This window comes from Tursiops truncatus, chromosome 4, assembly GCF_011762595.2.
Source record: "Tursiops truncatus isolate mTurTru1 chromosome 4, mTurTru1.mat.Y, whole genome shotgun sequence".
Classification (NCBI taxonomy): Eukaryota; Metazoa; Chordata; class Mammalia; order Artiodactyla; family Delphinidae; genus Tursiops; species Tursiops truncatus.
The window spans coordinates 73,403,763-73,682,951 of record NC_047037.1 but is presented as its reverse complement, the minus strand read 5'-3'; the positions used below and the strand labels follow the sequence as shown (position 1 = coordinate 73,682,951).

Genomic DNA, 279,189 nt, shown 5'->3' with positions numbered 1-279,189 from the left:
TCATGCCAAGGTTTTGATACACTTGTCTTAAGATATTAATGAAACACTTCAAAACACTGATACAAAGTGTCCAGATTCTCAGATATTGTGTGAGTTTTGTTTCGTTGTATTTTTTTTTTCAGTGAATGTCCGGCTCATTGCAATCCTCAAACATGTGGTTATCTTTGTTGTATTGGCATAATCGGTGACTTGTACATTCAGCAATAGCATTTGAGCAAGTTTTATCAGCAAGCAATATTTTCAGTTAATAAATAAGGTTTCAAAAATCACATAAGAGTGGATTTAAACTTGCTGAATGTGAACATTGAACCTCAAGTCACTGTAGCTTTAGTAATTGCTTATTGTATTAGAGGCAGCTGAGTTTGAATCAGTTTGGTTCTCGGCTGAAGGAACAAAGATATTAAGTTTCAGAAGACATAACATTGAATATATAATGACAGTTGCTATTATTTAATACTAATTAGTACCCAATCCGTTTTTTTCTGAAAAATAAATGTAGTGGATTACATTAAAATGAAAACACATGACTACTTCTTAAAAAAAACCACAATAAATACAGTTAAAAATTAAACAGACAAAACTGGAAAAATATTACTGGGGAGTTCCCTGGGTGGCCTAGTGGTTAGGATTCCAGGCTTTCACTGCTGTGGCCCGGTTCCATCCCTAGTCAGGGAATTGAGATCCCGCAAGCCGCGAGGCACGGCAAAAAAAAAAAAAAAAAGTTACTGAAAAATATGATGTTCAACTGGTAGAAAATATGAAGAGTTAATATTATTTATTGTATTATTATTAATTATAATATAGTAATATAATTTATAATATGAAATATTAATTATATATTAATATCAACATGTCATATTATTACAAGATGTAATATCATTTATGCCTGTAGTTGCAGAACTGTCAATCTGCGTTTAATATTCCTCAGAGCAGTTCTCAGGGAGGGCAATTGAAAATGCCACCAGGTGGAGCTGTTTACCACCTGGACATGCCTCCTTTTGTCTTTTTACAATTTACAGCAATTGTCCCAGTTTTCCATTACATCGCTTGTTAGCTGAGGGATGGTAGGAAGGGGTTGTGTTTAAAGAATGATGAAATAAAAATACCTCATTAAGGTATTTAATGTATTAAACTTCTTCAAAATGTTTTCTAGTGATGTTTACCCATTCATAATTCTAGAGACATGAACTTTTTAAAGAATAAGATGAATACAGGTGGTTTTTGCCCTAACGGCTATGCTGATCATCAAAGCTGCCTTTTTTCGAATCTTAGGAACCCCTGGACACATGGGGTAGTGTACTCTTAGTGATCCTATAATCACTTTTCTAGAACCCTTATTGTCTCTAAGAGCTCTGACAATGACAATCGGTTAAAAAAATTATTAAAAGGAAAGTTTTAGTGAGGAAGCTATTTGTAAACCTTTGGATATAGAAAACTGCCGAAGATGTTGCCTAATTCCCGCTTGGGTCTGGAAGCCCCTGGATGACAGAATCTGGCTCTTCACCTTGAAGAGGGCTGGGCTTAACCAGTCATTCATAGGCAAATGCTCTCCCAGGAGCAAGAAAATAGTTCATCAGCTGGCCATCTCGACAGCTGCTACCCTGTTCCTCCTCCTACTACTCTCACTTATCAAGGGCTTACCCTGTGTCCAACAGGCCTATGGATGGTTATGAGCACCCACATTTGACAGGAATGCCCACCAAGACTCAGAGGGATTAAGGGATTTGCCCAGAGGTAAGCCTTGACCCCCATGAGGAAGGAGCAAAAAAGAACTCTTGATGCCACATTCAGGGATTAAACCAGGTCCTTGCTCTGCATTAGGACCCAAATGACATCTGAAGGTTAAAGAGAAGGGGATTCTAGGGCACTGAGCCCTTGGAACTACCAAGTTGTTCTTGTCTGGCCTCAGGATTCTCAGGGACAAATCTCTGGCTTGCTGAACCCCAAATCTTAGTCCAGAAGCTTCTTTTACCACTGTTCTATCTGCCTTCATCACAGACTGAAATGCCTTGTGTCTTTGAGCCCAGTTGGAGAGGAAACTTCATCCACAAAATAGGCCACCTAATGGGGCCGTGGGAATTAAGCTTAAGCCTGCTGATTCTATCGCAGAGACAACAAACATGATTAAAAGAATTAAAAAATTTTAAATGTTCCTTACCTGAGATTAGAAAAAGGAGGGCAAGAAGACTGAGGTGAGTGAAGGCTTTCATTTTATCTGTTCTTGCTAGGTAATCCAGGGAGAAAATGGTTTCCCTCCAGCTATCTTCTTTTTAACTCTCTCTCAGGTTCAAAGTCCAGTAATTAACTGACGTCAAACCAGACAAAGGCAACTACTAGTTAGGGTTTGGTCATATAGCGTAGGTCCCCTCCGAGCTTTTGAGATAAAGAGGCGAACAGGAGTTATGGATTATTTTTTTCTCATAGTCCAAAATAACTCAGGACAGTCCAAACATCCTTGGGAGACTGGGGAGCAGAGGGGGGTGTTAGTTAATCTCTTTATATTCCAAACATCCCCAAGCTACCACCTTTAGGAGGTCACCGTTCCTTTAAACACTCAGTAATATAGTCTGTGCTCTCCTCACTCCGCTGGAGTGCAGGAAATCCACAGTTTCCTCCAGCTATAGTTCTGAGAATCCCTGAGGAGTCCTCATGTGTTTCTCCAGACTGTTTGCTGAGCTTATCACCTTTCACTGTGGACCACCGCTCTGGGCCTCTCTGACGGTCACTTCTAGCAACTTTGTATTCATGTCTCCAAGCTTCCCTGCTTCCCCACATATCACTGTACCTGGACATGACCCCCCATTAATGTCCTCAGAGGCAGTGAATATCAAATTGTAACCTTTAATCTAACTTTACTGAGAGTTTGTGTGTGACAGATCAAGGAGGGAAAATACAGTGCAGAAAGAGAATACCTTAAAACAGATGACTTGATCTCTTGACTCGTGGTGGTTCGTGGGCCAGGTCCCCCCTCGCAGGTCCTCTACCCACCTCTTATTCCTCAGCCCCTGACCTCTCACCATGTTTCCGGGACCAGCTTTATCACTTGGATGAAGGTCTTTTTAATCCAGTCCTCCCTCTTTAAAATCCAGGACCCCCACCCCACTGCATTTGGCCCCAGGCAGAGGAATGAAGCCAATAACACCTCGTGAATATTAGCCAGAGTTTTTCACTCTAACCTTAGTGAAAACAAAAATTTTTAGATTACACAGCAGGCGAGTTCCCTGTTGTCCCAAAAATCTTCATTCAGGAATAGGATTTGGGATTTACTCTTCACAGCTGAGAGGCTCATTTAAATATTTTTCCCCAAGCAAAGACAACTCTTGGGCCCATATGTGGTACATTATTCTCAGCTTGAATGATCCCTGGCAGCAAGAGTTAAACAAAGGCCTTTTAAAACTCACTTTATTTAGGTAGGTATAATTTACTTCAATAGATCAATCCATTTGTAAAGTGTAAAACTCAATGAGCTTTGATAGATGTATATTCATGTCAAACCACCATTACAATCAAGATACAGAACATTGATCACACCCAAAATTCCTCTTGCCCTTTTGCAGTCTATTCTGTCCTCCACCCCCAACCCCAGGCAACTGCCAACCTGCTTTCTGTCACTAGAGATTAGTTTGCTTTTTCTAGAATTGTATATAAACGGAGTCGTACAGTATGTGTTATTTTATGTCCAGCTTCTCTCCCTCAGCACGATGTTTTGTGAAATTCATCCGTATTACTGTGTGTCAGTTCTTCCTCCTTCCCTGTTTCCTTTCTTTATTTTTCCCTTCTTTGACAACTTATATTGAGGTACAATTTATGTAAACGCACACATTTAAAGCTTTGACACGTACACACACCCATGAAACCATCACCATGATCAAGATATCAAATGTTCTCATAATTCCCCAAAGTTTTCTTGTGTTCATCCTTCCCCACACCTCCAGTCAAAGGTAACCACGGATTGCTTTCTGTCACTACAGATTGATTTGTATTTTCTAGAATTTTATACAAATGGAGTCGTGCAGATGTACTGCATTTGGGAGGGGGTTAGTTTTTGGTCTGGCTTCTTTGACTCAGGACAATTATTTTGGGATTCATTCATGTTGTTGTATATATTAATAGTTTGTTTTTCCTATTTCTGAAGAGTATTCCATTGTATAGATATGGTGAACATACTCCGGTTTACCTATTCATCTGTTGATGGACATTTGGGTTGTTTCCAGTTTTTGACTATTACAAAGGTCCTATGAATATTCATGCACAAGTCTTTGTGTGGTCATACGCTTTCATTTCTCTTGGGTGAATACTTAGGTGTGGAATGGTTGTATCATACGACAGGTATATGTTTAACTTTTAACAAACTCTCAAATTGTTTTCCAAAGCTGTTGCACTTTACATTCCCATCAGCAACATATGAGTCCCAGTTGCTACCCATCCTTGCCAACACTTGCTTACTCTCAGTCTTTATAATATTAACCATTCTAAAGGTATGTAGTGGTATCTCACTTTGGTTTTAATTTGCATCTCCTGACGACAAATGATATGGAGCATCTTTTTTTTTTTTTTTTTTTTTTGCGGTACGCGGGCCTCTCACTGTTGTGGCCTCTCCCGCTGCGGAGCACAGGCTCCGGACGCGCAGGCTCAGCGGCCATGGCTCACGGGCCCAGCCGCTCCGTGGCATGTGGGATCTTCCCGGACCGGGGCACGAACCCGCGTCCCCTGCATCGGCAGGCGGACTCTCAACCACTGCGCCACCAGGGAAGCCCCATATCTCTTCTTTTTAAAAATATTTGTTTCAAATCATTTGTTCATTTTTAGTGGAGTTGTCTCCTTATTTTTGAGTTGTCAAGTGTTCTTTATATACGTATTGCAAATATGTTCTCCCTTTCTGCCATTTTTACATGGCATTTCAACCTAGTACATTCACTTTGTAAAAGGCTAACCAGGAATTTAGGAAAATTGAGAAAGTGGCCTGAGGTCACATAATTAGCTGCAGGGTCTCAAATCCTGTCTCCTAAACCAGGAAGAGCCCACTGCTCTACCTTTTTCTGGTTTCAAGATATCAAGAGAGTAGTAGCCACAGAGCACGACTGCCAGTGTCTGCTAATGCCACTCTATTACAACAGTGTCGATATCTACTGTGGTTTTCTACTCCACTTCTCTGCTGAGGACACAAGGAAGTATGACCAGGAAGGGACGGAGGTCTTCTAGGCACCTGCCTTCCTGACTCTTCCCTGGCCTTACCTGGCAAAACGTGAGCAACAAGAAGTTAGGTAGTCCTGAACGTATGAACCCACAGTCATCCTTTTTAGGCCTCTTTGAACCCAGGCCGCACCAGACTACAACACTCCAGGACTATAGAGACAAGTACATAGAGCTTCTCAGTTGTGGAAATGCTTCTTCCTCGTGGCTGATGGGAATCCTTCCCTGTGGAGCAGCTCAGTGAGCACCACGCTCCTGGCCTCTCAGTGCCTTTACTGACTCTGCCCTAAGTGAGGTGTGCTGACTTATTTCAGAAGAATAAACTGGGAATACTCATCTCCAATCCTGCCTTACCCTTCTGGGGGAGAACCTGGGTATTCAGGACTGTTGTAGCTGGGAGGTAAGGATTCAGTATTAGAAAGCCCTAAACCACATTCTCCGAAACAAGCTCCTGTTGAAAGTGATATTTTGTCTCCATCTGCCATATTCTTTGTCTCAATTCTCACATGATTCAAAATGTGGGCAAGGAAAAGGGGTGATATTTATTAGCACCACACCAGCTATATTCTAGACACCTGTAAGTCGAAAACACAGACTCCATTTTCCCATAGAAACAACGGTCTGTTTAGGTGACTTAGTCGCAGAATCGTCTAAAAAGAGCTAAGTTTACCCACAATTACCTGGTCACCAGAGAACTACACTTCAGCAGGGACCTCATCAATGATCTATTGGCTATGGAGAGGGACAGGACGGGCCCATTAATTTAAATTATATCCGACTATTCAGACATAGGGTAAGCAGAAGAGAGCTGTGTCAAAGCCATTTAGGATTGCAACATGGTGGTATCATCATAAGGCCCGAAGGCTTTGGAGAATCATTAGAAACCTAAAATCTATATCGAGATTAAACAACTAGACCAGCAGAATTTTTTGTCTACAGAATCAAATGTTGAAAGAAATGTCAACTGCCTTCAACTGCTTCTCACTAATTCTAGTCCCTTGATACACAGTCTTCTCAGATTGACTAATACTGATTACCAATATCATGCTTGGATAATAAATGAAACTGATCAGTTATTTTCCTCTCTAATTCAGTAAACCATTCCCAGAGAAATGGCTTGTGGGAAAGCAATATTCCCAACTCAAGTGTTTAACTGGCGACAGCTTGACAAAACCATTTCCAATCCTGGCATTCATATCTACTGAAATTAACTTTTCATTTAATGGATACTTTACAGGAATGAAGTTCAGGTGGCTGTTCAATTGATATCAGATGTTTGAGGCACTTCTGTACATCTGTCAGGCACATCTAACAAGCAGTGAACAAGATGGTGGTGGTCTCTATTCTCCTGGACCTTACAGGAGCCAAGGGGTGGGCAGAAAACAAAATAATTTCAGAGAGTGATACATGCTATGAAGAAAATAAAACATAACTGCATGGTGACTGGTGGGGTAGAAGGTACTCCTTTATATAGGATGGTAAGCAGAATCTTCTCATGGGAGCTGATGTCTGAACTCAGACCTGATATTAAGAAAGAGGTTGCCATTCAAACATCGGAGAAGAACATTGAAGGCAGAGGGGACAATGAGTACAACTTTGGTGTTTGAGGAGCACTGTCATTTTGGAGGAGATTGGAAGGAGGTAACGTCAGAGAGGCACACTGTGGCCCGATCCTGCAGGGAGTGCGTATCTTATTCTAAGTGCAAAACCAGGAAGCCTTGGGGACATTTAAGCAAGAGAATGACAGGAGGGTTCTTCTTGGTGGCCTCGTCTAAAAGAGACACTTGACTATCCAAGCCCAGTTCATTTCCTCCATGGCCTCAATATGTATGAAATGGCTTTGTCTCTTTGTTGTTTTGGTTGTCTATTGCCCATGAGAGCCGTCTCATGCCACATCTCCCATGAGATCTTCCCTGCCACGTTCACTCCTCCATCCCCAGCACCCAGAACACCTGGCATATAGCAGGTGCTCAGGAAATGTTTATGGATTAAAGGAAAGAATGGACGAATGTCATCCAGTTTGTTGAAGGTTCAGGGAGCAGGGAATGCAAGTAAATAAGATATCATTCTGGGTCTTCAGACTCACCATGCATTTGGATAATTTCTTTCCAGAAGTTGATTGTCATAATCAAATTATCCACAGAGAGAAAATAAAGTTAGTAAAGAAGTATGGGATAAAGTGGATAACTAATAAGAACCTGCTGTATAAAAAAATAAATAAAATAAAATTCAAAAAAAAAGAAGTATGGGGAAAATACTAAACTTTTCACTTGTTTTAAAGACATGCTACTAACTAGAACAAAAATGAAATGACATTTTACATCTGTTAAAAGTGTTCACATTGATAATGTTCAGTTCTGGTGAGGGTGCAGATAATTTAACATGCTTGCAAATGCTACACCCCCCCCCGCCCCGCCTCCAAAGGCAATTCAGCAACAAGTATTAAGAGCCATAAAAATGTTCTTACCTTTTGACTGAGAAATTCACTTAGGACTGTATCCTAAGGAAATGTTTTCAGTTCAAGGGAAAAGTATATGTATAAATACATTTGCTGCACTATTATGTATATCATAAAAAGTTTAAAACAACTTTTAATATTCAAGAACAGAGGAATAAATGTGGTGACTATCCTTGAAACACATGACAGCATTGCACAAGGGAAGCTTAGATACAGCAATAAGGAAGAGTGCTTCTTCTACTGTGACAGTGTGTGAAAAACGTAGGGTTCTCTCTCCTACACTGACTGTTGGTGGGAATGTAAATTGGTGCAGCCACTATGGAGAACAGTATGGAGGTTCCTTAAAACACCAGAAATAGAGTTGCCATATGATCCAACAAATCCCACTCCTGGGCATATGTCTGGAGAAAACTCTAATTCGAAAATATACATGCATCCCAATGTTCATAGCAGCACTATTTACAATAGCCAAGACATGGAAGCAACCTAAATGTCCATCAACAGACAAATGGATAAAGAAGAAGTGGTACATATCTACAGCGGAATATAACTCAGCCATAAAATGAATGAAATAATGCCATTTGCAGCAACTTGGATGGACCTAGAGATTATAATCCTAAGTGAAGTAAGTCAGACAGAGAAAGACAAATACCAGATGATATCATTTACATGTGGAATCTAAAATGTGATACATATGACCTGATTTACAAAACAGAAACAGACTCACAGACATAGAGAACAAACTTATGGTTACCAAAGGGAAAGGGGGAGGAGAAGGGATAAATTAGGAGCTTGGGATTAGCAGATACAAACTACTATATATAAAATAGATAAACAGCAATGTCCTACTGTATAGCACAGGGAACTATAGTCAATATCCTGTGATAAAACGTAATGGAGAAGAATATATATGTATAACTGAATCACTTTGCTGTATACCAGAAATTAACACAACATTGTAAATCAACTACACTTCATATACGTTAATAAAAAAATTTTCTTTAAAGGCAAGGTTTTCATTATATATCTAATTATGTGAAAAATATACCTCTATAAAGATAGGCCCTAGAGAGAAACATGGACCAATTAACATGATTGACTTGTTGGGAGGCAGTATCATGGTTGAGCTCTCTTCCTGAGATTTTCTCTTCTCACACACAGGTGATGTCAAGGGCTCAGAGGAAGGTTCCAATGCCGACACGTGGGCATTCCATCCCTGGAGCTGCGTTTCAAACACCTTAGCCTTCGAAAGGGCGAGGCATTGGCTTTTGGAGGTGTGGCTTATAAAACTTGACAATCACTTATCTACTCACTTCACTGAGTTTAGTCAGTTCTCAAAAAATTTATTTTCTCATCATGGAGAGAGTCAACTTTTGTGGACTCCTTAATTCCATTTGAATATCGGTCTTTAGAAAATTCAACTCCGGGAGAAGTCATATGGAGGGGCATTCCCAAGGAAGTAGTGTGGCTTCTCACCTACTTCCTCCTCTGCTCGCCGATTTTGGGGAGGTTTTATGAAGGCCAGAAAGCTCTCTCCTGGCCACACACTGCAATTCAGCTTTCCTCCCAGAGGAAGTGAGTGTTTCTAGAAATTACAGCACTGCTCTCAGGGATGCCAGCCTTGGGCCTGGGCTTGTTGCTCTTTGAGAGAAAATGGTCACAACAAACGGGAGTAGGTTTGCACCTGTTTGGAGTTGCAGTTGTTTCTGGTTTGCACCTGTCGGCCTTCCCTAGCCAGTTCTTCCTAAAGTGAGATGCGAGGCAATGAGGGCTGTGCCTTTTGGAGTATGTGCCCTGGACCAGCAGCACCAGCATGGCCCGAGCACTTTTTAGAAATGCACATTCCCTGGTGGCGCAGTGGTTAAGAATCCGCCTGCCAATGCAGGGGACACGGGTTTGAGCCCTGGTCCAGGAAGATCCCACATGCTATAGAGCAACAAAGCCGGCAAGCCACAACCACTGAGCCTGCATGCTGCAGCTACTGAAGCCCGCGCGCCTAGAGCCGGTGCACTGCAACAAGAGAAGCCACCGCAATGAGAAGCCCACGCACCGCAATGAAGAGTAGCTCCCGCTCACTGCAACTAGAGAAAGCTGGCGCGCAGCAATGAAGACCCAACGCAGCAAGAAAGAAAGAAAGTGAGGAGGGAGGGAGGGAGGGCAGGAGGGAGGGAGGGAGAAAGAATGCACATTTCAAGTCCTAGCCCAGACTTACTGAATCGGTGATCTGTGTTTTAACAAGACTCCAGGAAGTGCTGATGCACGCTCAGGTGTGAGAGCCACTGCGCTCATAGCACACAGACGATTTTAAGTGGTCTATGGACACAGCATTCGAGAACACTGGTTCACTTAGAAGGGGAAGTTAATTGCAATTTCAAACTTATTTCAGTCATTCTGATTGTAAAATCTCATTTACTGCTAATATATCTTCAACTGTTCTCTTTCTTGCATTATTTCCCATTACAAGGAAGAGAACTGCTCAAAGAGCCTTTGGCAATCACAGATACCCACCTAGAATCCAATCACACTTCACCTTTATTGTATTTATTTTATCGTGACTTTCTATTTATGGAAAATGAAACTAATGTTTTATTTGAGGTGATGATGTAAAGTTTATTTTAAAAGTAAATTCATTTAGGTCTTGAAAAAATGTCGATATCAAGAAAACAAATTATGGAAGAAAGAGTAGAGACGATATATGGTTTGTCAAGAATCCTGTATGGAAAACATGATGTTAGGACACATCATTGGGTGGGTGTTGCGGAGGAGGGCTTTTAAAAGCATGGGGGTGGGGGAAGCAAACAGGTAAATAGAAATAAGTAAAAGGAAATATGAAATATCAACAACATGACAAATGTCACATGAAAGTAGTAAAAGAGAAAATTGAACCAAGCCTGCGTTGGAGCTGAACTCCGAGTTATTTTCTGATAACTGACTTATTCTCAGATAAGCACCTGTTCCGGGGAAGTTACCCCCACACGCCAGCTTACTGTCAGTCTGGGGAGAGTGTAATGACGTTTAACTTGACGTTCAAGGCTGCAACTCGACCTGCAACTTTCCCAATGATCTGTAACCAGAAATTCTTTTTGGTCGCTGTTGTTCTTCATCACCTATAAAATGTCTCTTCCAAGAAGGAATCTTTTTTTTTTTTTTTTTTTTTTTTTTGCGGGTACACGGGCCTCTCACTTTTGTGGCCTCTCCCGTTGCGGAGCACGGGCTCCGGACGCACAGGCTCAGCGGCCATGGCTCACGGGCCCAGCTGCTCCACGGCATGTGGGATCTTCCCGGACCGGGGCACGAACCCGTGTCCCCTGCATTGGCAGGCGGACTCTCAACCACTGCGCCACCAGGGAAGCCCAAGAAGGAATCTTTGATCTGGCTATCTCAGGAACTGTTTTCTTTATGACAAATTTGAAATAAAACTTGGGCATGCATTCATAAGCAATCTCCTGAGAGGCTGCATAGCATCAGGAATCAGTTAGATACTCTGATTATGGGCCTATCTTACTGAGAAGATGAAAAGAATGACAATGCTTGCTGAAGACAATGGTGTGTGGGAAACACGCCTCATACACAGCCTTTGGGGAAGGGACATTTGGCGATATGCATCACAGGCCTCTAACAATGGACCCACCACTCGACCCAGCAATTCCACTCTAGGAATTTATCCTAAGGGAACAGTCAGACCTGTGCTCAAAAACATCTATACAAGGATGTATTATTCTTCATAGGAAAAAATTTAAACTATGAAAATGTCCAAAAGCTAGAGCTTGGTCAAGACAAATTTATTGAGTTCATGAGAGGAATATTACATAGTCACTATGACAAAGGAAATTTTCAGCAATACTGTATTTACTAAGTATAAATAAACTACAAAACAATAGATACAGTGAGGTACTATGCTTGGGTTCCACCAGCCAGTGTCAAGTCTAGGTGTTTTCCTTCATTCACCGAACACTTTAGCGCATCTACAACTGCCAGATGTTGTTCCAGGCTCTGCGGATGGAGCAATGACTTGAAATGAGCATTTCTGCGATAACTGTGAAAGTGCTATGCAGGGCACACGCAAGGTGGGCTGGGAGCTACTTCCCGTAATGGGAAGATCTCACCTTGAAACCCTCTCTGTACAGTGCACCTGATAAGCACAACACCCAGCAGAGGCCAGCGCACACAGGCACGCAATAAACAGCCCCCGATTGGCAGGATTCCTTTGCAGGCAAATATCTCAGTCTCTGCTCCACTCTGGGCGGCAGCCGCCATAAAGGGAAGGACCAGAAACCACCCTTCCCTCTGACCTCCTGCAGTGAGGGGAGGTCTGTCTCCTCAGGGAGACTCCCCCTTCCTTTCTGGAAATTCTCTCCCACCGGCCCTGGTCCCTCTCCCCAGAAGACTCCTTGGTGTCTCTGGAAATCACAAGGTTGGGGAGTGGGTGGTGGGAGGTAGGGCTGGGCAGTAGTGTCTACAGAACTTCTCTCTAGAAGCCATCTTGTCCTGGCTCCTGCTGAGTCAAGATGCCTTGTAATAATCTGCCCTGTAACTATTTGTAGTCCCTTGAAAAATATTTCCTCCTCTCCCAATAATGCTCATTCAGAGGGTAGTATAAATGTGTGGGTTTGTGAACTGAAAACTAATTACCAACGGGGCACAATCTCTGGGAATCTTTTCTCCTCTGAGAAAAAGTTACGTTCTAGTGCAAATACCCTGAAGCTCTTGCAGGGCTGGGCCCCCAGGGTGTTGTTCCCACACGGACCCAGTGTGGAGTGGTGGGAAGAGTAGTTTTCCCCAATACATCATCCCAGAGAATTGAAAGTGAGCTGGATATCACTTTATCATCACTAAGATGGCTATAAGCAAAAGACAGATAATTGCCAAGTATGGGTGAGGATGTGGGGAATTGGAATCCTCATACACTTCTGGTAGGGATGCAAAATAGTACAGCTACTCTAGACAAAAGTCTGGTAATTCCTCAAAAAGTGAGAGTTCCCATTTCACCCAGCAATTCCACTTCCAGATATGTTCCTAAGAGAAGTGAAAAAACTTGTCCACACAAAAATTTGTACATGAAAGTTCATTATTCACAATAGCCAAAGATAGAAAGAACCCAATGTCTATCAACGGATGAATGGATTAACAGAATGTGGTATATTTCATACAGTGGAACATTATTCCACCATAAAAAGGAATAAAGTACAATGTGGATAAAGCTTGAAAATAATAGGCTAAGTGAAGCAAACCAGTCACAAAGACCACATATCGTATAATTCCATTTATATTAAATGTCCAGAATAAGCAAATCTGTAGATACAGAAAGTGGATCAGTTGTTGCCTAGGACTAGGGGGAAGTGGGAGGATGAGGGGATGATGGCTAAGAAGTATGGGTTTCTTTCTGGGATGATGGAAATATTCTAAAATTGGCTGTGATGATGCATTGAATTTAAATCAGTGAACTGTATGGTATGTGAATTACATCTCAATAAAGCTGCCACCAAAAAATAAAAAATTTAAAATGTAATCTGGGATGGATTAGATGGAAATCTCTCCAGCAATTTTACAGAGGACTGTCTTAAAGGAAACTTTTATTCACCAGAGGCCTCCCTCTGCCTACAGATAGCTTTTTGTAATGACCACATCTCTGCATAGTTCAGAAGAGCTATAGAAATATAGTTATTAATAACAACTTACACTTTAAAAGCACCTACCATGTGCCACCATTCTACACTCTTCACTTCACACTTATTAACTCAGAATCATAAAGAAGATTTACTATTATAATACATATATTATGGCTAGGAATCTGAAGCACAGGTACAACTGTGACTTAGATCTGGGTCAGCAAGCTTGTTCAATAAAAGGCTAGACAGGGGCTTCCCTGGTGGCGCAGTGGTTGAGAATCTGCCTGCTAATGCAGGGGACTTGGGTTCGAGCCCTGGCCTGGGAAGATCCCACATGCCGCGGAGCAACTAGGCCCGTGAGTCACAACTACTGAGTCTGCGCGCCTGGAGCCTGTGCTCTGCAGCAAGAGAGGCCGCGATAGTGAGAGGCCCGCGCACCGCGATGAAGAGTGGCCCCCGCTTGCCGCGGCTGGAGAGAGCCCTCGCACAGAAACGAAGACCCAACACAGCAAAAATAAATGAATAACTCCTACCCCAAACATCTTCTTTAAAACAAAAAACAGGCTAGATAGGAAGATCTTTCTTCTCATTTTAAATTTTGACTGCAGGGGAAGTATAGAAAGTAGCTTGACATTACTTGTGAATTATACAACATTATTAAATTGTTGTTAAAATGACTTAACCATAGTATAAAATTTGCATGTAGTGCTGTTTTACCTTGTAATTGTAAGTTGAATTCATTAAGAAGCATTACCAAGTCTTTAGCAAAAGCTACCTTCAAAAGCCATTGCAGGCAACCAGGACTATCCGTTAGCCCAGCCCTGGGCCCGCGGCGCACTTGCGCAAAATGCGAACCGGAAAGGAAGGTTCTTCCCCCGGACGTTTTGGCGTCACAGTGTCAGGCAGAACTTCGGGGAACTGGAGCCTCCCGTAGGGATGGAGAAAAGAGCGAGCTGCCCCAGGGTAAACATGGAGTAGACAGAGTTGGATTTCATCAAGATTAGTGGCTTTGCAAGATGATGATTCATGGTGATGGCTTGCAGGGTCATAAACAAAAGAAGGCACGTGGGACTTCAACAGCTTTCATCGTTTGCAGAAACAGGAAGAACTTTCCTAGGCCCAGTAAAATCATCCAAATTTATTATAGATGAAGAGTGTCATGAAAGTGTGTTAATCAGTTCAACAGTAAGGCTTCTTGAAAGTTTGGATTTAACCAGTGCAGTGGGACAACTTCTCAGAGAAGCAGTTCAAGCACAAAATAACACATACAGAACTGGAACCAGTACTCTTTTGTTTCTTGTTGGTGCATGGAGCAGTGCTGCTGAAGAATGTCTTCATTTGGTGTCCCCATTTCATTAATAGTGTCTGTAATGTCAGAAGGCTTGAATTCATGCATTGAAGAGGTAGTTTCCCTTCAAGTACCTGTCCACAATGTATTTGACCGTATGGTTAACACAAAGACATTTCTGGACCTGAAACATTTAGTGTCGGCGTATGCCCTTTTCTCCACATCCCTTCAGGTACTGGTTTGATACAGAAAGAGCGTGATCTCAAAGATGTTGCCTCTCAGTCACTGGCCATTTACAGTCTTTCTGGGAGACCTGTTAAATCACCTCAACTCTTTAGGTCTCAGGATAAGGTTGAAGCAGATGAAAACACATCACAAACTCCTCAAACTCTGAAAAACAGTCTGCTTGCAGACACCCGCTGCAGAAAGTCAGTACTAACCCACAGTAGACATTTAAGTAGGACAGGTAATAATCAATGGATAAGCAACCAGACGGAGTTCTAGAACAACTTAGTGCAGCTACTCCCAAGACTTACAGATGTGATGATTTGGTGGAGTTGGAGGCGGGTTTGTCACGGAGGTCACAGCAGCATGAAGTTAGTAGACGAAGCAGTACGGCTACAATATCAGAACGCAGGTATGCAACAAGGCAGCTGTACAGTGCCATTTCTTTTTGACATTTCAAGAATCTTCACTTGCTGCTTACCGGGCTTCCCTGAAACTTTTTCTTGTGTCTGTCCAGGATATATCACTGTTGTATCAATATCTAGTGCTGCTCTGATCAAGGAATTGCAGAATCAGCCTATTCGGGTTGTTCTTGTTGAAGGTGATCTCACAGAGAATTATCGCCACCTGGGATTTAATAAGTCTGCAAGTATTAAAACAGTATCAGAAAGCTTGAAGTTTCAACAAGATGGCTCAGAAGAACTGTGGACAGATCATGTGTTACAGGTATTAATCAAGTTCAATGTGAACCTTGTCCTGGCACAAGGAAATGTGTCTGAACGCTTAATTGAAAAATGCACAGACAGCAAGAGGTTGGTAATTGGATCAATGAATGGCAATGTAATGCAGGCTTTTGCAGAGGCTTCAGGAGCAGTGCAGGTGACCTACATTACACAAGTGAACGAGAACTGGAGAACTGCGTGGGCAGTGGGGTCTGTGTGACCACCTGGAGAAGCATTCCCTTTGATGCTGCAGATGAGATCAACAGAATGGCAATCATGTTAAAAACAGAAGGAATTAATTTGGTTACAGTAGTGCTGACTAGTCCAGTCACTGCCCAGGTGCAAACCAAAGAAGATACCTTCTGGACGTGTGCCTATCGTCTGTATCATGCTCTAAAAGAGCAAAAGGTCTTCCTTGGGGGTGGTGCAGTTGAATTTTTGTGTCTTAGCCATCTTCAGATTCTTGCGGAGCAGTCTGTGAATAAAGGAAACCAAGGCTGTTCAGGATGGCTTCATAATACTTCCTCTTGGCTGGCCTCATCTGTGCCACAGTACAGACCGACTGTGCTTAAACTCCTGGCAAATGGATGGCGCAGATACCTTTCAACTCTCCTGTATAACACTGCCAGTTACTCATCAGAATTTGAAGCCGGCACATTCATTCAACATCATCTACAAAATGCTACAGACTCTGGCTCTCCTTCATCTTACGTCTTGAATGAATATAGTAAACTAAATAGTGGGATTTTAAATTCAGACATTTCAGATAAACTGGAACAGATTCCAAGAGTTTATGACGTTGTTACACCAAAGACTGAGGCATGGCGCCGAGCTTTGGATTTAGTACTGTTAGTTCTTCAGACAGACAGTGAAATTATCACTGGACTTGAACAAACGCAGATAAATTCGCAGGAATCAGAGGGCTTTTTATTTTTGTAGTGTTATTGGCTAAGTCTTTGGAAAATAATCTTTGGTAATATGTCGTGCTAATAATAAATTTTCTAGTAGCCAAAAAGAAAAGAAAAAAAAAAAAAAAGCCATTGCAGGCAAATATCTCAGTCTCTGCTCCACTCTGCTCACTACTGCTCAGCCATGAAACTGCTTTATAGTAGGATAAGTCAGGCTGTTAGCTTCTATATTAGACAAAGATTCACAGAACCAGTGATGGTTAAGTCCACTGACAGTGAGTGACGTTCATCGTTAACAGTACCGGCTCTACAACACAGGGTATATTCAAATATTCTCCACAGAATTCTTACTCATAAATAATATAATGAATAACCATAGGCTTTAAATGTCTAACATTTTCAGGAGCTTTGTAAGTGAATCCAACTATAGCTTTTTCTGCTCCACACATATTTCTACCACCTTCAGCTGTAACATATCTTAGCAGATTCTACTTCAATTTATACTGAAAATAGTGTTCTCACAATTTCTTTGCAAATATTTTTTTTACAAAATAGCTTTATTGAGATTTAATTCACATATCATATATTTACCCATTTAAAGTAGATAATTTCATTTTGAAAATATTATTTCTTATAGTTGTTCCACAGAAGCTCTTCATAGAGGCTAATTATTCAGTCACTTCAAACTTGTCACTGGCTCCTTAAATAAACCACAACTGAGTAGTATTGGTAACATCTCTCCCTATCAAGAGCCAAGGAAAACCACTCAAAATTATTTGCCTTGTTTATTAATTGACCATTGACACTGTTCCCAATGTTCTCAACTCTTTGAGCAACTATTCTTGCTGAAACAGTCTTAAATAAATTTCTTTTGTCTGGACACATTTCTTTGGCTGCTGCAATCAAAAACAATTTAATTAACTCATCCCTAATTGGTTTTCCTTGCTTGGCTAACAAATGAGCCACTTGAAAACTTGCTTTCACTGCAGCCTCATTTTCATTATTTAATTTTATGAGGAAATTTTGCTGCAATGAGATAATTCATTTAAAATTTTCTATTTTTCCTGATGGCTGCTCTCCTGTGATACATCCTTAGTCTGGTAACTTAACATAATCTATTAGTTTAGCCCACCAATCGTGTTGTTGCATAATAAGCAATGCTTTGCCATCGAATTTGATGACAAAATAATCCATACTCCATACTCCAAAATAATGCATACTGGCATTTAAAAGCATGGCACTTGAAGTCCACTTTTCTCTTCTTTTTTGACATGATGGTTATGCACTGGTGATTTAAAAAAGAAAATGTTGAAGCATTGGCATTTCCTCAGGGACTAGAGATGGAACACAAAACTCATTTCCCATTGCTAATACAAAGTCTGCTATTAGGTATGGTCAAGATGGTGGAGTAGGAAAACCCTGGGCTCACCTCCTCCCAGGGACACACCAAATTACAAATAGTTACAAAGCAACTATCGATGAGAACAACCTGACGACAAGCAGAAATAATTTTCCACAACTAAAGATATAAAGAAGGAACCACAATGAGATGGGTAGGAGGGGCAGGGAGGCAATATACTCAAGACTCACACCCTAGAGAGACAGCCCACAAACAGGAGGATAATCACAATTGCAGAGGTTCTTCCCAAGCAGCAAGGGGTCTGAGCCCCACACTGGGTTACCCAGCCTAGGGGTCTGGCATGGGAAGACGAGTCCTCAGAATGTCTGCCTTTGAAGGCCAGCAGGGCTTATGTTCGGGAGAGCTGGAGGGCTGTAGGAAACAGAAACTCCACTCTTAGAGAGCTCGCACAAAATCTCAGATGCTCCAAGTCTAAGCACAGAGGCAATAAATTAAAATGAGCCTGGGTCAGACAAACCTGTTGATCTTAGAGCACCTCCCCAAGAGGCAGGAAGCAAAGGGGAAATGCCCTGGGGACATAGATGCTGGCAGAAGCCATTTTGGGGAACTCCTTCTACCATGAGGACACCGGTGCTAGCAAGTGCAATATTGGAGTCCTCTCCCTAGCATATCAGCACCACAGGTTTACCTACCACCAGTGGACTGACAACAGCCCCAGAACCTGGCCCTGCCCATCAGTGGGCCAGGACCACCCTGGGGCTCCCTGGATCCTGCAGCCAGTTGCTCCAGGAATCAGTCCCACTCACCAGCAGGCCAGCAGCCACTGCATGAGGCAAGGCCTGGCAGAACCAGGCTGAGGGCCAGGCTTGCCTTCCATGTGCCCATGGCAGTTCGCCCCTCTACAACAAAAGGGCTCAGGCAGTCTACATATGGGGCACCCCTAGAGCATATAACTCTGGTGACCAGAGGGAAGTGTGCTGCTGGGCCCCACAGGATGTCTCCTACATAAGGTCACTTCTCAATCTTGGAGAAGTGACCTACCTAATACATACAAATAACACAGAGAGTTAGGCAAAATGGGGAGACAGAGGAATATGTTACAAATGAAGAAACAAGACAAAACCTCAGTAAAAGAACTAAGTGAAGAGGAGATATGCAATCTACCTGATAAAGAGTTCAAGCTACAGATCATAAAGATGCTCAATGAACTCGGGAGAAGAATGGATGAACACAATGAGATTTCAACAAAGAGTTAGAAGATACAAAGAAGAAACAAACAGAGCTGAAGAATATAATAACTGAAATAAAAAACACACTGGAAGGAATCAATGGTAGATTAGATGGTACAGAGGAACAGATCAGTGGAAGACAAAGTAGTGGATATCACACACACACAAAAAGAATTTAAAAAAAATGAGGAACACTTAAGAGCTCTCTGGGACAACATAAAGCATACTAACATTTGTACTGTACAGGTCCCATAAGGAGAAGAGAGAGAGAAAGTGGTAGAGAACTTACTTTAAGAAACAGTAACTGAAAACTTCCCTAACCTGGGAAAGGAAAAAAAATTCAGGTCCAAGAAGCACAGACAGTTCCAAAGAAGAGGAACCCAAAAAGGTCCACACCAAAACATACTGTAATTAAAATGGCAAAAATTAAAGACAGAATCTTAAAAGCAGCAAGAGAAAAGCAACTAGTTATGTATAAAGGAACTCCCATAAGACTATAAGCTGACTTTTCAGCATAATCTTTGCAGGCCAGAAGGAAGTGGCACAATATATCTAAAGTGATGAAAGGAAAAAAACCTATAACCAAGAACATTCTACCTGGCAGGGCTGTCATTCAAAGCTGGAGGAGAGATAAACAGTTTTACAGACAAGCAAAACCTAAAGGAGTTCAGCACCACTAAGTTGGTTTTGCGGGAATGTTAAAGGGACTTCTCTAAGTAGAAAAGGTCACAACCAGAAATATGAAAATTACAAAGTGAAAATTCTCATTGGTAAAGCAAACATACAGTAAAGGTAATAGATCAACACTTATAAAGCTAGTAGTAAGGTTAAAAGACAAAAGTAATACAATCATTTATATCCCAATAAGTAGTAAAGGGATCTACAAAACCAAAAGATGTAAAATATGACACCAAAATATCAAAGGTTGTGGGGAGGAGTAAACATGCAGGGTTGTTAGAATGCATTTGAACCTAGGAGATCATCAACTTAAAAAAAAAAGATATGTTGTTATATATGAATCTCATGGTAAGTGCAAACCAGAAGTGTATAATAGATACACATACACAAAAGAGAAAGGAATCCAAACATAACGCTAAAGATAGTCATCAAATCACAAGGGAAAAGAGCAAAAGAAGAAGAAAGGAACAAAAAAGAACTACAAAAACAAAAAGAAAACAATGAACAAAATGGCAATAAGTATGAACCTATCAATGATTACTTTAATGTAAATAGACTAAATGCTCCAATCAAGACATAGAGTGGCTGGTAAGATGGAAAAAAAAAAAGAACCATATATGCCTACAAGAGACTTACTTCAGATCTAAAGACACACACAGACAAAGTGAGGGGATTGAAAAGGTATTCTATGTAAACAGAAACCCAAAGAAAGCCAGGGTTGCAATATTATATCAGTCAAATAGACTTTAAACAAAGACTGTAACAAGAGACGAAGAAGGACAATACATAATGACAAAGGGGCCAATCCAAAAAGATTGGGAGCACCTCAATACATAAAGCAAATATTACAAACCCAAAGGGAAAGATTAACAGTAGCACGATAATAGTAGGGGACTTTAATACCCCATTTACATCAACGGACAGATCATCCAGACAGAAAATCAATAAGGAAACAGTGGCCTTAAATGATACTTATACCAGACGGATTTCATAGATATATATATAACATTCCACCAAAGGAACAGAACAGGAAAGACTTGAGGGGGCTGGATCAAGATGGAGAATAGAAGGATGTGGAACTCACTCACCTCCTCCCACAAATACATCAAAAATACATCTACATGTGGAACAATTCTCACAGAATAACTGCTGAATGCTGGCAGAAGTTCTCATAGAACCAAAATTGCAAAAAATATCACCACATAACTGGGTAGGATGAAAGAAAAGGAAAAAGGAATCAGGATGGGACCTGCACCCCTGGGAGGGAGTTGTGAAAGAGGAAAGGTTCCTTTACCCTGGGAACCCTTTTAACAGTTGGGAGATCAGTCGGAACTGAAAGGGAGCTTCAGAGGCTCAGAGGAGAGCACAGCAGCCAGCTTGTAGCAGGCAGAACAGAGAGAGACTAGCAGAGGGTCCTACCACATTCCTGCACCCTTCAGCCCAAGATGTGCATTTACTGGTGTGTGCAGGGTCTGGGTGCCAAACTTGGGCTTCAGAGGACAGAAACCAGGGAGAGGACTGGGGTTGGCTGTGTGGAGACAGCCTGAAGGGGCTGGAGTGTGGTCCAAACCCCAACTGGAGGTGGGCACAGGAAGGAGCCCAGGTCCGCCATTAAAGTCTCATTGGTAACACACACACTCGAAGGGAGGGTTGGGGCCCGTCATAGCAAACACATTCTCACAGCAGGCGCAGCTCCACCTCCACGAGCTCTGGGAGCACGCAAGCGCTGGCGGGTTGTCCACACGTGGAGGTGGAGCTAAAATCCAAGCCAATCCCTAGGGGCCTCGTGACTTCGGAAGCAGGGCTGAAATCTGAGCTGTGTCCCAGTGGCTATGTAATCTGTAGATTTATGTTCTGCTGGTGGGTTTGTGAACTCAGTGCCTGAGGGATATATGAGCATATTACTGGTGCTCCAGTGGGTGGGGCAGGTCCAGCAATAGCAGCTGCAGGCTCTGTGGGTACACATGGAGGTAGGGCTGGGGTCTGGCCTGACTCAGTAGCTACCAAACATTTAGAGAAGACTTGACACCCATCTTTCTCAGACTACTGCAAAAACCGGAAGTGGAAGGAATGCTTCTGAATGCATTCTATGAGGCCGGCATCACCCTGACACCAAAACCAGACAAAGATTCCACACAAAAAAAACACATTACAGGCCCAATATCACTGATGAACGTAGAGGCAAAAATCCTCAACAGAATATTAGCAAATTGAATTCAACAATACATTAAAAGAATCATACACCATGATTAAGTGGGATTTTCCCAGGGATGGAAGGATGGTTCAATATCTGCAAATCAATCAATGTGATACACCACATTAACAAACTGAAAAATAATAATCATATGATCATCTCAATAGATGCAGAAAAAGCTTTTGACAAATTCAACACTCATTTATGATAAAAACTCTCAACCAAGTGGTATAGAAGGAACATACCTCACATAATAAAGCCTGTCTACAACAAACCTAGATCCAACATCATACTCAATGGTGAAAAGCTGAAAGCCTTTCCGCTAAAATCAGGAAGAAGACAAAGATGCCCACTGTTGCTATCTTATTCAACACAATATTGGAAATTCTAGCCACAGCAATCAGGCAAGAAAAAGAAATAAAAGGAATCCAATTTGAAAGGAAGAAGTAAAACTGTCACTATTTGCAGATGACATAATAATATATATAGAAAATCCTAAGGACGCCATCAAAAAACTATTAGAACTATTAAATAAATTCAGTAAGTTGCAGGATACAAAATTAATATACAGAAATCTGTTGTTTTTGTTCCTTTTATTTGTTGAGTGGTATTTCATTATATAGTTGTTCCATAATTCATCACGTGAATGGCTTTATAGTATGTCTTTAAATTGTTTGGTACACAATGTTTGCTTGAACTTTGATACAAGAGATCTTTGCTAGAGGTCCCTGTTCAGTTACATGTCAAAGCTACATATTTATCTGCCGTCAGCAAGTCATCAGCCTGCAGCTACTGAAGGGGGTAGATCTCCCGGAACTTTAAACTTCAATTTACTTTTTCTGTTGACGATTTATCCACCCATTCACCTATTCTTTGTTTTAGTGAATGCCTGCTAGGTGCCAGGTACTGAGCATACCATGTTGAGCAGGACAGACTTGGTTCCTACCTGGACAGAGCTTACGATTTTTAACCCTTAATCCCTTCATGATATGGGAAGCAGGTTGGAGAAGGAGGGAAGGGGAAATGACAAGAAGCTTGGATGGCAAGTCCGGGTCTTCAGGACAGTAACTAGTGAAATGACTCATTAATCCTGTACTTGTCTGTCTTTCTTTGGTGACAGGATGGCCCTATTGAAGAGAACCCATCTGTGTTATGTTTCTTTGTAGTTTACAGAGTGTTTCCATATGAATTCTCCCTTTTCCTCCTCACAACAAAATCTGGGAGGCAACACTTTATTATCCCACTTCCCTGATCAGGACACTGAGGCTCAGAGAGCTGAGCGGACTCAGGCCTCACATCGTGATCTGGGAAAAAGAGCCAGGAATCTGTTAGGGAGTGTCTCGTACCAGCTGTTAGAGCCCAGGCCTTCTGGTGATGATGTCAGTTTTTATGAGGTCAATAAAAATCCACCTGCATTTCTTTTCCCTGGCCTCTCCCTTGTATCTTTCTTATCTGAAGTTCATGTTTGCTGCGTCAGGTGGCTTCATGTCGATACCATCCAGTTCTGGGGGTTTAAAGTTGTCCTGGCTGATCAATATCCAAGACAGGAGGACTCTTCCCTATATAATCTATATATTGTGCCCCTTACCTTTCATTACTTCTCACACAATTGGAAAATGACTGTGCACTGCTGGAGTTCTTTAAGTCCAAGGGTCTCAAAATATTTTTTAGCTTTTATTTACTGGCAAATCCCCTCCTGAGTGGAGGCTGCACATTGCCAGGTGAGATGCACAGGTAGGACAAGTACTAGGGCCAGCTTGCGGGTGGACAGCAGAAGGTCCTCCCATTTTCAGTCCTAAACAGTTCCCAGGGGAGAGTGGGTATGGAAATGCTGTGATGTTTACAATGTCTAGCTGAGCTTGGCAGGAACAAGAAATATTCATTGCAGCATTATTTACAGTAGCCAAGATATGGAAGCAACCTAAGTGTCCTATTGATATATGAATAAAGAAGATGTGGTATATATACAGAGTGGAGTATTACTCAGCCATGAAAAAGAAAGGTTGTCATTTGTGACAACATGGATGGATCTAGAGGCTATTATGCTAAGTGAAATAAGCCAGACAGAGAAAGACAAATACCGCATCATCTCACTTATATGTGGAGTCTAAAAAGCAAAGCAATCACACGAATAAAACAAAATGAAAGGAGACTCATAGATACTGAGAATAAATGGGTGGTTGCCAGAAGGGAACGGGGTGGCGGTGAAGGAAACAGGTAAAGGGGATGAAGTGTTGTAAAACTCCAGTTATGTAATAAATACACAAGGATGTAACATACAGCATAAGGAATATGGTTAAGAATATTGTAATAACTTTGTATGAGGACAAATTATTGCTTATCTGTGGACTTATCGTGGTGGTCCTTTTATAACGTATGTAAATGTCAAATCGTTATGAGGTACTCCTGAAACTAACATAATGTTGTACATCAACTATATGTCACAAAATGTCATGGTATTACTACGCATGGCATTTGAAACACTGTTGGGTTAAAACTGTTCCACCGTGGTGTGTAGTGTGCTGAGCAGCAGTGTGAAGTGATCAGAGTGTCATGTCATGTCACCCATAATCTGTTATGACTGATCGACCCTGCAATGGTAGCATGAAAGCTGCTGTGGACAACGTGCAAACAAATGAGTGTAGCTGTGTCCCAATAAGACTTCTTTTGTGACACTGAAATTTGGATTCCACATAATTATCACATTTCACAAAATACGATTCTTTTGATTTTTTCCAGTTAAAAAAAAATGTAGTACTTCCCTGATGGCACAGTGGTTAAGAATCCGCCTGCCGATGCAGGAGACACGGGTTTGATCCCTGGTCTGGGAAGAACCCACATGCCACAGAGCAACTAAGCCCGTGCGCCACAACTACTGAGCCTGCGCTCTAGAGGCCGCAAGCCACAACTACTGTAGCCCGAGCACTCTAGAGTCCGTGCTCTGCAACAAGAGAAACCAACGCAATGAGAAGCCCCGATCACCACAACTAGAGAAAGCCTGTGCACAGCAATGAAGACCCAACGCAGCAAAAAAAAAAATAAATAAATTTTTAAAAAATGTAAAAATCACTCTTAGCTTGTGGGCCCTACAAAACAGGCAGCCGACCGTAGCTGGGCAGCCCATGCTCACGAGCGCAGTCAGACCAATGGGGACAGGTCCTCCCTCAGCAAGGTAGGAGCTGTCCAGAAGCATTCTGAAGATGGACGGGGGGATGGGTGCTCACTTTTAACGTCCTAGAAGGACCCCAAGAGTTGACCTCCACGAGGATGGCAGCAATCACCATCTTCCAGAGCTCTTTCCTGGTGCTGAGTTGAAATCACATCCACTGTCTCCTTTAACTCAATTCTGAGAAGTCAGTTCTGTAAGCAAGTTTCTACAGACTGAAAACTTGGATCTTAGGGAAGTAACGTAACAAGGGGACGTGCGGCAGCCCAGGGATTGAATCCCAAGTTTCAAAGCCCATGCTCGACTCACCACACCACACTGTTTTTACGTCATCCACACACTTGTCCAGATCTGCCCCACAGCCCTTCCGTGCTCTCCAGCCAAGCCCTGTCACAGGATCCCTGCTGACTCGGCCTTCACTACGTCAGTCGCCATGGCTGGGCTTGCTGGCCTCACCGTCCCCCATACGCTTTTGATGACAACATGTGTCCTGGAAATCCAATGAGCTGGCTTCCTAGACTTTGGACCCTTATCCCAACCCTTCCATAAACCAAATTTTCCCTCCCTTGGGAAAACTTCCTCTCTCTGGTCTTCAGTTTCCTTATATGTAAAATCAGAATAGAGGTTGAGCCACACCACCATTTCGTGAGCTCCTTTCCAGTTTTAACTTCCTATGAGTCAACTGATTCCCCACCATGTTTTATTACCCACATGTTATCACATCCCTCTATTAGTGATAGTTATAGAAAGCGATTACTGCTAATAGGCCCAGAGAGGAATGGATTTTGAACCTTGCTTTAAGGTACATGACGCAAGAGTCCTTTCATAAACATAGCACCCCTGAAATGCAGACTGGTTGGCACATAAACAAGGACATTTATGAATAAATCAACTGAACAAAGACGCCAATTTTGAGACTTCCCCAGTGGCACAGTGGTTAGGAATCTGCCTGCCAATGCAGGGGACACAGGTTTGATCCCTGGTCCGGGAAGATCTCACATGCCACGGAGCAACGAAGCCCATGCGCCACAACCATTGAGCCTTCGCTCTAGAGCCTGCAAGCCACAACTACTGAGCCCACGTGCCTAGACCCCATGCTCCACAACAGAGAATCCACAGCAATGAGAAGCCCATGCACCACAACGAAGAGTAGCCCCACTTGCCACAACTAGAGAAAGCCCGCACGCAGCAATGAAGACCCAACACAGCCAAAAATAAATTTTAAAAAAAAAGACGCCAACTTCAGCCAAATGCACAAATTAAAAAGGGTAGACAATGGGGCACAATGGAGTGGGAGTAGCTGAAATGACAGCCAATTTTATAAATATCTATGAGGCATCTACTATGTGAGTGTTAGTCATAAGGAGTAGAGGTGGATACAAAACAGAGATAAATAAGGACTGGGTCCCTGCCCTTAAAGAGTTCCCAGTCTAGTGGGTTTTAACCAAGGTGCTAATAATAGAAACTTAGGATAATAGAAATGTAGAATCAATGGCAATGACGTTAGGGGGCCTTTGACCTACCTGCCTCTGTAGAGAAGTAGGCTGAGAAACTTGCTTTTACTGTGTACCTATTAATCGTGAGGACAGAGAGCTTCAGGGGGCATTAATGGCCCTCAAAGTTCCATTATTCCTGAAGGTTAACTGACTTAGTTCTTCGGATACGAGCCTAGTGCTGGGGGGCAAGGGAGCGAGAAGGATGTGCCCTTCTCTTTTTTTCTTTTCATTTTGTATTGTTTCCTTAGTGTACATTCCAGGGAGTAAAACTACTAATTCAAGAATAAAAATTTTGAGGCTTCTAGAAATTGTTGCCAGATTATCTTCTTAATGATTTATATTAATTTACTCCTCTGCAGCTTTCTTTTCATCCATCAGCATAATGTATTTTCACTTTTAAAAAGTAGGCTTTTTCCCTACGATGGTAGGGGAAAAATGATACCTCGGTATTTAAATTCTCATTTCTTTGACCACTAATGAGATTGAACATTCTCCATATATTTGCTAGGTTATTTGTAGTTGCTGCTCATGAATTTTGTCTATTGTTTCACGGGGAGGGTTATTCATAATGTTCTAAAGAAAGTGTATGAGCTTTTTTGTTTTGTTTTGTTTGTTTTGTTTGTTTTGCAGTACGCGCGCCCCTCACTGCCGCGGCCTCCCCCCCGCCGCGGAGCACAGGCTCCGGACGCGCAGGCCCAGCGGCCATGGCTCACGGTCCCAGCCGTTCCGCGGCATGCGGGATCCTCCCGGACCGGGGCACGAACCCGCGTCCCCTGCAGCGGCAGACGGACTCCCAACCACTGCCGCCACCAGGGAAGCCTGAGAAAGTGTATGAGCTTTTAACATATTTTACAGATTAAAGATATTAACCTTTGTTGGCCCTTAATTTTTCTGTTTTTTAAAAAATTAAGTTTTGGCTGTGCTGGGTCTTCGTTTCTGCACGCGGGCCTTTCTCTAGTTGTGGCGAGCGGGGGTTACTCTTCGTTGTGGTGTGCAGGCTTCTCATTGCAATGGCTTCTCTTGTTGCGGAGCACGGGCTCTAGGCGCAGGGCCTTCAGTAGTTATGGCACGCGGGCTTCAGTTGTTGTGGCATGCAGGCTCAGTAGTTGTGGCTTGTGGGCTCAGTAGTTGTGGGCTTGCGGGCTCTAGAGCGCAGGCTCGGTAGTTGTGGCGCATGGGCTTAGTCGCTCCGCAGCATGTGGGATCTTCCTGGACCAGGGCTCGAACATGTGTCCCCTGCACTGGCAGGTGGATTCTTAACCACTGCTCCACCAGGGAAGTCCCAGCCCTTCATTTTCATCAAGCCTTTCCTTCTTCTAAGTCCAGACCCACAGGCATCACTCACAGTAAAGTCCTCTAGCCAGTATCCTCCCACCTGGTTGCCACCTGCCAAAAACTCAATTCTGGGTCAACCCGTTGGCCCCCCTTCTCTGCTCTAGTACCTACTGCTGGGTTCTGCTAGAGTAAAATTATTTCATGTGACGGTTGCTGCTACCACAAGCCCACCGTTCTCCCTGTCTGTCCAATGCTATTCCGTGTCTTGCATCAGCTTCCTCTCATTTCCCAAACAGCTACTTCAGATGCTTTCTCTCCTCCCTGCCTTTCAACACCAACACACACTTTCTTCCTCTTTCAGGAGAAGACCTTTGCTTTTTTCCCAACTGATATATAACTGAACATATAACATTGTATTAGTTTTCGGTAAACAACGTAATGATTTCACATGTGTCTATACTGTGAATGGACTGCTACTATAAATTTAGTTCACATCCATCACCACACACAGTTACAAAATAATTTTTTTTCCTTGCAATGGAGAACTTTTTTTTTTTTCTTTCGGTACGCGGGCCTCTCACTTCTGTGGCCTCTTCCGCCGCGGAGCACAGGCTCCGGACGCGCAGGCCCAGCGGCCATGGCTCACCGGCCCAGCCGCTCCGCGGCACGTGGGATCTTCCCGGACCGGGGCACGAACCCGTGTCCCCTGCATCGGCAGGCCGGACTCTCAACCACTGCGCCACCAGGGAAGCCCCATACTTTCATTTAGAATGACATGTTTTTCTATTGTAAAACTACATCTTTAGTAATACATTACAAAGAAAATTTAAAAATAAAAATGAGGGAAAAACCCATAGTCCTCCTACTTTAATATTGTTGATATTTTGATATGGTTATTCTCAAGCTTTTATCCTACATATTTTCCTTATTTTTTTTTTTTGGAATTTAATTTTTATTTTTTTATACAGCAGATTCTTATTAGTCATCCATCTTATACACATCAGTGTATACATGTCAATCCCAATCTCCCAATTCATCACACCACCACCCCCCAGCCCCCGCAGCTTGCCCTCCTTGGTGTCCATACCTTTGTTCTCTACATCTGTGTCTCTATTTCTGCCCTGCAAACCGGTTCATACGTACCGTTTTTCTAGATTCCACATATATGCGTTAATATACAATATTTGTTTTTCTCTTTCTGACTTACTTCACTCTGTATGACAGTCTCTAGATCCATCCACGTCTCTACATAATGACCCAATTTCGTTCCTTTTTATGGCTGAGTAATATTCCATTGTATATATGTACCACAACTTCTTCACCCATTCGTCAGTCGATGAGCATTTAGGTAGCTTCCATGACCTGGCTATTGTAAATAGTGCTGCAATGAACATTGGGGTGCATGTGTCTTTTTGAATCATGGTTTTCTCTGGGTATGTGTCCAGTAGTGGGATTGCTGGGTCATATGGTAATTCTATTTTTAGTTTTTTAAGGAACCTTCATACTGTTCTCCATAGTGGCTATATCAATTTACATTCCAATCAACAGTGCAAGAGGGTTCACTTTTCTCCACACCCTCTCCAGCATTTCTTCCTTGTAGATTTTCTGATGATGCCCATTCTAACTGGTGTGAGGTGATACCTCATTGCAGTTTTGATTTGCATTTCTCTAATAATTAGTGATGTTCAGCAGCTTTTCATGTGTTTCTTGGCCATCTGTATGTCTTCTTTGGAGAAATGTCTATTTAGGTATTCTGACCATTTTAGATTGGGTTGTATGTTTCTTTAATATTGAGTTGCATGAGCTGTTTATATATTTTGGAGAATAATCCTTTGTCCTTTGATTCGTTTGCAAATATATTCTCCCATTTTGAGGGCTGTCCTTTTGTCTTGTTTATGGTTTCCTTTGCTGTGCAAAAGCTTTGAAGTTTCATTAGGTCCCATTTGTTTATTTTTATTTCCATTACTCTAGGAGGTGTATCAAAAAAGATCTTGCTGTGATTTATGTCAAAGAGTGTTCTTCCTATGTTTTCCTCTAAGAGTTTTATAGTGTCCGGTCTTACATTTAGGTCGCAAATCCATTTTGAGTTTATTTTTGTGTATGGTGTTACGGAGTGTTCTAATTTCATTCTTTTATATGTAGCTGTCTAGTTTTCCCAGCACCACTTATTGAAGAGACTGTCTTTTCTCCATTGTATATTCTTGCCTCCTTTGTCATGGATTAGTTGACCATAGGTGTGTGGGTTTATCTCTGGGCTTTCTATCTTGTTCCATTGATCTACGTTTCTGTTTTTGTGCCAGTACCATGTTGTCTTGATTACTGTAGCTTTGTAGTATAGTCTGAAGTCAGGGAGTCTGATTACTCCAGCTCCATTTTTTTCCTTCAAGACTGCTTTGGCTGTTCGGGGTCTTTTGTGTCTCCATACAAATTTTAAGATTTTTTGTTCTAGTTCCGTAAAAAATGCCATTGGTAATTTGATAGGGATTGCATTGAACCTGTAGATTGCTTTGGGTAGTATAGTCACTTTCACAATATTGATTCTTCCAGTCCAAGAACTTGCATATCTCTCCTTCTGTTGGTATCATCTTTAATTTCTTTCATCAGTGTCTTATAGTTTTCTGCATACAGGTCTTTTGTCTCCCTAGGTAGGTTTATTCCTAGGCATTTTATTCTTTTTGTTGCAATGGTAAATGGGAGTGTTTCCTTAATTTCTGTTTCAGATTTTTCATCATTAGTGTATAGGAATGCAAGAGATTTCTGTGCCTTAATTTTGTATCCTGAAACTTTACCAAATTCATTGATTAGCTCTAGTAGTTTTCTGGTGGCATCTTTAGGATTCTCTATGTATAGTACCATGTCATCTGCAAACAGTGACAATTTTACTTCTTCATTTCCAATTTGTATTCCTTTTATTTCTTTTTCTTCTCTGATTGCTGAGGCTAGGACTTCCAAAGCTATGCTGAATAATAGCAGTGACAGTGGACATCATTGCCTTGTTCCTGATCCTAGAGAAAATGCTTTCAGTTTTTCACCATTGAGAATGATGTTTGCTGTGGGTTTGTCATGTATGGCCTTTATTATGTTGAGGTAGGTTACCTCTATGCCCACTTTCTGGAGAGTGTTTATCATAAATGGGTGTTGAATTTTGTGAAAAGCTTTTTTCTGCATCTATTGAGATGATCATATGGTTTTTATTCTTCAATTTGTTAATATGGTGTATCACATTGATTGATTTGCATATATTCAAGAATCCTTGCATCCCTGGGATAAATCCCACTTGATCATGGTGTATGATCCTTTTAATGTGTTGTTGGATTCTGTTTGCTAGTATTTTGTTGAGGATTTTTGCATCTATATTCATCAGTGATATTGGTCTGTCATTTTCTTTTTTTGTAGGATCTTTGTCTGGTTTTGGTATCAGGGTGGCCTCAAAGAATGAGTTTGGGAGTGGTCCTTCCTCTGCAATTCTTTGGAAGAGTTTGAAAAGGATGGGTGTTAGCTCTTCTCTAATTGTTTGATAGAATTCACCTGTGAAGCCATCTGGTCCTGGACTTTTGTTTGTTGGAAGCTTTTTTATCACAGTTTCAATTTCGTAACTTGTGATTGGTCTGTTCATATTTTCTATTTCTTCCTGGTTCAGTCCTGGGAGGTTATACCTTTCTAAGAATTTTTCCATTTCTTTCAGGTTGTCCATTTTATTGGCATAGAGTTGCTTGTAGTAGTTTCTTAAGATGCTTTGTATTTCTGTGGTGTCTGTTGTAACTTCTCCTTTTTCCTTTCTAATTTTATTGATTTGAGTCCTCTTCCTCTTTCTCTTGATGAGTCTGGCTAAAGGTTTATCAATTTTGTTTATCTTCTCAAAGAACCACCTTTTAGTTTTATTGATCTTGGCTATTGTTTTCTTTGTTTCTATTTCACTTATTTCTGCTCTGATCTTTATGATTTATTTCCTTCTGCTAACTTTGGGTTTCGTTTGTTCTTCTTTCTCTAGTTCCTTTAGGTTTAAGGTTAGATTGTTTATTTGAGATGTTTCTTGTTTCTTGAGGTAGGCTTGTATAGCTATAAACTTCCCTCTTAGAACTGCTTTTGCTGCATCCCACAGGTTTTGGATCGTCGTGTTTTCATTGTCATTTGTCTCTAGGTATTTTTTGATTTCCTCTTGAATTTCTTCAGTGATCACTTGGTTATTTAGTAACGTATTGTTTAGCCTCCATGTGTTTGTATTTTTTACGTTTTTTTCCCTGTAATTGATTTCTAATCTCATAGCATTGTGGTCAGAAGAGATGCTTCATATGATTTCAGTTTTCTTAAATTTACTGAGGCTTGATTTGTGACCCAAGACATGATCTATCCTGGAGAATGTTCTGTGCCCACTTGAGAAGAAAGTGTAATCTGCTGTTTTTGGATGGAATGTCCTATAAATATCAATTAAATCTATCTGGTCTATAGTGTCACTTAAAGCTTGTGTTTCCTTATTAATTTTCTGTTTGGAGGATCTGTCCATTGGTGTTAGTGAGGTGTTAAAGTCCTTCACTATTATTGTGTTACTGTCGATTTCCTCTTTTAGAGCTGTTAGCAGTTGCCTTATGTATTGAGGTGCTCCTATGTTGGGTGCATATATATTTATAATTGTTATATCTTCTTTTTGGATTGACACCTTGACCTTTATGTAGTGTCCTTCCTTGTCTCTTGTAACATTCTTTATTTTAAAGTCTATTTTATCTGATATGAGTTTTGCTACTCCAGCTTTCTTCTGATTTCCATTTGCATGGAATATCTTTTCCCATCCCCTCAGTTTCAGTCTGTATGTGTCCCTAGCTCTGAAGTTGGTCTCTTGTAGACAGCCTATATATGGGTCTTGTTTCTGTATCCACTCAGCGAGCCTGTGTCTTTTGGTTGGAGCATTTAATCCATTCACGTTTAAGGTAATTATCGATATGTATGTTCCTATTACCATTTTCTAAATCGTTTTGGGTTTGTTTTTGTAGGTCCTTTTCTTCTCTTGTGTTTCCTACTTAGAGAAGTTCCTTTAGCATTTGTTGTAGTGCTGGTTTTGTGGTGCTGAATTCTCTTAGCTTTTGCTTGTCTGTAAAGCTTTTGATTTCTCCATAGAATCTGAATGAGATCCTTGCTGGGTAGAGTAATCTTGGTTGTAGGTTTTTCCCTTTCATCACTTTAAATATATCATGCCACTCCTTCTGGCTTGTAGAGTTTCTGCTGAGAAATCAGCTGTTAACCTTATGGGAGTTCCCTTGTATGTTATTTGTCATTTTTCTCTTGCTGCTTTCAATAACTTTTCTTTGTCTTTTAATTTTTGCCAATTTGATTACTATGTGTCTTGGTGTGTTTCTCCTTGGGTTTATCCTGTATGGGACTCTCTGTGCTTCCTGACCTTAGGTGGCTATTTCTTTTCCCATATTAGGGAAGTTTTTGACTATAATCTCCTAAAATATTTTCTCGGGCCCTTTCTCTCTCTCTTCTCCTCCTGGGACCCCTATAATGCGAATGTTGTTGCGTTTAATGTTGTCCCAGAGCTCTCTTAAGCTGTCTTCATTTCTTTTCTTTCCTTTTTCTTTATTCTGTTCTGCAGCAGTGAATTCCACCATTCTGTCTTCCAGGTCACTTATCTGTTCTTCTGCCTCAGTTATTCTGCTTTTGATGCCTTCTAGTGTATTCTTCATTTCAATTATTGTATTGTTCATCTCTGTTCGTTTGTTCTTTACTTCTTCTAGGTCTTTGTTAAAAGTTTCTTGCATCTTCTCGATCTTTGCCTCTATTCTTTTTCTGAGGTCCTGGATCATCTTCACTATTATTATTCTGAATTCTTTTTCTGGAAGGTTGCCTATCTCCACTTCATTTAGTTGTTTTTCTGGGGTTTTATCTTGTTCCTTCACCTGGTACATAGCCCTCTGCCTTTTCATCTTGTCTATCTTTCTATGGATGTGGTTATTGTTCCACACGCTGCAGGATTGTAGTTCTTCTTGCTTCTGCTGTCTGCCCTCTGGTGGATGAGGCTATCTAAAAGGCTTGTGCAAGTTTCCTGATGGGAGGGACTGGTGGTTGGTAGCTGGCTGTTGCTCTGGTAGGCAGAGCTCAGTAAAACTTTAATCTTGTCTGCTGATGGGTGGGGTTGGGTCCCTCCCTGTTGGTCGTTTGGCCTGAGGTGACCCAACACTGGAGCCTACCCAGGGTCTTTGGTGGGGCTAATGGCAGACTCTGGGAGGGCTCATGCCAAGGAGTACTTCCCAGAACTTCTGCTGACAGTGTCCTTGTCCTCACAGTGAGACAGAGCCACTCCCTCTCTCTGCAGGAGACCCCCAACACTAGCAGGTAGGTCTGGTTCAGTCTCTATGGGGTCACTGCTTCTTCCCCTGGGTCCTGATGTGCACACTACTCTGTGTGTGCCCTCCAAGAGTGGAGTCTCTCTTTTCCCCAGTCCTGTTGAAGTCCTACAATCAAATCCTACTACCCTTCAAAGTCTGATTCTCTAGGAATTCCTCCTCCTGATGCCAGACCCCCCAGGTTCAGAAGCCTGACGTGGGGCTCAGAACCTTCACTCCAGTGGGTGGACTTCTGTGGTATAAGTGTTCTCCAGTTTGTGGGTCACCCACCCAGCAGTTATGGGATTTGATTTTATTGTGATTGCGCCCCTCCTACAGTCTCATTGTGGCTTCTCCTTTGTGTTTGGATGTGGGGTATCTTTTTTGATGAGTTCCAGTGTCTTCCTGTCAATGATTGTTCAGTAGTTAGTTGTGATTCCAGTGTTCTTGCAAGAGGGAGTGAGAGCACGTCCTTCTACTCCGCCATCTTGTACCCCTTATTTTTTTAAATTATAAAATATTTAATTTAAAAATTCCAAGGGGAAAAAAAGAATTCCAGGGACTTCTCTGGTGGCACAGTGGTTAAGAATCTGCCTGCCAATGCTGGGGACACAGGTTCAATCCCTGGTCCGGGAAGATCCCACATGCCGTGGAGCAACTAAGCCCATGCACCAAAACTACTGAAGCCTGTGTGCCTAGAGCACACTTCTCTGTGCTCCGCAACAAGAGAAACCACCATAATGAGAAGCCTACGCACCACAACGAAGAGTAGCCCCCACTAGCCGCAACTAGAGAAAAGCCTGTGCACAGCAACAAAGACCCAATGCAGCCAAAACAACAAGTAAATAAAATAAAATTTAAAAATTCCAGGAATATATAAATATAAAAAGTAGAAGCTCCCTCATTTCTTCACTTCTTAATCCTGATATCAAAGGGTTTATTTTTAAAACTATTTGAAATAATTGCTTTCCTTTTCACTTCATAATATAACAAATGTTTATAATAGCTATATAATATTCTATTAAGCGGAAAGTAAACATTTACCAGTTTAGTCAGACAATTCTCGACATTTAGGTTATTTCCGATTGTTCACTCTTATAAATCCATGATGAACATCTTTTTGCCCACAACTCTTTCCACATATTGAATTATTCCCTGAGAGAAGATTCCCCCAAAGTGAATGACTGGGTCAATGGAAATCAACATTTTTATGACTCTTAATAAGTCTTGACAGAGTTCAAAGGGTTTTGTTAATTTACTCACCCACCCATAATCTCTTATGAGAATGACTCTTCCATCATACTCTCATCAGCATTGGATTTTGATAATTTAATAGGTGAAAAGAGTTTGCTTTGATTCACAACAATCACTAGAGAGGCAGCTTGGTGAGTGGAAATCCCTAGTCTTTGGAGCCTGACAGTCGTCATGGGGTCAGTTTCAGCTTTGCCAGTTGATATTGGTCAATAAGCTACCCGACCCTTCTGAACCTCAAGTTTCCTCATTTATAACTTAGATTATGGCATCTAACATGACTATGGTTGTGAGGATGAAATAAAACTGTATGCAAGATGCTTGGTGCCCAGGCAGGGGTGGTCTCCCTTCCTCTCCAGCTACAAGTGTTAACATTTTTCAAACCATGTGTCTTCTTGCACTTTCTCCTTAGTCAATCATCTGTGCATGTCCTTTGCCCATGTATCTCTTGGGTTCTTAGTGGTTTCCTTTCTTTTTAAAATTAATTTGTATGGGTTTAGGAACATCAAGATATATTAACCCTCATTCTGTCATATTTGCTGTAAATCCTTACTTTGATTTTTAATATTTTTCTTTATACACAGTTTATATTTTTTATAAAAACTCTATCCCTAGGGGTGGGATAGGGAGGGTGGCAGGGAGATGCAAGAGGGAGGGGATATGGGGATATATGTATATGTATAGCTGATTCACTTTGTGATACAGCAGCAACTAACACAACAAATGTAAAGCAATTATATTCCAATAAAGATGTTAAAAAGAATGAAAAAAAACAAAACAAAAAACCTCTCTACCTTCTTCAGCTAAGAATTGAGAGGTCTCTGATAACACTGTTTACATTGGATAAGGAGCCCCTTCGCTGAGGTTTTAGAATTTTATAGTGGTCCTTTGGTATCTGTGTGGGGTTGGTTTGAGGACCCCACCCCCCATAGGTACCAAAACCTGAGAATGCTCAAGTTCCTTATATAAAATAACGTAATATTTTCACGTAACCTATAAGCATCCTCCTACATACTTTAAAATTTATTTTATTTTACTTTTTGGCCGTGCTGCACAGCTTGCAGGATCTTAGTTCCCCAACCAGGGACTGAACCCAGGCCCATGGCAGTGAAAGCGCCGAGTCTTAACCACCGGACTCCCAGGGAATTCCCCCCTCTCATATACTTTAAATCATCTCTAGATTACGTATAATACCTAATACAATGTAAATGCTATGAAAATAGCTGTAAATACTATATATATAGTATTTATAAAAATAGTTGTCAGTGAGCGGCAAATTCAAGTTTTGCTCTTTGGAACTTTATGGAATTAAAAAAATTTTTTTTCAGTCCATGGTTGGTTGAACTCCTGGATATGAAGGGCCTACTGTACATAAATATATTTCAATGAATTAGCAGAACCTTTGAGTGAGTAAAGAACCAATATACCGTAATTTTCAAGTGCTCTTGGAATCCTTTTGGTCTTTGTCTCACCAAGCTTTGTAAGGGATACTTGGAGGTATGGTCGCTACTTAGGAGTGTTTGCCCTGTTTGAGACCACTCAGCACCTTGGACGACCCTTCCTGTACTTGGGGATGTCCCCCATCACAAGACCTGCCACACCAAGATAGAAGCCAAGACCTTGCTTTCACAGCCTCTCTTGTCTGTGGGGTGCAGGCCTATGACTTAGCACCATAAACCAGAGGCACCTGCACATGACTTGCATTTAGAAGAGGAAATAAAAGGTAGCAGCACCAGATGGCGTCTACTTTTCTGTCTTTCAGACGCAGAAACCTAAGGTGCCAGTATCATGCCTGGGGGCAGTGGTGTAAGCTGTGGGGTCTGGGTGGAGCAGTGGTGGCAGAGGGGTTGTCTTTGCTGGAGGGCTCATTCCCGCAAGGTGATCTGGCCATTGTCCTCCTCTGGGGATCTTCCAAGTCCCTCCTGGAGATTCTGTGAGACATTTGATGTCCTTTAATAAGACAGAGTGGATGCTCTTCTCTGCAAACAAGAACCCCAACTAACACAGGAGATGACTTCAGTCAGGATTGAACACTTTTCTCTCTCCAAGAAAGTAATAATAATAGTGCCTTGCACCTACTGAGTGCCTACAGTATGCCAAGAACTCTGTTAGGATATCTATATCTGTATGTCCATATCCAAACATATACATACATCTATATACACATATACATACACACATATACGTTCTTTTGACAGTTCTGAAAGTTACATATTATTGTCCTCATTTCATTTTTTAAATGAATAATTTTATTGCTCTTACTAAAATAACTCATGTTTGTTAAGATAAATTCAAGCAACATGGAAAAGCATAAAGAAGAAAGGAAAAGTACCCACGATCCAGTAACCAGCGTTAACATTTAGAGGACGCCAGGTGAGACAGCTCTCTCCGTGCTTGTAGACGGATAGTGGGGGAGAGAGAGAATAGGCGGAGATAGATAGGTGAGTAGGTATAAGTTTTTAAGCATGAGATCACAACATAGAAACTATTTTTCAATTGCAACAAGACATTTAGTTTTTAATTTGAATTAACAGAAGAAAAATCAGTCGAAGTGAAAATGAAATGATTGCTAAACTTCAAAAGATGTCTTTAAGAGATATTAATTCCAAGAACACTCCTCCAAGATCAAGAAAAAAATACTGTGAAAATCCATAATAGATATGTTATTTTAAAAAGCTTATTATTTAACTTTAAACAGTATGGATTGATGTACCAGCTATGAAAAACAAGGGAAAGAGCATCTTATTCTCCTATACCTTCTGTTTTTGTTACTTGTATTATTTTTACTTTGTCAGGGTTTTGTAACATTTATATTCTATTTCCAAATCTTAATTCTTTCATTTTCTTAATTCCGTGTCTTAATTCTCTATCTAGACAGATCCAACACGTATCCCTCATAGCTTCTCCATTCCCCAATTCAGTGTTTTTGTTCCTCTCTTGGTTGGCAGGACTTCACTATGGAGTGGTTTTTCTTGGGTGCTGGGTTCCCTGAGATCTTTTCTTTTGGACGATCTCTGCCTATTGCTTTGACTAAGAGGAAAACCTGATAGATATTGCTTCATGCCTTCAAGCTTTGCATGTTGCTGTGAAGAAGTGTGAGACCAGCCAGATTCAACCCTCTCGAAGGGGACTTCCTTTATATACATGACACTAACCTGGTCTTAAAAATGGAAAAAAAACCCAACAACTACTAAGATGTAGGAATGACATAGCTTTTTCAAGGCATTATCCTAGCGAGTAGTTCACTGGAGCCCAGGACTTGTATCTAGATCTGTCTCTAAAACCTGCATTATACTATCCCACTGCACGATGATGCTTCTGTCTTGCAAAGTACAACCAGTGACACTGGGAAACGTTGGGAAAAGTAACAGTCTTCAGCTTCCCTGGGCCTCAGTTTCCTCTTTTGTAAAATCCAGGGCTGGACCAGGTCAGTGGTTCCTAGATTTAAAGGTTTTAAAAAGCTAGTGATGTGGAGGGGACTGACAGAGGTGCTTGCTGATGAAGCGTGGGCACTAAAAAATAAGCTGCCAGCTGCTATTATCATTTTTTCATAAAATAAGGGACTTTTTTTTTTTGCTGTACGCGGGCCTCTCACCGTTGTGGCCTCTCCCGTTGCGGAGCACAGGCTCCGGACGCGCAGGCTCAGCGGCCATGGCTCACGGGCCCAGCTGCTCCGCGGCATGTGGGATCTTCCCGGACCGGGGCACGAACCCGTGTCCCCTGCATCGGCAGGCGGACTCTCAACCACTGCGCCACCAGGTAGGCCCAAGGGACATTTTTAAAACTAAAAAAAGTAGAAAGGACATTGTCTCATAATAATGAGACTGTATTTACATTGAATAAACTAAGCTTTTTGAAAAACCCACTACTTATTCCATGCATTTGGCCTCCACCCAGTGATGACTTCTTCCTGGACAAGCACCCCTCCACGGGCAGGATTAGTAAACCACTGCCTAGATGACCTCACTGAAAAGATAGTCTATGATACTATGAGTAACAGTGAAACTTGTCCTTATTTTCCCAGGTAGGATGACTATATCCCAAGTCCCTTGGTCTTTAGAAAGCAATTAGCCTCAATGTGAAATGGGGACCAACTGATAAGGAAGTGAGGGACAGGATACTCCACGGTGAAGGTAATGGGTATGGAGAGACAGAAAAGATGGACCTTGTTCTTCGATTAATATAGTTATCACTGAGCTAAATACAGATCAAGTTCTACATTATAAAGTTTTAGCATGTTTCCTCAAACAACTTTTATCTTCTTGATGGTACTAGTATTCCTGTGATATTGCCTTACAATAAAGTTTGACAACTACTGTGAAGTAAGCAGGAAGGAAGGGCAGAGGAATACATTTTCTAGTTTTATATGAACAAGACAGCTGCTTCAAGCATGCCTACCACGGAGCCTAACACACATATATTCAATGCCTGCTTTATCCCATGCTCAGAGCTAAATGATGTATCCCATCACTGAGATACACTTTAGAGACATCCTATCATTTAATCTCAACATACCTCTGAATTAGGAACTATCACTATTGCTTTTTTTTTTTTTTTTTTGCGGTACGCGGCCCTCTCACTGTTGTGGTCTCTCCCGCTGCGGAGCACAGGCTCCGGATGCACAGGCTCAGCGGCCATGGCTCATGGGCCCAGCTGCTCCACGGCATGTGGGATCTTCCTGGACCGGGGCACGAACCCGTGTCCCCTACATCGGCAGGCGGACTCTCAACCACTGCGCCACCGGGGAAGCCCTCGCTATTGCTATCTTACAGAGGAGTAAACTCAGGATCAGTTTGGTTAAGAAATCTATCAAGGGCACACAGCTAATAAGCCGTAGAGATGAGTTTCAAATCTAGGTTACTCTGGTTCAAAAGCTCATTCATACCACAAATTCTCACACAACAGGCTTGGAAAATATTAGCTACTGAATAAGTGTTTCTGATTTGAATTATTATAAAACAAACCTAAAACAACTTAGTTGAAGAATTTTAATGATATAAGTGTCCCATGGTGTTGAACTAGGAATCAAGCAATTCACTCAAGGGTAATAACCAGTGTTAACGTCTTTTCTTGTTCGTGTCTAAGCCCAGTCAGCAACGAGGCTATGTTGCTCTTAGTCACAGGGTCCCAGGCCAGTAGTGGCTCCATCTCAGTAGATATTTCCACGACTGCTGAGGCAAGAGAAATGACCACCACACACAGCTCTTAAAGTGCCTTCCCAGAAGCGACACATTTCACTTCCCTTCACATTTCTTTGGCCAAGCAAGACACACGGCCATATTTCAAAGCGGGTGGGGAAGTTTGGCTACCAGGTGCCTGACAGGAGGAAAGCTGGAAATATTTGGTGAACGGCAGGAAGCCCCTTCCCGACCTCCAAGGAATCACTCACCTGTTTTCTGCCCCAATGATCTTGTCTTTTCCAGAATGAAATATAAATGGAATCATACAGTGTGTAGCCTTTGATGGCTGGCTCTTGTCACTCAGCACAATGTTTTTGTTTTTGTTTTTTCTTTTTTTTGTGGTACATGGGCCTCTCACTGTTGTGGCCTCTCCCGCTGCGGAGCACAGGCTCCGGACGTGCAGGCTCAGCGGCCATGGCTCACGGGCCCAGCCGCTCCGCGGCATGTGGGATCCTCCCGAACCGGGGCACGAACCCGTGTCCCCTGCATCGCCAGGCGGACTCTCAACCACTGCGCCACCAGGGAAGCCCCCAGCACAACGTTTTTGAGACCCATCCATGTTGCTGCCTGTTGAGGTAGTTTGTTCCTTCTACTTCCTGAGTGGTATTTCATCATACAGGTGTTCCATAATTCATCAGGTGAAGGGCTTTCTAGTGTATCTTTAGTGTTTGGTCTGCAAATGCCTGCTTGAACTTTGCTACAAGAGATCTTTGCTAAGGGTTCCTGTTCAGTTACATGTCATAGCTACATGTTCATCCACCATCAGCTAGTCGTCAGCCTGCAGCTACTGGAGGGGGTAGATCTCCAGGAACTTTAACTTCAATTTACTTCTTCTGTTGGAAGATTTATCCACCCACTCACCTATTCTTTGTTTTAGTGAATGCCTGCTAGGTGCCAGGTACTGAGCATATCATGTTGAGCAGGACAGACTTGGTTCCTACCTGGACAGAGCTTTACGATTTTTAACCCATTAATCCCTTCATGATATGGGGAGCAGGTTGGAGAAGGAGGGAAGGGGAAATGACAAGAAAGCTTGGATGGCAAGTCCGAGGTCTTCAGGACCAGTTACTAGTGAAATGACACATTAATCCTGTACTTGTCTGTCTTTCTTTTGGTGACAGGATGGCCCTATTGAAGAGAACCCATCTGTGTTATGTTTCTTTGTAGTTTACAGAGTGTTTCCATATGAATTCTCCCTTTTCATCCTCACAACAACTCTGGGAGGCAACACTTATTATCCCCACTTCCCTGATCAGGACACTGAGGCTCAGAGAGCTGAGCGGACTCAGGCCTCACATCGTGATCTGGGAAAAAGAGCCAGGAATCTGTTAGGGAGTGTCTCGTACCAGCTGTTAGAGCCCAGGCCTTCTGATGATGACGTCAGTTTTTATGAGGTCAATAAAAATCCACCTGCATTTCTTTTCCCTGGCCTCTCCCTTGTATCTTTCTTATCTGAAGTTCATCTTTGCTGCGTCAGGTGGCTTCCTGTCGATACCATCCAGTTCTGGGGGTTTAAAGTTGTCCTGGCTGATCAATATCCAAGACAGGAGGACTCGTCCCTATATAATCTATATATTGTGCCCCTTACCTTTCATTACTTCTCAAACAATTGGAAAATGACTGTGTACTGCTGGAGTTCTTTAAGTCCAAGGGTCTCAAAATATTTCTTAGATTTTTATTTACTGGGAAATCCCCTCCTGAGGTGGAGGCTGCACATTGCCAGGTGAGATGCACAGGTAGGACAAGTACTAGGGCCAGCTTGCGGGTGGACAGCAGAAGGTCCTCCCATTTTCAGGCCTCAACAGTTCCCAGGGGAGAGTGGGTATGGAAATGCTGTGATGTTTACAATGGCTGGTTGAGCTGGGCAGGAACATGAACGAGGTTCAGTACTGGGTTCTGCTAAGGTCTTAGGTGGGGATTAAATGGTGGGACAGAAAGCAGCGTAGGGGGAGCCGGGTCAGGAGAGGAAAGTGCTTCTGTTTATTTCCATTGAGAGATGTCTGATGGGCTGCAACCCCGATCTAATCCGCCAAAAGGTCACCGTCGTGTCCTGAGCTGCCATTATTGGCCTCTCCTAGTGCCAAGGTTACTGTCATACAGCATCGAAAGGCTCATCCACCCCTGCCACAAAAGGCACTCAAATCTCAAATAAGCAATTAATTAATGAACAAATGTCAGCCAAGTGGCCACAGTCACCGGCCACGTAAGTCTAAGGCCCACGGCCTACCACCTTAAAGTTCTAGATTCTCTCCACCATAGAGCACAGATATGCTTACTCTCCCTTCTCCTGCAAGATATGAAGAGTGATGGTGGGAGGCATGGAGGAGGAAATCTTCCGTGTCTGAAAACTGGTTACTGGCTCTTTCCAACCAGCAGAAAGAAAAGTAAACAAAAGCAGGTTCTATGCCTGATCCGTCTGCCCATCCGTCCATCATCAGAAGCGTATTTCCTCCCTTGTGCCATGTAAGAGTTCACAGCGCAGCTCCGCCGTTTAAATGATGCCCTCATGAAAATGAACTTGTTGCACTCTGCTGTGGTTTGTTTGTTATCACGAGAAAAACACAGTGAAAATGATATTGATTTTATTGCATCATTTTACTGACTAGAACGCCAGACTTATAGTGGATATAAGTATAAAAATAATCGAATTCTTACAAATACTTTGCTACTACAGTACTGAATAATTCGTGGAGGTTGCAATTATAATACAACTTTAAATAACATTCTCATAATGGATTTAACACAATCAACCAGGGGCTAAGGTTTAAAGGTCTGCAAGGAGAAATCTGGGACAATGTGAAAACTCAAAAGTTCCTCTTCCAGCTACATGCTTCATTTAACCATAAATCCAGCAACACAAACATGAACAAAACTCACAGCACCCCATGATGAGACATCTTTTAAAAAACAGGCGAAGTAATACAGAAACCTGGGTTAGTGTCCCAGCTAGACAGGTTCCATCCCATCCCTGTCTAGTCCCATCCTTCCTATCCAAGAACTCTGCACCTGAAGTGCATTATCATGTATCCAAGAAAAAAAAAGTTAGAATCTAATACGCCAATCCTTTTAAATATCCTCTTTAAAATGCCACGAGAACAGAGCCAGTCTAAGATATGTCTTTTTTTTAGACCTCAATTGCCCCCTTTGGTTTCACAGGGTTTTCTGTGAGCACTTCACACCAAATAGGACGGATTATAACACTCTTGAAAAGATACTTTAGCACAACAAATTAACTGACATTTAAAACTTTAATCTTTCTAGTAGTTTAACCAGCTTCCTTCTCCGGGGAGCCAAGAAAAGAAAAAGAAAAAAGAGCATATACTTAACAGCCAACTCTACAAAACGGTATGTATTTCCAAAAATGCACATGAGAACCTCAGAATGCCGCTTTGTCAAGAAGAAGGAAATGAAATGTCCCTTCTAATCCCCACAAAAGTTTTCACACAGAAAAAATATCTCTGATACTAAAGGTGGTTTTCAGTAAGATACAAAATACTGAGATACTGAACTTTGCTTTCTTCCTCTCTCCAAAGAAGCGCTCTAGTTTTGAAATCAGTGTATCTTAGAACCATAGGTCAAAACCCTAGTTTGGGGTGTGTTAGGCTAAACTGAGCCAGAAGCAGCTGGCCTGAACATTCTTGCTTCTGCAGGCAGCACCCATGGAGTTACAGGCACCCACCTGGGTGCACCACCAGTGGGCAAGATGGCTTAATGGAGGCCCCAAGAAGCCACACGTGAGGAGTGACCCTGACGCGTCTGCTCTGGCAACTTTCACATCTGAACGAATATCACCCTTCAACGACACTTTCGTGGGCAGCCATCCAGCCTCATCTTGCAAAGATGTTGCCCTCCCATTTGGGCTAACGTTAAGAACGACCTCTTTAAGAACTTAACGGTTACGTCTTAGTTTTGGACCTCAAATGCTATCAGCCAGCTTGATTACACTATCCACTCAGCAATTTTGGCTCTAAATGACTTAGCTGCTTCTGAAAACAAACTTTTGTCAAAGGAGGAAGATTTGTCAGCACTTAAGACATTTCAACTGAATATGTTCCAGACTCAGATCATGTTCACGAAAACATGCTTCCAATATGTGGGAAATGTGGCCTCACCATGGGAGCGGGGCGAGGCAGCCCTCAGACAGATGTCTAAGTCTGGCCGTGTCTGTCAAACACCCAGGTCATCACCATACACCTCCTTCAACCAAAGCCACGTACCAATATGCTTCTTGCTAACAGGCATGAGCCAGCCACTGTTATCTTGATGATGGCCTCAAGCATCCAAGAAATACATGTAACAACAGACCTGAAAGGACTGTTTCAACATTTTGCTTTTGTACTTCATGGCATTAGTTTAGTTACTGTTTAATAATATTAAAGTTCTTAAAATAAACAACTTTTATTTTAAGCCCACTCTCTCCAGCTCTCTTTGACACTGGATGGTGAGGCATCAGCCAGGGAGGCGAGGCAAGAGGTATAGCGAGAAGAACAAGCCAGGCGGAAGGGTTTGAGTCCTGGCCCTCCAACGCAAGGTGCTTACCCCCTCTGAAGGGCCCCATAGCCGAGAAATGGGCTCTCTCGCACCCACCTCACAAGGGTGCAGTGAGGCCATGTACCCGGCACAGAGCCTGGGTGTGGTGGGAACACATGAGATGTCTGTTGAGACTATTTAGGCTTTCTAAACTGTCTCTAGTGCCCTGGGCTGGCTCATGGGGCAAGAGGAAAAGACACCAGAAATAAGACCCTCTGGAGCTTCGACAAAACCTGCAGATGCTGGGAGGCCCCGGTGAGCACCTCCCTGCCTTGCGAGTCACCGTGCTCCGGCCTGCTGCGGGACATGGGGTTCCACGCAGCCTCTCTTCCCTACAGACGTCTGAATGTCTCATGGGCAGCTTCCTCCAGCGCCCCCAGCTGTGGGGCTCGCACGCAGGACCCAGGCATTTCTGTGCACAGGGCCCTCACACTCCAGGTACAGGGGCTGACACAGCGCCTGTGCCGGAGGGGAGGGCTTCTGCTCACCAGGGGTGCATCCAGCCTGTCCCCCATCCCTGGGGCTGCTGCCCCACCAGCTGTGTCTTGGCTCAGGGAGGACCCTCTAGAGGTGTTTAACCCCAAGCAGGAACAAAGCCAGCCTCTCCCTTCCTTACCCAGGCGAGCAGCCGGCACTGGCACTGACACCCGCCCCCAACCCTGCAAGCCTCTAGAAACTGCAGATACGATGTGAACTCAACCTTGCAGGGGGCCTCCCTTTCTCACAGTGAAAGGAAAAACAGCACTCTTAATCCACTTCACATGCACAAAAGCCACTCCCAGGAAAGCATTCTTGGAACTTACAGCACACTCTTTTCTGGATGTTGAGATTCTGCTCCAGGACGCTTTGGGGACACAATGCTTCATGTCGTGAAGCATATAGCTTCTGGCCCTGGCACAGGCGATGATCTGTCAGCTGTGAGGTCAGCTGGAGGTGGCGGGCGCGTATGCCTGGGGACAGCCGCCATTGTGGCTCCGGGTCCCGGGGGCAAGCGAGGCTCTGCGGCCAAAGCCCGGAAGCAGCCGCCTCCCTCGGGCCCCAGCCTGCTGGCTCAGGTGTGCTGAATGCAGGAGCTTGAGCTCTCCAGTTAGATGGAAGACCACGAGGCACAGACGGCCGTTCGGTTGCACGGAAAGAGGCCAGACCCGAGATTTCTAAAAGGGGATGCTCTGAAATTTTAAGCTGGCACCCACTAACAAAACAGAATTCTTTTTGTATCTATCTCATGAGATGAATGCAATTTAAACTACTAAGTGGTATCACAGCTGACTAGTACTCCTGCTGCAGCAGGGAAATGGTGACTCGTGGAGACCACGGGACTCGGGATTTTGCACTTAAAACTGTTTGGACGAGAATTACATAAGACTAATGATTAGATTCATTCTGAAGAGCTTAGAGAACCTTGAAGAAACAACCATGACCGGGACAGAACCATCTCCAAAGGCTGCACCATTTCCAGAAGTGTGGGTGCCACTGAGCTCCAAGCTTCAGGGTGGGAACAATTCTTTTACCTCTGTGTTCTCTTCACTTCATCCTGAACCAGGATGTTCAAAAGCAGATGAGAATGATCACAGTTCCACAAGAAGCAGTTAAAGGCACAGCACAGGATATGCCCCCCTCGCAGGACCCACGTTTCAGCCACCGTAAGTAAGACTCGTGGAATTTCCTTCCCCAAGGCCAACGCTCAACTCCCTAACTGGCCAGAAGTCTTTAGTTCTCCAATGCTGACTTGAATTATACCCATGTTTCTGGAGGGAACTCCGTAGTAGTACAAAGAGTTACAAATTACTGTTTGAGAGAAAATAAGTTATTTCTTCAATGAATAAATAGCTTTGAGCGGTTGGCTGAACCACTCAACCGACACTGAGCTTGAGGACGAGATCGGGGCTACTAGCAAAGATGCGGCACTGGTGGGTAAGCAGGCTCACGTGTGGCTCCAGCCCAGCTCCGCATTCTTTCTCAGGAACCGCACGCCCGGCTTCCCAAAGCACTGGTGTTTCAGAAAATTGAATACGCCTGTTCAGCCCATTTCCCTAACCATGTTCAGCTGCAGCAACAACAAAAGCTGCTTCTCCATTAGTGGTGAAGTACCAGCTCAGACCCAACCTGCCTTGAGCTCTCCACTTCTACTCCACATGTAGCAGCCTCGGCCTCAAGGATGGAGGTCAGAGCCCACGCACCATGCGGTGCCCTCAGGGATGGTACCCTTCCGCCAGGGCCTTCATCCAGTGCTTGCTGGGCCTCTAACTAGAACCAAATGGAAGTTGTTTTGCCCTGATCCAGATGTAACTGCAAAGGGAAAAAAAAAAAATCCTAGGTAAATGTGTCACCTTGACTAAAGAAAACAAACTTGAATTGTGTGCTGTGCCTCCCAAATTTCAGTTCCTCGTTTTGGGGGTTTGTTTGGAGAACGTAGCACGAGACGACTTAGGAGGGTGTGTTAACCTCCAGCATCTCCAAACACTAGTGGTATGTCCATCGGCATCTGTTGTTCAGCACGTAGCTACTGGGCAGGAAAACAACGAAAGAGCCAGTATTTTGCTGGAAATGAATCACCACATTGAGGCCTATGGAAGTGCCCGAGTGGAAGAGGCCTTCGTTCTGGAGCAGTCTTGAGAAACATCCAAAAGGAGGCCTCCCTCCCTACTTTTGCATTTACTAAAGTGCAAACTAAGGAAAACCTGGGTCCTTGCACTGATACCTGATGATCAGCCCTCATTAACAGTCACCCCGAAGCCACGGCCAAGCTGCAGTCATGCGGGGGCTCTACCGCACTGGCCCGTGTTCACATTCACAGTAGCAGTGAAGGTGCCGGATGAGCAGCCTGCAGCTCCACGTCCACGGGCTCCAGCTGTCCCCTTCCACTGTGGTCACACCCCCCACGCCCATCCCCTCTCCACTGGCCGCTCAGGTGTGGCTGCACAAGTCCTGGGAGCGGCCGGCGGGAGGTGCTCCGCTGGTGCAGTCGCAGCAACGGGCCCCTCTCTCTGCTGCGCTTAGAAGTAGTCTCTTCTCCTACTCTCATCGCTGATGAAAGATGGGTTATACTGTCCGGGGAAAATGCAAGAATGCCGCGATCCTGGCAATCCAGTGTAGGCCGGGTAGAGTCCATTTCGTTCAAGTTCAGGATTCCTTACACTTGTAGGCTGGTGGCCAAAGAGAAAAGAAGAAAAGTCAGTTTATTATTCTTGGGTTTAAATTTAATAGTTAAGAAAAAAGAAACAATGAATGCTATATTTTGACGAATTTAAGATGGAGGCACCAATACATAGCAGAGCAAGGTCTGACCTAGAAGTCAGGACCTCCCAGGTCATCTCTTTATGGAACCTGGGATCCCTTTGCCCATATTTTAAAAGTGGGTTTTTAGAAACATTACATAATCAAGAGCAGCCCAGTCATTTTTATTTTATTTTATTAAATTTTTTTTATTTATTTATTTTTGGCTGTGTTGGGTCTTCGTTCCTGTGCGCGGGCTTTCTCTAGTTGCGGTGAGCGGGGGCCCCTCTTCGTTACAGTGCGCGGGCTTCTCATCGCGGTGGCTTCTCTTATTGCGGAGCACAGGCTCTAGGCGCACGGGCTTCAGTAGCTGTGGCACGTGGGCTCAGTAGTTGTGGCTTACAGGCTCTAGAGCGCAGGCTCAGTAGTTGTGGTGCACGGGCTTAGTCGCTCTACGGCATGTGGGATCTTCCCGGACCAGGGCTCGAACCCGTGTCCCCTGCATTGGCAGGCGGATTCTTAACCACTGTGCCACCAGGGAAGTCCCAAGAGCAGCCCAGTGATTTTAGACCAACGTAGGAAAAGACTTGGGTTAACTATTATCTTGATTATTATCAAGAGTAATTATTATCTGATTATCATTTTGACTTTTAAAAAAGAGTTTCTTTGCAAAGCACAATGTCTTTAAATCCTCTCTGGTATTTAGCAGAAAGCTATTGTCCCTGCTGAGAATGGGGAACTGACCTTCACAAGGCCACCTGTCGGAGGTGGAGTTAGGACCCCAAAGCAGGAGGCCAGCTGATTCTCAGGTGTCTCTGACCAGATCCCAGCTTAGTGGGTTGTGACTACCTACCTAACGCAAAAGGAGCCCCTGGGGAAGGCCCTGGCTACTTTGAGGAGGCCCTCCTTCAGGGAGAAATGTCGGCTTATAGAAACAAAACACTAGTTTCCGCTTATTATAATGTGGATCCCAGGAGAGCCCACCTGAGGCCACTGTGAGGGACAGCCCACTCCCTCAGGTGACAGCTTAGGCTCTGCTTCTACAGACTGTTCAGCCCACTGTCTGAAATGAAAATGGGGTTCATGTAAGTTTGTGAGTGCATCTACTTAAGACAACTCTTCAGCTAATGGCCTGGGAACGTGCAGCAAACGTGGGTCCTGTGATGCTGTAGGCCTGTCAGTTGCTCTGTCCTGGTGCTGCCTGGGGGCTGAGGAGCCCCTAGTGAAGGTTGTAAGTGTATGGGTACCCCTGGGAGAGATACCTGCTTAGTTACGGCTGCAGTTGTCAGAGGAAAAAGACTTTCCTGACAAACAGAGGGTAAAGCAAAGCTCCTATGCATACATATCAACGGAAACATTCAGACTAGATCTATCTTTGTATCTACATTTATCTTTCCCCTTATTTCTTTTTGTTCTTCCTCCAGGCCAGGTTCAGATTTTTCAGAGTTCATTGAAACTACAGCTTCCTTAGCACGAATGCCCCTCCCATCCAAAGTCTGAACGCGCAGGTTCATCTCCACAGCAACCAGAGTGGTTGTTCAGTCTGTTAACAGGATTGCCTAAAGCTATTAAGTCCCTTGAAACCTCAGGGCAAGGTTTCACGTTTACTGCTATACTTCTAAGCCAGCGAGGCAGGAGAAGTCACTTGCCAGCTGTTTGTTTTTCAGCTCAGGTATCACCGCCTGTGTTTGCTTTATGGCTGATGCAGTGTAACATGAAAGAACTGAGCAGGCGTGGGAATATGACATGGGTTATTCAGTGTGGGACAGAAGAAGCAAGGGTTCAAGGCGGTCTCTCATCTTTCCAAATGATGCACTCCAGGGCTGGACATAGCAAATTATTGAAGACATATTGAATCTTCCAAACCTCTGACAATTCAGGATGACGCTGAATTGTTCTCTTTTATACCTTTTCCCAATCCCTCGGTTTCAACTACCCAACCGCATGATGTAAAGCATGGCAGACAAGAGATAAGAATGAAAGGGCCAAAGGCTAAATATCATGAAATTCTTTCTCTATCTTTTACCTTCCAATCCTGTAACTTAAAAGCAAGTTCAGTGACATGAAGGTTATTGCTTCAACCTCATAAAGTACATACCGTGCTCTGTGGAAATACTCTTCATAGCTCAATGTTGAAACGAATAAATCCCATGCAAATAGACAGTAAGTAAATTGAATATTAAACGATGTGAATAAGAGGCGTAGGTCACCATTCTTTTTAACCTTTAATGAGCTGGAGTGCTTCTACTACAACAAAATAGAATCCGTTGGGAGTTCTCTGGTCACCTAGTGGTTAGGATTCCGGGCTTTCACTGCCATGGGCCGGGTTTAATCCCAGGTCAGGGAACTGAGATCCTGCAAGCCACGTGTCGAGACCAGGAAAACAGAACAAAACAAAAAACCCCAAAACAAACAGAAAAAACAGAATCCCTTTAATTCTCCGAGGAAATTGGAGCTGGGAGGTCACTGGGCATGGGAATACACACCGAGTAATACACATCCGTCATCTGGAGGAGGTTTTTGGTACTTCCATTCTCATGCATTTCAATAGCTTCTCGGCCCCATTCTTGTGAGCGAGGGTTCTTGGGGTACTCAGCATATGGGGACATTTGGAAATCCCCACTTTTGAAGATGAGCTTGCTTATGTCGTTTTTATTCTTTCTGCAAGGTAAAACAAAATTGTGAAAATTGAAATAAGTTCTGTGAAGAAATGCTAACTGTGAAAGCACCATCTGGTTTTCTGCAAGGAAAATTAGACCTAAAGATACCACTATGCATTTTTGTAGCTGCCCACTGAGGAATGTTATTATTGTTGTTATTATTTTTAGTATTTGCCTATAAAAACGCGATTAGGTGCAAAAAAAAGATGCAAAAAATCTTCCAACCCAAAGGGGCAGGTGATCGTGGGTAGAGAGGACAAAGACAGCTGCAGTGGAGCAGATTTAGACTGTTCTGGGGGACAGACATCGCTGCACCGTGGGGTCAGCCAGGGAAACGAGAGTCATAAATTCAGAAGATGTTGCAGCGGGAAGGGCCTTTAGGATTCTTTAGTCCAGCAGTTCCCAACCTGCTTGAGGAGCTCTGGGGATGGGGCAACTCTGGCTTTGTGAAGGATGTGACTTGTCCTGGGGTCACAGTTGGCTACTAGTAAAGCTGGGGCTAGAATTCAGGCCTCCCACTCCCCGGCCGCTGCTGTTCCACTGCATGAAGCTACTTCACGAACCATGAAAACAGTATGTTTTGTTTGCAGAAAGGCCCACCTGTGTACATACCCATACAGACTCTCATGTCAGCGGGGCAGGGAAACCCTAGGACAAGTTTCCTAGTGGTGAGAGTTCTCTGACAGGAAACTGTTGGAGGATGTGTTATTCACCTTCTGTAATGGGCCTCGAATCAGACATTTTTAGTGATATTTGTCCTGGGTAAGATAATCTGGAGTTTCCTCCCTCTATACCTTGCTTTCCTGTAAATAAATGTTCTAAATAAAATAAATTTATTTTCCTGTAAATAAATGCACCAAATCATTCAGGATCTTAAAACCAGATGTCCAGCATGGGGCTTAGGCGTTGTCCCTTCTTTCAAGTTGAGAACAGACCTGCCATTGTGTTGCTCCCTGGGGGCTGGAGCATCTTGTCTCAAACAATGGCTTACTGATTTACAGTGACCTTCTCCCAGGGACCAACAGTCACAGGCTCTCTTTCCCCAAATGGCTACACTACCTGGTACAGGACACTGAGCGGATAGGAGGCTTCTGTCTCCTGGAGCACTCAAAGTCTATCTCTCTAGCTCCTAGTCTCCTACCCAGATTTTTATTTCCACTCACACAGTTTGTCTCTGATGCTTTGATTGCAACGTTGTGAATGACAGGCATGGGCTGAACCATGACGCCTGCGTCCCTGGATGGGCAGTTGGAGCAGCTAGCTCTCTGCAGCATTCCTGGAGATAGAGGATATCTTAGAGGGTATCTTAAAATGTCCTTCAGGTCAATGGTTGAAAAGATAACTTGCTATTTTGTAGGTCCCCTCCATCTGCTATGTCAGGATAATTCCTGCCATTTATTATCATCTAAATCAAAAGTCTGAGTTTTCCCTTATCTGAATAACCACAAAGAAGGGAACCAATTCCTTTCTTTTTCTTCCTTTTCCAATCGAAACCCAGTCCCACTGCTGTCCAGGAAGCCTAGAGCCAAGTTTACTACTGTCTGCTCATCCACATGCCTGCCCCCTCTCCACTGCTAAATATTCCAGGCAATCCCTTTCCTCTTTGTTTGCTTCTTAATTTTCCCATTTAAAGTGTAAAAGTCGGGCTTCCCTGGTGGCGCAGCGGTTAGGAATCTGCCTGCCAACGCAGGGGACATGGGTTAGAGCCCTGGTCCTGGAAGGTCCCACATGCCGCGGAGCAACTAAGCCCATGCACCACGACTACTGAACCTGTGCTCTGGAGCCCGCGAGCCATAGCTACTGAGCCCGCATGCCGCAACTACTGAAGCCCACGCGCCCTAGAGGCCATGCTCCGCAACAGGAAAGGCCACTGCAATGAGAAGCCCGCGCACCGCAACGAAGAGTGGCCCACGCTCGCCACAACTAGAGAAAAGCCTGCGTGCAGCAATGAAGACTCAACGCAGCCAAAAATTTTATTTAAAAAGTGTAGAAGTCAATGGTTTTTAGTATATTCAGAGTTGTGCAACCATCAGTTGTGCAACTTTGGAACAATTTCATCACCCCAGAAAGAAACGCCACACGCCTTAGCCATTACTCCCCAGTTCTCCCCCTGGCCATCCAGGCCTAGGCAACAGACAATCTACTTTCTGTCTCTATTTGATTTGCCTATTTGGGACATTCAAATAAATGGAACCATACACATGTGGTCTTTTGTGACTGGCTTAATTCACATAGCATACTATTTTCAAGGTTCATGCATGTTATAGCGTGTTTCAGTATTTCATTCCTTTTTACGTCAAGTAATATTCCATTGTATGGATATATCACATTTTGTTTATCTGTCCATCAGTTGATGGATATTGGGGTTATTTTCACCTTTTGGCTATTACGAACAATGCTACTATGAATACTTGTGTACGTGGTTCTGTGCGAACACCCGTTTTCATTTCTCTTGGTATAAGAGTGGAAATGCTGGGTCAGATGGCAATTCTGCTTAACGTTCTGAGGAACTACCAGACTTTTTCGAAGTGACTACACCATTTTACGTTTCCACCAGCAGCGTCTGAGCGTTCTACTTTTCCCACATTCTCACCAACACTTGTTATTTTCTGGGTTTTGTTGGTTTGTTTTAGTAGCCATCTTAGTGGGTGTGAAGTGGTATCTGATGTTAGTTTTGACAGCATTTCCCTGATGGATAATGACATTGAGCATCTTTTCATGTATTTATTGGGCATTTGTGTGTCTTCTTTGGAGAAATGACTATTCAAGTTCCTTGCCCACTTTTAATTGGGTTGCCTTTGATAGGGACAGAGTAAAGGGACAAAATAGGTGATTAAATAGTTAATCCCACTAAAAAAAAAAGCATGGGAGACCCCTGTAAGCTATGATCACTCAAGAAAGCAGGTTTACTTAACCACAAAACCAAGCTGGCTTGCTTAGCAACAAAACCATGCCACAGAAGCTTGAGACATGCCCCCAAACAGTAAAACAACGGTAAAATGAGACCCACATCCTGCCCAGTAAGGTCAGTAAGTTAATAATTCCTAGGACACGCTCCTTTGCATGCACTACAAACAAACATACGGGGAAAACATGACATTATACTACAACCTGAGATGATTTACCACTTTTAGCATATGTTACCACCCTTCTGCTTATTTAAATAGTGCCATGACAGTCCCGGCTTCACCATGTAGGGACGAGAAAATTCCCCCGCCTGCTGTGGAGGAGCTGATGATGGAAGCGTGACGTCCACTCAACAATGGTCCTCTCCCCCTCCCCATTCTTCCTTTGATTATAAAACTGGAGCCCACTAAGTTCTTAGTGTGGCACCCTCTTGCCCACAGGCTTGTAAACCTCACAAGCATCCTATTCTGATAAATCACTTCTTATCTATCACTTTGCTGAATTCTTTCTGCACCAAGACATAAGAACCTACGCTCTACTAAGTCCCAAAATGCGTTCTGCGGTTTCACCTTTTTACTCCTGAGTTGTAAGGATTCCTTATATATTTTAGATGATGATTTGCAAATACTTTCTCCCCTCCTGTGGGTTGTCTGTTTCACTTTCTTGATAGTGTTCTTTGAAGCAGAGAAGTTTTAATTTTGATGAAGTCCAATCTATCTTTTTCTTTTGTTGCTTGTGCTTTTGTGCGCTTTTAGTAAAAATCCCATTTGCTGTCCTTTTCTTTCCCAGATGGCACTACCTATCATGAATTTCCCTTTTTCCTTTTTTTAAATGGTTCAGTCATTCATTACGATTTAATACTGTAAAGCACTCCCAGACATTCTTTAAAAGGGGTAAAAATGACCCTTGCTTAGCACAGGCAAAGAAGGAGAATTAAAATGTGGACTCTTGGCACTCACCTGCAACAGGTAACAATCAGTGCGATGCCCAGGATGAGTAGAAGCCCACCTCCCGCTGCTGCGATCACCACAGTGATGAGCTGATAGGCTAAACAGGTTTAAAAAGGAAAAAAGTGGATTGGTAAGAGGGTAATGAATGAATAAAGGAATACCAAAAAATGGTTCCCTTCCCCGCCCCACGGCTACCCCATGCCTCAGCTGGTGACCACTTTTCATTTTCTGGGCCCCCAGCAAAGGCTGCTTGGGACTAGCTCTGCATTTTCTCAGTTGAAGGGGAGCAGATTGTACCATCCCCAAATATGCCTCTTTGGTCTATTTATTATTTTGAGCTGATATTTTTGAGAGACTGCAGACACAGAAGAAACTCTGAAAACTGAGTATTAATTACCCATTTGTAAGGGAAATTTACATTAGAAAGAGGCTTGTACCAGGAAGAGAGCTAATACCACAGATAACTTTTTCACCTGAGAGACTTATCTGCTTGGCACACAACCTTTGTGTCCCAAACATTTCCTCTTCTCACTTTCCTGTAAAGTGCATTTTCCCCTTTGAAGCCCTAGACCCCTGGCCCTTTCCTCAGCTCAGGAGGGCGTATGAGCCTCAATCATCTGGCTGCCTTTGGAGTCTCATATCTTTGTGGGGCTCCCGTGTGTATGTGCATAATTAAAATTGTTTTTTTCTCCTGTTACTCTGGCTTTTAATGGGAGTGGGGAGGGGGTGTCAGCCAAGAATCTAGACGGGTAGAGGGAAAATGATTATCCCTCCTCTATACTATTTTGAGCAGAGTTTCTCTTTCTCAGCCACTCCTAGAATGGGGGCTCCCAAATTCTACCTGCAGACCAGCCCAATGACATTGTTACCAATCCACGCTCAGAAGAGAAAAATAAAAGCGATGCATACATTTTTCAAAAACTAAACTCTTTTGGGTTGTTTTTTTCCCTAGTTTTAATACCTTCTAAAATTTGGTCCTTCCGACTTTTTTTCTCACTTAACACAGATGCATTTTATCTTGTGTAAATTATGCCTCCAGTAAAGCTGCTTTTAAAAAAGTAATTGGAAAAAAAGAGTATTTTCTTGGCTACTTCCCACCCTTGGTGGTTAATTGTTTTTTAAAATTTTTGAATTGATGTAAAATTTTTTAAATTTGGTTTTAGGTTCTTACTTGATAAAATAAAAAGAAGGCAACCCTAGGTTAGATTCCACAATTTTATAAGAAATATTACCCAGAGTCTGGGAATCACTGCATAAACCATGCTAGAAACTGGGTAGTCTCAACACATACACATTGAATTTAATTACCAGAAATTAGCAGTCATATAAGCAAGCACAGATCATATATAATAAACAATATTAAAATTTTAATTAATTGGTTTTATACCTATGTATTTCTGGAAAACATATTTTCAATAAAATCTATTAAATATTCAGATTGTTTTTTGCTGTGGAAATACGATTATAATTGTGCTCTCAGGTTGTAAGGTCCAGGATGAAAAAAAAAGAGCCGATGACCAGGTTTTCTATAGTAAATTAGGATGGAACCATACTCTCTAGGTAGTCAGGTAAAGTCAAAGGATAACGCACAGAGCTGACGATGAGCAGACTGTGAGAGAAGAGCAAATACAAGTCATGCAACCATTTACCTGTCCTTTCTTGAAATAAATAGCACAGAAACCTGATCACTATGAAAAACCATCAGTATTAAGATATCCAGGAAACAAAGCCACACCAAGGAAGGAGTTAATTCTCTCCCTCACCTCCTGACACATCTACTCAAGCTTCATTTTTTAAAAAGTGAGGACAAAAGACAAATCTCTTGAATTTGTCGACTTCCCTTTATCTCCACCAACACTACCCTGAGCCACCATCGACTGCTGACCAGACAACTGTCGTCACCTCCTAACTCACGCTCCTGTGCCCAGTCTTGCCCACTCACTCCAAAAACCAAATCTGACCATGCCATTTCCCTGCTTCAAAAAACCTACAGAAGCTCCCATTGTTCCTAACCAGAAACCAAAGTCTAGTTCTTTCTTATCCCTCCACACCAAGTTCATGTTTTCTCACTTCCGGCAAAACAAGTGAGCAGTCATTTTAGAAGTGACCCTTGCAAGTTGCTGCAGCCGTGGCAGGTTCCCCTTTGAAACAAGCACCTGTGTTGTGTCTAAAAAGAGACAAAGGCAGTGTAGACCAGTGCTTTCCAAACTATCTGTGGTCAAGGACCAGTTCTTCTTGGCCTGTGCTTTTGGATATTATTTTTAAATGAAGAAAATAAAATCTCATTTGTTCCTCTTGTCTTTCCCCCCAGGCACCAGCTATCATGAATTTCCTTCTCTCCTTTTTTTAAGGCATCTACTGCAGACCAATACTTCCGTAAAATACAACAAAGCTATTTATTTTACAAAGGATCCCACGCTTGGGTGTCAGCCATGTCAGCGTAAAACGACTCTAAGTGCTTACTCTCCGTTTCTTTATCATCTTGTCGCCATCCTGTTCCAGTTCATAGTTCCCACACTTTGAGGGGTGCCGTGTTAGGAGGTGGTTTGATATGATTTCAGGTCCCGTTGTTTGTGACAAGAATGAAATTGTTTTTAAGAATGAATTTATTGGGGAATTCCCTGGTGGTCCAGTCGTTAGAACTTGGCACTTTCACTGCCGGGGCCAGGGTTCAATCCCTGGTTGGGGAACTAAGATCCCGCAAGCCACTGGGCACGGCCAAAAAAAAAAAAAAAAAATGAATGACGTTATTGTTTTGATATAAAAGTGAAAATGTATTTCAGGATGTCAGCATCCACATCTGTGGCTGCCGACAGCACTTACTAGTGCTGCTGGGGGCTTAATAAGAACCTATGAAGAAGCAGCATGAACGAGGGGACATTTAGACTCTAAATGCTCAGAGCTTGTGGGGACTCTTGTGAGTGTTCGGTCTGGACAAGGCTATCCTTTGCTGATCTAAATAGCTCTCCGAAGACCTTGGGGCACCAGCTCCTCCCATGGTAAAGGGGACTCTTCTACCAGTAGTGGTGGAAGCCGGGCAGCGCAGTGGCCTCACAAAGATCATCTTGCCTGTCAACACGAGTGTCTTGATTCCCTAGCAACATGCTCTGGAAACAAGGATTGTGGGTTTTGCACTGACAGTTGGAAATCTGCTGAACCGTTTCTCCTGAGAACCAACTTGTTGAAAGGTACACCTCAATTAAGTTTGGACTTTATTCCTTTCATCTCCCCTTTCCTGGAACAACAGTGTGATAAATATGTGATTAGCTTGGACTGTTATTTCTTTATTGACTTATTAAGAGACATCCTTGGGCTTCCCTGGTGGCGCAGTGGTTGAGAGTCCGCCTGCCGATGCAGGGGACACGGGTTCGTGCCCCGTTCCGGGATTATCCCACATGCCATGGAGTGGCTAGGCCCGTGAGCCATGGCCGCTGAGCCTGCGCATCCGGAGCCTGTGCTCCGCAACGGGAGAGGCCACAGCAGTGAGAGGCCCGCGTACCGCAAAAAAAAAAAAAAAAGAGGCATCCTGTGTGCTACTGCCTTGTGAAATTTTAATTCCCACAGTCAACCTGTGTTAAATAAAATGTTGGCAAAGACCACCTCTTGGTTTCTGAGCATAATTTGCCCCCTTGAAGCAAAACACACTGATATAGACAAGTGCTTCTCAAACTTTTCCTGCACATCTGACTCACCCAGAGGACTTCTTAAAACTCAGATGCCTGCTCCCCACCCCAAGAGATTTGATCCAGCAGGTCTGGGCTAGGCCAAGAAGTTGTATCTCCAGTAAGCTTCTGAGGGATGGAGACACTGCCAACTGGAAGGCCACACCTTGGGTGGCACTGGCTTAAATTATGTAGGAGAGGAAAGAATGCTGGACTGAAATCCGAAGACCTCTGTGCACATAAGCACAGAGAAAGCGCCTGGGAGGGAACTCACAAAAAAACGTTCACAGACGTTAGCACTGCCTCGGGTAATAATGGATTGGTACTTTCTTCTTCGTGTTTTTCTCTATTTCCCAAATTTTATTCATGTGTTTATATAAACACACAGATACACACAACCTCCTCTAAATCTAGAAATTGTATGTGTACATATGTACCTATATAATTTCCTTTATACACATACATTTCTTAAAGAGTTGTTGTTCTTTGGCAGCCATGTCACTGGAAACTTGTAATAAGCTTGTGGACAATACAACCCACAGATCTTTTTTCTCATACCTGTGGTCAAGTCAGCTCATGAACTACAACTGATCTTTCACACTTGAGGACTGACTTTAGATTTACTATGAGGCCACCTGATGATGTACAGTGCATGGGACTGTAAATCAACCCCTACTGTAATGTTCACTAGTCCCATAGGTTCCCTGAATGTTTGTTTATTAAGGTGAGAACGAAGGCCATGTGTGCTGTCTTAGGTTCGTCTGTCCTAGCCTTCCTACTTTGAAGAGATCCTGCAGAATGATGAACGTGGAATTCTTCACTTACTTTGTCTTGGACATTTGCTGACATTTCACAGTCTTTCCCAAGCAATGGCTCTATCTTTACATTATTCTTCTTGTGGTTTGATCATAGGTTGGTGTTGCTGTCAGCGCTGTTGCCATTTTTCATTAAACCAACCCATTCTGGGCCTTAGTCTTTCCCGGAGGCTATATTTGTCCTTGCTTATATGCTTATTTGGATGGAATCTACAGGACTGTCTGCTTAGTCAACCCCCTTGTGGGAACTGTCCACCCCCCTCCACATGCAGGGTACAGTGGGGTGGTCATGCTTATACATGTAACACCATCCCCAGCCATAGGGGTTTGGTCTGGGAGTAAGCACAAGGTCCAAACTGGATCAATTAGTTCGTTCCCAGGAATCTCATTCTGGGAGAGAGACAGAACCTTCTATTTCAAAATGACTAAGCCAGTGACGCGCACCCGAAGCTCTTTGGTGAGCCTAAGAGCCTCACCTCTGGTGAGGCAGAAAGCCTGTGCACGGACCCACAGCACAAGTAGAGACAGGGATGAAGACGGATCCATGTTAACGTGTGCTCTGAAAAGAAGGCGCCGACCTCCTGTTGCTGTGACTCTCCACAAGTCCCTGATTCTTGCCATTCCTGATGCTGGAATTCCATGACTTACCCCAGAAGCCTTCCAATAAACCATCTTTTTTGTTCAAGCCAGCTAGGTTTATTTACTCCAGAATAACCTTAGTCAGCTGTGATACTGATTTATAAGAAATATGTATCTGTTCCCGGTCCTAGTTCCAAGCACAGCTCCTAAAACCCTGGGAATTTCCTAAGCCTGGAGAGCAAAGGTGTCTTTTGCTATGTTAATGAGGTGACTTTTGGAAAGCCCTTAGGAAACTCCTGGATGGAGGTTGGTTGCCAGGGAAACCAAGCTTGTGATTAGCTGGTTAGAACTGTCGGTCCCACCCCCCTAACCTCCTGGGAGGGGAGAAGGGCTGGAGACAGACTTCAGTCACCAACCGCCAATGATTTAGTCAACCGTGCCTGTGTCATGAAGCTGCTATGAAAAGCCAGAAGGACGGGGTTCAGAGAGCTCCAGGTTGGTGAATGCCGGGAGATGAGGGGAAGGTGCCGCGCTGGGAGAGGGCATGGACATTCCGGGCCCTTCCCCCAACCTGGCCCTGAGTATCTCTTCCATCCGGATGCTCCTGAGTTCTATCCTTTCATAATAAACTGGTAATCTACTAAAATGTTTCCCGAGTTCTGCGAGCCAGTACAGCAAATTAATGGAACGCAGGGAGGTGGGGTCACTGGAACCTCCATCTACAGCCGGTTGGTCAGAAGCACAGGTGACAATCTGGACGTGGGATTGGTGTCCGCTGGGAGACTGGGGTGGGGAGGTCTTGTGGACCAAGCCCTTAAGCTGTGGGATCTACCTGGAGATAGTGTCAGAATTGAGATAACTGGCTTAGTGATGTGGAAAGAGACACATTGGAATTGGTGTCAGAATCGTACCAACCCGTAGGCCTTCCTTTAAAACCCTTGAACTCATTACAGACCTTTCTAGGTGGCCACATTCGTTTTATTTTAAAATTCATTTAGTTCTCTCCCTTTCCCCCTCACTGTGCTCATTAGTGATGTTGGTTAGAATTCTGCCTTTTAAATCTTTCCACTCCTCTTGCATCATCTTTCCTTTAGAACCCTGTTCACAGCATTCTTTTTTCCTCTGTACCTCTTGAAATTTGCCTTTCGCACATCTACAGGCTGTAGTGTGGCCATAACACGCAAGAGTAGGTACAGGGCAGCATTCCCCTCTCCCAAGGTTGCTTCCTTTCAGTTCCGACACAAAGTGAGTTGTTTGCTTTTAGCTGCAGGAGACTTCCAGCTGACTTCTGGATAATTAATGATCTCTTCGTCCTCCTAAGCAGTTTGTTACGAGCGACTCTTGCCAGCACATAGCATTTCCACTGGTTTGAGTTCTAAGCCCAATGTAACAACAAGGTGAAGACCATTAAAGGACACTTTCTACACCTGCCACCAGACTGTGGGGTGGGAAGGCATGGCAGGAGGATCTTTAAGGTGAATGTCTGGTTTCACCAGAAGAGGATGAAGAGGCCCAGGCACGGGGAAACAGACCCCACATCCCCGCTGGCTGTGTGAGTCTCCACTGGAGAGACGCAGGACATCCGAATGGAAAGGATGACCTACAGAAGGACGTGGTGCGGATAAGAAGGAGGGATGGATAAAAATGTCTGCAGCCAGAAAAAGGTAATCTAGGAAAATTATGTGTGTTCTATCATCACAAAGTGACAATAACCACAAACAGAAGAACGGCTTAGAGGATGGGACTGTAAAGAAAGGTTTAAAACTGATGGTAAGAGGGGAGTGGTTAAGTAAATTATGATATATCCAGAGAGTAGAATTCCACAGAACTATCAAAAGTGGCCTTATAGGGCTTCCCTGGTGGCGCAGTGGTTGAGAGTCCGCCTGCCGATGCAGGGGACACGGGTTCGTGCCCCGGTCCGGGAAGATCCCACATGCCGCGGAGCGGCTGGGCCCGTGAGCCACGGCCGCTGAGCCTGCGCGTCCAGAGCCTGTGCTCCGCAACGGGAGAGGCCACAACAGTGAGAGGCCTGCGTACCGCCAAAAAAAAAAAAAAGTGGCTTTATAAAATTATGTAAATGAAAACACTGCACAGTTGACTAGGTTTAAAGGCAGGTTACAAAACAGTTTATTCTGTGAGACCCAATTTCTGTTAAAAAGACACACACATACATACCTCTGGTATACTGCTTCCTAAACTTTGATATGTATACAAATCTGCATATTAACCAAATCTAGGGGTCTGGTTAAAATTCAGATTCTGATTCAGTAGGTCTGGAGTGGAGAGGCCTGAAACGCTGCATCTCTAACAAGGTCCTAGGTGCGGTGGCTTCTGCTGGTCCCACTGACCAGCATTAGTAGCAAGGATATACACCAGGGTATTAAGAGTGATGTGTTTCATGGGTGATAAGGCTTTATTTTAGTTTTCTTCTTCCCTTGTATCTATTTTCTAATTAATTTGGGTTAAAGAAGGAAAATTAATGGGCATGTGTTGTTTTTACGTCATGAAAAGACAAAATTCACTTACTTTAAAAAGAGAAAAAAGGTGAAGCAAACCACAAGGTCATGAGAGATATAATAAAACTGTGAGGAGGAGCCTCTGTAGAATTCAAGCGAAGGAGGAAACACGCACACCTAAAAAAGGCTGGAGGGGCAAGGGGCAGTGAGGGACATTGCGACAACAAGTCTGTAAGAATTCTGGGGCCATCGGACGAGTGGTACCAGAGGACAGGACTGTTGGAATCTGCGGCATAAAGAGGCATATTTTACATGGAAAGAAAATTAAAACGAGCAGTGATAAGACAGGTGCAGCCCTGCACTGCCTGGTGTGGGCAGCCTTGCCAGGTGCACAGAGGGGTCCAGCTGGGCCCGCACCGCCTCAGGGACTCGGGGACTTGAGAGGAGAGCTTGTCCTGCCGGCTCCAGTTTGAAGGATATTCTCTATGAGGAGCGACGGGTGAAATCTGGGCACCACTAGAAAGCTAAAAGGCAGGTCAGAGGTTATGCCTGCAGCCAGACTCTATTAGAGCTGGGTGACTCCCAGGAACGTAGGCGTGAGGGAATCGCGGGGCCACGTGTGTGGCTGGACAGAGCTGGGCTCCCCGTCTCACGGGGCTTGGGCAGCAGAGTGTGTGTCCCCAGAAGCCTGCAGAGAGCAGTGTTTCTTTTCTATAAAAGATCCAGCCTGAGCCAGACCTCCAAGGCGGCCCTTACTGTCTTTGGTGGTGACAGCGGAAGGGACAGGGGTGGGTGGTGAGAGCTCTGCTATTGGGCACAAAACACTGAGTGCCAAGCCACAGAATGCACACGGTGTTATCACCATAGGCGGGGATGAAATTCAGGTGCTCCGGTTTCCTTAACCCACACCAGGGCTGATCTGAGACCGCAGAGAAAAGGGCCGTTGGAAGGTGCTATTTATCAGTGACTATTAACTGCTTTGCAACACTGACATTAAGACTGATATCAAAGTCATAAAGTGGTATTCACACCCTCAGAGTTAACCAGAGTCACCCACAAAAGGTGGCCGGGAGCTAGCCCTCCAGGCTGGAGTCTGCCCTCTGCTGGACATCATCGTGATGACTTGGATAAAAGAGAGCAAAAAGAAGTCTCAGGAACAGAGAGAAATTCTGCTACTTCCAAGACCCCGACCCCCATAACGCGGAGACACAGGAACCCACAGAACAGTCAGTGGATGTAGTGGTATATCCTCTCCACATATACAGTAGTTAGTGATCTCTGAAAAGCGAATCACTCACTGCCACTTAGAGCAACGCCCTGCAGCTCCCTCCCCTTTCCTTCAACCCTTTCTAGGGCTTTTCCCTGTATCCATTTTCACTCTTCCATTTCCTGAGAAATATGAAGCATTTTCTAGTAAAACCTATTTAGGGAGCTGTTTGACTACAAGCAGGTGAGAAGTACTGGCTCATCCTATGAGAGGCCTGTCAGGGCCAAGGGGCCCCGGGAGGACTGGCAGGTGGGCTCTCTCACCCCCTGCTCCCTACCCCGAGATGGTCACAGCTCCACGCGCGTCACCTTGTCTCACTCACGCTCTTATAAAACCAGGTACATCTGTGATATTGTGCCATAATAAGAAATATCTAGGGCTTCCGTGGTGGCGCAGTGGTTAAGAATCCGCTTACCAATGCAGGGGACGCGGGTTCGAGCCCTGGTCCGAGAAGATCCCACATGCCGCGGAGCAACTAAGCCCGTGCACCACAACTACTGAGCCTGCGCTCTAGAGCCTGTGAGCCACAACTACCGAGCCCACATGCCACAACTACTGAAGCCCGCTCCTAGAGCCTGTGCTCCGCAACAAGAGAAGCCACCGCGATGAGAAGCCCACGCACCGCAACGAAGAGTAGCCCCCACTCGCCGCAACTAGAGAAAGCCCGCACACAGCAACAAAGACCCAACACAGCCAAATAAATAAATTAATTTAAATAAATAAATAAAATCAATAATTAAAAAAAAATAAATATCTATCTAGTCTTCACCCCCCGCCCCATTTCTGGCATAAGAGCTTTTAAAACACTTGGAATTTCTGACTGATGGGGTGAGAGGAGCACCTCTTGTTAAATAAAGTCATGTCTACTTGTGGTCTAGTAAACTTAGAATATGGACTGTTGGCAGATTCTATGGAATGAGGGACAAAGCTGTCCTAAAATACTGAGTGTTACTATTCCTGCTACATCCTATATCCCAGAATTTCTTTCAATAATTTTGAGGGCGACTGTAATTTCTCAGGTCTCAGTATAAGAAAATGTCAGTGAAAGTGATCTGGAATGAATCCCAACTGCTTCTCTCAAAGAAGTGAATTAACTGTGAAACTTGACATGTGCACAGTCACCGCCACTCAACCCTCTTGTACCCGGGAGCATGGACGTCAGCTAGCAGCAGGGGACCCCCCAGTCTGCGTCCAGCCCTGACCCCCGCCCCGACGATACTGGTCTAAACGGCCCCGCGTTCTCCTCTGTCCTCTGTCCTCCTCACGGCAGCCCGACTTGATTTTCTTGATCAAACTGCTTTCCTGCTCTAAGACTCTTGCTAGTGCCACAGTGGCTACTGATTAAAAAGTAAACTCTCAGACTCCATCGAAAGTCCCAACAGTTTGGTCCCCACATACTCTGCCAACCTAATCCCCCATTCTCCGCCTTCCTCTCTTTCTGTCCTCAGCCACACCCACTTACACACTGTCCCTGAAAACCACAGGCCCAAGCTGCCCCAAGACCTTTGTTTAGGCTGTTCCCTCTCCCTGGATTCCTTCTCCCTCCATACCTGCCAGTCAAAGTCTTCCCAAACCTCCAATTCCATCCCCTCCAAGAAACTACCCAGGAGGCTCTTCTATTCTCCTTGGGTGTGGTCCCTCCCTCTCTGCCTCAAACCTCACGCCTAATGTACTGATTAACACCCCACAATCAGGCTATTTAGGAAAGCGTTTATCTCCCCTACAAACCTCCAGGCCCTGGAGAGGGCTCTGTTTTCCTCCCAGCACAGGAGCTGGGAAGACAGCAGATGTGAACTGAGGACAAGAGGAGGGGACAGACACCCTGCATGCCAACAGCCGTGCCAGCCCTGCCCACGCAGAACTCGGGACTTCTGCATACTTACGGTTTCCACAGTTGAGACCACCAAGGCCGAATGGGCAACTGCAAGTCAACAAAGAAAAAGAATAAGAATTAGTTTCAAATATCAAAATAACTGAGGCAATTTACCTAAGTAACTTCTAAATAAGGTTTGGAACAAATTCATCAGAATAAATGAACACGGAGCCTACCTCATGCAGGTTTCATTTTCAAGCCTATATCCATCTTCACAGGCTGAAAGAGAAAAGGAAAATCCAGGAACGTGTCTATTGACTTCCCTTGGTCCCAACTGACAGTTAATAAAACCAGCCACCCTAAAGGCCACAACAATATTCTAGATCCAGCAAGCTACAAACAGCTTTAGAATTCCCTAAAACCTGGCCTAAATACCGTTGCCAGTTCAACTCAATTCTACCAAAAAAAATTCTTAACCTCTTAGTGATTCTCAGTTTCCCAGCTATAAAAAAGAGGATAATGATAATATCTGTTTTATAGTTTCTTGGAGGAGATTAAGTAAACTAAGGCATGCAAATGACTTAGCGCAGCACCTAGCGCATAGTAACCACTAACTGTTCGTAGCTGTAATTATTATCCAACATATGCAATTATTTTTGGAAGTTCTCCGTGGCCCCTGTGTAACATCCTTCCGGAAACACAAAGACAAGTGCTTCACCTTCTTTAACGTAAGTCAAACCTTTAACCAGCTGTTGGCTCCATCAACCCCCTTCCGTGAGGAAGTGAGAGCTGTGACACCTTCAGAGCCATGGCCCTGGTGGGTGCCTCAGTTTCCATAAGAGAACGCTCACCCCGTGGTCTGTGTAGTGGATTCTAGACATACCTAGATGAGCCCTAATCGGCACATCACCCAAGACCATAGCTTTGAACCCTCTGGCAGTACAGCTCGTGGACCACGGCTTCACTGAAGGCCTGTGGGCCAGCCATTCCCCTGGATCAGCAGTTCCTGCATGGATCTGATCACGGAACATTTTCAGCATTACAATAAGCTGACAGAACACCATGAGCTGTAATGCATGCTTGGATGAAAGCAGACAATAAAAAATCTCCTCTCGGACAAATTCACTGCTGCAAGGAATGATAGGAATTTGATTCGTGATTAATGTATGCCACGCGCTGCATACAAGAATCACAGGTAAGAAAAGGTACAAAGCGTCGAGCAGCGATCTCTGGACAGACAGCACACACGCGGATGGTGAGATGTGAGTGCCAGAAGCACACCGGGCTCAGAGGCTGCACGCCCTGCAGGCTGGGATGGGAGATCTCTCACAGACCTCCTGCCTCCTCCTTTAAGGATCAGTGCATAATAATGTTAACTACGTAGATGTGCTGAACTTTTTTCTTCCTTCTCTTTTTTAGTGTTAGACACTAAATCTTTCTAGTATCTATTTTGTGGTCATAGACGATCGATACATCACTAGAGTTTTGTGGAATGGTTTGGAAAATACTGTTCTAAATAATCTAAATTCTCTCACAGCGGATCATGAGAGCTGTGAGCCTGCACTGCACTGTTTGGCCCCCTGGAATCACTTTTCCTGAGCTATGCTCTCTTTATTAAGGGCAATCTATTACTAGCAGCAGCCCCAGGCAAGCCCCTAGGGTATTTATCACAGGCTGTCATGGACCACGTCGCCAATACCACTCAGTAACCTGGTGATGTGGATGCTCCAGAGAAGCTTCTCTTGGGCCCTGGGGCCTAGAAAAACGGGGATGGGCCTAAAGAACTGGACTTTATATGACGGTCGCCACTTCTTTCAAAATCACGTTTCTCTCTGCCTCAGTGTCCAGGAAGCTCAGAACCTGAGTGAGCGGCCTATCTTTAGGAAACACGCGGGAACTTAAGGTATATCTTTCTGCATATTCATTTTCCTTCTAGCCTCAACAAAGTAGTCAGTTTATGTCTCCTTCAACCTGATTTACCTTTCAAATTAAATCTCATCTTGTTACAATGAATTTTCATTAGGCACTTCAAATCTTTTTTGCAACAAGGTACAGCATAATCGTATCCCACTTCAGGGAAGAGAAATGAGGCCCCTCTCCCAAATCTTTGATACCTTTGAGTTCTCTGAGCTGGCCTTGCTCAGCTGGGGCCTTCTCTAAGGAACAAGCCGAGACCTCCTGTCTCCCCGGCGTGGAAGGCACCACGCCCTGGCAGTCCTTGTGCTATGGCCGGGTCGTGGGAGCAGGGGAAGCCGCCCCTGGATGACCCATGGCTCTGTCTGCAGGGCAGCTACACAGAGACCGCTGGCATCCCAGTGACTCTTCCCCGCCCGTCTCAGCACCGAGGCAGGCTGATGTCACACTAGTCTGTTCTATTCTGAACACTTCTTCCTGGAAATATTTTTACAGCAAATCTACGCACCCAACCCTCATCTGCTGGGTGGGAGCTTTCCACCCTGTGGCTGTCATCCAGCCAGATGTAAGGTCCATCTGTTGTCCTGTCTATGAGCTGACGGGCTGGGCTGTTTTCACTTCGCTTCAGAAGTGGCCTGGCTCCCTGGTGTAATGATATGTCCTTATTTCAGATGGGCTCATTCAGTCATTCATCAAAGACCGAGTGCTACCGTGGGCCTGGTGCCGCTCTAGGGGCTCTTGGAGGGAAACCTTGTCATAAGGCACTCCAGCGCGCCTTAGGATCCAGCTCCGCATCTCCACGCTCTAGAGGGACCCTGACCCGCAGAACACTGAAGATGAAATGAATGTGGCAACAGCCAGCATAGACACCCCAAGTGGGCTTCCCCTATTGATATGGAACACAAGCAAATTTGAACCTTCTGGACTTTTAAATAAAAGGCCAGAAGTACATGGTGGAGCCTTCAGGGCTCTTTTGTTCCCTTGCAGGAAGCCAGATCAAGACCTGCCAATCCTGTCCTATCATATATGCTGCCCTACCCTCCAACTGTTCATTCGACAGACATTTACGGAACCCCATAATGTGCAAGCATGTTCTAGAGACGGGCACCCGAGGTATCTGCAGCCTGGTCAGAGAAAGAGACCCGCAAACAGGTGGCTAGAATTCATCAGGATATCTGCATGATGGACGGAAGCTAAGACATCTACAGGAAGGACACCTACTTTAATTTTACATGATGCTTGGAAAGTCTGGTAAAGACATTTTATGGGAGACACTGAGAAGGTGTGTGTGTGCGTACAATAAAGAACAATATGCAGTTGCTAATGTACAACTGTTAAGTGCAGAGATTTAGAAAACACACACCCACGTGCCTTTAGCCTCGATTTACACCAGGGACCGACCCCGGATTTGAGGTGTCCGAGAGGGTACTTCTTTTAACTACCCCCGTGCTCCAGCACCAACGGCCAGAAGATGTCACTGTAACCCCTCAGAACCCAGCTGACCGGGCTGTGGTCCAAGGAGCTCCGGGATCCATTCATGGAGTCTGATGGCCATGGGTGAAAATCTAACCAACAGGATACTGCAGAAGCCAGGCTGCATAGGGCCTCGGCCACAAGCCCAAAAGCTAACCACGGTTTTCTTATGCCGATTCTCCGGTCATTACTTGATAGACATAAGGTTTCCGGTGCCTGTGTCACTGCATCTGGTAAATCCTTGACAGCTCTGCTATTGCTAATGCTAGTCTGTAAGCGACACAATTATAGAACTACTGACTTGGAAAGAGAGGGAAATGACTCATGCCAGTCAGAAGCAAAGGTGGCAGGGCTGCTCCTGAGGCCACCCGAAATTGCAGAGGCACTGCATACAGAAATGACTGCCCCACGTAGCCACACGGCCGCCAGCACACAGGGACGTCAGCGCACTTCATGTGTGAAGGACGTTACCTTCACACATGAAGTGGGCTCAGTGCCCCAGTTTCTAAGACGGGCCAGGAGCACTTTGCATGAAACCAGATAAGAGGGAACTAAGAAGCGTCACCTCTGTATCAAAGCGGCAGACTGACAGGGCACTGAGAAGCGCTGTGAGCTTCAGAATCAGGCCTGTTGCCCCACAGAGTTGGGCCCCCTCTTCAAACCCCACCCCAGGGCCTGTGTGCAGAGCTGAGGAGGTGCACTTGCAAAGCACCTAAGTCAGAGGGTCTGAAGCGCAGGATGAGAGCACTGCCCTGAAATGTATTTTTATCCTCTCCTCTAATGGGAAGTCCTGACAGAAATAAGTGGCATGTCACCTTTCCCCAGGACGCCATTTTTACTCAGATTCCAGTACATCTGTCACCAGCAGGCACTGACTGAGCAGGAAAACTGGGCCATACACGTTCTCATGTGATGCGAGGCCTAAGGCTACGTGATGCCTTTATGTTGCTAGTTTTCCTGTGATCACGAATTGCAGCAGGGTTTCGTAAGGCAGGGTACCCAGTGCTCTGGACTTGAATTCATTTTATTTTAAAGCAGTATTCTTGCACTGCGCGCACTGACCAGCCTTCGTCTCAAACTGGATGAAGTTAATCCTCACCTAAGAGATTAGCAGAATTAGGTTTCTGCCTTGAAACCCTTAAAACCAGAACTCATTGGTTCAACAACAACCTGGGTAAAATACAAGAGCAAAGGCTGATGGCTTACAAAGTACCTCCGTAACCACTGCCCTCTTTAATTCTTAGAATATCCAACGAAGTATCACTGCACCCATTTCACAGAAGAGGAAACTCAAGCTCAGCGAAGCAAAGTGACTTGCCCGAGATGATACAGGACGGGCAGGCAGAGTGGGACTCTGACTCAGGTCTCCCGGGCTGCCAGCTACCACTAAAAGGTACAGCCCTGCTTCCGTGCTGGTATTTTCATTTTAAAAGATTAGCAGACAATAGAATAAAGCTTTGGGAATTAAAACAGTAATTTTTCTAATTTCCTCTAATTAGGAGGAAAAAAAAAAAAAAGGCCTGGCCACCCCAGGCATTCCATTCTCTTTTCTTTTCCTTTGAATCTGGTTGGCCAGACCAGTGTGCACCAGTCAGAGATAATGCTATTATTCCAGGGAGATAACGTATTCAACTCTGCTGGGAGCCAAATAACTAGAACCGGTTACCCCCAGATTAGAACAGTCACCCCTAGAGCAGAGACACTGCCCCAGGCAGAGGAAAGCACCTCCCCCACCCCCTGGGCCACAGAACCCCAGACCGGCGGTACCTCGGCAGGAGTGGTCCATCTTGTTGAACTGGAAGTAGCCAGACTTGCACTGGCACAGCGCGACCCCATCCAGATCGGTGCAGATGGAGGTCTCTTTGTCACATTCTGGAGTCTTCCGCTTGCACAAGCTGCCCGCTAGAATGGAAAAACAAGCCAGTGAAACAGAACAAAACCTCCTCCACGTCGAACATTAAGATGCGTGAACTTCCTGTTTCAAGAGGCTCAGAGAACACTTTCCAAAAGAGCCTGCGTGGCGCGCCGCTCCTCTCAGAGGGCACTTCTGCACTGCCTTCTGCCGCTCCTCCCCCGAGTCGGCCCCCGGGTCTGTTAGTGAAAGTTCACGGGGCAGAAAACAAACCCAGAAGAAACGGGGTGCCGTCGCCAGCTCCAGCGTCCCCCGCAAACACAACCCTCGACGGGTGGGATCCTCTGCACCTTCACGCTCTAGGGCTGCAGGGGAGAATCGCCACAAGCCCGGAAAGTGTGACCCGCTCCCTTAGGAAGAAGGCCTGTCTCGGCTAAGGTGTGTCCCGGCTCTGTGTCTGTCTGGCCTAAAGGGACGCAGCGCCTGCTGTGGCGGGTAGCCTGCTGCCTAGCAGACTGACTCTGAGGAGAGGTGTGGAAGGTAAGCCGGGCTGTATGTGCTCTGTCACTGTCCGCCTGCCCGCTGTACGGATGCCCGCCTGGGGCTTGCTGGGCTCTGGGTCGTCAGCTCCTGGCCATGTGGGCCAGGCTCATTTCAGGGACGACAAAGAACTCTTTCATGATTATCCGAAAGCATTCATTGCTGGGCATGTGGCCGTGAGGTTGTACACAGTGAGCCCTCTCTGAGTTTGTATACAGTGGGCTTTCTTTGAGGTTACGTACAGCAGACCCTCTCTGAAGTTGTAAACAGTGAACCCTCTCTCAGGTTGTATACAGCACGCCCTCTCTGAGGCTGTATGCAGTGGACACGACGAGGGTGCTTTTTACCATCTAAGGTAGGTCTAACAAAAAAACATACGTAATTGGGGTATACAGACAACAGAACAAAAATATGAAATCACTTGGATAGTGGACGGTAACTTATTTACACTATGTACAGGGTGAGACTGACCTACGCCGCTGTTTTTGGTGGGCGTGAGCAAGTTCAGCGTGAGGAGACAGCCGAGGAAGGGCCACGGGTACACTGGGCAGTGAGGTGTGGGCTCCCTTCTCCCACCTTAAGGAAAACACCAACCGATTCAGAAACCAGCTGCCAGCTCTTAACACAGCACAGCTATACCCCCACCCCACCCAGGCAGGTTCTGGTGACAGGGACCCCGGCATCTGCCTCCTTGTCTGAGTCTCGAGAGCTCGGGGCCAGTGGGTGCCTTGGTCACAGGAGGTTAGTTTAGGACACAGCTTCAGCTCTCAGAGCTGAATTTCCTGCCTTTATCAGTGGAAGCTGGCATGCTAAATCAGAACCTATTGGTGTGTGTGATACAATTTCCTTTGTTTATTGTGAAAGGTCTGTATTTAAGGGAGAAAAATGAAAAATGGAAAATCTCACCAGGCAAACACGGTGAAGTTGGCACAGAGGGGCACTAAACGGCCACAATCTCTCATCTAAAGCCTTAATATAAAGAAATATCTCCAGCACAGAAGGCCGTCCAGGCTGGTACTAGTTGGTGCAGCAGCCAGCCTGAGTTGCCTGGCCTGATTAGATATTTTCTGGAAGCCAATGTCACGTTTTCCCTCCACCCTGCCCACGAATCCCGCCTGTTGGCAAATACTGCTCGCCCTGCTGAAGCAACTCTTCCCGGCACAGAAGCAGATTCACTTGAAGACAGGGAAAGCTGGCCCCGCCTTTGCGATGGAGGGGTTGCTATCCTCAAAATTCTCAAAGAACATTCTGTCATCAGTCCATCCAACGGAACCACGTAGAAGGCCGTTTTCGTTTTCAGCCTGGTGATGTGATTTTTCTGCATCTACAATTCCCATGCTCCTTCCTGCGCATACCATCCGCCAAACAGACAATGAGAATTTATGTGAATCTAAGGCTGGGACGCTCCCTGGGGGATTTCCAAGGACTCTAAACCTCTGGAGAGATGAGAGCTACAGTTCTTTGAAAGGCGAGGAAGTAGATGTTTTGTGAATTGAAGGGGAAGAAACTGCCCTTCCAAGGGCAGCGGCCAGAGTGGCCCGGTGCCTCCCACGTGTCGGGAACACCCAGATGTCAGAAGCTGACAGCTCCCCCTTGTCCAGCCCGCCTCTCTAGCACTCAGACAGGTGAGTGAGGGACCAAGCAGTGTGCTGGCAAAACCTGGAGAAGCCCTGGGAGGGAAAACAGAGAGGTGAGGCTGTTTTCAGCCAAGATGCATGGCCATCTTTGTTCTCAGGGGCTTGGAAAGCAGAGGCAAAGAATGGGCACCAGTACATGTGGAGGCAGGAAGTCTGTGGGAAATCTCTGTACCTGCCTCTTAATTTTGCTGTGAACCTAACTCTGCTCTAGAAAAAAGTCTTTAAAAAAAAAAAAAAAAAGTGACCTTGGCAAGGAAGACACGAGCTTTCCCGTAAGCTACATCTGAGCAGTTGGAAGAATGGGGGCCAGAGAGTGGGCAGGGCTGCCACGGGCATGGCCCTTACAAATCCAAATATCTTGCCACTTGATTTGCAAAACATGAAATACGTTTACTAAGGACAAAAAAAGTAACCTAATATAATGCTGACCACGTAGCATGTATTCCACACGTGTTTAGTGAACTGCAAGGTCCCCTTCCTACTTTCTGGGGAGGAAAAATTGGAACCTTTAAATCACTGGCAAGAGAAAGAAACTAAAATCAAAGCAGAGTACCGTGTGATGGGGCAGGAACTTTTTAACCAATTCCCCAATGAAGCTGAATGATAGCAACTTCAACTCCAGAATGCTTAGCTCTCTCTCTCTTTTTTTTTTTTTTTTCAAGTGAATAGCCCTTAAATGGGCAAAGCTCTAGCATTTATCCCTGAGCAAAAGGTTAACTGCCAGGTCTGTAATGCACAGTCCATAAGGAGGGCTCTCCAGACCCGCTCTTACAAAGCTCTAGCTCATCGGGAACGTCCTGGATCTCCAGCAGGCAGAGCACCAAACCTGCTACCTACAACTTAGTCGAGCATCTGGGCACCAGATGGGGAGCTTCCCTCCGACTCTGCATCCCTCACCAGTCCTCTGTGTAGTAAAATGAGCGAACCAGAGCCAGCTCTGACCACTTATGAGACACAGCAGGGGCAAGCCCCCCTGCATGAGGAAGCACTTTTGATTCCAGCAGAGTTTTCCCATCCCAGAGGCGAAACCTCCCCTCCAAGACCCGAATTTGCCTTCCAAACTTGTTTCTGATCCCTTTCTTCAGCTGCCTCACATCAGATGCACTGTAGAAGCTTTCAACAAAAACAGATAAAGAACAAGAAAAGAGAAATCATGGACGGTGAGCAGTTTGCCCTCTAATCTTCTAGTCTTGTTTCTGTGCAAATAGAATTTGCAAACAAATACACAGAAAGACGGGTGATTCCGTACATGCTTTTTTTTTTAACCTAATGGTATGTCAAGATGAAGGTCTGGAGTCATTGACAAGCATGTACATTCTGTGTGTGAATTTCTATCTCCCCAGAGAGAGGAGGAACCTTTCAAGGGAAAGAAGAGTGCTTTTTGCTCCATTACATCAGCTCCTACATCCCTTCCAATACTAATGCTGGATAGAAGAAATAGAAACAGTATGCCAAGGACTGGGGGCCTTCAAGGCTGGGTGTACAGGACTGTGTGTGTGTGTGTGTGTGTGTGTGTGTGTGTGTGCGCGCGCGTGCGCGCGTGCGCGTGTGTGTGTGTGTCTGTGCATGTGTACACAAAGATGCAGAAAGGCCTTGTGCTTAACGCCCATTTCAGGCTGGTTCTGTGACAAGTTTCTTGGACCTGAACCCTGAATGCCTTACACGTCTACCCTCAGTCTGTGCCTAACTGAATGGGTGGGGTCCTCGCAGAGGGCCTCTTACCTCTAAAGATCCGCCTCTGAGAACCCAAGAGCTGGCAGACCTCAGCAGAGGCCCTGCAGGAGTTGACACATTTCTGCATCCCATCGGCCAGGTCGAACAGCGTCACGTTGGAGGCCAGGGAAAAGGTGGTTTGCAGTGACATCACCACCGCACTGGGCTCCCTACAGGCAAAATACGTAGGTTTTAATTGTCCTAAAACGACATGTGGGCCCCAGGGCTTTTGGAAAATGAGTGTCCTCCCCATTCTCCAGTGATGGGCTGGGAAAGCATGAAGTACCAGTGACCTTGGCCCCGGATCACCCTATGGCCCAATCAAAACAAGGCCCAGTTTTGTTGCCATCACCCATGTTAGAACATCCTCCCCTTTCTATAGACTGGTTCACAAACGAATATAATCCTGTTACTTACCTAGAAGCATGAGCTGTGGATCGGGTATAACCAGGTAATGTTGAAAAACACACATTTAACTGAAAGGAAGAACAGGTTTATCGTTAACTGTGAGTCAGACAAAAGCCTTAAACCTAGAACGAATTTCCTATTTTCAGGATCAAATAGGCGTTTTCCAGCCATCAAGTTGTCAGCAGGCAGCCTTACGCAGGAGTGGTGTCTTTTCTGTTCCTTTCTTAAATGCCTTTCTGCTCTTATTCTGTTGTTCCATGAGTACAAAGGGAGAGAGGCAGAGAGTAAATCAGTGGGGAAAATCTGGGCAGGAAATGATGTTCAGAACAGCACCCTTGGATGCAAACATCTTCAAAGGAGCAGATCTCTTCTAAGACCCAGGGTTTCAAAAACCTCAGAGGCAACTGTTTATTTGGACTTTGCATAGTGAACAAGCCTCACTGAAAAGGCTGGGTGCCTTTCAGCTACCCCAGGTCTGGCAGGCCTGACACAGACCCCTCATAATCTACAATGAGTTGACCTAACTCACAGATAGGTCCTCTTCAATAAGGCTCTCCATAGGAAATTACATTACATGGGTCAAGAGCCCTTTTGTAGAGAGCAAATTAAGAGTGACTCTCCCTGTGTTTGCCTTGTGCTCTCGGAAAGAGCAGAAAATCCCTGTGGGGCATGAAGTACCATGCCTGCTTCTCCACTCCCCCTCCACCCACAGTAGGGGCTGGGGATTCCCTTTATGCAGCAGAAGGTCTCAATACCTTGACCAATGCAACCCACCTGTCTTCAAAGCCTGTGTGTCAGACACATCTCACCCTTCACAAGATGGATTCAAAACACGGGATGCTATCAAACCCTTTTTTGGCTTTGTATGACATGACTTTATATTCACAAGGTAACGATTTATTATTATTATTACTTAAACTTTTTTCCCCAGGAAAAAACAGAAATAGCACATTTCAGAACAGAACGGCACCTTGGGAAAGACTACTTGAGTCATAGCCTAAATCTTCTCTAGTCATAGCCAAATCTTCACTATATCTTGGGGGTGGGGATGTCACATCACTAATAAATTATATGTTGATACTGGGTAAAAATGAGCAAATCAGGTAAGTCACTGAGCACCGTGTAATGGGAAGGACTGTACCTCTGCACGAGTTTCTCAGCCTCTGTACTATCTTAGAAGGAAATATTGACCTACAACCGAACTAAGAGGCAGCTGTGGTGCAGTGCCAAGAACACCAGGTATAGGGTTAGTAGACGTAAAACCCTGTCATATAGTAAAGAATTCGACCTTACTCAAAGAGAGGTCTGGCCCTTGACTCCTGGGAGGTAATTTCTAAGCCTTTGGAATGTCCTGCCTTTGTTTACCTGGAGACCCTGGGCTGCTCCAGATAATCTAACAGTGTGATTTATGGTGAGGATTGGGGTTACAAAGGGTAACCCAAAGGGTTACCTCTCCAGAGGGGCTGGAGACTGAGGTCAGCCATATGGGCAGTTGACTATCTGTGTTTTGGCTCTAGACACCAAGGCTCAGGTGAGTCTCCCTGGTTGGTGATACTCTATGAATACTGTACACATCATTGCTGAGAGGAGTTAACCCTGTCCATGACCCCATGGGGAGACGACGACCGGAAGCACTGAATTTGAATCCCTCCTGGACTCTGCCCCATGCGTCTCTTCCCTTAGCTGACTGTAACCTGGATCTTTTCACTGTAATAAACCGTAACCACAAGTATAACAGCTTTCAGTGAGATCTGTGAGTCCTTCTAGTGCATTATCAAAACTGAGTGTTTCTTGGGGACCCCCAAACTCGCAACTGGTGTCAGAAGTGAGAGTGGTCTCTAACTTTGCACCTGCTCTGTGTAAACTCAGGCAATGTCACTAACTCCCAGAACCTGCCAGTTTTCCCTCTGTAAAAGTGTTGGCAATACCTCTTATAGGAGTGACGCATCTGGTAAAGTGCCTGTCACAGAGTAGATGCTCAGTAGCTACAGAAATGGAATTGGAATCTACATTTTACACAAATAAAACCCATGGTCCCATAAAATCCTATAGGTTTTGGCTAATATACTCTTACCCATAAAGTACAAGTAAAATTAAAATCAGCAATCAATCTCTAAAACTTATTTTAATGGCAAATTTCAATTTTCTGAACACCAAATCTTAGACTACGGTAGCAGCTGAGAGGCTTCATTTCTATCTCTTCTTCTTTCCTCTCCATTTTTCTTTTTTTTCTTTCTTGTCTTTTTCCTGACAAAAAGCAGGCAAGGAGGGAAAGAAGAAGAATCAAAGGCCCCTAGATAATCTACTCAGTGAATTCTCAACCCTGGATAATAGGATTAACTGTTCCACCTTTGGCATTCCCTTGAGAAAAAAGCATCATTCTCTCCAGGTTCCATAACACAGACAGAAAAATCACAAAGCATGTCAACAGCAGATGGGACAGTAGGATTTTCTGGGTCTTTCCGCTTCACCAGCAGCTCTTATTGGTGCATGTCACCTAAATGTCTGTAACTATGAGTCTGAACATGGAAAAGAAATGCCAAGGCACCAATAAAGGCTGCATGGGAAGACACATTAGAAGAAATGCTTCTACAGGCATCACTGGTTCTCAACACCTCCCTTCTACTTCCGAGAGGCCTTTAATTTTACCCTAAAGTTCACCTTCCAAATATAATAGAAATGAACAGCCCGGGAGATACAGCTGATCCCCAGGATGTTCCCGATTCTGAATAAAATCTGTTCTGGAAAACAAAGGACTAGCAGGAAGATGCCTTTTGGGAAACCTACCGTTTTGGTGATCTCATTTTCAACTTCACGGAGGTCTGAATGTTTTTCCACGGTGGCATTAAGAAATACTTTCTTCAATTTAAACTCTGTCACGAAGGTTCTAACTGAAAATGAAAACATAACCTGTTAGACCTCACAAGGTCCACCTACGCATGGCTGAGTGTCTGTAAATCTCAAGGCACCCAACTTTCCTCCACCTCCCAGGATGCTCTCTGTGCATTTCTTTCTCCTGGAGGGTGGAGACCACCCCTCCCTCTTCGGGGCTCCTCTAGCAATGGGAGCACCTACTGAGCTGAGCTGAAGACTCAGTCTGAGCAGACCTTTGGGTGAGAGGCTCCAAAGAGCCTTCTTCATATGTGTGAGGGCTCTGAGAGAGTGAGCTTCCCTCGTCTCTCCAGTGGCCTCCCACATCTTAGATGCTCAGTGAAGCTGTAACAGAGGAGAGAGATGAGCTGGTCTAAAGAACACACTTCCAGGAAGAGGGGAGGGAGACGTGGGGTTGGAAAGACAAACGCTCGTGGGCCCCTATAAAGCTTCGGATGGAGGAAAGCTCTTTCTCTCTAGGTCTTTTACCAAGTTAGCCAGCCCTCCACTTCAAGGGCGTGCTCTGGTTTCCTCTTCTCATGAGAGTCACCTCCATCCATTCCCCATGCCTCTTGCTCAGAGGAAATGCCTGCTCTATCATTGATAAAAGAGGCTTCCAGAAGCCAGGTTACTTCCCAAGATCACCCAGCTCCCAAGGGCCAAAATTAACATTTAACGTCATGTGTGTCCATCTTCCAAGTTCTTCTTTCCCCCTAAACCCCCAGCCCCGTGAGGAATCTCATAGTCTAAGGACAACCAAGTGGCTACAGAGAAAGGTGTCAAACATCTGTAACAGGACTCCACTCAGGGGGCCGCCAGACTCCATGACTACAAGCCATACAATGAAAACAACCCATATTCAAGATACTGTTGGGTTCAGACATGAAAGAAAATAGCGCCATTTTCAAGGCCCATTTCACTCATAAAATAAAATTCTAGTTAACATCAATTTGTGCTGATTGGGCCTGAGGGTGACAGAACTTACAAATGGGCAGACAATCAAAAATTAGGACAGGGCTTCCCTGGTGGCGCAGTGGTTGAGAGTCCGCCTGCCGATGCAGGGGACGTGGGTTCGTGCCCCGGTCCGGGAGGATCCCACATGCCGCAGAGCGGCTGGGCCCGTGAGCCATGGCCACTGAGCCTGCGCGTCCGGAGCCTGCGCTCCGCAGCGGGAGAGGCCACAACAGTGAGAGGGCCGTGTACCGCAAAAAAAAAAAAAAAAAAATTAGGACAGCCTGCTTTATATCTGGCTCTTATCTTCCTTTAGATTAAATTCTTATCTTTCTCTCTGGACCAGAAAAAAATATAAATAAACCCAAACACAGAAACACATGAAGCTGCTCTTTCATAGAAAGCTTGCCTGCTGAATTAAGAAAAAGGCCCACAGATGAGCCAGAGAAAACATTTAACATCTTATACTTACTGTCTAAAGCCCTTAATCCTTATTTAACATCTTTTTGCTTGTTCTACAGTTCAGTGAAGCCAGCTGCTTAGGACTCTTTCTGAGAAGCAGGGAGCGCTTTGAAAACATTCCTGGCCAAATGAAAGAGCTTCCGCGTGCTCTAATTTGCATATTCCACTGGTGTTTATGAACAATGAAGCTAAATGACTTGAAAAGGGAAAGATGATTGTTAACACAATAAGTGGCTCTCCTCCTGATGCACGGTGCCTGTGGGACCCTCCACACACAGGCTTCCAGAACAGTCACCCCGCTCCTTCGTCCTCCCATCTCACAGGTCTAGGTCTGTGCCCAGACTCTGTGCAGAAACATACATATGGTAAGCATCAGGTACACAGATCTCTTCCGAACCAGGACAGTAAATGTGGCCTCTGCATCTGTGTGAATACGAATAAGGCACCGCAGTGTCCCCCCAGCCCTGCCCTCTCCCAGACACATTCCCATCTTCACACTGCAGTTACATCATCTGGCTTTAGGGCGATTTTTAACTGTTGATTTCCACAGGTTATCTAAATGATTTTTTAAAGATCCAAAATTATTGCTTTATATTCAAAGTAGTTTATCATTTTCATTGCTTTCAGCTCTGGTCCAAGAGATTAGAAGACTAATGTCAAAGGATACCTCCCACCTGGAGACCCCTACCATTTTCCAAGCTTGCTCAAATATATTATTTATTTGATCTTCATAATAACCCTGAGTGGGAAGCAGAGCAGGTGGTAATCTGATTTTTACAGATGAGGAAATTGATGCTCAGGGGTCAGTGTGCTGTAGGTGCTGGACATGGAGCTGGAAGCCTGGCATTTGAGTCCCTGGCAAGTGTACTTTCCATACTGTTTCAAGATAAAATCATTTCCATCATCTCCATTCTTAAACTGAAAACTCCTTGCTGATTTCTTACAGGGTGTAGCTAAATGGAATAGGTGACCCAACTGCAAATTATCTATTAGAATACGAGGACTTCTCGACTTTGACTGATGTCTATACTCCCAGATTTTTCTTCCTTAAAAATAACGCTTTGACTTGATCCTTGTATTTTAAACAATTTTCTAAATGCTACCATTATTTTAGTAGGGTACCAACTATTGAAATACATTTCTAGCCCCAAGATGGAGCTGCACCTGCCTGGGGTGCCACGTCAGCAAGTCAAACTTTAGAGTTCCTGTAAACGCTCCCCTGGACCAGTAATGCAGCATATCAGTCAGCCAATCCCCAACAGCAAAGCCAACTCTGGGCTCTACTTATTTCCTTGTTCCTTGATCTTTCTAAATAAGGTCATATATGCAACCCCAGCCAATCATGCCCTGTGTCCACGTTGCTGCTTCTGCGCGCTATGAAACTCACTCTGGCCCAAAGTAGCTCAGAAAGAGTGTTCCTTCCACTGCTTGTGAGAGAGACCCTGTACTTCCCCAGTCCATGGACTGCTTTCCCTTGAGTAAAGAACATCAAACTCATTACCAAATTGTTTTAGTTTTGTTATTTGACACCACCTTCTTAAAAACTCTGATTATTCCCCTCAGCCTATGGGCACTGCAAGTCATGCAAAGAACACTTTCAAAGGACACAGATATTTGCTCTCTCAAAAACACATTTACTGAGCACTTTCTCTGTGTTGAGTATGACACTGGGCAATATAAGTTGATTCCAAGTTGAGTCACTGTACCCACCAGCTCCCTATCCATCTTAGATAACTCTATCTTCCTCATTTGTAATTTCTTCAAGTTCTTCATTGACCTCGGCGCTCTAACACAGATTACACAGCCTGTGTGCAAGAAAGCTCCCAGAGCGAACACAGCACTGTGTGATGGAAGGACTGTGGGCTGCAAACCTGGCGTCTCATCAAGCGGTTGTACAAGCTGGGCCAGTTAGTACTTTATCAGGGCCTTAGTTTTCATTTGGGTTGTTTGCTTTTTAACCTGTAAAATGGAGATTATATCTAAAACCAACCAGCTTCATAAAATATTAAATTCGGGATCAAAATGTGAAAAACTGTATGATACAATTATGGCAGTAGCTTTGTAAAAACTGTATCTTGTCTGTGGACAAGAACATGAAGATCTTTTTTAAAAAATTTATTTATTTTTGGCTGAGTTGGGTCTTCGTTGCCGTGCGCGGGCTTCTCATTGCGGTGGCTTCTCTTGTTGCGGAGCACGGGCTCTAGGCACGCGGGCTTCAGTAGTTGTGGCTCGTGGGCTCTAGAGCGCAGGCTAAGTAGTTGTGGCGCACGGGCTTAGTTGCTCCGTGGCCTGTGGGATCTTCCTGGCCCAGGGCTCGAACCCCTGTCCCCTGCACTGGCAGGTGGATTCTTAACCACTGCGCCACCAGGGAAGCCCACGAAGATCGTTTTTAAAAATGAAAAGAATGTGTGAATGTGGTAGGATAATCAGGGTTTTATTCTCTTTTTTCTCTCCCTAAATTTTTTTTTTAACTCTTTGGTTAGAATATTCTTTTGATTTTTTTTCCCCCCTAACCATAGGGTGGAATGGTTAAGCAAATAGTGTTATGCACAAATGATGGCATATTTATGCAGTCATTACAAAGTTTGTATAATAGTTTTAATAACATGGAAAAATGTTTAAGGTATAAAGTTTGTACAAATACCACATGACTTCAACTATATCAAAATATAACACACACTAAAAAAGACTGCAAATAAGGTGCTACATCTCTGAGTGGTGGAATAATAGGCAGTGTCTTCCACTCCCTTCTATATTCCTTAAAGTTATTCCTTGGGCAAAGATTGATTTTGATTAGGGAGAAAAACAATAAATGTTATTTTGCAAAATACATTGTGGTGCAGAGAAAATTCCAAGATAGACAAACTCTCTTACCCAAATTGCATATCCCTTTTTCCAGCTGGTACCCCACTGGGCATCTGCAGGTGAAGGATCCCTGAGTATTGTTGCACATGGCCAGGGGTGGGCAGGGGTTTGAGAGGCACTCATTCACATCTGCGGAGAAGGGAACACAAGGTCACAGTGAATCTGCGGTAGGCAGCACAATCATAATCCAGTACAAGGGGCACTTCTAAGGGCCAAATGGCACTGGGTGTGATGGGGCCTGGAAACGAGTAGGCACTACCCTTGTTCTCAAGGCGCTACCAGTCTACTGAGGGTGGGGGCAGCCTTGAGTACAACTAACTATAAATATAAGGCAGGATTTGAAAGTAAAGAGAAAGTAATGATTTTGATGGAAGGGAGAATTAAGGACTATTTCAAATAACATCTGGCCTAAGACTGGAAGAATTTTAATCAGCAGATGTGGGTAGGGGGATTCTAGGCTGGGGCACCAGCACAGTGAAGGTCAGGAGCAGGAAAGTGTAGGGGTTTTCAGGGAGTGGTGGGTGGTCCAGCGTGGCAGGGATGTAGGGAGCCCGCATAAGGGAGCCAGGTCGTGGAGGCTCGTCAATGTTATTGTCCGACGTTGCTCTGCAGACAACACATAAGCATGCTAATTCTCAAGTAAGCAGGGTATGAATTTTAAAATCTTACTCCCCTATGTTTTGGAGGAAAAGAGAGTTTACTGCCTATCTCAGTGTGATACTGTATTGTAGACCACTGCAGATGACTCTTCCTCTTACCCACGTTGCAGTCATCTCCTTGCCAGGAAGGTGAGCACACACACTGGTACCCACGGCTGGTGGGGTCCACGACGCATTTCCCATCATGAAGACAAGGGTTAGCGGCACAGCTGTTAACTGCAAACACATTTCAGATATAATGCAGTTAATCACACAGGAAAGGTAAGGGCAGTGCTAGGTAAATATTTAATTCTCCCAGCTAATATTTGATTCTTGCTTATTTCTGTGTACTTGCCCTGAGAGGCCACACTATGCAATAGAATGGGTTCCCAGAGGCGCAGAGGAGATGTATTGGGACTGGATGCTGGCACTAGCTGTGTACACACACACGTGTTAGACAGTTGGATCCCGAAATGCAGGAGCTGGTTCAAATCCAAATACTGCTTACAAGTCCCTCGGCTCGGGAATGATGATTACATTGCCTTGGGATACTTAACAAATCCTACTTGAATCAATGCCAATTTAAAACACACGTTAAGGAGAAAATGATGCCTGATTAACCATCCTCCCTGCTCCAAGTTTTCTCTTTTCTAAAGGTCTCGCACTGTAACTGGGCCTCCACATAACGTGCCATCCTTCAGAACAACGCCTGCAGGTGAACACTACGACACCCTCTCTTTACGCAGTGTGACCGTGAGCCTGTCTCATTCATCCAGGCCCTGGCGATGCACCAGCTCCACTGAATTCTTGGACTCCCAGCTCCCAGGTGCAGTGACCACACTCTCTGTTGGGGTCTGTATAACTGGCCTTGTCGTGCTACAGTTGTACGATAACTGCCTAGGAAAGGTTTCTGACGCACATTTAGAAAAGCCAAAACTCATAGGAGAGGGAGAAAAATCATCTCCAGGGAGAAAAGTCAGTGGTAGAATGAGAAAGAGAAGGCAGAAGTCAAGAGTGCTTACTTCAGAATAACCCTGGAGAAAATGGGCTAAACCTGAAGATGGTGTCCCGGCTCCTCATGGCTACTTCATATCTACCTAAGACCACCTGCATGAGCACAGCACCCGTATGTACAAACACTGCACCCATGGACTCTGTCACAAAAGACACAGCAGCAGCCAGTAACAATGCTCCTAATACTCACCTACAGTTATCACTGCAATGGCTATAACTGGCTTTAAGGGACACTTGTGAATTATGTTCTACCTGGTATTGGAATATATTTGGCATCTGGAAATGAAGCCTGTGAGTCCTGAAGCAGGGATCCCAAACTTGCCAGAAGAAGGAGCCAGCTTCCATTTCCCAGCAAGGCTCGGACCACAGCCACGAAGGGGGCACGGATGCATCAGGGCTCTGCGGGGCTGCGTGGGGTCCACGGCCCTCCAGCCACGAGCCGGATGATGGCTGCCTGGTTGGAACTCTGCTTCTAACTCCCTTCCCTCTTCCCTCCTCCCTTCAGTTCCCATTTCACCCCTTCACCAACAGCAGGTTTCCTTTCCTGAGTCTGGACAAGCTAAATATCCAGCAAATTTTGACCCTGACATCAAAGGAGGTATCATCCTACTTCCTTCTACCTTTCCTTAAGTGATAAAGAATCATGTGGATGGCTTTATTTCCCTTGTCCCAGCAACTTCTACATGGATATAAAGATATATAACCTCAGGTGCAATGTCACACAGTCACTATGGGAAAGGTTAGTTCATCATCCTCTCACTGAACACATCTCTCCACCCACATTTATCCACTGACATCATAATCTTAGGGAGACAAAGGAGCCTGGGCTCCCCTGGATCAAGAGAAGTTTCCCCGGTGACTGGGGGGCTGGCTGACTAGCTCAGAAGCTCGTGGCTCTGACCTGGGAGCAGGCACCTGCTCACTCTGTGTCTCAGACAGGCCAGGCCACCTAAAGCTTCTTGACTCCAGTTTTCCACCCTTCAATCCTGCTTCACTACCCCACTCTGGCTTTGCTAGAGTTAAAGCCATGCTTGAAAAGCTCTTCCAATTACGGGGCATTACAAGTTACAATGGCACTACTATTGATGTCACACATGGCCAACGGCATCCGCTCCTCTTTCTCCGGGAAGAATTCTGAAACTCAGGGGTGAGAAGACTGTCACCGTGACATTCCTTTCTGATTTAAGCGCTCCAACAGAAAGCATTTGAGATCACAAAGCAGACACTGTCCTATGGCGGATACCAGCCACCCCGAGCCCCGTGCAGCCTCGGTGTGCTTGTGCGATTGTGTCCTACCTGAGGCTGGAGATGACGGTGCTGTGGACGACTGCGTGCTGCTCTGAGCAGTAAGGGTGGTCGATGTAGATGTCAACACCTTAGCTGTAGAAACAGGTGTGCTTTGGGGGGAAGGAGATGTTCTGAGGAAATGTGAAGCCAGGCTGTGCTCTTCTGTAGGGGCAAGCCCCGTGGTCCATTCTTTTGCTGATGTGGGCGCACTGGTCAGGGCGATCGATCCGGTGGCAGCATCTCTATTCACTGGGTTCCTTTCTGTGGTGACAGCACCTTCTGTTGAGATGCGTACCACTAGAATTTCAGGACTGGTTGGCGGGAGCTGTTTTCCGGCCACTGTCTGTACTGTTGTAGGACCACCCGTCAGAGATGCTGTGCTTGACGGGGGTTGGGGGCTGGGCACACGGGGACGAGAGGTCTGGAGAGTGGTAGCTACCAAAGCTGGAGACGTCTGGGCTAAGCTGGTGCTCGTGGCTGGAAGGGTTTGCTCAGTGGAGGACTCCGTTAAGGCCAGGGGCGAAGGGATCCCCAGAGGAGACCTCACTGTTACAGTTTCCGTGGCCTCCACAGGCAGAGTCTCCAGGCTCTGTGGCTTTGATTCCGTAACGAGCTTCCCAAGGTGTGGGCTGCTCTGGTTCTTAGGATCTGCCGTTTGACTGCTGGGGAGCATTGCCACGGATGATGCCATTACTGACGTCCAGGCTGAAGTCACAGGAGTGTCCCTTGCCTTGGGCAGGACCAGGGTAGAAGATGAAGGTGGGAGGATTGTCTGTGAGACAGACGGCGAGACAGGGGCAGACGCTGTCAGGGATACTAGTGAGGGTGGTGGCGAAGAAGACAAAGGTGTGGGCACATCAGGGGCGGACTGCGGTGGGTGAGTGGAGGCCCTGGTCGATGGCAAGGTTGACGAGAACAACCGGTAGGACTGTGACACTGAGGGCTGGGGCAAGGGGGGCCCTGACGAAGAAGACGATGATGTATCGCCAACGGATTCAGCATCGGTGTCCAGAAGAACCAGAGTGGTCAGCATACTAACGGCGGGTGTGCGGGATGGAGGGCTGGCCGTGCGCAGAACTAGTGCCTCAGTGGAAGACTGAGCGTATTCCCCATCGTGGGAGGAGACGTTGCTTCTCTCTGCCTGAGCCTGAGAAGAGGAAGAAGAGTCTGAATGCAAAGAGCTTGAGATCTTAACGGAAGAGGTGGAACTCTCCCTTACGTCCAAGGATGAACTGTGGTCCGCAATGGACAGCAGTGCCCGTTCCCCTTTGGTGAAAGGAGCTGAAACGTAGGTGTGGTCTGTGTAGTCACTGGACGTCCCGTGTTCAGGGTGTGTGCCACTCACTGCATCGTAGCTCATTCCAGTGACTGCAAAGGGAAAAACCAAAGTGAGGTCAACTAAACAGACATCTGTGAACCTGCACTATGAGACAGACCTTCAGTGTCCCACCCATGAACGCCTGGGAGCTGACACACTTTCTCTGGATAGAGACAGTACAGGGAGGCAGGCAGGGTTTGAGTCTGCAGTGAGCGGACCTGCCCTCCTGTGAGGAGCACAGCGGCAGCAGGGGAAATGGTCATGAAAGAGAAGCGGGGCCAGGGGCCGAAGAATAGGGAACAGGTCCAAATTCCTTCCACAGGCCTTTTTTGATGAAAGCAAATTAGTATCTGAAAAGCTCTTAAGACCCCAAATAGAACAATTGTTATGCCTAAGTGGAAAAAGGAAAACCCTCCCAACTTTCCATTCTGTACAATGAGATATTTCTTTCCCAGGAGACTGGCCTAAGCCACAACATGGCCAGGTTTCTTTATTGCAAGCATCCTGGCAGACAGCACCGCAAATGCCCGGGGCAAGTGCTGGGGAGGTGGGGGAACCCGGAAAGTCCTCTTCACAGGGAGCCGGTAAGGCACTTTCTGGGTTGAGAGCGAACTCGATCACTCTAGGATCACGAGCAAATTGACACCTGAGCTGAGGGAACGCGGCAAGAGATCCTGCCCATTACCTCCGAGCACTCGCGAGGCTGCCAGTGAACCCGAGACCGCGTGGGCATCCCAGGTCGCCGTCACGTTCCCCCGCTGGGTGGGGCGCTCCGCGTCTCTGGGCGTTGCCGCTGAGCGCTCCACATCCCCAGGAGTCGTGCTGCCGTTGGTGAGAGATCGCAGCGTGCGCTCCCCGACTCCAGTGAAAGTAGCCCAGGTGTGCGGGCTGTGAGCGCGGGCTCCGGGCGCCCCCTCCTCCACTTCGGAACTGACGGCCAGCTCAGGACTGTCTTCGGTGGCTGCGAGAGGGCCAAAAAGGGGAGGGCCGGTCACTCCGGGGGGTAGAGCTGGGCTGTGTCAGCCAGACGCTTCCCTAGGCTTTCTCAGTGTTTTTATTTGAAACTGACAAGGTGAAAACCCAAACTGTGTGCTGTTCTTGCAAAGGCACCAGTGACTGAAACCTCAGGAAGCAGTGCGGGGGGTCAGCGTTGCTGTTCAGGTGGCTTGGATTTATGGGAAGGTTTTTTACTTAGTGAACAGGATTGACACGGTATTTCTGCTCGGTGATACATAATAAATAGTGTTTATGTCAGGGAAATTGGTGGTGGCAGTGGGAGAGGTGAACAGTGGGCAAAAGACTAACAACCCTGCTGGGGCTTTAGACCCGACAAGGCCTGGGAGGGAGGCCAGTATCACCTGGAAGGTTTTTACCTCCTGGTAGGACCAGCGATACACGATCAACACAGGGCCTGTTGTTCTATACTGTCTGTCATTCTATAGTGTAGTTCTTCACCCTAGCACATCAGTGAGAAATGGCATTGTGGTCAGAGGTTACGGGTGGGCTTAGTTTTTTTTTTTTTTTAACGTATATGTTTTATTTCCTTGGTAGGGATAAAACAGGGACAGGTGACACATGAATAAGTATCCTTTTCCTCCTTTCTTGGGTATATGTTTTATGCTATAAACGTAAAGAATCTTAGATTATTATATTATCAAATAAATCCTTCTTTTCAGAAATGATGGAAATGAGGTCCAATTTTTCTTGGCGTACACATCTGGATCTAATGAGACAAACAGGCTCTTTTCTGATTCTTATTCTTATTCCCAGACCAGTCTAGCCCTTGACACCCCATGGACCAACCTTGGTGGAAAATGGATACAAAGCTGAGTGTAGGTTCTCTTCATGATAGGTTTGCATTAACTGACAGGAATGGGGACAGGGACACACAGTGACCTGGGGCAGCACTGAGAAAGCCAGGACCCAGTCACAGATGTGATCTGACCCAGGCAGCAGGACTTAAAAGACCCACAGAAAGTCCACCAGGAGAGGCTGGAGAGTTGAGTGTACTCGAGCACAATCTCCCTGGCAAAGAGGACAGGGCTGGGACGGACGATGATGGTCGAGGCTCTGTTACACAAGACTTAGGCCAACAACCCTGTCAGGCTGACAGACTTAACACAGGGGAAAGTCATGCCCTGAAACAGAGGGGCTGCATCTGAACCCAGAAAAAGGAACGAACCAAGAACTCTGAAAGCTGGATGGCAGAATCGGTCAGCTGTGGGCTCTTCAGAGGAAAAGGGAGAAAGCATTATGTTAACCCAGAGCAAGGGGGCTTCAGGAATGAGGCTGTTCCTTATCTGGTGCTTTAGAACCGAACCCCAAGGTCCACTCACACTGAGATCACATTTTCCACACCAATCAACTGCGCCCTCACCGCAGAGTGCAGGGTACTGAAGAGGGAAAGGCTATGGGACATGAGCTCCTGGTCTGGGATGGCAAAAATTCGGAGCGCCACAGGGGTAGGGCGGAAAGGATTCCTTGTGTTTAGGAGACAGAGTGTGTGTTTTCCATTCACAGACATAAAAGAGCAAACAGCCTCCATCCATACATGTGGTATTCTTTACGATACAGCGTACGCTTTTCCACGTCACATCAGTAGTGATAAATGTTAATTTTCCTCATCAATTAGGGTACTCATAGGGGGGAAAAGAGCTGCTATCATGAGTGGTGGAGAGGTAAGAATTTAAATCTATTATAAGCTTAAATGATAAGTTACTGCATTTTTGCTTTAGTCAGCATATAATTTACACTGATAAGGCTGTTGAGAATGGTTTTTAAATGTTTTCCAAAAACATTATTAAAAAGGATCATCAGAGGAAAAGTTTTCGGGCTTCCCTGGTGGCGCAGTGGTTGAGAGTCAGCCTGCCGATGCAGGGGACGTGGGTTCGTGCCCCGGTCTGGTAAGATTCCACATGCCGCGGAGCGGCTGGGCCCGTGAGCCATGGCCGCTGGGCCTGTGTGTCCGGAGCCTGTGTTCCGCAACGGGAGAGGCCACGGCAGTGAGAGGCCCGCGTACCGCAAATAAAAAAAAAAAAAAAAGGAAAAGGAAAAGTTTTCTCAATTGATAGATAGAACTTCATCAAAATTAAAAAATTTGTGCTGCAGATGCCAACATCAAGGAAGTGAAAAGACAACCCGCAGAATGGGAGAAAATGTCTGCACATCGCATCTCTGATAAAGGACGTGTATACAAACAACGCTTACAGTGCAATTAAAGAAAGACAAATAACCCAATTTAAAAGCCGTCAAAAGATCTGAACAGACTTTTCCAAAGAAGATATACAAATGGTCAATGAGCCCATGAAAAGATGCTCAGCATCATTAGTCAGCTGGGAAAACTGCAAACCAACACCACTTGAGACACCACTTCACACCCACTAAGATGGCTAGAATCAAAAGAGCTGGACAAAAAAAAAAAAAAAAAAAAAAAAGAGCTGGACAATAACAAGGGGTGGTAAAGGTGTGAAGAAACTGGAACCCTCGTACTTTGCTGGTGGGAATATAAAACGGTGCAGTCGCTCTGGAAAGCAGTGTGGCAGCTCCTCAAAGGTCAGAAATAGAGCCACCATATAACCTGGCAATTCCAAGAGCACACAAAAACTTGTACCTGAATGTTCACAACAGTACTATTCATAATAGCCAGAGGGTGGGAACAACCCACCCATCCAATAATGGATAAAAGCACAATCAAAATGTGGTCCATCCCTGTGATAGAATAGTATCTGGCTATACAAAGGAACGGAGCACTGACATGCTGCAATGTGGATGAACCTTGAAAACACGATGCTAAGTGAAAAATACAAAAGGCCACATACGGTACGATTCCACGTATAAGAAATGTCTAGAAGAGGCAAGTCCACAGAGACAAAAAGTAAATTAGTGGATGTCAGAGGCTGGGAATAGCAGAGCATGGGGAGAGACTGCTGATGAGCTCAGAGCTTTTTTGGGGTGATGAAAATGTTCTGGCATTACATAGCTGTGATGGTTGCCCAACTTCGTGAATATACTGAAACCCACTGAACTGTCCACTTTCAGTGGGTGAATGGTATAGAATGTGAATTATATCTCAATAAAGCTGTTTAAAAGACGGTGAAAGAATTTCTCTCCATGAAAGCCCAGACCTGGGGTGAACAACCACTCATGAGAAGCTGATACTTTCACCTTCCAGAAGCTGTGTGATTGCGGCAGGCATGGGGGTATGGCGGCGGCGGGGGGGGGGGGGGGGGGGGGGGGGCGCTATACGGGGTGGAAGGACACGGCAGAGAAGTCCCCGAGCTGTGCGTGGGAGGGGCACGTGGCAACAGCAACATCTTAGAGATAGAACAGAAAAACTGGGGGATATACAGGGATATCGGTATCAACCAGCTAGAAGGATGGCCTGGGAATAATGAGGGGCCCACGGAGCTATTTCATTAATGCGGCAGAAGATCGCAGCCCAGGCACCCCTCCACCGTCCGCGGGGTGCGGTTCCGTGAACGGAGACTCACTGGAGCGCTCCCCGCGTGGTGCCGAGGAGCCCAGGCTTTCTGAGGAGGATGAAGACAAGGACTCGGTGGCCGGTTCGGAATAGCTCCTCTCACCAGGCGCTGGGTCACTTCCTCGAGACTGTGGGGCGGAGGCTGAAAACCGGGTCAAAACCGAAGCGTTCACAACCTCAGGATGGGAAGTGGAGCTTCCGGTCGCATCTGCGAATGGCTCGCTGTCGGTCAAGAACCAGCGAGCAGTGCTCTCTCCACCTCTTGCCAGCGTGACTGACCGAGACACAGTCGCTGTCTGAGACACGGAGCTGCCACTCCCCACACCAGAGCTGCTGGCGAGTTGGTGTCCTCTGGAGGCTGAAAGGTGTCAGAGAGAAAAGGCCATCACATGGATGGATGCAAGAGAGAGCCCTCCACAGCCGAGACGCGAGTCTTCCCTAGGAGAAGGTGCCCTTTGCAAGGACCTTGTATAGTATTTACTATACGTGTAACCTGACGTGCATTTTCAGGTTCTAAATAATTATTTCAAAACTCTTCAGTGTCAGTAAGAGATCAATACTAAAAATAAAAACTGGTGAAGACGGGAGCTTTTAAACAGTATGTGCAAAGCAGAGTAACTTATAGGCCTGAGTGTTTTATTCTCTTTCCCCCAAAACATGGGGTGTTATGAGCCAGTGAGTATGCTGTTATGTCCATCAAATACAATGTGCCCCAATACTGTGCTTAGAGCATTTTTCTAAGACAGTTCTATTATTAATAAAACTAATTTTGGGGACTTCCCTGGTGGTCCAGCAGTTAAGACTCCGTGCTCCCAGTGCAGGGGGCCTGGGTTCCATCCCTGGTCAGGGAACTAGATCCCACAAGCCGCAACTAGAAAGATCCTGCACACCATAACGAAGATCTCACATGCTGCAACTAAGACCCAGTGCAGCCAAATAACTAAATAGATTTATATTTTAAAAAAGATTATTCTAATTTTGAAGTATAGCAAACAAAAAATCAACTATAGGGGGCACACTAAAAGCATGAATTTAGGGAGTATATCTGCACATTTTCTTTGTAAAGATGATCTGTACAGAAGATACCTGAAGCTAGCTTTAAAGAGCGGGCCAGCTCTCAGTTTGAAGATGATGCTGCAGTGACAAGATGCACCAGCAGTGGGACCTCAAGGCAGGGGTCTCAACTCTGTGGTGAGTGAGCTAAAGACCACGCACTCACTACTTAAACCCGATGAGCCTCAGTTTCCTCATCTACAAGAACGCAGGAGGAATGACGCCTATTTGACTAATTTCACAACATTGTCATGAGGATGAAAATCAAAATGAGATAATGTGGTATACCAGATAAAGGAGATGGTGTTATCCAAGAACACAGTGGGTTTTTTTTAAAAGGTTGCAAATGGTCTTAAAGTGATTCCTTGAGAAAATGCAACGATTTAAAAATGTCCATAATAAATTAAATAAAGATCAAAGACTTACTTGGGGAATCATTTTGCCAAAATTCCCATGAGACCTTGGAGGACGTAAGGCCAACTCCATTTTCTGTGGATGGCTTAGTGAGTTCCCCATCCCCTGGGCTCCTGATTACTCCACTGTTTCTTCTCCACCCTGCCTCAGAGTGTGAAGAATGGACTGCTGCTGAAGTTGTGGTCATTTCAGAGTCCTCAGGGAAACGCTCTGTCTCATTTAGAGGTCCTGGACTGATGGCTAAAGACTGCAGCATCTTTAGGACACCGTCGGGGAACATGGTAGCAACATGGACACTCTTTGTCCCACTGACCGAGGGGCTGTGGACAGCAGTAGAGTTGTTTAAATCCTCCGTACTTCCAGAAGCTAAAATGGAAGAAAATATGCTTCAAGATTAGTTGGGGTGTATCTGGATACAAATGATGTTAATTACATTTCGGTAGATGAATATCGATAAGGTGAATCTAATAGATAAACACACATAACACACTCATCCGCCCTCTCCTCACAGAGCTAAGTGGAGAAGCGTGAGGTCCTTCACCGAGCACAATAAAAGCTTCAGATCAAGCTAAGAGGAAGACAGGAGAAAGCCTCTAGACATGATTTTCATTTGTCTTTATAGAGGAAGCTAAAAACTTCTGCTCTTGCATCCCACTTTATTACTTACACAGGACAGACCATTGTAACAAGGTGCAGGATTTGTTTTCCTTTGTTTCAGCAGTGTAACCCTTTTGTTCAAATGCTATTATAGATTAAAACCCACACATATGGGCTCCCCTGGTGGCACAGTGGTTGAGAATCCACCTGCCAATGCAGGGGACACGGGTTCGAGCCCTGGTCCGGGAAGATCCCACATGCTGCGGAGCAACTAAGCCCGTGCACCACAACTACTGAGCCTGCGCTCTAGAGCCCGCGAGCCACAATTACTGAGCCCGCATGCCATGACTACTGAAGCCTGCGTGCCTAGAGCCCGTGTTCTGCAACAAAAGAAGCCACCGCAATGAGAAGGCTGCACACTGCAACGAAGAGTAGCCCCCGCTCGTTGCAACTGAGAAAGCCCACAGCAAGAAGACCCAATGCAGCCAAACATAAATAAATAAAATAAATTAAAAAAAAACCCATACATAAAAATGAATCAAAGTGGGTGCCTTGCAGGGGGCCCAGTCACCACTCAGGAGGCCTAGGGCTCTGAAGACCACAGTCAGAACAATGCTGGCCTAGAAGAGTAATTCCCAGCCTTGCCACCATCAAGTGTTCTTTATTATTCCCCACCTCATGGCCACAGTAAACCTTATGTTTTGAAAGACTATGAACCGAGCTGCATTTATTAAGTAACGGAGCTTCTAATCAGCAGGAGATACTGATTGTTACCCCACTGATTTGATTTAATTCCATCCAAAAGCAATAGGCTGCTAGTCAGGTCATGAGGCTTGGGGGACCAGCTCTCGAGCTCACATACTACTCCAGGAGGCCAAGGACTCCAGGTCGAGAACAGCTTTTCTGATGAAATGGATGGCAGACACTGGATCAATCGTCAAGAACCTCAAGAACTGAATTATACACCACTGGTGAAAATGTGCAGAGTGCTCTGCAGAAGTACTGTGGCTTGCTGGTGGTCCCCTTCCACAAAGAACTCTCCAAAGGACACCCTGAGAAATGACCTCCAGAAGGGCACATTGAGATCTTCCTTCCAAACAGGAATGAACTGAAGGAAAGCTTGCTGAGTGGGCAAGATCCAAAGGGAAGAAGGAAGAGTGCTTTTTGCTCTTTTTAAGCCAAAATTTTAAAAAAGTACTCTCTATACCTATATAATGAAAGGCTTCAAATTGTTAATTATGAAAAAAGGAAGGAAGAAAGGAAGTTCTCATTATAAACGGGTCCCTGAAGATGAGTCCAATGTGCAGTCATGACCAAAAGCACAAATAAATATCAAATATATACATATAGGGAGAGCACAGGAAACAGAAAGGTTCCTTTCACTTTTGTACAAAACCATAAAACCAGGTACACCTAGAACATAGGCCACAGGTCTGGTCACTGGACCTTCGTGGAGACAAGGAAGATGCAGGCAATCCATAAAACTAGTAATTAAAACATGGGAGGGGCTTCCCTGGTGGCGCAGAGGTTGAGAGTCCGCCTGCCGATGCAGGGGACACGGGTTCGTGCCCCGGTCCGGGAAGATCCCACATGCCGCGGAGCGGCTGGGCCCGTGAGCCATGGCTGCTGAGCCTGCGTGTCCGGAGCCTGTGCTCCACAACGGGAGAGGCCACAACAGTGACAGGCCCGCGTACCGCAAAAAAAACAAATGGACCTGGGGTTTTTGAGCACAAGCCACCCATTCTCCTTGCTTGACCCTGCGATAAACCTTTCTCTGCTCCAAACAAACAAACAAACAAAAAAGGTTCAGTATAAGAAAAGGAAAGCACAACACAGACATGCCCCAAATCCTCACTCGCCCACTTAGCTTCTCAGGCCTAACTTCATTAGAGCCACCATCTATATCCACCAGTTACAGCCTCATCAGATTGCTGAGTGCTCTTTCAAAGCACTTTTATTCCCAGTAAATTGCATTATTTCATGAATTCAATGCACAGTGAGGTTTTATTAGACTCGGCAGGAATACCTGTCCAGCAAAGCAATGGCCTCAGAAATACAATTGTAAAAGTTACAACTGCTGGAAGTCACAAAAGGAAAATGGCTAGGGTTTCCCTGACCCTGAGGGCTCTGTGGAACACTGCTTCACCATCTCATTCTCATCAGTATTAAAAGCTCTGCCCTTTACTAACCAATTACGACGTGCCACTACTTCACGTACACCTCCATATCCTGTGCTACGTAAGTACTTTATATCTATAATCTTGTTCCATCCTCACAGTAAAGCTATGAAGCAGTGTGCATACTTCTGTAGAGCTGGTGCTTCTTAATAAGAGGAGAAAATGCTTGGTCAAACTAACCTACAGTCACCACTTATGTTACTAAATGAGCGCCTGCTAAATACATCTAGGGTGAAATGTACCACGTTTCTGATCAGCAGACCAGCACTATTGATTATTTAATAATTGCCTTTCCTTGCTCATTTTCTACCCTTGAAGCAGCCATTCAAAAATGTGAAGCCCATCCATTTGGGAGCAGAAAAAACCTAAATTCCCTAATCTTTATAATAGGAGGTGAAAGGAACGCCTGCTCCTCTGAGAACACTATGTGGGTCCCTTTCCCATCACAACACAACATACTGGAGCCTCAGGCACGCATCACAGTGCTCACCCCTGGCTTGGCTGCTATCCAGAACTTGCCAAAAATCTGGCAGGAGCGTCTGATATTTGGGAAAGATAGGCTAAATCTACAACCTTCTGAGTTATTTATATCCTCTGCCTTTACAAAGGGAAATCACCACGAAGCAATTTACCTGGACCACATTAGCTCAGCTACCCACAGAAACACTTCCATGAGTTGAGATCCATTATTACACCCTCAGCTCCTATTGAGAATCGACAGAAAATATCAACTTTTAAAGAACATCAGCACAGTGTCCACAAAACAGCAATTGAAGGCACTTTCTGTTATGAGCCTCAACATTCCTCACATAAACATTCCTCTTAGAATGTACTGCCCCCAAAACACTGAAGCCTATGGGTGAAATGGTATACTCACTTTATCTGACAATAATAGCATGCCTCACCCGGTTTCCCTTTGTGCCCTGGCTTCCAGGAAGCTCAGTACTAAATTCAGTGCTCAATTGTAGCCATTTTCACATAATTCAACATACACATATCTCTTTTTGCCTTTAAAAGAGAACTTTTTCCCCTATTAGTTGCTTTGCTTACTTTTCCCCCTAATTATCAAACAGTACATGGTCACTATAGAAAATATAAAAAGTACAGAAGGAAAAAAAGCAACAAAAGATCTAAAGCAGCAAGCAAAATGATTTCAAACAGCTTCCGATCTCTTTTTTTAAAATCTGAGTTAGCTGTCTGGGCTTTTACCTGCTTTAACACATACATTTATTAGCACGCAATTTATTTTTGGAAGCAGGTAACCCCTGACTACCTGAGCCTCAGAAGAGGTTGTGCTGTGTGTATGTTCCTATGTAGCAGAATGCGAAGTGAAAGGAGTCACCGAATACAAAGGCTGATGTGTTTGGAATAACAGATGCTGGAACTAGAAAGGATCTTTAGGATCAACGGATCTAATCCCTTCATGTTTCAAATAAGGACTCCCATCCTCCCCAGGCCAGGCTCCTGGCTGGAATCCTAGCGCTCACCTAGTGAAAAGCATCACTCATCTGACTGGTCCAAGTGCCACGACCTTCACTGGGTCACGTTTACTAGTGGACAGAGCAGCCAAGTGTCACAAAGCGCACGCCCCTACCCCATTCCCTCTTGGCTTCGATTCCCTACAGAGAGGCCAGTTGGGCTGGGTGACTCCCGGTCTGCCCCGGGCAAGTCCTGCTGGCTTTCTCAGCACTCCTGCCTGCATGCCTAGCGCTCCTAGATCCTGTGCTCAGAAAATCTAAATCTCAAGATTTGGATTTTAGAGGAGGTAGGAGGCACCGGAGCTCTGGTTAGCAGGGTAGCAGGGACCAGCCCAGCGTTAAAAATAAAGCAGAGCTTCGTTTCCCATGTGGCTTCAGATCCTCGTTCATGTCCCCTCTGCATCCCTGCGGGGAGGAGAGCAGGGGCTGTCAGGCTAGATCCAGACAGTCCTGGATGCCTGGGTATCCCTTCATTTAACAGCACACAAAGCCCCCTCCAGTATCTAAGAGGGAGGTGGGACCCTACCTAGCACAGAACATCCAGTTCACTAAGAAGAAATAGAAATGCCCAGTGAAACTCAAGGAAGAGGAACGATATGGTAGAACTCTTCAAAAATTAAAAGTTTAAGGTTCTAAAAGAATGAATGCTCAAGGAATTGGAGGGCTAATTATTTTTTTAATGTTAAAAAGTACAGGTGACTACAGAGTCAAGGCCAGTAGCTGGAAACATAGGCTGATTTTCAAATATACCACAGTATATATACCACAGTAGTGGGTTGAATTTAAAGTATAAATATTAAATGACCCTGACCAGAATCAAGTTTAGCTTCCTTTCCACCATTTCATAAAGCTGGTTGTAAACCACTGAACCACAGAACTTTGAAGCTGGAAAGGATCGTAGCTTTTATCCTATCTAACCAATGTTTAAGAATAATCTTAAAAACCAATCTCCTAAAAATATGAATCACAAATTACATATATACCCAGTCAGCAGGAAACTGTATACAGAGTATATGGAAGGGGAATGGGCTGCTTTAAATAGGCATTCCAGAAAGGGCCTCTGGGTTCTGTTTTTGCTTTGATGACATAAACCTGAAACCCTAGTCTTGGAAAGTACTTCTAAAAACCTCTGACCTATGAAAATTTTGAAATGGCAATTTCTGAAGCCACCTATTTCCCAAGAATATTTCCAACCCTCTCTGTCCTGCTCCCTATGGCATGGAGATGAAAACACAAGAAGCACGCACAGAGAAAAGAGAAACAGTGGGCAGAGTTTCCAACATTGGCCTGTGGCTGGATGAACCCTGTGATATTTGGGTACATGCTCCTCCCCTTACTCATCAACTGTACCTCACTGTGGGGCAGGGGAACCTAACTAAGAGAAGTAATAAACACAATCTGTGTCTTCAAGCGGATTACAGGCTATCTGGGTAGAAGGCATCAGATAAGCTGGTGTGACAAGGTACATGGCACAGAGGCTCAGAGGGTTGACAAAAGGCTCAGTGGAGATGGAAGGCCTGCACAGACACATAACTGATGACTAGGGGTTGGAATGCAGAGAGGCCAGCGCTCCACTGCTGCAGTCTTGCAAACACCTGCCTGTATAGTTTTTTTGAAATGATGCCCAGAAAAATGTCTATCTATGTTATCTTTGCCATTGAAAGAAACATTTTTGCAATAATGAAGAAATACAAATATAACTCCTCATCAAGTGAAACAATGTTCACCATTTCATTCACCCCAGAACGTGGCCCCTTGTGCAAGACCACACACCAGCCGCACTGAGTCTTTGTTACGTGTATATGTGTGGGGAGACGGGAAAAGCAGGGGTTGGTGCACGGAAAGGCCTAGAGCAGCCACCAGACCAACTATTATTTTCCTCCTTATACAGTTAAAGAAAATACATTTTAGACATGAACTTCAACACTGAGATAAATTGGGCAGGTTGTACTTTGAACCAATACTTTGCATTGGTGCTTAGAGTCCTTTCCCCTCAGCCCCTGTGATGAGCATGTAACTAGCTGGCTATCCGGGGCTATTTATTTCTATTCTGAATGACTTCAGAGGGTGCAGCTGGGATAGCAGTACTCACATGCGGACTGGTCTGAGGGAGGGAAGTGAGCCAGTGTCCTGGAAAGAGGCAGCCAGGAGAGCTCTGGTCCTGAGGAATTTCTCTGCCTGGGGAGTGTGGTCTCTTCTCCCCCCTCCACAGCAGGAAGAGAAGACTGGGTCAAAACTGAAGTGGCAGCCACCTGGGTGTGCACAGTCACTTCTTCAGGGAGCCCCTGCCCCCTTGCCGGGGAACCCCAGGATGTTCCGCTTTCCGTGTGAGGAGGGGCGGTTCTTCCTTCTGACCCTGAACTGCTGGACGGCGGGCGATGCCTTCCCAAGGCTGAAAGCAGACAGCAACAATTAAAATTCCACCAGCGGACTTCCAAATGTCTGAACAATCTTTGAGTGGGCTCACCTCTGACCTCTATAAAATAGACACGAGAAGAAATTAGGAGCCATTGTTCATTCTATGAAAAATCACCTCCTGAAGGAGAGACCACAAACCAAGACAAAGACTGTTTTCAGATCTCACAAACAAAGATTCTGCATTTTGCGGTAAAATGATCAGCAGAGGTGCACAATGAAGCTAAGTATCAGACGATAAAGAACCAGAGGTGGGCTTCTGATCCTCGTGACTCATCACTCACATTCCACAGAGTTGGTCCCAGAATTCACTTGAATTTAACATAAACAAAATTTCCACTATCTGGATGACCAGCAAACCCAGGCTGCATCACGGGCAGTTTCTAAGCTCTATATCCATCATTCACGAATGGAACTTTAAATACTGTCCTAGGTACTCTTTACAGAATTGAGTCCCCCAACCAGACCTCCCATCACTAGGGTGTGAAACCATGGGGTCATCTTTGATGGCTTCAGCCTCTACTTTTAGGCCATCACATCACCAAGCTGTATCGATTTTATCAAGCCTTCACCAATCCCTTCCTCTCCATCCCTGAGGCCAGCAGGCCACATGTTAGCACCTGGTATCTGGATTTCTGTGTCTGCCTGGGTGGTCCCCTGGACTCCAGGTTCCTTCTGCCCCATCTCTCACCCCAGACATCTTACACCCACGTGCCAAGTGAACCCTGCCCAAATTCACTTTAATCATGTCACTGCCTGTTCGAAAACCTCCAGTGACTTTTCCCACCACACCAAATCAGAACTGCTTGGTTTTCAAAGTCCTCAGTAATTGTGCCTAACCCCACCCACAGGACTGTCCTACCCGCAGCTCCTCTCCTCTGTGTGTGACTTATGCCCACCCCGAGGGAGGCTGCTGGCCTTGCCACCCACGAAGAGGCCACACTTCTCTTCCTTCCTCTGTATCTTTGCTCATGTGGTCCAGGCATCCCACTCCTCAGCCACCCTTCCCACCAATACAGGCTTAGGCACAAATCTCAGCTCTGAAAACTGTTAACTGTTTGACCTGCACACGTTGGATTGATTAATTTCTCTAGCTTCAGTTTCCGAATTCCTAAAATGAGAGTAACGTGACCTCACCACTGGCTGTGAGAATTGAGAGACATGTTGGTATAGCGTAGGTACTAGCTGGTGCTAGCTTTCTTTGTCTTCCCTTCCTCAATCAAATCCTGCTCGTCCAGCCCCAGCCCCTTCTTGAAATCCTTTGCTAAAAATGGCAAACCACAGAGCTGTGCGGACCGCAGCGAGAACAGCCATCTGAGCTACGTCAACACGAACACGCAGCCAAGCAGCCCACCAGACCCGGTACCTGGGAGACTGCAGCGTGTGGCGGGACTGCCGCTGTTGTGTGGATTCAGCCTGGCCGTGGAATGTAGATTCCACGGCACTGGTCAGGCCACTCAGCAAAACTGCACCCTCACCTGGTCTAGGCTTACAACTCAGTGAACCACAGGGAGCCCCAGGTGGAGCCTGAGGCACAGGTCTGGTTCACCCTGGCCCAGGACCCGTGGCTGAGCACTGCGGCTCAGGATGGGGGAAGGCAGAGACCAGCAGACATTAGGTTTTCCAGGACTGGACATACATGCGTGACATGAGTGTCGTCGGCCTAAACTCACCTAAGGTGCTGCTCTGGGAAGTCAGAGCGGCTGCTCTCTCAGGCCCAACAGGGGAAAGGGTGACATCTGTCCTCCTTGAAGAGTCACTTCTTCCTGTAGCTGCTGTTTCAGTTTGTGGAGGGAAGTTTCCTGGAGCATCTGAAGAAGCGTGGCTCTTCCTGGGGGTCTGAACCATCACATCCTCTTTGGAGACCACTGTTGAAAAGTCCACTTGATTCTGATCAAAGGTAATATTTTCTGTGTGGGGTTGTTCAGTGTTGCTTTCTAGCCAGTGGTTTTTTACAGCAGCTGAAACAATAGGAAAATGGATCAGTGAGGACTTGTTGGCTTCTGAAAAGAGAAGTAAACCTTCAGAAAAGGTATATGAGCAGATATATCAGGAGAAGTGGATTCAACGAGAATGATCTCACCTTTCTTTTTTCCAACAGTAATTATTCTTGCAATCCAGGGGAAGAAATTATGAAGCAACAATACCATATAGGGTTAAATTTTATAACAAGTGGAATAAGTGATGAAAATTGATAGAAAGAGACCAATTTGAAGTTGTTGCTGATCACATGGGTCCTTGAAAAAACCCATTTTTATTTTCCCATTTGGGAATGATATTTTTCTTTCTGCTTACGATCGGGGGCTGTTGAGAAAGCTCTGCAGGGATGAATGAAGTCACTTCTATCTATACGAGTCAGGCAAAAATGTCCAACCATCGGACCAGTAAAGCCTGCAGGCAGAACCTACAGTTCAACTCAAAATATTATACGCACATGGGTGCACACACACACACACACACACAATCCCAAAGGAGCAAGTTATCTTCTAGATCAGCCCTATCCAAGAGATGTATAAAGTAAGCCACAAATGCAAGCCACATCGGTAACTTTAAATTCTGTAGTAGCCGCAGTTTTAAAAGTAAAAAGAAACAGGTGAAATTAACTTTAATAAATATTTTATTTACTCCAACATACTCAAAATGGTACTTCAATATGTAATTGATATAAAAATTACTGAGATATTTTGCATTCTTTTTTTAGTATTAAATCTTTAAAATCCAGAGAGTATTTTGCTGGCCACACTTCAAGAGCAGGCTAGCCACATGTGGCTAGTGGCTGCTATATGGACAGTGCAATTCTAGAGCAATGGTTCTCAACACTGTCCCCACGCTGGTCCACTCCAACCTGAAGCAGTGGCTCACTTACTGGAGTTGGAGGGGTGGTGATTATAAATTCTTCCGTAAAGAGATTCTGACACACTTTCCTAAGGGAATCATTTCCTCCCCGAGCCCCTTGAGAATTACTGTTTTCATGCTTCCTATTCTTTTTCCTGTAAGTGATAATTAACAAAAGCTTCCTAAGGAGGAGGGAGCTTCCTAGGCATCTGGGCTCCTCTGGGGCCCAGGCCCAGACAGGCAAGGTCCACAATCAGCTAGAAATGGGATGTGGAGGGGTGTTTCTGGGGCAGCCACCAAGTCCACAAGTTCAACTTGGGACTCTGGGGTTATGGACACATGTAACCTTTGTTCTTCCTCTCTGAGCTGCAAAGGCAAGCTGGCCTCCAAAGAGGAAGGGAAAGGATTTGAGGATGCCTTCCCTACCCTCTTGGTCAACTTGGCACAATGAGAGAAGTTATTCTCAAAAGAAGCCAGAAAAAAAGTGATTGTGGGGAGGCAGAAGGGACTTAAAACCCATGCTCCAAAACTGGTAAGCCATGAGCAAAGGGAAGGAACTGTATTTAGCTCTATTACAGCCTCAAGATGAGTGTGAGACTTGGCCAATGGTGAGCGTGGCTGGGCCTCTGGAAGCAGCCACGTCCCCTTCTTCAGGGAACAAAGGATGGATATCCCAAGATCTAGTCAGCTCAAGGAATTCTAGTCTTCAAAAGGAAAAGAGTGGCCACATGAAGACAGGACATGGTTAGCCCTGAACCATGTTGTCTCCCTGGAGGGTTGACTAAAAATGGAAGGCAGGAAAAATGCACTCTATAAACAAAACTAAAAGGTAGACAATAGTCCTGCAGTATCCTGAATAACCCTGCACTAACAACAACTAAAAATGCTGAATAAAATGTGTTTTTTTTTTTTAAAAAAAATACTTCTAAATGCATTGCTGAGTTGGCACACAAATCTTGTGAGGTCAAAAATGAACTGAGAGTTCGAATTCAGAGAGTTGAGCTAACTCTGAAGCTGGCAGCTGCCCTGGGGCACCTGCTCAATATTTGTGACCTTGAACTTCTGTTCTGATGGCCACAGGGATGCAGGAGATAAGAGACAAAATTCTTAAGGAGGGAGTCTGAGAGGAAACTCCTGTATGAAGTTAGGACCAGGGCTATACCTTGGATGTAAGGCAAATAGAAACAAACCTGCCCTGCAGAAGAGGACAGCAAGGGAATCTGGAAAAATAACTCTCATTCAAGAATTTATAACCATAAAGCTAGCCCTCACATGAGGGTGCAGCACATAGTCACAATACCTGTGTGGTCTAAACCTCAAGCCAAGGGTGTGTTTAAAAGTGGTCCTATAGAGATTACCATACTAAGTGAAGTAAGTCAGACAGAGAAAGACAAATATCATATGATATCACTCATATGTGGAATCTAATCTTTTTTTTTTGTCATGCCTCACAGCATGTGGGATCTTAGTTCCCAGACCAGGGATCGAACCTGCCTGCGCTGCATTGGAAGTGCAGAGTCTTAACCACTGGATCGCCAGGGAAGTCCTAGAATCTAATTTTTAAAAAATAATACAAATGTACTTATTTACAAAACAAACAGTCTTACAGATATCGAAAACAAACTTATGGTTGTCAAAGGGGAAATGTATGGGGGAGGGATAAATCAGGAGCTTGGGATGAACATACACATACTACTATGTATAAGATAGGTAACCAACAAGGACAACTGTATAGCACAGGGAACTCAACCCAATATTCTGTGATAACCTATAAGAGAAAAGAATCTAAAAAAGAATGAATATATATATATGTATAACTGAATCACTTTGCTGTACACCTGAGATTAACAACACTGTAAATCAAGTATACCCCAATAAAATTAACATTTTTAAAACAGTAGTCCTGAACCTTGTGAATACACTAAAAACGAGTGAACTATATACAGGCATACCTCATTTTATTGTGCCTCACAGATACTGCATCTTTTACAAATTCAAAGTTTGTGGTAACCCTGTATCAAGCAAGTCTATTGGTACCAACAGCATTATTTTTAACTGAGATACGTACAATGTATCTATCTTTTAGACATAATGCTATTGCATACTTAACACACTACAGTATGGTTTAAACATAACTTTTTTTTTTTTTTTTTTTTGCGGTACGCGGGCCTCTCACCGCCGTGGCCCCTCCCGCCGCGGAGCATAGACTCCGGACGAGCAGGCTTAGCGGCCATGGCTCACGGGCCCAGCCGCTCCGCGGCACGTGGGATCCTCCCAGGCCGGGGCACGAACCCGCGTCCCCTGCATCGGCAGGCGGACTCTCAACCACTGCGCCACCAGGGAAGCCCTAAACATAACTTTTACATGCACTAGGAAACCAAACATTTCATGTGACTTGCTTTATTGTGATACTCGCTTTATTGCAGTGGTCTGGAATTGAACGCACAATATCTCGGAGGTATGCCTGTACTTTAAAAGGCTGAATTTTATGGTATATAAATTATATCTCAAACCACACACACACACACACACACACACACACACACACACGCGCGCGCGCACATATTCTGTTACTGGGGAGGAAAAGTGGTCCTGATATACAGTGCCTCTGGGTACTTGGCAGAAACAAATGTGAATTCTCTCTAGATAAACATACCTTTAATCCAATTTTATTATTTACTGATAAAATCCTAGGGAATAAGAGATCACAGTAAAAAAAAAAATCACAAAATAAACATGAAAAAGACATCTGTAGGCAAAAGTCAGCAAACTAGACAAGCAAAGACTTCAACTACTAGAATTATCAGACAAAGAATGTAAGTAAATAAAACTCCATGAAAAGAGATAAGAAGAAATTGAAAATGAGAGAAAAAGAGACTATACATAATGGCCAAAATATATGAAAGAAATCTGAATGGAAATTCTAGAATTGAAAAAATAATAATAATTAAAATTAGGAAACTTAACAGATTAGATACGGCTGCAAAGAGAATTAAGAATTACAAGACAGATGACAAGAGAATGCTGAGATGATATGAAAATACAGAAACTATGAAAAAGAGGTGAAGAGACAAGGAAGATAGAGTGAGAAAGTCCAACATATATCTAATTGGAGTTCTAGGAGGGGAAATGAGAAAAAGGAGAAACGGCTATATTCAAAAAGGTAATGGCGGACTTCCCTGGTGGTGCAGTGGCTAAGAATCCGCCTGCCAATGCAGGGCACATGGGTTCAAGCCCTGGTCCAGGAAGATCCCACGTGCCGAAGAGCAACTAAGCCCGTGCGCCACAACTACTGAGCCTGTGCTCTAGACCCCACGAGCCACAACTACTGAAGCCTGCAAGCCACAACTACTGAGCCTGCATACCACAACTACTGAAGCCCACGTGCCTAGAGCCCGTGCTCCGCAACAAGAGAAGCCACCACAATGGGAAGCCCGAGCACCGCAACGAAGAGTAGCCCCCTGCTCGCCACAACTAAAGTCCACACGCAGCAATGAAGACCCAACACAGCCAAAAATAAATTAAATTAAATTAAAAAAAAAAAGGAAGAAAACAAGACAGCAAATCCTGGATAACAATAGCACATAAGTTGGAAGGGGATGATCAGAATCATGTTGTATTGGAGAAGGTAACTTTAAGCTGTGTCAAAAATGCACTTTAAAGTTCCTCAAGCTGACCCTAAAGAATAAAAGTGGTAGAGCTTGGAACGATATAAAATTTCCACTGAGAGAAATCAATGAACATTGCCTAAAACCAAAACCAAAAAAAAACAAAAAACAATAAACAGTAACATAAGCATGTGATTTAGAGATATGGACATAATTCCTAAAAGAATCAGTTGAAAGGGCTGAAAGTGGGAAGCAGAAAATGGCAACGGTAGGAGTGGTCAGGGTTTTTATAATAGCCTTATAAAACATATTTGATCTTTAAAGCATGCATAAGTTTGATAAAAATAAAAATTAAATTTTACAAGACAAGCCCCTGATGTCACTGGCCTGGGATTCCAAAAGAACAGTATCCCACTGCCCCCTGTTTAGCTCTGGATGTGCCTCTACTCCTCTGATTGCGTATGAACTGTTCCTCAGAAAAGGGATTAACAAACCACGCAGGATGGGGCAGGCAGCACCCCAGGCTACACTCTCTGCCGTTCAAGGTCTTGTTTGATTGTGAACATCAAGTGCTTTACACCATTCCAGGCTGTATCTCAGGAAGAACAATGAGTCAAACGCTAAAATATTTACTTTAGTCCAAGGACGAGTCCTTGCAGAAGCCCTGAGTTGTTTAGGGCTCCTGTGGTTGAATTTCTGTTTGTGGTGTGGCTCCCTATTCAGCACAGGTGTAAACCCTGAGCGGGAGAGCAATTCAGAGTAAAGTGCACAGGACTGGACAGGGACCTACCACATGCAGGGGAAGGTATCAGGGAACCTGCTCTTCCTCTTTGTGGAGAAGAGAAATTGGCCCTCGAGAAAGGAGAAGGTATGCCTCAGGCTGCGGAGCCTGGGCCAGCTGGGCAGTGAAGAGAAGAGGCCGTGTGCCACCAGACACTCAGGGGCAGCCTTGGGGGTTAGGAAGGGGCGTCCCGAGGCTCAGGAGAGGCTGGCACTCCTCACCTCATCCATCCCTCTCCCCAGAGGGTCAGCGGCGATTGCTCAAGCCCCACTCACATCCTGTGGCAACCGAGCCACACCGACCAGCCTCATACTGGAGTTTAGATGTCCCAATTTCCCAGGTGTCTTTTGAGCTGGAAATACCATCCTTCCCTCTGCACTCAGCCCCCTGTGTCAGGCCATCACTTTCCCTTGTACCATGAATGGAGATTAAATTAACAAGAGAGTTTTACTGCTTTGCCTGTTTTTGTTTTTTTTTTCCAAGTTGACAACTTCCACTGCTGTAATGTCTTAATGTTCCAAAACATCTGTTTGTGAACCAACAACATCAGGGATGCTAGCACGGCCCAGGAGTAGGATTTCCTAATTAGCAGCTGCTACAGAGTCAACTCCTCGCCACCCACCCCATGATTTGGGGTTTTTCAGCTTGCATTGTTCCTGAGCAGTGTAGTGGGTGTTTGCAGGGAGTGTGCCGTCATCCAAAGAGGCAATTTCTTCCCGGTGGCCCGGCCGCCCCCATGCTGCACCATCTACCGCTGCGCGGCCCCGTGTCAAATGCCGCCAGCTACACTCCCGCTTCTGGGGCACAGTGTTGAAGCACAAGCGCTTTATTTTCGTTTCCCTCCATTTAGGTTCAGATCTCCCTACCCAGTGCTAAGTGTTTTCACCTGTGTTATCTCATTTGATGCACGTGACAGCTGGTCAAGTAGGTGTCATGGCACATGGAGAGACTGAGGGCAGAAAGACTGATTGTTCAAGGTCACAGGCTCAACAGCAGAGAGAAAAGAATCTGAACCCAGGTCCCCTTCCATCACACCCCCACTTATTCGGTGACACGGGGCCTCCAAGGCACTAACCAATGAGCAGGGCCAAAGAAAGTCTCACCAGCCTCCAAACTTCAGCCTTAAACCCCACTGCACCCCCTGTTTCTAAGAGGAACGAGACGGTGCCTGTCACGTGGGCTTTGGAATCGGACAGACTTGGCTTGACGGCAGCTGCATGTTATTAGCTGGAAGACGGAGCAAGAGGACTTCGAAATTAGCTTCTAACTCAGAGATGAATTTCACGGGTAATGAAAAGAATGATAACAAAGAAGTAGTGCCTGGCTGGAGAATGAATTTATGGGAGAAGAAAAGCCTGTTTTCAAAATATGAAGTTTGGGCTGATGTTATAGCTTCCAGGTGGAAATGTGTGACGGGCAGTTAAGATGTGGGCTATTGATCAGGAGGAAGGACAAAGAGGTGGCAGATGAAGGGGAAAGTAGGGGTCAAGGACTGAATTGAGGGGCAAACTTGAATTTGGCGGGAGGACAAGAGCCAGTGAAAGACACACGGATGACAAGGGAAGGACAGGATGACATTAAAAGTAGGAGTCAGGAAGGCTGTGCATGCAGAGATACAGCAGAGAGAGGCCATGGACACCAGGCCTGCAAAAAGTCCAGAGATGAGTCAACCAAAGTCCCCAGGACTTTCCCGAGTGTCGCTCGGCAGATGGAAGATGGTCAGATGGCTAGGGGTTAAGGTTCACGAGGGAGAGGTTCTGGAAGGTGAGACACTGACCCCTAGCTGTGGAATTCCCCATTCCTGTCCCCCCACCCCTCGGAGCTTTCCTGGGATCCTCGACTTGGGAAACACTCTTCAGAGTGCTGTGCAGCTGGGTGCCTTGAATCTGCACGGTTGTATCTTAGAACTATGATAGCAGGTTTCTTTGTAATTTTAAAAGATTTTCCTGAAATTCAACGGCTCACACAGGGAGGGAAGAAAAGAGACTTTAAAAAGATAGAGACTGTCACCCCCCCCCCCGCCCCTTTCTTTTTAATCCCTTTGGTGTGATGGATGTGGAAACCACAAGAGGAGGAGGATACTGTTCACAGGAACTTTAAGGGAGAAGGAAATTAGGCTCCTATTCTCAGAGATGAACTTAAGAAATCCCACACGTTCACAACTGCAAAGCACTTTTTACAGGATAATTTCGGGGGGGGCTAAGTTATCCTGTTAGATCCTGACATTCTGAGTGGCAGGTAGGATAGGAATTCTTGCACCATCTTATAGAAGAAAAAAACTGACTGAGGCTCAGTACTGAGGTCACTCGCCCAGAATAACCCAGAAAATAAGTGGCAGAGCAGAGACTAGAGGCCAGCTCTTTCATTCCAGTATCTTTCCTAATTAACACACCCACATGGACACCAGGATGGACCAAGAGGGAAGTTCAGCCAGCTCTTCCCAAACTAATGGATGGTGTGTGTGGCCTGCTTCGCCAGCTAGCACCCACAGGGCTTTGCATCATTCATTCTGGGCAGAATTGGGAAATCGGCTGGGTTGTCTGTGGTACCCCCATCCCTCTCCAGAGGCGACCTCTGTCCTCAGGGACCCCAGCAACCAACTACTCTGACCCTCACGTGACAGGACTGGGGCCCAAAGGGATAGTAACAGTTCCAAATCCACAATGTGGTCAGTGAGTGGCATTTACAAATTTTTTTAAATGTTCACTTTCACACTCATTAGGATAGCTATTATCACAAAAATGAAAAATAAGAAGTGTTAGCAAGGATGTGGAGAAATTGGAACCTAAGTGCTTTGCTGGTGGGAATGTAAAATGATGCAGTTACTGCGGAAAACATTTTGGTGGTTCCTCAAAAACTGAGACATAGAATTACCAGCTGTTCCGGCAATTCCACTGCTAGGCATATATACAAAAGAACTGACAGCAGGGAATCAGATACGTGTATACCCACGTTCAGAGCAGCATTATTCACAATAGCCAAAAGGTGGAAGCAACCCAAGTGCCCATCAACGGGTAGATGGATAAACAAAATGTGGTATATGCATACAATGGAATATTATTCAGCCTTACAAGGGAAGGAAATTCCGACACATGTTACAACATGGGTGAACCTTGAAAACATTATGGTAAGCGAAATGAGCCAAACGCAAAAGGAAAAATATTACATAAGTCCACTTATCTGAGGTACCTAGAATAGGTAAAGTCATGGAGACAGAAAGTAGACTAGAGGTTAGCAGGGGCTGGAGGGAGGGAGGAATGGGGAATTATTACTTAATGAGTTTCTATTTGGAAAATGAAAACTTTCTGGAAATGGGTGGTGGTGATGCTTGTATAACACTGTGAACGTAATCAACGCCAGTGAATTGTACACTTAAAGTGGTAAAAATGGTAAACGTTACGTTACATATATTTTACCACAATAAAACATGCATATATTTACCGAGCATCAACCCCACACAAGACACGGTAGAATCTGCTCCAAGGAGCTTCCTGCTTCCAAGAGAGCCGAACCACGGAAATAAATCCCTGTGGTGCTGCTGCGGTGTAGGAAGTGGCCCAGCAAGGCAGAGGGGGCGCCCGGGGAGTCTGGAAGGCACAGGGCTAAGACCAGAATCCCATCCTCCCTCCCCCAGCTGCCGCCCCCTCCTCCAAGCACCCCCGGCCTTCCATAGCAGAGCCCTCATGGCCTCCCTGTCTGCACCCCAGGAATCCTCCAAATGAGGGGGATTTCAGGCCAGATGGCCGGCGGCAGGATATTTTGGGGCAGGCAGGAACCTTGGGCGCTCGGGGGGGAGGGTGGCTGCAACCTCACCAGAAAGGCAGCCGCCTACTCAGCTCGGCCACTCTGGGCAGTGTTTTGAAACGCTGCTGCGGATGTAATGATTCTGGGTGGAGGACATTTAGGAGCCAAATGAGTTTGTGTGAACAAAAGACTCAGCTCTCGATCTGGACTGTCCAGGGCTCTCGGGGAGTTTCGTTTCCTTCCTTGTTCTTACCCTGAAAGGAGCGGCCCCAAGAAAAAACACACACATTGAGAAGTGTTTGGACCTAAACTCCGATGATGTGATTTTTAAAAAGATTCCCCTGGAACAGCCCCTCGTAATGAAAAGCATGAAGTTTATAAGGCACATTATCCTCCCCTCCCCGTGAGAGAGTGAGCTTTTGTCCAGATGCCCATCCTCCAGGACAAAAGGCTGAGCCGTGACCCAGAGTCGGCTGACCTGGGGCCCCTGGGTCTGGGGTCAGGCTTCCAGAAAGGGAATCACCCCTGAGGCGGCCTCAGGGGCACTAAGGAAAGAGGCTGCCTATCCAGGCAGGAATGAAAAATGAAGGACCTTGGTATGACCTCATGCTCCTTGCTTTAAAAATAATTCTATAGGTTTAAGGGGGAAAAAAAGGACCTTGAGAAACAGACCTAGGGTCAAAGGTCAGAAGATTCCCATTCAATTAAATAAGTAAACAAAAAGGCTTTCTGTGGGGGGCCTATACCTTGTGCCTCGGTTTTCTTTGCCCCTCTTACCCTCTGAAAAATAAACGCCCATGGAGGGGCTGAAGAAGAGGCTCCTTAGCAAAGAGGCAGTTTTGAGAAAGAGGCGGAAGCAAGCGGCGGCAGAGGTGAAGGTCGGGGCCGGGGGTGGGAGCCCGGGGAGCCAGCCTCCCTGCCTCCCGCGAGGTCACCCTGACATTCGCTCACACCCAAAGAGGAAGCCTGGTGGCAGGGCTCCACCAAAGGAGGCCTGCCAGGTTAGTGAAACAATAAAGAGGCAAGGAAAACATCCTGGTTCCGAGGAGGAAGGGGGAGAGGCGTGGGAAGGGGGCAGGAAGCGCCGCTACCGGGGCGGCGGGCGAACTGAGCCAGACGCCGGTGCCTTTACACGTTCTGGGGTCCATTTACTCCACTGACTTGTAAGAAGTGGCCCAGGGCTTTAAGGAAACCAGAGAAGCATCATTTGTCTGGAAAGTTTACAGCATTAGAAAATGTACACATTGGACCGATGCTGAGGCCTGGACTGGGGAAGGGGAGGAAGGTGGTCGCCAAGGTCACTGCCTCTCAAGGGACGGGGGACGGGGGGCGGGGGGGGGGGGGGGAGGGGCGGGCTCAGCGTGGGAACGCGAGGAGCCCGCAGGGGTTTAAGTAAAATCTATTTCAGAAGATACATTAAAGGTTTACTGATAGCCTTTTAAAATTAAGATTGGGAAACATGACACTCGATTCAAACATAACCATTATTTAAAAAATCAAGTTGTATGCCACAGCCAGTGAAGAAAAAAGATAAAATAGAGGGAGAAGAAAGGAAGGGGGCTGAAAAGAGAAATAAAAGGGGGAAACTTACAGAGGGAGGGAGAAATAAAGCTAGGGAGAATGTTTTTTAAAAAGATGCCCACCAGAGTAGGGTAATGATTGGCTATTATTATGGCAGCCAAATGAGGGGAGCACTTGCTCCCTGCAGGCACGTGCTCAGCATTTCGCAGGGACCGTCCCCGTTAATCCTCTTGGCAATCCTGGGAGGTAGGTACCATTATTATCCTTATTTTCTGATAAGGACACTGAGGTATAGTGAGATAAGTAAATTGGCCAAGGTTGCACGGCAAACAGTAGCGCTTGGTATCAACCCAGGTCTGTCTGACTCCAAAGATCAATTTAAAAAGACAGAAATAAAGAATGAAGGATGGGAGAGGAAGGAGCAAAACAAAGACAGCTTCTGAAAGGGAAACAGGAAAGGGCTGAGGAGGACCTCCTGGTGTGCTTCCAGGATGACCTCCAAGGGACTCCGGGGTCCACACTGCGGCTTCACAACCCAAATGGGGTGACACGCCTTCACAGCCTAGGTCACCCACTGTCCAATGGAATTATGTGTACTTAATTCCATCTGATTAACAAGTGATGGGATTTAGGAGGAGGAAGGAAGAAAGGGAGGATGGGAGGAACGAAGGGAGGGAAGAGTCCACACTTATCACCTGTGAGTGAGAAAAGGCAATGAGACAAAGATGATGGAGGTTTTGAATGTGCAATGGAGAGATTAACAGGACCATTATCAGGCAAAGGGTGGTCGGGTCTAGGGGAGGAAAGGGAGACATGTCTGCGTTTATAACCGCTATCTGTGCTGTTGAAAGTGAAGCAGGATAAACGAATGTGTCAATGTCTGACTGGTGGCTGAAGGCTTGGAACTGGGTTTCTGCAGAGAAGAAAGAGGAGGATCTCCCCCTCAGAGAAAACAGGTGAAGCCCTGCTGTCTTCCCTCCATGCCTTCCTTCCTGCAGTCCTCCTACCTAGAGTGCCCTGCTTCCTTCCCCTTGGCCTTCTGGCGAAATCTGACTCATTTCTCACACCCAGCTCAGAGGCCACCACCTCCAGGAAGCCTTCCCAGAGACAACTCTCTCCCTCAACACTAGTTTTACCTTGTTATACAATTATAACTTACACAATCCCATTTCTGTGTCCCTTATGAGAGACTGTGGCTCACAGGAGATGCTCAATAAATGTTCACTTCGCTGAGTTGGAGGGAGAAGGCCAAGGGCAGAGCTGTGAGGAACATCCCATTTGGTGGGAGGGGCAGAGATGGGAAGGAGCTATTTAGCCAGTGCCAGCTGAGAGGACAAAGAGAAGGAGGCTTGAAAAAGGCCACTGAGACTTCATAGAATGTTCTCCCACTTTCTTCTCACCTCCTGCATCTACCTTCTCCATAGAGCCCCACCTCACTTAGAGTCATGATACTGCCCGATGTGTTCCAGGGGAGCATTAATGACTAACCCATACGCAGCACATGCATGTTTACGAAGCTCGTCCACGTGGATTGATTCATTTCGCCCCTACAACAACACCGTGAGGTGGACACAACTGGTATTATCCTCTCCATTTTACAGATATGGAAGTTGGCTCAGAGATGAAACAGCTCGCCCAAGGTCACAGTCAGTTCACTGTATTATAACTCATTACTTGCTATGTCTACATTTAAACGTGGTTTCACAGTCATAATTATATCTGCTTCTCCTCAAAAGCCTTGTTAAGGAAGCAGAATAGACATTATCATCTTCATTTTTAACATAAGGAAAGGTGGATGTTAGGCAGCTGCCCAGTGCCACATACCTAGAAAGCAAAGGAGTTAAGAGCAGAAGTCCTCTGACCCCGTCAGAGCCCTGGAGCCACCACTGGCATCTGTCTTCCCAGCTCTGCCAGCGGCATTCCATTACCACAAGGCACAACTATACTATAAATAATTCCTAGCAAACCACAAGAATTCACCTACCCAGTGAGTCTGATCCCCTTCAAGGAGGTCCCATCAAGACCACACTTATTCCAACAATGCTGTCATTGCTCGAGCTGTTTTCTAAAAATCTCTGATTTTCAATAGAGCCTGCAGAATATTATTCTCTTGACTCTCCTGGATAACGACAATTTTTTCATCCCTTGATAAGGCGTTTAGATTGTTTTGGACACAGACACAAATTCAAAGCCCAATCTAGTGACTGATGAAGGCGATCAAGATGAGTGAACCCGTTTTGGATCCAGGAGGAGATTTAACTGCAAAACTTCAGCAGCGAGTCACTTGTGCCCCACACACTGGTTCTAAAGGTAGCTCCCAACTCCTTCAAACACTTTGGAGGCGTGTCAATGACCTCCAAAGGTTCTGACCTGGAGGGGAACGCTCACTGGCCACAGAGGTCTAACTATGACTGATTTTCAAAGGCTTATTAGTTTGGAGTCACGTATACCTCCTATTCTGTTTTTGTTGAATCCTAATTGCTTCACGTGTGTTAACTGGGTCTCCTCAGATGATTATAGGCAAGGGCTGTGGCACTGAGTTTTTCTGACTTCAAATCTTGCTCTTTTCTCTGAAGCTAAGGAGAGAGAGAGTTCTAGAAGACCACAGGTGAAGTTGGCAGGGGTCCAGGGTGAGAGCGGACTAGGTAACAGAGGTCCTTGGAAGGTGGCCTTGAGCCCTTTGCATTCAGAACTTGTCCCCTGGCCAATGAGCCTGGAGGTGAAGGGTGCGTTGTCACCAATACAATGGTCAGTATTAATCGACATTGGTTTCGGGAGAGTCGTTGTGGCCAGTATTTATAGAGCTCTCCTGCCCAGGCACCTCGCAATCTGCTCCACAGGGGATCACGACACTATATTCCCTGAGCGGGGCCTGTTAATAGCCCATTTGACAGATGAGAACCTGAAGGTGCAGAGAGGCTGAATAACCTACCAGGGTCCCACAGCTGGCCAGTGGCACTGTTAGGGTTTGGACTGAGGCTATCTGACCCCCCAGCCAGGACCTCCCCAGGTCTGTGACTGCAAAGCCAGGAGGCCTCTCCTCCACACCCGGCAAAAGATGATCTCAGAAGGGCTCACCCATGGCATCAACAAATGTCCTGGTGGCCCCAGAGGCTACAGGAGTGACACTCATCCCCACGTTGAAGCTGCTTCCACCTCCTACTACCACCCGGGGAAGGAAAACGGAGTGGTTTTCAATACTAGCCTAACATATGGTAATCACTAGTCAGGACCTTGCCCAAAGAACAAAAATCCCACCAGATTACTACCGGGTGTCCCTCTTCCGTATCCTTGCAACTCCTTCCCTCCAATGCGACCGCCTCCGTTCAGACGCCCAGGATGGCGCAGGGCCAGCTGGAGAGCTTGACCTTGGCCTCTGCCCTCTTCTCATCACCCGTCTTCCTCCCTGGTCTTCGTCTCCCAACTTATCAAAGACATCGAGCACAAACTTGTCAAACTTATCAAATCCATCTCCTTGCCTCCAGCAGCCCAGCTCCCTCCCAGCCCAGAGAGGTGGGGCCTGCTGTTATTCAGGGTCTCCAGTGAGTTGAGAGCCTCCGCTCCAGCGCTCCCAGCAACTCCAGGAACTGGGAACACAGAGCCTTGCCTGCTTCCTACACCATCTGACCTGCCAGCTTTCCTCACACACTCACGTGGCATGAAGTTCACGTACCCCAAACCAAAATATAGCTCAAAAACAATGTGTGCATTTTGAACATCTATAGCCTTGCCGGCTCCTTAAGAGATCTTGTACCCGGAGCCCTTGACCACGTGGTGGTGCAGGTGCTTCTGCAGTAGTACCCGGGCAGGCTGGACAGGGCCTGTGCTGGGCGCTAGGGCACAAAGAGGGATAAGACCTACTGCTTCCTCCCAAGGAGCTGCAGGTCTAGTGGGCTCACAAGTGCACGTTCAGAGCCACTGCGCGCGCGGCCCTTCCCTGTCCCTCACACAGGCTCCGAAAGCTCCTGGACCTCAAGCTGGGGAGCCTGGTGTTGAACCTCCTCACATTTTATACCAGCATCAGGGAAGTTGAGAGGTGCTCACAGGGTAAAGATGGGCCCTCTCAGAAAGGGAGCTTTTAGCATGGGATGGACCATCATTTCATAAAGAAATGGAGGCCCGGGGGGGAAGTGATAGGCCCAAAGTCACATGGTGACTAAATGGCAGAGCTAAAACTTGACCCCGGACCTTTTGGACCAGTTTTCACCTCTAGCCACTCCAGTTGCTGGAGCACCATTTCTACCCCCAACTACAGCTCTGTCACTGTGATGGTTGTGAAACTGCTTCACCGGTTTCTAGAACCTTTCCAGGAATACCTATGTCTATGAGCTGCCCCCATCACATCATTCGTTGGATGCATCTGGATTTGTCAGATAATCTCCCGATCTAAGGGGACCTCACACCTTGCATCGCACCCTGAACAAAGAATCCAAAAGTCTCTGAGCACAAAGTGAAATTCCTGACTCCGGCTGGGAATCATCCAGGGTAGATGGGGCAAAAGAGTGAGAGCCCGAAAACGAAATCGAGAGTCTTCTTCTTCCTCCTTATTTTGGACATAAGCCTATCATTTAATGACTAAAGATGGATCTTCTAAGGTCCTTTCTAATCCTGAGGATGTAGGATTTTCTGAACGTAAAGAGAATTCTCAAAGCGCTCTTACAGACCCCAAACAAAACACTAATTTTGCCCAGTACTCCACAATTTAAGGGATCAATTATTGCCAATGAAATGACTCTAATTTAGAAAGATGCAAAGTCCCTGTTGCATTCTCTTGCCCCATCCCCAATTCTGTATTCTAGTTCCTTCTAAAATACTGTATTTCCCCTCCGCCTGGTCACTTAGCCAAGGCACTGTGCTAGGCTACCTCCCTTCCCAGACGCAGGCTCCCTGGACACAGCGTGGTGGACAGCTTGCCAGCCTGTTCTGGAGGGACCCGCTTCCCTCAGCAGCGTCCACCAAACTTCCTGCTTGTCAGATGCCCTGTACAGTCAGTCACCCACAGAAACATCTTCTCCTCAACTTGCTGGTGAAAGTATAATCTGGTACAATTCAAAGGGGCCATTTGGTAGTACTGCCAAGGATCTTAAAATTATCCACATCCAGGAATTAACGTTCAGCAAATAATCAGATATAAATACAAAAATCTTTGCACAAAGATACTTAGTCACAGCACTATTTATGACAATGAAAAACTGAAAACAGTCTACATATCCAATAAAGAAATAGCTAGAAAAAAGTGACCACAGACTGGAATAATATCTATTCTGGAAATTCATACGGCTGTACACATGGATTGATATGTAGACAGATACATGGATATAGTTAGATAACTTTATATTCCATGTAAATGAGAAATAATAACAATTGCTAATATTTTAATACACTTCTAGTAGTTGGAATATGGGTGATAATTTATTTGTTGCTTTTACTTCTCTATAATTTCCAAATGTTATATGATAAACATATATTAACTCTTATAATCAGGAAAAAAACACAAACATTTAAAAAGGAAAGACAACCATGCAGCTTGGAAGTACCGAATGCTAGCACTTCATCCTGAGCCTAAGTTAAAAATGTCACCTCATGGCCTCACTGTTGACTGACGGCAAGCCAGGCATCTCTGGCCTGAGGGTCCCTGCTCTGGCAGGGGAAACAAACGTCAGGGAGGAGGGGCCCCTGCCTGATGAGGGAGAAGCATCCTCACCCTCTGACAGCTCCTGGGCGAACAAGGGAAGCGGGAACACAAGAAGCAAAAGGCGAACGCTCCCGAAACGTGCATCCAAACCCTTGTCTCCAGAGATCCCGCCACAGCAGCTCCCCAGCCACGGACCCCGACCACACCACACCCCACAGCAAGGATGCAGGGGCTCCACCAGCAGCCCCTCTGCCCTCTCCCTCCCCTGGAGAAGACTGTCCAGTCCACTGTCCTACCGCACTGGGGGGTAAAGCAGGAGGGGGGTGTTGGGTTGCCGACCCTGTGTTTTGCTGATCCAGGAATGTGAGGACAGCTCTGTCACAGAGACAGTACTGCGAGCACGCATCCCTCTTCCCACCTCCCACTCTCACACATGAAGCAATCGTTTATTCCACAAATCCATGAGTATTTACAACGTGTCAGGCCCTCAACTAGCCCTGGCTTCCCACAGTCTATTCTCCACATCACTCCTCTGCTTAACACCCCTCCTGGGGCCTAGAAGATGGTCTGCCCTCCTCACTGCCTTCTCCTGGTCCCACATGACCCAGTCACCGCGGCCTCCCTTCTCTCCATCCTGAAACATGCAAGCTCATTCCAGCCTTGGGGCATGTGCACTGGCTGCTCCCTCTGCCGGCAAGGCTGGTTCCACTAGAGCCCGGGACACCCCGTGCCTCGTCTCCAGGACAGGAAGGAGCTGGGCATGTAGAAACAACAGTCTGGTGGGTTAGGACTGGAGTGGAGTGAGAAGAGGCCAGAGAGCTAGCAGGCTCAGACCTGCTGACCTTGCGTGATTTTATCTCAGCACAACGGCAAAGCCGTCGGAGGGTGTTCAGCCGGAGAGCGAGGTGACCTGAATTACATTTTAAGAAGCATACTGGCTCCTGTGAGCATGAAGTAGAGGGAGAGCATGAGTGGATTCAGAGAGAACAGAAAAGAGCAGCGGAGATGAAGAGGGCAGATTCGGGATATATTCTGGAAACAGAAGCAACTGGAGTAACCACACACACACACGCACACGCACATGCACGCACGCACACACAAAGATGTAGAGGGTGAGGACAAAAAGCACGGAGGGCGGCTTTTAGGCTTCTCCTTTAAGTAACCAGGTGGATGGTGTTGTCAACTCCTGACGTGGGAAGATCTGGGAGTCAACAATGGGTTTGGGGTGGGAATCAAGGGTTCTAGGTCTCTGACTTTTTTCCTCTTTCACGTCACTGTTAAACTTTGCCCAGGGAGACCAACGTCTGCCATCTCCCACACAGTAAACAGGCTTCTTCCTGCTCTCCTAAAGGCTCCCACAAATTCTCAGAATGAAAGCCAGGGGCCTGCCCTCAGCCTCATTCTCCCCATCCCCCTTTTCCTTTCAACTGGGACAGTACGCAGATGAGACAAGACCCAGCAGATACACCTTAGCTTACCCGTTCCTTCACAGACAGTCGCCTTTTTTTTAACATCTTTATTGGAGTATAATTGCTTTACAATGGTGTGTTAGCTTCTGCTTTATAACAAAGTGAATCATCTATACATATACATCCATCCCCATCCTCCTCCCTCTTGAGCCTCCCTCCCACCCTCCCTATCCCACCCCTCTAGGTGGTCACAAAGCACCGAGCTGATGTCCCTGTGCTATGCGGCTGCTTCCCACTAGCTATCCGTTTTACATTTGGTAGTGTATATATGTCCATGCCACTCTCTCACTTTGTCCCAGCTTACCCTTCCCCCTCCCCGTGTCCTCAAGTCCATTCTCTAGGTCTGCATCTTTATTCCTGTCCTGCCCCTAAGACCGTTGCCTTTTATGCATACACTGTGCACTAACTCTAATCACCTGCCCGCCCACAGCCAGCCCCCAAGCTGCCAGGCCCTCACGGCCCCCGCAGGCCGGCCTGACCCCTTGCCTGGCACTGCTTCTTCCTCACCATCTACGCTGGATGTTCTCCACCCGGTCAGAGCTGGCTGCCTCTTCTCCCGTGACGTTCCCTGCTGCTGGGGCTCACCCTCCAGGCTGAATCAGCCCTGACCTCGTCCGAGTTCAGCTCTGCATTCTCAACTGGCCAAGGAAGGCTTCACCGGGACAGGCTGCAGTGTTTATGGTGAAGGCACCTCAACTGGCGCAAACCAGCTCCTCTCCACCCACCGCGCCCCCATCACACCTGCAGCCAGGCGGTCACCGGCTCCTCCTGCCTGGGCCCTTGCATCGCCCCCTTTCAATTTCCGCTCCCCTACATTCTCGTCCTGCTCTGTTTTCACCCTTTTCCTCCCAGGGTGTCGATATACTGCCCACCAGCACTCTGATATCTCTGACATGACTGCTGGGCTGTAGTAAGGGTAGATCTGTATGTGATTCACCCATGAGGCTCCGGCACAAGCACAATGAACACTGAGCAAGAAGACGACACTGCTCCTTCCTCACGAGCCCTCAGGGTCTCCTCAACGCGCGCGAGACAAACACGGCCGCCTTCCCAACCTGACCTGATCCTCCTTTCTAGCCCCGTCTAATGACTCCAGTTATGCTGGAGCCTAACTAGTCTCCTCAAGTCCTCTCCCCCCACCTTCCTGGCTGTTAACCTGCATTTAAAACATCTTGAGCGTTTCAATATTTGGGATTTTGCCCTCTCTGTCTATCCACATCCAAGCAACTCTTTCCTTCTCCCCAACGTGTCTCCCTGGGCTGCCGGCCCCATCCGTCTCTCCATCTCCATCCACACCATTCCTTGGGTCAGTGTGATCTCGTGACACTTGTTCATCGATGAATCACTCGTGCAACATCATTTCACTTTTTAGACATTTGGATCTTGTGCTCCAACAAGACTGCATGTTCCCTGGGGGCACGGCAGACTTGCACCTCACCCTCCCTGTCACCTGGCACAGCTCCTCACACAGAGAAAGAGCTCTGTACATATTTTCTGATTTACAGATCAGTCAAACATGATGCAGACTGAGTCACGTACCACACTCCAACAAAAGAAGAGAGAGAAGACAGGACAGAAACATCTTCGTTTCTATCTGCTCGAGATGCACGATGAATGGGTAGAAGAGGGCATAGAAGTTAAAAAGGAAACAATTTTACAGCCTCTGAATAGGGAACCATTTGACGTCTCCTCCTACTGAATAAGTACTCATAACACTTCCTCAGAATACCAGCGCTGTTCCCAGGAGAGCCCATTGAGAACATCACCAATTCATTTCAGTTTGGTTGCTAATGAATGTAGCTACCTCTGGCATCAATAACCTTATGGATTGGCATAGAAACAGGGCGTAATTCACAATCTCCAAATAAAATACCATCTTACACATGTAGAAAGACTTGCAGTCCCATCTTCGTTTATAAGATCTCTCCTCTGCAGGTTGCCCCCACTACTACTGCCACCTCCTCATTCTGTCTCTCATCCCAATCCTACAGTCCTCACTCTTGAAAAAAGGGCAAGAGCAAGGATCTGAGGAAGAGAGGAAGAAGAACAATGCACTGGAGAGGATCTTAGAGATCTAGGCAACTCTCACCCCATTTAACCCATGAGAAAACTGAGGCTGCATGATACTGTGGAATGAGCAAACGGATTTGGTCAAATCGATTAAAATTCCTCCTCCTCCGTTTACTGTCTGATCTAACATCACCAGGCTTCAGTTTCCACGACTGTAAAAGGGCAGTGATATCCCTCACAGGGTTGTTTTGAGGGTTAAATGGGACGAGGAATAAGTTTCAACCACACAGGTGCTCAAAGGCTAGAAGTCAAAGAGGGAGCAAAACTGATCTCCTCCCCTGTTGCTTCCTTCCTTAGGATTCTTGAAGGGGGGCACATTTATTGCAGCTGAAACCTCCCGTTCACACAAAAGGGGGTGGGGACAGAGGGCAGCCACTGAAGGAGGCAATAAGGGCTCAGAAACTTCAACTGCCATCTGTGCTTTGCTTTCTTTCTGAGCAGCTCTGAGACAACAGGCCAATTCTGAGCACACCGTTTTCAGCCAGCTGGGCAGGGCTGCTGGAAGGCACAGGGGATCACTGGGAGGGCAGAGGCTCCTTCCCCAGCTGTCCAGGACTAGGGGTGCAGTAACTGGCTAGCTGGGCAGCAAACACCTTTCATTTTCACCCTACCCACACCATTCAGCTCTCCGGCAGGAAACAGCTGTTCAGCATTTGCAAGCATGAAGTTAAAAGAACGTGGCTTTTAAACACACACGGGCCAGGATGAGTCCCTTTCCCCACATCCCTCCTTCTATTTGGGGCACCCTCCATCAAAGCAAGAGGGCTTCTCAGAAATCCCCACCACCACCGCCGCCAGCCTCGGCCAGGACATGCCCGGAGGAAAGCTCCCTCTCGTGCCAGGGGGCTGCCTCCTGTTTGGCCCAGATCTTCACTGCACTGTGTAAGGGTTCCCCCTCAGCTAAAGCTAAATGACAAGTTGGCCCACAAAGTTACAGCAACTCAGGGGACAGCTATGTAACAGCCCAGAAGGGGCTGGGCTCACGGCGCTTCCTTTACTCCAGGGAGCTGCATTTTTCTCAGATTATTATTCCTTGGTCTGGCTGCTCAGCTCGTTAGCGTCATTTCCCCTTTGGGTGGGAAAGTGCTTTCCTTCTGCACTGATTTTCATTATGACTTAGGCCTCCTCTTCCCCACCCCCGCGCTCATCTGCGGATCTCAGAGCGAAAGCGTGAACTGTGAAGTACGAAAGTCAAAGCGTATCCACTTAAGCAGGCAGAACTGTGGCTCACAAGCCCTGAGGTGTTCAAAACAAAAACAAAAACAGCAAGAAAAAGGAAACCTCGAGGACTTGGCATCCTCTCTACCGCCACTGGCTGAAACACCAGCAACAAGTTTAGCTTAACGGCCCGCGGGTGACAGGTGGGTGCAAAAGCTTATCAAAGGCCAAACAAAGGGGGGCAGTGCTGCCATCCAGGGACTTGAGGTCTAAGGCAGGCAAACAACCGACAGACAGAACGCAAGCACTGTTCCTCAACAGTGAGAACCTTGAACCCTGCCAGGAGCTTAAGGGGCTAGAAATGGCCCCAGGGAAGAAAAGGACATTCTCTGGTCCCTGCTGTTGACATCATATTTGGAAGCCCAGGCCATGAGGACCAAGCACTGACCACCAGCATCTCCGCAACACAAGGGGCTACAGGCAGTTTCCCCAACGATCAAACGAAGCACCTTATTTGTTAAGACTCAGGGCTCATAACCAGCAGCTTGCTGTTATGCACCTCCCCAAACATTAAAAGATCGGTGCAGAGCCTGGGTGGCCATCTGTCAGGGGTGCCGAGAGGGCAGATAACCACATGGGACGCTGTGTGGACCAGAGGGCTTCCGGAGGCCCCTGCAGTGGTGAGACTTGGCTGCCTCGGGAAATAACTGATTGCACCTTGTGATACATGGTGGCCGATCGAAAAGGGTCCAGAGAAAATCTCAGAGGTTATTAGGAAACGTGGACTCACTGAAATCACTTGATGCTTTCTTGTTCATTATTTCTTTTTCCCTCTAAGTGACGTGATGTGGGCCACCACCAGAAAGGCAGCACAGGTCCTGCCTGAATCCTAAGCCATGTTGGTAGCTTCTAGAAGTTTTCAACAGGTAATCAATTTCCTCTTTTCTCATCTCACCTTCCTAACATCCTACCTGAGATCTCGCCTTAGCTCAGGTGAAGTGCAGACACTCCTTGGGTGGTGTCTGTGCACAGTGCGGGGGAGGGGGTGGTGGTCCCAGGGGAGATCCTCTTAGGTAAGAGAAGTTTTGGACAACCCCAGCTCCTGCCTACCTGCTCTCTGGGACTCTCAGGTGCATTCCCCCAGAGCCTCACGCACCTGAAACCTCCATTGCTCTCACCTCCCCTAATGAATCTTTGTAACTGGGAAGGTTGCAAAGCCAGGATTAGCAGTTACCTGCCACACCTGTGAGGAAGTGTGGCTCACATATGGCGTTGCGGGGGAGAGGGGTGTCTGTGACCAGCAAGGGAGATCAGTCCCAACTCTTACCTGCTGAGTCCCTAGGCCAACTGCCTCCACTGTCTCTCTCCCTGTGACACCTAGCTGTGATGTGTGGGGATTCTCAGCCACGAGAGAAGGAGGGAGACTCCTGTACCAGCCTCATCCAGCCAGGCCCCCGCAAGTCAGCATCACTCCCACCCCTCCACTAACAAGATCAGGCCCTACAGCTAAGAAAGCCTGACTTCCAGCCAGAGAAACTGCTTTTAGTTCCTGAGATGGCCTCAATCCCCTGCACTCCACTTCCCATTTAGAAGATGCACAAATTTCTGCACAGTATTCTTTGGTTACTCTTGTAGTGTGAGAAAGCCAGGAAACATTGTCTTTTATGTTTTTGATTCCTTCCTGTGGAACTTAAAATGATGGATGTTGTAAGTCACCTAGAGTTGCAGTCATGGTGACTGTTTCTCTCGTAGGTCTGGAAGCTTCCTTCCCCCCTCTCTTCCCTTACAGTTCCTCAGTGTCTCAGTCTTGTGCCAGTGAGGGAGAAGTTCACGAGGACAAGGCATCTGCAATGACGGGATTACTACTGAATGTGGAATTGAGTTTTTACTGGAGGATCTGATGGGATTTTTTTAAAGCTTTTTTCTTATTTAATTAGAGGAAGCATCCCTAGGTGCAACGAAGCAAGCTAATTCCTATCCCAGAAAGTTTGTGTGATACGAGAGGCTTAAATGAAGTATCCATTAGAAAGATGAAACCTTCTCAGCCTTCACCTAAACTCCAAGACAACACCTACTGTTTCAAGCGACCTGGCTTCTCCGGACAACCCGCGAGAACGTATGCCTTGTGTCACTCACAGGAAGGCAGTGGCTTACGCCACCGCATTGCTGGCTTTGTTCAAAGCACTTTCCACTTATTTTTACTTTCATTTTGTCACATCATCACCAGGAGGCTGGGAAGAGCCGGGATCATTACTTCCATTTCACAGATGGACAGACTGAGATCAAAAGAGGTGACATCCCCAAGGTCACAATGGTATTACGGCTGGAATTCCACTCAGTCCTTAGCATTTCTTACAGACCCAAAGAAGGAACTGAATAAAAACGTCCGGAGGAGAGAGGGCAGGTCCCTCTGAGTCGACAGGCGGGGGCTGCGCATGGAGCCCCAGCTCACGGGGAAAGGAAAGGGGAGGAAAGGCTCGGGGACAGCCCTGTGGCAGCGTCTGTCTTGCTGGGCTTCACCTTGGAGCCCCATCTCCACACAGTTCCTGGAGTCTCTCTGCTTTAGAGAGAGCCAGCAGAGTGTTTGGTTTCCAACTACATCCTTTGTCCTTTACAAATATCCTCAGGGCTAGAACCCTTTAAAAAAATCAGTTATTTAAATTTGAAAGTCAGGCTCTGTACCAGAAGAGGCCTATTTCTGTATCTATAGGAGAAGAATGGGATTGGGGAATGGACCCGTCGGACGTTATCACCTCCGAAGTGGGAGACGTGCTTTCTGAAGGTGTGGATTTTTAAAAATTTCTTTCTTTTAAGGTAGGTGTATATGGGGTCCGGGGTACACCATGCGAGATAAGTTTTCTTCCAAGGGGATGGGGGGGAGAACAGGATGGTCACACCCCCAAGTCCAGCCACCCGCGAAAGCGGCTAGGAAACCACTCTCCCAGCTCGCTGCCCTCCCGCCCGGCCCCCCCGCGCTGGGTCCCAGCGCGCCCCGGGGAAGCGGAGCCCCCTCCGGGGTCGAGCGGCGCCGGGGCCTAGGGCGGGGGATGCGGCCCCGGGCGCGCCCACGCCCCCAGCCCGAGGCTCGCGCGGCGCCAGTCCCCGGCTCTCACTCACCCGCGCTCCTGCCTCCGGGGGCCCGGCCCGAGGGTCCCAGCCGCGTCGCGGCGCCCGGCGTAGTGGTCGTCTGGCGGTGGCCGGGGGGCGCGGGCCCGTGGCGCTCCGAGGGCGGCGGCAGCTCGCGCTCGGGGCCGGGCTCAGGCGACCCCGCCGGCCCCGCGCCTCCCGGAGAGGGCGGCTGGCCCCGCGTCCCGGGGGCGGCCGGCGGCAGCAGCAGCAGCAGCGGCAGCAGCAGCAGCAGCAGGAGCGGAGGCGGCAGCGAGGCCATGGTGGCGGCGCCCGCCCGCGCTCACATGCCCGGCGCGCGGGGCGGGCGCGGGGCGGGCGCGGGTGCGAGGGAAGCGAGCGGCGGGTGCTGCCCGGGGCCGGGGAAGTGAGCGAAGTGAGGCTGAGAGCGCGGTCCCCGCCTCAAAAGTTGTGGGGAGCCGCAGGAGGGAGGCCGGGGGCCGGGCGGGCGCGGCGGAGGCGGCCCCGGCGCCGCTACATGCTGATTAGCCCGGGCGGGTCGCGGGGCGGGCGGCTCCTCCTCGGGTTGACATCACCGGCCGAGCGCGGCCGGGCCGGGGGCGGGGAGAGGGCAGGAAGGGGGCGGGGGCCGGGCCCGCGAGCGCCGGCCTGGGACCGCGGGGGGAGGTCCTCGGAGCCGGCAACCTCGGGCACACACACACAGACACACACACACAGACACACAGACACACACACACACACGCCGCCCCCTCCCCACCCCCGCCCCCAATTAGTATTGCCCTGCCATGTGCAGAAAATTTAGAAAACCGGAGTCTTCCGAATCTGGAACCAGAATTTCCCAACTCCTTAAATGCACAGCCCATGGGTGAAAAGCAGGTGCTGGGGAACATAATTAGCACCAACTAGATCGTACAAAGCGCTTTGCTATGCGAGAGAAGTGGAACCTGGGGCCCTGTTCCCCACCCTTACTAATCTGACACCCCCTGCACCTCTCCCACCACCTCTCCTCCAGTCCCCAGGGTGGGGCTGAGCTGCGGGGGCCAAGCCTAACACCTTACCCCGCAGCCAACTCGGGAGTCATCCTATGGCCCTCCCTGCGCCCTCTCAAGCCCGGATTCCATCCGCATCCCCATCCCACCACTGCCTTTGGCTCACACCAGAGTTCTGCAGAAATGTCACCGCCAGGACACCCAAACAGGCTGCAGGGAAAAGAAAACTGTGAATTCAGGCAGGGCTGGGGCAAACTCATATCCGGAAAAGGGCTGCAGATCGCAAATTAAACAGAAGGATGCACAGAGATCCCTGAATTATAAATGGACACTTTCGGAGGAGAGATTCAAAGATTTTGTGTAAACAGACTTTCTTGGTAAATAAAGGATAAAATGTCTAAATTTTTAGACTGTAAGCCTCTGCATTTCTAGGTGAAGAAAGAAGGGCTCAAAATGAAAGGACAACTTGCTCAAGGTTCTGAAGCTAGACCCAAAGATTAAGGGATTTATCTGTGAACGACCATGTGGCATCATTAATTCTGGGCCCACAATTATGAACTTGCAATAATCCAGATAATGTCTCAACTGAAATGAATACTGGAGCTCCTTGGGGATCTCGTCAGTTCCACTAGGGACCGCGTCTGACCACCAGATGCTCGGGAAACTGTGAGTGTGGACTTCCCTTTCAGGCCTGTCTCCACCCCATTTCTCTGCTCCGCTCAGTTGCTGTCTCTGAGCCCCATGACTTCCCCTTCAGGTTAATGAGCAGATTGTGGTGTCCAGGGCAGCTGCAGATGGACCCAGGCCCAGTCTCTGGTGATTCAGTCCAAGTGAGTCACTTGGCAGAAAACATAAAGGATGCTCTCTATGTACAAGCTCACCTTAAATTGTGGAGTGAGGAGTAACGATTTGCTTTTATTTTGTTTTGTTTTTAAAGAGCCACAAAACAAACCCAACTTTCCAGTGCTCTCACATGGAATTTCCAGGTCTTTCCAAGAAAGTACCATATACAATAACACGCCTGTAAGAAACTCGGTTTGCGCTCATGGCCCCAGTTCAACTTCTTGGGATCCTGCTCTCATTTTAACAAGGCAGGACTGCCCCCAGCTGCCCAAATGCAGCCAGAAAACCCCCAATAAGCCAAGACACTGTGTTCAGAGGTTCTGGTCACTGCTGCTCCCTTCCTTCCTCAGACAACATTTCACATAGCCCAGTTTGCCCTCCTGGGCAACCAGTAATATTTAAGGATTTAATGACCCTTACAGGCTTTTGGTGTGGATTCAGAGATGTCTTTACTACCGAGGCTCAAGGAGCAAACACGCACCTGTCACACCTGCCTCCCCTTTAGGCATAGATTCACCTCTCTGCTCTTCTCTCTGCCTCCTAGGAGAAGGACCTATTTCGGGTTAGCTGGGTAGGTGAGGGGAGGGGTGAGGGGAGAAACACAGGAGAACCTGGAAAGATTGATCACAGTGAAGATGGACCCCAGCATATTTTCAGCTCCTCCCAGGCAGAACATGAGAAAACAGCAAGAGAGAGTTAGAGGCAGATAGAACCCTGGAAAGATCAGTCAGATTGATCTTAGGGCCCTTGCTTCCTGTCCTGACTTTACCACTATTTGTGTGATCTAGGCCTCAGTGTCCTCATCTGTAAAACAAGGATTGTCCTAGATGATTGCTAAGGAATGCTCCAGCTCTGCTGTTTTAGGGTTCAGTAAAGAACCTTCTGACACCATAGCAAGGAAGAATAAAACAAGTGTCTAAGGAATCTGGAGTGTTTCCTTCCCAGGGATATAAAAATCCAGACAAGATTTTTGGTCATCTCAGAGGGCTTAGAAGAGGCCCTGTCAGGAGCCAAGGGGATAAATCAGATGACATTCCCAGGTCCATTCCAGCCCTGGGAGTCTATTGATCTAGAATTAAACAGGTAGGAAGCCAGCTCAGACCAGATTCCTGGATTGAGTGAGTTAGGAGCCAGGTCTCTAGCCTTTCCAGAGGGGCCACTCCAAAGTGGTTGACAGTGAAATCATCAGTGAGCCTCTATGTCCATTACCCAACGCTGTATGTGGTCAGAGCTTTTGCAGGGGCTCTCCTGTCTCTACTTGTATGAGAGGCTCCCCAAACGCAGCAACTTTATGTGGTAGATATTTTATTCTCCTTGTTCACTTAACAGCCTTAGGCACTGATGTTCAGGTCAGGGGGTGGCTTTCTCTCATATAGCCTTTCAGGGCCTCGGCACTGTGGCAGCTCTGTCATTCTCTAATGCACAGCTTCCAAAGTTGTCCTTGGAATTGACATCCCGATCAGCCAGAGGTGAAAAAGAATATGGAGATGTGCGGATGGGAGGTTTTGATGGGCCAGGCTTCACGTTCTCTTATATCTCACTAGAGAGGACATGGTCACATGCCTCACCAAACCGCAAAGGAGTCTGGGAAATATAGTCTAGCCATATAGGCTAGAAGGGGAGAAGAGACTTGGGTAAACAGCTAGCCGTCTCTGCCCTACTGCTCAGCATCAGTTGGGCAGGAAAAGGAAAGGGAGGGGAAGGGAGATTCATATCTCTGGCCTCAGTTTCCTCCCTCGTTAAACAAGGGTGTCGAATCAGATGATCTCTTAGGGCCCATCTGTTTTAACATTCTGTGGTTCCAAGAGATGATGAAACGTCCTTCTGATGAAACGTCCTTTACCAAAGTAAACAAGCCTGCAGGCTCCTGCTACAATGTACGCTCGGTCTGGGGTGTCCTCCTCTGCCAGTTGGTCTGGGGGGCGGACCCCGCAGAGAGGGCCTTGGGTTCTCTCCAAGTTCTCTTCCTGAGCTGTTCTCACTCCTTGGCCAAGAAAAGTGATCTCTACTGACCTCAGTCTCCCCAGCTGTACAGTGGGGAGAAAAATCATTACGCTTTGCTGCCTCCCGGGGCTGATCTGAGAATATGATGAAATCACTGTCTGGAAGGCATCAGAAGCCCATCGGACTCAAAGTCTGCACATGATGCTCTTATTGTAACCAGAGCCTTTAATAACGCTGCCTTTGCAACAGGCCCAACGTGTGCCCGTTCCTGAGGACAGTGCCCCTGCAGGGTTTGTGGCCGTGGACACAGTGGTGACTGCGTATCAGTAACATCACGGGACTAGGGGCCCTGAGGGCTGAGAAACCAGTCCACAGACTCCTTGACTGAGCTTCATCTGGAGGTGGGACACTGGGACCGGCCATCACTGCTTCCTCTGGCCTGCTCCTCTGCTATGTGCTCATCACATTTCTACACCCTGGGTCTGTTTATTCATCCTCTCATCTGCTTGTCCCTTCCCACCCCTCATGGACAACCAGCTGCTTTCTGGGAAGTCCTGGGCCTTGTTCTTTGTATCTCCAGAACCCAACATAGCGCCTTCTTTCTTTTATTTAGTCATTCAACAAATATTTACTAAGTGACTACTCTGTGCCTGGCACTGTGCTGGGCGTTGGGTGAGTCTCAGACCTCACAGAGCTTACAGGTTTGGAGGAGACAGATAGTTATCCAAAAATGTAAATGTAAATTTGTCAGTGTAGAAAGTGCCCTGAAGGAGGGAGAGAGGGTTGGGTTTCCCTGTAAACATGAGATTGAGCTACTATCTGAAAGCTCTGTAGGCCATTAACATGTAGGCTGTTAATCAGGCAAAGGCGAGTGGGGAGCGTATGTGCAAAGACCCTGAGGCAGGAAGGATTGGGATAAATGGAAAGGACCAAAGAAAGCCCACGTGGCTGGAGCACAAAGAGTGTGGAGGAAAGTGAGGCCGGAGACTTTCAGAGTGACCAGATCAGGCAGACCCTAACAGCCCATTTTTAAGATTTTTGCTTTATCTTAAGAATTTAGAGAAGTCATTTCAAGGTTTTAGCTTAGTGAGGTGGGAATGGAAAGCACCATTCTGGCTATGATAAGGGGAATGATTTAGAAAGAAACAAGCACTGATGCCTGAACTCTCGGAGTCCACATAAGAAATGCTAATTCTTGGATGAGGATGATAGAAATCAGTTCAGAGACGAGTATGGACTTGAGACTGTGCAGGTAAGATCCACAAGATAAGCGGACAGATATGGAGGGTGAGGAAAAGAGGTCAAAGGTTTCCTGAGTTTCTGGCCTTCATAATTGGATGGATGGTGGTACCACTCACAAGGAAGTGGGAACAGTGAATGAGAATTAGGTCTTTGAGGTCAAGATCGTTAACTTTGTCTTGGACTTGGGATGTCTTTGAGCTGTGCACGTGGCCATGTCAAGTGTGCATTTAGATCTGCAGACTTGGAGCTGAGAGGAGAGGTCCAAGTTTGAGGTCTAGATCTGCCTACCGGGGAATGAGATCATCTAGAGAGGACTGTAGGCAGTGAAGGGAGCCTAAGAATGAGCCCTGAGGACACACCATGAAATGGCTGGGGAGGGGGGACTCTGCCAGAAGGAAGACTGGGCAGGAGCCATGGAGATGGGGGAGGAAGTCCAGGAGAAAGCTGCGTCACTGGAGCAAGGGGAGGGAGATGGTGGTTAACAGCGTGTAACGCGGCCCAGAGGTCCAGCAAGGTGAAGACCCGAAAATCCACTGGTTTTAGCCCCATGGAAGTCACCGGTGACCACACTAAGAAAGGTGTTAGTGGAGCAGAAGGGACAATGGAGCGAGCTGGGAAGAATGGGAAGTGAAGAAACCAAGCTGGTCAAGATAACTTCAAGAGAGCTTGGCTTTGAAGAGGAAGAGTGCGTTAGGACAGGAACTACAGGGGAATTAGGAGTAAGGGAGTTTTTCTCGCTTTTAGTGGGAGAATTTGAACATAGAAGGGGTCTACTTGGGAGAGAGAAATATCAAAGGTCTAAGAAAGAGGAAAGATGACTGACAGGAAAGGACTTCTGAGAAGCAGGAGAAGATGGAATCCATAGCACAGGTGGAGGGACCGGCCTTGGGAGGAGGGAAAGAGGAGCGGGGAGAGGGGATTTGGATTTCTGCCTGACGACTTGAATTTTTTTTTTTTGTAAGATAGCAAATACAAAGCTATTTGTTAAGAGTGGGGGACTGAAGGGGTGGGAACTAAGGATTTGAAATTTGGAGGGACATGAATATATTCATTTCCTAGGCCTACTGTAAACAAAGTACCGACAAACTTGGTGACTTAAAACGACAGGAGTTTATCCTCTCACAGATCTGGAGGCCAGAAGTCCAAAGTCAAGGTGTCAGCAGGGCCATGTTCCCTCTGAAGGTTCGGAGAGAGCATTCTCCCTTGCCTTTTTCTAAGTCCTGGTGGCCGCCAGCAATCCTCGGTGTTCCTTGGCTTGTAGACGTAACACTCCGGTCTCTGCCTCCATTGTCATGTGGCCTTCTTTCCTCCGTGTGTGTCTGTGTCTTCATCTGGCCTTCTTATAAGGACACAGTCATTGGATTTAGAGCCCAGCTTAATTCAGTCTGATCTCATTTTAACTTGATTACATCTACAAAGATCTTTGCAAATAAAGTCACATTCACAGGCACCAGAGGTTAGGGGTTGAACGTATCTTTCTGGGGACACAATTCTACCCATCAGAATGAAGAAGTTTAGAAAGCTGTAGAGAGTGAGACCAATGTGCTAGCGCACCCACCCTGTTCAGGGCTCCCAGAGATTGGTGGACAGTGTCCAGCAGCTCCAGCTCTTTCCAGTGTGCTCCTCTCTGCTGACCGGCGCCCAGCATCCTTGGCCTGAGCCGGGGCACATCGGCTCTCTCCCATTTCAGGATAGATTCCCTCCTACCAGGTGCAAAGACTTCTGCCCTCTCTTGACCCCGCCTCTCTTAGCATCTCACTCTCGTCTCTGCATCCCACGCCATCCTTTTCTCTGCCCGATGATACATCAAGAGCCCCTGCAGACAGAAGCTGCTGAGCCAGCCCGGACAGCACCAGGGTTATAACAGAAGAGAGAGGGTGCAGGCCCCCCAGGGAACACTTGCTACCCCTGCACTGTTTTGTTCAGAGTTCCGGGAAGCAGAGCGCCTTGCGATTTTGACAAAAGAACTGAAGGAATAAACCCATCTCCCTATTTCTGACCTCCCGGGAGAAGCTTTACTGTCCCTCTCTGGTATGTCACGAATGGTTTTGTTTTGTCCGGCTGGGCTGCTTGCTGGACCCCAAGCCTAGGGAGCTCTTGCTGCTTCTCCGCCCACTGGTGCAGGGTTCCAGAGGCCTTTGCTTTGGAGGGCCAAGGTGAGAATGTAAACACAGCAAGGCAAGCCTGCTGCAAACGGGCTGGGACCTCCTTCAGGGAGGAAGACTTGCTCACAGCTTGGCCAAGCTCCCGAGCATCATGTATGGCAACCCTGAGTTCCAACTTCAACAGCTTGGGGTGGGTCCTCAAATGACCTTCCGTTTCTTGTCTGCTCATCTGAGAAGACCATTCCTTTCCAAACAACATTCCTCCGATAAAATCAGTTGCACACTGTAAACATCAGGGAGCCAGGAACATTCTCCGTTGCAACAGGATTCTGATAAAGTGGTCTGATTTTGCAAAACCTTCTAGTGTAAAAAATCCTCCCCAGAGCAGGCAGGGAAATTCCTGGGATGCCAGGACACCAGGCAAAGTGGTCAGGGCCCTAAGGAAGGAGCAGAAAACCCAGAGTGATGTTCCCACTGTGGGCAGAGGCACCTGGGTTTGCAGGCATCATCTCATTCAATCCGTCAACACATATTTGACAAGACTTTCCAAGTGCTGGGCCCTGATCTGGAGTCACTGGGAAGGCAACTGCTAAGCGTCCCTGTCTTTCAAAGAGCAGTGATAACTTGCTGCCCTCACACAGCCCAGGTTAGCAATCAGGGGCCAGTCCGTGGCTTCACCTCCATACCGACTTCCCCCCTACTCCCTCTGCCCATCCTCCCTGCCTCACCCTGTGAGGCTGGAGTCCCCGTTTTCTTCTATGTCCCATTGGGCCCTCCATTCTTTTGACCTTTATGTCGCTTTCCGCTTGCAGGGGTCTCCTCCATGGGCTGTTTCTGGGCATCACAATCTCCACGTTTCTTCACGTCTCACTTTGTATCAGAGTGCCTCCCAGCCCGTCCCTTTCTCTGCGTCTCCATCAGATTCTCTTTTCCCGCCTTTCCTCTAATCAGCTCATCCCCTTTTTTTTCTTCATCCCTTCCAACAAACTGTTGCACAGAACTAAATACATTAAAAACAAATATTTGTCGAATACACTTTTACATTCTCTGTGTTTTATTCTTCAAACTGGTTGAAGAATATGTGTCCTTCTCCGAGTCATCTGCATTTCTTACGAGAGCATGAGTAACTATTTACAACTTTTTATTAAAGTACGATGTGCACAGACGACAGTGCACGTGTAGCAGCGGTAAGCACCACGCAGAACTCATCGCTACCAGAGCGTGGGTAGAGGCAGCGCTTACGTGGAGAGATGCCACGTCCCCTCCACTCATCCTCCCACACAGTCACACCAGCCTGACTTCTTTCAGCAGAGACTAGTCGTTTCTGATAAACTACAAAACACCCGGTTTTATATCTTCTATCAGTGGAGTGCTGTAGGATGTTCCCTTTTGTGTCTGGCTTTTCTTGTTCGGAATCTGACGGTCGATTCACTCACATCATTACATGTACTTATAAACCCTTCATTCTCCTTGCTTCATAGCACCCGGGGCGGGGCCATCCCACAATTCGTTTTCCCTTCTATTGTTAATGGGCAACTGAGCGGTTTCCATGAGCAGCTGTTACAAATAATGCTGCTATTAACTTCCATGTATGTGTCTTTTGAGGGCATCTATTACTTTTAGAATCAGGAAAAGAGAAGAAAACTATTTTCGTTTTAAGAGATGGAGGTGGCCAAGTGGGATGTTTTAGAAAAGGGCTCTGGAATAGGAAGCAGAACACATGCGCCCTTGTTCTGGCTTCTCTCTTCTCTATTTCTACAACTTTGAGCCAATCGATTAACCTCAGTGAGTCTCAGTTTTCTCATCCGCAAACGATGGACAGTAGTATCTGCCATTGGGAGGCATGGCCACCTCACAGGGAAACTATGACAATCAAGTAAGATGATGGATGTGAGGGAAAGAGTGTCATGGAAAAATAAAATGCATTATTATTTCTCATATTAAAGAAAAAAATAACAGCTGCATTATGAGGCTCTTGATTTACCTGGTTTTAAAATTTGAGAAAACAAATTTGAACCTGGGGCCTTAGACAAAAGATCTCCCCAACCCCTGACCCACTGTGGGCAATAAAAGATAAATACATGTCTCAAAGGTAAGAAATAACAAATAAAAGAGAATACATGTCTCAAAATGCCCCGTCTCCAGAAGTCTTTGTTTCACATGAGTGACGGGGAACAGGTGGTCTGTGACATCTTTTGTCCCTTCCAAGTGGCCTTGGCTCAGAGCAGATGGGGGCCCCTGGTCTAGACAAACCACAAAAAAGCCTCACTGACTGAGCTGTAGGGACCTGGGGATAGACTCAGGACCCGCAAGAGGAGGGATGTGCCCACAGAGTACACACAGAAGGCCAGGGCTAGCCTTGTCTTCAGATACCAACCGGTGCCCCGTCCCATCCCCTGCACTGTCCCCTCATGAGGAGAGAATCAGACAAACGTGCAGAACAGGAAACAGGGCTGCATGTCTGCTGGCCAGCAGAGCATATCTGAGGGTCTGAGCTCTCTGCCAGCGTGGGGTCATTTGTTGGTGTAGGGCCGCGGGGGCCATCCACACGCTGGCGTGGATGCAGGCTAGGCACCGCCACCAGCTCCCACCCAGTGCCTCCTCCCCGCCCACCCCAAACAAACCCTGTGCTCGAAGCTCCCGCCCTGCGGCGAGCTCTCACAACACTGGCAGCCCTGTGCTTTGGGTCCAGGCATGCAAACCTACAGGGTCCCTGCCCTCGTCTGGGTGGGGAGGGAAGTGTGACCCAATTGAGAGAGAGGGATCTGGGAAGGAAGCCACTTGTTCAGCGTAACATGGGGAGTGTGGGGAAGAGGGGCTGGAAGGAAGGACAAAGGGAAGCACCAAGGGCCTGATACTACTTGAGCTCTCAGTGTTTGAAAACTGAGCTAGAGAGAGCAGATTAGAAAAGAGAGCATGCGAGGTAGGGAGAACAGTCAGTAGCCACTGTAGAGATCCCAACACGAAGTGATGAAGACCTGGACCGAGGAACTGACGGTGGGAACGAGGCAGAGAGCAACCCAAGAGATATTGCCCAAAAGGCAACAGAATTTGGGAAGAGAACAGATGTAAGGAAAGAGAAGGGCAAAGGTGGCCTCATAGTAACTGATTTGAGACAGCAAGATAACAGGATAACATGACCTTAGCAAAGATGGGATGCCAGGTAGATTACTTGAACTTCATGTAACTCCAAGGCATCCGTGTGGAGATGTACGCAAAAGGCTAGCTGAAGGGCACAAGTTGGGTTGTAGAGGTAAGGAGGGAAACTACAAGGAGAGAAAGTGGGATGTCCAGGTATAAATAATCTACTTCAGGCATTTATCAGGGGAAGAAAGAAAAATGGGATGGCACCCGGAAGATCAGGCACAAGGTGTGTGTTTGCCAGGACTGACCTGCGTGTGGGCGGAGACAGGAGGAAGAAAGAGGAATCAGGTAGCCGAGCAGCTAGGTCCAGGAGGTGCATCCAACACAGGAGGAGAGTTTATCTTCAGGAAGGAGAGGCATTCCTTAGCGGAGATAGAGATGGAGATAGTGAGGAAACTCACTCCCAGGGGCCTGGATCCAGATCAAACCCTCTAAAGCAGGTGCCAGGGAACTTTTTCCATAAGGGGACAGTCAGTCAATATTTTAGGCTTTGCTACTCAACTCTGCCATCGACTGTCTAAGGCAGCCATAGACAGTGCGTGAATGAATGGGCCTGGCTGTGTGCCAATAAGACTTTATTTTCAAAAACAGGCAGTGATTATAAGGGTTGATTTTATTTTATATGAATTTCACCTCAATTTAAAAAATAGCAGGCTCGGGCTTCCCCGGTGGCGCAGCGGTTGAGAGTCCGCCTGCCGATGCAGGGGACACGGGTTCGTGCCCCGGTCCAGGAAGATCCCACATGCCACGGAGCGGCTGGGCCCGTGAGCCATGGCCGCTGAGCCTGCGTGTCCGGAGCCTGTGCTCCGCAACGGGAGAGGCCACGGCAGTGAGAGGCCCGCGTACCACACACACACACACAAAAAAGCAGGCTCTGGGCTTGATTTGGCCCACGGGTCTAGCGTTTGCCAACACCTGCTCTAGAGGTGAAGGAGGAGCCATTGGAGACTTAGGGTTTGGGCTGGCGTCCACAGGACCGTGAACAGTGAATGACGTGAGTTCAAATCCAGTATTACCACTTACTAGCTAATAACTTAACTTTCCTGAGCCTCAGTTTCTTCATCTGTAAAATGGAGGAAATAACAGTCCTACCTCACTAAGTTGTTCTGAGGATCAAATGAAACAATGAATATGGGTATCTAGCATAACACCTGGCTCAGTGAAGATTTTTTTATTTATAAAGATTGACCATGAATTGCAGGATGCCAGCTGCAGGTGGGACTGGAAGGAAGGAAGGAAGGAGTTGGGGGCTGGGCTGAGAGGTAAGGAGAGGGGCTTTACCACCTGGTGGCAGAGAGAACAAAATTTGTATGGCCAGGGCTACAAACAGACCCACAGCTGCAAACACACACACCTGTGCACACACAGGCACACCAAGGGCATGTAGCCCAACTCCACTGTTCTTAGTGGAACGAGGTCCTGCAGTGCTTTGTCTCTGGCTAAGTGTGTGGCCCATGGACGTGCCGCCCGCAGTTTGGTTTATCAGGCCCCAACATGGACCAGCACGCCTCGCTAGCATATAGCATACGGAGCTCTGGTCTGGGACCACTGCTGCCCATCACAGAGCCTGGAGCTCATGGAGACAAGAGGCTTCAGACTCAGGTCAGCTCAAAGCCTTTCCACCCGTGCTTCTCAAACTTTAGAAAGTCACGTGGGGGAGGGGTTACTTTAAAATGTATGTCCTAGTTGTAAAGCAACTATCCTCCAATAAAAATTAATAGTAAACAAAGTATGTCCTAGGCCTCACCCAAGAAATTCTGGTTTAGTAAACTGAGGAGGGCCCAGGAAACTGCATTTTAGCAAGCATCCCAGGTCATTTTTTATACCAGTGAGCTGAGAACCACGCTTTCAGAAATAAGACTTTGTCCTCTCTGAACGCAGCTGCGTGATGAAACAATGGGATCCCCAACTTTGTCCCTAGAACTGCAGCCATAGAACAGGGTCCACCCCTATCTATTATACTTCCTCCTACTGCTCCTGAGGAAAAGAGAAACTCAGGTTGGATGTCTTGGGGTAACATGACTAATTCTAAAACAGACGTGAAGATTTTCCAGGGCACTGTATTTACCCAGGAATTTTTTACCATCACCCAGAGAAGAGGTAATGCACTGTCCTCAGTCCATAAGAAAATGTGAATAATTACTCTCCTCAGAGCATTTTGGTTGAACTATCCGAGTGCAGTCTATTCCAAGTCCCATTTCCTTTCCTCCTAGCCAGCCAAGAAGTCCGTGCCCATTTCCTGCTTCTTAATCCTAGAATACTCCTAAAAACTGAGCTGCAGGCTACTGGGGGAGCAACTGCTGTCATCTGTTTTCACAGTTTCTGAATAAAAAAACAAAACAAAACACGTGGCTTTGCACACATAGACATTCAATAAATACTTGCTAAGTGAGTGACTGAATGAATCCGTGATGAGTTGGACGGGTTGACAGGGCACATAAAAAATACATAAAGCCATGAATTGGGATGACTTATAACTGAAGATACACCTCTACTACTGAAGGTCTTTCAATCTGGTTGGGCAGAAGAAGACCAACACAGATCATTAATAAAAGATGAGCAGAACCCAAACTACAGAGTTACTCACTACACACACACACACACACACACACACACACACACACACACACACACACATACACACGTGCAGTTGATCTAAATAAATGTTGTTTCTTCAAATCAGCACCTTGAGAGGCCTTATGAAATTATTCCAGTGACACTGTCAGTCCTCAAAACGTGTTGTGTTGGCATCTCATCTGTAGAAATTGCTTCAAGAGTCAGTTTGCTTCATGCTCACACCTCATTTTTGACCCAAAGAGATGGTTTAGCTTGGTCAGTCCCCTCATTCCCAGATTTGGTTCCAAAGGATTTTTGCTGCTTCCAGAAATCAAATGAACCCTCAAAGGACAAAAACTTGTCATTCATGAGATTATTCAAAGGCTCAGAAGAGAATATTGAAAATGGAATTCCAAAGCGTGATTTAAGGAATGGCAGAATCATTGGATCAAATGTGTAAATTCTCACAAAAGACAGAGCCCTGAAGGGGCAAAACCTACGCAGGGCAGATCAGGAGACTCGCTCAACTGCCCCCAGTGAAGAACCCAATCCAGCTGTTCTCATCCTGAGCACAGTGGCACAGACTGGCCAGATGCCCGCCAAACCTGGCTCCTCATCTCCCTGAGCACAGAGCTGACCCACGTTTCCCAGCCAGCCTCTTAACGGAAAGTGGAAGGAAGTGATATGAGCCCGTTTAGCCCCTGAAACTGCCACAGCATCCTCCCTTTCTTCTCTCACCTGCCAACGGGGGGATGAGAATTCAGGGGAAGATTCTGAGGGCCTAGAAGATGCTCAACTACAAAACAGAATGACAGTGGTCCCTGAACGACCGTGTGGGGCAGAGCTCCCCTCCCGCTTCTGACTTGTATCAGACTGGAACAGAAGCCGGAAATAAATGTATGAAGTGTCAAGTCACTGAGATCTGAGGGCTGTTTGTTGCAGCAGCAAGCCCACCCGGACCGATACAGACACACAGAGTTACACAGAGCTGCCCGTCTGCCAAGCAGTTCGCTTAAAACTTGACACTGCCGTTGCCAGTGTCTGTCCTTGTGACTTTCAGTTTGGGGTTCATATTTGAGCCTCAGCCTCTTAACACATATGGTCTATGTCACATTGCACAGATCAGCGTTCATCGAGCCCTCTTGCCGGCTGCTGGGGGATGACTGCTAATCCTTTGAAATGCTACTCACCCTCAGGGCTGCCCAGAGTGAATCTGATGTAGACCACATGGCCCATAATTTAAGCCAGTCTTCACATGTGGTAAGTCCAGCTTCTTTTTATAGAGAGGCATCTCTAACAAACACAAACGGTCAGGAAAGTGCACGTGCACACACACACACACGTGTGTGTGTGTTTTCAAAGAAACACGATTTTCCCCTTTTTTCTGGTTTTTTCTTTTTTTTTCTGGAGTAAAACTTGGAAAAAAAGAAACACAATTTAAAAAGGGAGAAGAAAAACAGGCTCTCCATTATTTTAGAGACTCCCATTTAGGGAACCGCTCTGCCTCTTTCAGAAGGAGGCTGTGGCCACCCTCACCTCTATGAATGGTGGTGAGTAGTCAACCACTATGCTCCGTCCACTCACCTAGTCCAGCAGCCTAGGGAACAGGTAAGGGCACCAGCCTTGGTGCTGCGAGACGGGCTGCACGCCAGGAGCACAGCCAACTGCGGACCCCCCGATGCTGGTGGGCCTTTCTTGCCGTCTGCTTCACCCTTTGCTTGAATGTGACCTTCCCCTCCAAGAAGAGTACCTTGTCAAGAGTCAGGGGCTTACACCTCTACTTCCTTCCTCAAACTAACAAACTGGCATCCATTTTCCTTTGTGAGTCCCTTCAAAGGAGCCCAGGAACACCTCCCAGATGCAGGGATGCTGAGCAGTGTGTGGCGAGTACAGACGTCTGCATGTCCCTGTCTGCAGAGAAGTGCAAACAGTATGGACTCACACAGACCATGCAACCGCCACTTCTGATCCTCTCCTCCAGGGCATCCACGTAGACACGGAGGGGATAAGACATAGCAAAAAGCGGGTTATCTGCTCTCGAGTAAGCCTTGGTTCAAAAGAACTGGAGAGTGGGATAGGTTTTCTGATGTTTAAGAAAATTCCCCAAGGCTCTGGCAAGGGAATGAAGAAGGCTGAGAGCAGTGGTATAGGGACGTGGCCAAATGGGTCCGATTAGCCAAGGGAGTGGAGAGGGAGGCAGAGCTGACACGGCGGTCAGCAAGCGGCGACTGCCAGCTCCCCGCGCCCTGACTACGCATGCCGCAGAGTCCCTGCTGATGGCTGGAGAAGAGGTCCCACCTTGTCTGCTGCTGACAAGATATAGCGTGGCCTGCTGAAGCAGGAGAACTCCACCCTGCTCTGAAACTTCCGGCTAGTAGATGCCAAGAACCACTGCAGTTCCCACTGATCTTTTTTCTTTCTGTGTTGCCCACATTAAGTGACATGGAATTAGTAGGGGCGGTGGAAGAACACGTATGACACCGCCTCCACCTTGACTTCCTCCAAAAACATGTGAGTCTCACTTTACTAAGTACTCACAGATTCACTTGGAGGCAGGCAGGAATTGTAATTCCTATTTTACAGAGAAGGAAATGAAGGCACAGAGAGGTTAAGAAGCCTACCCAAGGTCACACAGCTAGTAAATGGTGGTGCCAATCCCCAGATCCTAGGTAACAGTTACTTATATGGCCAAAGGAACTCTGCAGATGTGATTAAATAAAGGCTCTTGACATGGGGAGATTATGCTAGATTATCCAGGTGGGCCCATCTAATCACATGGGTCCTTAAAAGCAGAAGAGGGAGGCAGGAGAGTTAGAGAAGATGTGATGACAGAGGCAGAGGAGGGAGACAACGGGACTGCGGACTGCTGCCTTTGAAGATGGAAGGGGCAACCACCAAGGAATGCAGGCAGCCTCCAGATGCTGGAAAAAGCGAGGAAAGAGATTCTCCCCTAGACCCTGCAGGAAGAACCCAGCTCTGCTGATGCCTTGATTTCAGCCCCGTGAGACCCATTTCGGACTTCTGACCTCCAGAGCTGTAGGAGAGTACTTCCGTGTTGTTTTAAGCTACTAAGTTTGTGGCAATCTGTTACAGCAGCAATAGGAAAGTAGTACATCAGGACTGCCGTGTTCTAATTGTTTTGCTCCTATCTCCACCCCACTCCTCCCACCAACAACCCACACCCACCAGGCACTGGGACGGCTGGTACTCAGCATACAGGGAGTGAGGGGGGCGGGCCTCTGGGAACCTCCAATGACCAGTCCCTGCCCCTGCAAAGTTCAGGGCTGGTTCCTCTTCCCCTCCTCCCACGTGCTCTGACCTCAAGAGGGACGCCCCCCACTGGCCCTCTCTCCCCTCCCCAGTAAGGAGAGCAGGAACGGCAACACAATGTCAGCGAAAGAGCAGATCAAAGCTGGATTGTTTCTGAGCCTGGATCACGCTCACTGAATTCTTACAAGGGTCTTCTGGTAAAGCCCTAGAAAAGGCTGAGGATGGATTTTTATGATCATTCCTCAGGTTTACCTCCTCATTCCCGTAGCACACACAGAGAGGTAGCAAACCCCTTCCAGACCTGACCCTTGCCTGCCTTTCCAGTACTTCCCCTGCCTTGCACTGCCCCACCCGGACACTCTTGAAACTCTCAGTTACCCTTCAGCCCCCAGACACCTTTGATTGCGCTGATCTCTCTATTGAGAATGTCCTGCCCCTCCTCTCTGCCCATGAAGTGCTTGAATGAGGTCAGATATGTCTTCCTCCAGGGAGCCCTCCCTGACTACTGTCAGAATGGCTTAGAGCTCCTCTGTCCACCCACAGACCCTGTGTCTGCCTCTGTCAGTATTCTCACTGCTACTGGGGTTCCTTTAGCTCTCCTCACTTTCCTCCTCCATGGAGACGATGGAGCTACCACCCAAGCTCCCTCCTGCGTTACCAGAGGCAGAGGGAACACCTCTGCCCCCACCACCAGTCTATCAGTCAGTATTAGCTCCTCCCCATGGGAGGGGGGAGGTCAGTCTGATTGGTCAGGTCTGGGGCCACAGTTCATTGGCAGGTAGAGCCTGGAGCTGAAAGGTGATCACTTTATGATCTCCGCCCACGTGTTATTGGGTGATGAGCCCAGCTGGTCATTCTGTCTCTTGATTCCAGCTCCTCAACCAAGGGACTGAGAGAAGTGGATTCTTAGATTCAAGAGGAAGAAAGTTAGACATGACAAGCTTTGCTTCCACCTTCTGACCTCAGCTGCATTCTCTGCTACCACACTTACACCCTTGTCCAGGTATCAGTACGTAAACTGACACAGTGTTTCCCATCCTTAAACATACTTCCTCCATCAGAAAACTGGACGGAAGGTAGGGCGATGAAATCCTGAACCTCAAACTCCCACACTGACTTATAATCATTTGTGCAGGATGCACCCTATTGTGTAGGTCAGAGGACTTGTTAGCATGACTCCCAGAGACATCTGAGAAAATGGCCCCTGTTCTGGTTCCTAGTCCTGAGTTCAAGGATGCTCTAGAACTGGGCAGTACTCACCTTGAAAGTTTGAGGGTGGTGACTGAGGAGTTAGTTCATTTCTGTCTGAATGGCCTGCAACCATATTTTTACATTACAAAGCTCCGAGATTGGTGAGGTGTACTCGGCTCAGGTGAGGTGGTCTGAGGCACGTGTACAACTGCCCCAGCCATGGATGGGTGCGTAGACGGGTAGACCGATGGCTGGTCAGAGGGTGGGTGGATGGCTGAGTGAATGGATGGATCAATGGGCGAGTGGGTAGATGGTTAGATGGCCTGGTGGATAGATGGATCATTAGACGGATAAATTCGTAAACAGTGTGGCCTGAAGGGAGACATTCATGGTCCCAGAAGATCTAATGTGACCCTCACTCCTTCCGACGTTTTCCCCTACAACTGTGCACTCCTTGGTTAGACCTTCAGTCTAGGGATCCCTCCCTTTGTCTTTTTAAGAAAATGATGCTAGTCTCACTGCCAAATATCCTGACTGTGCTGGCCCTTTTAGCATTCTTTAGATAACCGAACTCTCTCTGAATGATCCAGTGTCATCTGTCTCACTTCTCTGACAACCTGAACTTACTGCTGACCTCCGGCATACACGGACAGTACACGATACCTCTTATATGCCACCTCAGATCCTCTCTGCCCCACCTGATTCTGGAGCTGAGGCTGGTGCATCTCAGCCACCACCACAGCAACCAGTTCTGCCAGACTCCAGTCAATTTAACGCACACAAACCCAACAGTGCCTCATGTCCACAGAGTAGCTGCTTGCAGCAGAACTCGCTAGGTACTCACACAAGTTCAAATCACAAGCGTGGGGTGGCGGGGGCGGGGCGCGTGTTAATGCCCCTCAAGGCTAGCCTTTGACTATGGGAAACAGGAATCAGTGGATGAATTCTCATCCCTTCCTCCCTCTGCAAAGGGGTCATGAGACACGGGTATTCCTATCATCTCTCAGAAGGGTCCTCTGAGACCAAGTGTTCCGTTGCACATGATACTAAAGGGTCACTAACCCAATGTCATGCCTCCTCACCTGTTCCACTCTTTTCTCTCACTCCTTCCCTGAAGGTACCCCCCAGTAAAGCAATAGCACATAAACTTCTGCTTTCTGGGAGCCCAGGCTAAGACTCCGTTACTGCTTTACTGATTACTATTACTATTTATACAATATAGTTTTCTTTAAATACAAGATATTTGGACCTAAATAGAGGTTCGAGTGTTTAGCGTCTGCCATTTCGGTACCCCCAACACCGAGTCAAATGCTGGAATTCTCTCTCATACCCATTCTTCTCTTACTCTTTTCCATAAAGTTAATCATATTGGGAAAGTTCTCATCTTGGATACTTGAATCTTCTGCTGTATATGGTTTTCAAACCCAGGACCATCTTTTTCAGAGGGGATACTTTTTTAGCTTGTTATCCAGGATTCAGAAGAGCAAAAAGCTGAATCAGTAAAGCCTTCTGTGGCTGGCTGAAAAATGGCTCCCCCAAATATATCCACCGCCCAATCTCTGTTACCTGGGGATGTTTCCTCATTTGCCAAGGCCTTTGCAGGTGTGATGAAGTTACGACTCTCGAGAGGAGGAGATCATCCTGGATTATCTGGGTGGACCCTAAATGCAATCACATGTATCCTTATAAGAGGGAGGCAGAGGCCCACGTCAGGTGCACACAGGAGAAGGCAGTGTGGTCACACTGAGAGAGATTTGAAGGTGCTGGTCTTAAAGATGGGAGTGATGTGGCCACGAGTCACAGAATGCCAGCAGCCACCGGAAGCTGGAACATGCAAGGATCAGATTCTCCCCTAGAGCCTCTGGAGGGAGCAGAGTCCTGCTAACACCTTGATTTCAGCTCAGTGATACCGATTTTGGACATCTGGTCTCCAGAACTGTGAGAGAATAAATTTCTGTTGATCTAAGCTACTCAGTTTGTGTAATTTGTTACAGCAGCTACAGGAAACTAGTGCGGCTTCTTCTTAAAAAGGGCCTTCAGAGAACACTAACTCAGCCCTTCATGAATATTGTCTTTAATGATTTCCCATATGCCTATAGTTAACTCAGTGTTTGCTTTCTTTACATTGTTTCTAATGATGTTTGGAAGTCTGGTATTTAACCCCAAAGGTGCATGAACAGTAATTATAAACTAGATCTCACTGTGAACAGTAAGCGTAAACTATCAACAGATCTCACTTCCTAAGAGAGAAGGTTGAGACCTAACCCTAATCATGACATTCCCACCCCCAACTTACTTTAAGCCCGTTTCATCCAACAGGTCAACGTTTTTCAAAATGGTGTCCAAGGGTCCCCTGTGTTGAGTCACCTGAGGCACTCATTAAAAATGTAAAGTCCATGGGGCTTCCCTGGTGGCGCAGTGGTTGAGAGTCCGCCTGCCGATGCAGGGGACGCGGGTTCATGCCCCGGTCCGGGAGGATCCCACATGCCGCGGAGCGGCTGGGCCCGTGAGCCATGGCCGCTGAGCCTGCGCGTCCGGAGCCTGTGCTCCGCAACGGGAGAGGCCACAACAGAGAGAGGCCTGCGTACCGCAAAAAAAAAAAAAAAAAAAAAGTAAAGTCCACGACTCACCCCCAAGCTTCACCTCCAGTACTGAGCTGCAGAAATGTGCACTTTTAACAAGCCTCCCAGGTTTCTTAGCACACTGACTTTGAGAAGCTCTATTACAGAAGAAAGAGGTCAGAACTGATCCAACAGTACCTCTCTCCATGGTTCAGGGGTGAAACCACCAACTCTGGGCCAGGGCTGAACTCATGTAGGCACAGCCAGGGCCCTGGCCCCCAGACTGGATGCCTGTGATGAATGCCACACTGAGCTCAGAGAGGAACCAAAACTGTCCTGTCCCCTCATGTGTTCATACAGCAAAACAGCTGCCAAGGTGTCCAGAGCGTGGGGCACCACGCGTGCTTTTGAGAACGTTGAGTCACCATTAAGTAATTCATGGTAATTTAACTTTTTAATTAAAAAGACCTTCACTAAACAATAATAGCTTACAAATGCATTACCTTTTGATCTTGCAATTCCACTTTTGGGGGTTTATCCTACAGATATTCGTCATGCTTGTACATATGAACACGATTATTCACTGCAGAACTGATTGTAATAGTAAAAGACTGGAAACAATCCAAATGCCATCATTGTGGAACTGATGAAATAAATTATAGCACATTCATATAATGAAAAAGAAGGAGGAAACGGCATATGTATTGATACGGAAATGTCTCCAAGATAGATTGTTAAGAGGAAAGGCAAGGTACAGAACACATGTATGATAGGCTACCTTTTGTGGATGAAAAGGGAGTAATAAAAATCCACATTCCTATTTGCTTGTACATTCGTAACGAAATGTGGGGAGCGTTATCTAAGAAGAGTGCTTATCTCTGGGGTAGGGGGTAGGAACTGAGCAGATGACAAACAAGGATGGGAGGGAGACTTTTCACTATATATACGATTCTACTTTGGGGTTTGGAACCATGTAAGCATATTATTTATTCAAGGAATAAATAATAAAATAAAATTTAAAATAACCATTTATTGTGGCACTCAGAACAAGCAATCTGGTCTGGACACCTGCAAGTCTTGGGGTCCACATGGAGCCCTTCAGACTGGAGGCGTGTCTCAGGGGCCACCGCCATTGCAGTGGGTCCCCTGGTTAGCCGTGGTGCTCCACACCAGAATGCACATTTCCATCATCCAGAATGACAGGGGGAGGACAGGTCTTTGAGTTTCTTACCAAGGAGAACCAGCTTCACAAAGGTTCTGGGATTTGGGTCCACTGTACCCTGGACAGCTACACGAGGGGCAGGTCCCAGGCTGCCTAGTACTGACGACTCAGTACTCTAGTACTGAGGCATCATCAGCTGTTCCCGGCTCACGAGGGAGGAGTGGTGATAGCGATCCCGGGTGGCGAAGTCTGCATTCTCCTGGGTGAGCTGAGTCATCTCCATGTCAACCCTAGCCAGGGACGGTGCCAAAATTATCTGCTCTTGGTGGGATCGCAGGTTCCTTTGGTGAGAGAAACACGGAGGACGGTCAGAAGGAAAGACCAAACGTTAACCAGTGGCGGTAAGTCTCCTCTGGGATGGAGAAATGATTTGCAAAAATGTCGTGTTTATTAATAAACATGTATTAAACAACATAACTGTTGAAAGCTATACGTACAATACTTCATGAACCCAAAGTATGAGAAATAAGCATCAAAGAGTGAAATTTACCTTCTTTTAGTAGAAATGTATGAAACTATAAAAATAACCTTCCAAATGCTGTTGTGTTGGGGCTCTGTAGCTTTACTTGGCTTTCTTGTCAAATGAAATAATGGAATGGAGAGGCTGGAAAGCTGAGGTGAGGAGAAAGAGAAACCTTCTCTTTGGTTCACTGGAAGGAAAGTTGAGTGAGGAATGATTTCCAGAGCCGAGGTTTACAGAGCAAAGCAGCTACACGGTCAAGTGCAAGGGCTTTTGGCACCAAGCTCGCCTAAGGCAAAGAGCGAGTCCCAATACGGATGCCATTGTCACTGAAGGGTCCGCAGAAGAGTTGGAGTTGGAAGAAACTGGTAAAGAAACATATTAGCGATGCGTGAAGAAACTGCTGACAGCAGAAAGGAGTAAGGAAAGACCATCCTGGCAGCCAGGGTATCTATAGAAGACAGAGACAGTCACAGCTCTGCCACGAATCAGGCTGGTGGCCTCAGGCAAACCTCTTCACCTCCTTGTGCCTCTATTTCCTCACCTTCTCAGGCCCCTTCTAGTTCCTTCCGCCTATGCTAGGTCCTGAAATCACACCTTAGGCATAGATTTTTCTCTTAAAACTTTACCCTGAGAGAATCATTGGCTTTATAAGTAGCAGCGCTCAACTGTTTAAATAAGGAATATATTTATTTGATAGTTGTAAAAAACTGGTAGAAACCTTGTTATAAATCTGTGGAACTTAAGCAGAAAGCTTCACTGTCTAGAAAACTGTGCTGTTATAGGAGTTTGGATCACACGACTAAGGCTTTGCAGCTGCTCGAGAACACATCTAAATTAGGTGGGCTGAGGTTTTCTGAGCAATGAATTAACTTCTATAAAGGTTGAATCTTCAAGAAGTAAGGTTAGGAAGTGACAGAAATGCCGTACCAGTCAACATGGGTTTTTGCCAGTGAACTTTCTTGTAAATGCTTTTTTTTTAAGGTAAAACCATCGTATTTTTCTGAGTTCAGGGAAATAATACACTTCACTTTCTAGTCTAGAATGGCCTAAGGGTTCTCACCTGGGCAGTTGCTAGGACTTCAGGAAAGAAAGTTTTCTTAAGGTCAGGCTTAATTTCACATAATTCTGGGAACTGTTGGTGTCACAGAGGAAGTAACAGCCAAATTCCTTCGCCCAAAACACCCTACAATATTATTCTTCTTTGGTTTTGAAGAGCATCTGGGGCAACAGGTGTGAAAAATACTCAAAATTACAAAAGAGAAAACACAGCCACCAATTTCTACTTTTAAATGGATCACCATTTCTTAGTCCTTTCACCCTCCTGAACAACCATCACAAAATATCGCTCAGTCACCACGATGAGGCCAGCAAATTTGACACAGACTTAGCTGAGGCCTCCACCAACCACTCCACAAGCTCACAGAGCTATGAATAGTGTGGACTAGGTTCTCTTCCAACCAAAGTACTGCCCTTTTCTAAGAATAATCTCCTCCTAATGCATTCTTCTTTCCACATTGCACAACAGTGATCTCAGAGGTGAAATTCCAGAAATTCAGAGTCCAAAAAAGAGTAGTGTCCTCCCATGGTCCTTTGCAGGCTTTCAAAGCCTACAATACCTAAAAACATTCATGCAGAATCAGATAAGGCCAAATACTCTCAACCACACACCAGCTGTAGCTCCAGAATCTGCAGGCAGCTTTCACACAGAATCTATTTCCACTTAAACTCTACTGGCCCTCAGGCCTAGGAGGCTGGGGAAGATGGAGCAGTGCAGTGATCTCAGATCAGTGCTGTGATCTGAGTCACCCAACCTGGTGCCTCAGCCTGGAAGAGAGGCAGAGAGGTGACACACCCACACCACGGCTCCATACAGGACATTTAGCCCAGCTTCCAAGCAAACAGCAGGGAATTACCCCTCTACACACCACTCTCCCTGCCAGCCCTCTCCCTGTTGGTTTCCTGCTCCTTTCATCATCATTTGATGCTGGATCTAGCATCCAGCCTTCATTTCTTGGGCCAACTTGAACAGATTGGCAGTGCTTATAAAAAGTCGTCTTAAGAAGGATTCTTGGGAGGGAGAAATGGGGAGTTATTGTTTAATGGGTATAGAGTTTCCATTTTGCAAGATGAAGCGTTCTGGAGGTGCTTGGAGGTGACGGCTGCATAACAGTATGAATGTACTTAATACCATTAAACTGTATACTTTAAAAAATTCTATGGTATGTGTATTTTACCACAATAAAAAAAAATGGGGAAAAAAATTCTGAACTTACATCTGGGATCAATGGGAAAGGGTCCCATAATCCCTCAGCAACATATGGGCGTGGAAGGTGGAAATATTGGCAAGGGCAACCCAGACTTCTAGAGTTTCAGAAACAAACCAACAAAATGAAACCAAATAAACACTTAGTTGGGTTCTGCCTGGATTTTCCCAGCCTGTAGCTTTGGCCCCTCACTGATACTGAAAGGGGAGGGAGGTAATTTCCAGAGTCTTGAGGCCTTCAAAGGTGAGGACGCATTGGCACTGGAAGGGTAGAGGAGGAAGAGAGAGATTAGGGCACTCATGAAAGCTTACCTTCCCTGTGAGGCTTTCTCCTGTTTCTCAGGAAAGTCTGTTCTTCCCTTTCCCTGAATATTTGAACACGGAGGTCCCACAGAAATCCTGCAGGATCGCTACTCTGTTTCTGTCACCAATGCAGTCATGTCAACTACCTCTGCACTTTCACCAATACAGTCATGTCAACTACCTCTGACTTGAGATGGAAGAATGGGAGTTCTCTGGGCCTTAGTCTTGTGTGTGAGTACTAACGCTAGTGTGTCTTAGACTGTGAACTCACTGAGAGTAACTCTCTTGACTTATATCACTCTGCAACCAGATTTTAAAGAAAGCCTCTGTTCATGATTCCTGAGGATAAGAAGACAAGAAGACATGGGCCAAAGGAAGCTTCTCAGAAGCTAAAGCAGGGAGGCTGGGTGGTGGAGGGCCGTGAGGAGCAATCTGAGTTTCCTTGAGGTTCTCAATCATCAGGTATTCACACCACAATTCACCCAAGCCCAGCAAGAAATGAAACACCCTTAGCACATCCCAGGCCCCTCGTCCTGGCCCCAGATTGGCACAGACCTGTAGGAGGGGATCAGAAGAGACCTCATCCATCTGAAAAGGCTGAAGTTGGAGGCTAAACCTGCAGGGAAGACATAGACATAAATATTTATGAAGGCTCTATGTATGCGTCTAGAATCCCAGGTTTAATGGGATAAATATACATCCCCTGACACACACACAATAGCACAAAAAAAATGTTTTTCCTTTTTCAGTCTAACCAAACGACATTCATTGTAATACTCCGACAGCAACCCGCTAAGGACTTCATATTTCATGTAGTTTCCAAAAGTTGATTTCTAAACTCCAAAATCCCAAGAAAGAAACTGAATGCATTTATAGAGAAAGAAGCACAGGACTTGCTAACTTCAGTCTTTGGAATTTTTAATTGTTTTAAATTTTGATAATTTTTTTCCTTAGATTCAAACTGATTATGTGTTTAAGTAGACACTATAAAGTCCCCTACTAGACCATACACTCTTTGAGGCCAGGAAGCACATCTTTTTCATCTGGTAACACACACGGCACAACAGCCACAGGATCTGGCCCTTAGGAAGTTTTCTTCAGGTGCTGGGTGAATCAAATGGCGCCTGTGCAATAGCATGTGGAAATGTTAGCGCTGAAGTTTGAAGTGAGATTGTTGTTGACAGTGACCAAATATCCTGGCATCGGACGCACTGTCTACAATATGGTTCATCAACTTTGTTTAAAAAGCTTCTTTTTTAAATCCATTTCTCCTTTGGTGTGAGTTTTTTTAAAATCTCACAAAATGAATTATATATAACTTTAGGAAAGCAAATGAAATGTAATTTTATAAAGTGCTTTTCCAAATTACATATATTCACTCCACCATATTCATATTATATATATATATGTGAGTGTGTGTGTGTGTGTGTGTGTGTGTGTGTGTGTGTATATATATATATATATATATATGGCTGGTTGAAAATTGGTTAATTAGATCATGTTCAATATATGATCAGGAAGTGAGCATTATTTTAAGAGGCTTATGTTAGAATCTTGACTAATGTCAACAGTATGCAGCTGATAACATGTATTTAGAAAATAAACATAAATATTCTATTAACTGGTCCTACCTATTTATGCTCATTTAGATTCTAAATTATCTAAATTTTAGATGAAGATGGGCCTGAAATTTGATTTCATACTTTCCTGTAAATAAATTTCTGGGAAATATTTAAATTTCTTAGGATCAAACTAACTTCTAAGAAATTCAGAAGCAATCACTGATGTAATCACTATGTTAATTAAAATATATTTTCTCCATTAAATTAGCTGATATAAGGACGCTTAGTATGACTTTTTCTAAAGCATTATTTTTAATGTACATGTGATTCAACTGTTTGAAGTGCATTTCTTTCAAAAATGTATATCAGACTATTCTAATTTGGAAGCATTTTTTTTTCATTTTGCCTGGATTGTTATGGTCCATCTGATTTAGTTAGGACTTAAAACTACATAATTACTTTATTTTAAAAATTGGGACATTGTAGAATTTTGATGAAAAGGGCTCTTGAATGTATTTTTAAAACAGCTTTATTATTGAGGAGTAACTGACACACAGTATTGATAATATTTTCTTCCTTTCCTTATTCTTTTTTTTTTTCTTTTCTTTTCTCGTTTTGCGGTACGCGGGCCTCTCACTGTGTGGCCTCTCCCGCCGCAGAGCACAGGCTCCAGACGCGCAGGCTCAGTGGCCATGGCTCACAGGCCCAGCCGCTCCGCGGCATGCAGGATCCTACCGGACCGGGGCACGAACCCGTGTCCTCTGCATCAGCAGGCGGATTCTCAACCACTGCGCCACCAGGGAAGCCCCTTCCTTTCTTTATTCCTGATGCTCTGGCACTTGGGGTCTTGATCCTAGAGGTGCTAATTCCTAGAGATAGGAAACAACTCCCCTATGAGCACACCTTTGATATACAAACCGACCAGTCCAGAGCCCGCGCCCCCAACCATCTCCTTTATCAAGCTCTCACACATCAAGCCAATATTCCCCTGCCTTAAATCACCCCAGGGCCAAAAACCAGACAACTAGAGACCACCCCTATAATCTAGAGTTCCCTGAAATTATTCAAACTACCTAATCCTAAACTTATTCAGCTATCTACCTGCCTTGTCCATTCTTTCCCACTAAAAGCCTAATAAAGGCTATGGGCCATGCTCTCCCCACTTCCTCTTTTGCCTCCTGACCAACCCTGGTCCTCTCCGCTGTGGCCCTGCATGACCCTCCTGTTCCTAGGGATCTGTGAGTATAAACTTCTTTCTTCATGATAATAATTTCTGTGTCTGTGTGTCTTATCATACCTGATTAAAACAAATCCCAGGTACATTTTTAGAACAAACTACATGCATTTAAAGTGTACAATTTGGTAAGTGTTGACACATGCATATACTGTGAAATCATCACTAAAAGCAAGATAATGAACATATCCATCCCCTCCAAAAGCTCCCTCAAGCGACTTCATAAGACCTCCCTCCCTTGTATCCACACTCCCACCCTCATCCAAAGGCAACCGCTGATAGTGCTGTCATTAGAAATTAGTTTGCATTTTTAATAATAACATATGTATATATGTAAAATATTACATTACGTACTCATTTTTTCTAGTTTCTTTCACTCAGCACAGTTATTTTGAGATTCACGCTATTGCATATATCGATAGTTCATTCTTTTTATTACGAAATAGTATTCCGTTGCATGGCTACACTATACTTACAGAGTAACCTGTTGATGGACATGTGAACTGTTTTCAGTTTTTGACTATTACAAACTAAGCTGCTATAAATATTCATATACACGTTTTTGTATGCCCGTATGCTTTTAATTCTCTTTGGTAAATACCTAGGAGTACAGTGGCTAACTCATATAGCAGATATATATATTTTGTAATACACTGTCAAATGGTTTCACGAAGTGATCGTATTATTTTTACATTTTCCTCAGCTATATATGATAGCTCTAGCTGCTCCACATCCTTGCCAACATTTGGCATGATCAGTATTTTTAATTTTAATCACCCTGATAGGTGTATAATATTATATTGTGGTTTTAATTTTCATTTCTTAATGACTAATCACACTGAATACCTTTTCCCATGCTTATTTGTCAACCATATATGTTCTTTGCTGAAACCTATTTAAAACTTATGCCCATTTAAAATTTTTTGTTGTTTTCTTGTTACTGAGTTTTGAGGGTTTTTATATATTCTAGGTACAAGTCCTTTTCAAACATGTGATTTGCTAATATTTTCTCATAGTCTATGGCTTGCCTTTGCATTCCTTTACCGGTGTGTTTGGAGGAACAGTCCTTAATTTTGATGAAGTCCAATTTATCAATTTTTTTCCTGCTTTTGGTGTTGTATCTAAGAAATCTTTGTCTCACTCACAGTCACAAATTTTTTCCCTATATTTTCTAGGATCCATTTTGAGCTATTTTTACATTGTATGATGTATGAAGTTTGTTTTTTGCTTGTGTATTTCCAATTGTTCCAGCAGCATTTGCTGAAAAGACTATTTTTTTCCTCCACTGAATTGCCTTTGTAATTTCTGGACTCTCTACTCTGTCCACTGATTTTTTTATCTATCTTGATTCCAATACCATGCTGTCTTGATTACTTTAGCTTTACAGTTAGTTTTGAAATCAAGTAGTGTTAAGTCTTGCAACTTTGTTTTTCTTTTACAAAGTTGCTTGGGCTATTCTAGGTCCTTTGAATTTCCATATAAATACTTTAGGATCTGCTTTCCAATTTCTACAAAAAAGGCAGCTGTGATTTTGATTGGTATTATATCTAATCTATAGAAAATTCTGAGGTGAAATGTCATCTTAAGAATATTGAATTGAATCTTCGATTCATGAATATAGTATAAATCTTCATTTATTTAATTTCTTCTTTAATTTCCTCTCAAAATGTTTTGTAGTTTTCCTCTTCTAGTCCATAAATATGGTGAATTACATTGATTGATTAAGAATGTTAAACCAGGGCCTAGAGACTCATACAGAATGAAGTAAGTCAGAAAGAGAAAAACAAATATTGTATATTAATGCATATATGTGGAATCTAGAAAAATGGTACAGATGAACCTATTTGCAAAGCAGAAATAGAGACACAGATGTAGAGAACAAATGTATGGACACCAAGTGGGGGAAGGAGAGGTGGGATGAATTGGGAGATTGGGATTGACATATATATACTACTATGTACAAAATAGATAACTACTGAGAACTGATAGATAACTAAAATAGATAACTAATGAGAACCTACTGTATAGCGCAGGGAACTCTACTCAATGCTTTGTGGTGACCTAAATGGGAAGGAAATCCAAAAAAGAGGGGATATATGTATACATATAACTGATTCACTTTGCTGTACAGACACAAACTAATACAACACTGTAAAGCAACTATACACCAATAAAATTTTTTTTAAAAAGAGAGGGAGAATGTTAAACTAACCTTGAATTCCTAGGACAACCCATTTGCTTATGATGTATTATTATGCTTTTTATATTATTTTGTATTCAATTTGTTAAAGTCTTGTTAAGAAGTTTTATATCTATGTTCATGAGGGATATTGGTGTGCAGTCTTCTGAAGCATTTGTATCAAATTGATATTCTCTCTTCCTTAAGTGTTAGATAGGTTTCATTAGTGACACCATCTGGGCCCAAGGTTTTCTTTATGGGAAGGTTTTTTAATGATAAGTTTAATTTCTTTCATAGATGACCTAAACAGCCCTATATGTCTTCTAGAGTGAGCTTTGATATTTGATAGTTTGTATCTTTTGAGGAATTTTTCCAATTCATCTGTCAAATTTATTGCATAAAGCTGTTTAAAACACTTCCTTATTTTCCTTTTTAATGTCTGTAGACTCTCCAGTCATGTCATTTCTCTCACTCCTGGTGTTGAGCATTTGTGTTTCCTCTCCTTTTATTCTGATCAGTCTGGGTAGAGGTTTGTAAATTTTATTGATCTCACATAACCAGCTTTTTGTTTCACTGGCATTCTCTATTTTTCCCTGTTTTATATTTTATTGATTTCTACTTTGATCTTCATGGTTTCCCTGTTTCTTCTTACTTGGGTTTAATTTGCTCTTTTTCTCTAGTTTCTTAAGTGGGAAACTGGGGTTATTATTTTGAGACACTTCTTTCTTTTTTAATATAAGCATTTGACGCAGTAAATTTCCCTCTAAGTAGTGAATTAGCTGCGTCCCACAATTTTGATGTTATATTTTCATTTTCATTCAGTTCAAATACTTTTTTTTTTTTTTTTGCGGTATGCGGGCCTTTCACTGTTGTGGCCTGTCCAGTTGCAGAGCACAGTCGTCCAGACATGCAGGCTCAGTGGCCATGGCTCACGGGCCCAGCCGCTCCGCAGCATGTGGGATCAGCCCGGACCGGGTCAAGTTCAAATACTTTTTAATTTTACTTATTTCTCCTTTGAACCATGAGTTATTTAGTTTCTTTAGTTTACTTAGTGCTCCTTAGTGTTCTTAGTCATTTAGTGTTATTCAGTGTTCTTTAGTTTCTAAATATTTGGGAATCTTCCAGATATCTTTCTGGTATTTATTTCTAGTTTACTTCCCCTTTTGTTCTTGAATTGACTTGAATACCCTTAAACTTTCTGAGACTTTAAAAAATGTCCTAGAATATGGTTTATGCTCGTAAATGTTTCATGTGCACTTAAAAATATATATTCTGCTGTTGTTAGGTAGAGTATTCTATAAATATCAATTTGGCCATGTTTATTGATAACATTATTCAAGTCTTCTAAAGCCCTACTGATTTTTTGCCTACTTGTTTTATCAATTATTGAGAGAGAGGTGTTGAAATCTATGACTGTAATCGAGAATTTTTCTACTTATTATTGCAGATCTATCAGGCTTTGTTTTTTATATTTCAAAGCTCTGTTTTTAAGTGCATAAATGTTAAGATTTATTATGTCCTCTTGATTAATTTTCCCTTTGTCTTTATGAAATGACCCTCTTTATCCCTGGTAATATTCTTTTCTCTGAGATCTACTTTGTCTGATGTTAATATAGTCACTCCAGCTTTGTCTGATTTATCTTACCATGATGTATCTTTTTTCCATCCTTTTACTTTTAACTTATTTGTGTCTTTATATTGAAAGTAGGTTTCTTGTAGATAGCATATAGTTGGATCATGCTTTTTTATTCAATCTGACAATCTCAGTGCTTAGACCTTTTAATTGGGAGTGTTTATTTCATTTTATTTTTAACTATCTTTTTAAAAATTTTTTATAAATTAATTTACTCTTATTTTTGGCTGTGTTGGGTCTTCGTTGCTGCACGTGGGCTTTCTCTAGTTGCCTTGAGTTAGGGCTACTCTTCATTGTGGTGCTCGGGCTTCTCGTTGCGGTGGCTTCTCTTGTCATGGACCACGGGCTCTAGGTGCATGGGCTTCAGTAGTTGTGGCGTGCAAGCTTCAGTAGTTGTGGCTCATGGGCTCTAGAGCACAGGCTCAGTAGTTGTGGCGCACGGGCTTAGTTGTTCCACGGCATGTGGGATCTTTCCAGACCAGGGCTCAAACCCGTGTCCCCTGCATTGGCAGGTGGATTCTTAACCACTGCACCACCAAGGAAGTCCCTGATTGGGAGTGTTTAGACTATTTAAAATTAGTGTGGTTATTGATATGGCTAGATTTATATAAACCACCTTGCTATTTGTTTTGGGTCTATTATCTTTTTCTCTTTTTTCTAATTAACATTGATCTGAGTATTTTTAATTCAATTTTATCCCCTTTATTGACTTATTACTTGTAATTCTTTGCTGTGTTAGAGGCATACCTCATTTTGCTGCACTTTGTTACTGTGCTTCCCAGTATTGCATCTTTTACAAGTTGAAGGTTTGTGGCAACCCTGGATCAAGCAAGTCTATCAGGGCCATTTCCCCAACAGCATTTGCTCACTTTCTGTGTCTGTGTCATATTTTGGTAATTCTTACAATATTTCAAACTTTTTCATTATTATTATATTTCTCATGGTGATCTGTGATCAGTCATCTTTAATGTTACTATTATGACTCGATGAAGGCTCAGATGATGGTTAGCCTTTTTTAGCGATAAAGTATTTTAAAATTAAGTTATGTACATTGTTTTTTAAGACATAATGCTATTGCACACTTAACAGACTACCGTATAGTGTAAACGTAATTTTTATATGTACTAGGAAACAAAAATATTTGTCTGACTCGCATTATTGCAATATTCCAGTGATCTGGAACTGAACTCACAATATTTCCAAGGTATACTGGTAGTTTAGTAGTTGCTTTAGGGTTTGTAGTACACATTTTTAACTTATCACAGTCTACCTTTAAGTGATATTTTAGTACTTCACGTATACTATAAGAAACTTCCAACAGTATATCCCCATTTCTTCCCTCCTGGCCCTTGTGCTATTGTTGTCATCCATTTTACTTCTACATGTCTTACAAACCTCACGATTTATTATTATTTTTCATTTGTTATCATTTATGCGCATACCATATTTTTTCTCCTAGACTGTCAGCTCCTTGAAAGCGGGATTTGTATCTGAGTCAGTGTTGGCATTTAGTATGTGTTCGAAACAGGTTTTTTTCAATAAATGCTAAAAGAGAAGAAAGGAGGTGGTGGCAAAATGACTCTGTTGCTTACCAAGGTGAAGCCCGGAACTGGTCCAACCAATGTAGAGATACACAATGGCAGCAACACCCATGTTAACCAGGGTATAGACCCATTGGATCACAAACATGATGAGAAGGGACCCAACAGCCTGTGGAAACAGAAGGAAGTGCAAGTCAGCTAATGGTTTAAACACACATTAAGCAAGCCACAAGGCTAGGGCCTTAAAAAACAACAGTCTTCTCGTCAACCTCTGAACACTCTATAAGTCTGAATAATTGAAGTTCACTCATAATTCAAAAAACCCCTCTAAAGTAGGTATTTGAGAAGACATCCTCCTGAAAGTACCCTCTAATCAAAACAATCAATAAATAGACTTTCTATCCTAGGTCCTTGTTCTACTCCTTTCTAGGAGAAATAAGTTAGAGTAAAATTATGCTAATATGGTGTATCTAGAAATTAGGTGATCCAGAGTTTATCAGGGATGATTAATTATTTAAAAAGTAAACCATTGATTAAAATAAGTGGTTCATTAAATGTAATCTTGCCATATGTAGCCTCATCTAAATTCTAATATAACAGGCAGTTAAATCACATTGCTCCTAATGAGACTCTCCTCTTTCCTCCCCCAAGTCCCACCCCAAGATCACACATGTATCCACCTGAATTAAGTCTCAAGGACAGTTGAGATCAAAATGAACTTACTCACCCCCAACAGGGAGACCCAGGGGTTGCATATGCGAGTGTAGAAAGAAGTTGGTCTCCTCTGGATATCTTGTTCCTGGAGCCTGGACTTTAGGAAGAAATCTAAAAAATAAATGAGCCAAAATCCTTGGTTACTAATTTGTTACCAAACCCTCTAGTATTTTTATTAGCAAATACTTATGAGCTCCTCTTCTCCAATTTTGTAACTCAGCCTAAAAGACAACTTCCACTCATCTCAACCATTAATGCCCTTTGCCACAACTGAGGCTTGTCTTTACCAGAAAGCTTACATCTCCTAAATCGTGATTTCAATCAATTTACTCTCAGCCCATCACCTCCATTTTTTCTCATTCGCTCTGCTGTCTCCCACCCCAACTATTCATAGACCACAGAGGGACCTTCAGTCAACTTGCCCTAGTATGTTTTTGCTTCCTATCACCTACCTCCTCTTTTCACTACCCTCTTACCTGGCTTAGATTCCATGATCCAAGACTCTCAGCAAGTACTCCCTTGGATATGTTATCTGCTTCCATGCTTCAGCACCACTCAGAAGTCTTATACCTAGTCAACTCATTCTCCTTCTCTCTGATGTAACAAATTTCCAACCTCTCCTCTCAAAAGACAGCTTTCATATCCTCTCATCACCAAATCTACCAACCCACTTTCATCTGTACCCTCTCTTCTGCCTTTCTGTTTTCAGAGTAGATGAACAGTTCTGGCTCCTACCTAAGGCCCATCCCTGTATTTGTGCCCTGCTCAAGGATTTTGCTTTTGCTTCGTCAATTTTTCCATAGTCTACTAGATCATCCCCATCAAACACAAATACACTGTAATTTCTCCCAACTAAAGAAATATCTTCTGGTCACCCTTCAGCTACTATCCTATTTTTTGGCCTCCCTTATAGCAAAAATTCTCAAAAGAATTGCCTATATGGCTTCTACCTTCCATTGTTTCCTCAACCTACTTTTAGGGTTGTATATACCATTCCACTAAAACGACTCTACCTAAGGTTGGCAATGACTTGAATCTTTTCAAATTCAATGGTCAGCTCATTTTACTTGACCTTTCAGATAGCACCTGACACATGTGATCACTTTCTTCTTATTGAAACACATTCTTCTCTTGGTTCCTAGGATGCCTCAGTTTCCTAGTTTTCTTCCTATCTCACTGCCCACTTCTTCTCAGTCTCCTTTGCTGGATCACCTCCTCCTTCCAACCCCCAAGTATTGGAGAATCCTAGCATTCATTCAGTCCTCAGCACTCTTCTTTATTGCAGTTAGGTGTGGCCATGTGACTAAGTTCTCACCAATGGAATGTGAACACAAGTGGTGAGTGTCACTTCTGCATCAGAGTCTTTGAGACAGTAGGTGTGCCTATTCTCTGTGCCCGAAATCAGAATGTGGTAACTCAGTCTTGATTTTGCTCATTATAAGGACTTAGGGGATGGTGAAGTCATAAAAATGGAAGGAGCCTGGGTCCCTGAAGCAATGCATGGAGGAGAGCCTCTCACTGATTTGGAACACCCTTCCTGGACTGTTAGTGCAAGTGAGAAATAAATTTCCATTGTGTTTGAGCCACTGTGTTTTTGTTTATTTGTGATAGCAGTTTAGCCTCCCTTAATTAATATACCTCAAAACAGGCTTCAGATCCTTCTCTTACTTCTACACAATCTATTCCTTACGAAGCCAGTGATCTTCTTAAGGCTGGATCTGATCATATCACACCTCTAGCTACAACCTTCCATGACCTTCTGTCATAATCACCATGGAGTGCATGGCCCTACACAGGACTGACCTCTGCTTTCCTTGCTATACTCATCTCCTACCTCTCTCCCCCCACCCACTCCTCTCCACTCACTGCTGGACTTCTGCTCTTCTTGGAATTTGCCAATCCAATTTCCATCTGTACCTTTATACATGCCATTTCCCCTGCCTGTAATTCTTCTCCCACATCTCTGCATGGTTCACTGCTTTATACAATTCAGTTCTCCATTAAAATATCCTCTTCTCAAAGAGATATTTTCTGAACAACCTATCTGAAACAGAACCACCCTCCCCACTCTAGTCTCTATCCTGTTACCCCACTTTATTACTCATCATACTATTTATCACTTACTGACATCACAGTATGTGTGTTTGCTTGTTTATTATGTGTCTTTCCTGCTAGAATGCAAGTTCAATGACAGCAGAGACCTTCTATGTCTGTTCAGCATGTTCCCCACCCCCAGCACCTAGAACAGCACTTGGAATGTAGTAAATGTCCCATACGTGAGGCTAAATGAATGACCAATCATCCTAGGTCCCAGAGAAGTCTTCATCCTCTCAACATGTCTGCCTTTACCATATACTTCCAACTATTATACTTATCTTTTATATCTCCATATCTTGAGGGCAAGAGCCGTCTTTTGTATCTCTAAATACCAAATCTAGGCATGTAGGGGTCTGTGTATAGGAAGTGCTCAAGAAGTGTCTCCTTATTAATTGTGGATTAAAATAAACTCTGCCAGAAGACGTAAATAGACATTTCTCCAAAGAAGACACACAGATGGCCAATAAGCACGTGAAAAGATGCTCATCATTGCTAATTATTAGGAAAATGCAAATCAAAACTACCATGAGGTATCACCTCATATGTCAGAATGGCCATCATTAAAAAGTCTACAAATAACAAATGCTGGAGAGGGTGTAGAGAAAAGGGAACCCTCCTATACTGTTGGTGGGAATGTAGATTGGTGCAGCCATTATGGAAAACAGTATGGAGGTTCCTCAAAAAACTAAAAATAGAGTTGCATATGATCCGGCAATCCCAATCCTGGGCATGTATCTGGACAAAACTATAATTCAAAAAGATACATGTACCCCTATGTTCATTGCGGCACTATTCACAATAGCCAAGACATGGAAACAACCTAAATGTCCAACAACAGATGAATGGATGAAGAAGATGTGGCACACATATACAATGGAATACTTCTCAGCCATAAAAATGAATGAAATAATGCCATGTGCAGCAACATGGATGGGCCTAGAGATTATCATACTAAGTGACGTCAGACAGAGAAAGACAAATACCAAATGATATCACTTATATGTGGAATCTAAAATATGACACAAATGAACTTATCTACAAAACAGAAATAGACTCACAGACATAGACAACAGACATGGTTGTCAAGGGGGAGGGGGGTGAGGGAGGGATGGATTGGGAGTTTGGGATTAGCAGGTGCAAACTATTATATATAGGATGGATAAACAGCAAGGTCCTACTGTATAGCACAGGGAACTATATTCAATATCCTGTGATAAACCGTAATAGAAAAGAATATGAAAAAGAATGGATATATACGTATAACTGAATCACTTTGCTGTACAGTAGAAATTAATACATTATAAAGCAACTATACTTCAATAAAATAAATTTTAAAGAACTCTGCCAAGGTGCATGACTGATTTGAATTGATGGCTCTATTACTTCTTTTTTTTAAAGAAAAGACACTGTTAAGATTGTCTTTGATTACATTGTATATTTTCAACATGTGCAATGCATGATTCATTTTTTCAATCACAGGCTTAGTGAAATACAGCTGCTCCATTGATTATTAAGAAGAAACACTATTGGTGAAGAACTTAGATTTCTGCCTCTCTGAGGTTTGCCAAATGTTAAGCTCACTGTTTCACACTTGATCTTGACCTTGCACTAACTCAATTACACTGTACCCAAGGGAGTTGTGTGTATGTGTATGTGTTTTCTGAGGAACTCCAGGGAGAGTCATAGGAAGGGGTGTGTCTTCCAGGCAAGCACAGTGCAGTTTTACACATCAGCAATGCAAGGGAGAATTCAGTCAATGATGCTCAATGACTCCGAATAGGTATGACAGACAATGCAGGCGGACAATTATTCAGAATTCTGAACAGCTATGGTTTCAAAACCCTTCCAAAATGACAGAAGGAATTTTTTTTCTCTTTTCAAGGATTATACCGGAAGAAATAAGTCTTACAGACTAGTGGTGGGAGGAGACCGCTTCTCGTGTTAGAAGTACTAGAATAACAACTGGAAGGCAACTTTATCAAGCTTTAGTCACAAAACAAACAAACAGGTAAGCAGAACCATGCATTAGTCATGTTAAAAATATCAAATATAGGGCTTCCCTGGTGGCGCAGTGGTTGAGAGTCCGCCTGCCGATGCAGGGGACACGGGTTCGTGCCCGGTCTGGGAGGATCCCACATGCCGTGGAGCGGTTGGGCCCGTGAGCCATGGCCGCTGAGCCTACACGTCCCGAGCCTGTGCTCCACAACGGGAGAGGCCACAACAGTGAGAGGCCCGCGTAGAGCCAAAAAAAAAAAAAAAAAAAAAAAAAATCAAATATAATAAACATAACACATAACATTAAATTGTCTTTTAAAATCTAGTGGTATGTCTAACAAGTTCTATGTTCACAAAACCCATGCAGAAATAAAGACTTTTTAAGCATGAAGGGGGAAGACATTATGTCAATTTTTAAAATCACAAATTTAAATAATTTTGTGGAAATTACTTAAAAATCAATATTAAACCACCTCTGGAAATGCACTCCATACCTTTATCAGGATAAATAAACACACAGTTCTAGCTGGCATGTACAAACCAAGAATGTGCGTTGACGTGGTTCACAAAGGATCATGTTTCAGGTTCATGTGGGATCTTATCATGTTGATTCTGTAATCTTTTAACCACTTTCCAAATGCTGCACGTTTATTTCTAGGTTGTCATTAGCACCAACAATGCAGCTATGAGACTCTTGTACATATTTACGGTTTGTTGTTTGGTTTAGGGTTGTTTCCTTGAGATACAATCCCCCCAAACAGATTTACTAAGTCAGAGCAATTAGACAGTTTTATATTTCTTGTTACATCTTGAAAGCTCACTCTGCAGAAAGAATGAACCAGAGGGACTTCCAGCTACCACAATGTAAAGAGGTCAGTGAATCCTCTCCGTAAGAGACAGGTATACAGCTAGACAAAATCATCAAAAACAATCACTTGGGGCTCTAGAAATTTACCAAACCGAGACAACAAACCAAGAAGTGTTTATTTTTTCAAAAACTCCTGGAGCTGAGGGTAAGGACGGTGAGAGTCTACAGCCTTCTTCCTGAGCTGCTCCCACCCCCACCCCAGTTCTTACCAGCATGGAGCTGGCCTGTGTCCGTGTGGCCCAGAAGGCTTCCACCCGCTGCCAGCAGATCTGTGCGTGGGTTGGGAAGCACAATTGAAGCTGCAGCTCTCCAGGTTCCCCGGCTTTGACTTTTGTCAGTCTCTCTTAGGCTCCCCAAGCAGGGGGATGTGGGGAGCTGTAGTCCTTCTACAGCTCTCTGATTTCTAGGATCTTCCCATTAAATTTCTGGCTGTTCCACTGCTCACCCTAGCTGGGTCCCTCAGGCTAGCAAAGCTGAGGATTTCCCCATTCCATTTTCTACTTTGCTCACCACATTGAACTGATAAAGGCACAACCCACAAGTTTGCTCCCTCTGGCAGCAAAACTGCTGATTTCTGAAGAAATCATGGCCAAAAACCTCCCAAATTTGATGAAAAACTTTAATCAATGGATCCAAAAGGAATGAATCCATTGACATTGCTTCCAGCAATGTGTACATATACCCGATCACCACTGACCTATTTTTTATCTAAATTTTTGACAGCTTAACAGATATGAAATATCTCAATGGTGGTTTAAATTGGACTCATTTAATCAGTACAATGGCCTAGTTCATAATAGACACTGGCCCCAAGCAGCATACACTTTGTGTAGTGGTTAAGAACACACGCTCTAAAGTGAGATGGACCTGGGTTCAAATTCTAGCTGTCTCCTATCCTGAGCAAGTGTTTAACTTCCCTAAGCCTCACCTTTGTCATCTGGAAAAAGGTAATAACAATGCCTAGATCTGAGCTGAGCTGAGCTAATCCGCGTGTTAAGTGATTATCTCTGTGCCAGGCACCTGGGACAGACTCAATAAAAGCTGCCTATTTTTAGCTACAAACAGCATTCAACACTTAACCATAAAAGTTAGTTTGTTGAATGCACAGTGAGTGAGTCTGGTTTTTCACATGTAAACTGCGTGTTCATCTCTCCTGACCTCTCTTTAGTAGGATCTGGATTTTGACCTTCCTGTCTTTAAAAATAATATGGTTTGGGGCTTCCCTGGTGGCGCAGTGGTTGAGAGTCTGCCTGCTGATGCAGGGGACACGGGTTCATGCCCCCGGCCGGGAAGATCCCACATGCCGCAGAGCGGCTGGGCCCATGAGCCATGGCCGCTGAGCCTGCGCGTCCGGAGCCTGTGCTCCACAACGGGAGAGGCCACAACAGTGAGAGGCCTGCGTACCGCAAAAAAAAAAAAAAAAAATGCTTTGGAAGGTATGCTTTTATCAGTTGTGTTTGTCAGAATAATTGTTTCCTTCTGTGACACTGTGCTGGGCAAATGTTTTTTATTTCTGTTTAATCAGATCCTTTTTGTCTTTGATGATGTCTTCAGTAGTCAGAAATCGCTCTCTTGCACAGCTGTTATAAATAAGGAATTTGTGGCTATATAAGGTATCAAATATGGCCCCAAGTTAATTTTTTGATCCATTTGCTCTCAAAAATATTTATTCAATAGTGACTTGATTCTTATTATTTTACAGCATCTGGTTTGTCACACATTAGGTTCTTATAATAGTTTAACTCTTTCTATTCTACTTTACCTGTCAATGTTTAAAATTTTTAGCCAATATTTGTACAACTGTTCATCAATTTGATTAGCCTTTACTGAGTGTCTGTCGATGGCATGTACTGTGTGGGAATATTGTTGATGAATACAAGGTAGAAAGACATGGTTTGTGACTAAAGGAAGCTCACAGACTGGAGGCAAAGCGATAAAACTAGTATTTCTTCTCCTTAAGATAGGCAGACGACAAGCAGGCCTGAAGACAAATGTGTAAACAAATGTATAAAACAATGTGATACGTGTTTATACCACTAGTGTGACTCAAATGTTATGCTTGCACAGGAGAGGAAATCAGGGAATCCTTCTCAGAGGGGGTCTGAAAAGTCAAATGGATTTTAAACCGTTAAGTCAGTGTTTTTCAGATGGAAGTGGGCAGTGATGCAATGTGCAAAGGCAGGAAGGAATAAAGAACATGATGTGTTTGGGGCACGTGTCTGGGTATAGCTGGACATGTGTACATGGCAGCTGTCATGAGAAAACTGGCCAGGAAGGTGGGGCAGGGCAGGATTGCCAAGAATCTTGCAAATCACACCGGTATGGAAGGTAATAGATTCCAACGAAGGTTTTTAAGTAAGAGAGACATGATGAGAGTTTTATTTTAGAAAGATCATTCAGTGGACAATGAAAAGGAGAAACAGGATATGGGAGAATCTGGAGGCTGGAGATGAGCAGGGAGATTAACAAGAGTCTGGGCACCAGATGATGAGGGTCTGAACCAAGGTGAAGGCAGCCAGGATGGAGGAGACAGAGGGGTTTACAAGAGCTCGGGACATTTCTAAGATAGGGCAACTTCAATGATGAAACGTTGCAAACTGACCACACATCTCTCCCGATAACCCACTGAGAAAACAGAAAAGGCATTAAATAGGCATAAACCTACAAACACAAGGAGAATGAGAGAGGAAAGATAAAAACAAGTCTTGGAAGGTGGAGCAGTGACGGAGGAGTGGTAACAGACAGCAGAGCCGAGGAGGACCAACTCTAGGGCCCACAGAGAGGATGCCAGCAATGAGCAGCCCAGTGCACCCCAGCAGGACCTCACAAAGTTCAGGACCAAGAAGTACCCGCCCGTGGGAAGCGATACGGTGCAGGGGACTTGTTGCAAGACTGTATATGAACCAGTTGGACATCAAGTGCCTTTCCTCTGGCCATGTAGCTAGGAAATAACTCCCTCTTTGCCTGACCCCCTCCCCAAGGTATGCGAGGGTTCCTCTGAAGAAATCAAACCAGAGAGGGCCTGAACTTGGGACACCAGGCATAGCAAAGAGTGGGGGGAATGGAGCTAGAAACTGGGGAATTCAATGAAGTCTCTATCCTAAAGTGTGGGAGGCCACCAACTTCCTTATGTCACCCGGCTCCCTGAACACAAACAGCCAACTGGGGGACCCCCAGGCAAGAGATTAAAGGACTTTTCTCTGGAGGAAACCTCTAGCTAACCACACTTGGGGATCCTCCCATGAAAAAGCCAGCTTCTTGACCATTCTACAGTGAGGTGCCCCAACCAGTAAGCTCTGCCCAGGATGCAGGTCTTCTACACAGCTTTTCACTACTTACTTCTAAATAGGAACAGAAATCAAAAGATCAACAGACATTTTAGTGAAGCCAATATAAAAGAGAGAGTGAGACCAAGCCAAAGAGACAAGAATCTAAAGAACACAGGGCAGAAGACGACTTTAAAGGGAGAATAAGTAATATTACCAGAAAAATAAGATAAGCGTTATACCTATAAAACAAGAATGAGATGATGTTCAACATTTTTTTTAAAAAAGATGAAGACAAATCAGGTTACAACCAAGAGCTCTTGGAAATTAAGACCAGGAGAGCTGTGGCATAGACTCACTGTTGTTACCCAATCTCCCCTTCCTCCTTAGGGAAAGAAAGAACCCCACAGGATTTCATGTGAAGCAGCAATAAAGCCAGCTAAAAAGACATTTCCCAGCCTCTGAGAATACCTAGAAAGGCTAGCGAATCAAGTTCAGAGCTATATAGCCAGGGACAACACTCAAAACCCTATGTCTGGGCAGTCTAGTGGGGACACCACAGGGGCATGTGCCAAGGTCTAGACACTTCTGACCCTGAAAAGCCCTGATGGCGGAGCCAGGAATGTAGTCATCCTGCAGCCACTATCATGCTTCCAGAGAGTTCCTCAAAGTCCCCATTTCTTCAGGTTCCCAGTTCCCAGTATATGGAGGCTTCATCTAATTAGCCGAGCCTTGGTCCCGTGCCTGAACTCTGCAGGAGGGGCGGGAAAACTGAATATCTGACATTTTCAGTTTTAAGAGTGAAAGGCTTGCTGTGCCTCCCACCAAGACTCATAACACTGGAAATTCTTCAAACACAGGGAGGTCATTCAAGGCTGAGGAGGGAAAAAAAAGAGACAGAAGTCTACCACGATATCACGCCCAACAGATCTTGTCCCCTGGATCTGACAGAGAAGTGTGATAGAGGAATTCCAAGACAACAGCTTTGTAGCAGACCGAAAGCACTGACAGGCTAGAGTGGATCAGAATAAGGGCCATAGGACAGAGGGGGGAAAAGAACAAATGGATATGATAAATTTCTGAAGAATTCGAGCATTTGGAAAATAACATTGAGAGGCGTTTGCCATATCCACCAGAACATCTAGAAAAAGATGATGACACAAAACCAAGCAAATAAAAAACCAAGGCTGGGCTTCCCTGGTGGCGCAGTGGTTGAGAGTCCGCCTGCCAATGCAGGGGACACGGGTTTGTGCCCTGGTCCGGGAAGATCCCACATGCCGCGGAGCGGCTGGGCCCGTGAGCCATGGCTGCTGAGCCTGCGTGTCCGGAGCCTGTGCTCCGCAACAGGAGGGGCCACAACAGTGAGAGGCCCACATACTGCAAAAAAAAAAAAAAAAAAAGAAAACCAAGGCTATTATTAACCCCAGGAAACAGAAAAAGTTGGACAAAAAAGGAAATGTAATCATAGCATAATATATGGCTCAGAGTTAAGCAATATTTACCTAATCATGATAATATGAATACTAGCTATTAGATTAATTAAAAAACTGTGATGTAATTATACTGGGGACATTGGATGAGAAATCAAGAGTGGCATAAATGAGCTAGTCTTCATTTATCATAATAGGAAATCAAGAGATGAAACTGACATATCAAGAAGTAGCAATACAAATATATTATCTACGAACATGAAGGTTAACAGAAGAAGCAATTTTTTGGTTGAAAGTGGGATTTTCTGGGAGCGGGACTAGGGGAGGCAGAAGAGTCAGAGGGATGGTATGGAAGAGTGGGAACTACGATCTCTGATTATGTGACTTTTCACTCCACTTGGCTTATTAAACTGTACTCATTACTTTGACAAAAATAACATAGTTTTTAAATTTTTAATAATGCTCCTACCATTAAAAACCACCCACCAATTTGGAGGTAAAGGAGGAAAAGCAGGTGTACGGAAGAACGTAAAGCATTTATTTTTGGACATCTCCTTCTATGTCACCTGTCTCCTCTTCTCTGCCCACACTTGTCTGTACAGATCTCAGGAAGTAGGTTAACGGGCTTCAAATATAGGGAGACCTGGGTGTGATGTCCAGCTGTGCAAGGTATCAGCTCTGAGCATAGTATCGGTTTCATCTCTGTGACCTCACTGGGACTCAGAGTCTTCACTGGTAAAAGAGAAAATGCTAATATCTATTATGTTACATGCAATAATATATGTAAAGCACCTAGAATATGGAAGACTAAAAAATTCTGAGTTCTGTCTTTCTCTCGGAATTTCTCACGCCCGGAAGCCTCCCTTTGAGAGTCTCTCCCTGTGTCTCTGTGCCTACAGATCTGAGGGAGCAAAGAAAAGCTGTGCTCCTAAAGCATATCTTCTTTCTCTCCATTCCCTCCTGCCTGGTCTGGGAGATTCACCTTCCAGAGACAAAGCACACTGAGTCCTTGCCAGGCAGTTTGTCAAAACACATCTCCACTTCCCTTGAAAGGATAAACTGGTTTCATTCACGTTGGCTGACTTTTGAGTAAAATGAAATTAATATTTGATTATTAGCCATGGCTCCCAGCTCTAACATACAGGAGTAGCTAGAAATTTCTGTTCAAAATTAACTATCTATACCAGAGTAGAATTACAAAGTCAATGGATATCTGACCATAACTTTTAAAAGTAAATACCAAACAAAATTCACAAGGATTTTAAACCCAGCTATAAAATGAACTAAGGACTTGAAAGAGGGTTGTGATAACTGAGTAGTCACCCAAATTAGGAGGCCCCATGTGATTCCAAAGCACCCACCTTCTCTGCTCGGCCTGGGCTGATGACTGGGCTCAGGGATGAGTTGTTCTCCACAGGCTCCCCCAGGCCGAGCCCCTTCACTTCTGGAATGCGGCATGTTCCCATGGGGCCCCTGCCCCTCCCAGGAGGCAGTAGGCCACCCGTCACAGCCTTCAGGAGGGAAGGAAGCAGGAGACCTGGGGTCTAAGAGGAAGCTCTCTTGGAGGGTTCGCTTGGTGGCCTTCTTGGTCTTCCCCTTCTGATTCTCTGGGATCCCGTGGCTCTCTCCTCCTCCGGGCTGGCCACTCGCAAGCTTCCTGGTTAGCTGGAGGAGCTGGTCCATGTCCTTGGTGAATTCTAGCAGAGTGCCCTCAGAGAGGTTCCAGGCAACGCCCTCAGAGCCACAGCTGGGAGCCTTCTCCAGGAGCAGGTGCTCAGAGCAGTGGAGAGCTCCCAGGCCCTCCCCGGGCACCGACTCAGGCACCTGTGGGAGGCTGCAGGCGCCCATGGACAGGGAGAAGTAAGAGTAGTCCACCGCGATGTATGTCAGCATGAAGTTGATGGTGACGATGGGGGCCAGGACGTTTACCTGACCCACAAGGACAAAGGCCATGGTCACCAAGCTGGTCAGGCAGATGGCAGCTACGGGTGTTTTACTTGGCCCTTTCTGCAGAAACAAAAATAACATGCAAGACCATGAAATTTCAGAAGAAAATCACAGTATTTGATAGAAACAACTCATAATGACTCAGCCACTTCTCCCATGTGACTCTTGGTGTGTTCCTAACTGTTCATCTACAAACTTGGGATCATGACATCCGACCCATGGGATTACTGTGAAATCAGAGCTAATGCACGTAAAATGCTTGACGCAGCCCTGGCACACAGTGGGCGCCCAACACATCCAACAGGCATTAACTGTATTAGTAATCATTAATGTGGGACAATCCTATAGAACATGGATTTCACAAATATTTCTCCTTTTGTCTTTCACTGGGTTTAACACCACCCTTGGAAATCAAAGAAGTGCAAAATTGATTCTTCCCATGCTTTAATGGAGAAAATGACCTGAACGGGAGCGGCAGACCCTGGAAGACATAGCAGAATCATTGGTGGCTGAGGTGGGGGAATTCTGATACTAAACATGCACATGCATGTTCTCATACACACACATTTATGCACATCTGTTATTAATGGAGGGGGAGTATGGTGACTTTTAGAAGGACAGGAGTGGAGAAAATGCATTAACTCCATATAATCTGCCACTCCACAGAAGCTATTCCTTACAGTCACTGACACAGTTCTTGGGCCAGAAGCAATAGTTGCTTCTCAGTCCTTATCTTCTTTGGCCTAAGGATTACATTTGACCCAGCTGCTCACTCCCTGGTCTCCTCGCTTCTCTTGGTTCGTCTCCTTGTCATCGACTGCTCCTTAGTCTGTCACTGGCCTCTCCACATCTCTGAAATCTGCATTTAGAGCAATCCCCAGCTCCATCCTCAGTCTATGTTCCCTTCTCTTCTCTGTCTATGTTCCCTCTCTAGGATTTCAATCAGGCTCATGGCTTCAAATACTAGCTCAATGCTCTCAGCTCCCAAATTTGAATCTCCAGCCTGAAATGTTCCCCTGAAATCCAGACTTAAATATTCAACTATCTGCTCAGCATTTCCGGTTGATGTCTAATAGGATCTCAAACCTAGTATTTCCAAAACCAAACTGCTGATCCTCCAATGTCCTGCCTCTCAAATCTACTCCCCTGCAGCTTCTCCACCTCCGAAAATGGCCACTCCATCCTTCTAGTTGCTCAGTCAAGCAAAATTCTTGATGCCTCTTCTCACTCACTCATTCTCCTCCAGTAAATATTGTCAGTCTTATTCTCAGGATAGACACAGGATCTAACCACTGCTCCCATCTCCTTTACACCAGCACTCTGTGATGGAAGGGGCAGGCACGTCAGCCACTTTCAGATCTGACCCGTGAACCTCCCAGGTATGTTCCTCCAGCGCATTCCCCTTACTGAGGGTTGGAACAGAGTGCAATCTTCAGAGTCACAAGATGAAGATAGTGAAGTCATCGTGGCCTGATTCTCTGAGGATCAGAGGCCCTGTTGACTTGAAACGCCTTCCCTAGAACCTCAGAGTAAAATTTTTTTTAGAAAAAGGAGTAAAAATACATTTTATTGTTTTTGAAAATTACATTTTTGGGTATATTTGCTACAGTTATTTAGTATACTCTAACAATAAAACTACCAAGGATAAAATAAATCCTCATGAACTAACAAAAACTTAAAAGGAGGGTCCTAGGTAAGCGGAAGGAGGTCTTAGGTAAACTGTAGGAAATGCAAGTGGTCCAGGAAAGGACTTTGACAAGCGTGGGTTGGAAAGTGATAAAATAGTCACACATGAACTTCTGTTACCAAAAGACACATTAAGAAAAGTCAAGTCACAGAACGGGAAAAGATATTTGTGACACATGTAACTGACAAAGGGTAATGCAGAATATACAAAGAATCCCTACAAAATAATTAGAAGACAGACAGCCCACTAAAAACAATGAGCAATTCCACGAATGGGTACAGGGTCTGCAAGAATGCCATACGTGAACAAGTCTACTACAAGAATGTTTGCCGCACTGTCTGTAACAGTCCCAAACTGGGACATAACATGACAGCAAGATGAGCAAATAAACTGCAGCCAATGAGGAAATGCTATATAGAGATGATAATAAACAAGACGCTATTACAAGCAAAAACACGGAGAAATCACATGCACATAATGATGTATGAAAGAAGCATGCCACATTCATATACAGTTTAAAAAACAGGCAACACTGAACTAGGATGTAATCCAGAGGTGGCAAACCATGGCCCCTGGGCCAGATCTGGACACCATCTGTTTATGTATGCCCACGAGCTAAAGATGGTCTTACATTTTTAAAGAGTTAGGAAAAAAATCAAAGAAGAGTAATATTTTGTGACACCTGAAAATTACATGAAATTCTAATTTCAGTGTCCACAAATAAAGTTTTATTGGAAGACAGCCACACTTACCCCATTAGGGTACTGTCTGTGGCAACTTTCGAGCTACAACAGCAGAGTTGAGCAGTTGTGACAGAGTCCATAGGGCCTGCAAAGCCTGAAATATTTACTATTTGGCCCCTTTCAGAAAAAGTTTCCTGAGTAAAACCACAGAGAAAGCAAGGAAATTATCACAGGAATATGGATAGTAGCCTCCACAGTGAGAGGGACGGGGCTCCGACCAGAGAGGGTATGTGGAGGGGGGCATCAGGGGCTGGCAGTGTTCTTGGGTGGAGGTTACACAATGTTCACTTCACAGCCATTGTTTAAGCTGTTCATATTGGTTTTATGCCCTTTTCTGTATGCTGAATATACCTCAAAAAATTTTTAAAGTTTCCTCTCTCCCCCATTAAAAGAAAAAATGTACTAGTAAAATTTAATCATATGTAAAGAAGCTTCGACAAAAAATATTCCTCCAAAAGGCATGTGACAACTAGAGAAAATATTTGTAATACATGTAACAAAGAAACAGCATCTGTCAATTCAGAAGAAAAAGATGAACAATCACAGAAAAAAAAAATGCAAACGACTCTTAGGGGAAACGGTGTTCAACACCTTTCCTAATAAGGGTAATGCAGATCACAAGTATCTTAAGATGCCATGTCTCACCGCACAACTGGCAAAAATTCATACCTGACACTGAGCTGTAGACAGGCTCATCTGACACTGTGGTGCTCAGGCACGAGTGCAAATGGCGAGCCACACGCCCTGTGTCCAGATACGCACAATTATAAACCAAGCTCATAACCATTAAATCAAGTATGTTCTGTCTTCCTTCCTCGGCAAATATAACTTCAGGATGATGGGGAAGGCCAGGTTCAAGTTTAGAGTTCTTGCACTCCCCGGAGCTCCTCACTGCAGGATCCAGCTCACTGCCCACCGGCAACTCTTGTCTTCCTAGACCACACTGCAGGGAGGGCTCACACCCACATGTGGATTCTCAGCCCACACCCTAGCCCTAAAACGGACAGGTTCAGGGAAGACGCCCTGGCAGACCCTGCATTTAGGCTGGGGGACATCTGGGAAGGAAATTCCAGGGTACCTGGACCGTGGTCTAGAAGGTGGGTATGGGATCTAGAAGGGCAGGTCCCCTTGACCTCATGAATTTCTTAGAGACCAGAACAGAGTCCTATAAAGCAGGGTCTTTTGGCCTGAATCTAACAGTCATGATGGCTGTTGGGAAACAGGAACTCTCATACATCGCTGGTAGAAGTACAAAATGATACAAATTCCATGGAAGGTGTTTTGGCAAAATATCTATTAATGCTAAAAATGCACTTACCTTTTGATCAGCAAGCCCACTTATGAAAATTTATCCTATATCTATTTGCACATGTACAAAATTGTACACATACACACACACACACACACACAAGAGTATCCTTTGTAGCACTGTTTACTGGAAGCCATACTATCTATAGGGAACTGGTTAATAAACGACAGCATATACACATGATGGAAAAAGACTGAGAAAGTTCTCTCTATATTTATGTGAAAAGATCGATTTCCAAGCTATATTATATGAAGAAAAGCAAGGTACAGAACAATGTATATAGAACACAATCTTTTTTTTTAAACATCTCTATTGGAGTATAATTGCTTTACAGTGGTGTGTTAGTTTCTGCTGTATAACAAAGTGAATCAGCTATACATATACATATATCCTCATATCTCCTCCCTCTTGCATCTCCCTTCCACCCTCCCTATCCCACCCTCTAGGTGGTCACAAAGCGCCTAGCTGATCTCCCTGTGCTATGTGGCTGCTTCCCACTAGCTATTTTACATTTGGTAGTGTATATATGTCAATGCCACTCTCTCACTTCATCCCAGCTTACCCTTCCCCTTCCCTGTGTCCTCAAGTCCATTCTCTACGTCTGCGTCTTTATTCATGTCCTGCCCCTAGGTTCTTCAGACCATTTTTTTTTAGATGCCATATATATGTGTTAGCATACGGTATTTGTTTTTCTCTTTCTGACTTCCTTCACTCTATATGACAAGACTCTAGGTCCATCCACCTCACTACAAATAACTCAATTTTATTTCTCTTTATGGCTGAGTAATATTCCATTGTATATATGTGCCACATCTTCTTTATTCATTCATCTGTCGATGGACACTTAGGTTGCTTCCATGTCCTGGCTATTGTAAATAGAGCTGCAATTAATAGTTTGGTACATGACTCTTTTTGAATTATGGTTTTCTCAGGGAATATGCTCAGTAGTGGGATTGCTGAGTCGTATATAGTTCTATTTTTTGTTTTTTAAGGAACCTCCATACTGTTCTCCATAGTGGCTGTATCAATTTACATTCCCACCAACAGTGCAAGAGGGTAGAACCAATCTTTGTAAAAATAGAAGAGAGAAGGATTCCTAAAAAACTAATAAAACCAGCTACTGGTAAGGCATGGGTGCAGATGAAGAAAGAGTAGGAAGACTCATGACAGGAGCAAAAATTCTCAGGGTGCCTTTTATATCATTTTTAGTTTTGAACCCTGTACACATATTATCTAATAAAAAATAAATGAAATTAAAATAGAATAAAAGGCATATACCACATGGAAGGTACTAAAGATGACAGTCATTTGTCCTACCCGCCCACGCTGACTGGTGGATAAGAAGTGGAGGAAGGTAAAGGGAGGAATTAAAGGTGACTTGTAACTATGTGGCCCCAAACAAGAGGGGGGATGGGCATGGGAAGGGGGTGGGGAGGACCCCTGTGGTGTTCCAACCACATAGAAATCAACTACAGCTTGCAAAACAAAGTGGGGTTCTGTTTCTTTCTCCTGTCACCCCTTCAGTTTTAGGAATGTCTCATTTGATGGTTCCATGATTCAACCAAGTTGTATTAGGGTTTGGGCCGTGATGACTAACAGAGAGCCCAGAGACCAGAGGTGTGAGGAATCATCCTAAAGCAACCCCAAAGGGAAGGTGAACCTCCGGGATACAGTTAGAACTGCAAGGGCCAGCTCCCCTCCTCACGAAGAGATTCTTCCCTCTAGGCTAAACTTGGAGGATCCAGAATTTATTTATTTATTTTTATTATTTTTTGCAGTACACGGGCCTCTCACTGCTGTGGCCTCTCCTGTTGCGGAGCACAGGCTCCGGACGCGCAGGCTCAGCAGCCATGGCTCACGGGCCCAGCCGCTCCGCGGCATGTGGGATCTTCCCGGACCGGGGCACAAACCTGCGTCCCCTGCATCGGCAGGCGGACTCTCAACCACTGCGCCACCAGGGAAGCCCCAGAATTTATTTTTATTAAAGGTTGTGGCACTCCCTCTCCCTGCTGTGCAGGGTCCACAGTGCTACGGTGACGGTTAGCTAACCCAGCGCTAAAGGGCCCTAGGTGGTTGTGACATTGACAGACACTTTGTCCATTGGCCCCAGACTAAAGCAGCCAGAGGACAGGGGTGCATTCTTGTTTCTCCCCACCAGAAGCGGACCAGCGGCTCTTATCAGAAAGACTTAAGCAATTTATTGGCCAACGATCAGGTTAGTGGCAAAATGTACACTTCTCAAAGAAAAGGTCACTCACCCCTTGCCCCAGACAGGCCAGCGCAGGAATCACTTTCTCCTGGGCAATGCACTGCAGGATCCGGGGTGCTCCGTAGAGGCCTCCCATACAGGAGGCCAGGGACGAGATGTATAAGCCCAAAAGGAACAGGAAGCCCACCAGGGACACCTATATGAGGAAGCAGTTTCATTATCCAGTGTCAGAACCTGCTTACGTACCTTTCTCTCCCCTCGTACCCACCCCCCCACACCCCATCTGACCATAAATCCTCTAGATTCAACATCCTGGATATATTTCCAATACCCCAGCCCCACCCCACTTCCTTGGCACTGCTACCATTTGAGTTTGACCTACCATCACTTCTTGTACGGACTACACAGAGTGTAGTCACACTCAAACTGAGTGTGCGTCAGATTCATCCGGAGTGTTTGCTGAAAGACGGATTTCTGGACCTTACCTCAGAGTTTCTGATTCAGTAGGTCTGGGGTAGGGCCCCAAATCTGGATTTCTAACAAGTGTCCAGGTGATGCTGATGCAGCTGGTCTGGGGACTATCCTTTGAGAACCACCACCACCAACAATGCTAAGTGGCTAAGCTCTGTCCCCAAGCCTCTGCCAGTGTGACCTAAATGCACATCTGATCAAGATGTCCCTGCCATAAAAATACCAATGGCTCTCCATCCCCCCGACACTCCTGGCTCTTCCTGGTCTGTGACTCTTCCAGCCCCACACCCTGCACGCTCAGAGTCTATCAGCATGATTGCTCTGCCTGCTGGAACCCTCTGTCCACACCCCTAATCTACTCATTGTCTGTCTCTTAAACTCCCAATTGTGCTTCAAGACTCAGCACGAATCTCCGCTCCTCCATGAGGCCACCCCCAGCCCGTCAGCAGGTGTGCCTGGTGCGCCTCTGGGCTCCGCTGCACCTCAGCGTGAGGTTGGGGCACACCATCGCTTCCACTGGCTTCATTTCTGCAGGGCTCCCGTCTGGTTCATCCGGGTCTACTTGGTGCCAACACAGAAATATAAATGCTGAGCAAAAGAATGAGATCCAGGACCCACGTGGCCCAGAAAGCACCAACAACAGATAGAATAAGAGAGGGCAGAGCTGTTCTGCTTGGTGTTACCTTGCACAGATCAGTGCTGCTGGCCATGCAGCTGTGTCCCACACTGTCTGTCATGAATCTATCTCTCCCTCCTGAGCTGGACCTCATCTGTACCCACAGGGAAGTCTCTCTCTTTTCTTGAGTATTTGAGGTACCTTCTCCTTTCTACTTTACTTTAGGCAAATGCCCCGAACTGTATACTCTAAGTGCTTAATTGTCCAACTATTACAGTTGGGTTAGATTTCGTTTTCAGTTTTGTTACTTAACACCCTTCTCCATGAAGACTCTCCTCACCCCAGTTTTTACTTCCTTGCTTTAGCAAATGCACTGGGTCAGTGGCACCAAGCTATATGGAACACTGGCTAGATCTCTTTCCTGGCCCATAAATTATCACCAGAAACCGGCATCAGCCAGGATTCTTGACTGGAAATATTTTTTTTAACAAAAAATTTTTAAACTTTATTTTAATTAATTATTATTTTTTTTTTTGGCTGAGTCGGGCCTTAGTTGCGGCACACGGGATCTGTCGTTGCAGCACGCAGGCTTCTCTCTAGTTGTGGCATGCAGGTTTTCTCTCTCCAGTTGTGGCACGTGGGCTCCAGGGTGCGTGGGCTCTGTAGTTTGCGGAGCGCGAGCTCAGTAGTTGTGGCGCACGGGCTTAGTTGCCCCGCGGCATGTGGGATCTTAGTTCCCCGACCAGGGATGGAACCCACGTCCCCTGCGTTGGAAGGCGGATTCTTTACCCTGGACCATCAGAGAAGTCCATGGAAATATTTTTTTAAGAATATATTTGTAGGCTACTAGAAGGGTCACAGGATCGGTCGTCAGGAGGCTGAAAGATCAGGCTCGGGTAAAGGCGAGACCCAAGGCTGGAGGCATATTCAGACCCCTGAACAGGAGCAGTCTGACCAAGCTGCGACCAGCACCTGCTGCCCTAAAGATGAATCCTCACCATACCTTTATCTTTGCCTCATTCATTACATTTGGAACATCTGATGGGCCCAGCCTCAGTCACATGCCCTACCAGGGCCACAAAGGGACAGGCAAGGGAGAGTCTGGTCATTTGGACTCCTATAATATTAAATGGGGCTCACTCCCTTCAAGCCCTCACACAGGGGGGATAACCCCCAAATGGTCAGGGAGGACAGAAGTTTGATGGACAAGACTAAGGTCCACTATAGAGCCTACATTTTCCTTAATTCAGTGTGGATGACTTCTCCCTAAATGCATGGCCTCATCTTGAACCCCAATGAATCTCTCCTCTTTTCTTCAATGTCATGGGTATCTTACAACTATCCCACTCACACCCTTCTTACCACTTTACTACTAGAAGAAATTAACGTCATCTAACATTTCCCTCACCTCATTTGTATGCTCCCATGGCACGTTATTTCCTGCCCTGTGGTGCAGTTAATTACGCTCACGGCCCATCTTGCCAGCGGGCCATAAACTTCTGAGTCTCATGCATCTTGGCCCCTCCCTGCCACACCTGAGTCTGGCACACAGGGTTCAGCAAGTGCCCGCTGAAGTCATAAAGCTTCGCGGCTTCACTGTGACTCGTGCCCTGGATGTCTCATAAAATTGTCAGATAAACTGGTCCCAGTATCAATCCCTGATCCATGCTGAGATACCATCATCCATCTGTAACCTTTGTTTCTGTCTGTTGACTTTTTTTCTTTTAATGGACTCTGTGATGAAATTTTATCAAAAGCTTTTTTTGGAAAATCTGACCCAGTAGTTCTCCACTCTGGCTATACACGAGTCACCCCAGAAGTTCTGCTTTAATTAGTATATGGGACACAGACGTGGTTGATTTCTCAAAAGGCCTCCAGTGATTCTAATGTGCAGTGAGGGTGAAAGCCACTGGGCATGGTACACTGTCTTCATTGCATCCTCCCCTCAGAGAATTCTCCAGCACAGGCAGGCATGGTATTTCCTTGCAGAAATTTTACTGCTTCTTAACCAAAAGCTTATATACATTTGAGCTAAAAAAAAAAATTCTTGGGACTTCCCTGGTGGTACAGTGGTTAAGAATCCACTTGACAATGCAGGGGGCACAGGTTGGATCCCTGGCACGGGAAGATCCCACATGCTGTGGAGCAACTAAGTCTGTGCACCACAACTACTGAGCCTGCGCTCTAGAGCCCGTGAGCCACAACTATTGAGCCCGTGTGCCACAACTACTGAAGCCCGCGCACCTAGAGACTGTGCTCCACAACAAGAGAAGCCACTGCAGTAAGAAGCCTGCACACTGCAACAAAGAGTAGTCCCTGCTCACCACAACTAGAGAAAGCCCGCACATAGCAACAAAGACCCAACACTGCCGAAAATAAATAAACAATTAAAAAAAAAATCTTTTTCAGGGACTTTCCTGGTGGTCCACAGTGGTTAAGACTTGGTCTTGCAATGCAGGGGACACCAGTTCAACCCCCGGTCGGGGCACTAAGATCCCACATGCCGCAGGGCAACTTAAGCCTGCACGCCACAACCAGAGAGCCCACGTGCTGCAACTGCAGAGCCCACACACTCTGGAGCCTGCATGCCACAACCAGAGACTCTGTGTGCTGCAACTAATAAGCCCATGTGCTCTGGAGCCTGCGTGCCACAAGTAAGACCCGACACAGACAAAAAAATAATAATAATAAAACTAAATAAATAAATATATAAAAATAATTCTTTTTCATTTATAGCCTGCCCATTTGCAGTGGACATGAGTGGGAAGAAGACTGCCCAGGCTGGCATCCTTCAGTGATGGAACTGACCAGAGGAAGTCTCTGGCAACATGAGATTGTGATATGGTGACCTCCATCCTGGCCAGCCTCCCCACAAATGCTCCCCAGGATCCCTGCAGAGCCCTGGGGCTGAGGGCCAAAGGGACAACTGTCCAGGTGTCAATTGTGGACTTATGTCCAGTTTGTCAATTGTGTTTCGAATGGCCTGCTCACTTGCCACTCTTTTATATAAAACTGTTATTCAGTCAATTTTCTGAAAAATAAATGAAATGTTGGTCCTCGTGGTTGGATATATTATAACAACTCCATTCTCTCTCTCTCTCCCACCTGAGTCCTGCCCCTTCCTTTCTCTCATCCATCCACCCATCTAGGGAGCATTTCCTGAGGATCGTGTAGATAAGTGGCATAGGGCAAGGTTTTACAGGTGCAACAGTAAACTCCACAGCTTTGCTCCCAGCTGCGCAGAATGTAGTCATTTTCTCTATTTATATGGGGCTGTAAACTTGCTATCTGTGCCAGTGGAGGTGGAAGTAAGAATCTATTTGAGCAGATGTGTGTCAACAGTTCTTTAGGAAAAAGTAAAATGTGCCTTTCTGTCTTCCACCGGCATGAGTCACCACAAAAAGCTGTCTTTCTAAAACATTATCTGGGGTGTGAACTACCCTAATTTCTCTTTTCGTAACTACTGATGAAAATCATTAATTCGGCTCTCTGCTCTTGGTATTTGATCCCAGCTCCCATTGGAGCTCCAGTCATTGAGAGAGCCCACCAACCTACTGGCTGATCTCTTCTCTTGAAGGACTGAATATAAAGTCATTTCCAAGGTACTCACTCTGCCTTACCTAATTCCTGCGGCCCCTGGACATTACTGAGGAGTACATCCTGACACCTGTACGATCCCAAATGTATGACTGTGGCGATGCCTCAGCAGTTCCCTCTTTCTGGAGACATGAGTTTTCTAACACTGTCCTCATTCCATGAGTTGACCAACTTTGCAACTTTCAGGCAAGTTTTCTCTCTCACTTGATAGACACTTTCCAGAAGGAAACAAAGTTGGCTTCACTTCCTGAGAGGCAGAGCCGTGTCCACGATGGAGAGCAGAGGACAGGCAGGTGGGGCTGGGTGGCGGATGCTGGGCTGGGCTCCCCCCGCCAGCCACGAGCCCTGCCTCACCCCGACTTCCCAGGCGTAGCTTGTGAACGTGGGAAGCCGTGACTGTCTAATCCAAGAGTGACGAGAGTTTTCCCCGTAGGATACCCCATGTTTCACACACATGCTTTGCGGATACTGTTCCTACTTGGTCTGTTCTTTTTTTGCTAGCCCCAGGGCTCCTAAAATACTTGGTCTTTTTGATGCGTAATAAACATTTTTTCTTGGGCTGCCTACAAGTTTATTCTGAAAAAATTATTCAATCGATTTCATTTTACCCCTACTAATACCTGCTCTTTATACAACTCCTTTTTCTATAACCCAATAACATTGGGATTGACACTTTGGGGGCTTTTCCTATTCAGTTAAACATGTGGATTCAAAGGAAAACATCTCCCCACCCCAAAATGTGTCCTATCTGTAAGGGTATCCCCACAAGGAGTGTGTAGGGAGTCAAAATGTGATAAGCTCCTACTATGCACCAGGTATCGTGCTTTACACGGATTACCTCAGAGCCACCTTGACGTACTCGGGGTTTTTTAGAAAGTGTAACATTAGTGAGACTGACACCCAACATCCAGGAAAAAGTTCCTCTGGGGTAGGGATATAAAGCGAAAAGAAACTTCTGAGAGAAACCATGGGCTGGGAAGCCAAATAATTAGAAATAGATCAGAGAAGCTGCAGGAAACCCAGAAAGAAACAGATGAACGGACCCGCTGCAGGTCAGTGGAAAGGAATCCAGGGCAGCCAGCGGCCACTGAAGATAAGTGTTCTGGCAGAAAAAGCTCGCGAGAAAGAGAGGGACGTGCTCAGAGGAGCTTCACGGGAGGAACGCCAAGGGGTGGATGCTGGAGGTCTGTGCCCAGCCCTCGGGGCACACAGACCAGACGGAAGAGGCCTTGCTTCCTTGGGCTCAGGAGAGCTCAGAGATGGGCCAGCTCAGAACCCAGGCCACAGCTAAGATGTGAGGGAGAGATGAGCAGTTTATTAAAACCACATCGGGGTGGCAGGTTGTGTCAAGGGACCACGTAAGGAGGCCACACCTGTACCTGCCAGCCTCTCGTGCTGTACCCTCCCATCCTCCAGGTGCCATGAGTACAACTGTCTGTGGCCCAACTTACTGCCCAAGTATAGTCCCTGCTCTGCAGCCGGGTCAGTCCCAAGGAGGGATGCTGAAGGGCAAGAAGGGAGAAAAGCCGGGTTTCATGGCTTTGGGGGGAAAATCCCACATGGTTCCCTTTGTAGGGGACCCCAGGGGGCAATGCACCAGGGCGCTGCTGCTGTGGAGCTGCCCTGGTTGGTTCCGTCTCTGTTCCCTCACTTGCTGCGCTGGCCCCTGCTTGCTACTGACAGTCAAGAACTCCATCTTTTCTTTCTTTCATAGGTTTTACAACAGCCTGTTCCGGGAAACAGTCTCTTGTCCTCTCCAAAAACCAACTGTCCACCTCTCACCTGGTATGCGCGTAGTGACATTCCCACGTGCATTTGCCAGGCATGGTTTGGCAGGTGTCCCCAGCCACAGAAGGGCTTGCCTGCCTAGCTGTTTTAGTGCCTGGGACAGGTGGCATTTCAGACAAACTCCACCCCCTCCCTGACCCCATTCACGAGTCTATTATTAGTGGTGGAATCTCCACTCCACGAAGTCTCCCCTGCGCTGTCCGTGGAGACGCTCTTACACGCTTGCTGTTGTGGCCTTCCTCGGACACAGGCTGCCTAGGCTCCCACACACCCGTTCTTAGCTTCCCCGCAAAGACGGGGAAGGAGCTGAGAGAGGAGACCCCGCCCAGGGATCACTGGCCTCCCTCCATCCAGATCAGAGTCTCTGGTGGTTGAAGGGACCTCCGTGGGGGAATCCACGAGGAAGAACCGGCTTGTGAAGGGGCAGAGCTAGCTGGCCACTGGCATGGTGCAGACAGCAGCCGGCAGCTCCCTCAGGCCAAGGCCCAGCTGCTCCTGGAGGCCTTTAATCCCTCTGATGTGGCCAAGCTTTTCATTCCACAGTTAGAGAAGAGGCCCCTGGGAGATGAAACGCAAGACGGCAGCGAGCACGGAGATATAAGTGGGGGAAGCTGATGTTGATTCCTCCCCTGAGAGTAAACCTTGCTCGCCGGCGGGGGGCGGATCTAGGACCCTGGGCCCTGGGAGGTGGGTGTCAGCGCTCTCACTACCCAAACCGCTCCCCCTTTTAAAACCTGCTTACACGGTAAGGCCAAGACCCCCCATCCCCCCAAAACAAATATCACCCTGACACCGGCGTCTACATGCCTGAAAAAGAAACCTGTGGTAATGTGAAAATCAAGCCCAAACGTAGCTGTAAAATGTAGCTCAGAGTTTCCGGCCCCAGGTTGCCCCAAGCAGTGCCCCTCCATGAATCTGCAAGGCTGCTTTGCAAAGCCTCACACCAGAGAAAAGGGTACTTTCTCCTACATATGAGCAGTGATACTCAGGAGTTAACCGAGTAAGAAAACCTCCCTGGCCTGGCGCATCTCTCTGATGCATGACAGCAATCTCAGGGCCCACTGTTCCCCCAGGGAACTGATGGGAAGATAGGAGTTTTGGGGGATTTCCAGAAGAATGTGTGGAAGTCTTATTCTCCTGGGTTCTAGAGATGCCAAGTGAGTGTCCTTGACTGTCACATGACCTCCAGCCTGTTCCAGGGCTGCTGTGGAACATCAGGAATTCGCTAATCTTCTGCGGGCAGAGGGTGCAGGGCTCAGGAAACAGAGACTGAAGCCAAATTCACCCGGGGCCACCTCCCTGGGGAGCCCGAGGGGACAAGGGGCCTCCAGCCCTGCCTCTCACCGCGCTTCACCTTGGCGCCGGGCTTCCGCCATCTGCCTCCACCTTGCCACCCTCTTTTCCATCCATCAGCCTCCTCCTTCCTACCCGTTTCTTGCAAGTAGCACTTCCTGCTTGTGGTGGAAGGGGAGGCTATTGGCAAAAATGAAGGGCTGTTGGAGCTCGGGATTTCGGGGGACCAGATTGTTTCTGCCCTGATTTTCGACATGAAGGGATGCTTGTGTCCCCATTACTTAGCACCTGCATGCATGTGCCTTTTCAGGTGTTGTTACCCGGGTCTAGGGATCCACATGAAGGACCTGCATCTTCCCCATGGTTTTGGCCCCTGTACTTCAGTCCTGAGCCCGAGAGTACATGGATCCCCAGGCAGGGCTGCAAGGGGGAGGCAGCCGCTGCTGCTCAGAGCCGATCAATGACCCCACGGCCTGAGCCTGTCGGGCCGTGCAGGACTCACCCACCTTTTCTGCTATCAGGAAGTCATAGCGAAGGGCCCCTCGGGTGCAGATGGCGCCCAGCAGGAGGACAAAGACGATGTACAGAAACCACCTGCAAGAAACCCAAGAGCGGAGCAGAGCTGCCACCTGCCCTCGCCCAGCCCCATCCCAACCCACCCCACCTCACTCAGCCTACGGGTTCCCAAGGAGACCTGTCCCAGAGGACAGAGAAAGGCCCATCATGAAGCCTCCCCAGCTGGTCTGGGGGGCACTTCCAGTACTTCTTCTCCTCTAGCATATTTCATACACACACACACACACACACACACACACACACACACACACACACACATCTATATAAACGTATCATTGTTTTGCCTCTTTCTTACATTACAGAGATTGTTGGGGGTGAGCAGCGGCCCACCAGGCCTCTAGGTGGCCAGGATGCAGGCCGGGGCTGACTGGTAGCCCTGCACCCCATTATCCTGCAGCAGAACAAGCTGACCATCTTTCACGCCTCGGAGGCCTGCTGTTCCTTGGCCCCCAGGTGACAGAGAGCCAAGCCGAATGTGAAAGGCCAGCAGGGACCTGGCTCTGCCCTCAGATGCCCTGTGACCTCGATCAAGTCACATGACCCCTGCGGCCTCATCCCCATCTGGACAGCGGGAGGATGGGCTAAAGGCTCCTCCCGGGACCTCCCAGCTGTGACCAAAAAAGAGACAGGGCTCTTTCTTTCCCTTCCTGCCTGACACCCAACCTTCTCTCTGTCAGCCTCATTTTCTTCCCGACGAGATCACCTTATTTAGCACAAAACAGAGACAGGCGCTGTGTACCTGGCTAGAAGCAACAGTGCCATCATGACAAACTAAAAGCAAACACAGCATCAGTGAAACAGACACAGTAATATTTTTTAAAACATCACAGTTAAAATAATACAGGCACTTTAACCCTCTTGGGCCCTTGTCATGTCTGGGATCTCATTACCTTTCACGCCTACCCAGTGAAGGCAGAGGAGCTTCTTCCCGTGTACAGAGAGAAAACAGATGATTCTAGAAGGTCAGAAACAGACCCAAGGCACCCAGCCTGCTTGCGTGGGTGGCAGAGTGCGAACTAAAATAGGGACGCCTGACAGCCTTGGGGCAGTGCCAGGGAGGCGAGCCGGGGGAAGAGGGGAGTCAGCCTCTGAGCTCCTACTACGTGCTGTTACACACAGCATCTCCTCCACAATCTATGGGGCACCCATGTTCTCATTACCTCCATTTTACAGAGAAGAAAAAGGAAGCTCAGAAAGTTAAGTAAATTGCCTGAAGTCACACAGCCAACCAGCGGCTGGGCTGGGATGTAAATCGTAGTCTGTCTGACGGCAAAATTCTTCCTCTTTATATTCCCTGCAATGACCCTGGAAACTCAAAGGTTACAAAATGCCCAAGTTCAAAATGGGGGTGGGGGAGGGGGAGGGACAGGAGTCTGAGGAAAAAGGAAAGAAAGGATTTCATCTTGGTTAACAGCCCTCCTCCTTGCTGCATTCCCAGGCAGCGGGTAGGAAAGGGCAATCGTCTGAACCCACCAAACGTGAATTTTCCAGCTGGCTGAGTGTTAAAAGGAGGATTGGAATATAGAATAGATAGGTCACAGTCGGGGCACTCGTAGAACTAAAGGAGCAATCCCCTCTTTTGCCTGGGGTTCTCTCTCCCTCTCTCCAGATGATTGCCACCAGGGGAACTTACGAGATGCCAACAGCTGCTAGGGAGCCCAGGGGGATGCTGGCAGCAGGCTCCCTGAGGTCGCCCCCCATGTTGAAGCCGGCCATGACTCCTGAAAGACACCCAGATGGGAGAGAAGGGTGAGCTGCATACTCCACGAATCATCTGCCCCTCCTCCGGGCCCTCTCCTGGAAGGGATCCCAGGGCCAAGCCCTCCCATATGCAGCTCTGCAAACTGCACTTCTCAATCTCCCCTGGCAACTGGGGAGGCATCCTCGAGGCATGAAAGGGACCTTTGTGGGTTGGGTGAGTTCGGGTGGAAAGCCCTATTGGCTTCAAAAGCATCTTATGGCCCAGTGCAAAGTAATGAAGGCCAGGGAGACGTCTGGCAGGCCACACAAAGGTCCCAAGGCCACATGCTGAGCTCTGAGCTCTGCTTTCCAGATGGACAACATCCAGGAGAGGCTCCGCCTTAGCAAAGTACCCACCACTGCCTGCTCAGCAGAGTTCCTTTCCTCTGCTGCCCACAGACTACACTGGGGTTCAGGGGTCCCAGGGGCAGGTCTCAACCAATATTCGGAGCCAGCTACCATGTTCAAAGCTCCTGAGCTGCCAAAGGGCTCTAAACAAACTCCAAAGAACCATCCTGATGCTACCAACACTGAGTGGCGAGCTCCTTTTCATCATGGACTCTATTCCCCATGAACACGCGTGAAAAGCAGTTAGTCACGATAAGGAGGAACAGCACAGTGCGGGACGGTGAGGACATCGCTTCAGTCCAAACACACACACACAGGAAACCAACAAGACAATGTGCTCTGAACATCACAGGTGGGTCCAGTCCACATGCGCTCTACAAGCCCACAGGAGTGGGTGCATCTTGAACGTGGACTTGAAGGAAGATTTGCAAGGGCTTAGGGAGAGGAATGGGCCTAACCCCGTCATTACAGATTTATGAACCCTTTGAACCTGACAGAGCCTGTGTTAAGCACTCTTCATGCATTTTTTATCTCGTTTAATCCTCACAACCACCACATCAGAAAAGTAGAATTATTTCCCCAATTTTATAGAAACGGAAACTAGTGCTCAAAGAGGTTAATTAAAATAGCTTACACACATTTAGTAAGTGGCAAAGCTAAGATTCAACCCTGGTCTGTGTGATTCCAAAAATTGTACTCTTAACGCCCTTGCTATAATGCTTGAGGGAACTCAAGTGCAGTGGAGTGAAGTGAAAGTTTGGGCCCAGAAAGTTAAAGCGGAGCTATTTCATAGAGTACTGTGAATGTTGGACCAAGGCGGGGACCTGCATAAACTTTGACCCAGCAATTCCACTACTAGGGTTGTATCCTAAGTAAACAGTCAAGGATATGAGTAAAGATTTATCCAAAAATGTTTATAAATGCTTGTTTATAATAGTGAAAATTATAAATTTTAGACCTAATGTCTAAAAATAGAGGATTGGCTAAATATGTGATGATATATCTTTCAATAAATACCAGGTCACCATTATTGTCAGGGATACGCTGTGACATGAAAAGAGACTTCAAAGCTATCGTTTCAATTTCAGAGGCATATTCTAAAGCAGGACATATGGTATGATGCTATTGTTATAAAAGAAAAAAAACAGATAAATAGATGTGTAGAAAAATGAAAAAGGAACTAGAACATGTTTCAAAATCTTAACAATGTTATTGCTGGGTGATGGAAAAACAGATCATTTTCTATTTTATTGTCTATCTCTACTTTCTTAATTTTCTATAGTGATCATTTTGAAATAAGGGAAAAGTAATTCTTAAAGGTCTTTTTGTTTAAAATAGCATGTTAGGCACATTTTCTTTCTTCTCATTCCCCTCCCTCCCAAGATCCTATTAAAAGGGTAGTTAAGGGGGAAAATGGATACATGCCTATAAGCAAAGAGCCTTAAGTAGATGAAAAGTTTCTACAAATGTCTGGAACATAGAAAATAGAGAAAATGATACAGAATAAAAGGGAAGGAAAAGAAAGCCTTGGAATGTTTCTCTAGAAGATCTAAATAAACTGCCCAAGGAAAACCAGGGCCGCTAGTGTGGATGTTCACACCCCAAATGAAGCCCTCCTCAAGAGCCAGCCACATCCACAAATGTGCTGCCGTCAGCTCTCCCATGAAGGAAGAACCCCATCAGGGAGACAGACCCGCATACACTACAGCAGGGGACCCACACCAGCAACCAAAGATCACCAAGTGTGGAACAAAACCCAGCAACAAATACACAGATACATGCATGATAAAAACAGAACCACCTGGGCTGGAAGAAACATATACATCAGGACACAGAAGAGAATTTTGAAGAAAACACTAAGAAGTGGCCCCAGACACATCCAAGAAGAATATTCTACCTATAAAGTGAGATGCTATGAAAAACAAAAAATAATCTAAGAACAAGAAAAAAGCCTTGGAAATTAAAAGCATGATCACTAAAACAAAAAATGCAGTGGAAGATCTAGAAGATAAAGTTAAGTTAATACCCCAGAATTTAGAACAGAAAAATAAAGGGGTAGAAATTTTGAGCAAAGAATAGGAGAAATAGAGGAGAAATCTTGGAGTTACAACATCCAACTAACAGGAGAGAACAGAGAGAGAGAACAGAGAAAATAAAAGAAAATAACCAGGTAGCAATAAAAATAAATGTCTTCAAACTGAGGCAGACAAAAGTCTGTATGTTGAAATATCCCATAAAGTAAACAACAACAAAAAAGTCCACACCTAAATGCATCATTGTGCAATTTCAGGAGAAATCCTAAATATTTCCAAAGATTAAAAACTGAACACTTACAAAGGAACAAAAATTAGACTGGCATCAAACTTCTCATCAGCAACCATGAATTCTACAAAACAATGGAGCACTGATATTTAAATTCTGAGGAAAAGTTATTTTGAAACTAGAGTTTCAGCCAGATTACCAGTTAAGTGAAAGTAAAGTTAAGCTAACAAGGGCTTAGCCAGATTACCAGTTAAATGAAAGTAAAGTTAAGCTGGCTTCCCTGGTGGCGCAGTGGTTGAGAGTCCGCCTGCTAATACAGGGGACACGGGTTCGTGCCCCGGTCTGGGAAGATTCCATGTGCCGCGGAGCGGCTGGGCCTGTGAGCCACGTCCGGAGCCTATGCTCCGCAACCAGAGAGGCCACAGCAGTGAGAGGCCCGCATACCGCAAAAGAAAAAAGTAAAGTTAAGCTAAAAAGGGCTTAGGAAATTTACCTCCCACATATGGTTTCTTTCTTTTTTTAATTAATTAATTAATTTTTGGCTGCGTTGGGTCTTCGTTGCTGTGCACGGGCTTTTTCTAGTTGCAGCAAGCGTGGCCTACTCTTCGCTGTGGTGTGTGAGCTTCTCGTTGCGGTGGTTTCTCTTGTTGCGGAGCATGGGCTCTAGAGCACAGGCTCAGTAGTTGTGGCGCACGGGCTTAGTTGCTCCGTGGCACATGGGATCTTCCCGGACCAGGGATCGAACCCTTGTCCCCTGCATTGGCAGGTGGATTCTTAACCACTGCACCACCGGGGAAGTCCCCACATATGGTTTCTGAGGAAGATACTAAAGCAAGTACTCCAGCAAAATGAGGATATAAACTGTGAAGGAGAAAAACACATGATTCAGAAAGCAGCGATAATAACTCAGGAATTTATAAGTCCCAGAATAACCGTTGTACGGCAGAGAAACCAGTAGGGATTGAGGCAGAAGAATGGAGGCCCCAGTAGGGATGCCTCTGGATGGGAGCTGGATTCAACACAATGGACAGTATGAATTATTTTAAGAATACGCTGACTGCATATTTTGGCAACAAGAAAAAAAAGCTCATTGAAACTCTAGGAAAAGTGAACAAGAAAGTCAACACTTAAACATGAAGCAAACTAAAATATGACATGATTTTAAACAACTAATAAAATTTTTTTTTAATTAACCCATTTGGCCGTGATACTCGGAACATTCTCCCCGAAATGACACAAGGACCACATCAGAATAGCAGTAAAGGAAATGGAATTCTAGCCCAGCCCATTCTAGTCTTCAGTGAACAGCTACATAGTCATGGTAGTATATACGTTTATTGCTTTTTAGCTTCTAAGATTGACCTATAGACGTAGCACAGAGGACTTAACTATAGCTACAAAGTAGAATACGAATATTACCTACCTTGATGAAGTGAAAGTAAAGCTATAGCTAACGGCTATTTGGAAATGAAAAGAGGGAAGAGAAGTAGAGGGAAGAGAAAAGGCACTTATATTTTTGTTGTAGTAGTGTGGGAAACAAAAGTCCCATGACCTTCACTCAGGACTGGCTTGAATGTTAGAAGCTTCGATTAGTTTAATAAGAAAACCTGAAAGGTGAGTTAGCCATTAAATTTGTTAGGTCAATAAGGAAACAGCTAGCAAATATTTATATACCAGTCGCAATAAATTTTAAGTTAATGCTATAAATTATTCTGTATCTTGTCATCATAAAGGGGAGTTTCTAAGTGTTTGCTAAAACGAGCAAGAAATTTCCAAGAATACTGAAGCTTGTCTTTGAAGTTCCAAAGCCTTTTGACTTGCAATCTTAAGACAAAAAAAAATTTTTAGTAGAGTGTGTGTTTGAGTGAAACTGTGTTCACTTCAAGTTGTAAACTACAGCTTTCATGAGATTTTGCCCATTAACCTGCTAATAATCTACTTATAGCTTCCCTAATATTGCTCTAAAACACAAATATAAAAGGATTATTCAGATTCCCTTAAAATTAGGGATTCCCTTAAGATTACTAAAGCATGCCTTGTAAAAATATTTTACACATAAAATAAATATGACCCTAACACATGAATCCTAAAACACAACACAGAATATTAATTTCCCATACCAACAATAAGGAGTGAAGGGATGTAGCCTAGAATTGATAACAGAGATTTAAGAGTATTATTTAAAGTTGTAAAGGCAATCAAAAAAGAACTAAATATTAAAATATAACTATCAAAAATTGGGAAGTGGATGGAGGAACATGTAAATGAGCTAAACCTTCTCTATTTCTTAGCATGGAGTCAATAAATTACGTCTGGACTTTGATTAATCAATCAGGTTACAGGTATAGGCATATTGCTTGGTAATGTAGTTAGCTCCCGAAGTATTAAAAATGGTTGCCCCCACGGAGGGGCTCTTTGGGCGTAGGGGGATGAGAGACTACTGCTTTGTTACGAGCACCTCTGCACTTTTTTTTTTTTAATCACGTGCAAGTCTTATTTGGATCAGAAGAGGAATGCCCAGGACCTGCCTTCCTCTGACCAGCGCTATGTCCCGTCACCGAGGCTCTGCTTGAGGGCTAGGGCCCCACTGCTTGCTGCCAGACAATCTGGTACCAAGACCAACCCCGGCCGGATCTCCATGTTTACCTGATTCCCAGGCCCCACTAACTTCAATCATTAACACCACCCCTTTCTGGACCTCCCAAATTCTGACCGTTTTCCAAGGTTCTCACCTGTCCCCAGGTTTACTGGTGTTTCACCTGCCTGGACACATTGCTTCCACCATCTGCAGTGACCTCATTCTGCCCCCAAGCCCCTGGCAATTTTATGCAATTTTATTCATTCAGCTTTTTGAGATTACATACTGCTATTTACTCTTTGCCATTTTAGTACCTCCTATAGTTTGTCGTGTCATTCTGTACTCCTTCCTTCACATCATTTACAAAAGTTAAGAAATGAGGACCCACGAGAACTCCATTCCTATAGATGCTTCTGTCTAGGAAAGTGATTGATTAATCCTAATGGCTTAATCCTAATGGCTTAATCCTAATGGCTTCCTGCTTCCAAACAAGTTCTGTATGCATAACGAACAAACGCCCTTTTCTTCTCCCCACCACAATCCCTTCCACAGTCAATGACCGGGCCCTTGATTAGAGGTCCCACTAGCTGGCCTGCTGTGGGGTACATGGGGATCCTGGTCAGTGGGAGCAGAAACAGCTGACACTGACACAGGCCACCCTCAGAAATGGGTCAGACCCAGACAACCAGGACGTGGGCTTCTGAGACAAAACAGAGAAGCCAGAAAATAAGTAGTCAGTATTATACACAAAAAACCCCAGAGACAAGGAAATGGCGGCATCTTGCACTCCAGACAGGAAGCCGCAGGGTGACTCCCGTGGGTGTTCCGGGCACACCTGTTAGATTGTTTTCACACTGTGGCTCCCAGAATTTTGCCCTTGCACGACTACACGATTCTTGAGCAGATGATCTCTAGTTCTAGTGGACTATAAATGTCTTGTTTGCCAGTTAGATTTAGAAAAATTATTTTGATTTCATATTTTTTCACCCATGCTTGTCAACTATAATAGAGATTCCCTAGTTTGCTTCCTTTCTGCTTCTGGTGCAATTTAAAAATACTATTATTAATGTTAGAGCTAGATTTAGGGTGGGGGCGTGTAGTAGAACAGATACTATTTCCCAGAGATATTTACAGATATGGCACCAAAACAAAAAGGTTCCATGGTGGGTGGGTGGGGGGAACGTTGGGAAAACATTGATTAAACAAGATTAGAGAGATTCTTGCTGCTGGACTTACCATATAACATGCTGGTTTTCATTGTCCATCTCTAAAAAGAGAAATGTAGCACACAGTATTTCCCAAAACTTATTTGACATTGAACACTTTTTAAAAAAATGAAACACTTTATTCACTGTTAGTGTTCCATGGAGCACAGTTTGGAAAACACCAAGTGTCCATTTTGGAATTCCTACTTGATCTTTACACTCTTCTTGGCAGGCTTCCTAAAATTCTATAAACTGGCTATTTAGAATCAATGATTCTTAAAGCTGGAAGGTGTCCTAGAGATCCCTGACTCCAGCCTTTTATTTTACAGATGAGGAAACCGAGTCCCAAAGAGGGGAGGCGATTTTGCACATGTTTTCAAGCCAGTTGCTTGCAGAACCAGCAGAACTCATCTTCAGGTTTCCTGGTCTCAAGTCAGTGTTATTTCCTCCACATCATACAGTCTCTCCATTTCTTTCTAACATCCCTGCTTTTTGTGGATTTTTCTTTTTAAAACAGAGTCACTGCATGATTAATTTGGGGTGACCCCCCCCCCCACAAGAGTGCTGAACTTAATTAAAATCAGCATCAGTTTACTCACAGGAACTTCTGTCACCAGTTCTGAATCACTAGTCTGTCCTTGTCCAGGGCATTTCCCCTCCTCGTTTGTCTTGAACAGCCAGTTCCAGGAAGCAGTTAATTGCTTTACCCCAAACGAGTCCTCGCCCTGTATCAGGATGATGATATGGGCTGCACCTTGTTACCATGTGACTTAGGAAACAGCTTCCTTCATATGGGTAAAGCCATCTGACTCGCTCTTCCACCCTAGTCCTAAGGCCTTTTGGCACATCTTCACTGTCTCAGCTTTAACTGTGAGGGTGAGGGTATCGGCCATCACTTTACCAGCTCGGGTTGAGGAAGCTAAACCTCCAGCGCCATCCAGACCTTCCTGAGCATCGCCGTGGTGCTTACGGTTTGGGTAGGTGGCAACAGGTGAACTGAGGCTTGGTGCCCTGACTCATGTCTGTGACAACAGACATGGATGGCCAGGAGAGGAACTGACCCCTCAGACATCTCTAAAATCAGCTCTTGATTAAAATAACCAGTATAAATGTCAATTAACCACTTACCAGCATCTGCGAAATAGCGGTCGTCTTTTTCTTACCACCCCCTTCATCAACCATGGCGCACAGAGATCAAAGTCTTCACCTGTTGCCTATTATCACAATCCCACTCCCACCCTATTTTCTTTTTTGATCCTGAAAATGAGAATTCGTAAGGAAAAAAAAAGTCTAATCGTTTTTTCTAGGCTTTTCTGGTTTCTGTCAGTTGGTCGTTAAAGGACCACTTACTCTTTCTTAAGGAACTTCCAAGCTTCCTCCTGGGAGCTTCTTGATCCAAATCTGTGAGCTTAGAAAACTTCAATTTTCTCTTTCCATTTAGAGCTTGTTTCTCGGCTGCCTATTTTTTTTTTCTTTTTTAAGTTCATAAATTTCTTTTTCTTTTTCGTTAAGGTAGAATATCCATGCACTGAAGTGACTTAACCTTATCTGCCACCTTTTGTTGTTATTTGGAGGCAGCGTGGCTCTGAGCCTTGGTCTCCTCACCTGCAAATGGGGATAAGATTATTTGCCTCGCAGTCCTGTCGTAAAGTTGGAAAGAACATTTAGAAGGTGCCTAGCACGGTGCCTGTCACCCGGAAGGTGCTAAATAAATGTCCACTGGGGGCAGACGGGCTCTGTCCCTCACTCACAACTCCCTTGGGTTCCGAAGGACTCTGGCTGCCTCTCCTTACCTTCCACCTGATTTCCAAAACCCCGCTCCTTCTCCGTACCTGACTGGTTTGTTTATTTAGCTGCTCCGGTGGGAACCTTTCATTCCCTCTTTGCTCTATTCTTGGAGACAGCACTTGTCAGCACCCCACCCTCTCGATGCCCTAGAGATGCTGCTGAGATAGTGTCGAATCATGGGACTTTCAAACGCTGGGACTCCAAGATTTGTTGGCTTCTGGGTCAGGGGCAGCGCCAGACAAACATGTGTCCTCGCTTCCAGCATCCTCTCCAAAGCACACGGGAAGCAATGGGGTTCACCACTTCTGTCAGGTGACCTTGGGAAATCACCTCTCTGTGTCTTTGTTTCCTCATCTGTAAAATGGATTAATAATAGGACCTATGGAAGGATACAGGGTCTGTGGGGCCTAAAACTTAAAAAAAAATACATTATGAATATGAAATTAGGAGTGGGGCTTTAGAAGGAGGTCACACAAGCGAGGGACCCTGAAGCCCGGGCTTCATTAGCTTCGTGGTAAATCTGCATCTGATAGAAGCAGGGGAGCCATGGTGAGGTTTAAATAAAAGACTGTCAAGTGCTCAGCACAGTGTCTGATAGTGTAGGCTACTGTAATGATAATAATTATTACAGATAAAATTATACATTAATTCTATAAATGAAACTACAAAAATAAACACGTATAATAATTATAAAGCTTCTTTTTCTCCTGTTCCTGCTCACAAGTCCATCAGAATGCAGCAGGGTGAGCCCCATCTTCAGGGTGTCCTTACTTGGGGCTCTCTTCCTTAAAACAGGACCCGGTTGCGGCCGAGCAGGTCCCTGTTCTCTCACCCACAGACACATAACTTAGGAGGAGACCTGGGGATACCCCGGGAGGGGGGATGTAGGCTGGAGGCAGGCCCAGCACGGATGCCCAGAGCTAAGGGTCCCGGAGAGAGCCTGCCAACCCAGGGGGCCAGCACAGCAGACTCCAGAGCTTCTCGGGGTGTGTGTGTGGGGGGGGGTGGGGGGTGCAGAATCAGGCCGAGGGAGGTCAAAGGACGTCAGAGAAACGGCAGGGCTCTTGACCACGGAGGTAACCTGGATGTTCTGGCAAAGGCTGCTGGTTTCCCTGCTACATTTTTATGCTGGGTGTGGTCAACCACAAGAGGCCCTTATCCCTTCCAGTAAGAGCCTGAGATTTGGGAACAGGGGTTACATGACTGCACACAATGGTATTATTCCCAGTGAATTTCCATTTCCTAGTTCCTCCATGTACTGTGGTCCTGGATCCCCAGAGTGGCTGCCTATGTGTGTATGTGAAAACCCTGTAGGGAGAGATGTTTGTTTTTCAGAGAAAGTTTGGTGGTGTAGCTCGGAGAAGGAGAGTGCTGTCAGAAACAAAGCACAGGCAGAGTCTACTCCGAGGCCCCAGCCCCACCCTGCAGCCATCGCCACAGGGTGTGGTGGAGCGCAGTGAGGAGGACGGACAGGAGACCTCGCTTCATCCATCCAGAGGAGCCGCCGAAACCTAGGCTTCAGCTGCTCTTCCCGGGATGTCTCCTGCCCTTGGGATAAAATCTCTCAAGGAACCTAAACGACATGCTGCTGGCCAGAGATGAGGATGCAGGGTGGGGGGACCGGAAAGTGTTTGTTCTTCCAAACTCCTCTCCCCTCTCTACAGCCTGGAGGTTCTCTTGTTCCAGAAAAGGATGGCGTTGGAGGGCGCCCCAGCCATGACTCACTCAGAGCTAAGCCTTGGCAAATCCGTCACCATGGAAACTGCCAATCATCCATGCTTTTCATAGCTTAATGGAACATCTGCCAGGGGAAAGCCAAGTGATACAAATTGCCGGTCCTGCCTACTGTGTTTACACCGGGGCCCCTGCAAAAGAGAGCGAGCCAGGAAAGGCAACCCTCCACAGAGGGGTGGTGGCCCAACTCCGGTCACTAAAGCTGGGTGACCTGCCTCAATCCTTCATAAACTCCTCTGTGCTCCTCCTTTCCCAGTTGGTCAAACAAAGGATCAGATCAGTGATTCTCAACCTGGCTGGGCCAGGGGGGATGGGAGGGACAGTAAAGCACATGCCCTAAGAGGGGTGGGGTTAAAGAGACCTGTGTAGACAGTTTGTTCAATATTATAATTTTCTATTTGGAATATTACAAAACAATATTTTCGTAATTTAAACCACAGAAAATAAAGAAGCTTGGCTAATATTCTTAGGTAGCAATCTTTCTCGAAGAAAGGACCAAGATACCCCTCTCTGATCCAGCGAGGCACATCAGAATTTCCAGGGTAGTGAGGTTTTTAGTGATTATCAAAAATGAATATGGATTCAAAGACGAAAAGTTGCGAGTCGCTGGACTAGTTGATCGCAAATGTTAGTCCAGCTCAAATTCTGGGCCCCTGGGTGGCATCTTCCAACCTCGAGCCACTGCTAATTCCTTAACGGAGGGAGAAGTACCAGAGGGGAGGCTAGCCACCCCTGCCCCTCTCTCACACCAGGCATCCCCTCTCTGACAAGATGCAGGGGCTGGAGAGGCAAAGGAGGGAAGCCAAGGGAGCAGCACGGAGCGGGCCCGGCAGAGTCACATGCCTGAGGCAGCCTCCTGGAGGTCCTGCCTGCCTCGAAGGCCCACAGCCCTGCCTCTGGTGGAACTGCTAACCTGGCGCCTGCAAGCATGGGCTTCTGACTTGGCATCAGGACTCACGGCCAGGCCTAAGGAAACAAACACTCAGGTGGGAGGCAGGAGGGGGATGAAGATCGGGGGAGGGGGGTGGGGAGTGGGAGGGCCCAGAGGATATTTTCAGATGTTAACTTTTAAAATTCTTCCTCTTTTTTATTTTCCCCTTTCCTTTTCTGTCCATGCAAAAGGAACCTGACCTTTATTTTATTGCCTTGGAGGAAATATGCAGCAGGGGAGAAGTAGAATTTGCCTGCACACTGTTTTGGGTTCTGTTTCTCAAAGGCCTGAGCCCTTAGGAGATTTCCGAGGATTGAGGAAGCAGAAAAAAAGCTGCAGAAAGCCTGGGGAGAGCGTGCGGGGACAAAACCAGTTTGCTACACAGTTTGCAGGGCCCAGCACAAATAAAAATGTAGGGTACGGTGTTCAAAAGTTATTAAGAATTTTAGCAACAGCAAAGCATTAAACCAACTGTGCGGCCCTTCCAAGCCTGGGGCCCAGTGTGAATGCGTAAATCCATGCCCACGAAGCTGGCCCCGGACAGCAGTGTCCCCCGCCCATATTAGAACAGGGGCAGGAAGAGAAAGGCCCACAGGATCTGGAACAACGGGGACCTGGGGCCTACTCCCTGGCAGCACCGGTGGGCATCCAGCAAGACCACAGAAAGGAGGGTCTGAGGAGTACACAGACTCTAAGCATAGGGTTCCCAGGCTCAGCAGATTTCCAGTCCCCAAAAGTGGCTCAGAAGCAGCAGAGAGCATAAACCTGAAGGGATCTGCAGATAGGACAACAGGAGGGCCTGGCTCTGTGTACACATGATGACGAGCCAAAGCCGCCTAACGTGCCTTGGTACTTGGTAAGACCCTGAGACCCTGAAACAGAATGACAGGGCAAGGCGGAGGCATGATGAATGACTGACATCAGTTTTGTCATCCTGGCAGAATGAAGGCTTAGAGTCTGGCAGAATGAAGGCTTAGAGTCAGAGACTGACTCTCTTTCCATTTCATTAAGGTGAAAGAAATGCACTATTTCTGGCACACCTGGATGTGTAGAACAGGATTCTACCTGCCACTACCAAGGCCTAGCTCCAGCCTCAAACCTGTGACCAAGCCTCAAGAGGGGACAGGTCAGAGCCACCGCAATTAACCAGGTAAGGGATGAAGCTTGGACCAGTGCGGTCAGGTGGTAGAGACGGAGAGAAGCAGGAGGTAAAGGCAGGTAAGTTTAGGAGGTAAGACTGACAGAACTTGGAGGGTACTGGTAAGGAAGAAGAAGGAGTCAGGAGTAACCCCCATTAGCAGCTTGAGCAATTGGGGAGATGCAGGTGCCATTCCTGAGCTCAGGAGTAGAGAAGAACCAGTTGGGGGCGTAGGTGGGATGGGTTGGGTTCTGAACATGCTGGGTCTGAGATACCAAGAGAAGATGTCACGTAGGCACTTGAATATATGACGTGAAGCTTCGAGAAGTCTGGGCTGGGGGTGTAAATCTGGGAGCCGTCAGCTTTGTGTGTGGTCCCTGAACAATGGACACAGATGCGATCCCAAGGGAAACAGTAGAGAAAGAAGAGAGGGGGCCTAGGCACGGGCTGAAGAAAACCAACCTTTAATGGGCAGGCAGAAGAGGATGCCCCTAGAAAGCAGGTCAGAGAGGCGGGAGAGAGACGAGGAGAATGAGGCACGAGAAAAGAAGGAGAAGGTGGGGCGCAGCTGAGAGGTCACACACACTGAGCGACTGCAAATGCCCATTGAACTGAGTGACGCAGAAGCCACGGATGACTTTGGAAAGAATCATTTCACCAGAGAGACAGGCCTGGAATTGCAAAAGGAGAGAGTGGACGAGCAGGAGACAGGCAAACGGAGTCGGGAGGGCAAAGACTGGTGGGTGGCTGTGCTGAGGACAGAAGGGGGCCGCTGCCAGAGGAAGCAGCGGGGTTCAGGAAAGCTGTTAAAGGTGATTAAAGTCATTAATATTTTTTTTCATTTTAACAGTTTTACTGAGGTATAACTAATATACAATAAGCTGCACATTTAAAGTGTAACAATCTGAAAAGTTTGACATGAACACATCTGTGAGATCATCACCATGGTCAACCACATTTTTTCATCCCCCAGTATCTGCTTGCCCTCCCTCCTGCTCCCCTCACCCCCATTCCCAGACACTCACTGACCTGCTTTCTGTTACTATAGTTTGCATTTTCTAGAATTTTATATAAATGGATTTTTATATACTTTTAACCTTTTAAAAAAGGTACTTGGGCTTCCCTGGTGGCGCAGTGGTTGAGAATCTGCCTTCCCCCTAATGCAGGGGACATGGGTTCGAGCCCTGGTCTGGGAAGATCCCACATGCCGCGGAGCGACTGGGCCCGTGAGCCACAACTACTGAGCCTGCGCGTCTGGAGCCTGTGCTCCGCAACAAGAGAGGCTGTGATAGTGAGAGGCCCGCGCACCGCGATGAAGAGTGGCCCCCGCTTGCCGCAACTGGAGAAAGCCCTCGCACAGAAACGAAGACCCAACACAGCCAAAAATAAATAAATAAACAAATGTGGGGTTTAAAAAAAAAAAAAAAGGTACTCATTTTTGTCTGACTTCACACAGCATAATTATTTTGAGATTCATCTATGTGGTCACAGGTTATCAATAGTTCATTTTTTCTAATTGCTGAGTAGTTTTATACTGCACGGGGATACCATAATTTGTCTCTCCATTCACCTGTTGATGACTATTTGCGTTGTTTCCAGTTTGGGACTATTACAAATTAAGTTGCTTTGAACTTTCATATACAAGTCTTCATATGGATACACGTTTTTGTTTCTCGGTAGTAGATAACTAGAAGTGGCATGGTCTATGTTTGGTTTTTAAGAAACTGTCAAACCCTCTTCCAAAATGGTTGTGCCACTTTACATTCCCATCAGCAGTGTATGCGAGTTCCAGTTTCTCTGAATCCTTGCCCACATTCGATATGGACAGTTTAAAAAATTTTCAACCATCTAGTAGCTTTTCTCTATGGAGGAAGGCAGAGGGAGGAGAAAAAGGAGACAAAATCAGCCACACTCCAGGGCATCGACACTGCCTTGATCAAGAATGAAATGTTTTGCTCAGTCTGTGTCCTGGGAACAAACCCAGTCCCTCACAAACGGTGATTTCTTACGGAGCATTTGGTAAACATGTTAGCTTACTGCCTTCTAGGCTGGGGCCCTGAGCAGGTGACAAGAGCTCTACAGGCACCTCCACTGTGGAAGACTCCTGCAGCCACTGTAGAGCAGAAAGCAGGAAAGGGAGCGGAAGGAGACTCAGTCATTGCCCATGGGGGATCCTTGTTTCACCCACACCCAGTGTGATAAGAGGACAATAGCATTTCTCTGCCCCCCTGAGAGAAGGCACATGGGTTGGGTTAGGGGAAGGGGAGTTTCTAGACCAGGCTGCACTCTTTCCAAGGTGGAAAGAGCAGCTTGTCCTGTGGAGGAATCCATCCTGTTCAGCCCTAAGAGAAATACATCCCCTCTATTAACTTGGCCAAGAGGTGTCAACATATGAGTATAAGGGGTAAGGAGGATTAAATCGTGTTGGGGGCTTTCAGGAATTATGAACAAGTAAACTCTCTGTTAAAATAACAGATTTTGGGCTTCCCTGGTGGCGCAGTGGTTGAGAGTCCACCTGCCGATGCAGGGGACACGGGTTCGTGCCCCAGTCCGGGAAGATCCCACGTGCCGCGGAGCAGCTGGGCCCGTGAGCCATGGCCGCTGAGCCTGCGTGTCTGGAGCCTGTGCTCCGCAATGGGAGAGGCCACAACAGTAAGAGGCCCGCGTACCGCAAAAAAAAAATAATAAAAAAATAAAATAAAATAACAGATTTTTAGTTAAAGCTAAAGTCATTGATAAAGTCAGATATATATATCCTAAGAGCATGTGCAGGTCAATTATGATACTGAGTTTTGGGAACCAAGCATTTACTTATACCCCTAATGTGAGAGTGAAAAAGAATGCCAACGCCAATACCTGTAGCTGCTGGGAAGAACACCCCAAAGACGGTGAAAAAGGACTCGCCGGGGCTGTAATCAGGCAGAGTGTTGTTCTGCAGCAGTTCTGGTGAATATCCAATAAAACCATGCTCTGAAATAAAACAAAGGAAAGCCAAATGAGCCAAGTGACAAGATGTATAGCACAGGCTTCCCTAGATTACAGTCCTCGCTTATGTAACTTTAAATAGCAAAAGTAGGTGTGATTGGGGGTGGGGAGCAGGGAGGGAAAACAGAAGATGACAGAACCATCTTCCTTCCCACTTCTGGGGCTTGATTTTTATGTACTGTATCTACGGATATAGGTAAATAAAATGACATGAAGAAGAACAGTAGTTACCTCTAGGAAGGGTAGCATTTGTATTGTTTTGCTTAGAGTACAGCTGAAATCTTTCCATGAGTATGTATTGACGTGTCTGCTTCTGATTTAAAACATTAAGTTACCTCCCTGCTCAAAAACCTTCCCACGGATCCCCATTAGCTACAGAATAAAGACCAAGCTCCTTAAGATGAGTGTGAAAGCCCTCCACAGCCTGGCAACAGCCCACCATTTCCTATTCGTCCTTGGCCTTTTCCTCTCCCCAACAGTGACGCAGATGACTCTGCCCAAGAACGCCACTAATACCCAGCCCTGTGACCCCTGCTTCCAGACCCTTCCCCCATATCTCTGAGCATCAGTATGGTACTCACTCTCCAAGCCCAACTCAAGCTCTGCTTCCTTTGGGCTTTACACGAGCTCCCTGATCAGAATCCTTCTCCTAAGTGCCCTCCACGACTAACCACATTAGGTCTTTCCCCAACCAGACTCCTTGGGGCTAGAGATCCGGTCTTAAAACACCTCTGTCCCCCAGGGTCACCACTGTGCCTTCCACACAGCACGCAGGGTGCCAATATGGGTCACACCAAAGGAATCTTACTCTTGGATCTTTTGATGCCGTGCGTTCAGTCTGACTGGTTCACAGACTACTTTAGAGCAGGAACATCTCAGATATGATTTTTTCAAAGCATGTTAAACACTTTTTACATTGCCTTAAATGAAAGTCTTCAAGAGGTTTCAGTCCTACAGACACTTTGCTTTTTCGTCAAAGGAGGTCACCTTGAACAGCACCTGTGGATATGTTAGTGGGCTGTGGAATTTTAAGATACAAGTCAAGTGTCCTTGGGCTCAGGGACACCCAGCATATCCAGCCTCTGCCTTTGGAGAATGAGTTGGTTTGTTCCCGTGAACTCCAGTCCAAGAGAACCGGGTCCTGCTCCTTTTCCCTCCAACCCCACAGCTACGTAGGATGAGTTCTCAGCCGTCAGTCATGCCGTAGCTGACCCCCAGGGCTGCGGTGACCGTCTCCTGCCAGCCTGTCCTCCACCGCCCTTGGGGCTTAACTTCACCCTGACCTTCCATCCACAAAAGAGCGCCGTCTCGCTGATGAGTCCAATGATAGTGCCAGCACTTCTCACAGCTTCCAAGATTCATATCTTCATAGGAAAAGTATTTTTCAAAAAAAAAAAAATAGTAAAATGAAAGCTAAGTGAAGTACAAGGGACCCTGGGGAGTCCAGTCAGGACTTAAAATCATTGTTGACTGCTCTCTTTCTCCTGAACTTTAAATCCCAAGGACTGTGCAACATTTCCGAACGGTTTGGCATCTTCACAGCCGGTCCTCCCCTCATTAACAAAACAGCAATAATAGCTAAGTTAACTTTAGTCTATCCGCTGGCTGACCCTGCTGACTAGACTTTCTGAGGAGAAAACCAGCCCAGCCTGCCTTGGAAGGGAGCTCGGCCAGGCTGGATGAGGCACAGGCCTGAGCACATTCGAGCGCAGGGCTGCGTGCTGGGCAGGCCGGCCGTGCAGGACACAAACACTTCATCAGGCTCCGTTGATCTCCGCCGTCCCGAGGCCACCCTGACATGGGTGGGTATTTGGTCACCAGGCCTGAAGGGCTTGGCCCCGGTCAGCCTGAAGGGTCAGAGGGATTGCAGGCGCCATAGATGAGTCACTGGAATGCCTTCTCTCTCCCTCCATACCACCACCAAGATCCACAGAGTGAGGGAATGAGTCACTGGGCTCACTCGGGGATGGGGGTGGGGTCCATTCTCTGCAGGGCCACCGCAAGGGCAGCCCTCACACGTTCGCAAGCACACGCTCACACTGACAACTGCTGCTGGCCCCAGCCCTCTCCCCTCAAGTCCAGTTCTGAGCTGTTCTCAAGGAAATAACCTTAACTTTGAAAAGAACTTTATGGACAAAGATGTTTGTCAATGAGTTATTTATAATAGTGTAAATGGGGCGGGGGGGGGGGTGTCTAAATGTCTAACTCTGAAAGTCTGAGGTATTTAAATGCTTAAAAAGACTTTTTAGGGACTTCCCTGGTGGCACAGTGGTTAAGAATCTGCCTCCCAAGGCAGGAGACGCGGGTTCGATCCCTGGTCAGGGAAATAGATCCCACATGCGTGCTGCAGCTAAGAGTTCACATGCCGCAACTAAGGAGCCTGCCTGCTGCAACTAAGACCCAGCGCAACCAAGATAAATAAAATAAATGTAAAACATTTAAAGAAAGACATTTTAGTGCCAAAGAAAACCGTCCATGTTATATATGATATATGTTCAGTAAGAAAACTGGATACCATCTATAGGATGAATACAAAAAAAAGTTTTAACGTATATATGTAGGAAAAGGAAGCATACCAAAATACTAATTGTGGCTGTTCGTATAATGCAACTTTGGACTTCTTTTTCTTTCTTTTTTTATGTTTACAAATTTTCCACCTGTCTTTAATGAGCATAATCAAATTATCAAAAATTAAAGGCTTTTAGAAAAGCAAACAAAACATCCCACAACTGAAAGCCTACTTTCTCCAGATAGCTCTTCTATAAACAAATTCATTTCTTTTTTTTTTCTTTCCATTTATCCTCTCCCTGCTTTTCAAAATGATTTAAGTGGCTTATGAGAAAAACATAAAGGCAAGTAAAATTAGGGGCAAAAAAAGAAAGAAAAAGAAATTGAGCAAAAGAGAGAGAGGGAACACCTACAGCCCACAGCCTGAGGTCTCTGAATAGGTTCTGAGGTAAGATCCTGCAGTGATTTTCTTCAAACTGGAATTCAAGGCCTAGAGAGATCGTTTTACTTTCTGACCTTTCTGACCAAGCCCACTCCAGCAGGGGAGGACCCTAGGGCCCACCCTTCACATGTGCCACATTCCAGTGGATGAGAAGGAGCCCTAGGCTCACGTAGTGGACCTACCTCATTTCCTCCGCCCCTACCTTCCCGGGCCCTTATGACCTCCACCCCCCTGACACCCTGCCTCACGTCAGGCTCCCCAGTCCTGATCCAGCCCCGCCAGAGGCTTGGCCCACTGGCCTTCGCCCTGACTCCCGGGGCTCCAGTCTCTCGCCCAGACCCTTAACCAGTGGTCCAGCTGGATCTCAAGCTTCTGCAGAGCGGGTGTCCAGGTCAGACACTGATGTCTCTGGCTGGCTTGTACTTGAGGCATGGGGTGAGGTCAGCTGGCCATGCCCAGCGTTGCAGGGCAGAGCAGACCCACCTGCCGTGGCCTCTCACAGTGGGTCTTGCTGTCTGATTTCCTGAACAAAGGTCCCTAATTCTTCTAGTCACGGCCCTGTTTGAGAAGCTGATGAATGCCCATTTTGCATATCATTTGGGGGTTCCCTGAAGCCTCTGTGGGGGGAATGGACCCTGAGGTTCAGGACCTCTACTCCAGGGGCTGCCTCTGTACCTGAAACTTCTGACACGCCCTGCAGGCACCGACGCTGTCCCAAGCCCTGAGCAACACCACGCCCTGCCTCGGGGTGAACAGAGGTCAACGTTTCCTGCTGCAGTCGGTGCCGAGCAACGAGGAGTCTCTGTGTGCATGGGGACAGCGCAGGTCCCCCAGGGACATCCCGGGCAATTCTGAACATAATCGCCAGTGGCCGTTTATTGAGCACCTCATACTTGCCGGTCACTGGGCGCCAATTAATTTACATCATCCTCGATCCTCACAACCACCCTGCAAGATCAAAGGTGAGAAAACCAAGCTCACGAAGGTGAAGAATCTTGTCCAAGGTCACACAGCAGACCTGCCTGTATCACAGCCCTTGCCTCTCCCCCAGAAGGCCGGTCTCCAGGTCCCTAGCACTACCCTCCCTCACAGAGACACGCATACAGCCCAGGTTTCCTTCAACCCCGCAAAACGCCACCAGAGATCATGGCATCTCCCCTTCTCCGCCTGTGGGGGGCCAACAGGGTGTCTCCCTATGGAATGCCACACTGAGGGGGTGTGTGCACAGCTGGGAAGAAGCAGAGCCCACCCTCGACCCCAGGTCTGTCTGAGGTCAATTTTCCATAGACCATACCGTCTCCCTGGAATTCATCCTGAGTTGTTTCCGCAGAGATTTCTAGAGCGTGTGTCTGCCTCTGTGGGTCTTTCAGCAACTCTGCTGGTAACATGAGGGGCTGGGGTGCTCTCAGCTGATGTCTCCCCACTCTGAGAGGCCTGGGACGCCCAGTGTCTGCAGCTGCTGCACGTGACTGTATCGGGGTTTGACCTGAACATCTGTTTCTGTACCCACAGAAAAAAATACTTTGGTCCCATGTGAGCTATCAGCTTTTAGGAAGAACAAAGACAGAACAGAGTGAGGAAAGAGAAAACGAATCACAACAAAAACCAGGCAAGAACAGGCCGAGGGAAGATACTTGAAGGCATGACCTTCCTCCTCAGCGTTCGGGTAACACGGCTTCCTGGGATGCCACCAGGGCGCCTGTGGTTCTGCAGGGTCCAGGGGTTCTGTGCCCAAGGGATCCCATGGGATCCCACCTACCACGCCTGGGCCAAAGGGGCCAGCCTGGGTCACAAGTTGCTACAGAGCGCAGCTCCCTCGGGGCCGGGCCCAGCGCCCTCTGGTAAGGTGGCTTCTGGGAAGCTCCGTGTGGCCCCTGTGGCTTCCCACCCGTGCCGCCCTGCCTCTGGGGTCTGCTGAAATTAGAAGAGGCAGCAGGAAGTCATCGGCCCCCACGTGTGGGTGTCAGATTATGGCCGCTGACTAATTTAGAAAGTGAGACTGCTAAAAATGACGCTGGCACCGAGGGCCCTGCCGCCCCTCCGTGAGCTGCGGGTCCGGCGAGGCGGGGGCTTCTGGCCCGGCTTTCTTCTCGGCTCGGGTCCCCCCACCCCTCGCCCAGCGAGACAGCCCTTTCCTGGGAACGACAATGAGAGAGGCTGGTCCAACCAGGAATAGAAAGAGAGAGGAAGGCAGGGAGGGGCACGCCGCCCAGACCCCGGGAGATCACAGGAAGAGCAGCCCTGCAAGGAAAAGGAAAGGAGAGGCCGAGGTTCTGGGAAGGGACACACACACCAAAACAACGCCTGGGGGTGGGGAGGGCAAGAGAAGGCCAGTGAGCCGGCCGGAGGAGGATCCCCAGAGGAGCAGGAAGTACAGTAGGGCGTGCAGCAAGGGAAACGCGAATTGGGCGCCTTGTGCGAGGGCCAAGCCTCTCCCTGGATACAAGGCCCCTCCGGAGGGTCTCCTGCGCAGTGGAGCCCGCCTGGGACCCGGATGGTATGCCCAGCACCTGGCACTGCCTGGGCTGCTCCAGGACTCTGCCTCACAGGGACGGAGACCCGCAGTTTGGGGGAGGGACAACACATCTGAAATGGCCTGACATAGAGAGGTCAGTGACAAGGAAAGAAAGGCGTGTCCGGGCCCCATCCTGTCACCAAGGCCCTCACAGAGCTCCTGCCCACGCCGTCCCCATGCTTACTCAGACACGGCCCAACCCCAGACGGTCCGAAGTGGACACAGATGGGCAGTTAGGCCCGGCAAACCCCGGCGGCCTGGGCTGGTCCGTGGACCTTTCCTCCCCTGGGCTTTGGTGTCAGGTCTGGGAGCTGCAATGGGTGAGTGAGGCAGCCTCAGTCATAAGACGGATGAGCCCAAACCTGAGCTTAAAGAGCATAGATTTAGGAGAAGCCCAGGCTATTCTCCTCCTCCTTGGGGTGGAGCACGAGGCCCTGAGGATCTCTGGGAGGAAGGGGAGAACGGTGACAGGACCAAGACTCACGACACCTGGGTTCACGCCCTGGTTCTTCCACAGACTCGCTGCAAATTCTGACTCTGTCCATCTGGGATGGGCCCGAGATGCTGCAATCTCAACGGGCACCCAGGTGACGTAGATCACGCTCCCAGTAGCAGGTATCAAGTTGTTTTTCAGAACCCTTCTAATTCTGAAAGCTGCCAGCCAGAAGCCCATTCTCAAGACTCAGGGAACATTGTCCAAATACACCGTTGATTTCCAGCGGCAGATGGAAAATCCCAAACTAGCTTCCAAAGCTTGTCACTGCTGCCCCCTACCTCCCTGCTACCCCGTCCCTTTCTCTGTGGCTGTGGATACAATGTGTGCTCCAGACTGTGAGACAAGGTCCCTGCCACATTTTTCATCTGTTAATGAAACAAAGCAATTATGAATTACAAGTCCTGCCACTAGGCCTTACATTATTACAGCCAGGCGCACCCTCCGTCAGTGCGGATACGGAAAGCTTCCTGGTCTAATTCATCGGTCCGTTTTAACAACGGAGGGAACTGATAGAAGCCAGCTACTCAAAAGGCTTGAGAACTGAAAGTGGGAAAGTAACCCCAGCTTAGAGTCCCATTTGGAGTCCGCAAAGCACCAAGTCCCCATTTGCTGGATTCTCCCATTGAACTGGGTCGTAACCATCCTGGTCCACTACAGGCGCTCCACAGAAATATTCTGAAATTGAACTGGATCAGGCTGTACTGACTTGGACTGTCAATGGAAAGGGATGGAAGGGTCAATAATGATAGGTTCAGAAGAGGCCCCCAAGGCCCCCGCCCCCAGCTCGGATTTCCTTCCCCACAGGACTTCTGGGCAGTGAGCTGGGAGCCTTCCCCAGACCACAACCCCCTCTCTGGCTTCAGCCCTAGTGAGTTTGGTCCTCCAAAGAGAGGGTGGAGAGAGGATGTGAGCAGGGTTTCCAGCTCCCAGGCCCCCACCCAGAGAGAAAATACACAGAGGGAAGGCCGGGCATTCTAGCAGTGGCTAGAAGGGAAGTCTGAAGTGGGGTTGGGCCTGTCCAGAGGCCCCCGGGGAAGGCCTCCACCCTCCGGGACAACTGGCTGGTGGGAAGAGCCGGAAAAGCCCCCAGGGCTAGGTAACCCAGGGGATGAAGGGCCTGGGTTGGGGGGATGTCAGGGCAGCCCCCTTGGGAGGGGATGGCTGAAAGTTTCCAGTAAGAAGAGAAGCTCCTGCCAACCCCTACAATCTAGGACGGGCAGTCCTGGAGTTCCTTCTGAGAAAAGGATTTCTCACTTGTAAAAGGGAGGATTTCTAACAAACATCCAAGAAACTGTTCCATCCTCTGACACGGTGCTCTATTTTAAATGCTTAACCAAACTTTTTTTGATAATGGCCTTGGGGTCAGCAAGTTGAGATGAGACGAGATTTTTCACCTGGGGAGGCCGACCGAGCTAAGGACTGCCAAATGCCCCAGAACATTAAGGAACTCGCAGCTCACCTGGACCCAAGAAACAAAGCGGTATCTCACGATAATAACCGGGATTGCCGCACACGCTGAGCAAGGCTTTGTGCGAGGCACCGTTCCAAGCGCATTATATATATTTGCTCACAACCACCCCACGAAGTAGTGCATTTTTTAGGTAAGGAAGCTGAAGCACAGAGAGGAGACTGGATTCAACCCTTGGCTGCCGCTGCCGCCGGGGTCGGTGCTCACCCAAGGCTGCAGGGAGTCTGGGAGGGGAGCCAGGAGCCCAGCTGGTCAGGCTGAGGCCAGACGGAAGGGACTGCAGAGCCCCCAGCCCCCCGCCCACGGAGCCCCCAGTGGGCTGCCCGACACTGCTCTCAGCTCAAAGGAGCCCTGAGAAAGGAAAAAATCTGGCCTTCTTATCTCCTGGGGGAAAGGAATGCACTCTCCCGCCAGGATAAGTGGCTGTTTTGACAGGAAGTCTCCACCCAGGCTGTGGGTTCCTCCCAGCCACCATTTACTCCTTCTGGCCGTCCCTGCCTCTGGCATCCCAACTCCCATCCTACTTAAACCCCCCACACACCCTTACACCCCCCAAATCTAACCCAACTGGGGGTCCCCCCAAGTCGGCTGCCCACCCCACAGCTCCGGCCTCCATGGGGGCCCAGAGTTCCGACCTGGGAGTCACGCCTCAGCCCCACTGTTGCCTGGACACCGTCTCCAGGCAGGCAGCTGAGAGGGGGGTGGGAGGACAAGGGGCCCCCTGCAGGGGGCAGTCGGCATCGACCTGGTTATGCAAGCAGGGCCACCCTCCTGTCCAGCACCACGCTGGAAGTATTCAGACTCCACATGCCCCAGCGTTCTCCCCGACCCCAAGCCCTACCCGAGAGAGAAATGCAGCAGACGCTCTCTTAGAACCCACGGCAGAAGATTCAGTGTCACGGGACTATAGAATGATAATGCCACCGGGGTCTTTGGTCTCAAGTCCATTTTACACCTGGGAAGGCTGAGGTCCGAAAAAGGAGAAGCCCATGCCACACAGTCAGCAGCTGGTCAGGCAAGACCAGAACCCAGTGTGGCCAAGCTCCCTCCAACGTGTGCCCTGCAACGGCACTCAGGTCTCTGTTGTCACTGCCTGCTAACCTGCCAGGTCAGGGTAGGAACCGTACTGTCTTGTTTCTTGGTGTGTCTCCAGTGCCTAGACCCAGGAGGTAAGCAAAAAATTTAATACTTTCTTAATAAATAATGGAAACCACCCAAGTGTCCATCGACAGATGAGTGGATAAACAGCATGTGGTCTATCCATACACAGAGTACTCTTCAGCCATTGAAAGGAACGAAGTATTGACATTTGCTACGACACAGATGAATCTAGAAAACATGCTAAGTGCAAAAAAACAGAAAAGGACAAATACTGTGTGATCCATTCATATGAAATATCTGAACTAGGCATATTCACAGAGACAGAAAACAGAACAGCGGTTATCTGGGGCTAAGGGGAGGAATGGGGAGTTATTGGTCCATAGACAGTTTTTGTTTGGGGCGATGAAAATGTTTTAGAAGCAGACAGTTATGATGGTTGTACAAGATGGTGAATGGAGTTAATGCCACTTAATTGCACACTTTAAGATGTTTTTTTTTTAATGTTATACATATTTTATCATTAAAAAAAAACAAACACAAGCCGTTTCTTTCCATAGTCCTCCCTGCAGGGACCACCTCCAGCATCCTTGTTTCTGGCCTGGGCTCCTCTCTGCTTTGCAGATGTGGAATAGAGGATAAAGGGAGCTTCCTGGCCAAGGCCGATCAGAGAGGGAGGAGCAAAGCCACAGGTACAGACTAGTCCTAGTCTCAGACTCCGATGCTCCCGCCAAAGCAAGCTGCCTCCTCAGATGACGGACGCTTCAGCTCCTGGCCGTCGCAAGGTGAGTGGGCAGCCCCAGCGAGCCATCTGACCACACACGACTCCTCCCTGATGGAACTGGGCAGAAAGCACCATGTTCTCAGGAGTTCAGGTGGAAATCACAACCCCCTCTGTTGACTTCTAGAACCGACAGGCTTTTATTCAGGGGTCACAGGGGTCACAGGTTGGGGTTGTGGGCCTTTAAGGCAGAGCTGTCCAGAAGCACAGACTGTGGTTTCTCAGTATCAACCATGCCCAGATCCCATGGAAAACCTCAGCAAAGTCAAGGGTGCGGTCGTCCCAGTCTTGTTTTTGACACGGTCCTGCTTTCAATGCTTTCCTGGTCACTGGGACCCCAGGCCTGGGCGCGGTGTTTAACACCGGTCCTGCTTAATAAGAGCTGGCCTGGAATGAGTGTGCCTTTACTCTGGGCTACCCTGGGCTGCCCTCGGCAAGTGCAAAGAGAAAGCAGGCCGGGCCGCTCCTCTAGGGAACTTGGACGACGGGGCCCTACCTGGTCTTGGGCCATCAGCTCAGCATCAGCAACGCCTGAGAGCTTGTCAGACCTGCAGAACCTCAGCTCTCCCCTCCCCCAGCCCCCACCCGTGGAACTGAAACCTTCATCATTACAAGATCCCCAGATCTTGAAGTTTGAGAAGCATTGCCTTGTAGTATAACCCAGGGGCCTCCAGAGACCTATTCTTCCAGGATAAACAATGATAATGATAATAATGATTTATTAAGCACCCACTTCGTGCCAGCTATGACTCTAGGCCTCTTACATGTACTATTTTATGCTCTGACAACCCAGTAAAGTAGGCATTATTACCTGCTTTTCAGAACTGGGGAGAGCGGTCAGAAAGTTGACCAAGTCCATGCAATGAGTTACAGCTGAGCTGGAATTTGAACACAGGGGTCTGAGTCCAAAGCCATGGCTCTGACAACTGTGGTATGATGCAATCTTTCAAACTGGGCCAACAGTTACAGCCACTTGTCAACTCTCTATGGGGCCCAGAAATTCACTGGCAAATGCAATCCCCAGGAAGGTATTCTAGGGGCTGCCCCGCTGCCTGGTGCCAGCCTGGGCTCTGGGTTCCCGTGCGCCTGGGTTGGGCAGCCCGTGGCAGAGGGCTCTCTATTTCTTCAGGACACGTCCCTGACGATGAATTTGTGTGGCCTGGCCCCCAGTAAGCATTAAGTCTGGGACTGGAGGGACAAATAAATTAGATGGTGCGCAGGCTTGGGGCCCCTTCTGCCGCCAGCTCGGAAACCTCCCGCACTGACCTCGTCTGGGCCCTGGAATTTATGACTCGGGGCTTCATCTCCTGCCGGCCCCCAGGAGGCAGCACTCTCCTGCCAAAGGCACCCGTGGCAAGCTCCGCTCTCCCCTCCAGCCAGCATCCACAGGCTCCTCGGGTCACGGAACCCGGCCCAGCTCCACGAAGCCCAGCCCAGCCCAGCTCAGCCCAGCCCAGCCCAGCCGGGCCTGAGATTGTCTATCTGATTCTCTGTGCCTGTACATGGCCACCTCACCCCCCACCCGAATGTGTGACGTGAGGGCACGTCTCCCTGCCTTTGTGTCCCTCACAGACCCACTGAAATGCATCTCAACCCAACAGGTGCTCCCCAAATGCCTGAGCCAGAAAGCGCCATGATTTGCCCTTCCACAGCCGTGCGGAGGGCATCCCGCTCACCGCCCACAGCCAGAGGACCCCTTCCTGCAGGGAGGGGAGCACGAGGCCCAGCAGGGCGGAGCTGGGGGCACAGACAGGATCTGCCAGCCCATCCCTCATTGTGTCGCCCTCCACCTCCTTGGAACCCCCGGCTGCTCAGGGCTGAGGCAGGCAGCCCAGCAAGGCGAGGGCCCTCCCAAGCCAGTGATTTCATGCTTCAGGCATCCATCCCCAGAACACCAGCCGGGGAGCCTGGCAGGCCAAGCCCCCTGCTGCTCACGGAGCTGGAGCAGACACAGGGAGAGAGCCGGGCAGTGTTAGCTCTGGTTTCCTTCTGTAGCTGTGACCAGGTCCCCACGGCCTCCTTGGCCTAACGGTTCCTTTCTCTGCTTTCCACAGCCAAAGCCAGCAAATGAAACTAATACGATGGAGAGGGTGGCAGGGCCTTGGAGCCGGGGGCCTGGGATTCTGGTCAGTCACTCTCTTCAACAGAGACAAACTCAGAACAAGAGGAAGGCCTGAGGGTGCCTGCCCCTGCCCTCCTCCAGCCAGACAGGAGTGAGGACCACTGCCCCCAGAAAACCTCCTACTGAGGGCTGAACCCCAAAAGCCGGAAAGTCACAGTACCTAGAGTATTATGTTCTCCCTCTACCAGAGAAATGGTAAATGTTCAACTCACCTAATTTTAAAAATAAGAATCACCAACCTAAAGTGGTATTCCAAAAAAAAAAAATGTTATTCCATAGGTAGAACACATAGAAGAGCGTGCTTTGCTTTTTACTTAGGTCAGTCAGTGAGCGGACGGGAGGGGGAGTGGATGGCGAGGAGGGGTGACCAGATGGACATAGAGAGGAAAAAGAGGAAAAAGATTGGGGAGGAAAAAGAGACAAACCTAAAGTAAGAAAGAATGAGGCTGGAAAAACAGAGAAGAAAAACCAGGTATGTTTTGAGGAATGCTGGAGATCACAATTTTGTTGGTTCGGTTTGCAAAAGTTCCGAAATCCTGACCCAGACCTGAGCCTTTGTTTACAATTCTTCACTCTTCTAATCCTTAAAAATTCCTCTGTTCAAATCCTTAATCTTTCCCCTTTCAGGGTCAAAGATTCCTTTGAGAATCTGGCAGTAGTTCTGGACCCTCTCCTAGAAAAATATATTTATTCACATAAAATTTTTCCTGCAATTTCAGGGGTTCATGGATCCTGTTAAAAACTAGTTATTCTAGAAGCTCCACTCTGATTGAGAAACTTGTAAAGAGAAAAGCAAAAACACCCCCCACTGCCAGATTAAACTAAGATAAGGGAGGATGTGTTGAATCTTATTCAAGCCATCATATCAGGCTTTTAACTATACCATTTGCTTCACTGACAGAATTGTGGGGCCTAAACACCCTTCTTTAGTTACTACCCCAATGGTGGTACTAGAAGCAAGGTTACTTACTTGAAGGAGTCAGCTGTGTGTAGGGACAGTTATGATGCAGTAAAAGGTCTGCCTTTGACCCAGGTAACAATGTCTGTGCTTACCCTGAAATGAACCCTTTGCAGATCAATGGAATTATTAAGTCACACATATGCGGTAGTTCCCTAATCTGAATGTGCATAAGCATTACCAATGTACTGGTTTAAAATGTAGATGACTAGGCCAAAATTTGAGAGTCTGATTCAGACTTTCTAAATGAGTTTCTAGGTGATTTTGATGCAGGCAGTCCCCAGACCAGACTCTGAGATATACTGTTCTTGTAGAAAATTGCAAGCTTCTGGCCCAGCAGATCTTCAGATTCCCTACTCATTGTGGTGTCTCCTCGTACACCAGAGGCAGGGCTAGGCATGTATGGAAGGGTGCTCTGTGACTAGGTTTGGACCACTGCATCAGAAAGGCTACCTTTGTGGGGTAAAAAAGGTAAATGAACAGTGTAGGGCATAAAAGGTATAGAGCCAGGTGAAACCCTCCCAGGGCCTTTAAGGCTGTGCTTCCTAGATCTGTCAGCACAAAAACAATCACCGGGAGTACTTCTGCATTTCAGATTCCCAGGCCTCGGGCCATTAGGGAATATATACATGATACTACTAATGAGCTTCCCCATTGGTTCTGACACAGGGAGCTTGTTTGTTTATGGTATATGGTATTATGAAATACTTGAGGGTGTTTCAATCAAGATATCAGACCATTATTGTAAAAATGCTTTGAAGGGGCTTCCCTGGTGGCGCAGTGGTTGAGAGTCCGCCTGCCGATGCAGGGGACACGGGTTCGTGCCACGGGCCCACATGCCGCAGAGCGGCTGGGCCCGTGAGCCATGGCCGCTGAGCCTGCGCGTCCAGAGCCTGTGCTCCGCAACGGGAGAGGCCACAGCAGTGAGAGGCCCGCGTACCGCAAAAAAAAAAAAAAAAAAAAGCTTTGAAAAAAATTTAATAATGCTCTTAAAATTCTCCAGCGAAAACCAGTGAACACTACCAGGGGTTCCTTTTTCTTTTCTCCTCCTCCTTGTTCATTGTAGAAACTAACTGGAGAAGGGGGGCCACACTGGAATGGCCTGAATGGGTTCCAGATGACGAGGATTTGGTCCTCTTGGCCTGACTGCTTCTCCCTTTACCCTGGAGTCTTGTACAAATATTAACATTTTCTGGCTGTGCAGTGACGTGAAAATGGTTAGGAGGCACCAGGTCAGGTGTAAAAAAAACTCATGGAAGGAGAGGGACTGCTTGGTCCAGAAGTGACTGCTGATGTATTTTCTGATTCTCTACAAGGTGGAACGTCCACACAAACAGGAAGCCACGACGTGCCCAAGCTCACCCACACTGGGCTTGCCATCTGCTCGGCGGCGGTGGGGCCACAGGAGGACTGCTGAAAAGGCAGCCCATTTCAGACCACTCGGCAGAGTGGCCCTAACAGGGGCTTCTGGGCACAGATCGCAGCTCCTCAAACAGAGAGGACGTCCACAATAACAAGACTGCCCTACCTTGGTCTAGAATCCCTCAGTTTAGTGTAATTTTTTTTTTACATTTTGATTTCTTGAAACTTGGCTGTCTTGCATTCAACATGTAGATGTAAGGTAACATTTTTTTCCACCTGAAAATTTGGTGTATAGTAAAACTGATGGTATCTTAGAATTGAGGAAATAGGGTTTATCACCTCATTTAATCTTGAAACAATCTGTGAGGGAGGTATCATTATTCTCTACATTAAGTCCCCGACATACGAACCTTCAAGTTGCGAACTTTCATAGATACGAACACGCGCTCGAATGTCCAATCACGTGAGGTTTGTTCACGTGTCTGGTATACGTTGTCACGTGCGTGCATCCTCTACAAGTGGTTGTGCTCTTGTGTACTTTACTGTACAGTACTGTATAGAGTACGGTAGTACGGTATCTTTATTTCAAGCTAGATCTGCAAGAGGACGAGTTCATTGAACTCCTTGCTATGCAACACAAGGAGCTTACTAATGAAAACCTGATGGAATTGGAGGCCCAGAGAAAGGACGAAGAGAGACAAGAGGAAGAAGAAGTAACTGAAGGACCGAAGAGATTCATGATGCAGGAAATGACAAGGGGATTTTCTTTATTTGAGGAGGCACTGTTAGTTTTGAGGCACAGGACCTGAACGAAGAATGGTACACAAAGGTTGCAGCAGCTGTTCAGAATGCAATCCAGTGCTACCGTGTCATCTATGATGAGAAAAAAAGAGCTACTACCCAGACATCACTGGATTGTTTTTTCAAGAGGGTAGATAGAACTGAATCCAGCAAGGAACAAGAACCTCTGCCATCAATGTCAGGCGTGAGTGAAATTCCAGCTTGCCCTCGGTCCCCTATTGCTGACGATCCTTCAGCTCTACCACCCCCCACCTCCTCTCCCACCTCCAGTCAGTAACTCTTCTTGCCTGTTCACTCGATGCCAGCCCCTGGATGCCAGCTGTTGTGCTGTACTACTGTACTTTTCAAGGTACTGTACTGTAAGATTAAAAATAATTTCTTTATGTTTGCTTTTTATGTATTATTTGTGTGAAAAGTATTATAAACCTATTACAGTACAGTACTATCTAGCCGATTGTGTTAGTTAGGTACCTAGGCTAACTTTGTTGGACTTAGGAACAAATTGGACTTACAAACACACTTTTGGAACGGAACTCATTTGCATGTAGGGGACTTACTGTATCTTCCAGACGAGGAAACTGGAGCACAGACAGTTGATTTGCCCAAGGTCACAGAGTGAGGAAGCGATGGGGCCGGGACTGGAGGCCAGTGCCCCACACCTCCCCACAGCCCCTCCCCGGCACCCCGTGTGCTGTGTGAGCACATCTGTCCACACAGTAGGAGCCGGGGTCGTGGAGTAACTGCGGAGGGGGAAGTGCTCTGAAAAGTGACTTCCACCAGAGTCACTGCAGCATGAGAAAGCAAAAAAGTGATCTTCATCTTACTTCAAATACAGACTTGAGGAAAAAAAAAAAAATATATATATATATAGGGCTTGTCTGGTGCAATTATTAGCCTATTTTAGGCCCTAACTCCACCTCCTCTCTGACTGCAGGAACTTAAGGGTGTGCCGTGCGTAACTACTCATGTAACGACCACGTTTGGCAGATTTAAGTTTAAAATGGTGCTCATTTGGACAGTAATTACAGATTTACTGTTCCAATTTATTATTTTATTTACTTTTGAATGTTTCTAATGATTTCTTGCAATTGGGATATAAGTTGTTGTACCTTAAGAAATCTCACATTTTGGCTTCTGCCAGTTTAAGAGGAGCAGGAAGTAGTTTAGCAAAAGAAATCATTGTCAGAATAATAAAACTGAAGAGTTATTCTCTATGATGTTCAGTAAGTGTTCATTTTCTGGAAAGCAGCTGGGGGCAGAAAGAGAATCCCCACCCCTGCCCCCAATATACAAACTCAAAGAAAAAACCCCACAATTGACATGTACTATGATTTATAATCCTTAAAAACACCCATCCCATTTTACAGATGAGAGGACTCAGAGAGAGTCTGTGAGTTGCCTACGGTCACACAGCTGGTAAGGAGCCTGCGTTCTGGTGGCACTAATCTTAAAGCACACATTGTCATCAGCAGTGATCTTCCCTAGTCATCGCCATGTTGCATGAGGACAGGGATCACATGCATTTTATTCTCCACTAGATCCTGGAGCCCAGCTCCTGGTACCCCGCGGGCTTTGGGAACTGCTGGTTGGGTGGGTGGGTGGATGGAAGGAGGATAAAAAGGGAGGCAGGAAGAGGTATGTGCCCGGTGGGGCAGCCCCTCCAGCAGGTGCTATTCTTACCCCCATCCCCACTTCTTTGCCGACTGTGCTCCTACAACGCCTAGCCCACTTCTGATCAGCGTTTTCCAGGACTGCGTTCCCCTGCCTTACTGGCACCTGCTCTCTCTAATTCCTTTCCCAGTCAGTCATTCAACAAAGCATAACTGAGAGCCAGCCACACGCCAGGTACTCTCTAAGACACTGGGCGAAAGGCAGTAAGATGCGCTTCCCATCCTGGAGGCTACCACAGCTTAAAACAATGATCTCGGTATTTCCCAGCAGCTCTGGGCACCCTCAGAATCCAAAGTAGAGAGGGTTTCCTGAAGCTGCCTACCACACCCTCTCACCTTCCACCAGCACTTCTGCTGTTTCCGAAGTTTTGTCTTGTTATTTTCAGAGACATCAAAGGACGGCCCACAAGGAGACTCTCCTCTCTACCTTTTAGCACATTCTTGTACTTTTCTACTTGGGGCATGTTTCGCGTGCTGGGAGGCACAAGAGAAACACGGGGAGTTAGGCAGGCGGCATCATACAAAGTTCTGCCCTCAGTTATGAGATGGATACGACTGCAAACACCAGCCTCAGGAGCTAGAAGAAGCCTCCTTGTCTCACAGGTGAGGAAACAAAGGTAAACGCCCTCCTACCCCATCCCTGGTGGTGTTGGCTGCTCTCGACTAGTGTCCTTTCATGACACCTACTCTGCACACCAACAGATGAGGGGTTAGATCTGGAAGGAACCACAGCCCACTGACTTCTAATAAATGATGAATCTAAAATGAAGTTTTATTATGAGGCGACTGAGACCCACAGATGGTAGGGTCCTGGCCCAGAGTGGTTGAGACAGTGGTTGAGAGGCCCTGGCTTCATCTCTCCCAATGCAAAACACTGTAACTATAGTAGTCCTTTCACTTTCCTATTTAGCAACGCCTCAAAAGGCATGTTAAATGTCACGCCCTAAGTGTACCGCTTGTTCCCTTACTCAGGCATTAGCGTGGCTAGGGGCAGTGTGAGCTTGATGGTTACAAAGGACATGGACCCTGAGGTCAGCCGCCAGGGTGCAGATCCTGGCTCCACGGCTTACTAGCTGTGTGACAGGCAAGATAACCTCTCTGAACCTCAGTTTTCCATCTTTATAGTAGGGACAATAATAGCACATGGACGCCACAGATATTGTCAGAATAAAGTGAGGTGTAAAATGCTCAATACAGTGCCTGGCACGTAGAGGGCGCTCCGTAAACATGACCTTCCTTGGTCACTATGCCATCTTCAGATCTTATATTCAAGAAATCTGTATCAATGTGAATTGACCCACAACTTTTTTCTCTTCTTAATAAATTATTTCACTTTACTTTTTTCTCTACGTACAAGCAGAAATATTCTTAAGTGTTTCAAAAAGTATTAACCATATCTGGGCCATTTAATAAAGAATGTCTGAACAAGGGCATGGCAAGATTTCTAATGCACCAACTGATGCAGACGTAAAAATCTGATGGCCTATTAGAAATAAGTGTGAAAGAGTCATGTACCACAATATTCATTGCAGCTCTATTTACAATAGCCAGGACATGGAAGCAACCTAAGTGTCCATCATCGGATGAATGGATAAAGAAGATGTGGCACATATATACAATGGAATATTACTCAGCCATAAAAAGAAACGAAATTGAGTTATTTGTAGGAGGTGGATGGACCCAGAGTCTGTCATACAGAGTGAAGTAAGTCAGAAAAACAAATACCGTGTGCTAACACATATATATGGAATCTAAAAACAAAAAAAACAAAAAAAATGGTTCTGAAGAACCTAGGGGCAGGACAGGAACAAAGACACAGATGTAGAGAATGGACCTGAGGACACGGGGAGGGGGAAGGGTAAGCTGGGACGAAGTGAGAGAGTAGCATTGACATATATACACTACCAAATGTAAAATAGATAGCTAGTGGGAAGCAGCCGCATAGCACAGGGAGATCAGCTTGGTGCTTTGTGACCACCTAGAGGGGTGGGATAGGGAGGGTGGGAGGGAGGGAGACGCAAGAGGGAGGAGATATGGGGATATGTGTATATGTATACCTGATTCACTTTGTTATAAAGCAGAAACTAACACACCATTGTAAAGCAATTATACTCCAATAAAGATGTTAAAAAAAGAAAGAAGTGTGAAAGTACTGAGAGCTGAACCACTTTTCTTAATCATTAGGCTTACTTGTGCAAGAAAAAAAAAGCAAAAAACCTTCATAACCCAATATTTTCAATTTTTCAGGAAAGGGACACAAATTCTTTGAGAAATGGGAAATTCTCCCCTTCACATCTCTAGACCCTGCATTCAGGGTGAAAGGGACTGTTGTTTGGGCCACAGACTTGTGAGGCAGATGCTATTTTCACATGCAAATGATGGCCACATAGAGTGATAATCTAGGCCTGGGGGCAAGCAGAGACCTCAGCCCAGGGTGTCTAGTCATGCTCTCATGGTGCATGTGGGTGAGCTAATTAGGGAGCCCGCTGTCCAATGGGAGAGCGTACGTGTGAGAAAGACTAAAAATACAAAGCGTACGAGAAGCCATGCAAATGAGTTTAGCTCAGAGTGAGCAGGTTTTCGTCACTGGATCCTGGCTGGGGCTGGCCAAGGCTTACAGGAAGAAGTGAAATGTTTGGGTTCGTGTGCCAGGCATTGTGCTGGGTGCTTTGTATAGAGTATTTCAGGTGGCCGGATGAGCGGTGCCTGTGGCCCTGTGTGGGTTTATGTGTGTGTCCATTCACACAGCTGGTGGTGCGGGGCTCAGACAAATATTTACAGCAGGATCTCTGTTTATTATTTTGGATCATAAACTAACAAGAGAAAAATCAATCAAGGGTCTCACTGGTTAAAAGAAATCTTGTTTGATTGCATTTAAGGAGTGTGTGCATGTTCCTCAGGGTGGTGGTAGCCTGAGCACAGGGTGGGGGGTGGGGTGGGGAGGGAGGAGATGGAAAAAATAAAGAGGTATTTAGGAACAAGTCAAGAGAATGAGATCATGAAATTGTTTCCCAAATTACATCTGGTCCTCATCTCTACCCCACCTCTACTCCGTCTGTCCAGGCTGTGTTTTCTCTTGTCTGAATGACTGCAGACTTCACTGACTGGCTCCCTCTGCCTTTAGTCCCTCTCTGTTTGCACCCACTCTAACCCCAGGCAGGATTCCCGAAGAGAGAATCTGATCTGCAACTTCCCCACTTAAAAGAAAAACCTATTGACCTTTCCCAGCTTTTATGTTTTCTGCATCTTTAAAACTCATGTGGAGTTTTAAGTTACCCCTGGTTTTTTTGTTTATTTGTTTGCTTTTCTAACTATAAAGACTAAGAAAATCCTCAAGATAAGTCATGAAGCCTATGTTTATATTACATTCCATCTGGGACTTCTGAATGTTGCTACATGAATTTTAACTTTAAAAATACTATACATTGTGTGAGCTCAATTATGTAAAAAAAAAGAAAAAAAGACTATAAAGAAATAGACTTTATACTTCATATCTTAAAATGAAATGTGTTATTCTCAATAAAAATAAATTAGAATTATAATTTAGAGTACACCAGCTGTTCTGGACTGAATGTTTGTATCCCTACCCCACCCGCTAAATTCATATCCCTAACCCCTAATGTGGCTATATTTGGAGATGGGGCCTCCATCTCCAAAGGTGAAGGTTAAGGGAGGTCATAAGAGTGGGGCCCTGATCATATGGGATTAGTGTCCTAATCAGAAAAGACACCAGAGAGCTAGTGTGCTCACGCTCTCACTCTTTCCCTACCCAACCCACACATGTGCAAGTGCACGCACGCACACACAAACACACACACACTCACATACACTGAGGAAAGGCCACGTGAGGACACAGAGATAAGGTGACCATCTGCAAGCCAGGGAGATGTCCCTCATCAGGAGCTGAATCAGCTGGAATCTTGATCTTGGACTCTTAGCCTTTAGAACTGTCAGAAAATTAATTACTGTTGTTTAAGAAACAGTTTTCAGGTTGGCTAGCTCCACCTAGCCCATGGGATAAACCCGGTCTCTCTGTACTGGACAATCCAGGAAACGCTTGATGCCTCCATGCTTACGTCTTTCAAGGATATGGGCCATGAGAACTGATTTCCACACCAAGATCTCCTTGTACCCTATGTCTCTGACTTCCTGGACACAATCTCTGAAACAGAATTGGGAGCCTGAGCCAAAGATGACCACACAGAGGCTGATTCTGAGGGAGTCCACTGTCCAAGAGATTTCCCATGAGACCTGGCCCAACCAGGGTCCTCAGCCAGAATGGAGGGAGAGACCCTCAGAGGAGGCAGCAGAGGACAGTACCTGTCAACTACAGCTGTAATCCCAACAGAGACAAGCTAATGTTCCATTTGTCACCGAGGCCTGTGGCACAAGCTAATCTTGGAAGCACTGGGATGCACAAGGGCTACACCACTGCTGCTGAGAGTTTCCTGAGCTTCCCTCTGCCTTCTCACATTCAACCACCATCACCCCAGGACACGACTGTTCCTTGAACCTGAAAGAGCCTTATTTCCTCTGGCCCTCTCTCTCCCACCCTGCCCCAGCATCCTAAGCTCCAGCACACCTAACTTCTTGAACTCTCTGAAATTTTTCAGGCACTTCGCACTTCTGTGTCTTCACTTATGCTGTTCCCTCTCCTTGGGATCACCCTCCCCAATTTACCACTAGGCGAACCCCTGCACAGCCTCCAAGGTCTACTGAAATGTCGCCTTCTCCTTCAAGACCTCTACAACACCCAGAGAAAACTGTGCTTCTACTATCCTCCAACAGCGATGCATATATTTTCCTTTATAACATATAACCAACATATGGTGATTATTTGGCTAGGGGAGAGACTGTGCCGTATTCTTGTGTGTACCTTAAACTTCTAGCATTGGGTCTGCACACAGTGACACTCAGGAAAAGTTTTTGGTTAATTGATTAGTGTCGGACAGAGAGAGAAATAAAGGTGGAGTGGGGACAATGAGAGACAGAGATAAAGAGACAAAGGGCAAAGGAAGAACAAGGTGGCAATGAAGGAATCACAGAAAGAATGTTAACAAGACAAAACTTTAAAATGCACGGTGACAGATAGCCCATAGGCACATGAAAATATGCTCATCATCGCTAATTACTAGCGAAATGCAATTCAAAACTACGATGAGGTACCATCGCACAGCAGTCAGAATGGCCATCATCAAAAAGTCTACAAATAACAAATGCTGGAGAGGGTGTGGAGAAAAGAAAACCCTCCTACACTGTTGGTGGGAATGTAAATTGGTGCAGCCACTATGGAGAACAGTATGGAGGGTCCTCAGAAAACTAAAAATAGGACTCCCATATGATCCAGCGATACCACTCCTGGGCATATATCCAGAGAAAACAATAATTTGAAAAGATACATACACCCCAATATTCATAGCAGCACTATTTACAATAGCCAAGACATGGAAGCAACCTAAATGTCCATCAACAGATGACTGGATAAAGAAGGTGTGGTGTGTGTATATATATATGTATATATATGTGTGTGTGTATATATATATGTGTGTGTGTGTATATATGTGTATGTGTGTGTGTATATATATATATATATATATATATATATATACACATACACACACACACTAGAATACTACTCAGCCATAAAAAAGAATGAAATAATGCCATTTGCAACAACATGGATGGACTTAGGGATTATTATACTAAGTGAAGTAAGTCAGAAAGAAAAAGACAAATACTACATATCACTTATGTGGAATCTAAAATACGACACAGATGAACTTATCTATGAAACAGAAACAGACTCACAGACATAGAGAACAGACTTGTGGTTACCATGGGGGAGGGAGGGTAGAAGAGGGAAGGATTGGGAGTTTGGGATTAGCTGATGCAAACTATTATATATCGAATGGATAAACAACAAGGTCCTACTGTACAGCACAAGGAACTATATCCAACATCCTGTGATAAACCGTAATGGAAAAGAATATCAAAAAGAATATATACATATATGTAAAACTGAATCACTTTGCTATTCAGTAGAAATTAACACAACACTGTAAATCAACTATACTTCAACAAAATTTTTAAAAAAATAAAATGGACAGTGAAAAATCTTTTCAGGAATAAGTGCATTTTCCCATTTCAACCTAAGGTTTCATTTCTAAGTAAATTGTTTCTTTGCTTATTTTCAGTCCTAGTGAGCCCTGATGCCCATTATAGGATCCCCTTTAGACAACTCAAGCTTTTTCTTAGATACTATTCCCACATATTTCAAGCATGGAGTCACTGTCTTCCCTAGAGCAAAACCTAAAACTTGTTTCTCTATAGCCTGCAAGCTCTCAAAAGTAGAGGAGGAAAGCTCTCACAGTCACTTGGGAGGGTTTTCACGATGCTAAGTCACAGTTTCTGACTGCTATGATGAAGTAGCAACCCATAAGGTCACACGTACTGGAGATAACAAGTATATTCAAATATTTATTGTAACATCAGGTTACAAATCATATTGCAGCAATCCACCAAGAGAAAATACCTTCTTCATATCTCTTCTACAATATCGCCCAAGCGACTTCAAAAAAAAAAACACCTCTGTTTAAAAAGCACCATTCAGTTTGTCCCCACAGTGAGCCACAGCCACCCCCCGCCTCTGCAGGAGACCCTCCAACACTAGCAGGGATGAAAAATGCAGAGAATGAACAGAGAGAGTGAAAGAGAGAACCAAAAAGGAAGGAAGAAAGAGAGGAGAGAAAACCAGGTGCCGGAGACAGCAGACATGGGACTGAAGAGGAACCACAAAGACTCCCCTTGCAAATCAGCAAGCAGATTGCAGGGCTGCGGGTCAAATGCTAAATCTCAGTGCGTTCCTGCTCGTCTGCAGTGAATGTCAAGAGCTCACCACACAGGCCAGCTGGGATTCAAGATGTTGTGGGACTTTTATGCCTGTGGACTTGAGAAGCTACAAACGACCCTCTTCACCCATGATGAGAAGGGGGACCAACCCCTTCCCCTAAGAGTCCTCACCACCTTTCCCATCCCTACCCATGAAAATAAACTGAATTACAGCTAAAAAAAAAAAGTTTCATTCATGTTTTCACAAGTGGTCCCCCGAATCATAGATATAATACACAGTGATTACAGTCCTGAGTACAGGACTTTGAAGTTTGCCAGAGCAAGAGAGACAATGATCTTTCTCAAAAAGATATACTAATATTCTTTTATACCTGAAAAAATACCAATTTTTAGAGGGGGAAAAAAGTAAATAAAATTCTCTAATTAAAAAAATTTTTAAATATAGTCAATTTGTCATTTAAAAATATTAGCACCAGACCTCTGGGGTAGGATGGCAGACTGAATACATGTACTTAATTTTGTTCTCTCCCCAAATCCCACTTACAGACAGTAAAGGTTTTTTGTTTCTTGTTTTTTTTTTAAAGGATGTAAATCCGTAAAAATAGAGAAAACAGCAACAAAGTTTTGGAAGCTAAAAAGTAGATGGTGCAGTGGAACTAGGATCAGACGTGAGAAAATGGAATCTCAAGTCTGCAGAGGGGAAAGCAAGAACCAACCTGATTGACCCCACACAATTCTCAAAGGTCTCAGCATGGGCAGTACCAGGTGTCTGGACATGGGAGTGAGAGTTGGTGGGTTGAAACAAGGAAGACCAAGGTGGGAACTCTGAGAAGTCACTCATGCTACGAGGCACCTGGTGCTCCCCAACCTGCAGAAGTCTGGAGGTTTATTCTCTGGAAAGGTTATGCCAAGGGCTTTGACAGGGGGTGCCAGGGCCAGCTGAGGGAAATTGAGTCTATATTTACAGAATACTGGAAGCAGAGACCCCCCCCCAGTCCCCCCAACTCAGCTCCCACAACAAGGGCAGCCAGAAACATCCTTCAGCCAGATTGGAAGGCTCCTCTCTAGAGAAAGTAAAACAATTCCAGAAGCACATAAATGTATGAACCTAGGAGAGGGTCCCCAACAACTAGTCTATCCAAACTATCTCATGTAGCTCAAAATTGACAGGACTCAACTGTGTGCTCAGTACTTCCAATCAGCTTTTTACCCCCCAACTTTTATCATGAACAGAAAGCCAAGAACTACCAGATATATGATAAATTCCTCTATTAGAGAAGCTAAAGCCCAAACAAAGAGGAAAAGGGAGCTTAGGGGAAGCAGAAACTATGCAGAGATTTTTTTTTAATTTTTAATATATCAATAAATCTTTTGAGAGCTAAGAGAAAATATTGTATCCATGAAACAACAAAAACAAAAAGATGTTATTAAAACAATAAAAAGTAACATTCAGAAAACTAAAAAAAGTCTTGATTAGTAAAAACATGGTAGCAAAATGAGGAAGCTGATAGAAAGAATGGCAGATCAAGCTGAGGGAAACTCTCAGAAAGTGAAGATAAAAATAGGTGAGAAAAAAATCAGAGAATCCAAATAGCAGAAGTACCAGAAAGAGAGAACAGAAAATACAGGGAAAAAAATCATCATTGAAATTATTCAAGAAGATTTCCTAGAACTGAAAGATGTAAGTTATCAGAAAGGACCCCCCAAGTCCCCAGCATAACATAAATAGAATCTCATAATAACATATCATTTTGAAATTTCAGAAAACTGGGGACAAGAAGAACTTCCTCCTAATTCACAGTTACATAAAAAGGATTATGAATCAGAATGACTTTAGACTACTCAGCAGCAACACTAGAAGCATGGAGATAAGCAATCAGAAATCTAAGAGAAAATAATTTCCAACCTAGAATTTCATACCCAGCCAAACTATCAGTCAAGTATAAGCAGAGGAAAAAGAATTTTCAGACACAGAAAATCTCAAACAATTGATCTCCCATATGCTCATTCACAAGAAGTTACTAGAAGATGACCGCTATCAAAATGAGAGAGCAGACTCATAGGATGGCACTGTATTCAGAAACAGGAGTTCCAACAGAGAAGAGAGATAAAGGAGGATGAATGGAGATCCTGGGATGACAGCTATGCACAGGAGTAGAGGGTGACCACCCAGACTGGAGCAATGTGACTAAGGACATGTTGAAAGCCGTCATCACCAAGAACCCCACAGCCGCTGCACCTAGTTTCTAACCTGAGGTCAGAACACTGGGGTGAACTTATCTCAGAGTCTTAGCTGTGCTTGGCTCATCTTGACCATGAACTTGGCCATGAAGTTGCTGCTCTCCCCTCCTCAGACTGCTGCTTCACCCTCCAGAAGTGCTCTATTTTGACCTACTCCTGAGGGCTAGAGGAAGGCAGTGATAAGTTTAGACATTTAAATAGAGCTGCTCAGTCCTCTAAAGCATCCCTGACACATATTACAACCGTGAGAAAAGCAGGCACCTAAAGTCAGATAGTGATTACTTCTGGTGGGGAAGGAGAGAGACGCACTTGGGGAGGAAGGAACAGGGAGCTCCTATGGCACCAGCAATCTTCTGATTCTTAACCTGGGACTAGGTGACATTTTCCTAGTCTTTAACCAGGACATATGTCTTTACATACTCTTCTATATGCAAGATACATTTTACAATAAAGTAATTTAAGAGATTAATTCTAATGAAAATGTTGGAAGCAGGAATGTTTTCCCTCCTGTTTAGGGGTAACCCCCCGCCTTGTTCTTTCTCTGTAAAGTCCTGCACTTCATTTCACAGTGAAAAACATAATTGTTTACCTTTATGAAGTAATATGTCCATCTGTGAGATCTGGGTATACTTTCTGTAAAGACTTTGAGAATCTCCTTTGCATTTTCACAATTTCAGGCATAAATTATATCACCTCTTAAAACTGATGTGAAGACCAGATTAAATTAAGGACCAGAAGTTCCCCATCTCTGGCTTAAGGCCCAGGTCTAGGGTCATTAGACTTTCAAGAAACGTGCAATGTACTGATTAAGAGTTTGGGCTCTGGGAGTTCCCTGGTGGCCTAGTGGTTAGGATTCGGCGCTTTCACTACAGAGGCCCGGGTTCAATCCCTGGTCAGGGAACCATCCCGCATGCCACACAGCGTGGCCAAAATACAAAGAGAAATAAATAAATAAACAAACAAACATTAAAAAAAAAGAGTTTGGGCTCTGGAACTAGACTATCTGGAGTGATTATCAACTCTACCAATGGTGTAACCTTAAGGCAAGATACCAATCGCAACCTCAGTTTCCCCATTTGTAAAACAGAAATAATCATACTACCTACCTCTCGTTGCAAGAAGTAAATGAATTAACACATGTGAAGTACATGAAACAATGCCTGACATATATTAAGTGCTCAATAAAGACTAGTTGCTATTATTATTACTATCATATAGATAAGCAACTGTCTTACTATGTGTGGCAACCATCTTTCTACAAAAGAAGTTATTTCCATCCAAAGGTCCACAAGTGCCGGGCCTTGCTGTGGTCAGTCCCTCTCCCCATGGCCTCTTGGTGTTCCACAACTATCGCTGTCTTTTAATCCGCCTCTGCTTGCAGATGCAAAGTTTGGATGAAGCAGGTGGTGTTTGTAACAACTTGTCTAAGCCTTCTCACACTCAGGACTGAGACGTGGTAAAAGTGGCAGACTTAACTTGCAGGTGGGCTGTCCAAACAGCACCACTGCCTCCTTCACCAACTGGCATCATGAAGGGCCTCCTCTCAGCAGAGCCAACACACAGGTGTGAGAGATGACTCCCTGTAAACACACAGGACTCAGGGCCACAGTGGGGTCTGGGGCAAACAGCACTGGACTGGGAGTTGGGAGAACTGGGTTCCAACTGCAGCTCTGTGTGACTCAGGCAAGGCCAGGTAACCTCTCTGTGCCCGTTTTCTCACCCACAGAATCAGGCACCCCATGCAACATTCCCGAGTTCTGGAATCCTCAGTGCATGCTGGTTTACCCTTAAATATGAAACCATTATTTCAGGGCGGAAGGGAGGTCAGTCACAGGGCAGTGAGTCTTCTGAAAACACAACCCATCGTCCAAAACTGACTTTGGAGCTGGTGCTGACCTGCACAGGCTTCCATCCCCATGTCTAGGCAGGGCCTGTAACAATGTTATCACTTTTTAAAACATATGCCTAAACTAGTTCCTACTGCAGACAACTGGCAGGTGCCCAGTTAATAGATTATTCCACCAGACAGTTGAATGCATTGGCCATTGGTCAAAAATGAGGTCACTGCAATCCTATGTGCTATAATTGGAAAAGCCTGATGAGAAACAATTGTCTATTTTGTAACAAATAGGAACCCATATTCTGGTCTCCCTAAATTTGCCTTGCTTGGTGTGTGGTTCGGGAGCAAAGGAAGATCGTGTTCAAGGTCAAGTTGGCTCTGCTCTTTGACTCATCTGTTGTGCACCTGACTGTCCATGTGTGTTTCACATCAGCAAATCCCCAACCAGATTCCAGATGACCTGCTGGAATTTCTGGCCAACATCGCCAGATCCCTGGTCTTGCTGTCAAACCTGCACAGTTGGAAAAAACGGGTCAGGAGACTCCTGTCCCAGCCATCTGGACACACATACTCAGGGGATATGTGTAATATGAAGCACATGTGCTTTTCTCAAAAACAAAAATAAAAAAAGGTTTTAAGGGACACAGAGCTCTTATTACCGGAGGCTGTGGTGTCCTTCTAGCAGGCAGGCAGGCATTCCCAGACAGAACTAACCCTGCTGACCCGCTGCAGGTGAGACCTGCACTTTGATTTTACAAGTGATTCATCCACACATTTTTGTCAAGTATTTAATGTCTACCTAAGTAAGCATCTCTACTCACTGCAAACAAAAATCCAGGAGGAAAACTTTCAAAGCCACAGTTTCTTCTCGGCTGCAACCCTTCCTTCCTTCCTCCTTCCCAAGACCGTCTGACTGAACTTGAACCTGACCCTGCCCTGGGCTGGGCACTCCACACAGGCATTGTGGTTCCTCCCGCCAGCTGCAGCCTGTGCAGACAGAATACCTGAGAACCACGGCCAAAACAGGAAGGCCGGCGCCTCTCTGAAGGGAGGCCTGGGGAGTATCCGTCTCCCAGGCGACTGCAGATAAGAGATGAAGGGGCCGGACTTTCCACACCTCCAGTTACGTTCCAGAGCCTTCCCTTGCCCAGTCAGCCCATCTGATTCATTTTTCATTCATTCACCCAACACACGTATTGAGCACCACTGGTGTAAAGCCCTGAGCCGGGGCATGGGCACAAAGCAGGTTAAGAGGAACCTCTATCTCAGGGGCCCTAGTGTTGTGACAGCCACTTGGGGGTGCCCCTGGCACCTTGCATGCCTCGGGGGCCTCCAGGGAAGCCTCTGCAATCCCAGTGCAGATCCCACCAGCAGGGTCCCTGAGACAATGTCATGACAAGCAAAGCAAACAGAGGGCTTGAGTAGGGGAGTGGGCAGACGATCACCCTGCCCAGCCCCCTCTCCCAGGTTTCACCTTTTTCCCTTAGCACAAGCTGGGGCTTCCAGATGCAGGTCCACTTTCCGGTCCCAAGAACATGTCCTGTCACAGAAGACTGGCAGGCTGCCCGTGGTGAATAAATTTTTCAAGACTAAATCATCAACACTGCCCAATTCTGGATCCTCCAAAAGCCTGCTCATTACCAGTCTGCAACAGGAGTGTCATTAACTAGACAGTAACTAACTTCTATCCATGATGGCAAAATCTGTGTTTTACAGGGAGAGATTAGGGCAGTAATAAGGACCCCAGGCTGGGCCAGAAAGCCCCATACTGTAGCTCATACCAAGGATCCAGCCATGGATAGAGGTAGAGGGAAGGAAGGAAGGGGATCAGAGGAGGAAATGAGAAAATGAGGGAGGAAAAAAAAGGAGTCAGAAAGGTACGGTGAGTAAGAAAAAGAAGAGAGCAGGAGCAATCTAAAGGGCTTAAAACGCCACTTGCTGCTTCCCATCCCTCTATGGCCGCAAATTCCAGGAGACAGTCTGATGCCCCCACCAGGAGCCCTGTGGTCCTCGTACATTTCTGAACTAACACAACTTCCCAAGGAGTCACCTAAGAAAGTGGCGGAAATTCCCGCCCATGCTAGGGTCAGGTCATCTGAGGCCGACAATGTGGAGGGCAGAGGGCTGAGCGTCCGGGCTCCCAGACGAGCCTCAGCCCATGCTCTCCAGGGAGAGGGGCGGTGCCTGAGGATCAGAGGTGAGCGTCCTGCCTTGAAATCCGTGCTGGTCAGCTAGCTCCTGCTGCCTCTGTCCCTGGTGGCATGTGGGAACCACGTTTTAGCCACTGCAGTACCTAGTTCCAGCTCCTGAACTCGCCTCACAGTCCTCTACCTCCACAGTCTCCTGCTTCCCCGGCAAGCTCTGAGCCCCCATAGTTCTTTTTTTAATTAATCAATTAATTAATTTATTTATTTATTTATGGCTGCGTTGTGTCTTCGTTGCTGCATGCGGGCTTTCTCTAGCTGCCAGCGAGCAGGGGCTACTCTTCGTTGTGGTGCGCGGGCTTCTCACTGTGGTGGCTTTTCTTGTTGTGGAGCATGGGCTCTAGGTGCACAGGCTTCAGTAGTTGTGGCTCACAGGCTCTAGAGCGCAGGCTCAGTAGTTGTGGCACACGGGCTTAGTTGCTCCGCGGCATGTGGGATCTTCCCGGACCAGGGCTCGAACCCGTGTCCCCTGCATTGGCAGGTGGATTCTTAACCGCTGCGCCGCCAGGGAAGCCCTGAGTCCTCATAGTTCTGAGCAGGCAGGAGAGGGCCCACAGAGGTTGACAGGGTGTCAGACCCCCTTGAACTGCAGGAGAAGGGGAGCAGTAGAGAATTCTTGGTGGAGGAGAACAATTCCACCACCTTCCTCCGAGGGTATGCCCAGAGCCAGGAAGTAACTGGAAGCACCATGGAATAGCACTTTGGAGCCCAGAGTTCTGGGTTCATAGTTTAGCTGAGCCACTGACTTTGCAATCTCAGGAAAGTCGCATAACCTCTCAGGACTTCAACTTCCTTGTCTGTAAAATGGGAATAACCATCTCACCCACAGTACTAGGCTGTTTCAAGAATAAAATAGAATAGTTTGTGTGAAGCATCTGACACAGAGCTGGCGCTCATTACATCCATGCACACAAAGAAGCAGGTTCTGCCACATGTATGGCCCTTGGCTGACTGCTGGTCAAGTGAGAAACAAAGAGGAAAGAGGAGAAGGCCCTCGCCTTCAGGGGCTAAGAGTGAGTACTTCAGTCGGGTCTCCAGGACTCTGCCAGCCTGAGCAGTGAGGTGCTTGGCCCATCCTGTTTGGTTTTTACTCCACTGAGCCTGAGTCAAAGAGGCCTACGTGACCAGGGCTCTTAACCTTGGCTGCACATGGAATTATCGAGAACACTTGAAAGATACAGACCAAGAGGCCCCGCCCCAGTGATGCTGATCCACTTGGTCTGGCGTGAGGCCTGGGATTCTTTTTTTCCCTGAGGCTTCCCTGGCGCTTCTAATGTGCAGGCAGGGTCGAGAACCTCAGGGACAGAGGCCGGGGCCCTCATTTAAAGAGCTCATCAGCAGGGCTGAGAAGACATTGTTCCCTCTCTGCTGGACCAGGAAAGGGGCTGGGTACCAAGGCCTGGGTTCTTGGAAATTACTTCACCTCTCGGGGCCGCTGTTCCTGCATCTGAGATGGAGAAAATAAGCCTGCCCAGCCTCCCTCACAGGGTCACCTGTGAGGGTTACACGAGATGGTGTGTATAAGGCACCACCTCATAAGTAAAATGCAGACGCCAGGACTCCACAAACCATTCTGCATGAAGGAGTCCAGGTTTCCTCCTAGTCCCTCTGTGGGTGGAGAGGAAAGGCTGAGGGAGCTGCCCTGGGACAAGGCTCCCCAGACCTCAGAGGCCAGAAAACAAACAGCCAGAATCACGACTCCACACAGAGGCCATCCTGGGCACTGCAGGGCCCCTCCAGGCAGGCCTTCCTCAGCGGTGCCTGGAAAACCCTTCCCAGCAAAGCCACGCAGCCCTGCAGAGATGCCGTCGCACATGGAGGGAGAGAAGCCCACAAGGAAGGCTCGGGAAGCTGCCCAGGCGGGAGGATGATGCTACAGGGTCATGGTGGCAGCTGGGCCACTGTCTTCATCTCAGGAGGAGAATGGGGCCCCAGGAAAGGGGGCCCCCGGGCAGATGTTCCAGAGTGAGGGTGTCCGCAGACGAGCCATCTTCATATGCTGGGGCAGAAGAGGCTGCAGTGTGGCATCACCATCTTGCACTCAGTGTGCTCATTCCTGCACAAATATTTACTCAGCGTCTGCTAAATGCCAGGCACTGTGCTTCCCAGGAAGGTCCCACGTCTCTTCTCAGTGGCCACAAGTGCAAGCCGACAGCGAGTTCCAGAGAACAGCCAAAGCATTTATGTGTTCATTACACCCTGAGTGGAACAGGGAACAGTCACCTGAAGAGTTTCTGGGGTGTATTCTTGCGTAAAGAACACACATTTTGGGCTTGCTTGGTGGCGCAGTGGTTAAGAATCCGCCTGCAAATGCAGGGGATATGGGTTCGGGCCCTGGTCCGGGAAGATCCCACATGCCGTGGAGCAACTAAGCCCGTGCACCAAACTACTGAGTCTGCGCTCTAGAGCCCGTGAGCCACAACTACTGAGCCCACGTGCTGCAAATACTGAAGACCGCGTGCCTAGAGCTCGCGCTCCGCAACAAGAGAAGCCACCGCAATGAGAAGCCCGCGCACAACGAAGAGTAGCCCCCGCTCGCCACAATTAGAGAAAGCCCATGTGCAGCAATGAAGACCCAATGCAGCCAAAAATTTTAAAAAAGAAAAAGAAAAAATAGATACACCCCAAGTCCCTTAGCTTGGCAGACAAGGCCTTCCGTGAGCTGGTTCTGCCTCTCCTCACACCCTGAGCGCTCTCACTGTTTAATAACATATAACTCTCTTGGGTCTTTGTATAAGCTGCCCTTCTTGCAAGATGTGCTTCCTTCTCTTCTTCTGCTGGCTAAATCCTGTCTCTCCTCAACACTCAGCTCGGAGGGAATCTCCTTTCCTGACTCTCAGGCTGGGTTGAGAGCCTCACCCCACCCCCAGAAGCTCCCAGGTTCCCTGTGTAAACCCCTGTCATATTACTTGCCACTGCTCAGTAACGGTTTACTTGTCTGAGTCTCCCATGACACTGTGAGCAATTAAACTAAATGAAATGACACATGTCATAACATGGATAAATCTCAAAAACATGTTGGCTGAGAAAAGCAAACTACAAGATAATTCATGCATCTACCATTCAAATATTTATCAAATGAAAGGATCCATGCAGTATGATTAAATGTATACAACAAACACTAAACAACAGTAGAAATCAACTGTCTACATACGGTGGAAAAATTAAAACGTACAGCCAGGACATACATCAGCTTCAGGATAGTGGTCGCCTGGGGAGAAGAGGGAGTGGTTAAAAGTGCAGCTTAAACTATGTCTGTAATCCTTCATTTATTTTTATTTTTAATAGAGATCTGAAGCAAAACTGGCAAAATATTATCCATGAAGTTTGGGGTGTGGATAGATAAGTATCTGTTATATTATTTCCTGTAGAGCTGAAGTACTTCATCAGTATATTTAAAAAATTTTAATGAGGAACCAGAGTCTCAAATGCCCTCATGAACATCCCGGGAGGTCTGAGCAGACTGCTGCAGCCTCTTACCTCAACTGAACTCCCCGGGCCTGGCCGCCGCACTGAGCTGGGCAGGAAGGTAACCTGGAGATGTAAACATTACTTTTATCCTCATTTTCACCGATGAGAAAACCGAGGCTTAGAACATCTGACATTGCTCAGGCCACACAGAGGCTCCTAGATTTTAGACCGTGTCATCTGCTTGTACCTTCTCCCCTACTATTTCATCCAAGAGCAAGAACTTAGGTTAAATAGAGCGTGGTAAAGAAAATTCCAGAAATAGAAACAGAGGTGCATTCATATGTATTTATAAACCAGTGAGTAGACATATTCTGGGGAAGAAGAGGGTTCAGAGAGGTGCCAAGCTGGAGATACAACCAAATAAGTAATTTAGCACTTACTGAATGAAATAATGAAGCTTACTGAATGAAACCCAAACGGGTTTGGGTTTTGTCCTATAGTCCATAGAAAACTACTGGAGATGTTTAAGCCGGGGAGCAACATAAGCAAAGCACTGTTTTAGGAAAAGTAATCTGGCTTCAGTACATAGGAGATGTTGGTTGCCTATAGGAGATGGTGGGAAGGTTCTGGAGGGATCAAGTTAGATTTGCAAATCATCTAAGTGGCCCACGTAAGAAATGATATCTGCTGATCTAAGGTGAGAGCTGTGGGATTGAAAAAGATAGGAGGATTAAACCTAGACAGAGAAATAAAAGTTAACACCAAGCTTTCCAGGCTTGGGGAAATTCAGAAGATAAGCTAATTATTTGCTTATTGTTTTTTGTGGGGGGAGAGGGTGAGGAGGAGACAATAAATAAAGGGAAGAGAAAGAAATTGAGTAGTTCAGTCTTGCTTGTCTCTAATTCAAGGTGACGTTCAGACATCCAGGTAGTGATCCACTAGGAGCTGGTGCTACGGGAGCTGAGTTCAAGGAAGCTGGAGAAGCAGGTGAGAGCCACCTGAGCGTCAGTGATGGCGGAAGGCTCTCTGAAGGAGAGAGCACAGAGAGAAATACTGACGGCAGAAGACTGACCCTGGGCCCCCTGCCCACATCAGGGGACAGGAAGACTAAAAGGAGAGCCAAGACAGTGCTGTGTCCTAGAAGAAATAGGAAGACTGAAGGTCTGTGTCTCCCCACCTCCAAATTCACATGTTGAAACCTAACCCTCAATGTGATGGCATTAGGAGGCGAGGCCTCTGGGAGGTGATTAGTTCACGAAGGTGGAATCCTCATGAATGGGATCAATGCCCTTATAAAAGAGACCCCAAAGGGCTTCCTCACCCTTCCTCCATGCGAGGACACAGTGAGAAGACAGCTGTCTACGAAGCAGGAAGCACGCCTGCGCCACACATCAAATCTGCCGGTGCCTTGGACTTCCAGCTCTGAAACTGTGAGAAATAAATACCTGGTATTTATAAACCACCCAGTCTACGGTACTTTGTTACAGCAGCCTGAATAGACTGAGACAGCTGTCAATGGTGCGAAAGGGGTCAAGAATAAGAAAGAGTAAAGGTTCTGGATTTGGGAAATTTCACAGACAGCAGAGTCAGGCATGTTGGACCCACTCCTTTTATAGCTCCTGAGCTGTGGCCCTGGCCTTCTTACAAGCAAGCACAAGCCCCCTCCCTCACCAGGCAGAACCAGCTCCCACCTGCCGGCTCAGCACGAGGGAAGCCGTGCTGGCCACGGCTGTGCACTGCCCAGCAAGCCACCCCAGTGGAGGTGGCCAAGGCAGACCGGCGTGTACAACATGGGCGTGGGAGTGGAGGGTACTGAAGAGCTGGGCCAGGCCGCAGTCTTCCTAGAGAGCCAAAAAGTGAGGCTTGGAGATGCACCATTTCATTTTTAAATGTAGAACAAAGAATTAAAATGTGCCACATGTCACTTTATTTTCTAAAACGTATTTTCTCTCTATCGGCCTGACTTCTCCAGCAATAAAATCGTTTTGGCATGACACTCATCTCACATAAATGAAAATATAATCCAAGAAAACGGTATTGTAGGAACTTTAAGCCAAGCAAATGCTTGACAGTACCTTGTTTAAATTAAGTCGTCCTGCTGTTTAGCTTTTTACAGTAATGCAGCTCTGTGTCTCCACAGAGCCTTGTGCAATGATGCATGTTTTGGAAGAAACAGGCGAGGAGGTGGGAAAGGAAGAGGCCCCGAGCTGCCTGCCTGCAGGCTAAGGAGTCAGGAGGTGAGGAAATGGAGGTGATGAGAATATCCACTCTCAGGGGAAGCTTGGAGATGATATAAGAGATATGACACAGAGGCTTGAGATGTAAGGATGAGATACGGCACAGTGGTTTGAGTGGAGGGGAGGACGTGCCAGGTGAAAAACACCACACTAAAGGCAAGTGTGCATCCTGAACATGAGGCCCCCAGCACTGTCCCCCACCTCCACCCTGCTCTCAGGACTGTGGCAGCCAGGCGTGCCCCTGGCAGGAGACTGGAGAACTTTCTGGAGAATATGAACTGCACCAGAGGAAAGACCTACAGAAACTGACACTTGGGAGACTTCTGATGAAAGAGCCCACTTTGCCACAGCATCACCCCACAGTGATGCCCTCCTGCCAACCGCCACCCACTCTGCACGTAGACTTCGAATCAGCCTCTCAGGGCCTCTTCCTTAAAAATGAAGGAACGACCAAGGACTATAAGAGAGCTCTGGAGAAAGCTTGCAGCAATTAACTCAGAAAACAAAACAGGATCTAACAGGAACAAAGAAGCCTGGAAAAAAACAGGTGATATAGAGGGGAGAACAAAATTTCAAAAGAAAATAAAACCCCTATAATTTATAGGTTGAAAGAGTCAAAAGGAGATATTATAACCATAAAACAAGAACAGGATATGATTTTAAAATTAACAGAGAACAACAAAGAGCTCATGGAAATTAAGGATAGCCAAAACCAAAAATTCAGTTAAAAGGTTGTAAGTAAAGGTGAGGAACTCTCCCATAAAGTAGGGTGGAAAAAAAGGAATAAACTATAGAAGAAAGATTAGAAATATAATGATAACAGAAGGTTCAAACCATGCGCTCCAATATCTATCCAACGAGCCAGAATTCAAGAAAATTTTAAAAAACAAAGCCAGAGAAAACAAAGAAGAAACTGTCGCAGAAATCACTGAAAATTCCAAATGGAAAGTGCTTGGTCCAATTAATAAAAAATTTCATTATGCAATTTTAAATCTCAGGGTAAAGGGAAGATCTTAAGCGCTTTGAGGAGAAGAAACAGGTTACCTACCAAGAGGAGAAATCAGAATGGCACTAAACTCCTAGATGCTGCTGAATGGTAGAAGGTAGAGCAACAGTGACTTCAAAATTCATGATTCATGTTTATTTCCCCACAGCAAGCAATCCTCTGGCAATTCAGCGTGGTCTCCCACAATTCAACTTAATTCGACACTATCTACCTGGAGACAGCATCAGATCCCACAACTGAGGGCTCCATCCTACAAGACTGTCCCCTCCCCTTCAGATGGCACTCGCAAGTCCAGGCTGTCTGTCACCTGTGCTTCTGACCCACAGGCTATTGGAGGTTTCAAAGATCCCTTCCCTGGGTTCAGTTAGTTTGCTAGAGTGGCTCACAGAACTCAGAGAAACATGTTTCTTAGTAGATCACCGGTTTACTACAAAGGGATATAACTCAAGAACAGTCAGATGGAAGAGACGCACAGGGCAAGGTACGGGGCTTCCGTGCTCTCTCTGAAAGCCACTGTCTCCTCATCTCCATGTGTTTGCCAACCCAGAAGCTCTTCACACCCAGTCCTTTAAGGTTTTTACGGAGGCTTCGCTACACAGGCACGACTGATTAGATCACTGGTCACTGGCGTTTGAACTCAATCTCCAACCACTCTTCTCTCCCCTGAGGTGGGGGAGGGGGGGTATGAAAGTTCCAACCCCCAGATCACAAGGTTGGCTCCACTGGCAACCAGCCCCCATCCTGAGATGCTTTCCAAAAGTCACCTCATTAACATAAAAAATGATACCTTATAGTTCTCATCACTGGAAATTCTAAGGTTTTTAGGAGCTCTATGCCAGGAACGGATGAAGACCAAATACATACATATCTTATTATAAATCACAATATTACATAAGGGAAAATGATTTTCAGCCTACATTTTTATATCTCCTACCAATAACATGTGAAAGTGGAAAAGTGACATATTCCATTGCAGACAGAAGAGGATGATCTGGGATCCAGACAACAGGGACCAACACCAGGGAGCAGGGAAGGCAAGTACCAGTATAACAGCTGTGATCAGGCCCGAGACTGTCCATCCAGGAGAAGGACAATGAGGAGGGAGTTGCCAAGAGAAAACATAACATAGGGAGCACTGAGGAAAATGCCTATAAGTATTTGAAAGCTCTACAGAGAATTTTTTAGAATGGCGATAATCACCTGGAAAAGAAAGCAAATGAAAAAATGGAATGTAGTGGGTTGACTGGTGGACCCCCAAAAGATATGCCCACGTCCTAATGCTGGGAACCTGTGAATGTGACCTTATATGGAAAGAAAAAAAGGTCTATGCAGATATAATTAAGGCTCTTGAGATGAGATTATCCTGGATTATCCAAGTTGGACCCATTTCCAGTGACAAGTTTTCCTTATTAAGATACACACAGAGGAGAGATAAGAGGAGGAGAAGGCCACGTGAAGACAGAGGCAGAGACTGGAGTGAGGCAGCCACAAGCCAAGGAACTCCTGGAGCCATCAGAAGCTAGAAGAGACAAGGAAGCATTCTCCACAGGCTTTGAAGGGAGTGCGGCCCTGCCAACACCTTGATTTCAGACTCTGAGCCTCCAAAACTGTGAGGGAATAAATTTCTATTGTTTTAAGTCACTAAGTTTGTGGTAATTTGTTAAAGCAGCTTTATGAAACTAATACACGGAGTAAATTTAATTTTAGGAAAAGCTGAAAAATATACAAAAAGAAAGCAATCAGAGTACACGATATGACTCAAAAATTAGTATTTTTACTAGCCGTATTACTTTACTACATATAAAAATTAATTTTAAAAGAACAAATGACATGTTAGGAAAATTTTTTCAACATATATAACAAACATTGTCTAGACTGATATAAAGCCAAACAAATATCTGTTTTATGTTAAATTAATTGCTAAGGTAGAAGAGCTATAAATCATTAAAAAGTAAGAAAACCTAAAGGAAAAATAGGGAAAGAGTACAGACAATTCAAAGAAAAATAAATACAAGTGGCAATAAAAATATGAATAATATTACCCTCATTAATGATTTAAGAAAAGCAAAGTTTTAAGAAGATCACCATTTGTGCCCATCACATGGCAGACATTGAAAAGATTGAACATATCCAATACTGTCAAGGGTTTGGGGAATCAATAACTCTTAACATACGGTTACTGGGAGTTCAGAGTGGAAAAATATTATTTCAAGGCCATTTGGTAGAACCCAAAAAAATTTTAAATGTGCTTGATCGATGTCCTATGAGTTCTACTGATAAGCCTTGATCCTCCAGAAACAGTCCTTCAAATTTTGCACAAGGATATTCATGTCAGCAACTTGTAACAACAACACACTGGAAAAACCTAAGTATCCATCAATAAATTAATGTTTTATACGGAATATGGAAGACTAGGCAGGTGTTAAAAAAAAATGAGGGAATCCTAAATGTACTGACATTGCAGGGTGTCCAGGATACGTTATTGGTTGGGAGAGAAGGAGCAGCAAGACAATGTAGAATTACATTTTTACAAAGAACTATGTTTATACGTTTATGTATGTGCACATGTGCGTATGTGCTTGTACATGTATAGAAAATAGACTGGAAGGATGTTCCCCAATCTCCCTCTGGGGATGGCAGTGCGGAAATGGAGTAAGGGGAAAGAGCTTTCACTTTTTGCTTTATATTTCAAATTTAAAAAAATTTTTTACAACATAAAAACATTAATGTTGTCTTTGAAGTAAAAGAAAAACTAAAATTTGACAAGTGTATTTAATTTGTTTTCTGATTTTAAAATTAACTGTTGTGGTTTTGAAATGTGTCTGCAAATTCTTTGATACTTCTCCATTCAAAAGGTGGAAACTAAATCCCCTCTCTTTGAATGAGGGCCTAAGTAACTCATTTCTAACAAATAGCTTGTGGTAAAAGCGCTGCTATGTGATTTCTGAGGCTAGATCATAAAAAGGATAACGCATTCTCTCTCTCTCTCTCTCTCTCTCTCTCTCCCCCGCCCCCCGCCTCCCTCCCTCCCTCCCTCGCTCTCTCACTCTCACTCTCTCATTTGTTCTTGAGGAATCCAGTCACCCCATGACTTGAGGACACTTAAGCAGCTCTCTGGAAAGGACCACATGGAGAGGAACTGAAGCCTCCTGCCAACAACCAATAAAACTTGCCAGTCAGATCCACCAGCTCCAGTTAAGCCTTCATATGTCCACAGCCCCTGAACCTCATGAGAAACCCTGAGCCAGAACCATTGACCAAGCTATACCCAAATTCCTGGCCCACAGAAAAGGCAAGAAATAGTAAGTGTTTATTGTTGTTCTGTGCCACTAAATTTGGGGGTAATCTGTTCAAAAGCAATAGCAATGAATACCTACCAATCTCCCTCTGGAGAGTAGAAGTGGGGAAATGGAGGGTTTGTTTTTTTTTTCACTTCCTACATTTTTACTTTATACATTTAAGATTGTTTGGATCTTTAAAGTCATTTATATTTAAGGAAAGGGAAAGGAATAAAGTTAGACTTAAAAGTATTTCAAAAACTTTTTTTTCCTGACCTTAAAAATAACACTAGTGAAAAAGGACAAAGTTGGAGGACTGACACTACCCACCTCTAAGACTCACTATAAAGCTATAATAATCATAAAAGAGTGGTACTGGAGAATAGATAAATAGAGCAATAAAACAGAACAAAGAGCCCAGAAATAGACTCACACAAATACAGGTAACTGATCTTTGACAAAGGAGCAAAGGCAATTCAATGAAAACAGGATAGTCTTTTTAACAAACGGTGCTGGAACGACTGAACGTCCACATGCCAAAAAAAAAAAAAAAAAAAATCTAGATATTCACCGTATATTTTCCACAAAAATTAACTCAAAATGGATCATAGACCTAAATGTAAAACACAAAATTATAAGCCTTCTAGAAGATAACATAGAAGAAAATCTAGGTGATTTGGGGTTTAGTAGTGAGTTTTTAGGTACACCAGCAAGAGCATAATCCAAGAAAGAAAAAAACTGGTGTTAGACTTCATTACAATTAGAAACTTCTGCTCTGCAAAAGGCTCTGCTAAAAGAATGAAAAGACAAGCCACAGACTGTGAAAAATATTTGTAAAACATATATCTGATAAAGGGCTTATATCCAAAATATAAAGACTTCTTAAAACTCAACAATAAGAGGACAACCCAATTAAAAAATGGGACCTCACCCAAAATGATATACAGATGTCAAATAAGCATATGAAAACATGCTCAATATCATATATCCTAGGGAATTACAAATTAAAGTAACAATGAGATATCACTATGCCCCTATCAGAACGGCTAAGATCCAAGAAACTGACACCACCAAATGCTGACGAGGATGTGGAGCAACAGGAACTCTCATTTGTTGCTAATGGGAATGCAAAACAGTACAGCTACTTTGGAAGACAGTTTGGCAGTTTCTTACAAAGGCAAATATAGTCTTATCATACGATCTAGCAACCATGCTCCTAGGTATTTATTCAAATGGGCTTAAAAGTTACATCTTCATTAAAAACCTGCATACAAATGTTTATAGAAGTCTTATTCATAATTGCCAAAAGCTGGAAGCAACAAAAGTGTCCTTCAATAGGTGAATGGACCAAAAACAAAAAACAAACTGTAGTACACCTACACAATGGAATATTACTCAGCAACAGAAAGATATGAGTTACCAAGGCGCGCACACACACACACACACACAAAAACAAAACAAAAGACATGGAGAAACCTTGACTGCATAATGCTTAGTGAAAAAGAGCCAGGCTGAAAAGGCTCTATGCTGTATGATTTCAACTATATGACGTTCTGGGAAAGGCAAAATTATAGAGGCAATAAAAAGATCAGTGGTTGCCAGGAGTTCGGGACTAGGGGTAGGGGACGGGGGTGAAATATATGGAGCCCAGGAATTTTTAAGGCATTAAAACTATTCTGTATGATACCGTAACGATGGATACATATCATTATATATTTGTCAAAACCCATAGAACTATACAACACAAAGGATGAATCCTCATCTAAGCCATGAATTTTAGTTAATAATAATGTGTTACTATTGGTTCACCAATTATAACAAATGTATCACACTGATGCAAGGTTTGATAGGGGAAATGGGTAGGGAAAGGAGAGAGAAAGGATATGGGGACTTCTGTACTCTGTGCTAATTTTCTATAAACCCAAAACTGTTCTAAAAACTGAAGTCTATTATTATTTTTTTAAATAGCACTAACTAATTGAAGGAAAAGTAGAAACAAGGTAATACATACTCTCAGCAGAAAGATGACCACTGTTAACACTTGGGCTTAGTTCCTTCCAGTCTCTCGTCCAGTTTTTTTTTTCAAATGTCTACATGTATGTCATTTTCTAAAAGAGTTGAAATAATTCTGCTAAACCCATTCTGAAGGTTTATGGTCTAGTTTCAGTTTGGATTTTTAACTGCAAAGAAAGCAGCCCATATAAAACACCAGTGATACCAAAAACAGATTCTAGAGGGGCCAGTTACTATGGGAATAATTGAAAATAAATTTCATTTCGCACTACACCCTGGTAATGTACTGACCAGAAGGAAAGAGAAATATTTGGAGTAAGTCAGAAGAGCAGCCCAGAAAACTTCTAATCAAGAAGGCAAATACGACAGCCCACGGAGGTTTCCAAGAAGCTGGTAGCATCACCGTGCAATTTAACTATTTATGCTCTTGCAGCAACCATGTCAGCAGGCGGAAAGGACCCAGGCATGAAATCTGGAGTGCTCTCTCGCTCTCTCTCTCTCTCTCTCTCTCTCTCTCTCTCTCTCTCTCTCTCTCTCTCTCTCTCTCTCTCGCTCTCTCTCGCGCTCTCTCTCTCTCGCTCTCTCTCTCTCCCTCTCTCCCCTTCACTGATAGTTTGATGGCCAAACAGCCAGCAGGTTTCTCTCAGGATGTGGGCTGTCTCTGCAGCGTGGTGCAAAGCCAGGAAAAAAATCACTCCTTCCCCCCAGTGGAGATGCTCCAAATGTTCAGCAAGCTGCAAGGCTCAGGCTGGACACTGCACTGGCCCTTAGCACTGGAGTGGGCCCTGGGGGCTCCCCGATGTACAGGGGTTAACATTTTAGATGTTAGATCATGGGGCAGTCTGGAGGTTCTGGGGGATGGACCAGGATGCCAGAGGGTAGGGGGCACGCAGGGAGCTCAGATGAGTGACTTTTCCGGCAGAAGAATCTTAATAGATGAAAAAGCAATAAAGCCAGATGAGGGTGTACCAACTGAACTGTCACCTTCCCGCAACCAACACTTTTATGAAAGACGAGACTGTTTAGAACACACCCCAGGGGCAGCCTTGAAGGGGAAAAGAAGAGCCGCTATCATAGAAAGACAGTGGTATTGTTCCCACCTCAGGAAAGAGCTCAGCTTTATAGTCAAACAGATCCAGTTTCACACGCAGATCTGCCATGCGTTACTACAAATTATATAATCCCTGCTTTCCTCATCTGTTAAGTGGGTATAACTGTTCCTCCCCCATGAGGTTATGACAATGAGATAAGCCCTGTGAGGTGCTATAGCCAAAATGCCTGGCCCAGAAGTGCTCATCCAATACAGCGGCCGTCGCCGCCACCACCACCATTAGAGGTGGCTGGTCTGTGCTCTTGATCTCTTTCCTTTTTCTTTGTTGACACAGCTGGTGGCCCCAGCTCCCTTTCTCTGTCCATATTCCAATGTAGATGCCTAGTCACTATTGCCATAAAAAGACAAAGTACCCGAAGTGTGAAATATCAGGCAGTTATCTTTTTCCTACAGCATCCCAGGAATAGTTCCGTACTCTGGAGAAAAACAACGACTTTTGATGCCAAACCACCCCAAATCACAAAGCTACAAAATTATGGACACTTTGGGTAATAGCGTCTCAGTCAAAGCCTAGGATTTAGGATTAGAGTTGCCATGTATCCTCAAGGCTGCAGAAAATCCAGGGTTGGAGTAAACAGTGATTGATTGATTATCAATATATGACACCATTTCCAAATGGTACAAAAGAATACCCTGCTGTTTATTTCCTTTCTTTAAGCTTAGTTAATAGATTCATATTTTTGTTCTGAAAAAACTTAATATTGAAAACTATAGACAATCAAACACATATCTGTCCCGCTCTCCCAGAAATGACAATTGTTAACATTTGTTATGTTTGCAACAAGTCTTTTTTTAAAAAGAAATAAAATATGACAGATAAAATTAAAATCTATTTCCTTCCCTACTCCCAAATTTATTTCTTGCGTATAATCACTTTCATGAATTGATCTTTGTCAAATCCAGTTCTACTTAATTCTGGTCTTTATCTAAATTTTCTTTTTTTTTTTTTTTTTTAACGGCAAGTAAATAAAAAGAAACATGGGCAATGTGCCCGGTGAAGATGTCTATGTGAGGAGGGGCTTTCTGGCCTCTGAAACTGCACCATGACACACCCCTCAGCTGCTCGGGAACAGCACACACTCACTGCAGGTAAAGGCTATTGGGGGTCGTCTTGCAAACCCAGACCTACAAACATCTAGAAAGCAGTGCAGACCCCCCATACGGCCATCTGCTGAACTCCAAAAGGCTTACCTGGGTCCAGGTGTGTGAAAGAGCCCACCACAAAGTCCAGCGTGGACACGGCCAGCAGGAGCAGCAGCAGCAGCTGGAGGCGGATTATCCATTTGACACCCGCTAGATTGATCCCCAGCAAGGCCAGAAGCACCGCAACTGAAATTCCTCGCACGGCCCAGAGATTCCTGAGGCTCAGCAGATCGGAGATGGATTCAGCGAAGCCAGTGATATACATGGCACCTGCAACACACTGACAGGCAATTCGAGGTAGGAAGAGTCAGCAAGAGAAAAAAGCAGCAGGGCTGCCCGGCACCGAGGACCCTGCTCACCTTCGGAATTCAACACCCAGGAACCATCATGGGGGTTAAATGAGCCCTTCTTGCTCAGGAGTCCTGCCTGGGGCCCTCTTTCTTCTCGTCTACATCTCTCCCACCATCCAGAGGGGAGAATGATTGTCGGTGGTAACTAAGATGAAAAGGTTGTGGAAGGAAGAAGATGGGATTCTGGGCCAAAGAGACCTATAGAGGCCCCTGTGAAGAATTAAATAGAGAACAGGAGCACAAGGGGGAGTCCCATTTCAAAGCCTTAGAAGGGCACTGAAGCAAACCTCAGTTTTTTCTCTATTTCTTTGCATGTCACTATTATTATTTTTTGTGTGTGTGTGTGGTACGTGGGCCTCTCACTGTTGTGGCCTCTCCCTCTGCGGAGCACAGGCTCCGGACGCGCAGGCTCAGCGGCCATGGCTCACGGGCCCAGCCGCTCCGCTGCATGCGGGATCTTCCTGGACCGGGGCACGAACCCGTGTCCCCTGCATCGGCAGGCGGACTCTCAACCACTGCGCCACCAGGGAAGCCCTATTTTTTAAATTACCTAAAACTCAGAAATAAGAAAAAAAAAAAAAGTGGGCAGCACGTCCTTCCAATGTCATATGGAACAAAGGCTACCCAAGGACTATCTAAGTGAATGTACTTAGTTCTACTCACTGTTAAATGTATCAAATGTCCCAGACTTAGTGAAGTTACATGTTAACTTATGGATTTTTTTTCTTCCTGCAGAGATGTACAGAACTCCTGCCTGGTGGAACAGACAACACAAAAGATTAGGGTTTGTGGTCCTGTAAGACATTAACCGGTTTTGTAGCTAACCTAGCAATCTTATCCTTATATTTATTTATGAAATTGCTGAACTAGGAATTTATGGATTTGATCTGTATCCGTCGAGGGTCCATACCTCACTTCTCAACCTTAACATCTTACTGGCTCCTCCACTAATTAATGAGCTAAATAAACCCTTTGGCACATGTTTATTTTATATTTGCCTGAGAGTCATGATGCTACCTCTTAAAAAACCTGAAACATAATTTCAAATAAGTATTTGAAAATAACACCAGCCTCATTTTCCATAGTTCCTCAGCCCCCTTCTCTTATCGGGTTGGTCCCTTTACCCTCCCCCAGGGCCAGCAGGGCACTCTCATCACTGTCGCTCTGCACTTGTTGCTCTCTCAGGAAACAAACTCTAGTCAAACCACAGTCAAGTTCCTCCTTTTCCATGAAGCCTTTCCTCATCCCCTGTTTTTGAATAAATACTACGCTTACTGCTGGTACCTTGCAATTAATTATCTGGCTCTGTATTCTATTATTATTTCATGCATATAAGTTTGTTCCCCCCACACACACCAAGAACGCAAACATCTTTAAAAAAATTTTATGCTGATTGCGCCTTCTAAAATCCCCTGCATTTGCTAACTACGTTGCAAACAATCTATAAATATTTCATGATATGTTGACTGTATGAAAAATGCTCCGGGAAGCAGACACCATTAAGTTCTAGTCCGTTAATATAAACACAAGAAGGCTTATACAATTTCTGTGTTTGAGGGGAGCTCACCAAGGAGGCTCCATTCGTCACTGAGATCGGCTCACTTTGCAGCTATAGACATAACATCATTGTCGGTATTCCCCAAATTTAGAGTAGGCATTTCTGTCTGTATTTGGGTGAGGGGGGGAAGCCCAATAAATGTAGGGGAGGGCTTCCCTGGTGGCGCAGTGGTTGAGGGTCCGCCTGCCGAGGCAGGGGACACGGGTTCGTGCCCCGGTCCGGGAGGATCCCACCTTCCGCGGAACAGCTGGGCCCGTGAGCCATGGCCGCTGAGCCTGCGCGTCCGGAGCCTGTGCTCCGCAACGGGAGAGGCCACAACAGTGAGAGGCCTGCGTACCGCAAAAAAATAAAAAATAAAAAAATGTAGTACTGATTATCGTTTGTACAGGCATCACTTTCCCAGGTGTCTGAGGTCTCTCACATGCAGAGGGTGATGCCAGAACTTGAATATGACTGTTTGCACCTGGAGCTTCCAAACCGATTACTGAAGTAACCCCAGTAGCGCCCCTCTCTCAGGTTTGTACCTAAAATCACTTTTTAGCCCAAAGATGCCAGTAACAAAAAAAAGGAAAAGCTCTGGAGGATATGTGACAAGAGCACAGTGGTCAGAAGCATAGCCTATGAAACCAAACTACCTAAGGCCAAATGCTGTGGCTCCCAGCCTTAGCTGTGTGACTTGGGAAAATGTTTCAACCTCTCTGTGGCTCATGTCTGCCTCTGTGAAACACAGATAATAATAGCACTTACTTCAAAAGGTTGTTGTGAGGAATAGAGAGCCCAGAAATAAACCCACACACCTACATTCAATTAACCTTCAACAAAGGAGGCAAAAATATACAAGGGGAAAAAGGACACTCTCTTCAGCAAGTGGTGTTGGGAAAGATGTACAGCCGCATGTAAATCAATGAAGTTAGAACCCCTCTTACCTTACACAAAAATAAACTCAAAATGGCTTAAAGACTTAAACATAAGACATGGTACCATAAGACTCCTAGAAGAGATCATAGATGAAACGTTCTCTGACATAAATCATACAAATGTTTTCTTAGGTCAGTATCCCAAGGCAACAGAAATAAAAACAAAAATAAACAAACAGGACCTAATCAAACTTACAAGCTTTTGCACAGCGAAGGAAACTATAAGCAAAATGAAAAGACAACCTACAGAATGGGAAAAAATATTTGCAAACAATGCGACCAACAAGGGCTTAATTTCCAAAATATACAAACAGCTCATACAACTCAACAACAAAAAAAACAAACAATGCAATCGAAAAATGGGCAGAAGACCTAAACAGACATTTCTCCAAAAAAGATATACAAATAGCCAATAAGCACATGAAAAGATGCTCAAATCACTAATTATTAGAGAAATGCAAACCAAAACTACAATGAAGTACCACCTCACAATGGTCAGAATGGTCTTCATTAAAAACTCTACAAATAACATATGCTAGAGAGGATGTGGAGAAAAGGGAAACCTCCTACACTTCGTGGGAATATAAGTTGATGTAGCCACTATGGAAAACACTATGGAGGTTCCTCAGAAAACTAAAAACAGAATTACCATATGATCCAGCAATCCCACTCCTGGGCATATACCCAGACAAAACTCTAATGCAAAAAGATATATGCACCCCTATGTTCACAGCAGCACTATTCACAATAGCCAAGACATGGAAACAACCTAAATGTCCATCAACACATGAATGGATAAAGAAGATGTGGTACATATATACAATGGAATACTACTCAGCCATAAAAAAGAATGAAATAATGCCATTTGCAGCAACATGGATGGACTTAGAGGTTACCATACTAAGAGAAGTAAGTCAGAAAGAGAAAGACAAATAATATCACTTATATGTGCAATCTCAAATATGACACAAATGAATCTATCTATGAAATAGAAACAGACTCACAGACATAGAGAACAGACTTGTGGTTGCCAAGGGGGAGGTGATTGAGGGAGGGATGGAGTGGGAGGCTGGGGTTAGCAGATGTAAGCTATAATATACAGAATGGATAAAGGTCCTACTGTATAGCACAAAGAACTAAACTCAATATCCTATGATAAACCATAATGGAAAAGAATATTAAAAAAAGAAGAATGGATGTGTATATGTGTGTATACACACACACACACACACACACACACACAACTGAATCATTTGGCTGTACAGCACAAATTAACACACTATTGTAAATCAACTATACTTCAATTTTAAAAAAAGATAATTTAAATAGCAACAAAAAGAAGAAGAAGAAACCACCTTTAAAAAAAAAAGGTTAGGGCTTCCCTGGTGGCGCAGTGGTTGAGAGTCCGCCTGCCGATGCAGGGGACATGGGTTCGTGCCCCAGTCTGGGAAGATCCCACATGCCGCGGAGCGGCTGGACCCGTGAGCCATGGCCGCTGGACCTGCACGTCCGGAGCCTGTGCTCCGCAACGGGAGAGGCCACGACAGTGAGAGGCCCACGTACTGCAAAAAAAAAAAAAAAAAAAAAAGGTTATTGTGAGGATTAAATGAGATAATTCGTGTAAAGTCCTAGAACAATACCTGGCTCATAGTTAGAGTTGGAGAAATAATAGCTTTTGGCATTATCATTATTACTTTATTATTAGCTACTGATGTAAAGGAAACAGTAGTTAGCCATGAATTTCATAAAAATACTTTGTTAATGCTAAATAAATGATGGTAATGTCACTGGAAATTTGCAACGTAAGTTGTAAGTCAGGATTCTTGAAACTGAAGAGACTTACTTTTAAGGGAAAGCTATAACAGCCCAAAATTAAACCACCTTTTCAAAATCTAAGGATTTGGGGGTAAGAGGTAAGGGTAATTATGGAATGTAGGTAAGTAAAAGTATCATAGAGATTTTATATTTGGTATGTGGAGGAGCTAACAAGTAATGTTTTTGTTTGGGAAGTATAGAAAAAGTATAATTATAGCTTCTAAAAGTAGATAATAACTACCCACAGAATGAAAAGCATAGTATCAATAGAACTTCCAAATCAACGAGGGGGAAAATACAACAGAAATAAATTTGAGCCACATTGGCAAAATATGGAGAAATTTTTAAAATTTCAAATTATCTAGAAAGTAATAAAAAGGATTGATTCTAAAACTTGGGAAGCACATTAATCCTGCATTCAGAAGGGGAAAAAAGTATAATTCTAAATGTTTATATTAGTTTTAAAATGCAGAAAAATACATGAACAAAGTATTAACTTAAGTGACTTTAAAAATCATTATAAATAAAAAGACAGTAGGAAGAAGTATTTAATAAAAGGATATATGAAATTAATGAAATGAAAGAAAAATATGAAAGGATATAAAGAACAAAAGCTGATTTTTTTTTGAAATCAATAAAATACATAAACACCTGGCAACCTGATTAAGAGGAAAAGAGAAAGAGCAAAATTACAGACTTTTAGAAATGAGAAAAGGAATAAAACTACTCTTACATAAGAGAGTAAAAAAATGAATAGAGAAAGAATGTGTCACGAATTAACGTACATCTATATTATACAATACTAAGCAACTACTTTAAGCATGGATTCAAAGCATTGACCTAGAAGGTCTATGACTTACTGTTCAGTGACAAATAAAAGTCATGGAATAGAGTATGAAATTTGTCCCCATTTTTTTTAAAAACAAGCAAGCACTTCACGGGGCTTCCCTGGTGGCGCAGTGGTTGAGAGTCCGCCTGCCGATGCAAGGGACACGGGTTCGTGCCCCGGTCCGGGAGGATCCCACATGCCGCGGAGCGGCTGGGCCCGTGAGCTATGGTCGCTGAGCCTGCGCGTCCGGAGCCTGTGCTCCGCAACGGGAGAGGCCACAACAGTGAGAGGCCCGTGTACCGCAAAAAAAAAAAAAAAAAAAAAAAAAAAACAAGCAAGCACTTCAAAAATCCATAAATTCATGTAGATGAGCACAGGGAAAGGTGCTGAAGAGGATGCTAGGTGTTCACACTGGTTACTGCAGGAGGGGAGGGAAACTACGTTTTCTTTAAATTATCTCTGATATGCTGCTAACTGGCTACAATGAACATCATTTTGTAATTGTAAAGCAATTTTATAAAGGAAAATAAAAACAAACATATTGAGAGTATTATTCTGTTTATGCAAAAACTGTATCTGGGCACACAGAGCACAGTGCATCTAGGATGCAAGGCTCCCCAACAGCCGGCTCTCAGCCAGTGAGCTCGGGCCTGGCCCGGGCTCCGGCCTGCCCTCGGGAGAGGTGTGGACAACAGCGGCTGCCAGCCCTTCCCCAGAGCAATCCAACCACCCCAGACATGGTCTCCCTTCCAACCATGAAGCTCCTCTTCATTGGAAAACATCCCTTTCGATTTGTTTAATGCATAAACCTCCCCAGAATTTATTATATTAAAAAAAATTTTTTATCTGCTCTTAAAGTTTATAATCACAGGCATTCGTTTTTCTCTTTCGTCCTCTACAGAGAACTTCTAACCCTCTGCCACAGGAAGCAGGGGGTGTCACCCGCTATATTTTCAGGGTGTAACGCCTCCCTTCCAGGGCCTCTGTTTTTAAAAAATTGCATTTTCACAATCATAGGCAATTTTCTTTCCATCTTTGGGTACCTACCTAGAAAGCCAGAGTTGTCCCTCCACACCCCTTCCCTTCTCACACGAAATCCCTAGTTTAAAGTTTGAATTGGTTGGCTGTATGTCCTACATATGTGTTCCCTCCCACAATGCAAACCCCAGGTCCCTGAAAGTTTTCCAGTCCTCCACTGTTTTTACAGAGTCTAGCGAAGAGCAGGTAAGCCATGAATAAATGCTTTTAGACAGGACAGTGCAAGCTGAAGCTGGATATTCTGGTGTCCAGGGTTAGCAGCCCCAAAGAAGTGCTCAGGTGAGTGGGGCAGGGAGTGAGGAGAGACCCCAGTTCATCGCCTCCTCCACTGGCCCAGGGGTCTGACCCCACACTACAGGCCCCACATCAACGTCTCAGAGAGATGAATGGGGAAGGGTTTGGGAGGATACAAGGAAATGGAAAGATTTTGTAAGCTTTAAAAATCATTATTTTAGGGCTTCCCTGGTGGCGCAGTGGTTGAGAGTCCGCCTGCCGATGCAGGGGACACGGGTTCGTGCCCGGTCTGGGAGGATCCCACATGCCGCGGAGCGGCTGGGCCCGTGAGCCATGGCCGCTGGGCCTGCGCGTCCGGAGCCTGTGCTCCGCAACGGGAGAGGCCACAGCGGTGAAAGGCCTGCGTACCGTGGAAAGGAAAAAAAAAATCATTATTTTAAGCGTCTGTATCTCCTAAACGTTGATGCTCTGGGGCAAGGGCCGGCAAACTTCGGCCCTCTGACCAAATCCTGCTGCCGCCTGCTTTGGGCATAAGTTTGACTGGCACACAGCCATGCCCGCTTCAAACTGTCTATGGCTGCTTTCACACTTACACAGCAGAGTTGAGTCACTGTGACAGAGACCTATGACACCCTCACAAAAAACTAAAACATTTACTCTCTAGCCCTCTATAGAAGAAGTTTGCTGACCCTGCTCCGGGGCACAACAGGCCATCTCCTCTGGCAATTACTAAAGACACATGAGTGCATGCATGCCCTGGGATGAGGGAATTAGGGGTAATAAGAAACAGGAATAAGGACCCTCAGAAAACCCAACCACATCCTGGAAGAAAAAGATCTCAAATCAATGACATAACCTTCCACCTTAAGGAACTGGAAAAAGAAGAGTGAACTAAACCCACAGCAAGCAGAAGGAAGGAAATAATAGAGATTGGAGCAGAAATAAATGAAATAGAGGTCAGAAAAAGAATAGAGAAAAGCAACAAAACCAAAAATTGCTTCTTTGCAGACAAACCTTGAACTAAACTGAGTAAGAAAAAAAGAGAGAAGACTCGAATGATTAAAATCAGGAATGAAAGGGAGGCCATTGCTACCAATCTTACAAAAACAAAAAAAAAGATTATAAGGGAATCTATGAATGATTATATGCCAAAACCTTAGATAACCCAGATAAAATGGACAAACTGCTAGAAAGACACAACCTACCAAAACTCAAGAAGAAACAGAAAATCGGAATACGCCTATATAAGTAAAGAGACTGAATTAGTAATCAAAAGACTTCCTGCAAAGAAAAGCCCAGGACCATATGGTTTCACCACCAAACTCTACCAAACGTTTAAAGAAGAATTAACACCAATCCTTCACAAACTCTTCCCAAAAATAGAAGAGGAGGGAACACCTCCCAACTCATTCTGTGAGGCCAGCATGAACATGACACCAAAACTAGACAAAGATATCACAAGAAAGCTACAGACCAACATCCCTCATAATATATAGGCAAAAATCCTCAACAAAATACTAGCCAACTGAATCTAGCAACATATAAAAAGGATTAGCAGCCACACCCTGATTAGGAAGCCCACCCAGCTCAGCTGCGGAAGCAGCAGAGGCATGGAGAGGACCCTGACCAGAGGGGCACCAATGTTTCTGGCTTTTCTTAGTAAGAAGTTTTTTGATTGCTAATTCAATCTCTTTACTTATGTAGGTGCATTCTGATTTTCTGTTTCTTCTTGAGTTTTGGTAGCTTGTGTCTTTCTTTGTGAGTACCTTTCCTCCAAGTCACCTCACATACAGGAGGCTTCCTCTCTATGGGAGGTGGGGAGGCCCAGACCTCAGCGCTGGTCCCCTGTCTGTGGTATCTGCTTCAAGAGTGGAGCTTTTTGTCTACCCAGAGAGCAGGGAAAGTGAGGACTGCTGTTTGTCCATCTTGCAGACTGCTTGGCTATAAAATAGCAGAGAAGCAAAAAAAAAAAAAAAAAATCGATATACAAATCCCCAGGGTAATAAAGTAAACTGACAGTTTATTACTCACTTCCAAACTCCCAGGCTTAAAGATCTTTCTCCATAAAGGCAAGTTGTTTTTAAGAGTGCACTGACCATGTGTCTGCCTTCCACACATCTCCCCTACACACACACACACACACACACACACACAGCTTTGTGCTGTTGGAGAATCAGATGTATTTTTGCTACAATACCCTGCCCCTGCTGCTTTAAAAATAAAAGAAACAGACCGACACTTTCTTTGAGGAGACTCTTGTACTCTTACTCAGACAGATTCTTTTAACTGTTTTTTCAGCCACCCACCACCCTTTGCACCATCATTAAAGCCTTTTTCAGTCCAAGAAGTGCTTACAAAGAGCTGCTTCTTAAGGTCCGCATTTGCTTCCTCAGCATTAGGTCACCGTCCCTGTGTTTTAGCTAAACACGCTTCAGTACTTCTCCCTACTCAGTGGTTTTCTGAGGGCCTCCATCCACATTAGTATTCTCCTTCTCAGACACAGCATCCACACAGGGGCTTTCAGCCTCCCTGTTCAGGCCATCAAGCTATCAATGCGCCTAGAGCTCCGGTTCATTTGAGAACAGCCTGCTTCTAAGGAAGTCCTTGGCACAGGCAAAATGTCCCCTTTTCAGTGTAAAAGTGCCCCCGGGACCGGGCCACCCAGCTGCCACCCCGGCTCCGGCCACTGCTGTGCACTCCCCTCCCTAGAACAGTCTGTAAGGATGGTCCCAGCCCAGACCCAGCTCCCTGGTGGAAGCAGGACTCCAGAGGCAAAGGGGGTGGAAAGGACGGAGCCCTGGACTGAAGGTCAGGGCCCTGGACTATGAGCTTGTTTCCACTATGAGCTCCCCGCAACTGCCCACTTGCCTGTCACCAGGTCAGAGGGGAACGTGGATGAGAAGAAGGTGGCAGAAAGCAAGGCAAGGTAAGCGATTCCATTGGCCAGTGGCCTCACCTGTCCAAGCACGTACAGCAGCCCGATGGCGCCTCCGGTCTGCCCGCCGAGGACCGCCGCGATCATGGAGTAGACGCCGCCGGTGCCCACGTCGCAGTGCTCCCCAACCCCGATGCCGGACAGCACTGTGACCAGGGCCACCAGGGCGACGAAGGACACCAGAAACACACCCACGAGCACTCCCGTGTTTCCCTGCGGCGGAAGAGCAAGGAGCCAGGTCAGGGTTAGGGCACGGAGGGAGCACTGCCCACCGCTCCCACGCCCCCGGGGGTGGGCCCGCTGGAAAAGGACCAAGGGCCACAGGAGTAAGGCCTGGAAGGGATTCCAGATGAATGTAGTGTCCCTGCAGCAAACTCTTAAGAGACTTCCCAGCGCCGACAATGTCAAGTCGAAGCCATGCCATACCCTCTTGAAGCCCCTCCTGGTCTCTCCCCTCTCCACCTCCCCAGGCCCCCTCATCCCTCTGCCGACAGCCCTCCCCCAGACGCACGCGGCGCCCCAGCGCGAAGTCACGTGCCCCCTTGCCCCCCCCACACACACCCATGCGGATCCCCTGCCTGGAATGCCTTTCTGCCCGTTCCTCTTCCTTGGCAGGTTCACTCCAACGCATCCCTCAAGACAGGGGTTAGAGTTTCCTCCTGCAGGAAGCCGTCCCTGGGAGCCTTCCTCTGGCTCCAGTAGTACCCAGGACTCAGTGCTTATCACAGCACTTATCACACTGAGTCTTGTTCCAAAGCCCATCTTTACCTCTGGGCTGCCAAGAGAGCAGGATTAGGTTTGGGGTTTTTTCCCTTGCTTTCCCCATTTCTCTTTCATTTGTGTGCACAGCACTCTTGCCGCCCATACTGCATCTACTCTCTTCTCGCACTTCTGACATTTAAAAATGCTTATCACCTGCAAGTTATTTGAACGTTTAGAAGTTCACTGCATTGAAAAATTGGTTTATTTATATGAAAAACCTTTTATAAATGAGCAGAGAAGCATGGGGAGGGGGGAGAAAAAGAGGTAAATATTTTATTTCTATTTTGACATCTATTGATATTTAGATGGAGGTTGGAGAATGAAGTGGGATTATTGTATTTGTTAAGCTGTTGGATTTTCAGCTGAGAGTAATGCCATACCAAGAAAATTATGATTCTGTTGATAGAGAAGGGGAAAAACTGGATCTAAAGTTCGCCACGGTAGACTATATGGTACCTAAAGAATTAGGTTATATTCAGTTATGCTTTATTCAGTTACTTATTTTGCTGTTTTTATATTTTTAATGAACTTATATAATTACTATTTTCTTCCTTTGTTCGTGCTTTTAAATTGTCTACATGGGATAATTTTTAAAAGTCTGTACCAGTCTTTAAGTTTTCATACCAAAATTGCCACTTTAACGTTTTCTAAATTATAAATATGCTGCCAAATTATTCTTTAGAATTAATATTTTCTATTTAAAAATGACTCGGGCATGACCTCTACTTATTTTAATTTTATGTTATCCTCTAGAAGCTCTACCTTATTTTTGGCATTTCACATTTACCTTTCTTTCCATGTTCAAATATGATTTTTCAGGTAAAACTAATGTCAATTGAAAAGGAGAGATCATTTTAGGACAAAAGGATGTATTTGTGTGGTAGCAGCCTCAAAGATGGTCCCAGGGGTCCCCACCTCCTGGCATTCGTGCCCTTGTGTGATCTGCTCCCCTTGAGCGGGGGCTGGATGGAGTGACTCACTTTTAATGAGCAGAGCCCCGCAGAAGTGATGGGGTGTCACTTTTGAGATGAGCGTATGAGAAGACCGTGGCTTTCGTCTTGGGCACTTGCTCCCTCCCTCTCTCTTAGGTTGCTGGCCCTGAGGGAAGCCAGCTGCAGTTACTGAGGCAACCCTATGAAGAGGCCCACGTGACAAAGCCTGACAACAACCTCACAAGTGATCCTGGAAACAGACCCTCTGCCAGTGGAGCCTTCCGATGAGAGTGCAGCCCTGACTGACAGCTTGGCTGCAACCCCATGAGAAACCCTGAGCCAGAGGCACCCAGCTAAGTTGCTCCTGGATCCCTGAACCACAGTAATGACAAAATAACACATATTTGTTGCTTTAAGCCGCTAAGTGTTGGGATAATTTGTTGTGCAGCAATAAATAATTAACACAACTTGTACTTCACTTTGGGGATGGGACTGACACTTCTGGATAGCCATTTCTCAAAAAAGTCACCCAGCGAGAGGGTTAAGAGGAGGCCCTAAGATTTAAGAATAGAAATAGAGAGAGCTTACCCCTCTCTCCTTCCACCGTTCCATAAGCAGCCCCTGCGTGAGGCAGAGCCCAGGGGCCCAGGCTGTCAGTGCCAGGCCTTCCTCTGCCACAGCAGTCAGGTTGCTGGGCCTCCCCTGGACACAGGCTGGAGAGGTGCTGGGCAGTGGGGCGGCGTCCGGGAAGGGGAAAAATCGGAGGTTGATCCCAGAAGCCTGAGAATGGCATCTGAGCTGGAGGATTTGTGTTTTTGGAAGTGGGGGCCCCTGTAAGTTTGGGAGGAGTATGAGAGACACCCACACCAGAGAGGTTGCTAACCTTGCTCTTGCTCTTCCACACGTTAATAAAGAAAACTTTCAGACCCATCCTGGCTATGGCTAAGGCTGAACCCTGAGCTAAGGGCCTGGGTACGGAGTAGAGCAAGAGCTGAGGAAGGTGTGGCCTCAACCAGGCCTCCTAAGAGGACTAAGAACCCCATACACCCCACAACAGTGAAGCTTCATCCCCTGGAATTTGCAGACGTGATGGTTAACTTTATGTGCCAACTTGGCGAGATTACGGTGACCAGTTGTTTAGTCAAATACTAGTCTAGAAGTTGCTGTAAATGTATTTTTAAGATGGGATTAACATGTACAATCAGCTGACTTTTTTTTTTTATCTTTTGGCCACGCCACGTGGCATGGGGGATCTTAGTTCCCCGACCAGGGATGGAACCTGCGGCCCCTGCATTGGAAGCGCGGAGTCTTAACCGCTGGACCGCCAGGGAAGTCCCACAATCAGCTGACTTTAAGTAAAGGAAATTATCCTCCATAATATGGGTGGTTCTCATGCAATCAGTTGAAGGCCTTAAAAGCAAAGACTGAGGCTTCCCGAAGAAGAAGGAATTTGGTCTCCAGACTGCAACACAGTAGTTCTGTCTGAGTTTCTAGGTTTTGGACTCAAAAAACTGCAACATCTATTCCTACCTGCATCTCACTTATCCTACAGATTTGGGACTTGCCAGCCCCCAAAATCATAGAGCCAATTTCTTGCCATAAACACATACCCCTCTCTCTCTCTGCCTCCATGAGATGACAGAAAATATATACAGCCGTCCCTAGGTATCCACAGGGGATTAATTCCGGGACTGGTCTTGGATACCAAAATCTGCGGATGCTCAAGTCCCATTGTCAGCTCTTCCTATCTGCAGTTTCCCTTCCACGGATTCAACCAACCGTGGACCGTGCAGTACTGTATTATTTATTGAAAAAAACCTGAGCATAAGTGGACCGTGCAGTTCAAACCCATGTTGTTCAAGGGTCAACTTGGTCTCTGCACCTGGTTCCTGGCACAGAGCTCCTGAAACCTTGTCATTTCTTAAGTGACAAGAGCACTAGAAGCATCTCTTGTTCTAACATTTGTCTTTGACCCCATCCCTGACACGGGGCTCCTAAAACGCTTGTAAATTCCTAAGCGATTAAAAACACAAGGAGCATTTTTTGTTCTAACGAGGTCGCTGTCAGTGGGCTGCTGGATGGGGGCTGGTCACCAGAAAGACCAAGCCGCGATTAGAAGCTTGGAGTTTTCACCAGCACCACCCCCAACACACATATACACACTTCTCTAGAGAGGGGAGAGGGGCTAGAAATGGAGTTAATAATTGATCATGTGTGATGAAGCTGCTATAAAAATCCCCAAAGAATGGGGTTGGAAAGCCTCCAGGTGGGTGAACATAGCCACATACCAGGAGAGTGATGCACCCCAACTCCACGGGGACAGAAGTTCCTGCTCTTGGGACCTTTGCAGACTTTGCCCTAGGTATCCTTCATCTGTCTTGATCATAATCCTTTAATAAGCTAATAAACATAAATAAGTGTTTCCCTGCTGCTCTAGCAAATTAATGGAATCTGGGGGGGTGTGGGTCGTGGGAATGGGGGGGTCGTGGGAACCCCGGATGCACAGCCTCGGTCAGAAGCATAGGTGACAACCTGGACTTGTGATTGGCAGCTGAAGTGGGTGGGGGCAGCTTTGTGGGATGGAGCCCTTAACCTGTGGGATCTGATGCTCTCTCCAGGTAGTGTCAGAATTGAGTTACATTGTAGGACACTCAGCTGGTGCCACAGAATTGCTTGATGTGGGGAGAAATCTGGTGACCAGCAGTGTCAAGTGAAGTGTTCCGTGTGAAAGTAAGGAGAAAGGCACGGAGGAGAACCGTAGGTTTTTACAATTTCTTCTCCCTCTCCCTGCCCCTCTCCCTCCCCCTCCCCCTCCCCTCCCCCTCCCCCTCTCCCTCTCCAGGCAGGGCATCAGCCGAGTTAAAGGACACCGGGAAAGCTGGAGATGGTCACACACTGGAGGCAAACTTGCCATCAGCCTGCTCTCTCTGACCCACCTCTAGTCCCACCCACAATGTGCCCTGACTTCCATGCTCATATTCCTGTAGGTAAATCCATGGTGAGGCTTCCACAGGAACCTCTGTCTGAGGCCCAGGTTCTCAGGATTCTCATTTAAAAAGCAATACTAGCTACTCCATGTACTTGATCTTGTTCTGTGCTTCCGGAGCATCAGTGCTTCAGGAATCTGTTGACTACACTGTGGAATACCCAAGGGTGACAGAGCTTTCCATGCCCCAGGCCCACAGGAGGCTCCAGGGCCACCAGCTCATCACTCACCACCAGCCAGCCAGTCCTCAAGAAAAGGACAACCCCAAAAATGTTGATCATGCAGGACGTGAACACACCATCCCAGGTCCCGAACAGCACTGGTTCCCATATGAACAGCTGGATCTTCCACCAGGGCTGGGGCTGGGCCAGAGCCTCCTGAAAACAGGGCACATAGGAATCAGCTCAGCAGCAGTGGGGAGGGCTGGAGCGGGGAGGGAACGGAGGTGGGTGCTGGGAGAACTCAGCTTTAAAGCTCTCCTGTTGGGCCATGCCCTGCAGGCCTGTGCGCATAGCAATTCCTGCGCCGTTTGCAGCGCAGACAAGCTGTTCAGCAAACTCGGTTCCCTTTCCTTCCGGCCACTCGGGAGACTGCATTTCCCAGTCTCTTTACAGGCGGTGTGGCCACGTGACTGAGTTCCAGCCACTGGGATGCGGGTGAGCGCGGGATGCTGGGCTCCAGCTCTGACATCGGTCAGGAGCTCTGGGTGACACCATCCTCCCTTTCAGTCTCTCCCTTCCTGGTGGGAAGAGCAGCTTCCAGCAGTTACTAATCTTTGGGGAACCTTCCTGTACTTACCTTTTCCTCCTCTGGCCCTTCTAACACTTCTGTAATGAATTCTATGTATTAAATTCCCTCTGTTGAAAAAATCTAGGCAGTTTCTGTGTTCCTGACTGAACACTGGCTGGTACAGTGATGCCTAAGTGCCCTTCCATCCCATACCCCAGGATCCCACGGCATCATTTGGCAGTCGTCTAGAATCACAGGCTAACAAGTGGTGAAATAGATGCTTTCCTCGTTTTTCCAATTCAAAAATAACAAAGGCACTTACAGTACACTCATACAGAAACTTCACTAAAAAGACTAAACCTTATGGAAATACTAAAACGATCTTAAACAAAATCAGTAGCCACTCATACGATGAACTGCTCCTGCACAGGTTTAGTAATTAACCTAAATTCAGACATCACTGGACTCTTCCAATGGCCTCAAACTACTGCAGCAGTGATGAAGTGATTCTCACCTGGGGGTGGGGAAGGGAGGCACCCAACTGAGACCCACCGTGTGCACTAAGTCTAACTGGTGCGCGTATGTGATCTATAACCTCAGGGAGATGGCAGAGAAGTCAAGGGACAGGGGACATCTAAGGTCCAGAGTCAGGGGCAGAGGCCCTGAACAGCTGAGAACAATGGGTGCGCTCATGATCTAGGACCAAGGCCAAAGACCAACTATGCTCAGTCAAAACGAAAGGAGAGGATCCCAGCTTTCCCCCTTGTATCGTACACCTACAGATGAAAAAAGGGCCTCAAGAAATCACCAGGGCCATCAGCGAAGCCACGCAGGACAGATGGGCCGGGGGGCTCCTGACACCAGCTGAAACACCTTCCATCTCTGTATATCTCTGTGCATCTGTCTTTTGCAAACCACTAATGAGGAATCTCCTGAAAGTCAATAAACATGAGAACAGTGATCTTGGCTAAGAGCAAAGACCCTGCCAACCTATGCTTATCTTTGAACAAATGGTACCAAGGGACTTTGTGGTAAGTAAGATTGTTTTCTAGGATCCTAATCTCAAAACTCAGGACCTGGCCCAACTTCCCGTCTCTGCTTGTGTTCGCTTCCTACCATGGCTTGTTACAGGGCTACTATTTATTAGAAACAGTCATAACAATAGCAACTATCAGCAACAAAGAGTAATAATTTAGGGAGTGCTTTCAGCTTCCACATCAATTCCCCACTTTGGGGCTCAGGTCACCCCGGGAGCGAGGCAGGGAGAGGGCCCCTGTCTACAGCCAGCCGAGGAAAGCAAGCCCTGGAGAAGAGACACAACCAGCCTAGGTCCACAGCTGGGGTTTGAATTCCCCAACCCAGACTGTACAACCTGCACCACAGGTCACAGGCCCTTTTCTCTCCTAAATGTCAATGTTTCAGGTGCAGTTTCTAACATCCTGGATTTCGCTTAATTGTGAGTACCTCTGCTTCACCCTTAAAATTCCTGTTGTGATTTTAGAAACTGTATTCCTCTGTCATCACAGCCTTCATATTTCCCCTGTAAAACCTGCTTTGTTTATTTGTTTATTTACCTAATGGGGGTATGAAAAGCTTTTCACTCCCTGGATCTCACTGGACTGAATCAGCCTTAAAGGTGCGTCACAGATGAACGAGGCCGAAACTTTAGGAGACTCTTTACCCTGAGAATAAAGGTGTAAGCGAAGGTATACAGGGTTTGAAATGGGTTTGGTGCCCAAGTCATGACAGTTTATTTCAGGACATTTAGAGGAGTGCACATACCTTTTCTTACCAAGTGACACAAGAACACAACTAAGTCTCCCCAAACCCTGCTCATCTGATACTGGCAAGAAACACCTAAGTTTGACCCAAGGTTGGGGCCCTGATGTTTTGAGAGAGAGAGAGAGACATAAGCCAATGAGAGAAAAGGAAGAAGAAACAAAAGCACCAAAAAGGGGAGCCAGGATGAGATGGAGAACCCTAGAATAAAATGACAAATAGGTACTCGGGAGACCCCAAGGGACAATTCCCAGCCCCCCGCCCCCCCACACACAGACATGCTGCCACCAACATCAATACAGAACGCCAGCCCGGGGCCCATGCTTGTCACCTCTCCCTGGCCCACCACACCCTCCAGCCTCCCCACTTTCAGGACGCCCTCAGCCTTCTGCACTGCCCCAGGGTTGGTCTTGTGGAGAGTACTGGCCTGACAGGCAGCTCAAACCAGCTCCCTTGCATAGTAACTACCATCGGGCCAGCTCAATTCTGACACCAGTGCCAGTGGGGGGTGGTTTCTCCTACACCAAGCAATTCTCTGACACCAGTGGGTGTCCCATAGTTCAAGACAACTCCGACACTGCCCGCCCAGAGACAGTGCCATCCCACAGTCAAGGGCTCAGTCCTACCAGACTGCCCCTCAGATGCCAATCCCAAGTCCACGTTGTCACTCTGCTTCTGACCCACGGGCTACTGATCAGAGGTTCCCACCACCCCCGTCTTGGGTTCAGTTAATTTGCTAGAGCAGCTCACAGAACTCAGACAAACATTTTACTTACTAGATTACCAGCTTATTATGAAAGGATATGACTCAGAAGCCACTAGATGAGGGGGTTTAGGGAAAGGTTTGAGGTCCATGCCCTCTCCCAGCGCAGCACTCTCCCACCATCTCCACGTGGTCACCAACCCAGAAGCTCTCCAAACCCTCTTTATTGGGTTTTTCTGGCGGCTTCATCACATAGGCATGACTGATTAAATCACTGGTCATTGGTGACTGATTTAACCTCCAGCTCCTTTCCCCTACCCTGAAAGTTCCAACCCTCCAATCACATGGCTGGTTCCTCTGTAACCGGCCTCCATCCTAGGTGATTCTAAAAGTCTCCTCGCTAATATAAACCCAGTGGTGTCTGAAGGCATTTGTTATGAATATCAAGACACCTTATCACTTTTATCACTTAGGAAATTCCAAGGGTTTTAGGAGCTCTGTGCCAAATATCTATTTATTATAAATCACAGTATCACAACTGGCTACTCCCCAACCCTGCTGTCTGTCTGTCCTGCCAGCTCTCTCCGATCCCCTTCAGCTCTTGCGCAGACAGGCTGCAGGCAGAGCCATGTCTGCAGCATAAGCAGACATCCAATAGGAGGACAGAATACCAGCTTCTCCCCCCCACTCAGGGACCGCATGCCAAACCCCCTCCTTTATGGGAGGGTAAGGAAGCTCATCTCGTCTCATATATGCCCTCCCACAAAGGCCGTGGCTCACAGACTCTCCCTTTGTGCCTCTCCCTAGTCATTTCTGTTGCCCAGAGAGAGGGAGGTGGAATAGCTGGGGTGACAGGGGGTGATAGTTGGGCCAGTTCTGGGCTATCTTGTGCTTGGTACCAACTGTTGATAACTCTCTTAGAACCTCATTGTCTTCAGATTTGGGCCCCAGTCATCAATTCCAAAATAACAAGAGTCTCATTCAACACTCCACGACAGACATGACAGGTTGCGGGGAAAGGCAGGTGGCAGTAGGATGTGTGCTGTGCCCAGTATGGAGGCTATTGGGAAGCAGGGGTGGAAACTAAGAAAGAAGAGACAGAAAAGTGAGGGGCAAAGCAATCCCTCAGAAAGGGGACCACAAACATCCTCAGGGGGCAGGTTCCTCTCTTTCCTGAGGACCCTCAGGTTGGCAGGGACAACTTGGCAGGTTCCAGGGCACAGAGGCTTGGAGTCTGGCCACGGGTGATTGCACCTGTGCGCTGCTCGTTGCTAGGGCTTTCCTTCCCAACCTCCCAGAACAAGGAGCCAGGCCCTCTAAGCCCAGGACTGCACCCCACACTGGAGACACCACGGCCACCTGGTGGGTGTTTTAGTTCAGAGGTAGAAGTCTTTCTCCCATGAGAATCTTCACACTCGAGCAGGGCATCTAGAAAGACAGGGAAGTCACACCTGAAATGTGTCCAGAGTGGGAAACACGTGACTTCCTGCATCCAGCAAGTGGAGCTGAGTAAGACAGAGAAAAGCTCTGCTACAGGCAATGATGCGAGCTCCCACCCAGGAGCCTCTTGTCTCAAACAGCCACCGCCCTCCCACAGGCCACCCTCCAGGCCTTACTGAACACATCTGAAATGTGAGAAAACACGTATTCTCTCTCCTGGCAGCTGGAGGAAAGGAGACTGGTAAGAAACTCTGCTTCTGCCCACTGGGGTCAGGAGCGGATCAGAGCAAGACATAGCCTGCCCCTTCCTCCCAAAGACTGGGTCTACCTGGAGCACGCACACATGCTCCAGCAGCTTGCTTCCTGAAAGCTAATTATTTAATTATTACTCGCACATCAGAGAATATCCCAAGCTGCTGCTGAACTGTGACGCACTGAGCAGAGTGGGTGCCACATTCCTTTCCTCTGGCTCTGAACAGGCACCACAAGCTGCAGCTGGGCAGGGGGGCAGCAGGGCTCCACGGGCCAGCAGCCCCCTGTGGTACCTGCATCTGATGCAAGTAGCTACAGCCTCAAGGTGGGCTGCGCAGTTTAGATGAGGTGATAATCGTGAAAGTTTTTTTGGTTAGCGTGAAGCACATCAGGCAGTTTTAAATGGGGGTGAGGATTTCATCAGGAAAGTTGGGAGGGAAGGAAAGAAGAGAGGTCTTACTGACTGTGCATCTTCTATCTGCCCTGGTACCTCGTCCTCATGTTTCAGGTGAATCCTTGCTCTACAGTTCAGCCTGAAATCTGCCTCTCTCCAACCCCTGCCCAGTCCCAGCGCTGGGGCAGCTGGCCCCTTCTGTATTGTACTAGGAGTTCGAGAATGGGTGTCCGATGAGCGCTCTGCTACCCTGACTGAAGCTGGTAATGGGAACTGCTCCGCAGGACCCACGTGGAGTGGTCAAAGCCTGATTTCCCTGGATTCGAATCTGGGCAGCACGCTTGGTCAGCACTGATTTGGCACTCCTAGAAATGTAAGATCTTCGTGGCTGTGCGGATCTCTTCTGCACAGAACAGGTTCAAAAGCCAGTGTCTCCGTAACAGTAGTTCCCGGTGCTTGATCTGTGGCTCTTCCATCTTGTGCATCCCGGTCCAAGGCCGGGAATCTCCCAAGGCACAACCTGGTCAAGCAACCACACAGGCCCAGGAGTGGCAAGACCCGCGGACGCTGTGACAGCATTGATGTTGGTGGGGCCCCTGCCCGAGCTCTGCCTCTCAGAGCTATACAGCAGCTCATTCCCCACAGAGCGGCCACCTCTGTGCTCAGAATGAAGAACCCAAAGACACAATGCTCTGGGCGCCTGACAGCACCCCGCAGATCTAAATTCCCACAGCAGCGATGCCATGGCCACCTAAACAAGAGCTTCCCCTTCCCTTCCCAGCCTCCTTGGCAAAAGGACAGGGCCCTCCTGCGAGACTCAGGCTGCCACTAGACAGTCTACCTCGGTTTAACATCAGGAGGAGAAACACAGACCCTAATGCCCTCCCCCAGTAACAGGCAAACCAGCTAAAAATCAACTGCAATAGATTTATTTTTCTAGGTGCTTCAGTGGATCAGACAATACTATACCCATTTAAGGATTCTTATGTACTAAGTACTTTTGACGTTTGGAATCACATCAATGTTTTATATACTCAAAATTAAACAAAATCAAATCAAATCGACAGGATGAGAGAGAAAAATTAAAACAGAATACAAAGAGAAACAAATTAACCTAACTATAATTCTAATGAATAATATAACCACACCGAAAGTGGAAAAAACTGAGCAGAGTTAACTTTTCTTTTTTTTTTTTTTTTTGCGGTACGCGGGCCTCTCACTGTTGTGGCCTCTCCCATTGCGGAGCACAGGCTCCGGACGCGCAGGCTCAGCGGCCATGGCTCACGGGCCCAGCTGCTCCACGGCATGCGGGATCTTCCCGGACCGGGGCACGAACCCGTGTCCCCTGCCTCGGCAGGCAGACTCTCAACCACTGCGCCACCAGGGAAGCCCCAGAGTTAACTTTTGAACATAGTACTTTGACTATGTGCTCTCAGTCTAAAGACAAATAACTAACTACAAACTAATACAAATTCTAGATAGAAAGTTTGTTTTTTGCAGGGATAGGAGTTACCACTCCTGAATCTACTTTCCATGAATTGCAGGACTAAGCAAATAAGTAAATATACCGACTGGGAGTCAAGTTTCTCACTGTTGGAGAAGGCAGTTAAAATTAAGAAAAGAGGAAAGAAGAATGAACCCTGGTGTGATAAATTAGAATTAGAGGTATCAGTTTGAATTTATAGTTTTTAATATATAGAGATAGACGTATCTATACATATCTATATATCTATATCTATAAATATATATCTGTCTACTTAAAGGGTCTGTAAGTCAAGACACCCCAGTAGCAATGAACATACCTAGCACCCAGATCTTGGTCTCTAAATACCATTTCTCACTTTAAGGAGCCAGAGCTCTTTGGAGAAATAGCTGATTCAGGGCTGGGGCAGAAAAAGTATAAAATAAGCCTACAATATTTTGTGCCAGAAAGTAAGGAAGGGCTCCTAAAAATGATGAGGATGTGTCATAAGGACATAGAAGCCAGCTTGAAGGGGCACCCACTGGCCAAATCTGGAACAATTTGAACATCAAAATCAATAATAATTGCAATAGAATACACATGGAAAAAATAAGAATCTGAGTCCATACAGATATAAGCAAATGAATAAATTAAAGTAAGAGGAAGGAGGGAAAATTCTTCTTTATAGAAGACCAAGTAATATATGTAGAAGAAATGATGATGTTAGAAAACCACCATTCTGAAACCATCACAGTAATAACTGAGTCTGCCAAGAATCATCAATGTTTGCTAAAGCTAATGGGTAGAAAACTGATGAGGAACTGGATATTTCCATAGTCTCAAAGTATCCCCAACAAATTATTTATTAGTTACAAAGGGAAAATTAGTAACTTTAGAGTGGATTAACCTAGTGGGCACCACCTTAAATAAGTAACCAAAGTTAACATTACCAATAATGAGACAAGTGGAAACCCTGTACCTCCCTCCTGATATGATGCCTGGAAAAGAACACAATATCATTCTATGAGTTCCTGCCAAAAATGCAAAACCTGAATCTAATCATGAGAGTTCATGTCCCAAACTCAGAAATATTCTACAAAAAAAACTAGCCTGTGTTTTGCAAAAAAATGTCAAGATCACGAAAGACAAAGAAAGGCTAAGGAACCATTCCAGATTAAATGAGACTAGAGAGGTGTGATGACTAAATGCACTGCGTGATGCTGGATTGGCTCCCAGTCCGGGAGAAAAAGCTACAGGATATAAGTGAGATAACTGGCAAAAGTGGACTGTGAAACTGTGGATTAGATAATAGGATTTATCAATGTTAAATGTCTTGATTTTTTTTTTTTTTTTTTTTTTAGTATTCCATAGTCCAGCCATCCAGGCATGGACTATGGTTATTTTATTTTATTTTATTTGACCACACCAAGCAGCTTGTGGGATCTTAGTTCCCTGACAAGGGGTTGAACCCAGGCCCTTGACCATGAAAGTGTGGCGTCCTACCCACTGGACCAGGGAGTTCCCTAAGGGTCTTGATCTTGATAAATATAATGTGGTTAGGTAAAAGAAAAGTCCTATTCTCAGGAAATAGACAATGAAGTATTTATGGATAAGGGGACATGATGTCTACAAATTAGTTCCAAATGGTTCAGGAAAAATATATATATAATCGAATATAATAGGTATTAAAATATATATTATATATATGGAATAGAAATATATGTATATATATAGAGAGAGCACACAAATAATAAAGCAAAAGGACAAAATGTTAATAACTGGTAAATCTGAGTCAAGAGTATATGGTGGTTGTTTGTACTGCTGCGACTTTCTACAAGTGTGAAATGTTATCAAAATTTCAAAAGTTTAAAAATAAATAGTAAAAGCAATTTTTATTTTTTAAAAGAAGCCCAGACATATTTAAAGAACAGCTTGTTCACTCTTGTACCTCTAGTGCCTAACATGGAACAGATACTTACTAAATGTGTTAGTTAAATGAATGAATGAATGAATACAATGTGCTTTAGAGAGTGACATTAGACACCTCTTTTAAGGTAGCAGAATATGCACTTTCCTACCTTCCAAATTACCATGACAATGACAGAAAAGATGTGTTTTGTTTTTTTTTAAAGTATGAAACTATAGTTATAACTAGAAAGGGAAAAAAACTAAGTGCTACTAGCAGATCAGACATTTGGAGAGATTCCTGCAGATGGGCTTGGAGGGGCAAAAAAAAAGCAAGTGATAGAGCAGCCCAGGGCAGCCAAGAGAAGAGCTGCCTTCCAAGGCACCTGAGAAGTTCCAAGTTCAGAGCCAGCAAATGCTAGGAGAAGACATAGGCCGCAGCAATCATTGGGCATAACATTATCTTGGAGGCTTTATCATGTAGATGGAAGTAACATATATAGCATAAAAGACTGGATGGCAGGGTTGGTAAACGTGCCTATGTGATTATCAAGTTCCTGCATTTTACACTGAAGTGGTACAATATTAACTCTAAACAAACTGAAAATTCTTAAATGTATATTTTTCTCTTTTTTTTTTCTCTCTTTTCTTTTTCCCTTTTTTGCAGTATGTGGGCCTCTCACTGTTGTGGCCTCTCCCGTTGCGGAGCACAGGCTCCAGATGCGCAGGCTCAACGGCCATGGCTCACGGGCCCAGCCGCTCCGCGGCATGTGGGATCTTCCCGGACCAGGGCACGAACCCGTGTTCCCTGCATCAGCAGGCGGACTCTCAACCACTGCGCCACCAGGGAAACCCTAAATGTATATTTAATCTCTAGAGCAGCCATTCTCAAACTTTTTGATCTCCAGACCCCTTTACATTCTTAAAAATTACTGAGGATCCCAAAGAGCTTTTGTTTATGCGTGCTACAACTATCAGTATTCACCATATTAGAAACTTAAAGGGAGATATTTTCAAATACTTATTAATCATTTAAACATAATAATAATAAACCCATTATCTGTTAAAATAAGTAACATGTTTGCATGAAAAATAACTACTTTCCCAAACAAAAATATTCAGTGAAAAGAGATGCCTTGTTATACATTTTGCAGATCATTTTAATGTCTGGCTTGATAGAATACAGCTGGATTCCCATATCTACTTCTGCATCCAATCTGTTGTAAAATGTTTGTTTTTTAAACACATGAAAACAATTTGGCCTTCCATACTTCTATAGTTAGAAAAGGAAAGAGTAATTTACTACCACTATTCCACATATGAAAAAAATTCCTGTCACCCAAAAGATAAGAGAATTATACTCAAAAAAAGGTGACATGGGATATAAGAAACAGCAGTAGCTGCATATGAACCAGAAGAATTAAAGGGAACTTGAAAAAAATTAAGACTCTGTAGCTCAGAAGCAGCAAAGCCTTAACAACTTATGCTTGTGTTTTCTTCTCCATGAGTCTAATAACATCATTTGGTTATTCAGTTAAACACACACATATACATCTTACTATTGTAAATTTATAGTACTATTTATAGGTGTAAAATTTTTATAACCAACTATAACAAACATGGAAATACTCATTACAATTACAGAAAAATATATAAATTTTATAAACCTTGACAATGTAAAAATAATAATCCAACTAACAAAAAATTCAAAATGAAATGAGAGAAATGGAAGGAAGAGTAAATGTGCCAATGTCCTCTTTTTTCATATCAGGAAGCAATAAGTAAACTGATAATAAATTGATAACTTAGTCTAGAAATTGAGGTATAAATAAATTATTTAAAGTTATAATGATAACCACTAGGGAAAATGAAAACCAGAAACCATTAGTGACTGTCTCTGGGGAATGGTGGTGAAGGAACAGAGGAAGAAGGCTTTTAATTTTATATAATTCTCTCATTTAAAAAAATTTTTTTACTGCATGCATGTAGTACGTGTATAATAAAAATAGTAACATCTTTATTTGAAGAAAAATTTACCACTTTATTAGAAGTATTTGAAAAATAAAATGCTGACTTCAAGTTAGTAATATATTTATAACTCAACTTCATTTTATGCAGTGGATAGATGTGATTTGAATCACATTTTAAATGTACTGGAAATATAGTCTACTTAAAAATAGAGAAGTCTCTGGTAAAATTAATGTCTGTCCCTAACATTTGTGTATCTTTTTTAAAAATTAGAATTTGCCTTTGCTTTGTGTTGTTGTTTTTTGGTTTTGGGGTTTGTTTATATGTTGTTTTTTTTTTTTTTCTACTGATAATTGCCTAAAATAAAAAGGGAAAGCTACTCAAAATGAGTCACAGCTTTCTGTTTTAAGTTCTATAAACACTGGGATTCACTTTAGAGCAAATTTATCACCTGGACCAGACATAACCATTTTTGGCTAAATGAGGGTCTCTAGGCTACCATGGCTTCAAATTAATCAGTGAGCCTGCGCTCTAGAGCCCACGAGCCACAACTACTGAGCCCGTGTGCCACAAATACTGAAGCCTGAGCCCCTAGAGCCCATGCTCCACAGCAAGAGAAGCCACCACAATGAGAAGCCCGTGCACCTCAACGAAGAGTAGTCCCTGCTTGCCGCAACTAGAGAAAGCCTGCACGCAGCAACGAAGACCCAAACAGCCAAAAATAAATAAATAAAATAAATAAATTTTTAAAAATTAAAAAAAAGAATCCGCCTGACAATGCAAGGTACATGGGTTTGAGCCCTCGTCTGGGAAGATCCCACATGCCGTGGAGAAACTAAGCCCGTGCACCACAACTACTGAGCCAGCGTGCCACAAATACTGAAGCCTGCGCGCCTAGAGCCCATGCTCCGCAACAAGAGAAGCCACTGCAATGAGAAGCCCATGCACCACAATGAAGAGTAGCCCCTGCTCTCTGCAACTAGAGAAAGCCTGTGTGCCGCAACAAAGACCCAACGCAGCCAAAAATATCAATCAATCAATCAATCAATCTTATGGATCAGGGAAGAGACGAACCTTCCCAGGGCTAACCAGTTCTTATAGATAGGAAACAGCTGGTGAGGAGCATGTCTCTCGTATGCAAACTTACCAATTCTGAGTATATTCCCCAAGCCACCCCCTTTATCTAATTCTCACACAACGAGCCAGTATTTCTCCTGCCCTAAATCATCCCCAGGCCAGGTGCCAGGAAACTAGAGACCATCTCTATAGCCAAAGCCCACCAGAACTATTCAAACCAGCCAGTCCTAAGCTGTTCGCTCTGCCCTGCCCTGCCCAGGGCACAACAAAGGCTCTGGCCCAGGCTTTCCCTTCATTCCTGCTTTTGTCTCCTGACCAGAACCTGACACTTCCCCTGTGGCCCTGCATGGCATTCCTCCTTCTCTTGGGAAATGTAAGCAATAAATTCTTCTTCCAATGGCACTGATCTCTCTGTGTCCTCACTCAATCACCTCTACCAATGAAGATCCTGTGGGTACAAGTGAGACAATCCCACCTAATTCATTTCAGTGAAGAATCACTTTCATTCTAGTTTCTAGGGAACCTTCATCCAGAAAATGTCTCCATTCCACTTTTTACAAATATGAAGCATTTTCAGAGCACTGTCATTTTCAGGGTTGACCTCCTAGGCTAAGTGATACACAGGGCTGTAAAGTGGAAAGGGGTGAAGATAACAGAGAAAGAGAAGGAAAGGGCGACAGAGCCCACATGAAAGCTGCAGACTTATCTCAACCCCGAGAGTGGTTTCTGCCCTTTCTTCTCTCCCAGGTTCCAGCACCATAGCCTCTTTTCTTCTGTCACCTCACATAGGTGGTTCTGTCCGGGTACCACTGGTCTTTCACAGTGAAGCTAATAGCTTAAGTCTCCAACACCCTTCACTTGCATTAAGTCCCTCCCAAAGATTACACCTAATTTTGTATTTGTATCCTTTTTACTAAAGAGAATCGCTAAAAACTTTACAAGCTTCATGCCCTATAGAAGCTGGGAGGGTGATAGGGGTCACGGCTCCAGGAATCCCAGATGTGAGCTCTTCTCTTCCACCCAACCACCCTGGACCCCAGTTTCCCTATCTGTACAAGAGGTGCTAACAAGACAGTCTTGTCCTAGGTTCCCTTTTCTCCTCAGATGCATTCATTTCTCTATATTCTAACAAAGCAATATGCTGTTACCTAGCATGTGGCTGCCAAGGCTTGCTTTGCATATTGGCTTTTTAAAGATGCTAAAACGGGCCTGAAAAACGCATAGCAAAAATATAAGTCAGTTCGTCACTGTACACTGGCTAATAAGGGCACAGAAAACAAGAGCAAAGCTTGTGCGATGAAGCCTGAGACCAATGCTCAAAATTATAACCTAAAGATTAACTGCATTAAGATCAACCAGAGCCGTATTATGGGGTCAGGGGGTCATGGGCTTGGTTCCCACCAGGGTCTGCCACTCTTTGTATGTATCTTTGGGCAAGTCATTAAACATCTCTAGGCTTCTCTTCTGACAAGCTAAGCAAGGGGCCTGGACCAGAGGATCTCTAAGGACCACCCTGCCTCTTTTTTCTTTTGAGTCTGAGAGTTATTCGCTGCAATAATTTGTACCCCCTCTGTCTCTTAACATGCTCGCTTCCTTCTGCCTCTCTTGTTGGTGCCACTCAGCCTCACAACTCGACCAGACTCTCTTTCTTTCTCTTGCCACGCTGAGCTAACCTAGGTTAAGCCACTGAACTGAGGAGGGGAAGACAGGGAAAGAGCAAAGGAGAGCACAGAGAAGGGAAAGGTAAGGCAGGGAGTCTGGTGGAGCGGAGTCCTGGTGCAGGGTCAGAGGCAGCTGGCACCCTGGCTCAAACGTGGACCAGATGCCACAGCTGGGTCTGCATCAGGCTTGTTTCTAGGGTGACTAGCTCAGGCCAGCCAGAAGCTATCCCACAGACTTCCTAGAAGAGGGTCCTCACAGACCCACTCCTGCTGGAGCTCAAGTCTCCAGCCAGATAAAGAAGAAAGAATATGAGTTGCACTAGCTAATCTGAGGCTTTGGGTGACCCATTCTCGGGCCACAGCATGACACTGTTTCCCTTTAACTTTTTCTGGAGACTGTCCAACCCTAAGAGAAGGGAAATAGCACATCAGATTAGTGGGAGGCATCCCTTATTCCATCATAATTAAGAGGTTTCTGTTTTAATATCTGCAGCACTAGCTGGAGATCCAGGCAAGAACAGGCACTCAATAAATACCTGGTACACTGAGCTGACTTTTCCCCATTTCCCACACTAACAGCGCTGGATCCTGCTGGACTTCAGACCTCGCACAGATGTCTACTTTCCCTCTCTCCCTGTCTCCAGCTACCTGCTTTCTCCTGCCAGCTTCATCTTCCTGACACACCGTGTCTGTCACAGTCCTCTCTGTCCAACAACCGATGGAGACGCGCATGGAATCGAAGGTCATCAGCCTTCCATTAACCTCCCTCTGGCACCAGCTGCTCCTTAGCTTTCCAGCCCCATGTTTCACAAACAGCCTACTCGACTGGGTTTCAGCGTGAAACCTGCTTCATCCAATCACTGAACATGCACTGTATTTAGTGCTCACAACGTGACAGGCACTGGGCCAGATCCTTCTGCATATGGCATAAGAACCCTGAAAATCAGGTATGCTCACCCCGTCTCGCAGTTGTAGAAGCAGACTGCAAGCCCAAGAGTAACTTGCCCAAGGGCCCAGCACATCTAGTGGCACAGTCAGAATTCAGAACCCAGGTTTCCAGGTTCAAGTCCACCACCCAACCACACTGCACATCAATGCAGTGCCTGGGGACAGAGGCTCCCAGAAAAAGACTCGCACCTCCACAGGTTCAACAGGCCCTCAAATACACACACACACATTCCCAAACCACTCCAGACCCATCTAGGCCCATCTTCCTCAATGGACTGCCCACCCCACATTGCCCATAGTGTCTTGCACAATGTACCACACTCTGGTTTTGGCCGAGGGAATCACTCCGGACTTGGGACTCCTGCCTTAGGTGTTTTACCTGACCTTGCTGTGCTGAGTCATGCATTCATGTGCCAACTGAACCCTCTGACCATCTATATCACTACCTCGTGGACCAAACACATACTCCCCGCATCAGTTTTATTATTAGCCAACATTTACAGACTGCGTCCTATGAACTGAGCGCTATACTAAACATTTACATGAATTATCTCTGTTAATCTTCATAATTCCCTAAGGTACTTTCTATTACTGTAGTCGTTTCATAGGTGAGAATACGAAGGCTTAGCCAGGTGAAGTAACTTGCCCAGAGTCACAAAGGGTTAGAGCCAGTACTTGGACCCAGGCAGCACCATCAACTCTCAGATATACAGCCTCTTCTCACTTGGTCCCCTTGACCAACACACACACACACACACACACACACACACACAGCTACCCCATCTGGTCCTGAGATGAGTAAAGCCAAACCAAGAATCCATTCATTGGGCTTCCCTGGTGGCGCAGTGGTTGAGAGTCCGCCTGCCGATGCAGAGGACGCAGGTTCGTGCCCCGGTCCAGGAAGATCCCACATGCCGCAGAGCGGCTGGGCCCGTGAGCCATGGCCACTGAGCCTGTGCGTCCGGAGCCTGTGCTCCGCAACGGGAGAGGCCACAACAGTGAGGGGCCCACGTACTGCAAAAAAAAAAAAAAAAAAAAAAAGAATCCATTCATTCACCCCTCCACCTAACTCACAAGCATCCCCACTCTTGCCAAATCTCCTGAGAGCTACTTTCCAGTCACAGTGATCAAGAGCAGAGCAGATCTGAACTGAAGGGTTTAGGGTAACACCCACCCCCCCCCCCCCCACTCCCAGCCTGTCTTCCCACTGGGCACTGCCTTCTTAGTCCCGTGCTCTTCAGGCCTCAAAGCTCTTAGCAGAATTCCTGCCTCCCAGACCTGGAGTAAAGGGAGAAAAAGTTCATGGGAAACTTCTAGAGGGCCAGACACTTCGAACATATCAGCCATCCAGCCTGCTCTCTGTTCCCATACAGGCTTTGCTCGGGCCACTGGGGCAGGAGGCATAAAGCAGAAAGGATTAAAACCCGGACCTTGGCAACAACTATGCCTGGGTTCAAAGTACCCCCATTTTTCATCTGTCAACCAAAATAATCATATCTACTTCAGAATGTTGTTGTGAAGACAATGCATAGTAAATGTTCAGCCCATAATAAGTTGGTAGTTATTATCATTTTCTTACCCTCTCAGCCTCAGGGATGTGCTTCCCAACTTTACCACTGATACTTCAAGATGTAATACAAACAGCAGCTCCCTCAATCCCTAACCAGGTGAATTCCCTTAAGTAGAGCCAGCATTGATTGAGCATCTTCCATATGCTGAGCACTAATGGCAGGGACTTAGGACACAAAAATGAATAAGACATGCCCCTGAACTTCAGGAGTTCACAGCCTCAAGGAAGACAGGAAAGAAACAGCTTACTTCAATGCCACACGGCAAGTGCAGTGACAGAGCATGCTGCCAGAGGGAGCAGGGGAAGCCAGGCAGATCACAGGGGACTGTGGGGGCCAGGGCAAGGAGTCAGAACTGAATTCTAAAGGCAGTGAGAAGCCACTGAAAAGCCTTAAGCAGAGGAGGCAAATGCACAGACTTATGCTTTAAAAAGGGATCACTTTAGAAGAGATGTGAGGAAAGAAGTTAGGAAGGTATGAACAATTCAATTAAGAAGTAATACCTTGGACAAGACAGTGCAAGGGAGACAAAGGGACAGATTTCAAAGATGTCTAGATAATGAACAGCAAAGGCCATGACATTCAACACTGTCTAATCCCTCAATGTTCAGAGATTGAGGGAGATGGAGAGGAAGGTGACGCATAGGCCTTTACATCCATCACTTTTTTTTTTTTTTTTTTTACATCCATCATTTTAAAAATCAACTCTCGGGACTTCCCTGGCTGTCCAGTGGTTAAGACTCCCCACTTCCACTGCAGGGGGCATGGGTTCAATTCCTGGTCAGGGAACTAAGATCCTGCATGCCGCACGGTGTGGCCAAAATAAATAAATAAAAGTTTTTTAAATAAAAATCAACTGTCTCTTAAGGCACTCATAGCAATTTAGCTTGCACTAACATTTACTGACCCCTTGACTGCCAGACACTGCCTTAGGTACTTGGAGGGTTCCAGTGGCAAATCAGCTGAGAGAGAAGTATCAGCAAAGACCAGCATAGGGAAAAGACACAAGCACAGAGCCTCGGGAATGGTGACCTTCGTCTAGAAGGTGGGGTAGAAGGAGTAAGATGCAGGGGACCAGGCTCGAAACTCAGGCTGGGTCAGACTGTGCAGGGCCTAGCCTAAGGAGTTTGAACTCTGAGTGGTGGACACGGGGAGCCATTGAAGGTTTTAAACAGAAAGAGGATCACAGCTGAGCCTTATCAGATTCCTCTCACAGAGATGAAACAAGCGCTCTCTTTTTGGAATCCCTGGAGACAAGGGCCTCACGTTTTCCATCTGGTAACCCTTTTCAAGCCTAACACAGTACCCATTATTTAGGAAGTAGTCCACAAATACATGTTAGGGCCATAAACACTCATGTACAGTCTTGCAAACCCAAAGAAAACGCATTGCCAGTATGATGCGAGACTGGTCAAGCTAAATAAATTTTTTAAATAAAGTAAATAAATCAAGGTTCTCTAAGGGTCCTTGACCACATTCAAAACTTGGCCACTGGCCTTTTCATTCAGGAGCAAACAGTTCTGGGCAAGATCTGAAATATCTCTGAGGAGCTATTCTGGACCTCTAGTCACTCATTTCTAAGCAGATTGAATACTTCAGGGGCTGGATATAAGGAGCTCAGTACAGGATGGAGGATACAGCTCTGGGCCTGCCAGGGCGAAGGGGAGCGGTACCTTTTGCTGAGCACTTGCCACTTGCCAGCCACGATGCTGCATTTTTCGTGTGTACCCATGTACATGAAGAAGGGGTAACTAGCCAGTTTGGATTCCCCCACCAACCCCGAACCCCATCTGCCTCACTAGCCTCTGCCCTTTGGCTCAGGCCTCCCGAGTGTTGGACCTTGCTCTCTTGCTACTGTGTGAGGCTATGAGTTGATTCTCTCTCCTTCTGGGGGGCTCATTCCCCCCTGTTATAATGCCAGAAAACCCTCCTACCCCTCTCTATAAAGATGAGAGAAATCCAAGGGACAGTAAAAACCTCATGGTTGAGTGATCATTACAGAGCAAAGACCCTGGGTGCAAGTAGCCTCCTGACAAATGCCTAAGTATGGTTGGTTGGTTGGTTTTTAAGGGGCAGCCACTTCAATTCCATACCTGCATTGAATGTTTACTAACGCTAATGATCAGCAGGGAGAGGATAAAGAAAGAAAAAACAAAACCTGCAGACATCACAGAATCCAGAAATCTATTTGGCTTCAGCATATATGGGTTTTTCAGAAATAGAATTACCTTCTTACATTGGTTTGATTCAATATTAACGGGAGTTCATATTATCTGAGTCCTCACTCTGTTCATGGAAAACCTCCATGGGTGGGACGGGGTGGGAAGAGGAGTGTCCAGGATTCAAAATCCACTACAAATACCAAAGAAGATTTTTTGCGCACAGATGGTTAGGAATTGGCTGTAACATTTTCTCGATTAAGCTGGCATACCAAAATAAACTTCTGAGATCATTACTTTTAAAATAGTGCACTGTAATGTTTCCATTCAGCTTCCTGCCTGGTGACCTTTGCTCATGACCCCCACACCGCCCAGGCCTACCTGCTGGGCTGCCTCATGGAAGAGTTCCTGCACTTGAGACATCTGGGCCATTCTCCGGAAATGGGGGTCCTGGGAGTCTGGGTGGGGAGACCCCTCTGCAAGGTAAACAGGATTCTGGGTCAGGCTGGCTCCTCCTTCCCTGGATCCTTACGGCCCATCCTTCCTCTATACCAGATAAGGCCCTGGCTGAGGGAGGGACCTTGTTCTGCCTCATCTGGAAACATCTCCTTCCCTCTTTGGTACCCAGATAGATCCCACTCATTCTTCAGAGCCTCCCTGTGCTCAAATGTTGCTGTTCTTTGAAAGCCACAGCTGCCTGCAGCTCTCTGTTTTTCCCTGAGCTCCTTCAGTACGGGGGTCAGAACCAACTGCCCAGCTGCCCAGCCCTTGAGGACAGTTTTACACTCCTCTCCATCCTTGTGAACCCCTTTGTCCAGGGCAAGGGCACCATCGGCTCACTAGGGCCAGTTGCAGGTGGTGAAAGACTTACCGAGACCCGCTCCGGAGCCGCAGCACCGACCCTTCGCGTCTGAGTCAGCGCTGGGACCCGCGTCCCTCAGGCACCCCTACTTACGGGAACCCCATACAGCGCAGCGCACGCCCCCTCCAGCCTCGGCCCCGCCCTTACCGAGTTCTCAGGAACCCCTGGGGTCGGCGGGAGGCTCGTGTGCCAGTGGCCGTGTGTAGACGCGCCAGGGGACGGCGAGGGGGTCTACCTGAGCAGGCGGGCAAAGGTGACCCAAGCCGGCCCCCTGACTACAGGACAGAGCTCCCCGGGGAGAGGAGCCGCCCCGAGACCACCCTACACACTGCCCACCCACCAGCCGCGCGGCGTCCGCCCTCACCGGTTCCCGGGACGCCCGCTCCTAGCGCTGGGCCCGCCCAGTCCCCGCCCCGCCGCCACGTGGCTAACCAGGTGTGCGCGGCGCGGGTCCCAGCTGTCTCGCTGACGAGGCATGCCGCCCGGGCTCGAGCACCTGGGCCACGACTCTCCGGTCCAGGTGGAGAAGGACGGGGCTGCAGACACTTCCCCTCCCCAAGGGTGGTGCCTGAGCACCCGCCGCCGCCCAGGAGGGCTCCCAGAAGAAGGGAACAGCAATCTTAACACGGGTGGGGAGGAACTGGGCGGGGGGGGGTGAGGGTGCGGGGGTGGACTAGGGGGAGGGTCCGCATGCTCTCAAACGTAACAGCTACTGCCTCCACCGCCTCGACAGCTCGCTCACCGCACCCCCGCTGAGGCGCCCAGCCCTGGGATTAGGGGGACAGGACGCGAGCCTACTCACTGCAGTTGCTTCTAAGGACCTGCGCGTTACACAGCACGCAGGAGTGAGAAAGGCTGGGGAGCGGGGGAGCCCGCGGCTCCCACTGGTCCGCAGCCCCCTGGACAGGTGCAGAAGCGTCTGAGCAAGAGACCGTGACTGCGCTCCGGGGTTGCCAAAGTGCAGCGGCCACGCGACCAGGTGACCCTCAGACTCGCAGGAAGTGGAATTCTTTTGCCAAGAAGGTGCCCTCGGGCATGCTGAGGTGTGGGGAGGAATTACCCTCGTCACCTTCAGCAATTCCCAGAACCGGCTTGGAGGGGCGGGGAGTGAAGTAAGGTTTCCAGGGTCCCCGGCTTGCAGGGATAAAAAGAAATTAACATACAGAGAGATTAAATTATCGCTATTTCCAATCTGGCATATTTCCTAAGCCTGAAATAACTTGCTAGGCCTCCATCTGGGCTTCTGAGAAACAGAAGGGCAGCTGGGAGTACTTCCCACGCCCACATGAGCCTTTGTGTGAAAATCCCTAAAAATAGAGGTTGTTCTTTTAAAAACAAAAGGGAAGGCAAAGCCATGGGAACAGTGACAGAGCCCCAACCTCTCCTGCTCCAGCAAAGGGTTTTTTGTTTTTTGTGGGGTTTTGGGTGTGGAAATATATATAACATAAAATGTGCCATTTAACCCATTTTTAAGTGTACAATTCAGTAGCGTTATTTATATTCACCATTTGGTGCAGCCATAACTGCTCTTTCCAAAACTTTTTCATCACCCCAAACTGAGGCTCTGTACCCCTAAGCAATAAGTCCCCGCACCCCTCTACTCCCAGACAGTGGTAACCTCTAATCTATTTTCTGTCTCTATAAATTTGCTTCTTCAAGCCTATTTCACATAAGTGAAATCAGACAGTATTTGTCCTTTGTAAGTCTGGCTTATTTCACTTAGCATCATGTCCTCAAAGTTCATCCATGTTGTGGCATGTGTCAAAACTTCATTCCCAGCAAAGAAGTTTTTAATAACCCATCTCTGTAAGAGGAAAGAACCCCAGGATAAATTGCAGATTAGCCACCTGTGAACAAAGCATGGCTAGGTGGGCATATTACTGGAATCCACTACGTGTCCATGTATTACATCTGTACAGAGAATAGTAGTGCCATCTTTA

At 45.9% G+C, this 279,189-nt stretch overlaps 3 protein-coding genes and 2 long non-coding RNA genes across 11 annotated transcripts; 3 read left to right on the top strand and 2 right to left on the bottom strand.

Annotated features, from left to right (window-relative positions):
• The first annotated feature begins 14,093 nt into the window (after nt 1–14,093).
• On the top strand, nt 14,094–16,507 carry LOC117312224 (chaperonin-containing T-complex member BBS12-like). Its single transcript, XM_033856358.2, is given in 6 exon segments — nt 14,094–14,596; nt 14,599–14,730; nt 14,733–15,032; nt 15,035–15,119; nt 15,121–15,682; nt 15,685–16,507. Coding segments are annotated over 6 exon segments (2,139 nt in total). The 5' UTR covers nt 14,094–14,286; the 3' UTR covers nt 16,435–16,507.
• A 26,610-nt stretch (nt 16,508–43,117) lies between these two features.
• Nucleotides 43,118–125,374, bottom strand: HEG1 (heart development protein with EGF like domains 1). Of its 6 annotated transcripts, none has more exons than XM_073804124.1 (19): nt 124,903–125,374; nt 100,638–100,925; nt 98,642–98,941; nt 92,310–92,663; nt 90,934–91,188; nt 87,036–87,311; nt 85,042–86,400; nt 82,852–82,968; nt 82,103–82,222; nt 77,732–77,835; nt 74,954–75,012; nt 74,546–74,706; nt 71,658–71,762; nt 70,562–70,696; nt 65,644–65,686; nt 65,478–65,515; nt 54,825–54,912; nt 50,785–50,959; nt 43,118–48,228 (listed from the first exon to the last, which is right to left on the bottom strand). In XM_073804124.1, the coding sequence occupies exons 1-19, from the start codon at nt 125,171–125,173 to the stop codon at nt 48,079–48,081; spliced, it is 4,398 nt and encodes a 1,465-aa protein (XP_073660225.1). In that variant the 5' UTR covers nt 125,174–125,374; the 3' UTR covers nt 43,118–48,078. The 6 variants fall into 6 exon arrangements, with proteins under 6 accessions (XP_073660225.1, XP_033711611.1, XP_033711614.1 ...); XM_033855720.2 differs by having other exon boundaries at nt 90,841–91,188; nt 124,903–125,373; XM_033855723.2 differs by lacking the exon at nt 90,934–91,188.
• A 20,209-nt stretch (nt 125,375–145,583) lies between these two features.
• SLC12A8 (solute carrier family 12 member 8) lies at nt 145,584–278,320 on the bottom strand. Of its 2 annotated transcripts, XM_033855719.2 has the most exons (14): nt 278,052–278,317; nt 276,769–276,863; nt 258,573–258,719; nt 253,684–253,875; nt 244,035–244,266; nt 200,304–200,417; nt 185,357–185,444; nt 183,654–183,741; nt 175,432–175,578; nt 168,849–169,494; nt 157,845–157,942; nt 157,169–157,286; nt 149,524–149,584; nt 145,584–146,220 (listed from the first exon to the last, which is right to left on the bottom strand). In XM_033855719.2, exons 2-14 carry the CDS (start codon nt 276,817–276,819, stop codon nt 146,055–146,057), a joined length of 2,148 nt encoding a protein of 715 aa, XP_033711610.1. In that variant the 5' UTR covers nt 276,820–276,863; nt 278,052–278,317; the 3' UTR covers nt 145,584–146,054. The 2 variants fall into 2 exon arrangements, with proteins under 2 accessions (XP_033711610.1, XP_073660224.1); XM_073804123.1 differs by lacking the exons at nt 145,584–146,220; nt 149,524–149,584; nt 253,684–253,875; nt 258,573–258,719 and adding an exon at nt 150,924–151,399 and having other exon boundaries at nt 278,052–278,320.
• Nucleotides 194,713–198,863, top strand: LOC141278583 (uncharacterized). The gene is made up of 3 exons (XR_012331495.1): nt 194,713–196,364; nt 197,321–197,459; nt 198,614–198,863. It is a non-coding gene; the product is annotated as an uncharacterized lncRNA (long non-coding RNA).
• On the top strand, nt 207,611–215,779 carry LOC141278582 (uncharacterized). Its single transcript, XR_012331493.1, has 3 exons — nt 207,611–209,030; nt 209,520–209,744; nt 214,137–215,779. It is a non-coding gene; the product is annotated as an uncharacterized lncRNA (long non-coding RNA).
• Nucleotides 278,321–279,189: the final 869 nt, after the last annotated feature.

Excerpts from the sequence above, each read along its gene's own strand:
- HEG1 (XM_033855720.2), bottom strand. The coding sequence starts at position 125,173 with ATGGCCTCGCTGCCGCCTCCGCTCCTGCTGCTGCTGCTGCTGCCGCTG. Across the intron at positions 82,969-85,041 it reads ACCGTCATCTCCAGCCTCAG|TTAACAGCTGTGCCGCTAAC; the intron begins GTAGGACACAAT and ends ATGTGTTTGCAG. Across the intron at positions 54,913-65,477 it reads TGGTCTCAACTGTGGAAACC|CCTATCAGCTCATCACTGTG; the intron begins GTAAGTATGCAG and ends AAACCTGTTTAG.
- SLC12A8 (XM_033855719.2), bottom strand. The coding sequence starts at position 276,819 with ATGGCCCAGATGTCTCAAGTGCAGGAACTCTTCCATGAGGCAGCCCAG. Across the intron at positions 169,495-175,431 it reads TGGCCTGTCTGGGGCAAGGG|AAAGGGCCAAGTAAAACACC; the intron begins GTGAGTGACCTT and ends TTGTTTCTGCAG. Across the intron at positions 157,943-168,848 it reads GCCCAGGCCGAGCAGAGAAG|ATTTCTTCCTAAAGTCCAGG; the intron begins GTGGGTGCTTTG and ends TTTATTTTTTAG.